The sequence below is a fragment of the Ostrinia nubilalis genome, chromosome 12, assembly GCF_963855985.1.
Source record: "Ostrinia nubilalis chromosome 12, ilOstNubi1.1, whole genome shotgun sequence".
Classification (NCBI taxonomy): Eukaryota; Metazoa; Arthropoda; class Insecta; order Lepidoptera; family Crambidae; genus Ostrinia; species Ostrinia nubilalis.
The window spans coordinates 10,290,286-10,578,643 of record NC_087099.1 but is presented as its reverse complement, the minus strand read 5'-3'; the positions used below and the strand labels follow the sequence as shown (position 1 = coordinate 10,578,643).

Below are 288,358 nucleotides of genomic sequence, written 5' to 3'. Positions count from 1 at the left end.
TTCTTTGTATTTGTTCCAGTCTTCATTGGTTCTGGTGTTTTTCGCTCGGTTGAAAAGTGTCCTGAGTTTTTTCCGAAGGCGTTCAAGTTCCGGCCCCCACCAGGAACCTTTGTTCGCAACTTTGGGAGTAACTTCTGGGCATGACTCTTCGTAGCTTTTCGTTAGAGCAGTTGTGAGGTTTTGTATGTTTAGCTCTATATTGTTAGTGCTAAGTGTTACATCTGTCATTTGTGTATCGTTTAGTGTTTTGGTTAGTATTTTAGTGTACCTTGTTATATCGGTTTTACGGGGGTTACGATATGGAACAGGGTCTGTTAGTTTCATTTTTATTTGGTAACATATGCGTCGGTGGTCCGCAAAGGATGGCTCGTTTGACACATGCCAGCCTTCAATCAGTTCCGCCGCCTCATGTGTTGCCAGCGTCAGATCTATTATAGTTTGGTACCTTGAACTTACGAAGGTGGGTTCAGCTCCTTTGTTCATAATATTCAGGTTCGATTGGAATAAATATTCAGTTAGTAACTCACCCCTTTTGTTTGAATCCGTACTTCCCCACAGCGGGTGGTGTGCGTTGCAGTCTGCGGAGATGATCAAGCCCCAGGCCTGCTCTCTACAGTGTTGTACCAGTGCGGTGAGTTCTTGTGAGGGAACTGCATCCTCACTTGGCATATACACTGAGGCTAGCACTAGGGTTTGTTGTTCTGTCACGGTTTTCACTGCGGTGACATCTCTGGAACAGAACTGATTTAACATGGTACAGCTTAACGTGTTCGGCATGTAAATACACGTTCTTGGTTTATCAATGGAGGTGTTTACTAGTAACTTACCTCCTGTGTTGTTTAGGCCGCAGATTTTGTTGTTTCTGATCCAGGGCTCTTGGATCAGGGCGACGGTCCTATTGTTATTTACCTCCAGCACCCTGCGTAGTGACGCCGCCGCTATTTGTTTGTGCTGGAGGTTGGTTTGTATGACGTCGATGGTGGATTTAAGGACTGTTAAGGAGGCCATCTTCGTCTTCACTGGTCCCTCCTTCCGTCTTTAGTGGCGAGGCTGTCTCCAACTCGCTCTGACCCTGATGGGGAGCTGAGGTGGAAGGCTCTGGGGTCGACGTCTCCTTCGTCGCTGCTGTGGTTGTGGTGGTGGCCTCCGATTCTTCCTCCTTGCTACTGAAGAATTTGATGTAGCCACCACCAGACAGGTGTGATACCCGACGGTCTCTGTCGAGGATGGTCTGTTTTTGGTCCTCAGGGATCCCCAGGACCAGGTACACAGCTTTGTACCTAGATGACGGACCTTCCTCCGCTGTTTCTGCTCCCTCTGTCACCGAGGCGCTGATGCACTGCCAGGTGTCCACCTTGTACCAAGGGTTTTGGTTGCTGATGACCTTTTGCAGCGTCACCGGGTCGGTAATGTGGCTGTGTAGGAGAAGTCCCGCTCTCAGCCTCCTCCTTACTTCTGACAGCTTTACAACTGTCAGGGTTGTGTCCGGGATAGGTGAGGGAATGGATTTCACCTGGTTCTCCAGCCATTCGCGGGACCTTGCATCCTCGCACCAAAACGCGAAAGCCCCCTCATAAAGATAGGGACGACCGCGCAAAGACGGAGCACGCATGCCTGGGGTTAGAGCAGTATCCGTGATTCTATCATCGATAGCAATACGGATCCGCTCCGCTTGGCTCATAGTGAGGTCCCTCGGCGGGACGGTGGTCACCGCTATCTGCAGATGCGATTGACTCGCATCCGCGTAGCTCATCGTCCGCTTTGGCCTCACGTCGGTTTTTGCACGCTTGGCTTCCCCCCTGGGGGACCTGGTTTCGTCCAGGCGGGCGCGCTTCGCTGAAGCGCGTTCACACTTCCCAGGTTGCGCCTTTTCAAGCGCAGGGGTTGCCGTCGCTGCAGTCCGCCGACCGTGATAACCTCCCGGAGCCTTACCCTTCGCCTGACTGGGTAACGTAGGTGGGGGTGGGGGAGGAGGAGGTAGTGATGATGGTGGTGGTGGTGGTGGTGGTGGTGGCGGTGGTGGGGGTGGAGGATTATGATTCGTGGTGCCCTGCGAATCGGTCAACACCTTGGAGGTGGACGGCAGATTCTCACGCTGCGTTTCCGCCACGTGGGGTGTTCTTGAGTTTAGCGACTGGCGGGCTTTCTGTCTCGCTCGCCTGCTGGGACGAACGCGAGCCGGTTTGCCTGCCTGTCGTTGCTGTTGTTGTTGTTGCTGCTCCTGCTGCTTCTTCTTATCGCCCTTCTTGGGCCGCTTGTGCATCACCACGTTCCAGGGCGACAGGGTGTCGACCGGCGCGGTGGATGGGATCGCCTCTGCTAGGCATGTTAAGTCCAGGCTTGATCCTGGCTTGTGGCATTCTTTGTCCCCCCCAGAGTACGTGGGACAGACCGGATTGGGTCCGGTGAGGGATTCTCCACCTTCGGTGGTACCCTCCTGGGGCAATACATTTTTCAAGTCTGCCATCATAAGGTGTGCGGGCGGAAGATAGTAACGCACACTGCCACCTGCCCATGGTGAAAGTGTGGTGCGAGCTTTTAGGGGGTATTTAGTGCCCCAGGGCTTTGCGGGCCCGGTGTGGTTATGCGCCGCCACGGTTCGGCTATGTAGGGTGTGGTGGGTGGGAGACTGGAGAGGAGTGGGTTGATGGGGAGGAGTGAGGATTATTGAGGTGTGGGGGGAGTGGAGGGGGATGGGAGGATTACACATGTCGCTTTCCCAAGGTGACATGGCCATGCTTTTAGGAGGGATTTAGTCCTCCTTGGTTTATGGTGCACCAGATGGTCAGGTTATTTAACCGCCGCCTGTTGTTCGGCGTTGTCGCTCATTTGGCACCACCCGGGGGGCACGTGTAGGGTGGGCCTCGGAAAAGGTGGTGTTTCCTACGGACGCGAGCAACTTCTACCCCCCGTGGTCTACAGGTAACTTTGCAACAAAAATGTACAGTCTTATGTGCTGTGGACTGTACATATCAGGACCAGTTGAACTGGCTGCTCTCACAGGGCTGTGCTAAGGTTGAGCTATGACACTCGGTTATAATTTTACCTACATGACTAGAAATATAAGTGGGTTAACTAATGAATGCGATGAGTCAACTCTATCGTTTCTTTTTCCGTTCGTTTATCCTTCATCTTGATTAATTGTCAGATATATTACAATTACTTAACTTACAAAGGAGTGATGAATTAGTGAGCTTGTGTGGGTTCGTATTTCATCAATTAATAAAGGGTTCTAAGCAGCAAATAAAATACCATATGGTGTTTAGGAATTGCTGCTACGAATGCCATACATATACGTTGTGCTTGAGCGGTAAATCAAGCGGTCTTCAATTTTTTAATGGAAAATAGACAAAAAAAATGCAAAGAAGTGTCTTTGGATTGAAACCAAGCACTTCCTCGTGCATTTATTTTGTGCAATGAGGAAGATATAAGAAGATATAAAAAAGTTCAATTAATTAAATGTTATGATAAATTTTATTGTTCCAACTATGCATCACAGAAATTACCTTGCCAATAACTGGGGAGAGGAGGACATACGAGTACAACTGCAAAAAGTCCCCAAGGGATTTCAAGCCCGCAAGTGCAGCTGCCGTTGGTTTCTAATACGCAAATGCTGGGTCAATTGACTACTTGTAACTTGTTTAAAGAAACAAACACAAATGTACAGTTAAAAATGTTCTGAAAAATCACTTCCCTCATTACATTAATCTTTTAAATAACAATTATCCCATAAATAACAATCACAAGCCGTCAGGAATCAAATTAAAATGAGAGGCGCCACTAAAATCTCCTCATTACACCCAAAGACATTAGTAAAAGGGCGGCAAAAGAAATGCCTGGGCCTAGAAACGTACCCTGAAATGCCCACAATTTTGTAACAATGCAACATTTTATCCTAAACTTCCACGCAATGAAAAACAAGCTTTAGCATACTTAAAATAGAAGTTGATTTTTATTGGCTCGAAAGTGAATATACGTCGTTAAGTGTGGCAGCCCCGAAAGCTCAAGTAAAGTGGAAAGAGTCCCCGAGAAAATTGGCACAAGTGGTTTTAGCCAGAGCGGGGCGACGCGTGGGGGAGGTAAGAACTAAAGCGTAAACAATGTACAGAAAGGTAACGAAGGCGAATATTATGCCTAATGGCTCTTAGTTATTTCAAATGTGCCTGTAATGTATTTTTTATTACGCATTTAATATCTTCTTCGTAAGAAACTATTTCTTTTTTTTTTGCTGTTAGACTCTATTAACCAGTTCAGCGCCGTTTCGATTATATCGTTTGAAATGCTAGATAAAGGGCAGGCTCTGCAAAAAAAAAAAAAAAATCCATTGTCATGACAATTAAAGCTCTAAAACTATGTTACATAGTTTTAACTCATTTACTAGAGAAAAATCCGCTTTAATAATGAGACCGTGAGTGCTAATTTATCCACTCCTTACATTTTTCGATCAACTCCACAGATAATTAAAATCATTAACGAGATTTTGACTTATAAACCACACTTATTGCAAAAACTGACTGTACTCAAGTACCTAATATCAGATTTGATAACGATCAGAATAATTTGACCACTGCTACCAATTACTTTAAACAGAGTGTGCATTCTGATGAGTCGTTTAATCTGTGCCCGCGGCATAGGGGTGGCCGTCGAATGTTCGCCCAGAGATAGGACGCACAGCAAGATGTATTGCTGCTTACGAAAAATTTCAACAGCGCTATCGGATCGGTCTCGAACGGAAAATAAGAGGGGACATCGACAAATAAATGAACGCAGTAAATATCCCTATGACAATAATACAGGTCAGCAATAGATTACTTTCGGGAGATAGTGAAGCATTATTAATGTAAGAAAAACACAGGAAAAAAGCGATGGATGGCAACGAGATAAAATAATGGAAACGATTGACTAAGTTTGCGTTGGGTTTTCCGAAAGTTGGTCATTTAGATGGTTTTACCGTTATTGGACATAAAACGCTGATACTATTAGGCCTATTTGTCACTCATTTTGCACAAAAAGTTTTGATGATGACACATTCCGTCATAATAATAAAAAATGGTGATGGATTTAGCAATTGCCTTACTTCTTGATTGATTTATCGTGAACATAAGAATTTTCATCGCTTTATCGGAATAAAACGCCAATTTTACATACCCATAGACCTTAAACATTCTACTGACCAAATATAAAAAAAGAAAAACATTATTTATACACTTGATTTTCAGCGAGCGAATTTAGAGCTTAGACCTTTTAGAGCTCCATTGTAAACCCATTTTAGGTCCAAATGTGGTTAATCTTCTATAAATGATACACTCCCAAATAGTGAACCCGATAAATGCCATATGAAAGATAACAGAAACTAATTCAATTAAAAATCCAAATCACACATTCCGGGAAAACCGTCGTGGATTTTTCTTTCTAAATTTATGTCCGCGGCTGCCTCTAGAGGGCGCCAGAAGAAGGGGTGGGGGGGTGGGGGGTGCGACTTCATTTCGCCCGCGTCGTTTATCTTGAGAAACATAATTCAGGGCCGAAGTCTCTGTCAACTTATTCCCATTCTTTCGCCTAAGCGTAAAATGGATGTATGTTTTACTTTTTATATCTAAACGCGAGGTGCTACATTTTCGTACCTATTCCTGTGGGCCGTTATTTATGACGGAACGTGATAGGGGTGCGAAATTAGCGCGTGATTTTAATTATGTGCGCCTCCCCATTTTTCGCGTTGACAACCCTGAACCGTCAAAGATTAAGTAGTTTGACCTAATTACGAGTATATTACACAAATAATATTGTGCCTACCTTCACTATTATTTATAGAATGAAAAGAAAATTACAGAAAGGTAGATAACAAAGATTAAGTGTGCGTAGATTTGAAATTTTATTGCAGTTGTTACAAAAAGACAAATGAAGAATACGTCAATAATAAATTACCTACAAAAAGGGATTATTCTTCGTATTAGGTATTTATAACTTCTTCACAATCCTTATAAAGGGGAAAAAATTAATGACCTCACAGTAGTATAAATTACTCGGCTACTTTAGAATACAATTTGTATCATTAGTCAAAGTCATAGGCTTAGGAAAAGAACATAAACTATAAATAGTAGAGCTTGGAATATTAGAGACATCCTGAACATTAAATTGGCAAATGACTAGGCTATCAATGAAAAAATTAGCTCTATTGGGTAATTTTGACCAATTTTGACATCATGGCCGCTATTTTAGGTAGGCACATTGGTAATAAAAACAAGTTTTTGAAAGTACTTCTGACAGTTTCATTAGAGGGATGAGTTTAATAAATAGTAGTTAAGGCTGAGTTGTAGGTACCTTGTTTTAACCGTAACAATAACCGGTGCTTTTTGTATAGAGTTTAACAGATTTTTGACGTTTGTCAAAGTTAAAGTAAGATGGTGCAACTCAGCCTAAACATGTTGTGTGTATTGAACTAAAGTATTTTAGTTTCAAATTTTTTACTGTATTAAAAAAAAGCATGCACTCATAAATATCTATAAATCCAGATCTCCTGAACCTATATTCACATTACGCGTAATCCTAACCTATCCGCCGATGTACCACCAATACGTCATTAGACGCAATAACGGTCAAATAATAAATATCGCTTTGCGCAGACAACAGGCGCAAAGTAATATATGAAGTTAGGAATAAATAGGCGATTTAGAGCTGGGCTCACGTATCGCCGAATATTGCCGAATATGGCCGAATGAGACCGACGACGGCCGACATTTCCATACCGTATCGTGATTCGTGGGGTGCGTTTATGGGGTAAAAATTAAGTCGCGAGATACGTTTGCCAATTTGGTGGGCAGATTGGCCGTAACTTGTATATTTTGATTCATGTCTTATTGTTTTGAGGCAGTTCACTACAATTTGCTAATCTTGGGGTATTCTCAGCCAGCAGTAATCTCATAAAAGAGAAGAAGATTTTAGTTTAATACAACAATATGTATTAGAAATCTTGGTAAAGGGCACTCTTTCATATACATGTAAGTAATACCTAATTCAAATTCTATCATAAGAGGATAAACCTATGAATGACTCTACATTTATAAATAATGATGATTGATGATACTCAAAATTCTCTTCGAAATTGTTTTAAAATGCCCTCCTTCTTGCTAATCGCTCAAATGCTCATACAACAAACACGCAATTACATTACTCTACAATCGGTTTCAACAAGACACAATAAATCCGCAAGTAAAATCGTATGGAAAAAACGTTTCGCAGAGAAATAAATTCCGCGGTAAGACCCGATAGAAATGAGAACTCCCATTAAATCCGTAACAGGCCGATAGGTGGCTCCACGAGGGAGATCGAAAACACTTTTTAATAAGGGACACTTCGAGGTAAGTTGTCTCTGCACTAGTGGGTTTGAATTTGAATTTCGAACAATCGAACGGTCTTTTAAATTTTGAAAATTAGAAAATAATTCTAGTGTGTTCTTGTGTTCCTCAAATTTGAATTTCAAAAATGGAATGGTGCTTATAATAATAAGTTTTGCAATAATGTTTAATTGTTTTTCTCAAGTTTACGTTATCAAATCCTGTAATGTAAGTGTGTTTACTAATGATACAATGAAATAAATGATTGATCGTTCATTGTTGGTAACAGTCTGTGAAACTTCTTTCCATCCTGAATTTCCTTTCGATGTCACCTACATAAGATGTTTGTAATTTATTTGAATGTAAGCGTCATTGCCTAGAAATAAAGCTATTATCATATTAACTATGATTATAATCGTGAAATGAAAACAAAAAAATGCTTGTTAGCTATCAACGTAAAAAGTGACTTGGTAACCAATTAGTCACTTAACCTTCCCGAAAACCAAAAACAAAGGTCCACAAAACCATCTAGTCTCCTCTAGCCGGTCGCAAGACTCCAGCAAAACATTACCGAGGGTGAGAGCGCAAAACGAAATGTGGCTTTAAAAATTTGGAACACAATCCGGCTATTTGTCTTTCCAACGTCTCTTATAAATCAAGGAATAAAGCAGCCAACAATGCTTTATAGCCGAAAAAAAGAACGTACATAAGACGGGGAGTAGCATACAGACCTTCGCACATACATTTTGAATGGTTTTACGTAATGCTTACGTTACAGAACGTTTCAGATGTTTTTAATTAATCTTAATCGCAGGTGAGTTATGTATGCTAATCGGGGATAGCGGGGCTTATGTCTGTTAGTCCGAGATAGGTTTCAATTTGTGAATAGATGTAATGCTAACTACTACGCTTGTTGACTCTGATAAGACAACAGTCGTGTGAGAGTGAATGTACTTCAAAACTAAACTAGTACTAGCATAAATCATTGAACTATATCTAACTGGCAATTTAGATTGTTATCATACATCTATACAGAGTACAGAGCTTGTAAATTATTCACACTATTGACAAACGTCAAAAAATAAAAGCGTCCAAAATAAATCGAACAAAACCAAAACGCGTGCTACAGCATTTAATTCCCGAATTTATTGTCATTAAAAAAATAAATTTATGACAAAAACATTCGGCCATTTTAATATCGTACGTCATTATTTAACACGCGTCAGGGCAGTCCACACTACGCGACGCGTTCGCAAAATTATTGCCATGTTACGCACTATATCACGGCAAATTTACGAGAACCTGAATATGATAGATTTTCAATCCGGCCACCGTAATATACGGCGAAAAACGCCGTCAAAATAGAGAAATAAATAAACTTGTGACAACCAATTAATAACTCGTAAAGTGTCACTGTCGACGACAAAAAAGATGCGGATAAAAAGCACCAGAAAAAGGCGATCACAATGCTGGAATGAGGAGAAAAACGCCTGTAAAAAGGCCCGATATCGACCATAAATTTGGAAGGATTCAAAACAAATCGCCCTTATTCATTACACGTATGACTTATAGCTTCGAGAGGCGAAAATTTATAATGCACTTATGTACAACACAAAGGCGAGGATCTCGATGCATTCAGTGCGTCGCGATTTCATAAAAACCCCAACAAAAAGGCACGGCCGCTTCATTAGTCACGTACTAGTACGGAAACAAATGAGGTGGATTTAACTACGGATAAAAAACTAAACGAGCCATTAACATTCCATAAGAGAAATATTATTTTGTGTGACTAATAGTGCGTGAAATATGTCATAAATAAAACTGAACGTAAATATTGTTGTGTGCCTCCTGAAATGTGTTTATTCGGTGACGAAATATAACAACTGCTCAAATAAAAGAAAAAGGGTTAATGGAGTGCTTAGCACATAAATCAAAATTCCTATTTATATTACAAACCTTACCCAGAACTTACATGAAATGTTGCATACAAATGCGCTACGATAAAGTAAAGCATCTGAATACTGTAAACATTCATACAATTTTGTCATTAAATAAGTAATAAAAGACGAAATTAATTCTAATTTTTCCTCATAACCTATTAGTTACATACTTCGAAGATATATTTAAGCAAATTATATCTCTGTATGATGCAAAAACGCTACAAATGACGTCGCAACATCAATTCACGTATACCTGACCACGATACATTACGCTCAACCCCTCGAAAAAACTCGAAAACTCGCATTCGAATCGACCCCAAAGCATGTAAATCGAATCAGCGTACGTACTCGAGCATTTTATTATCCGGCCATAACGATACCTTCATCAACCGTCGAAGAATAAATAGCGTTTAAAAGTGTGATCTGAGATGTATAAAGGGGAGAAAAAAGTGGAACGAAATGATAAATTTCCCGAGCGAAGTTAAAAAGTGGGTCCTTATTTATGACACGGCGCATGGCTATCAGATCTTGGCTTTGCATTTATAATGTTTGGCTGCGCTTTGACAGAGGACCGGTGTCATTGCCGCTAATGTTTGAGGATGGGCGCAGGGTATTATTTATTGATAAACAAGTGTTAAGAGAAATAAATGGCTTTATTTGCAAGCCCTTTTCTGAAGGATCAAATCTTAGTGAAGCAATACCTACACAGAGTGGTTTATCACGTGAGTATATTACTCAGTTAGTAATATGAAAAGCCATGAAACACTTTTCTTAAAAACTACTTATGAATTTGGACTCTGGAAGCGCGTTATTGACTGAGACAAACCTAAACAGAAAAATCGCAGGCAGAAACTAGTCAATAAAGATCACACAGCTAACAAGAAAAAATAAATCTACGTCTTCTTATTTATGTGGACGATTTCCTTCTCTTTCACTATGAAAACATACATAGTATCTACTTTGTCAAGCAATCTCATTTAAATTGCAATCTCGTTATAAATCACCTTCGAAAATATCAAGGACCCCATAAATTAATGGGGACAGAGTCTTTTGTCGGAACAAATTAAAAGTTTCTTCCTGACTCCAATATCGATGAGTAATGGCTGTAGTACTTGGAAGATGTAGCATGGTGTACAAGTATATTGAGCATACTCAATTATATCAGCAAATGTTTTTTATAAAGAATAAGTTAATTATTTTTGGAATCGATGCCAAACTTGTAAGACAATTTTTTAGCGTTGTGGAAAACTAATTCAGGATTATGAAACTTAAAACAAGCCAGAAAATGCTGTTAACATAGATGTATCCATGTAACCAGGATCGTCATCCTCATACCATTCTGTCTAATTATGATCTCTTAAAGCACCATCATTGAAGATGATGAACTTTTATTAAAGGTCTTAAAACACAACCTTGCTAGATCACACTTTTCAACCTGGTGACTGTCGGCAACATGCATTACACTCATTAAGAAGCCTCTCACTGGCTGCTTTCAATCTATAGATTGGTCACAGCCTTGCCAAGTTATAAGCTTCAGCGATCACTGCGCGTGCATAGGCCATTGATCGCGCGTCCTATCATTTTCCTATGCACGTGCAGTGATCGCCATCGCCGACGCGTTCTGCAGGCGTAGGTTTGGCTGAAGCTTTAAGCTAAGTTTCCACCAAGCTCTCGGTTACGCAACCTGAAATTTTTCCACAGCCCTCAATCAGGGCAACTTTAAATTAGGTGCCGCATAATTCTCCAATCTCCTCCGATTCGCGCACAAATCACGGTGCTCCTTTAGAAGTAATTGAAAATACATTACGCAACCAAATTAAACCGAGAAAGTGGTACAAGTTGGTGGGGGCAGGTGGGCCGGCGTCACCCTACCCGCGGAATGTTTTGGCATAAAATATCGTTTCAATTATTTACGTGAAAGATTTATGGCTCTTAGAAAAGTGCGCCGCGAAAAAAGCCGGGAGACGTGTGCACGAAAAGTGTTTTTCTTGGGAAACTTATAATGGGCATGAGTGTGGAGGAACTTTTTGAATCTGTTTTCTATGGTAATTTGTTTTGAGTTCGCTTATAAGGATATTAGATGTGCTTTATTGGGTAATGTTAGTAGATATTTTAGTAAGTATGAAGGTTGAGATACCCATTTCTACTGCGTAATAACAGTGTATCGGAGATAATGTTTACGTACTAAATTGCAATCTTCATTCATCGTGTAGCATAAGCCTTCCTATAAATTTTATTTATTTTCCTAGCTTCATGTAGTGTGTATCTTACACAGGTAATAATTTAATCGACTGCTTTTCCATCATTAAGTGGCAAAGGCAAACAATTGCATATTAATTCAAAGTATTTTTAAAAGCAATCAAGCTAATATGTTTAAAATTAATATCATTATTCTCAACTGATCAAACTAACAAACATAAAAAAGTTAATAAGTAAGTGTAAAAATATCAGCCAAGCCACTTCAATACAGCACCACAGCAGCACAATGAGATAGATATAAAACCAATTTGCCACAAAAAGTTTAAAACTAATTTAAAATACATTAATATAAAAACTATTAATAGCAAACGCTGTGTGAGACCAGCAATGTCCGCCCACTCCTCTATGTAACGACGATCTCAAGAGTAAGTAAATATAGCTGTTAGTGGCGTTCTTTGGAAGAGGTTTACATCCTACTTCAAGGTTCTATTAGTTTTAACTGCATGGTAAAACCAAATTTCCAGCTATAAGGTCTTACAGCGGCAGTCAGAATGCTACGCAGCAAGCTACGCGAGAGCTACAGAGTTGACGCAGTTTTTTTGAGTTGCCTTCAAGTTGTTGAAAATTTTCTTGCTACCAATATTTTCCACACGAGCTAGTCGCTTTCCTTGGGCTATGTTCGTCGTAAACAACGTTAATAGGTACGTGCTACATCGCGACGACATAAAGAGCTTTACGCATGTTTACAATTCTTAACATCTCATCCTGCTGCCAACATTTCCATTTTTAATTGAAACCTTAAGTAAAACTGGGAAAATTTTCCCGATATTTCCACACGAGCTAGTCGCTTTCCTTAGGCTGTGCTCGTTGCAAACAACGTTAATACATCGCGACGACATAAAGAGCTTTACGCATGTTTATTTTATTTAACATCTCATGCCGATGCCTTCCGCCGACATTTCCAATTTTAATTGAAACCTTAAGCAAAACTGGGAAAATTTTCCCGATATTTCCACACGAGCTAGTCGATTTCCTTGGGCTGTGCTCGTCGCAAACAACGTTAATAGGTACGTGCTACATCGCGACGACATAAAGAGCTTTATGCATGTTTACAATTCTTAACATCTCATCCTGCTGCCAACATTTCCATTTTTAATTGAAACCTTAAGTAAAACTGGGAAAATTTTCCCGATATTTCCACACGAGCTAGTCGCTTTCCTTGGGCTATGTTCGTCGCAAACAACGTTAATAGGTACGTGCTACATCGCGACGACATAAAGAGCTTTACGCATGTTTATAATTTTGAATATTACATCCTGCTGTCGACATTTCCAATTTTAATTGAAACCTTAAGTAAAACTGGGAAAATTTTCCCGATATTTCCACACGAGCTAGTCGTTTTCCCTGGGCTATGTTCGTCGCAAACAACGTCAATAGGTACGTGCTACATCGCGACGCCATAAAGAGCTTTACGCATGTTTACAATTCTTAACATCTCATCCTGCTGCCAACATTCCCAATTTTAATTGAAACCTTAAGTTAAACTGGGAAAATTTTCCCGATCTTTCCACACGAGCTAGTCGTTTTCCTTGGGCTATGTTCGTCGCAAACAACGTTAATAGGTACGTGCTACATCGCGACGACATAAAGAGCTTTACGCATGTTTATTTTTCATTTACGAACGGCGCTTCGCAAACACAGCCCCAATTATGTTCGGAGATGGACGACGAAGTTCGTTTTGTCTAAATAATGCTGGAAATTATGTGGAAAATGAAAAATGGGCTATGAAATATTTAGAACCTTTTTTAGCGACTCTGCTCAAAAGCTTCGTATATCCAATTTAATTGACAAACGCAATAACTTTAGATTTATCCTTATGACTTCATTTCATTTTCAACTAATGATTTCCTTTTATACTTGCTTACGCTAAATAAATGTAGTCAGTTAATAATTAACTTTTATAATTGCATAACTTCACTAGCGCAGTTTCATTAATTGATTTAGACAAATTCGACAAACAATTCTACACATAGACAGTGAAAACTGTACGACTTTATGTTACTTTGATAAAATGGAAGAGGAGTTCATTTAATAAGTTCATTACCTATTTCAGTTTGTTCTTAACTATAATCATATCGTAATGTATCCAAAACCTCTGTAAAAATGAACATAAATAGGCCCAAAAAGGCTCCAGCCACGTAATCTAAACCTCTTTGCGTGATAATCTTCAGTTAAATTTTAATTGAATCTGCGAAACTCGCGCAGATGGGACCCGTATTGTTCCAGGCCCTTTGTATTGCCTGAGGAAATATCCCTATATCCTGTAAGGGTCGCGTTTTTTAACGTTTAAGGGAATTCTTTGGGTTTCCAAGCATTTTATGGGAGCTTTTGTCTAGTTAATCAAGCTTTGAGAAAAAAGAAGGATGTTTTGAGTTATAAATGTTTAGGTTTCTGTATTTAGTATGCTGGTATGAAATAAAAATCTTCTTAAGACGTTCTGTGAAGCCAAGACGACGACTGTTTAAAGTGTATTTTTCCTTTTACCTTTCGTGTACAAAACATCCAGATCAGAAAGCTATAAAGGAGGCTTTTCATTTACATAATTTAACATAGTGCTGAGTATTTTTTGAGTTTTTATATTTCTTAAACCAATAATTACATTATTACAGGACTAAGATACTCGTACTCGTAGCTCTTGTTTTGGAATAAGTTTTCAGATTCAGAACTAAAATAAGGTTGCTTATTTTTAAGCTTTCATTTATTTATATGCAGCTTAATGAAAAGGATATGAGTTTTAATCTTAGTTTACTTACGTAAACAGTTCAACGAAATTACCATCGAAAATTGAATCACGTCAAATCAAACGGCGATAAAAACGATAATGAAACACACGCCGCTTCAAAACCAGTAGATTACAATTAAACAATAAACCTTCTGCAAACCTCGCCGCGGCGACAGTTTAACAATTACGATAAGCATCGAGCGCTGTAAAGCGCTCTCCAAATTGCCGTAAAGTGGCCGGCAAAAAATTGTATCTTCAAGCGTTTTAATAATTCGCTAATGATATATAAACTCATAAATTGTGCGGCGCGAGCGCGAATTTGTTTACAGCAGATCCACATTTAAGATATCGCGGCTTTGTCGCTAATCTCCTAACAAGTTTCAAGCGAAATTTTAAATTTCAGCTGTTTGTAATGAAGAGAAACGCGGACGGTTTAAGTGGAAAATGGTTTTTACGCAGAAGCGAAATTTGTGTGTTTAGCGAGAAGATTTTGGATAGTTTCCGTTTTGACTTCATATAGATATCTACCTTTACCTATACTTCTTTTATGTGCCAGATTAATTTCTATAGCTCTCGTAAGTAACATGAACCTAATCAATACTATTTCGCAACTGAATAACAAACACACATTAATGATTATTGCATACAACAACACTACGCTACTAGCATTACAGAAAACAACCCTTCAATTCGACTACGAAAATAGTCAAGTTAATCCTAAACATTAGCAGCGTCCATTAGTGCCCGGCATTCGAAGCTCATACACATTTCAAATTAGGGATTCCTGCAAGACGAATTGCGGAAGCGTAGAATCCCTAGCGCCCTTCGAGGCATTATGCTAAGGCACGTACCCGAATGTTTTCACGTACCCCACCCAACCCCATGATATAATATATCCAGCAAACTTTACATATATTTGTCCAGTAAATCCTTTTAATATATAGCTCTATTTTTGTCTGTGTACCGCGAATTTGGGAGGAATTTAATGAACGTTAATGTAGCCCCGCGATGGTGGAAAGCGGGTTTGTCTTGCGCTTGCGGTGATAGAGTGGGGAGGGTAGTTTGTCATTGTCTTTGCAGAGCAGATTTATCGCTGTATCACTGACTTAGTCGTAGCAAGAGGTAAGTGCTACGGCACCTCTCAGTGCTACGAAATCCAGTTACGACAACGTAAACATCCTTGAATATGAAATTTCATTGACAGTGTTTGCAGTTGACTCAGAAGGCAATTACATTCCTAAAAAGTTCTGAAACACAATTGACTATCTCGAAAATATGTTTATTACCAAGGGCACAGAGAAAACGTAATAATGAATGAATGAATTAGCTAATTTTTTATTTAATTAACTATTAAGTAAAGTTTGATCAAAAGCGTATTATGGAAAAGGAATAGCGAAAAAAGCGGTGATAAAGCTAGCATCCCAAGAAAGATAGCAGCAATCCGTAATGTGAAAATGGCCAGGCTTCGCCGTATTTGACATCTCGGATAAATTGATATTTATAAGTCGAAGGGCCAAGTATACGTTTAACCTTCCTCAGCGAGGGTAACGGTCTTCGCGGACCCAAGCGAGGTTTATCCATTCAATAATGAATAGGGTAAACATTTTTATTTTCAGCAGCACTATTATCGATTTAAGTAAAAAAAATACAAAACATATAAGGGAGAGTCCGGCAATTTGGACCAGTTTTTTTCAATCCCATTTTACACATAGTTTTCTTTTGTTTTTGCTAATGTTCATGGTATATACTAAAAGATAAATTATTCAACTTACTATTTCATAGGTATTAATCAACATAATTGTTGTATATTTAGCACAAATCAACAAAATACGAGTTCAGAGCTTCGGTCCAATTTAGCCAACCGGTTCGATAATTTGTACCACATGGTTACTAAATTGGATTTCAATAAATTTCAAGCCTTTAAAAAAACTATGGCAAAATATTATACGATACATTCTTAACAAATTAGGTAACGAAAAGGAGCAGTAGTTAATAACATAGACAATCGATATTGTTTTACACGTTATCACGATTTTGAGTACAAGTTTTGTAATTCCAATTATCGTAACGCACACTTCTACCTAATCTACTTTGCCAGTCTTTTGCTTTCATTTATTGTTAGTCAAACATAACTACACTATTATAACTTCAAAATATGATTAACTAAAAAAAAATTCAAAATCCTTTGGTAAAGTTCCATACAACTTGATGTGGTACAATTTAGCCGACTAGGTGATAGTGCTTTTAAAAAATCGGTAAAAAATATAGCCTATAAATATCGAAAAATGTTTCAAATAATTGTAATCCACACTAATATACGCTTCTAAATAATATATTAGAAACATCCTGTGATTAAATTTAACAAAATTACAAACTAAACATGCATTGTCAAAAGTTGCTTGAAAACAATGAAAAAATATTTTTCAAAATAAAACACACGTGTTCGTTGTCGCGGCAAAAACCAATTGGCCGATATTAATTGAATTTAGTTGTGTATCGCTAAGTGTTGCAATTACAGACATTCAATAAATACTTTACGAAATATAAGGGTGGTACAATTTACCCGGCGGTACAATATACCGAACTCTCCGTACTCGATTAGACAATGTTCATTTTGATAAATTTCGTAAACGTAAACAGTCATGAACACTAAGATACTTCCGTAAAAAGATTTTGGTAAATTTTGATCGCTCTACCGTTTGTAAATTGATAAGATTATGAGTATTAAAATTACTTTTTAAGTTGAATTGATCCTATTTAGCCAGTCGCGTAAGACTGATATATTATTATGTATTATGTTTGGTGTAAGGAAGTTGATACACTCCACAGAAGAAAGCATTTTGTATTAAATTAATTTGGAATTAAACTATTAACCACACAACGGTCATCATTACCGGTCTCCCAGACCGCTCCAGACTCAAAAGGTTGTTAAATCCACCGCCCGCCATCTACGGTTAAGGGATTCCCTTTATTGCAGTATCGAGCTGAAGGGCGGATGCCTGGTTCCCGTCCCGCCTGAGGTTATTATGAATTATTCCTCCTAACTTGAAAATGTCGAAGGTATATTTATTGAGTGGGACGCAAAATTATCGGCGGTCGGAAGTAGGGGCGCCCTTAATATCGTTTTTATTGGCATAATATTTAATTTTGGCAGTTTATCTGCTCCCGAAAAGTAGTGGGCACATATAAATCGAGGAATTATATTGTATAGTGTTGTGAAACAACGTGTGATGAATCTAGTATGCTGTTATCGTTTAAGCTTATGGATTCTCAATGTGTGTGAGATTCGTGAAAATGTTCAAATACCTTTCTTGCGAAATCAAAAGAATATGTTTGCCATTTCAAGTTGGTATTTTTGAATTTTATAAACACTTGAGTTTTCGAAAGATGCATTCATCTAACTAATCTTGGAACAAAGTAATTTTACATTAGGTACACGAGTATGTGCTCGACTTGTAATCGAATTCCAACCCTCTGAGTCAAGAGAGTAGTGGTTGGTAAATCATGCGGAGGTTTCAAATGAGCGATCTCATGAACACCATTAACGATATTATAGTACTATAGGTATACTTAGCCTTAGAATTAGTTAATTTATTTATGCGACCGCCTGTCCTGGATAAGATCGGCCCTGTGTCGTGTAAATCAGCCCGACGCATGCGCACTGGTTCTGCCTAAAATTGTCACTACAGCAATTTAGTTGCCTAAAATTGGGCGAGTCCATAAATCAGCGCCGCACCAAATCTTGGGTCACTGCTGTAAACAAATTAAGATTAAAATTGCTGAATTAATGAGTTATTTGTTTGTAATCCTAATCTAAAATTATATGTCTCTATCATGCTTCCATGTGAAAATATCTACAATGTGATTTTTAGGGTACCGCAGTGTTGAGACTGATAATTTTATTTTGGAGGAAAAATCTGTGACTTGATGACTGACTGATTAACAATTACATGTAATATGAAAATAACGAATACGCGTAGTTAGAGACAAAATAATGGCTCTAACTTTTGCTTTTCCGCAGATTAAAAATATAAACGAAAAAGTTCAGTATAATCAAAAAACCTAGGATTTTTGAAGGCTCTTTACAACCACGTACAATTTACAACTTGGCTCACTAACTTCGTAATCTCGTAACCTGAACCTATATCTTTATTTAACCTTATAATTCTATCGCGGGCCAGGACATTAATAAATTGTGATCGGCTGCAAGTTTCAGGACGGGTCAGAGGTGTTCGCCGGGCGCGGGCGGCAGCAATTATCGGAGGCAACGCTGTAGGGAGAAGCTGGATGTGGTATCTCTACAGTTTTCTTCGTGGTATTAGCCTCTACATGGAGTATCTCAAGCTTCAGGAAACTAATTTATCAGTATTCAATGGGGGAATCGGGGTCGTTTACTATGGGCCTCATAAGAAGGCTAAAGGTCACCCAAAGGGCAGTGGATGATCCGCAGAAAAATCAAAGCAATCGACAAAGCCCACAGAACTGCCAAACGCAAGTGGCAGTGGGCGGGCCATATAGCTTGTAGGGCGGATGGCCTTTCGGGCAGAAAACGAGAACTTTTCTGATTTCGTGACAACCACGGGCCGGAAGACATAGTATGTACGTGGATCGGCGATCTGGTGAAGGTCACGGAAAGTTTTTGGATGCGGGCAGCGCAGGACTGGTCGTTAAGGAAATCCTTGGGAAATGCCTTAGTAAGACAAAGGCATTCCTCTAGGATTTCCTGATGACATCCACTGCTCTCATCGAGTTAGGAATATCTACACTGTAGCACCCTAGTACTTTGAATACTAGCTGTAGAGACCGGGCTGCAAGTTTCAGGACAGGTCAGAGGTGTTCTATCACGAGATGCCAACTGATTTTCACCCAAATTATTGTCCCTTCTAGCCCTCGTATCTTCGTCGCCGAGCGTCACCCGCACACAGTAGATAAAGTAAGGCCCGGGGCGCGTCACCCGCCCAGATTTATGCGCGCGCCCTTATCCAAGATTACGATGACCGCCACTTGCTTAGTTTAATAGTCGTATACATGATACACGTATAATTAAGCTATGTTAGTTATGTGCCAGTTCGCAACTCGTAATTGTGAAAATTGTTTAATGCGTAAACGAATTAGGTGTGTAAATAGCGTTAGTTGAGATTTAGTGGACGGTGCTGGAATACTCGTAGTATTGCCACGGTTAATTGAAACGTATTTGAAATAGTGTGTGGGGAATGTAAACAGATGATTATCAAGTTGGTACCTACTACATATTAGGGTATAATCTAATCTAATGATTTATAGCTAATTGAAGCTGATTATCGTAATTGAAAATCAAAGATTAAAGGAGTTAAGACATCTAGTATCTTAGGAATATCTCATCTTAACACATTAGTAGTTAACATAAGATATACTTGTATATTAATGCCTTTTAGGTCAAATCTGAAGGGAACTATTGAGGTGGTATATTTGCTAAGAAGCGATTTCTGAGTTAGGTAATCAAAGCTTAACCACAAAGCTTTATTTCTTCAATTACTATTGCTATTAATTAAGTTAAGAGTTCTCTGAAGACACAGAAGCACCTGCTTCTCACGTATTCTAATAACTTAAACAATCTGACACAAATGTATCAAACAAACAATATTTAATTCAAAACAGAGGTTGTTCCAAACAAAGTTTCAAACCGCGGTGTTCGTTACCGATACAAGAGAAATGTGCACCACAATTTTCCAAAGTTTCCTCGCAAAATAAGACTAATGTATTTGAATTTGATTATAAAGATCCGGCGAATTTATGGGCGGTGCGTTTCAAAGGGTGTGTATTTATTAAAATGCTAATTTTCGTTCTCGGAGAGGCTTTAGATACCGCTATCGGGGGCCCGCACGCTTTGTACACCGCCTGTAGATTTATACCATACGGTGGGGACTTACGAGTGGAACTCGAACTAAACTCGAAAACGGGACTATTCCCACCTCTCGTTCCCACCACTGCAACTCCTGTGTAGCCAGGATCTACAGCTTGACCGCCATAAAAACCCAACCAATGAAGGTCAAGTTTGTCCCGGGGGAAAGTTAAACTGTCATTGGACCCGCAACGAAATTAATCAGAAGAACATAGGAAGAGTTCGAAATTAAGGTTCGACTTCTCTCCATTGCAAAGCGGATGACAGGTGACAAACAAAGGTTTAAAATCTTTAAGAAAACTAGAGAACTAAACTGGAAAATGAGATGCGTTGTGGAGTAAGGTGACGATAGCACTTAGGAATATTTTATTGAGAGTACACAAGACTTTGGAACTGCGTATGATAAATTTTTGCTAGGTCTTGCTGCCTTCCTAAAATGATCATTTCTTTCAGCCTTACTTCTAAGTACAGCGGTTTTTCTTCTAATTACTAGCAATCTTTTACAAGAAATGTCACTATTTAACCTGTTATGACTGTTTTTTTTATTTTAAAAACCTATAATCCTTATCGTTAAGATTTCACATTTTTCAGTGCCCGTCATTAATGTAAAATATTCTTACAAATAAAGTCTATCTGCTGTTTCATTCGATCGTTCGTTCGTACTTCCTGAAATCTACTATTGAACTTCTTCTTCTTCTTAGTCGGGAACTCTAGTCAGAGTGGTCGAGGTTGCGCTGACGAGATACATGGTGGGGTAAACTTACTTTCATCTCCGAGGGTAGCTAGGTAGATTATGAACTAATATATGTTTATTTTCATTGTTGACCAGTGACCACGTTTTCCTTCTAGACTGATATTCGACAACCAACGGTAGGGGTCAGTGATACATAGCTTGCGAGTTCCGCACTCGCCGGCTGAAGGCAAATTCAATCATGGTAGATTAGAGGGCCCTTAATATTTTAATGCTTGACCACCGCCCGCAACGGGAATCGATCCGCCACCCCATAGTATATCACAACTGAGCTAATTGGGGTCGCCTAATATGGCTTTCCGGCGTAAGTACGTTATTTATTTCTGGATCGTTTAAAAGTAGGTATAATGCTTGTGTGGACTATTGTGACTGAGCGATTGTCTGGCCACTTGGTTTGGTAAAAAAAAACTAAAATGCTTATGCATATTAAGAAAATATTCACAGACAGACTATAGAGAGATTCTTAGGCATTTTTTTTTAAATAGAATCCTTCATATCAAGCAACGTCAGTACAGTACCCTGCTGGACGTTATCCTCTTTAAGGAGCACCAAAAAGTAGCATGATCTTCCGTTTTCAACCGACTTCAAAAAAGGAGGAGGTTCTCAATTCGACCCGTATGTTTTTTTTTTTTCTATGTTTGTTACGCGATAACTCCGCCAATTATGAACCGATTTGAACAAATCTTTTTTCGGCGTATAGGTAATACCTCAAGGGTGGTCCCATTTAAATTTAATAATAAAAAAAGCAACCCCCAAGGGTGGAAAATTGGGGATGAACTTTTTTATACGCAATATCTCCGCCGATTATAAACCAATTTGAACGATTATTTTTTTGTTGAATAGGTATTATCAAAAGGGTGGTTTCATGCGAATTTGAAGAAAATATTTCACCCCCAAGGGTGGAAAATTGGGGATGAACTTTTTTATACGCAATATCTCCGCCGAATATGAACCAATTTTTTTTAGTCTCAGTGTACTGCCTACCTTCAGTGGTAACATCAAGGTAATAATTAGTTAACTAAAAAGCAAGAAATAAGTAAAATTTTATAAAAAAAAATAAAACCGACTCCAAAAAACCTACACTAAAACGTAGAAAAATAATTACTAATTACCTACTTATTTATTAGGACGAATTATTAATATTTATGTAGGTATACCATGATTGATACTTTTGGAGTCGGTGCAGGCAAACTTTACATGTTTCATAATCTTGGCACCGACTCCAGAAGTATCAATCATGGTATACCTACATAAATATTAATAATTCGTCCTAATAAATAAGTAGGTAATTAGTAATTATTTTTTCTACGTTTTAGTGTAGGTTTTTTGGAGTCGGTTTTTATTACTAGCCTATGCCAGCTATCATCTTAAGGTCGTCGGTCCATCGGTCATGTCGAGACTCGTGGTCTACTTCAGAACCCCTTTGCTACACATTTCATTAGTTTTGTGACAGTTATGCTTGTCGTCCATCATGCTGTCCGTATTTTATTTATTAATTCCTAACTTTGAAACGACATTATTAGTCTGTACAAATAAGGTTTTTAATGTTACTCTCATGTGCATTAACTATTTCAACTATTCCACCCAAGCCTATGTCTAAATAGAATTGCAATTACGGATATAAGTAAGTAAAATCTACATATCGAATTCGAATTCACACCGGATCGGCGCACACAATCGAAGCAAGCGATCTCTACGCCTTAACGCTGACATTAACAACACAATTAAAAAGGCGATCAATCCACCACTTTAAAAAAAACAATCAGATTCTGAATCCCCAACCTTAAGATAACTTACAGAAGGTCCACTCGGTTGTAAAAAGAAAATTGCCGGAGCGTCTGTCCTGCGGCTACGCACGCGAACGGCCAGCATCTCAATAAGGTTTACAAAACAAAAACCAAAGTTAAACTTCGTTTAACATGCAAATTTAAGAGTCGCCACGACAGAATTGGCGTCGATACTTAATTACTTGCTTAATCGTTCAATCTTTGGTATTAAGGTGGGTTGCGCGGTTTCGGCCGGTCCGTCGCGTGATGCCCGGTAGCTGACGGGATTCTTTTGGTTTTATCTGTTGAGGGAAAGTGGAACGAAGACTTAACCTGCTTCATAGAACAGACAATCTCTACGAATTTGTGTAGGACGAAATAAAGGCTGACTTTAGTGGACCACTTAATACCCGACTGCGCCAGAAGGAGGGTTATTTAATTTTCTAATATTTTGTGAAGAAGTGGTGTAAAGGCAAGATTTTTTTAGGATGGACTTATTATGTGTCCTCAAAAAAGCCAACATACAAAAATAGATTAACATTACCAAACATAATTTTAATGCATTTTTTTTCGGAGATATTTTATGGCGTTTTATAAGAGCTCAAATTTGTACCCAATGGGGACAACCATGTCTAAATACTGTCAACCTACCTACATCCTACATGACTTTAAATTGACACATCTGTCCAAAGAAAGTCACTCGCTAATCTTTGACCCATACTTTACTCAAGACTCAAATGACACATCAAAACCCTTACATAAAACTACACCTTACTACAACAACAACAAAATATAATTTTAGAAAACAAACCGTGTCCGCCCATCGCGTTAATCTTTGTCCATGCGACGTGCGACAAAATGCCTTCACGATAAACAATAACTGGTAACATGAAAAATGTAGCGATCGCGATTTATGGCTTATTTTTGTAGTTTTTATTGTGTCTTGCCAAGTACTAACGGCTGATTTACGAGTGGGGACGCGACGAAAACAATTATTTGCTGATTAAACTTGCATTGATGTATGAGCGTCAATAGGTCACTTTAATCAGAACGTCTTTGTAAATTATTACTAATTCTGAAATCATTCGGTCAATGTAGCATTAATTGATTAGTGATTGTTGAATTGATTTGCAGCATCTTCAAACGTGCTAAGATTGTAGCCAACATTGTGATGAATGTAATATTGAATTACAAGTGCCTTTTGCGAAATGAGAAAATGTAATTTTTCCATAACGCTCATAATAAAGATGAGTGAAACAAATGGTGCCTAGATTGCACCCGTCCAAAGGGTCTACTATGAAGTGTTTGAAGGCTCATTTCACATGATTAATTATGAAATTAAGAAACAAAAACAACTTTTGAGTACTTTTTCAGTCGCGAATTCATCGCACGACCATCCTTAAATTTCGTGCACGCAATTAACTCTACATCTAGGCATAGAGTCTCCTTCCCTTGATATATCTGCCTATTCGCTTCGAACTGAAAATAATCAAAACTTTCCTCATAAAAATCCAAAACAAAAATGCATAATTCATACTGGGCAGTCCGCGTATCAACCCACCATTATAATCTGACCCCGCGTATATCTTCGACAAAAGAATAAAGTAGTAGAATAGATCCAGTTCCAGAATTCTCGCGGGTCAGGGTACGCTGGCCAAAAGTCCAGCTAGCTAGAACGGACGTCGCGAGCTAAGTATGAAACTGTCTGAAAATGTATAAATATTGTGTTTCGGACGCGTAGGTTTTGTTCTGTTGTGACAAATAAGTAAACTGGAAGACAAACTATTGCTAAGGTTGTCCGAATCGGTTGGCTGGTTCGCACACAATTTGTGAGAAAGTTTCGTAGAGAATTTATCTACAGTGCAACCCTAATGAAAACGGGCGTAACGAAAAACAGCTGAATGTCTTTCGGCAAATCAAAGTTGTGTAAGAAAAGTAAATAAAGTTTAACGTTTAAAAAGAAATAGTAACTTCTTGTCGATCCAAAACTGTCTAACTGTCAACTCTAAGGCTGGGTTGCACCATCTTACTTTAACTTTGACAAACGTCAAAAATCTGTCAAACTCCATACAAATAACATCGGTCATCGTTAAAGTTACGGTCAAAGGTAGGTGGTGCAACTCAGCCTTACTCAAAATAAATTTTTATAATGCTGCTAAATGTTACTGTCCGCAAAAGAAAAAAACTTTTTTAAATATTTGAAAATGGAATAAGTAATGATGGGAAGAACATCAAATTGCCATTTAAATATCGACGTGCGCTATTTCAAAATTTCAAAATAAGAACTATTCAAGTGTCATTAATTTAAATGATAAATATTATCTGTGGCTGAATGCTATTCTTTGCCACATTAGGTATGGCACGTGGTGCCCCCTATATCACGAGGAGAATGCGATCGGGCACTTAAATCGACAAATGGCAACTATGCAATTGACAGTGTATTAAACAGCCCCCGTATGCCAAAACGCTGAAACAATGTTGAGGGGATTTCACACTAGTTCATAAAACTGCTAGAAATATTTCGAAGACTTAGAACATCAGCCTAATGACATCCACTGCTGGAGATGGGCCTCAGTTAAGGATTTCCACCTAAAACATAACTGCATAAAAATGTCCGCATGAAATTATATTCAACACAATAAGTAGTTTTACGCTATTGTTAAAAAACATCTTCGAAAGGCTTCGCTAATGCTTCCATCTTGTACCGTGTTCTATGTAATAAAAAAATCAAATTTGAAAAACTATTATAATAAAAGGATGCTCAAAAGTCGATATAGTTTCCATCTTTACTTGTGTCTAGATTCATACTTGAATATCAATTCATATTATGGAAAGTGTGTTGATCAGACTGAAAAATCTATTAAACAAATATTATTTCATCAAAAGTACCTTTCGGTATCGATTGTTTCGTATCATCGTTAATCCAATAGAATAAAAAATATAAAAAAATAAGGACGACAAAAATTCTGTCCTCGCTTTAATTTTCATGAAAATCATAACGGCGTGCGTTTTTCCGCACGCATCGTGTTTCTACCAGTGTGCACACCGTCTGTTGACTAGTTTGGCAACTATACGTTTTTCTTTGATCGAGTTGCCGCGTAAATCTGCGCCAAGCGGCAATGCGGACGCGGCAACGGACGCCCGCTGCAATTGTTCGCGCACTTGTTTTCGGGATAGTGCATTGCTTTGCACGGTTCTGGCGCGGGTATTTGATGAAATTCGGTTCCCAACGGTTTTTTTTACATTGAAAAATGGTCCTTGAGTTAGGTTTTTATGATGAAAAACGCTGATACCCTAATATTTAAATACTGAATAGTACCTAGTACCTATTCTAAGGGTGGATTCGACCATATAAGAGTAAATATTACTCTCAGAGTAAATCGTCAGTATTGACATATTTCCCATACTGAAACTGTCAATGTGTCAGTTATACCAGGAGTTTTCTCAGATAAAAGTTTGGTCGAATCGCGCCTAAATTACTGATTTAAACAAAATCTGGTCGTTTGATTGTTTCTATAACAAAGGATCCTAGAAACTTGCTAAGAATCACAATAAAAATAAAGTTCTTACATAATTAAAAATTTTTTTTTGGAAACTGTTACCTTCATGTAAGATTTATTATGAAAAATCCAAAGGAATAACGCCCAACACAATTATTAACACTCTTTCATCCAAATAATTTGCATTATTTTTAATCAACTCTCAATATAAATAATCATAAAACCGTCTTTTCCTAGGATTTCCGTTTTAAATTCCCATCTATCAGTTGAATTTTCTGTTTATGTTAGACTCAATGAATAATGAATGTTTATTCGTCAGTTTTTAATCGGGCGGGTCGGGTAAACATGTTTACGCTCCGTATTCTGGCTATATTTCTATTTTCTTGTCGAGGTATTTCCACTGCGATGTAACTTAGCTAGTGGAGATGTAAGCTTCGCTGGAAGTGGCTTGGACTCGTAGGAGAGGTCAAGGGTTAAATTATTATAAGTGGGCGATAAACTGGTTTTAATTTCAGGAAATGATCTTCATATAAATTATTAATACTCGCGTTCCTTGAAAATTTTACTTTAGATACTTATTTTAATGTGGACTGATGACATGGTAAAGGTTGCTAGAAGTATCTAGATGAGGAGTCCTACCAACAAGTCATTCTGGAAATCATTGGGGGAGGCCCATGTTCAGCAGTAAACGTTCTATGGCTGAAATGATGCTAATCATTGTGATTTAATCAAAATGTGTAGCATTGTTTGTTCGTTCGTTCGTTTCAGCCAAATGACGTCCACTGCTGGACAAAGGCCTCCTCCAAGGTTTTCCACAATGCACGGTCCTGCGCTGCCCGCATCCAGGCTCTTCCCGTGACCTTTACCAGATCGTCGGTCCACCTAGTAGGAGGCCTGCCCTCGCTACGTCTTCCAGCCCGTGGTCGCCACTCGAGGGCTGTGCGGCACTATGGGCGGGGCACATAGCTCGTAGAGACGATGGCCGTTGGGGCAGAAAAGTTATCGAGCATTGTAACGTTTAGTATTTTACGCACTACACAAGAATACGTTAGAGCAGCAGTTTTTAATTCAAACTGTAGGCTGGCTTATTAATTCTGATGGACAATCAAAATATCCCACGTTATGTAACAACCATTAAAACTAGAAATTAATTGGAATACATACCACAAAATTGTCACAAAAAATGAAATCAATTTCGATCAATTTTAGTTCCATGTTTGCTGACTTAGCGCCCGAAGATGGATGCATGCAGTCACGGCGCATCCAGCCGCTCTAGCGCCGCGCTGGCCACCGCTATGTATCCCGTTTCTCTTGTGGAATATATTCGTTTTTGGTCGCTCTTTTCATGAGCTCGCCTGAATGTGGGCTGGCCTATTCATTCTGCCGCACCGCCAGCGGATCTTTATGGCGATTTAACGCGGATTATATCTGCTTGAACTGAATTCGGATAAATAACGGTATGGAAAATACGTTTTGTTTTTCCATTCGATGCAAAAACAATGTAAGTTTTACGGTCACTCTTTGTTGCTACATAAATTATAGATACCGAATGTGGGAATGGAAATTTTATATTTGCATTTTGAGATAAATGGCCGCTTTTTGTAAGGTTGCAGGGATGATTCTTCACATTTGTGGGGAGGGTTTTAAATCGCTTATTAATTTTTGCAACTCAGTGGAAATTGTTTCATATTACATTTCTTTGCAGGGAAAACCTAGGGTTATTCGGCACAATAATAATTATAAACTTTAGGGCCTTTCCCATTTTTCAGAAAAAAGATATAACAAATCATATCCTTTGCGCTGAGAATGCTTGTCTTGTTTGGAAAATGTACAGATACGAGGTTGTAAACGATGATTTATAAAATAAGTTACAAAGATTAGAGCTGACTATTCGATTTCGCTGACATAGCCCGACGGATTAGCAAGCTGAAGTGGCAATGGGCAGGGCACATAGTACGCAGAACTGACGTCCGATGGGGCAGCAAGGTTCTGGAGTGGAGGCCGCGTACCGGAAAACGCAGCGTGGGACGTCCACCCACAAGGTGGACCGACGACATCATAAAGGTAGCAGGAATGCGTTTGACGCAGGCCGCTATCAACCGTGTAACACGGAAAGCATTGGCGGAGGCTTATGTTCAGCAGTGGACGTCCTATGGCTGAGATGATGATGATGATGATGATTCGATTTGAAAATATCATTAAGCACGTAATTTCTTTTCAAGCAAGTCACTATAAAAACTTTTAACGCAATTCATTTTTCTCATTTTACAATTCCAGCTGCAATCCAGCTCAGTTAACCTAATAGCATAAAATACAGAAACAAAGAAACACGCATCCGCGGATCCGATCCGACAAACGTGACGTGATGATTTATCCCGTTTAATTTTAATAATAAACGAACATTGTTCCCTTTGTTCTGCAAATAGAACACAATTATACAGGGCCTGGGCGCGCGCATAAATCAACGACGAAATTTAATATTTATTTAGACGAGGACGCGTTAATTTTTTAGTGAACCACTGTGGCCCATTTTGGTGATTAACTTGGAAGTCGTTTGGGCTTCATAGAAAGAGAGGTTTAAGGGAGGTTTTAAAGAAGGGAATAGGGTATGTAGGACACAGGAGATGTCCATTGTTTAGTACATATTGTAAGCTCTCGCCACGAACACTACGATTTATTTAACCAACTGCCTAACAAGTCTCAAAATCGGTTGAAAAAAAGGTTGAAGTCAATACTAGAGTCGTTATTTTTATAAATATTTCTAAAAACCCAGACATGAATAAATTACCAAACAAAGACGAATCTATTTTGAAAAGAAAAAATCTAAATACAGAACATTCTAATTTCAAATTTTTATTCATTGCTAACTTTCTTCTTCTTGCCAGTATCAAATTATTATTTTTTTCTCACAGATCTTTTTCTCTATACTTACTATTGATAGTCGACTTTGAATTCTACCATTATTAGTACAAAATTAAAAATTAATCATCATCCCACGAACGTCAAAGACAAACAATTTCCCGTACCGCAATTTAATCTGTGCCGAGTTGCGCTGTGCACGATAAATTTTTATGTACGGAGAATCTTAATAAAGCTCCCGAGCTATTTGTAATAAATGACGAAACAAAAATAAGGTCGGAATACATAATGAGCGGTAACGAGCAACATTTTAATGTGCCATAGAATGTGCCTTCTTTAGAGAAAAGTTAGTGTCTACTGAGATTAATGGAGAGGCTTTTAGAATTAGGATAATTATATTTAATTTGTCTATTGTTGATTATTGATTCATACGTTGTGATAGATATAGTGTAAGTAAACCTTAGCTTTCGAAGACCTTTGCGTCAAAATAGAAATCAACTAAAATCGGACACTGGAATGCTTTCTGAAGAAAGCGTGTATTTCTGACAACATTAAATTACATATAACATGCTGATGGTAAGATAATCATAACGTATTATTAAGGTTAAAAACCTTTTTTGATTTGCCTAGTTTCTAAATTCTAAACTAAACTTATTGCAACAAATAAAGGCTGCCAAAAAGAAATTTCACCAATGACAATAAAATGAAAAATGGACAAAGTTTGTCATACCTGCAAAATTTTAAGCCATCATTTTAACCTCTCAAGTATAACCCAGACAGTAAAAATTAACCGAACTGTCTCCCAATAAACAAACAGATTGTAGCGGTGTCTCAGCAAACCATGGGCGAGACATTAAAGTGCCGTAAAGCAACCGCTGTGTCTCGGACGAGACCCGCTCTTATTTGCGCACTTAACGACATTATAAGAGGGTGGTGTTGTTCGATTGTTACTAAGGATTATTATTGAAGTATTTTTAGGTTCCGTCTAAGTTTATGATATGCCTGAATCCTGATAGAGCCAGTTGTGTCACATAAGACACGATGCCCGGTCTTATTTGCGCACTTAACGACATTATAAGAGGGCGGTGTTGTTCGATTGTTTTTAAGGATTTATTGAACTATTTTAAGAGTTTCGTATAAGTTTATAATATGCCTGAATCCTGATAGAGCCAGTTGTGTCACATAAGACACGAGGCCCGGTCTTATTTGCGCACTTAACGACATTATAAGAGGGTGGTGTTGTTCGATTGTTGTTGTAAGAATTTATTGAACTATTTTAAAGGTTCCGTTTAAGTTCATAATATGCCGGAATCCTGATAGAGCCAGTTGTGTGACATAAGACACGAGTCCCGGTCTTATTTGCGCACTTAACGACATTATAAGAGGGTAGTGTTGTTCGATTGTTACTAAGGATTATTATTGAAGAATTTTAAAGGTTCCGTATGAGTTCATAATATGCCTGAATCCTGATAGAGCCAGTTGTGTCACATAAGACACAAGACCCGGTCTTATTTGCGCACTTAACGACATTATAAGAGGGTGGTGTTGTTCGATTGTTGTTGTAAGAATTTATTGAACTATTTTAAAGGTTCCGTACAAGTTTAAAATATGCCTGAATCCTGATAGAGCCAGTTGTGTCACATAAGACACGAGTCCCGGTCTTATTTGCGCACTTAACGACATTATAAGAGGGTGGTTCAATCGTTATTGTAGGAAATACTGAACAATTTTTAAAGGTTCCGTACGATATAAAATTTCTAAACCCAGATAAAATCACTTATGACACATAAGAGTCACAAGTTTTCTTAAAGTTTAACTCAGCATATAAACTAGTACCTACTTACATAGGTCAAATAAAAGGACCAGAGACGAAGATCTTACAAATACAAAAAATATAAATATTACATCATAAAATATAGCTGTTCAAGCTAACATTCAGTATTCAGGACACGACCTAGATATGATAAAATACATTATGATTTTAAAAAGAAATTAAATGGTAACTAAAACTAAAAAAAAAATAGATCGTGTTTTAACATTTTCCATGAACACATTCGGCAGCAGTTAATGAGCACTTGGGAATTCATGAAATTGTTATAATCGAGTTAATTAAATTCTTTCATTAACCTATGCAGACGTAAATAAGTTCCAGGCGCATAATTTCAAAGTACATCATCTCTGAAACGGGACATGCAAATTGTGAGCGTGAAAAATAAAAGATGATAACGTTTTTATACACTTCCGACGGACGCGACGGGGTGCTGGCCACGCGGCGTTTACACCCTACGATAATAAATACGTAATGATTTAAGTATGCTGTGTTTGCTATGGCTTATAGGACTAAAACTGAAGGTACTGGCATAGTAGAGCTGAAAATATGATTTTCTTTCTTACTTTCGTCAGACAGCCATATTCTTGCGTCATATTTTGCGGTCCTTGGTCTATCGTGTTGAAGGCGTTGTGATTTTCTTTTGAGCACCATGGTCCATTAAAAGCCAAAAAAACTTAAAAGTCTATCAAGATCTGACACTATCTTTTGTCATAAAAGATAAATGTATGATTACTTCAGACACAGTTGGAACACAATTAGTATCTCACGGTGGAACATTATCAATGTTTTAATTGCAACGCAACGCAATTATGTTTAAAAAAATACTTTTTTATCGTTATGTGTAAATTCCCACACTAAAAAACCGTATGCAGAGTCTCAACGTGGAAACTCCATCAAAAAATTTAACATTTCAACGCGGTTGCGAAGAAGTGCCGAAAGGGTAGAGACGGTGGTAATCAAAAACAACGCGCTAAATGCTCGTGCATTATGAACGTGACTTGCATTGCTCGCTTCGTTGTGACACGATTTTCACTGTCATCATTAGAAGACAGTTTGGGAATCTGTTCTTTGTGTTTTTGAAACTACTTATGGATGTGGCTGGTATAAAGTTTAGGTACACTTGGTACGGTTTTCTTTGAGATAAGACAAATAAATGACACTGAATATTTATATCTGTCTCTCTTAAGTGTAGTTCTACTTAGATTTTAGATAGATCATCCTCATAATCATTCTAAAATTCCACAGCAGGGCATGTCTCAAAATAATAATGACCCAGCATTGAGAAGAATGATGATGCTCTTGAAACGCTATTAATCTCTATAAATACAATTTATTAAGTACCTGTCTTTGACTAATTACAATCGACCACGTTCCAAATTATTCGCAGCGTAATTCTTAATTACAAGCCTTACAAATTACAGTTTGATACCGGCCTAATGAGAAAAATAGACGAACGGTCCTAGCCTTTAAAAATGGACGTACCCTAAGCCGGGAAGACGTATGGCCCAGAACGTGTCTCTGGAGGTAATTAGAGATACTAATTTACATTTGTATTCAAAATTCGAGCTTCTCTCGCCATTCCTCGCGTCTGTTTATTTTCATCTTTTTTTTTGTAAAGCGTACCGCATTGCTGTGTTTTCGCGTAAAAAATTACACGGCTCTCCCCTAACAAATGTTTCGGCGACATTGTTTGGTAAACAACTTAGAGTGTAATAAATAGATTTTTTTAATCCACCGCGATTGTCGCGCGCAAGTGGGAAAGGGTTTGCGTGTGTGGACTTTAGGGGAATTGAAATCTGGGAAAAGCGAGGAAATAAATCAAAATTATTGGAGCGTTGAGGATTCAACACAATTGGAGAGAAAAATGTTGTAGCATTATTATCATGATACTCTCCTTTATATGGTCAATAATACTGAGTGAAATTCTAAAAGGACGCTCAATCACAGGCTCTGATAGCACATTTGTGCTTGATCGTGGTCTTAGGCTGAGTTGCACCACCTTTTACTTCAACCGTAACAATAACAATAACTGGTGCTTTTTGTATGGAGTTTGACTGATTTTTGACGTTTGTCAAAGTTAAAGTAAGATGGTGCAACTCAGCCTTAGAATAGAGACGTTAAAGTGTCTTTATTGCAATTGTGCATTAACCTATAGCATGCTTCAATAAAAAGCTTAAGTACCAGTTGGGCAGACTCAAATAATCTTTTAAGGGCACTAGCAATGACGTGGGGGTTTGTAAACCATACTGCATTTTAACTGAAAACTAATTTATGTAGGTATCTTTTGATAGAGAACAAAATGATATTTCATTTGGCATCAGAAATCTGCTAGTATCATCGCCTTCTAGCATTATCTTTTGCACATAAAGCTCATGAAAAACGTTTCACTGCAACTGGGCGACAGTCGGCCACGAATTTCAATTCGCATACCTAGTTAACCATTCCACGCATTCACTTATTTTCATCTTCATACTCCGTGACCGGGGTCTCATGTTGGTTTCATTAGGACCGTACGGGTCATAATTGTGTAAATATTATCTTACTTTGGATTTTAACTCGAAAAGTGTTGATGTAAGGCCCAGAACAGACGGTGAAACGCAACTGCAATGAAACTGCAACTGCTAGTTACTTTTGAGTTGCAACCAGTTTGAAACTTTCAAACTGGTCGCGTCATGTGACAGCCGAGGAAGCCAATCACTCCACTATATCCCCCTCTTAGAAGAACCGTATTAGGGACTAGTTCTCCATACCCCGGCTGAGTAAGCTTGGCAACAGCATAAGTGATTTACACGCGGACTCTCTGACATCATACCGTAAAGCCATTTTTAGTCACTTGTCCGGTCCCAGCTCTGCGGAAAACACGTCTTCATGAAAATAAAATTATCTAGATACTTTTTTTTTTTAAATAAATAAATCTTTGGACAATTTCACAAAGCGCCAGCTAGCCCCAAAGTAAGCAACTCAATGCTTGTGTTATGGGTGCTAGCTTAACGGATATACTACTTATATACTTTTTGAATTTTATTAAATACATACATATTATACATATTTACACCCAGACCCGTCACAGAAATTAAAATTCATCATTTCAATTTCTGCCCGGCCGGGAATCGAACCCGGCCTCGAATCGAATACCGTAAAGCCATTTTTAGTCACTTGTCCGGTCCCAGCTCTGCGGAAAACACGTCTTCATGAAAATAAAATTCTCTAGATACTTGCTTAATTAATGTAAAAAAATCTGTACAACTTTGTTTCTGTTAAAACTTAGCATATGTCTGTTGGATTGATCTATACCTATCATTATAATATAGTATAATATTAGTCTTCACGTTAAATGCATGCTGTGTTTGCCTGTAATAAGTTAATACATTGAACATGTACCTATTCTTCATAAGATTTATACAATTGTATTGGTGTAATTAACTGTTGGTGAACCAAATAAATAAAATAAATAAAAATGTGTGGTCTCTCAACGGACACTATGGCAGAAACTTAGATGCAACTCAAAAGTAACTAGCAGTTGCAGTTTCGTTGCAGTTGCGTTTCACCGTCTGTTCTGGGCCTAACTGTTAATTTGGCAAATATTAAAAGACTTATAGTTTCCATAACAAAAGGGAATTTCTTTGATCTTACCACGGTATCCATAACTCCCTGATAAAATGATGTAATCATCATTCCCCGCGAAGACAAGCGCTGGCGCATTACGATGTGCGAGCTGCGAGCCGCCTAATGTACTGTCAATCATCGCTCTTCCAGCGGGCACAACTTGCATGAGAAGTAGCTTTTTGTTTGCAATTGTTGATAGGGATGGCCTATGTAGTGATTTACATCGATATCGATTTTATTTTTGCTAAAGATACGATATAACCATATCCATAAGCTCAGTAACGGATGGATGCGTTATGATAAAGGTATATCTGAAGATCCTAAAAGGTAGATATAATATACGAGGATTAGGTTTTCTACTATTGCTTTTCTGTGAATAATCACACTTACTTTGCCAACTTACAAAAATGAATGTATACCTTGAAGGTGAGTTTGCAAAAATTACCACTGTGACAAAAATACTTAAAAAAAATTCAGGGCGTTTATCAAAGGTTTCAGAACTTGCATTCATTACCGCTAACGCGCGAAATTGCTTGCAGTCGGTGAATGTAGTGCCGTAGATCATCACTCCAGATATTTTATCGATAAATATACATCGACAACTCGCCGACGCTGATGATAATAGCTCCTGAATACCAACAATGATGTGTCATACCCGCCAGTTATTGGAAGCACGTACCAAGAAATCTGTAGGTCCTTATCTTGATGGACGTGCAGTTTACCGGCCGATAGCCTGGTAGTATGTTTTCCACGACTCGAAGATTTTTTGATAAGCCTAAATTGTTTGTTGACTATTAAATCATTGAGGAAATTAACCTAATTGGTCATTTGTTAAACTATGAGTGAGTAGATCACTTATGTTACAGCTAGCTAAATTACTTATAGGGTGACGTTTTGTACAGTTAAATAAGTCAATGTATGAGGAAGCGCAACATACCACATCGATAAGTTGCTTATGTTTTTTAAATAACTATTGTGCAATAATAATGAAATGGCCATGATATTGACAAATAGTTAAGTTATCATTGTATTTTTATTGAATTGTATTCTGTGTACCTTTAATTAAATAAATAAATAACTTTTATCTATTTTTTTTTTACTATTGTCTAGTAAATAACCACGCAATGACAAAATGATTTTTACTAAAAAGTCTAAAAACTCAGTGATTTTGTCAGCTATGTTGTTCATGTTGAAGCTACAATGGAACATTGACTTCAGTATCTTAGATTGAGTAAATATCACCAATCACTGGTAATTTCGTAACACCTCTTTCTACTTTATAATGTTTGAATTTACTTAGGCGTACCTACATTCCTTATAACTTGTATCATCATGTGAGGTACTAAATTAGCTACTTGATTCGCCTTGACACTTTTTACGACTCTTAGAACACTGCGGTAGGTAGCTTGCATATATTTAAATATCTGATTAAGTACGTACCTAGTGTTAAATATTTATTGATTGATTTTGTTTGTATTCTTCTATTCTTCTTCTAATGGTGCGTCCACATTGGGCGAACGGGCTCGCGCGGCACCCTGGTCATCCTGCTCACCCTGCTCTTGAGTGAGCTGGATGTCGATTTTGCCGCGCGAGCCCATTCGCCCAGTTTGGACGCACCATAATTTGTGGTGTTTGATATCAGACTTCTAAGCCGACTTGGGTATCTGACTTATGCTCATATATTTAGGAAATTATAAGACTACAGTGTTTCAAACTTCCACCTGCCTACATAAAGCCTTTTGCTAACTCTTTTATATTGCAAACAGGTAGAGACTAGAATTCGCTACCTCCTGATATCTTCCCTTTTTCAAGAAGAGCTATGATGAAAACCTTTGTAAACCCTTGAGAAAGAGGCTGACAATAATAACTGAGTTTCTTGCGCTGCTTCTCAGCACTGGCCAATGGGCCCACAAATGTGTTGTCCCGGAGCAGTAGTAGGGTTAAAGTAATACTGATGATAAAAGAGATTTTTATAAGCCTACTTGCAAAATAAACGAATTTGAATAATTCCTGACTTATCGAATAAAAAAACTGGGAAAAAATAAACAAATACGAAACGTGTCCATTGCATATTTAATGGAAAAGTGTTTACAGAGATAAGAATTCCGATTGAAACGAAATTCCCTCAATAAATCCATCAACATCGCATCACTTTTTGTGGATCCGCGAACTCTGCGGTAGGCAACACGTATAGATTTAGATATCCGATCGTATTGACACTTGATCGGTCACGTATCGCACACGCGCACCGCTTCGTAATTACCGGACTGCGCTGGCGCCGATGACGTAATCCCGAATGTGCCAGTCATAGGCGTAGATAGGGATCTTGTGGAAGTGGCTGGATATGTTTTGAAAATATTAATAATTTTGAATTATTTAATAAGTATTAATATAGATTGTTGATGATGTCATTATTTTAATAAGATGGCACCACAAGTTAACCGAGCAAAAATTCAGGATCTATGTGTCTAATCAATCGAAAAATAAAATTTATTTTATTTTTATCTAAGTCAACTGAATTTCTAGCTACATACTTATTTGTATGTCGGTCACACCTACCTAGATAGATAGCTTTGACAGTAGAAGGTATTAAACCAGGAAATCTCAAATTATTTTCCTGCTGATAAAACAACGACAAACAAAATTAAAAAAGTACCTAATGTGTTTTGTATTCACATGTAGGTACGTACAATCGACAACACATTAAGTTAAACAGAGGCATCTTATGCTCTTGTATTAAGTTCTATTTTGCAACAAAAAATCAGTCTGACGTGGTCGTCTGTACACATGATAATTGCGTAATTTACGCGACTCCAGACGACGCATGTTAATGTGTTACGGTGAATTTTACTTTCGATTCTGGTTAATACAAAACAGTTAATTTAACCTTGCTTCTAGTAACTATTCATACATAATGCAAAAGTTAAATATGAGAAAAATGATTTGCAGCTTAGAAGTTGTTAATTTTAAGTTAGTACAATGTATGAGTTTTGAGTATAATTGAAATGTAAACAATAAATTAAGAGCTGCTTCGATTGATGTAATAAACCTTTCTTAATTAAGTGTTTTAGTTACACTAAGCAATAAATACATATTTTAAAAGGATTTATTTATTTGTGATTAGTAGTAACTACATACATTTACTGCCTTAGAGCTCTTAAACATTTTTAACATCATCATCATCATCATCATCTCAGCCACAGGACGTCCACTGCTGAACATTGGCCTCCCCCAATGCTTTCCATGTTGCCCGGTTGGTAGCGGCCTGCGTCCAGCGCCTTCCTGCTACCTTTATGATGTCGTCGGTCCACCTTGTGGGTGGACGTACAACGTGGCGGTAAGCGGTAAACATACTTCACTCATTCATAAGTTTATAATGTTAATTGTGAAAAATCTAAAACGTTAAAATAGCGGTATCACTAGAATCAAACGTCAGAATAGAGGGACGCGCGGATACGACTCCGCGCGCTTTTGTGCTAAGTGATGAATTGTATCTAAATTATGGCAATATAATGTGAAAGTTGAGTATGCAGTGTTTTATTTATGGGAATAGATCTACCGGCGTCTAACAATAAATTTTTAGTAAAAACACTAGTAAATAAACAGCAGATTCGTTAATCCGCGCCAACACACCGCATAAGCCTTAATTAAATAAAATTGAAATGAAAGCGGCAAATGGATTTTACGTGCTTCCATTAATGGCTGGTTCCGTATTATTTTCGAACGTTTATTATTGTGTGTAATGCGTTGGATCATTATTCATTGTTTAATAAGCTGCTTTAAAAACAACATGTTTTCATTAACGCTGTCCACGGCTAATGTTTTAGTTCGATACGTTCCAATTTGCGGCCATATTAGTTATGGTCCCGAGATAATGGAACTGCAATTTTTTATTTGGTTTCGATTGCACTTCTGTTACCAAAATTCGTATGTTAAACCAATCCGGACCACTTTATCTTAAATTAATGAATTTTTGATAGTAGACGAAATGTGTGAATTGGGGGTGTTTTAGGGCCCAATCTCATGTCCGAAGAAAAGTGGTATTACTTGTTACTTGTTAAAAATTTTCCTTACATTTTTCATATATTGACTAAATATTATCATTATCATTGTAAGTAAGTAATGCATTCTCTGTTGATTTGTATTGGTATACCTGTGCTTTTCATAAAAACGCATCTTATATTAAAATTTGATTCGATTCAAAGGACGATAAAAATTTCAAAGTACTAACCTACCTAAGGACACGATTAAAAATTCGTACTGTACTGGTCCATAATAATTATTCAAACATATTTAAATTTAAGACCATGTACGAAGGGTATCCAGAACCAGGCATTGATTTAGTGGCTGTTATGACCGTACTTTTTAAATTCACCTTGCATTTTAACACTGCAGTACACGCGCTCCTTTTTTTACACGAATACACGCGCGGCCTACTCTGGTAAGCCAATTTAAAATCACTGTAAATCAGTTTATAAGCAATTTATGAATAAAATTACTATGGAAATGATAAAAGTGTTTGTTATAGTTATTTTATAATCAAAGTTTTTTTATATAACTATTTGGGATCAAACATTATAAACAGATTTAAAACTTGTAAATTTTTTGGACCAAAATTGCACTTTGAGACCAATGTTAACAAAAAAAAAATTGACTGAAAAAATATGATTAGTTTTTTATCTATCATAGTATTCATGACTTTCTACTGCCTGATACACGGTGTAAATCCATTTGTTACAAGTCTTTCATAATTTTTTTGTCGAGTGATTTCGGGCTTTTGACTAGACCCGCAGTTTTGACGGCCAATTTTAGAAAAGTGCGCAGACTCTAGCGACCCAAGCTTTACTGGCTTACTGACAAATTTAGTAAACGAGGCTTTCCTGGAATACCAGCTCTCTGGCCCAAGTTTTCAAAAAGTTATAGCGTAAAATGTTACCCTGGTCTACTATAGTAGTCCGCGCGTGTACTCTAGTGTTAATGCGCAAAAAGTAGGCTTTTGTGAATGATAAAAATGCTTGAAACATGAAGAATTTCTTTACCTTAGGATAGCGGGTGGTGCGGTCTGACAATATCTGTGAATAATCAGAGTTTGCACCTTTGCAACTCAGCCTTGCATCTTAAAACCACACTGTTTTGAATGTAGATTCTTAACGCGTGGTGATAAGTCTCAAAATTGAGTTGGGCACTTTTGTTTTAAGTTCATAAAAGCTTGTAAGATAGTGTTGTGGAAGTGTAATTTATCGTCGTCTTTGCAAGATAATTGCGTAAATCATGCATTTATGACAGCGCCGAGACTGTTGTCTACCCGCGGTCGGTTCTGCGGGCTGTCACTGCGCACAACGTAAACAGTGATTTTCGTATCATTGTTATTGCTTTTTAAACTTCACGGCGTTTATTGTTCATTCTTTTGTTTGTGCTCACCTTTATGACGGGTTTTGCGAATCTGTTAATAGAGCTTTTGTAGATATTCCTGTCGGCTTTTAAACAAACCTTACTTTAGTTACAGTTTTTTTAACTGGTTCTTTTTTAATAATTCTTGTCACTTTGCATAAGAAATGCTAAACGTTTTTGCTCTACTTCGGATAGTACTTTTAAGGTACAACTTCTCCATGGCTTTGAAATCGACAAATAGTCAATTTGTTGTTTTGTTAGTGACAAACAAGACGTGACTTCATAGTTATGTAGGTACTGCCATACATAATAAGGGAGAGTCCGCTAATTTGGACCAGTTTTTTTCAAACCCATTTTACACATAGTTTTCTTTTGTTTTTGCTAATGTCCATGGTATATTATAATAAAAGATACATTATTCAACTTACTATTTCATAAGTATTAATTAACATGATTGTTGTATATTTAGCACAAATCAACAAAGTACGAGTTCAGAGCTTCGGTCCAATTTAGCCAACCGGTTCGATAATTTGTACCACAGGGTTACTAAATTGGATTTCAATAAATTTCAAGCCTATAAAAAAACTATGGCAAAATATTATACGATACATTCTTAACAAATTAGGAAACGAAAAGGAACAGTAGTTAATAACATAGACAATCGATATTGTTTTACACGTTATCACGATTTTGAGTACAAGTTTTGTAATTCCAATTATCGTCTAATCTACTTTGCCAGTCTTTTGCTTTCATTTATTGTTAGTCAAACATAACTACGCTATTGTAACTTCAAAATATGATTTACTAAAAAAAAATTCAAAATCCTTTGGTTGAGTTCCATACAGTTTGATGTGGTACAACTTAGCCGACTAGGTGATAGCGCTTTTAAAAAATCGGTAAAAAATATAGCTTATGAATACCGAAAAATGTTTCAAATAATTGTAATCCACACTAATTTACGCTTCTAAATAATATATTAGAAACACCCTGTGATTAAATTTAACAAAATTACAATCTAAACATGTATTGTCAAAAGTTACTTGAAAACAATGAAAAAATACTTTTCAAAATAAAACACACGTATTTGTTGTCACGGCAAAAACCACATGGCTGATATTAATTGATTTTAGTTGTGTATCGCTGGGTGTTGCAATTACAGACATTCAATAAATACTTTACGAAATATGAGGGTGGTACAATTTACCCGGCGGTACAATATACCGAACTATATACAGAGTCTATTTTTGAAAGCTCATTAGAAATTGATTAGTGGCAACATATTATCTCTGCCTCTGTGTACGTAGCTAAGTTCACTTATCGAGGATCATTATCAAAGATCGATCTGTTCAGTTGATAAACGGTTCGGCATTTGTCAGCGAACATAAATCTTGGAGCACACTGCGTTGATAGCAACATAATTAATGACGAGTGACACTTGGTAATGATAGGCTACCTGCGAGCCTAAGGCAAGTTCTAGAGCTTTATTGCTGAAAGAAAATTATTGTTTTAGGGGCTCTATTCAATGTAACGAGGTAGAAATTGAACGAAGTGTCTTGGTACTCCTTCTATGCAAAAGTGTATCTAGGGTATTTTTTCAGGAGAGGGCTGGCCCCTTAATTCGATCAAATGGAGTATTAAGTAGAAGGCAAAATAATTCCAGCAGACCTAGCCTTATTGATTGTAAATATTGTAATACATGCTACACTCTTACAACAAACATTTTAGACGTTGCTGATCCTAAGGAAGACCTTATAAATTTTTCATTGTATAAAATTGCTCTATCTAGAGCGCTAGCATAGATAACCATACAAACTGCGTGTACCACATTTCCATACCTTCACGAAGCTCCGAGAATTTTATCCAACATAAATTTTTGTCCGCGAACTATTAAAGCTCTATAAGAGCATATGCTCGTATTAAAAGTCTATAAGAGCATATACTAGTCTTAAAGGTCTATAAAAGCATAGCGAAGTTAAAGACTTAATTAGCCATCGCGGCGGGACTGGCGCGTTTATCTTATCTGAGCGCGCACGATCCGCGCATGTCCGCGCTGCGCGGGAGTCGACGCGGACGATTTATGTAGCTAGCTGTCCCGGCGAACTTCGAACCGTCAATATAAAGTTGTTAACTTATCTATAAAACCGCGATATTATTTAATATATTTCTGAACGCATCCTGTTTGATACCTATAATTGTTGACAACACAACCTTAAAGACATAAGCGAACCAGCGGCCGCCCGCGACTTCGTACGCGTGGATCCCGTTTTACCCTCTTAGGAGTGGAGTTTCGTAAAATCGTTTCTTAGCCTATATCATAACATGTACATTCATGCCAAATTTCAGCCCGATCCGTCCAGTGGTTTGGGCTGTGCGTTGATAGATCACTATGTCAGTCAGTCAGTCAGTCAGCTTTGAGTTATACAGGGTGGAATTTTGTAATGCCACCTGGAGGGAAAGTACTCTTAATATTGTAGATAGAATAATTTTCACAAATAAAACATTCCTTTATTTTTGACAAGAAATAGAACTGCATTCAAAGATTTCCAAAAATTTGCTTGCTACACCCGGGAATCGAACCAACTAAAATCTGTTAAAAATTACACCCTGTATTTTTATTGCATCGGTCGTATAGGGTGTTTGTTAAGGATGAAATCTCTCTAACAAACTTGATAAATCAAATGAAAGGAAAACCATGAAATCTTAAATTATCTTAATTATTTACAGAAAATTGTATGGTATGGTAATGAATTTTCGAAAAAAAATCGAAAATCTATGAATGCAGTTCTCTTTCTTTTCAAAAATAAAGGAATGTTTTCTTTCAGTAAATTTTTCTATCTAAAGTATTAAGAGTACTTTCCCTCCAGATTGCAATACAAAATTCCATCCTGTATATTTAGACTTTTTGACGTTGACTGTACAGGTACAGCGTTAGACGGTAGGTACATCAGGCTAAAATAGTGACGCACCTTTATGTTGTTGTAAAATATGAATAAATGTGTTGTTGAGTGTACAGCGTTAGTATTCCACAATATTGCTAATAATATCCGATTTCGTTATTTATATTTGTTCATAAATCGTCGGGAATTTATTCGAGAACTGTTTGACAGGTTTGACATGGGCAATGATTGAGCACGGAATAGAATTGTGAAGGCGGCGAGTGAGATTAATTCGGTTAGGTAGATCGATAGTTGTCACTATGTAATTATAGTTGTATTTACATAATACTGATTGATCAATCAACTAGCTACCGATTAGATTAATACTGCCATAAACCACAATAGTAAGTTATCAAAAACCTTCTGTCTTCTTTTAAAAATACAGGAATGTTTTCTATCTACAGTATTAACTATTAAGAGTGCTTTCCCTTCAAGTGGCTCTACAAAATTCCACCTTGTATAGACAAAGTATAATAATGTTTTCGCCACTACAATTCATATTCGTTTTATATGTAATACTAGCCTGTGTCTTTACCATACCTGTGCATCAAGACATGAACCTAAGCGGTAGTAGACCCTACCCCTAACTGAACTGGATCGCCTGTGCGGTGTGTTGAAATCTAGCAGTAAACTGTGATCAGAAATGAGGAGATCCGTAAACGAACTAAAGTCTCTGATATAGCCCGACGGATTAGCAAGCTGAAGTGGCAATGGGCAGGGCACATAGTACGCAGAACTGACGGCCGATGGGGCAGTAAGGTTCTGGTGTGGAGGCCGCGTACCGTAAAATGCAGCGTGCGACGTCCACCCACAAGGTGGACCGACGACATCATAAAGATAGCAGAAAAGCGCTGGACGCAGGCCGCTACCAACCGGGTAACATGGAAAGCATTGGGGGAGGCCTATGTTCAGCAGTCGACGTCCTATGGCTGAGATGATGATGATGATGAGTCAAAACTGTAGAAATATCAATTTTAATTATACACCTAAAATCATGTTTCCACCACTATATTCCTTTTACAAGCAATGTTTTCATCAGTCTGTGTCCTAACTATCAAGACCTAACCTAAGCGGTAGTAAAGACCCTAGACCCCTATCTGAACTGGATCGCCTGTGCGGCGGGGTCCCACTAATTAAGATAACTCAATATGTCCACCGATTGGAAATATGGCGGCGCGCACGCAAGAATGTCAGCGCATTGATCTTGCTGGCAAATTGTGCAGCAAGATAGTGAGCGATGGGCGCGATTTGTCAGCGCTGCGTAATGAGACTGATCGCGCTGATACGAGTTAATTTGAGAGTTAAATATTAGCTGTGCTCTGGCACTGTCGACGTAAAGCATGAATCTTACATTAATAAGGTACGTAGTAATTTGATTGGAGATACTGAGGGACAGGGTATTATAGTAGTACACAAAAAAGGACGACGTATGATCGATTTTAGTATATTGCTGTTATGGAGCTGCATAATTTCCCACACGTTTTCCGTATTTTATATCTATCACACAACCTAAGAATTTAAAATCCTTAAAAGTACTTGCACAGTGAATTGGGTTTTACTCTAAGAAAGGCAGCTGGCACTTCGACTTAATATAAGACTATTTAGTCATAAATGCGGTACTAAAGGTTCTAAAACATGAACTATGTACTGTTTACAAAATATCAAGCACGTAACTATGCAAAAAATATTTCGTTGGCAGTTGACTTATTTTCTTCTAACTAAGGGATCAATTTCAACCCAAAATTGTCAGTTGAAGCCCACTTCCCCTAATCCCGTCCTCCGTAACAAACGGTGTAACATGAAAATACCTAATTAAAGTAGTACCAAAATCCGATATCAACCACATCGTGGCGTCACGAAACGCCGGACTACCTAATAAAGCGGGAGTCTCACGTTCCTAATTAGCTCGTTAATTATAAGGCTTTCATGGCAGCCTTAATTCCTGCATAAAACACTGGCCTGAAACGGGCTTAATTTTTGACCGGATTTTGTTACCCGGGTAATCTTGCTAGTTAACGTTGAAACTGTTTAGTATAAATAAGAACCGACGTCTGACCCAGATGGAATTAATACAAGAAATACCAGTCTAGTACCACAAACACGAGGCTTCTAGGTAAGTAAGATTTAAACAATTGAGCATCGGCATGGATATGTCGCAGGCAAATTGTATGATTCCGCATTTTACAAACGGCGTCGTCAATTCACAAACGCTCGCTGTTCTATGAAATGCCGAAGGCAAAATGTAAATTGCCTTGGCACTTTATAATATGCCAAAACATTTGATAGCCAATTCAATTGCTGTTTACAAAATGCCGCGGCAAATTGAAGTATTTAGTTCTTTTTCTTACCACGTGAGGCGCTGCTAATCAAAACAAGAAAAATGGCGTCGAGTAGTGGTGTTGTGATACAGAAAACAGTGCAAGTTCTACGTATTCAAAGGACTTTTCACAAAAAAAGACATTTAATATACTTAGTGAATTAAAAATATTTTACGATTCACAAATAGGAGCAATGAAAAAGCTATGGAAGAATGAAATAGTTTTTGAGGTTATCCGGCACGTAAAAAACGCTAAGGTGACAATGGAATCTGGTGCTCGGACTGGTGGAGGACTGCTGCGGACTATTATTGATATAAAACATATTGTGTAATGTCTTCTAGACTTCTTCTAGGTATAATTAAAATGTAAGACTTAATTAAAGGACTGAAACTTATTTTATGTCATAGTTTTATGTACCTACCTATAGGTACGTCAATAGTTTAAATTAGTTTAGTGTTGTATTTGTTACGAAAATATTTTAATTACTTTAGGAATAGCAAGTATTTTAGGTTTGTCTTACCTGAATACATACCTATCTGATTTCTGAAATTAAGTCTGATTTGTCCAACGTGTGTTTTATGATGGTCACCCTATTGCAACAATCATAGTCGAAATTTTATAAATTAAACGAGTCGCCAATTTGCCTTCGGCATTTCATATAACAGCGAGCGTTTGTAAACTGACGACGCCGTTTGTAAAATGCGGAATCATACAATTTGCCTGCGACAGATACGTGCCATGGTACAAAGAAATTAAACAAATGAACATCAGGATGATGGAATGAATAATTTTAATTATTTTATGACAGATCATAATAACCAACAATTACGACTTTTGCTATTTCGTATGCATATTTAAAATGTAATGTTTTAAAAATACTTACATCTTAAGAGCAGGAGCTGTTCATTCTCGCCTGATAATCTTTTGCGTTGCGTATTTCTTTTTGAGCACAAATTTTATATGTATAGGTACACATAAACTTTCCTAACACTTTTTTTTACTCAAACTCACTATCTTTCATAATCTTTCACTTCTTTCATCCCTTTAAAGTTAAATATTATTTTTACACCACCACGGCCGACTTTGACATACTACCTGAGCAATGGTATGTACTTCCATATACCCCCAAGATCCGAGAGAATTGGCTTACGTACCTATTAAACACCTTTACATTTGTTGTTTTCACACCAGCACTGGCGATTCATTCGTCATACTGCCTATGTCTATCTATTATGTATCCTTATACCCTCAAGATCCTTGTAGAATTTGCTTAAATAATACCTTTACATATTGTTTGAACTTAGTGTCCCCACACATGGTCCTCCCAAACACATCCCCTCCAACCAAAAATATCTCAAAGACGCATTACCGCAAATGACACATAGTCCCGGGGACTGAACGCGTGAGCAAATACCTAAATAATGGCAGGCCCTCACCAGGTGGAGTCCAGTCATTACTCTTGTGGTAATCCTCGAATACGCCAAGATTTATATGGCCCTGACGGACCGCCGAATTTAGCTGTTTCATAAAAAGTGGGGCTTACTTATAAATAATGTTAGACCCAGTGTCGTACGTGGGTAGTTTGATATATCGAATGTTAAACTATTGTCATCTTGGTCGTATAATGATGTAAATCTTGATTTATGTTGCATATGCTGCGAGGTATTAGGTCGTCAAATATTTATTAATCGTGTTTATTTCAATATTAATGTTAGAAATCTAGACGTTTTATAATTATGTCTGTTAGGTTACTAACTGATACACAACTGACACATTCCATATTATGGCACTGGACAGTCCATCCCAAAAAAAAAGTACTTCAGTTTGATATGACTGTCATCTAAGGATTTCGTATTCACAATCTTTATAGCATGTTGTCCTTTCCCACCTACAAAAGGTCACTACAGCATCATGCACTTTGACGCATCGGGTTGGTATCTTTAATTCTACCTTTAATGTATTTTATTTCCAGTAGCTCAGTGAAATTCTTGAAATGTTACTTCTTTGTAAATTAACCCGTGCTTTCACATTACGCCGATCGCGTGAGTTCGTCGAAATGTCAGACGTGCCAATTGGGTAGTTAACACCGTAATTCGTAGGCACCAAATCTCTAATAATAATCCTTATTTTTTAGCCTTGAAAGACCCAAATAAGCTTTTAAGGTTATACTAGATTTTCAGATGCATAAAAATTAATAAAGGAAAATTAAGTGTGGTGAGCAACATTTGACGCCTTTTACTAAACAAAACTCTAAGGGAAATTGCGTTTCAGTCAGCTCAAAAAAAGTGTCAATGGTTGGTGTATTTGGTGATCTTATATAACCCATTGGCATTTTACAGAACATTCAAATCACAAACTCCAAGCAAAATTAAAAGGTGATGAGCCTTTATGATCTTTAAGACTTCCAAGTAGATACAAACCTTTAACTTTATATTCCGCTGCATAAGACTACATTCTCCTTCATCTAGACTGCATATACTGCAAAATAAACATGCAGCCAACACTGAGGAAAGTAGCCAGGTTGTCGTGCCAAACAGGAAGTGCGCTCGCAAGGCTGCCATGGATGTGAGGTTCGATTCCCGCCGAACGGCTATACACTTTATGCGATTCTAGATCCAACGCACTTTGGAAACGAATATGAATATGTTCTAAATATGTTTCGCTAGACCTACTGACTTTATTAGCTATTTCGGTGTTGCTTGTAATATGAGCTGACTACTTAGAGAAGTGGTAAAAAGTGACAGTTGTAATTTTGAAATGCCTTCGTCTTTTTGTATGGAGTTACTTAACTTTACGTGAAGGGATTCGATTTTCGGAGCGATCGAATAGTGCCACTTCTCTAGGGCAACTGGATAAGTTGGTACAAATTTATTTAGTCATTCGCCTCATAATTTGATCCAACTTTCGTTCAGTCAAAAAGCTCATAATTTGATTTATTTAGGGCTGACTACATAACTTATAAATATTATTTTTTGTAACATGACAGTGTCATTTACTAACCTTAGTTACATAACACTTTTATCGATTAATAAAATCAATGTATTGATTTCCTGCGTTGGTTAATGTTTTTATAATAATTGCGTAACTAACTTCCACTGACACCAGTGGGTGTTGCTGGTTACTGGTGATCTGTTACGTTGCTTGACCTCCTAGCATAGGCAGTATAAAGAGGCTTAGATAAAGGTTCAGGTTTATAAAGGTGAGTTCACCTTTATTCGTCCTACGAAAATCGGACTGAAGCCACTTGTTTTTAGGCTGGGTTGCACCATCTTACTTTAACTTTGACAAACGTCAAAAATCTGTCAACCTCCATAAAAAAATCACCGGTTATCGTTATAGTTACGGTCAAAGTTAGGTGATGCAACTCAGCCTTATAGTTGTAAGTAGTAGCTTGCGTGAGAGAGAATATTAGATCACACATAATATTCTTGTGGCAAATTCACTCCTATTGCATCTTCTAAGCTGCCACAATATTTCCGATATTCAGTGTTTACCGTGATTCACCTATTTAGGTAGATGACGTCATGATGAGCTAACTTGAGAATGTATTCTTTACTTGAAACATAATCTCTTAATGAAATTATTTTTAATAAATTATTTGATATTCCTTATTATCTAACTTTGCCAATGTAAAAACGCCTTTATTGGGAGGTCAAGCAGGTTGACATCCGCTAAGCTTGCAAACGGTAGGGTGACCTCATGGGAATCACCTGCAATTGATTACTCTAAGTCCAGAGACTTTTGACTTAGCGTAAAAGCCAATACGACCTTTTAATAGGGAAATATCGTATTCGGTAACGATTTTCATTGAATATTATTTGTGATTTATTTGATTATTACTTAAGTATACCTACATGTAGCGTTGTCCTTACTTCTAGAATAATCTATCATCCAAATAGTGAAAGAATTTGTACATGGATGACGTAGTTATGAAGATCTCTCTTGACAGAAACCACAAACATAATAAAAACCCTGTCTCTCTCTTTTGTTTTATCAAAATTATTTAGTTTGAATTTTATGACTCTTTTGAAAAGTTTCAGATTAATAAAAATAAAACATATAATACAGTAACAGAATTTTATTTAATGCAAATCCATTTCGCACTATAGCCGACATTGTACAAAAAATTATATCGCTTTCGATCATATGATAGGTAGACAGGTAATAATAATAATATTACACAACTCTTCACACAGTTACAATCATAAAACACAAACATTAAACCATTTTCTACACTAGAATCCCTCGAGCTTTTTAAGTATTTCATCATTTATTACTATTTAATTTTAATTAATTATGTTACATTACAATAAATTGCGCCTACCTAGTATTTACGTATGACAAATGCTTCGTAAACAGGTCAGATTTATAGTAGTTTATTCGTGAGCACGATTTCAGTAAAATAAATAAGGTACCTATTTATTTAATAGCAAATTTATTGCGTCACGGAACAAGCCAATAATGCAGTGAGATACAAAAACAAGTGTTTTAATTTAAACTCCGTTCCACTAATAAATTGTTTTGTGATGAAGCGGTAGGTACATAAATAGTGTATAAGTATATTTACAATATGTAACAAAACGACGCGAAAATTTTGACGAAGATCCTTTCAAGTAAAAAAAACTGATGTTAAATAAAGCAACTAATAAAATAAGGAACTTTTAAGAGGTAATTAGATGAGTCCATGATGATTTCCTAAACACGAAATTATTTTGGCACTTCGAAGACAAAAGGAAAAGTTGAAAGAGTCTCGACAAAATTTCACCAATTTAAAGTACAGAAGATAAAATTACGTATATGTTTATAGGAATCCAAAAATATTAACGCTACTGTATCTTAAAATAAATTACATTATTACTTATTTAATTAGCTATTCGTATACTGGGCACAACTAGTTTTGATTCTTGTCATTTTTTCAAGTGACTATAGATAAACTATTTCTCTAATAATAAGTTAAGCTATCGACTAATAAATGGAATATTTCTTCATACTAAAGCTTTTGCATTTACGTATATAGGACCACTGGCACTGCGCACGGCAACAAAACAAAATCCATTCGGAAAATTCTGGTTCTTCAACTTCACACGTAGCGTATATATTAAATCATGATTTATGACGATCTCTTTATAAAGTTGTCTTACAGCGATATGAATATTTATGGTCATAATTGTAATTTTATTTTGTTCATGCGCATTGCCAATAAAATAATATATTATGTAGAAGATTGCTACAGGTATCCCTACCATGTATTTTAAGAACGTATACCGACGTTGTACATCAGATTTCTGTTACGTACGTAGTAATATACACTAGACTTAATATTTACACTAGTAGTTTATAACACATTCAGTGCAACAGACACAGCAACGAGATTACACGCCACGTGTTGGATTGTTTGGAGGACTAAAGTAGGTTCGGAAAGATGGACGACATGTGTACACATCCAAGTGATGTTATTGGTCGTTAACGATAATGGTGAACTTAAAAAGGGCTTTCAAAAACAATTATGTAAAAACTCTAACAATAACTCATCCTTAACCGTTAGTTCGATGTTAAGGGAAGTGACTCACTCCAAGGACCAAAAGCGTTCGGTCGATGCATATCTCGTTAATGTGTCTGCATTGAACATGCCTTTTAATATCATTGCGTAATAAATATTTGTTACACGTCCCCACTATCGCCGCCTCAGTCTGTTAACGCTAATACAAATAATAGTAAAAGGTAAAATAACTAAATATACTTTCTAATTTTACTACAGAACAAAAGTATATCACAGAGAAGAGAAATCGCAAACAATTGCTAAATAAAATAACACATGAGTAAGTATAAAGAGTAGACCCGCAGTCGAGACTCGCGTTTTGGCCGATAAAGCGCGATTTCGAGTGAGCGATAGTGGGTCCGATTCGCACGATAAATAAAAACACAATTCCATTTGAAGCTCGGAGCTGTGGCGCGGCGCGTCCCGTGTACCTCAGCAGGCGTTCAAGATTTATACACGGAGATGCGGAACAATATATCACGGGAGAACGCGGGAACCCGACCTATTCCTAGCGCCGAACAGCCACTGTGCCGAGCGACGTGATAGCAGATCACCCGATACCGCTCCGCTACCAACATCACTCGATACTCCGTACCACGGACACCGTACATCACTAGTTTCCATTCTCATCTCCGCCTCAAAACCGCGCTCTAATAAATGCGTCTATTCGACATTCCGACGTAATATATTCATTCACAAGTTAAGGTAAGCGATAAATAAGCGGACACCGAACTGCGATTTTTCATCCGAGCTTCATATAATTTATAGTCGACGATGATATCGCGACTGGTTCTTTTATTTGTGAAATAGTGATACGCGGAGTGTGCTCGGTAAGCGTTACTAACGGGAAATTTTGACGATAAATCACCGGCAGTCGATTGCCTAAACGTTCGCGTGGGCTGGCATAAAAATGTATTCGATAGGCCAATTTGATATCTTGATCTACCAGCTCGTGAGGCACTGACGGCCGAAGTCGGGGGCGCTAACTTACAAGTGTAGCCTACACCTACCCAAGCTTTGACAACGCTTAGCGCGGCGACAACCTGGAACAAAAGAAAAAGCAAATTAATCGAAATGCCAATTATAAAAACAAGCGAGCGTGTTTGGGATAAGAAATGCTAAACAAAAGCAAGAGTCGTTGTGCAATTGTTTCGGTATGGCCACGATTATAATAATGAGCATGCGAAATAGACGCAGAAGCTGCGATCCACTTGTTAAGTCTCCGAGCACACAGTAAAATATCGTCATCTCGAAGTACGTTCTCATAAACAAGGGCGGACTTAAAATGCAAATAATTTCGCGCGAGCCCCATGGGCATGTTAAAACAAACTCAGCATTCTAACAGCTTTCCATTATTTATCGCTTAAGCTCACGGAAAGGCGATTTTTTTTTCAGTTAAAGTTAATTTCTAGCGTAATGCGTATTTGATAAAAGGCTGTATCTCTGGCAGGCAGCTCCGGCGCGCCCGCTCTGAAATTAAGATGTAACATGATGCGAGAACGAGCAAAAGCTGCTAGATTTATTACTATACCACTTTGCATATGCTGATTTACAAAGACGCCGGACACAACACAGAGCTGTTGCGTGTGAGACACCAATAAATTAAGTGTGCCAAGGCCCGTGTTTATTCAATGTGGAATTTTTCGTCTACGCATAGCCGATTTCTAATTGATCTCGTCGCAAGATATAGAAAATATGGGGTATGATAATTGAGATAACGTAACGTTATATTTTACGAGCTTAATATTGTGACATGGATATGAAGAATTAATAAACCTGTTGAACTAATGTAAAAGCGGTCATATTTTAAGAATGTAAAAGTATAGCAACTTTAGCAATGCATAACATTTTTTATTGTGAATACTTTGCCATTGAACACTCTCGGTCGGGATGTTTTTCTCGATTTTCTTCAGAGCTTTTGCTCACAACTCACATTATTTTCTACAGTAATTAAATCAAATTCGGGTCACAAAGAGCTGTATTCTGATTTCTGTACAACGATTTGGTGCCCACTAAAAAAAGCGTAACTTCACATACTGAAGATTTTTTCAGGCGGTAGTATCAGCTCGATATAGTTCCAGTACTGCTGATGTAGCCCATTCGCGACGGCGCGCGCGAGCGGGACGACTGTCTGATCCGGACTCAGCAGAAAGAAACATAACAAAATCGCTCGTGAGCGCCTCGCCTTATATTTCAGCGCAATTGGACTCGGCTTAATATTGTTTTTAAAAAGAATATTCCATTTCTGTTATCTACAGGATGTTAGGTAAATGGGTATATGAGCCGACACTAGCCCATGTTAACATGGGCATATAAATGGTATGGTGAAGTCAGAAATTTGATATCATAATTTAAATTTTTTAAATTTTCATACAAAATAAATTTTATAAAATCCGATTTGTATGAAAATTAAAATAATTAAAACGAAGATATCAATTTTCTGACTTCACCATACCATTTATATGCCCATGTTAACATGGGCTAGTGTCGGCTCATATACCCATTTACCTAACACCCTGTAGTTATGTAAGCTTACTGTAATGTGATGAAAAGATTAGTCGTGTGTTAATGTTTGTGACAAATTAAGTTAGACTTCTATACATATTTATAGCTGTATCAATTTAAATAATAATGTAGATCTTCATACGTCATACTTAGGCTGGGTTGCACCATCTAACTTTATCTTTGACAAACGTCAAAAATCTGTCAAACTATACAAAAAGCGCCAGTTATCGTTACAGTTACCGTTAAAGTTAGCTGGTGCAAATCTGCCTAAATGTAGGTACTCTCAAGAAAACTTAATACATATAATATTTATTTAAAAGGAAATGTAGGAACCTACTGTTGCTTTGTTCGACTCTTATTAAGTAAGGAAAATAAATTAAAGTACGCAGAGGAAACAAAAAGTATACGATAGTAGATAGATATAGTAGCAGTGGCCAAGGAAAGTAATAAAGAAGGACGCCAACCGAATAATTGATACGATTATGTGTTACAGGGAGGCAGGGGCTGGTCACATAGAGCGGGATAAAGATAAAAGTTTTGCTGTAGAGTGTAGATAATATTATTAAGGCTGCAATATCTAATAATACAATGTTTTTTGTGTTACAGGAAGGAGATACAGAATGAGTGGGAGAAGTAGAGAAAGAAGCCCAGAGGAGAGAAGAACAAAACAAGTAGAAAGGACACCCCAGAAGATTGAAACTGGAATCGGGTCTGAAATGGGACTGAAAGAAGATCTTTTTTTCAGTGGTTACATAACTGTCATTCATATCATTACTGCATTAATATAAAGATAAAATCTTTTTAGGTACTTTACAGAATCTAGAAGGAGACCGAATGGGAACGGTAGGCGCGTGATGAGATACTGAATCAAAAATGAGATGATGATGATGATGAGATACTGAGTCAAAAGACAACGAAAGACGCTGAAATTGATTCATGGGAGAAGATCGAAGGACTAACCACCAAGACTAAGACAATATAGGGTGTTTGAGACAAACACCCTATATTGTCGAAAAGTCGCAGTTTTCTGCGACTTTTTCATTTAATTTAAAATGTATTATTATAACGAATGTTACTAATTCAAAAAGGTCACTACCCTCCTAGCTCTATTTCCATCAGTCCAGCTCCGTGGCTAGAACAAAGGAAGAAGGGCACCCGCTCCGTCAAGTGCGCGCGCCATAAATCTCGCGGGACGCGCAATTCGTTGAATTACAACATACAAGCCACCGGGCCGACGAAATTAGCTCGCAAGATAAATTGACGGCGGGCTAAATAAATTATTTGGGAAAACCGAGAAAAAACCAGCGTCTTCCCTTGATAAGGGTTGCGAGCATCCGACCGTGGATATAATGAATATCGATCGCTGTGGAAACGTTACAATTGCAGCAGTTGTAATCGTTGTTGGAGGCGTATTGTTGTATGCAAAAAATATGGAGGGTCCAAAACTATTTCAAATGAATAAGCGTTGCCAAAACGTAATTCATAGAGCTAAATAATTATCCATAAAGGTACTATGTTTTTCGCGTACCAGACTACAACACGAGCTGTCGGGTTCGAACCCCGCAAAGAACAAAGTCGTAAGTATGATGAGTACCAGCAAGTTTTTGGGCGACTAAATTATGATTGTTGTTAGCGTATCAAATAGTCAAACTTTAATGAGTTTGGGATGAAGCAAATAATGACAGCTTTATTAAATTAGTAATGTTACACTATTATCTAAGTTAAGCTAATCCGATCTCTATCAGCATAGGATTAAACATTATTTTTCCTTGAACACGCGGACCGAAATCATGAAAGTACCGAAACAAACTTTACTTTCACACCTTTCATACGGGAACATGTTAACTGCACTTCTTAATTACGTTAATGCATGTCCGTTTGCCCGGTCAAATCTGGGCTGATGATTAAAAGCCCAATTAACACGTACTCCGGTGTTAGTAAGACATTAACTGACTGCTTCTCACGCATTACAACGGTAGTGTAAGTATGTGTTAAACCACTCTTTAAGTATGATATAAAATTTTATAGAAGGAAAAAATACTTTTGTGGATTTGGCGTTAGCTAAGTACAAAGCTTTAGATGTTAAGTGAAGATAATTTGACTATTTATGAATGTTATTACATAGAGTATAATAAAATAATGGCTTAATTAGACTTAGATGGACACGGCGTAAACAGTTTTATAAGAATGGAGATTATTTAATTAGGTGCTTAAGTACTTTAAAATTAGATAATCAGCTTAGAATAGCTACTGTATTTCGCTGTTCTATGCAAAAAAGGTTACTCACAACATCAGATGAATAAAAGTAGTAAGTATGAAAGAAAACTTCAGGAATGTAGTTTAGAGTTTCATATTTCAGTAGCCTTTTCCGACTTAAGTGAAAAATCAAGCTTAGTTCGCATTTCTTTTTTGAACTTTAGACACTAAGTATTATAGACTTCAATAATTGTTATTTATTGTTGTATCGTGTCGACAACAAACCTACACAGTGTCAGCCCAAACCTTCGCTACAAGAATGGCGTTGTCGTATGCCTTAATAAGTTACCCTAGTTCAAGTAAAGTAATAAATTACATTACATCATTCTTCACGTCATAGAAAATACTTTGGTCACCCTATATGCCATGCGTTAAAAGCAACAACTAAAATTGCTCAACCATCAAACATTCAAGTAATTTTTCTTGCTTACAAAAGGGTTGTAACACCCTTTCTTTCAGCGGGATTAATCTTAGTTGTATATTCGGGATCCTCCGGCAATAAGAAAGACGCATAGGTGGGCTTAGAGGGCGGGAGTGGCAAATTGTCTCAGATTCCCTCCCCCGGTATCGGGATAAGGGTTTTATTACATTCGTTAACGTATTTTAGATTAATGCGAAGTAGCTGTATTTGTATGTTAATTTTTATAATGCTTCTGGGATTTGTATTTTTTTAAACAACTGACTGTATCATAGTTTGTATAAAACAGTAGCATCTCTTTTCATACATTATTATCTATCATAGACAATGTTTTACATATTCAATTGAACACAAGAAAAATTCTATTACGCAGTCTTTTTTATCAACTTGTTCTAATTTTCAAATTACGAACTCAGAATTTTAAAAAACTAAAAAATTTAAAATTCTAACGAACGTTAGCTAACACAGGTAATAAAGACGCGACACATCCAATCGTTCTTTATCCCGCAAGTCGGGATGGGATCCATATTTAAAAAGTCTTGTTGAGGGCCCCACCCCACCTGCGGCCATCAATCCAACCCCCGTCCGAGGCCCGCCATTACTGAGCTGTATTGTTCGCCGATTGCTACTTTTGAGCTGCGAGTTTTGCTTTTAAATTGGTAGCATGGTTTTCGGCCAGTGTTACGATCTTTTTTAATTGTTCGCTGTGATTGTTTAAAATAATATTTCAGCCAGTATGTCAAGTACTCGTACAACCTTTGTTTTGCTCTATTAAATCGATGTAATGTTTTTGTTACAGTATAAAACTTCTCAGTTAGGTTAGCTTTGTGAATTCTACAGTGTCTGTCCTCTAAAATCTGTATCTACACCTATTTTAATCTAGATAAGATATTTTTGGTTTTAATATTTTTGGGCTGTGTGTATGTGTGGATACATAGGTAGGTACTATAACAGAAGCATGTTTTTCTGCTATACGATATTAGTTATTAACGCTAGAGAGATCTTCAAAGTGTAGAAAAATAACACTGCAACAGCAATTCGTCTTCTTTAAAATTTATTGCATAATATTCTAATACAATTCCCGGGGCAAGGGATATTAATATTAAAGGGTAGGGACACAAGAGGTTTTTTCGTGTGCTACCCTGCCCCCCTCGCGGCCATATATCAGGATTTTGGACGGGCGAAGCTAAAATTTTGGACGGTTTAAGCCGGGCGTAAATTTCGCGAAACATGACACGATGGAAAAAAATCCGACCAAAAAGTTACTTCAAACATTTGCTTGTGTAGCAATGAGAGTTAAATTAAATATTTTCATTTTTTTTACGAAACACCTTTTTGTAATACACCATTTAAGGCTTAAAATTTTAGAATGAACCAAAAAACATCATGTATATTCAATGTGGTAGAATTTTAATAAATCAGGATTACTCTGAGCAATGACAGATGACATTTAGACACATGGTTTTTATCAACGAAACGATACATCATACCCATCACTATCCATTATAGATGCATCTATCTTCTACAACTCTATGATTCAAACGCATTCCTATCGTGTTGCCATATTGAACTTTCACACTGCATTTATTTTTGAGCGTTAATGTCCTAATAGGCCGTGCGTGAACGCTCTTTTTCTTGTGGCATTTTGTCGATGGTTATGCCATTAAGACAGGCATTTGAGGGTTAAAAGTGTTTCTATTTTGGGCGCTCCCATGCATATCCAAGTTATAATGGGTTTATTAATAGAGAAGATATTAAGTTATCCGACACAGAAGGATCTAAAGGCATAGTGCTGTGGCAATGAGTAAGTAGGTATGAAATGATCCTACTGTGGAAGAGATGGCCATTTAGGTTAAAGAGTTCTAGAGTCGAGATCAGGTCTAGGCAAATGATGACTGCAGACGGAGCGATGACATGACGTTAGTAAGTATACATAAAGTAGGAATAGAATAGCTGAGGTTTAAACTTCCTGGTGTGAATTAGAGTAGTTTGTCTATACCAAATAGTGAGTTGGTTTGGTTGGCTGATTATCATGAAAAATCATGAATCGAAACGAATTATTGATTGCAAAATATCTCTGAACAGCTTCGCAAATCAACTGAAAATAAACCAGTGAAATACTTATTTTCTAGCCACGATCATATCCCTACCGCACACGCAATCAAAATGCAGATAGGTGGAATAAATTAAAACGCAGACAACAAAAAAAAAGCGTCGCAAAAAAATAATGCCGCTGCCAAATATTGGAACGAGAAAAACTATTTAATCCGAAAACTTTAGTAGGTTGGTACGGCGTAGTAAATCAGCGAGACGTCGCCTGCTTCGATGCCAAGAGAATAAGATGAGGTCGAGTTGGCAACGCCGCGGTACACGCCGGTACTTGCATGCATGCATGATCAGCTATGCTGTTCTCCAATTGACAAAACGGCGATAAAACATCGTTGTTTGTACATAAACTTTAAAGATGCATTACTTTAGTTCACGCTATTGATTTGGTCGTCAAACCTTAGACTGTAATGATGTCTATCTTTTAATAGGTAAGTTTCATGTAGCTCTTTCGTCAATCAGTGAGGTCTTCAAACATACTTTTAATGATAGCGGTTAATGCAGACTTCAAGAAGAACTTGACACCAGTCACTGCTGTTACAGAATACCTAAGTCGAAACAACAAACCAGTTAGAAGTAGGACCTAATCTAGAAGTTCTTAAATAAAAGTTTTGGAGTCGAGAACATAATTTTTTATCTGATTAATGATTTTGAAATGAATATCACCTGACTTCTTTCTGGTCTTTCTGTATTCTACCAGCAATGGATTTGGACCATTTTGGATTTGGATTTCCAGGCCTTTTCATTAACTACTTTTTTTGAAAACTGGATGTATGAAACCGTGAGCGATTTCCAAGTGAGTTACTATAGTAGGGGCGTGTTTATTTTTCAGTTGTTTACGAAGATAGTTGCGCAGTTGCGAGTCGATTGCGGACACCTCGTAAATCCGCGTATGATTTAGCGTCACGCGCAGACCTCCAGCTGACTCCGGACACTGCAGGCTTTGTTGTATTAATAAATACAGCACTGTCTCCGATATTGTGGAAAATAAAACTGGTGCCAATAAAACTGCAAAGAGAGAATTTAAAAAAAAATGCGAATTACGAAAAAACAGCAAGAGGAAGGCGAATGGATAAGAGATCTAAAAAGATAGAAAGAAGGCAATTACGATTGTGGCTAACTTTTAGCAGAAATTAATAAAAATATTAAGCTGAATTGCATCCCCTTAACTTTAACCATAACTGCAACGGTACCCGGTGTTTTTGTATGGTTGACAGACTTTTGACGTTTGTTGAAGTTTACAACTCAGGGTTAGTAATATTTATTATGCTTCAAAAATCTTTCCGTACTTCCATTTTCGTTGACATGCTTTATCTGTATTTCCCAACAATGACCGGGAAGTCATTAATAGATTTTAGGGGTAAATAGTAGCCGCGCGAGATTACATCCCAAAAAAGGTTCAACCGTTCCACGCATAAATATCAGTTGAACCGTAAATCAGCTGAGTAGCAACCGGAAAATCTCTGGTGTTGAATAAAATTCCTTTGCCGTATAATTTCGTAACGCAGACGAGAGGTGGCCATAAAGTTGTCAACCAGAACTATTTCTGTACTGTTTGTTTCGTTTGACAAATCGTGGCGCGGGCGGCGCCGTCTTGTGGTACATTTAGAATAGAAGAATAAGGTTTTGGATGAGGAAACGGAATTAATAGACTCCGATCATAATTGTGTCGTCGACGTATAACCCTCTTTTTAAAAAAATCAGATAGAGTCGGCATTAATTGCTTAAAAAAGTTTCAACACTTGACAGCGTCGTAATTCGTACTAGAATGTGTGCTGGTAAACGAGGAAGCGTCGATCTAAAATATCTTCATAGTAGTCTATCGGTTGCAGTCATTACGATTTTCTGTACATTACAGTACTAAAATAGGTACATGAGCTTTAGTAAGAACAGAGTTGCAATGAAATTTCTTTCATCTCTTTGCTTTTCATGAAAAATGTGCACTGAGAACAACGATTTACGATCTACAATTTCTCAAAATAATTCTTAATCCACTTTTAATGCGTCTTTAATTTTATTCTTTGCGTTCTTTGTTTTTAAAGTTTTAGCTACAATGTTTAAAGTTATCGAAACGTAAGCCACTTTTTACTAAGTGTGGGATATAATTCATAAATAAAATATATCGCGGTCGCATAACTCACCCCGCGTCCCGGATTCTCCCGTAACCGTCGTGTGTGGCTCGCGACTCTTCTCCCGGTAGTTTCCTTATAATTTTGTTCTAATACACTTTCTATTTACAGACAAATTCCAACCTTAACTTTAGAGAAAAAGGGTTAAAATTTGCAGGAATGTCCTGAGCTTTTAATGCTTTTAGAATTCAAACAAAAACCTACCTAAAGCCTTAGACAAATGTGATCTATGATAAACGTGATTTCGGTAACGAGCATCTCTGACTTTGATCAATCGCGCTCCCATTTTTCCATGGAAACGGGGAAAAAAGTGAGACCACACTAAATGATGGTGGTGAAAAATAGTTTATGCCGGTATCACGTGATCCGACGTAATATCGGGAGTATCTATGTGCCCGGCGATCTTTTGTCGAGCAAATTGTTTCGTGCTGGACTCTGTTCCGAGATGAAGTATGTAATTTTGTTCGGAGGTCGACTGAGCCCATACTCAGCATGTAACTTACGGCGATAGTGGGACGCACGCACTTTTATTTATGTTTTGGTTATTCTTGTACTTGTTTGTCAACACCATACGTTTTTTAGCTACAGAGCTGTTGAGTAGATATTTTTTGTATCTATCAAAAAACAAAAAAAGTTTGGAATAAATTAAGATACAGACAAATTGGAGTACTTTCTCAAAGTGAATTATCTTTCTCTGACACTAGAAAACATCCAATCGCCCTAAAATTCCGAAGACGGATCACTATGATTAAAAAAGTGTGCGTTCGAGTCGAAACACGTAACTAGTTTCTGCGGATATTTGTCTAAGCTGAAACAGTCGGGATGGGGAGACGCTGGTAGGCAGGCCGCATACGACACGATAAATCGCATTAGGCCAAATGCAAAATTGAAAGGTGAAAATATTGAAGGACAAATAATATTCTTTATTAGTATGTAGGCCCTTTTCAGGGCACTTATACACGTCGTAAATATAACTTCCTCTATCACCACTTCAGGACAACATATCGGCTAGTGCTTGAAAAGAAGCTAAGAAGATATTTTTGTGCTCAATCATGATCTTCGCTTTTTGAGTCGTAGTTAAAAGGTTTAATCCATTAAGCAAAAGACAAGCAACATTATAGTTCTCCAATGCTTGTATATGTCACCGTAAAATTGTGAATTCCGTCAGATTATAATCTGACGTAGTTAAATTACAATCTAACCTAACCTAACCCACTGTTAGTTTACAATCTAACGCGTTATATTATAAACTGTCAGAGTTCACAATTTCACGTTGACATATACATTTCCATAAATTATATTATTAGTTACCCCATAAATTAGTTTTCTAAGGGCTGATTTTTCAATCGTCAGACATCTTTTAACTAAACAATAACCTTGTCATTTTGACATATTTCCCATACTAAAACTGTCAATGTCCCAAACTTATTCTTCAGTTTAAAGTTATCTGACGATTGAAAAATCAGCCTTAAGACAATATGAAGAGGTCAACTTTTTGCAACACCTTCTACTTTAACCGTCTATTCCTCTCAGCACTTCCAATGATTGAATATAAATGAAACGAGAAGGATATAAAACTTAAACTATCCAATTGATACTTAAAGGCATTTAGCATGATAGATTTAAGAAGAGCATTTCTTAGCCGTAAAGCTGCAGTCCGCGAGGAATGGCGCCGTATTACGAGGAACATCACTCTGAATCGTGATTCACAATGATGACCACGACCACTCTGACAAGAGTGTACCGACTGAGAAGAAGAAGAATTTCTTAGTCGCGCCAGTGCCGCCGCCCTACCGAGGGTCGTTGAAGTTACGCGGGTAAGAGCGCAACAAGAATAATACAAAATGTTTTTCATTTTCTTTATGTCACCCCCGGCAGTCGTAAAGGCATTAAGCGTGACCAAAGTTTTGTTTGATACGAAAGATATAAGTATGAGTACAGCGCGGACGTGCAACTTCCAAATGTTATAAGTTGCATGGCTGACAAATACGTGAGAACGTTCTGAATTTGACATGTCATGTAAACTTAATACAAAAGACAGGAGATTGATGCATAAACTAAACTTTCGAACTTCAGAATTTACACTGGAGACCACGAGGAATGAGCAGCAGGTAATTAATTACCTAATTATTTTCTAGTAGAGTGCTTTAAAGATAATTGAATAACATTTGTTTTCGACTGTTACACTGACAATGACATTACACAATATTTTCAATGACATTCAGTACAATGACTAAAAAGAGAAAATTTGTATTTTAATTCCACCAGCTCCTTTTCATCACCGGGGAACCAGACGAAGGTTAGCGTACCATCTCTACATTGTCGACATTCCTCCAGCTCATACAAAACGTAGGTATCGCTTACTCTTTTATAATGCGAACAGCTCTGTACGAGTAAGTATCAGAGTCTATTGAAGTATAGATAAATACATTAATCGTTTGTTAAAGACAAGACTTTAAATCTATGCTTAATAGAAGATGAATGTACGTGTTACCGGAAAAGTATGCAATGAATAGAGTCACAAGAAAGCAGCTAACATCAATAAATATCTGCTGAACAGTTTTCCTTAAGATACCCCAACTAAATTCATATAAAGCGCTTCTACGACGCAATCTCGCTTTCCCCTGATTGTGGGGAGGTTAACTAACATATGTTTAGGGATGTTTTCAGTTTTGTCACGAATCGAGACTTAAGGGTAGGACACACTAAGCTTGTTTTGATTGGGTTTTGTAAAGTCGATAAAAGTAAGCGTTTATCAATTGCGTTTTAGGCAGTGATTTCTAAAATTCTTTATGATTTTCATTTTATCTACAGCTGCCTAAGAATTTGCTCAATACATTTTCGTCCTTCTGGCTTATGAAACTGATAATAAATATAGCGAGCTTAGTGTTTCTGTAGTTATTCTTCTTACAATCAGAGTTGTTAGATACTTAAGTTGCCTTCAAAACAGAAACCTAATACTGAAAGTATTTCAGTAAAAACTAATTTAATTTTCTAAGCATCGATTAATAAAACTGTAAGTCATTGACCTCAATTAAAGATGTCAAACATAAATGTGTCATATCGTGGAGTCACACGAAACCACTGATAGCAGTAGATTTATACATTTTCACGTGGTTCATTAGAGAAGCGACGAGTGGGCGGGCCTAAAAATATGCCGTGGATCGAAGACACATGTATCTAAAGAAAGTTCTGAACTAGTGGTATACTGTGACCCTACTTGCGTGGAAATCGGATTTTAAAAGAAAATGTACCGGAAACATTTTGTGAAAATACACTTCAAAATCAGATCGATTACACCTGAATCTAAAGCATGTAGATGAATCATAAAGGTTATTTAGTCTAGTAAGAATAAAGTTTTCAGAATGCAATGGAAATAAAATATGTATAAATCTTTAAAGTTAACTACTAGGACCTAATAGATTTTGAACCTCATTTCTTCAAGAATAATGTTGAAAATTCATTGAGCAAATCCTCTAAGGTTCAAAATTCATTGAGAAAATTCGTCAGTCGTCACTCTACATAGATATTCAAGTGCCAATTCAACATAAAACAACTCCACACCAAATTATATTACTAAGTAATACCGGGGTGCGGCGCGGCCTCACTACGGAGGGCATGTCTGTGCCGGGCCCACCCCGCCCTTACTATATAAATGAGCGCCTTACGCTACTTAATCGGCAGCTATTCCAGAAAACACGTGAGTTGTCTAAGCGTCGTAACTGGAAGTATGTATGGACTAGAGGGGGACGAATATTCGTGCGACGAGAACAGGGAGCACCTAGTTATCGCATTCGATCGGACTCAGATATAGCGAAGGTTTTTGGCATTGACACTGTTGGTGCTAACTCTTAAACTCATAAGTGACTGGTGTATTTTACCCGTGGGTGATGATCCATTAACGTTAATATTATCATTTGTTTTGTTCTTTAGTTGTTATTATATAAGTACTAAATACTCATGTTTTCATCAATTGCATTGCGCTGTGTCGGTATTTATGAAACGGGTTGTTAGTTGTAGTAATAATAATCTGTTCGAAATAGCTTTTAATAATTTTGGTTATTGTAATTGTATCTTGGCTGTCGGCACAGTCCAAACTTGTATACTTTGTGCCGAGTTCTTGATCTCTGTGTTGTGGTTATTGCAATATTTTTATATAACTATATGGACCGATGTTTTGGTAGGTTTTACCCGCTTTGCTTTTGGCGCGTCAAATGTTAATGTGCTATATTCACTGGGTGTGCTTGCTTCAGATTTTGCTCGTTGGAAATTTGAATGCCTTTTGAAGATACTGTTATATTGCTCTTTGATTTATCATCTTGGTTTGCGGCACGTGACTATGCTGAGGCGGGTTTTGGTAAACTGTAGATACATTCAGGTGTCACACACCTTCACAATACAATTTGTGAAACGAAAGAATCTTTCATTGGGCCTGCTGAACCCCGGCTCTTTGAGTACTCGTCATGATGAGTTTCTTGTTGCTGTGCAGCGCCACGAGGTAGATATTCTGGCAATCAATGAGACCTGGCTGCGGGCGGGCGAAGAAGCGCGCGCACCTGCACCGCCGGGCTACAGGCTGAGGCACGTGCCGCGCCCGCCTGGCGAGCGCTCGCGCGGCGGTGGTGTGGGCTTCTATCTGAGGGATGGAATTTACGCGCGTTTTCTTGATTATCCGCTTTCGCAATCAGTTGAACAAATGTGGCTTAGTGTTAAGCTAAATGGTCTTAAGGTCGTTGTAGGGACTGCGTATCGTCCGCCGTGGTTATGCATAGATACGTTTCTGGATGCGCTGACGGAATCAGTGAACTCATTTTCAGCATATGACCACATTGTCATACTAGGTGACTTCAATGTTGATTTGCTTAAGGCAGAAGAGACGAAGTCTAAAAGGTTGCAGGAGTTTTTACATTGTTTGAGTCTCAATCAATATGTGACAGAACCGACACACTTTACCGATCATTCCGAAACGCTTCTGGACTTGGTATGCAGTAGCACAAAAGTGAGTAATCTGATAGTTGATTGGATACCCGACCTCAGTGGCCATGCTTTTGTTTCGTTTGAGCTAAACATTAAAAAGGCAAGACCGCCACCTCATTGGATAAGTTATAGACCTCTGAAACATATCGATTTGGAGCTTTTTGATGCCGACGTTAATGGTGTAGACTGGGAGGGTGCGCTTTGTCACAATGTGAATGATACACTTATGGCTTTCAATGCGTTAGTTATGGATCTTTTTGATAGACATGCACCGGTGAAGACATCATTCGTTAAACGACAGAGCTATCCATGGATAACTGACACCATTAAGGAGATGATGAAACTTAGGGATGAGGCGCACGCTAGAAGTCGACGTACAGGGCTCGAGTGTCACGTTGAGTATTACAGGGATCTGAGAAGAACGGTTAGTGTGGCAATCCACAACGAGAAAAAAGCATTTTTCGGGCACTCTATTAATAGAAATGTTAAAAATCCTCGTGTCCTTTGGAAGAATCTAAAGCAAAATGTAATTGATTTCAAAACGAAACATACAGATTTACCTTTACATTTGTTAAATCCTGACCTCATTAATGATCACTTCCTCAATATTCCCGGCGGGAACGCTATCAACATGTCACAATTGACTTACTTTAGCCTACATCGTTTCAATGGTTCAACTTTTGACTTGCAAACCGTGGACGAGGCAACCGTCCTTAAGATAATTAAAAACATTACTACGAATGCGCAGGGTGTAGATGGCATCTCTTTGAATATGATCATGCTGACTCTTCCCCGCACCCTGGGTGTAATCACGACCATAGTTAACATGTCTATTGGGACTGGCGTTTTTCCCGAAAGGTGGAAGGAATCTATCATCAAACCTATACCTAAGGTCAACCATCCTACGGAACTAAAAGATCTGCGTCCTATAAGTATTCTACCTCTGCTGTCTAAGGTTGCTGAAAAAGTGGTATGTATGCAAATGACGGAATACCTCAGTAAAAATAACATATTGCCACATAAACAGTCAGGTTTCAGGCCGGGCAGGGGTGCGGCGACTGCACTCCTTGATGTGATTGATGACATACTTGCAGGGCAGGATGTGGGAGAGGGATCAATCCTGGTATTACTTGATTATTCCCGCGCGTTTGACACATTGAATATTTCGTTGCTTTTGGCTAAACTGATGTATTATGGTTTTAGTAAAGATACAGTGAGTTGGTTTTCTAGTTATCTGTCAAATCGCTCGCAAAAGGTGGAGGTTGTTTTGTCTGATGGCACTAAGAGATGCTCTGCGACGCGCCCGGTTCTGCAGGGGATTCCGCAGGGGTCTATACTTGGTCCTATTCTTTTTATCCTCTATACTGCTGATTTGCCTAACTGTATTCAAAATTGCAGGCACCATCTCTATGCTGACGATCTACAAATTTATAAATCTTTCAAGCCCGGCGAAACAGAGATAGCTAAAGATGAGATAAACCAGGATCTTAGAGAGATTGCGGTATGGTCGAAGACGAACGGTCTTGTTTTGAATCCATCAAAGACAAAGTTTATGATCTTAGGAACAAAAACACAAACTAAGCAAATCACCCTTAGCAAGCCGGAAATCGAAATCAGTGATAACCGAATTGAACAGGTCAACGAAGCTCGGAATCTGGGTGTCCTATTTGATAGTCATTTAAAGTTCGAAAGCCACATAGTCAACATTGTCAAACAGTGCTACTATCGATTGAAAGTGCTTTATCAGATAAGGCAATACCTGAATGTTGAACTTAGAATTAATCTGTGCGAGTCATTAATATTATCCAAGCTGAACTATGCAGATACAGCGATCAGCGGATGCCTTCTAGGTCGAACCAAGAATCTCATCCAACGAGTCCAAAACTCCTGCGCAAGGTTTTGTTTCCCGATTCCCCGTAGGGCTCACGTAACTCCGTATCTAAACAAGAGTGATCTAATGAATATGGAGTCGCGGCGTGCAGTGCATTTCGCGGGTTTGCTATTTGGTATCATCAGGAGCCGGAATCCATCATATCTCTTTGACAAGCTAACTTTCACCCAGCGAAACTCACGAGTTGCCGATCGTCTCACGTACCCCACACACAAAACCGCTGCATTCCGGGGTAGTTTCCGATACTCTGCAACAAAGTGCTGGAACAATATTCCCCCACCTATTAGAAATTCTGCAACAGTTTTTACTTTCCGTGTAAAATACAAGAAATATTTATTAAACTTGCAAAAGCTGAAGTAAGAATACCGGTACTTAACATTCTGCCCCCTACTGTATGTTATACGCGGGCGAAGTTGCGGGAAGGCCAGTGTAATTGAGTCACACATAATCTATAAGTATGCGTCGGCTGTCTGTGTGCTGAGGCTATGCGCCTTCTTTTCCTCTGCAAATGGACTCCGCAGAATACCAGTCGCCGTGACGAGCTCTGCGCCGTCACTGCCTTTACTGAGCGGAGCCCAATTTGGTACCAAAATTATAATTATTTTTTTAAGTTGTATATATTTTTTGTTTTGTATTAGAATAAGTTAAATATTGTGTAGGTTTTAAGTGCATGTAATTTGGTGCCAAATAAACATTTTTTCTTTCTTTCTTTCTTTCTTTTCTTTAAGTATGTAACGTTACAAAAAATTAAATTAATTGTAGTGGTAGAAAACATAACATTTCCAAATTCAAATACATTATACAATTCGGCACAAACACAAAGTAATCGTTAAAAGCTCTATCGATCGACACTGAAATTGAAGCCCGTCAATCGGGGCCCACAGCTGGCCCTAATAGAGTAACTTTGTTTTCACTTTTCAACTTACTTAATTGGGCATAAATTAGGGAATAGATGTTGAGGTTTATTTTAAAAGCTATTGGAAATATTAATTAGAAAAAATAAAGTATGGCTTTATAGAGATGCGTTTGTTGATCTTAGATAAATGATTAATTTTTTGATAAATAAAATTGGAATTAATAGAAGAAAATGCTTGTGTAACTCTAAGGCAAGTTTTACATTACACGTACACAAATGGGAGTTGTGTAACGAAAGTACTCTACTTTAAAAAAAATAAGCAACTATTATTTCAAAAGATTACTAGTTAGTCTTGGGCTAGTAGGGCCCAAATGATTAGGAGACATGTAAAGTGCTCCCTAAGGGCTACCTTTTTTTTAATCTTTGACGTTCATATTAAGTGCCAAAATAGTCGTCAAAATTGATTAAATATTTTTGTATTGATATGATTTAAACTATGGCGTTGTTTATACATATGTATATTAGAAACATCTCTACAAGACTGGTTCCCGTTATGTCTCAGTGACTTATAATATTAGTATTTTTTTCTTAAATTTCCTTTTTTGCCAACAGTACTCTGCGGCGTTTCGAACGGAGGCAGAGTTCCAGAGTAATTACTTTATTAGAAGACAAACCACCGCGAAATATGCCCGCGTCACTGAAATACGGCCGTCTTAAATAATGTAGTGGATTTTTGAGAAAATTACCTCTTAGAGGCATGAACATTATTTTTAAAATTTGAAAGAAAAGTATAAGTAGATCATTACCTGTTTTTATGTCTGAACCTCAGGCTTTACTTACTCCTTACTCAATTAATGAGTAATTTTCACAATTAAACTGATTACATTTTAGAAATTACAGCTTGATCTAAGATCTAATTTCGAAACTGTGTTAAGGCTTTATATCGTGGTCACAAAACTTATGAAAAATTAAAAAAATAATAAAAAAATATTTTATCTTTCACTAGCAAAAACGTGGCAAAAACACAAGACTATCACTGCGGCTAAATCACGTACGACCCAAGCACGGTCCACTTTAAACGACAAATTAACATCGTCAATTACTTACTACCGCTATCGCGGCAATGAACTAGCAGACGACCTACCTACCTGTGGCTCCTAATAGCCCGGTAATAATATTTTATGGCCATTACCTTTGTAAACACGGATAAAACGCTCAGGGAACGTAAAAAACGAACGACAATTGCGTTAACGGAACACCCATTGCGAAACAAAAGAACACCATTGACGTTTTTGAAACATCCGACCGTTCCTTTTTTAAAATTCGTCACGTTATGCAAGACTTTGCGTGACGCTCTTTTGTTATTGATACTATTATTTTTTTAATTACAGAAAAAATGGCAAGGGCATTTCTTTTCTTTTTAGTCTTTTTTTTTCTTACAGGTACACAATGAAATATTACTGCCTTGCAATCTTTTCAAAAAACCAAGGAGTTTTAGCTAAAGATTGTCAATTGTTTTGTTTTTATTTTTTACTGAGCTTTTTTCTTACCCAGCCAGCACGCGGGATCCAAGTAGAGTAGCCAGAAATGAATTTAGTGTTTTTTGCTGTAAATCTATTTTGCAGGTATTTAATGTTAAAATCATGAAGTTGCAGTATCGGTCCAGGAAGTCGCCGACGGGATGGGGATGTGCCAAAAAGAGATAAAGTAGTTTTATTGATCTATACGGACGTTCGGGCGGTGCGAGTGTGAGTTGAATGAAACGAAGATAACTTACCGCCCCAACTTCTCTTGTCCCTTTCCCACTCAGCTGTTTTTGGGTATAGCCCACCCTCTCGGGCCACGTGACCTAAGCAGGGTGTAACTCACCCTACGGCGGCCATAACTTACTCATAGCGATAGGCGGTACGGTCGCAAAAAACATGTCTGCTTTTTTATAATTTATTTTTAATTCGCTCAGAAAAATGTGATTTACGTCCATTTCTTGCAAAAAGCAATCACTTTACTGTTTTTCATATCATTTTATTATATTTTCGCTTTTCTTTTTCTCAATATTTTTGATATTATAAGAACTAACCGTGCCAAACTGATTGTTATTGTTTTAATATTATTTTTGAGTACATATTCATCAAATCTCAAAGCTTAATGTGCACCAAAATAAAAGCCCACAACTTTTAACACCACAACATATTGACTGTGGATGTTTATGTAAATATAAATAATTATTTAAAAAGAAAGATATCGCTTAAGCCCAACGAAACAACATTAATATCGTAACCTTACCACGGAATAACTTTTTATTTGGCGCTGTTGGGCCCAAATGTGCATCACATAAATCATGGCGCTCCTTCACTGCTTCTTGTTTCTTTCTCTGTCTATATATTTTTTCTCGCTTCCCCACTTTATTAAACGGCTAGTCAATTCACTGGGGCCCTATATCTAGTGTAGCTTCGAAAATATAATTAGAAATCTGTTCCCGCAAAACTAGGATAGAATAATATATGTTGAAAGGCACTATGAGTAATGTGAGCGGGTGATTTGTGGCTCGGAGCTATTACACTGAGACATTTGGATATTAGATTTTTAACAGTATTTTGTTATTTAGTAGAATTCTTTTATTTTTAATGTATTTGTTTATCGACATTCGATGGTTTTGTTTTCTTTCACCGGCCAATGTTTTTGTTATGTGTATGGTTGATTTATCGCGAACTTTAAGTGCTTAGGTACTCAAAGCTTTTTTCTGTTTTCAGGTACATATTTTAAATAGAATAACTGGAGTTTTAAAATATAACTGGTATCAGGCACACCTCTTTGAACGACTACAAGTTACCCTAATGAAGTCAAAGGGTTTCATTATCTCAAAACTAAAATTAGTCTTACATAAAATCTGTATTTTGTACTTAGGTATATAAATGCATGCTTATTCTTAATTTCAAATCTCAAAAATAAAAAATAAACACGCCTTATATTACGTTCGAAAAAAAAAATTACACTTAAAAAGTCATCCACTTAGCGAAACAATAAAAAAAATTGTTAATTCCCAAAAAAAATACTTTAAAAAATATAACAAAAAATCATCGAAATGCGCGTGGAGTCCAAGATTGTTTACTCGCGCGCGGCAATCGAGTGTCGTGCGCGACACGCCGATCGTAAAATTGACGTTTACGATCCGAACGCGCCGTAAAACAAATAATTAGCTCTCAAGCGCCGGTTAAGTGATCACTTGTTGCTACTTAAACAAACACGATGTTAAGACGCTCGTTAATTTTTTAAGATTTTTTGCGCTCTAGTTTTTCTTTTTTTGAGATTTTTGATGATGATTTTAGAGACTAGTCACTAGTGGAATGTTTTGTAATTAGGCGAGTTGTACATGAAAGCTTTGGCTTTATAAAAAGCTTTGGTTCACTAATAAAGCTCTTTAGAAATCTAGTCTACTCATTCTTCCCATTTGGCTGAAACTAAATTTGTTCCACACATTCAAAAATACTGTACCTACTACACATAAAAAGACTTAAATAGTAATAGTAAATAACATTAAACATATTTTAAGACTGAGAAAAATTTGAAAACCTACAATCAAAGTTGAAACGTACGATAATACGAAGTTACTATTATTGATCACCATGAGGATTTACGCGCTCATAGCGCCATCTATTATGGGATAGTCGAACTAAGGCAGGAGTAATCATTAAAAACTTTGTTAATAGATAGAGTCTATGTGAAAGTTAGAGAAAATGAGTCTACGAGTAACATTATGAATTAATTTGAATAAAGCTTACATTACATAACCCAGATTAATTAGATGCTCATTTATCACAATAATTAATTAGGTACTTAACAGCCGTTAAGACTAAGAACTAAAAAATGCCTAAGTAGGTACATTTCAAAAACTACAATGATTATTAATTTGATTCAAATCAAATGAAAAAAAAACTTACTGTATCCTTTCTAAAAAATAGGTAAAATAAATATTTAAAAATGTAGAGCTTCTGTTTAATAACGAAATGTTTACAGTTCACGTCAAATTAACATTTAAAAGGCGATGTGACAAACCACCATCATTAAAATAAAGTTTTATGACCCCATAAACCACCACTTGGAGTAATAAAGTGATTTATTCAATAAAACAACAGCTGATCGCCGTGATTAGGCACAATACGACCGAACTCATAATTTTACAACCAATTTACAAACAATAAAAGTAATTCTCTTGTCTTACACGCCCATTCGCCCTCCGATATCTCCATATTCGAAGGCCGAAAGTCGTAACTTGCCACTTTATGCCGCAATAAAACCATAACCCTCTTTGTGGGATAAGTCACTCCGGCCGCTAATAGATGGCGTGCGTCGCTCAACAGCGCTCAACGCCATCTGTGAGTGAAATGGCGAAGCTTTTTATGGGCCATTTTGGGTCGTCACTCCATAAAATAGGTGTTTTACGACTTCGAACGATGACGCTAGTGTAGCGCTTACAACTTGTTGGTCTTCATGAAAAAGGCTGTGTTACCTTTGAATATAAATGATAGTTATCTGAAAATTGTATACTGAAGTGATAAGACAGATTGTTTTATTTAAGGGATTAGGTCAGCTATCAAAAATAATTAATCAAATCACAGAGCGGTATCAAATTTTAATAGAGTGTTAATGCTTAAGTTCACGTTGCATCTAAAAAGAGAACCTAGATAGTTTAAATTTCATTATTTAATTAAGCCATAATTTTAATTGAATATCAAGTATCAACGAAAAATAATCTTAACATACAGTAAACACACGCGTACAAAACATTCAATACTAAAGTCGGCAAAACACAAAAGAACTTCCACCGTGCAGGTTAAAAAGAACTGAAACAACTTGAAAGGGAATTCAGAAGTTTACTGTCGTGTTATATGAAGTGCTTTGCAATATACGAACTGTAAATTGCATCAGGGTGGATCCGCCGATTTGATTCCGCGAGATTTATTTTACGTTTTTTGAAAAACTTTACAGGAATGCGTGCAAACTAGCTTAAACTGAAAGGTTAAGCAATGAGCTTTTTAGATCAGTGTGAGGCCCTTAGATTCAATCGTTATTTTAGAAGTAACAAGCGTCCAAATATTTTTTCACAAAATGGTAATGACGTTTTCCCAATGGTAATGATTTTATTAAAATGGTAATGATCTTATGTTAATGGTGATGACGAAATATAATTTTATAGTAATACATTAAATTAAAATAACTTGAAAACTAAAATTTAGATATAATTGTTCAGCTAAACACCAATTTTATCTATGTTATTTTCCTAGCTAAGCACGTACCTATTAAAGAATGGGTTGGAAATAAAAGTAAATGTATTCAATAATTTAATGAATTTATTGAATTTGGAACAATACGGACATTAGTTAAAATTTTTTTACGTTCCTAATATTATTCAGAATCAGAAAAAATATATATTTACACCAATGAGGATTTTGATTGAAAAATATGCCAAGCTACTCTTACTTAGACTTACACAACAGTCAACATACAAGAAATGAATAAAAAAACGTCTTTTCGTAAACTAATAAAAAACCTTCTCATTTAAAAACAAAGCTTAAAGAACAATGGGACAAAACGTCCCCAGAACTGTAGCACTTTAATACCTACCTTATATGATAGACCATGCTAATACCCGACCGATCTCTCTAGCTACAATCACGGCAAAGGTCCTTGACAGTGTGCTTGACTCTCTACTAGATAAATATTTAAAATCACATGATGCTCAATTCGGGTTTAAGCCTGGACTGTCGACCGAGAGCGCCATCCTTAGTCTTAAGCACACTGTCAGGTACTACACGGATCAGGGGACTCTCATTTACGCATGCTTCCTCGACCTCTCCAAGGCGTTCGATCTTGTGTCTTATGACATCCTTTGGGATAAGATGAGGAGGCAGGGCATCCCGTCAGAAGTATCACAAATATTCCATTATTGGTATGCTAACCAGATTAACAGCGTAAGATGGGCTAACGTTTTTTCTGAGGAGTATGGGTTGCAGTGCGGGGTGAGACAGGGTGGGCTGACGTCTCCCAGGCTTTTCAACCTACACGTAAATGACCTCATTGTTGCCCTTAGCAGTATGCGTATCGGATGCTGGGTAGATGGTGTTTGTATCAACAACATAAGCTACGCTGATGATATGGTACTGCTGGCGCCAACAATGGGGGCTCTCAGAAAGATGGTGGGTGTGTGTGAAGTGTATGCTAAATGCCATGGCTTATTGTATATTGTGAAGAAGAGCGAATACATGGTATTTAAGGCCGCCAGTAAATGTCCAAACGTGGTACCCGACCTCTTGCTTAATGGGGTAAAGTTAAACAGAGCCACTAAATTTAAATATCTCGGACACTACGTTACTGATGACCTTAAAGATCATGTTGATATCGAGAGGGAACGAAGGGCGCTGGCAGTAAGGTGTAATATGTTGGCTCACAGGTTTGCCCGATGTAATGACCATGTCAAGATCACTCTGTTTAAAGCATACTGTCAGAGTCTATACACGGGAAACCTGTGGACCACGTACTCGCAGAAATCGCTTAGCGTCCTTCGGGTCCAATATAACAACGGTTTCAGGATGCTGTTGGGCTTGCCTCGCTTCAAATGTTTGCTCAGTCGCACACTGACGGCTTCTTTGCTGTCCTATGCAAGAAGACTGCCTCGTTGCTCAGTAGGATACGGGCGAGCCCCAACAGTATCTTGAAGACCGTGGCGGAGAGGTACGACTCTCCTATTATCCGACATTTCCTTCGGCTACTTCTTACCGAACGGGTTGGATAATTAGTGGTATGTTATAATAAGTAAATTACTAACATAGTTGTATAAGGCACCCATTTACTAACCATGTGGATCATTGTTATCTTTAAATGAATAAATTGAATGGAATACTATAATTTTATTATAATTATGACAGCTCAAGTGTGACATGTCTCAGAAAAGTTATATCAAAAATAAAAATTCATAAGCAACCCTGAAAAAATACATACAAAATCACTTTTGATCAACTTCAAAGGGCACGACAGCTTGACCCAGGGACAATTCGACCCCTGCTACAACTCAAACCCTGCGACAACTTGATTTTTTTCAAAACTCAACACTTTTAACTTACTTCAAATGGTTTCACGACTGCTGGACAGTGGCGGCGTAGCATGGGTTGGCACCCGGGGCATAGCACAGCACAGCACCCCCCGTCATAAGTCCTTAATGTAAGTAAGTTGGGTATACATATAGCGGGGAGGTAAGACACCCCAAAATGGTCCTCCCTTACGCCGCTGGTGGCTGGACCCTACGACTGCTTAACCCTACGACCACTCGAACCCTCCGACAACTTACACTTGTGACCCTGTGACAAGTCGAACACTGCGACACGTCAACCCCTGCGACTACTCTGAGCATTTATTGTAGATACAGTTCAGGCATTGATTGATGGAGCTAAATGGTTTACAATAAGTATCATAGTTGAATATTTTGGACTTGTCGTAGGAGTCGAGTTGTCCGGGTCAAGTTTTTGTAGGGTCGACCTTCGTTTAAAGTAGGTTAAAATTAATTTAATCGAGTTATCACAGGGGTCGAGTTGTCACAGAGGTCCAGTTGACCCCGATGACAACTATGATACTTATTGTAAACCATTTAGCTCCATCAATCAATGCCTGAACAGAATCTACAATAAATGCTCAGAGTAGTCGCAGGGGTTGACGTGTCGCAGTGTTCGACTTGTCACAGGGTCACAAGTATAAGTTGTCGGAGGGTTCGAGTGGTCGTAGGGTTAAGCAGTCGTAGGGTCCAGCCACCAGCGGCGTAAGGGAGGACCATTTTGGGGTGTCTTACCTCCCCGCTATATGTATACCCAACTTACTTACATTAAGGACTTATGACGGGGGGGTGCTGTGCTGTGCTATGCCCCGGGTGCCAACCCATGCTACGCCGCCACTGTCCAGCAGTCGTGAAACCATTTGAAGTAAGTCAAAAGTGTTGAGTGTTGAAAAAAATCAAGTTGTCGCAGGGTTTGAGTTGTCGCAGGGGTCGAGTTGTCACAGGAGTCGAATTGTCCCGGGGTTAAGCTGTCGTGATACCCATTGAAGTTGGTCAAAAGTGATTTTGTATGTATTTTTTCAGGGTTGCTTATGGATTTTTATTTTAGATATAACTTTTTTCTGAGACACGCATGTCACACTTGAGCTGTCATATAATAAAATTATAGTATTATAAGGTAGGTATTAAAGTGCTACAGTTCTGGGGACGTTTTGTTACATTGTTCTTTTAGGAAACCATTCATAGTCATCATTACCATATACAAAGTGTCATCACCATAAGCCTAAATGATATGGTAATGATGTTAATGGTAATGACGAAAACGATTTTAAAATTATATAAAAATAATTGTCACCACTATTGGGACACCTCAATATCGCCATTTTTTTATTGTAATCACATGCTACAAAGTGCTAATTATTAGAAAAATATCGATATATTAAACTTACTAAATCGCACAAAATGGGAATGACGCGAGCCGATGACAAACTGCGAGTGTCTCTCGTTTTCGGAGTTTAAAAAGTCTCGGAGCTGCGTAAATTTTACGTGCATTCTATTCTGTTACGAGCAACGAATTGAAGAGTGGGACGCGCGGACACAAGCGGGGATAAGTCGCGTCGCAGCCGCATTAAAGAACCTTTGATGCTGCCGCGATGGCTATGACGATTTCTCGTGACAATATTTCAATTCATGATTCCATTTTATTGGCTAATACGATTTCAATATAATTTTGTTATTTTGTCACGGTAAATATGTACATTTTAAATTTATAATCAAAATCTGGTCTGTGTATAGGTAAAGTAAAAAAAATTAAAAGACAACGGCAAAGGTCAGTACTTTTACTGTGATGGTAATGACGTTTAGTGCGTGTTTTCTTGATTATCGAAATAACTTGAAGTATTTAATCAATATGGATCATGGCGCCTTATGTGGAAACTTGTATGAATCGTTATTCAGAAGTTTAATTTACCAGAACTACAACAGTTTTTTTTTTATCGATCGGAACATAAGTTTTTTACTGTTTCGCGGATTTACCCATCATAAACATTGTTCGCAGTTCGCCTGAGCTTGCCCTGTATGAGCGACAACGTTTCCCTTCACCGCCGCTCGTGGCGCTAGCGGTTTGAGTTATTGTGAGACATCTAGCGGCAGACAACAGAACTTTTACGTCAGTGATGGGTGGTTGCTTTTTACACAACATGGAATGCTTTATTATGGAGATTATTTACGACTATTAAAACAGTATATTACTTATGTTAGTGTGTTTAAAATTGTTATAAAATGTTAAAAAAAAAATATGTATCACAGCAAATAATTTGTAAACAAAATAAAATGACGATGATAATTATGATGTACAATGATCATAACTAATCCACTAGATGGCGTTACTGTATTTCAACCGGAAAAATCAACACAGAAAAGTTGCCCATTGTTTTGTGTCCTAATTTGCCTATTTCGTAACACTAATGGAAATACGTTATTAATATCTGAGTACTTACAAAAGAAGACAGTAAATATAAACAGTCTCCTCAGAGTTTGTTTAGCTAATGAGATTTATTCCATGTAGTAGGAGGTACCTACCTATACATGCCATGATTATCATGTAAGATTTTTGTAAATGCTTAATAAATACTTATTTAATTATTTATTATTGCTTATTATTAACCCCGGAAAGTTCAAAAATTAAATTTGTTTTAATTTTTATGTATAACATTTATTTTGGACGAAATCACCTATACAATATGAATATAGCTCTATAGAATATGAATGAACACATTAAGGTTTACTGCGGAAATAACTAAAACATTGTCCTCAATAGAGCCTTTAGCTAAAAATAAAATCCAAACCGCCTCTGTAATCAGTTTCATAACAACTCCAAAGCTAATCTCCCCAAAACTGAATTCTAAACTGTCATAAATAATACCCTGCAAAAACTTATTCGGTATCGGGATTCGGGGTAATTATAAAAGCGGGACTGAGTGACAAATCCCCGAATAAAACAACAAGGAAATAATTCCGGGCATAAATCGCCCCCCAGTGTGAATAGAATAGCAATTATTTGGTTGAGTTGCTACTCTGCGGTGGTACTGTGTAGCTGAAACTCACTTTGTTCTCGCTTGTAATAGTTTTCGTTCGAGTTCTTATTGGAAACAGAGCAGGATACAAACAAGAAGAAAATGTATTAGAATGTAAAACTTGAATAAGACTCCTTTAGTAGTTGAAAATAAAAGGTTAGCTGTATTAAGGCTAATATAAATAAATAAATAAATAAAATAAATAAAAATAAAAAAGCCTTTTATTTCTTACTATACACAAAATTAACAATAAAACTAATAAACATGCTAATAAAACTAATAAACATGCTAATAATTAACATACTAATATTTAGAAGTATACTTTATTATTGAGCAAAAAAGAAGTAAGAACCCCCCGTTAGTTGGAGGTGAAGGCCTCCTCTAGAGAATGCCAAGTGTCCCTGTCGCCTGCCACGTTCATCCATTGCTCGCCAGCCACTTGCACTATGTCGTTAGCCCATCGCGTAGTTGGTCTTCCTCTCTTTCTTGTACCCGATGGACCCAGCCAAGAAGTTAATCGCTTAGTCCAACGATTATCTGTCAGACGAGCTATGTGGCCGGCCCAGCGCCACTTCAGTTTCTTGCTATAACATAGCGCATCTGTGACTTTTGTCTTTTTCCTAATATCTTGGTGTGGTATTTTTTGGATTTTTAAGGCTAATATAATGGACTGCAAAAGTAGGTAACAGGTTTTGATGTAAGTAATCCGAACACTTATTTGAGTAACCAACCATATTTTTTATGTGGTAAGTTTAACTAATTAGTTAGTAATTTATTTATTTATAGAAACCAACAGCGATACATAGATAAATATTGATCAGTGATAAGCAATTTACTCAAGGAACCATTTTATGAAGTTACATGACGCATGAAACTTTCAGCAATAAAATCGTTTTAGGTCTAGTCAAAGGCTATTTTTCACAATAAAAACGTTAAATCTTATTAGAAAATTACTTCTCACTTTGAGCTTCCAAATATGAAATGTCCCAAAAACGGTGGTACCACCGCGGGCTATCACCGTCCAGTCTAACGGGACCCATGCCGCACTTCTATTCCCTAATCTTGCAGACCTTAAAAGAGTGTTTTGTCCTTATGACGAGGGTCTTCGTAATTGGTCGGTAAATAAGGGACACAGTAGGTATGTGTTAAGGTCCCGTTACGTTGTTTAATTAACGTTGTCACGTCTTACATTTTCTAAAGCCATTAGCAGTAAGTTTGAATTTTACACATAGTTGCTGGCGTTTTGAATTTGTTATTAAAATATTTACTGGAGTCGGTCACAATTACTGCATTTGATGTAAAATTTATTTTGAACCGTGATATAGGTACCTACTTTCTTATGTTATCTACTCGTATTTAAAAATATGTCAGCTATTGATAGCGAATTTACGTTTAATTTATACAATAGATTAAATAAATAGGTAATAAACAAGAGACGATTGCATAGGAAAATAGAGAGAGGCGTACTTTAGATAAAGGTTTTGAATATCGCGTACGCTTTCTTTTGTCTACTTAATTATTTATAAACCTATAATCATCTTGAGAATCTCTCAAAGACTGTGCGTAATCAAGATGAAATCACATCACAAAATATAACAAAAGATTATTCTAATTACTTAATTAATTACTTACGCTACAAGTAATGAGCGAACTAATGTGCTAAAAATTATAAATTCTTTCTTCTTCTTCTTCTACAAATCATTATGTTGTGATACAATTACTGGTTGTATTATCTGATTAAAAGCAAATGATACCATCTACCCTATTTCTTATCAATGCAGGCGTCACCGAAACCGAGGTCGGTAAAGAAAACAGTATAACTATAAATTAGCGTATCTCTACAAGACGGATGGGGGTCGAAAAGGCCCCAGAAAAACTTAGGGTAGACCGGGTGTTCAACCCTTCCTATTTACTCGCCCTGTCGCGGACTTTGATAGAGTTTTTATTTATGTTCATTCGGGCCCCGGTGATTTAGGGTTAAAATGGAGGATGTGGAGGCGTAATTGCCGCTGTTAATTGTAATTGTTAATTTACTGGGCTTAAAATTAAGATACATGAGATTTATTTACTAACTTAAGGTGCATTCAGAGCAAGATATTTGTACTTTTGTTTAAGTGTTTAATTATGAATAGCGTGCTAAGTTTTAAATTATGATAAATGTCTAATTTAAATATTATTTTGTATTACGACGATTATGCTTCTGCATAAGATGACACGATATTTGAACATTAAAATTACCATTTATTAAAGCTCGTGATGATAAACTTGATTATATTTCAACAGAAAAAAAAAAATTGTGAAGATGTATTTAGTAATGTAAGTATTTAGGTATCATGAAAAAGATGGATAGATAAAAGGTTTCATGTCCACTTTAATTGCATTCTACCCACACAACTAAAGGTTGACTACAAATAAATATCATGGCACTAAATAATAAAAATAGATGGATCAAAAAAACCAAACTCAATCTTCGATATGAATATCGTATCTACGCATCTCCTATTTGCATACTGAAAATGCAGGTGCGCAAAACGTGAGCTGGCTCGATAAATAGGCGCGATTGACATAAATCACTCGACGCAGGCGCAGTGCGCGCCTTCACTCAATTAACTACCGCGATTTCAATTAAAACGCCTCCAGCGATTTACTGCTTTTCTAATTTATGCACTTTTGTCGCCCGGCCTCGCATTGGCTGACGCTTAGGATTCTCTTTGTAGTGTCCATTTAGATTTATTTTCTGTATAAATAAGTAAGTATTTGCGGTAAATAGACTGTAATAAGACTTTTTAGATGTTTGAAATAACTTAAGAAAGAAGATAGTCTTCTTTCCGATGAATTGAAAGTCCCTAAGTAAGTACCTAACTTATGAAACAGCTTATAATATTATGTTCTATGGCAATATCTTGTAAAGAACTACGTTTATTTTGTGTACATATGAATGGAAAGAACCCGGCCTTTGTCACACACAAGTAAGCAACAAACAAAATTTAAATTTAAAATTGTATTTTAGTATCTTACAAAGTACCTACTTCAGCAGATCTTGAAAGGTCGCATTCCCGTACAAAATTAAACGCGAAGCTAAAAATAATTTAAATGCGTTTAATTATGTATTTCAAGTGTATAAAATTTTATGGTGCACTTATAAAATGTTTACATTAAAACAAAGCTCCCACCGGCGGCACCGGCGTATTATCGAGAGTCTTATTTTCAGAAATTATCCATCAAATTTATAATCATTAAATTAAAACCAGTCTCCGTTTAGCGGGGTAGCAATTTGAATAATTAATTCATTGCAATCAGACTATCGGGATGCATAAAGCTAGGTGCTCATTTTCCCACTTCCCACTATAATTCATACGTGGTGGGCATAAAGACCAATGTTGGGTAGAACGGCAAGACGTCGACCAATCATAATCATTATGCGTGGATGCGTTTATGTAAGTAGTGGGCAGTTACCTACTGTCCGTGTAACTCGCCACGCGAGACGTCTTTGCATAAACGTTTCCCGCCCATAAATGAGCAAATGTCACTTGTCTTGCTCGTCAGGGAATATTCCCTAGCATGCGAGTGGTTGGAGGAAACTTATCAATATGTAACATGATATTAGGACGACTTAGTTTGCATACTCATAAGGTCGAGTTTAGGTCCAAACGACATAAAAATATGTATACTTGGTTAAAATGAAATCGTACGAGTAGTTCAATAGATGGAAATGTTATGAGCTTTTCTGAAGTTTCAGCAAGTGGCCAAGAGAGTTATTATTCGGAATTCTAGTAAGTATTTGATCACATTTTAAGGCTGAGTTGCACCACCTATCTTTTCGATATAACCAGAGGGTTTTTGTTACATCGAAGACTATTAAATTATTTTTTCCATAGATTGCAATTATTAAGCTTACGTTTCAAAATATAACTAACGGCAGTTTCATGCTAATGAACTTAACCGTATTTACTCCTAATTAGTGCACAATAAACAAATAGGTACTGAAAAACCATAAGCAAAAAGATCTTCCCACATCCATATTACATCCATTCATGATCATACAAACACAACGTGAGAATACTCACATAAATCTAAAGTTGTGTTCTCGCTGTTTCAATTAGGTTACTTAATATGAGAACGAATAAAGCATTGATGACAGCACTGATAACGTTACCCATGAATCAGTCATGATCCATACAAAACCATAAGTAGTTTCGTTTAAGCGGAAAATTCTATGAAAAGCGGTTCCAGTTTTTGTTTTCGACGTTCGTGCGAATTTTCTATTCGGCTGGCTTCTGCCAGATAGTGAACATTTTAAAGTCATGTGGTGAACATTTGGAAGCTTTTCTGGCAGTTTTAGCACAGTCACTTCTTAAAACTGTGTCTCTATTTGTCAAGCATGTAAGAAAGATTTTCTTTTAAGAGTAAAGAAGACAGATCGTAACTACTAGATCATTAGGCATTAAACACAAGTTTTAATCTAGCTCAGGCTAAAAAAGAGTATATACTATTAGGTAAACTCTAGCATAATAAGTTCTTATGACGCTTTTATTCTTCTTATTCTTGACGTGTCGACAACAAACCTACACAGCGTCAGCCCAAAACCACGCCACAAGAATGGCGTTGTCCGTAGCCTTCATTAAACCTTCCTGCGTGCAGTTTTAATGAATAAACTATTTATTTATTAAGAACCCCCATTCAGGTTTATTTAAGCCTGCATTGACCCAACCACTCTGAAAACAATCATACTTCGGATTCGAACCCAGGACCTCCTGATAGAGAGTCCATTTATTTATTTATTTATTTAAAATCTTTATTGCACACATAAAAATACAGTGGTACAACAGGCGAGCTTAATTTTCAAACATTGAGCATTTCTCAAACTTCTACAAAATAATTCAAACAAAACTAAAACATAGCCTTTTCAAAGACAAGTCTTCATAAGTCTATTTATATTGCAAATTGATCGGCGAGTCATTAAATAATATGATCGATTTATTGTTCCTCAATCATCTCGGACGTGACTGTGTCGACCGCTGATGCAGACATTACATTCCCATAAAAATGCCATCGCATCGTCCTTCGCGTTATATGAATCGCTTGAAAATAATCGCTCGGTTAGCTAGTGGTGCTGTATTGTCCGATGTATCGATAGTTACCTGTTTAATCGAATAGGAACCGCAGATTTATGTTATTAAAGTGTCTTTTGGATGCTAAGATCCGTCTTAAATGAAAAAAAAACTTTACAGAATGAATATTCCAATAGTCGTTACAATTTAAATAAAATTAGGATCTAACTTTCATTCTTTAATTTGTCAATAAATCACAACGAGACTTACTTTTCAAACGGTAGAGCACAGCATTACCATCATAATTACAGCATAGTACTTCTAGTCAACTTTTATCGTAATTTAACTGCGCGTTTCGGTCGATACAACCGTTTATCGATACCATCGACTGAGATTACGGTACATCACTACAGTCAACTGCTCAGTTTAACGACTATGTCGTAAACCAATAAAGTAAAAGTTGGAAGCGCGAACAAACCAATAGATAATGAACTTTTATGGTCAGTTTACAAGCTCCGTGATTGGTGTCGTAAAGGGTAGCTTTACCTATGAACCTAGGGGTTGGATGCAGTTGGAATTTGATTACTTCAGCCACATTATGCATTTGAAATGGCGTCTAGTTAAATGTTATTGGACAATAGCACCACAATAACTCAACAATTATGAAAATAGAATAGAATTTTACAGCAGTTAGAGCGTCGTTTTGTTAGCTGGCTTATTCAGTGTTTATTTCCAGTAGTAGCAGATACATTTTCAGTATTTGTAATTTGTGTAATACACAAAATGTACGTTTATATAATCTTATGAATAACACAAACATGTAAAACATAATTAAAGAACATGGCGTTACAAAAATATTCGTTAGCACCTAGCAAGTGATATTGCAGTAATTTCACGTTATAATTTCAAGCTTAACAAAACACTGGCACAATTTATAGAACCATAACTCGCGTATTATAATGCGTTGCATTTTCATTATTTTCCGTTGGATCCCTTCCAATTACGAAATGTTAAAAGTCAGTTAACATGAACAATTATGACAGCTGTGAAAAATATTGTTAGCTACACAGATGATGTACTAGATTAGCTGAAATGTTGTGGTAAAAGTATAAGAAACTGCTCTTCTAAACTGTCACTTTCTGTGATTCAAAATGGTCAAATGTAATTCCATAAACTTTGAGATAATTTACACTTTTAAACCTCGAATTATGTGTTGTGTGTCTAAGGAAGCCAGTTGTTCTTAGATATCCTCATTTTCTGATGAAAAGCTTGGCTCAAAGAAATGTGTCCCTTAATTTATTTATTCATAAATTGTATGGTCAATCTTTATTCGAAAGATACCACGAATATTAATATCAACATTTCAGCCTCATACTCATAGAAGAACTGTCAAGTAGAACAAAGTGTCCAACTGACCATAAAAACCCCAAGTAAGAGTTAGGTTTAGAAAGTATTTAACATTTGTTTTAAGCTGAATGTTGATACTGATTTTCATTAATAAATTAGGTTAATGCACAATATCAAGCGTTTGTATATTGTTTTAGCGAAAAAAAGTTTATATAAAATTGATTTTGAAGATGAATTTCCATATTTCAGCACTAGTTGTAGAGTCATAATTTGTAGGATCATTTATAAGTTCGTATTTCACAATGTAGAACAGAACCATATAACTCACATCAAGTGAAAGATAAAGGACAGTCATTATCTAGTAGACAATCAGAACATATAACTTATATAGAACAGCTATCTCTATATCTGGTTCAGTTATTGCGGTTATATTTCGTACACTCGTAAATTTGTAATGGCTAAGTTATTTTATAGGGGTTAATTCGATAACGGTTAGGGTTGGTTTATTGTGTTCATAATAGTTCGTATGTGTCCATGTTTATTGGACTTGCCTGGTTAAATAATGCCCGATAGAGCCTTTAAAATGGCGGCGGAAATTCGGTGGGGAAATATTACAATCAGCATTTTTAAATTTATACATTTGTAAAGGTTGGGGTTCGTTTTCCGTTCACATTATGGCTAAAAAGAGCATCTCTGGGATTGGCTTACATAAGATTCGTTGTGGATTACAACTCGTCAAATTCGAACTAAAATAACACAAGAACTTTAGGTTTAACGATAGTTGTATGCTTCCTAAAGTTTCTCTACAACGGCGTCTTTTCATCACAATAAACGTACAACTCGTTAATCTTTCAAAACCCGGCTATCCACCACACTTGAACGTGTAAATTTTATCAATGCATAAAAGATAATCATAATTTAAATCTAAGCACGTTTCGGAACAAAAATTAGCATTTCGTAAAGTTTACTTCGCCTTAAAGGTTTGTTTCATTTACGTCCATTCACTCCACATTCGATACCTAGCATTGTCTGCTTTGAATGCAAGAAAGGAGTTCAAAAGAGCCACCCTAGGGACACGATTTCCCAAGAACAAGGCTGTACAGTTAAAAGAGTCGTGTTCGAAAAGCCAGGCCAGGTCGGGTGGTAGATACTATCTCCTCGCACGAACTATCCTGGCACTGTGTTATTCAAATTTGACCTTTAAAACAATAGTCTTTAGATCGGCAGGAGTGTGTGGAATAATGTGAGCCATTAAGCACTTTCCAGGCAGGCAATAAAGCTTAAATTGCAATGGTAATTGAATTTGAAATACTACGCTGAAGGATTTTTAGAGAGCACACACCGAAATAGTGAAGACGCAAGATCTAAGTTGAATAAACTTTTTAGAATTATAGATTTGTTTGTCAAATATAAGTAAAAAAATATTGCCATTAGATATTTAATTAAAATATCTTACCTAAACTGCAAAGATAAATTGCTTGTTGAAATGCGTATTTAAATAATGTAGAGCTATGTCTAGTCTAACTGGAAAGCTAATGAATAATAATATACTTTAAATAAACACGAAACACTAAGTGCTGGACTACGAATAGGTAGGGTAATTGCGCCGGTTTTCCGTCCAGCTCCTGTTTTCGTCCATTTGACCGACTTGCCACAAACAAATACGGAAAATTAGAATACAAACATAACTTTCCGTGCAAGTTTGGACTTGTTACAATCTATAATATCTAAGTAACAGTTCTGCCTGCATGAAAATGTAATTTGACAAGTAATAACTCCAAAAAAATCTACGGAAGTTGCTGCTGCACACAGGTGAATGGAAAACGTCGTCAAGTTAGAAAAAAAAACGTGCCGGTAGGGAACTTTCATGGTATGTTTAATTACTGTTTTAGCTACTTTACGTAATGTTTTTGGCACGTATGTCTAATTATTAGCATAATAAACACTATTTTAAGGGTTTATTAAAGTTTTTGTATAGAAATCTTAGATAATTAAGTGGACTAATACTAGCATAACAATTTTGCAAGATTTTGGTTTTCGTCCACGTGGACGGAAACCCTAACACCTAGTTAATATTTTTAATAATCATTTTACTTTAATGGACCTACAAAATACAATGCTTTTTCTTCCAATATGATCTTTATTGCTATTACAATAAACATTTTAGTTTACGTCCACTTTTTAACAGTGATAAACCCATAAAAACCGTTAAAAAGATGTGGACGAAAACAAAAAACAGCTTTAAACGTTGTTGTGTTTTCGTCCATGACGTCATGAGCAAGCACTGGGGTGGACGAAAACCAAAATTAGCTATTCCTGTAGATTAGTTTTCGTCCATTTGTCCTTCGACCTATTGAAATATTTTCCTAAATTTAGGTAAGAAACTTATTTAAATCTTTTTGATATCATTTGAAAGCTAACAAAATTACCTTTCATATGATATACCACAATCCATAGTTACTGTATTGTAGAATTGGTTTTAAGTTAATAATTCAACTGCACCCTTTTTTCTACACAGTGGTCGAAAACTAGCGTACACTAGGACGAAAACTGATTTTTTTGGACGAAAACTAGTGAAATCGCCTATTTTGCATAAAATCTTTTTTATAAAAAAAACCGTGGTATTTACTTATTGTCATATAATATTAACGTAAAGTAGACTATATAAGGATTAAAATGACATATGATACATATGAGTAAGGGTATTTTAAGATATTCATTTCGCATCACAAAGTTGGCAACTCCGATAATTGGACGAAAACTAGCGCACTTACCTACTTACTCGATTTGAATAAACAACCAACGGCCGAGCTTTTGATATTAAAATACAGGTAAATAGTATGTTTCTAGTCAAAACGTATCTCTATTACTCACACTACATGACAGCAGCGAATATTTTGCGCATTTTTTAATATTTAAGTGCGCTATGTCATACTTTTAATTATCACATAAGGCTTAAATAAAAGTTCCTAGCGGTGCAATGTACGGTACTACCCAGCCTCGATCTTTCATCTCTCACTCGACCGGCTGCGAGTACATAATATAGCCGAGTGACCGCCCGTCCCGTCCCCCGCGCAACTCTCCTTTTATTACAAACAGGTTCGGGAGCCTTATAAAATTGCAATATTTTAATAAGAAACCGCCGCTGCATAACAATTTATTTAAATAAAAATAAAAACGTCAACGCATTGATTAATCACTCATGCATAATTCACGTTTTCATCTAATTAACTCGAAAGCGGACCGTGTCGTACACAGCCGAGGTATATCGTAATAAGCGATTATATTATGAAAATTGGCCCCTCCGAAAACTATGGAATTAGTTTTCAGCCTACAGCTAAAACTGGTTACTAAGAAAAAAACTATACTAAATTGCTCGGTTTTGTGTACAGCAAAAAGTGCCTTCGCTGACATTATTGAGTTATAGGCTGATTAAATTGATTTACTGTCGTAATTGTTCATGAAAAAGTCACATAGTTTACGCTTGGTTGTTAGAAAAAACGTATAGTATAGCTTCGTAGCGCGCTTACTGAAACGGGCGAGTTATCGGGGCATATATTGAGTTTTTATCCGGACATCTGCCTTTGTAACATTTATGCTTCAGTATGTTTTAATTAAGTGAGAAACATTGCTTGGGAGTGGCTGTTATCCCTAATTGAAAGCATACATAGGCCGGTGCGCTCATTATTTTCTATTTGTTTGGTGGCGAACATAGTTGCATAAATGAGTAATTTACTGCTCCGTCTTTAATTAGATGCCTAGGTAAGTGGCCAGTGAATAAATCAACCTTATTAAGTAATGTATCAAGTAACATTTCGGGATAATTACTAGGTAATTAGCGGTGGAAGTTGTTGGGTAACGGTGCTCTCAGTGGTCGTATTTTTATTCCCTTTTGTGGATCTTTATCTACGTTCAAGCTTGAGTTGTTCAATTTAAAGAATAAAATAATATAACATCTCTTATTATTCAGTTATTTTTATAAACTTATTAATAAAATACTTTAGTAAGTCATGAAGAGATGTTAAGTTTTTCCTGACCAAAAACATGACCTTTATTAACCCGTTGAGACGCCATTAAAATTAGAATAAAACCTCAGGCAGCGTGGTCCGATGAAGACGTTAAAAATTCGCATCGATACGCTCATGTGGGCCAACCAATAATTTTTCGTATCGCCTAAATAATTATCTGTTATCGGCGTATTGGCAGGCCGGGTCAGGCCAAAAACATGGCCGCCGTGTAACGTTAGCAACGAAAAAATCCTTATAAATTATGTAAAATAGATTCAAATTAAACATTCTAATCAAAATTATAAACAACGTTTATTGTTCCTATTATCAACGCGATTTTTATGAGACCATCAATCAAACCCAAGAAAATCTGAACAACGTTTACGATTAATTTAAGTGCAAAAAATATATTGATAATGTAATTGGTACTTTAAGTATTAGTTCTCCATCAATTAGTGTTGGTATATCTATCATTAATCAAGTGTGCAGATAGAAAAACAATTATTATTATTTGCTGCTTGGTTTTATTACTGGAAATGTACTTTACGTCTATCTCCGCTGTTGAGAAACTAACTAGCGGTAAAGTTGTCATACATTTTATCTTAATAGAAATCTAGAGTTGATATGAAAGGGTCCAATCTAAGTCATATCTAATAAGAGCCTCATTTTCTTCACTCGTAAATATTGTGTAAAATATGACTAAGTGACGTAACCCAATCAGGTGTAACAGTCACAAAACAAATCAGTAATCTCATAAAAGTTATGAATTTTCTACACAAATTTAACGAGTTGACGCGTACGTATAATGCTATTCAGCATTTCTCAACAGGAATATCTCAAACTGAATAGGCAGAAAGGCATTCGAGATATGTTTTTGTGCTGACGGTACACCGTGCGGCGCGGAATTCAGTTTTTAGCGGACGCCTGATCCTTCGCGAGCCTTATACGGCCGTCGGATGAAGCACACTATAGTCAATCCAATTAATAGTTCCCATGGAGTGTTCGGCGAGTCAATGAAGTCATTATGCATGCTTACGAAATATAAAGGCCTCTATGGAACCCGTTCTCTTATAATTTCTTTTTCAACATCTATCGGACTTGCGGTGGCAGCACTTATGCTGCCTCAAATGCCACCGCATTAACTGTTATGGCCTCGTTAAAAACAATTGACACAATGTAAACACTTATAAATAGACAGGTGTAGATAAATCGAGTGAAGACGGTCGGGAAAGATCAAACGGTTTGAATTAAAACATTGCAGAATAACAGTCGCATGGGCGATTTCAAAAATGGCGTCGCGCGCTGGTGACGAGTGAGTTTTTCGCGGCCGTCTCCACTCGTTAAATAATGCCGGGGCTGGCAAAAACTCACCTAGTCGTGTCCAGCGGCCGACGGCGCGCCCTCGCCTCGGCCTCGCTCCGCACGCGGCTTTTTCTGCCCATTCCACAGCCCAGTCAACGCCAACACACTTTTAACCCTAACTATGTACACAACTACCACCTAAATAATAACTACTTATATTTATGGCAATTTGTTTAACTTCACCGACTATTAAAACTGCAGGAACACGATCACGTTTACACTATAACTTATGCGAGAGTATTGAAGGATTAGATGGCGCGGAAGGTTATCTGTTTCACACACGAGTCCGATAATAGCAAATAATTAATTTAACTTACGACTCTTTATTACTTAGCTTTATGGGTACGAGACCGGGTCTCTTTGGTAGGCATATTAAATTTGTACAATACAGTTCGTCTCGCCGACGTCGCGCAAAACGCACTACTCCTACACTATGTTACACGGAAGAGATTCCTACAAATTGCACTGGTTTCCGAACGCCTTCGACGATTGCGAATTAATATAATAAAATCAATATAAAACAACAATAAAACAAAACCCGAAACACAAAAATAATACGACCCGTTTCTAGTCTAGCATTTAACAGTTTATTGTTCGTACATTCAATTAGAAAACATGTGTCTAGTTAAAAATTAATTTAAAAAATAATAATCACAACAACCGAACAACACTTAGATAACGAAAAAAAAATAATTACAAACAATTTACAAACACAAAGCTAGGGAGTGTTCGGCGAACTGATCGTATCACTGTTACACGGGCGCGCGCGCCTAATGTTCGGGGTGCCCTTGCGCCGCCGCGGCCGCCGCCGCAGCCGCCGCCGCCGCTTTCTGGGCTTGCGCTTGCTTCTCCTGCTCGTTTAGCTCCTTTATAGCCTGTATTTCTTTCTTTAACTTCATCCTCCGATTCTGGAACCATATTTTGATCTGTCGCTCCGTTAGACACAGCGCGTGCGCCATCTCTATGCGTCTCCTCCGCGTGAGGTAGTGATTCGTGTGGAACTCCTTCTCTAACTCTAGCGTTTGGTATCTTGTATACGTCTGTCTCCCTCGTCTTCTTAGGCCGTTCGCTCCTGCAACAAACGAAAACAGATGTTAGATAAAGGTCGTCGACTCAGTTTCAAGTGGGTACTTAAAAAGTATGTGGCGCTTTAAATGCGTTTGAATGGTGAATGGGACGGTTGTCTGCCGGCTAAGCTCAAATGACGTTACAATTGGCGGTGACGACAGCTTCATTTCGTTCGGTCGTCGAAGTTGATGCATGGTGGCAGCCCGCCTTTGGCGCGCCGACTCAATACTACTTGCAAACTTGATTAAGAAACGAGCGTGGGATTGCATACGGATTTGTTGCATGCAAATCCTCTCAGATAGTATCTAAGGTTTGAAATTTGAATACATAAAAAATCTTATGAAAGCTGCCACCTACATCGCTTATGTAATACATGCTCCGTGTCGGAAATTTCATGAAATAAATTAATCTGAACGCTCCTTCTTTTGAATTGGTTACCGAGAATTCGATTCGCGGTCGCGATAACTGAAGGCCAAGAACCGCGACTCGCGAAAATTTGACCGGCGATGGAACAGGGTTGGGCCTTGGACCCGTACATAAAAGTTTTCATCTCAATATACTTAAATAAATAAATAAAATAAATAAATAAAGTTCTTTTACAAGTCTTTAACTAATTTAAGTAGAATTATTGCTAAATTAAAGTATATTTTTGTATTTTATCCGTGATATTTACTAACAGTAGTTACCTACACAAAAAGCTTCATTCGAATTTCAGGAAGAATTGTAGCAGTCACACCATAAGGTTATACCTACTAATTTTCATATTGTGTGTGCCACCAATAATTTACTTTTATATAATGTCTATTTATTTTTATTTTAAGTACCCATTATACGCTATGTATCATCTTTAAACGTTGTCAGCCCTAAAGTCTATTGACCTCTCCATACCCGATCCCGCAGCATTGCGTGCCTCTTAATGTATAGCATTTCGAACGCACGCGGAGTGCGCATTTCCTTTTTTTCTTTGTACCCACCGAAAGTACTCTCAATAAGTACCTGTATTAAGACCATGTCGAAATTACGAGTATATTTTTTGAGTTCCAAATCGTGTGCGAAAAACGGTCGCAAAATTATGGTAGCGTTATATCAAGCACCATTGCGGTTTATTCGTAAATGAAGGCTTCTAATGGTAGAGTTTGAAGTTTTTTTGCTTCTTTACCGTTACGATTTCTATACGATGATAGCTTCTGCCCTGACTTTGCCCTCATATCATTTTTCACAAAAAATGTCTCTAGCATGGCACCAACTCATCCATCTACTAAAACTGTTCTAAACCTTAATTTGGATATTTAGTAGGTATTTACTTATCAAAATGAAAGATATTAATTTCAATGTTCTTCACTTGAGAAATTATATCTTCTCTACATACATTTTCATCTACTATTTTACCCCCACTTGCACGACAAATCATTTTTTGTTTGGAATAAAGTGTTTCACGATTATAAAAAGTTTTTAGTGCCTTCAATGATTCAACTGATGTTTAATAAAATGCATATAAACGTGTTAAAATTACCGGACTCGACTGTTTAATGCCGCCTCACCAACACGAGAAAATGTACAATAAAAGCTGGAAACCGAACCTGAGACACGCACAGACATCGAGTAATGCCTTAATTATATGTAGTACCTCAGCCCTGTGAGCTGGAAGGATCGTAAGTAGATAAACGTGAATATTTCCAGTTCATAAATAAGTGTTACTGTGGAGGTAGAGTTTCAAAAATATAATTTTCCAAATTGTCCGAAATAATTTTACTATCAGGTAGAGTTTGGATTCAGAATCTTTTTATTTAGCGTAGGAAGTCCATTCACAAGGTGGACCGACGACATAAAGGCAGCAGGAAGGCGCTGGATGCAGGCCGCTACCAATCGAACATTTTGTAAATCATTGGGGGAGGCTTATTTTCAGCAGTGGACGTTCTATGCCTGATATGATGATGATGATGGTCTATTTATTTGATACCAATAACAGTGTGTGTAGAATAAGTTCTATTAGTGACATAGCCTTCATACTTCGTGATGACCAAACCACAAGACCAAAGATATTTATTTGTGAAATCAATACAAATCCCATCATTATTTCTACCTACTTTGCCAAACGACCTCCGTAAGACCCCCTCGCACATAACTCCGACCAAAAGCGACCGACCACTTCTCGTATTTTAAATTAGACGGAAGCTTAAGTGCAACCTTTTTAATTATTAACAAAAATTCCGGCCGGAGTAGTGGTTAATTGAGTGATACTAATTACCTAAGCCGTAAGAGCCTCGACGTAAATATCGGACCTTTCTTTCTACGTTAGGGATTAAACCTTAGCTTTGTATTTATGTTGATTAGTTGAGAAGTGGACTTGGGACACTTAATGTAATTGGAACAGTACGACAATATTGCGTAGGGCGGGCGGTTGATTGAAAACTTCTTCCATGCCTTTTTTGTGGAACTGGAACAAAATGCTCTAGAACATGGATCCATTTTCTTAGTACACATACTAAGAAAATAGATTCAATATTCTCTGAAAAACTAAATATGTATTGTTTAAACAAGACATTGGATCCATTTTCTAGATATTACGTGCTACGATTACTTACTCAGGCCTGAATACTCTTTTTTGTGGAGCGCAATTTTCAAATCCAATCAGTTAACTTTTGTATGAGGTTTTTACACACAATACCAGTAAGTACTACATAATAATATTATCTCATAATACAGGTCAATGTTTCATAAAGTGCCCACTTGAGTCCAACTGATGCTGCGACTCTTCAGTTATTTTGATTTCCCAATCCATTTTTGACGCTCCCTATTTATTATCACACCAATTATATGTCCCAAGCTTGTGTCTGTTCCAGCATATGCAAGCAAAAATGTCACACATGTCACTAATTAGGGCACTGTTCCACTGTCAATTTACGCTTGTAAATTCACCTCAAAATCTTGAGTGCGCCATAAAAGCAATAAACATGACGCAAATGACTTCATTAAGGTCTTGGGCGGGGTTTGCGGTGGCAAAAAATACGTGAAGTGTGACCCGGGCTTTAATAGGTATATAATGGTGCCGAATGTTTCCGACAGAGGGCCGACGTCATCTGCGTGTGCGCTTACGGTTTCCGGAGGGCGGGAGGTATCCTGTTACACAGATAGCTGAATGGTAGGTAAATGCGGTTTAAGTGGAATGTGAGAAATATGACACTTCCAAGTCTCATCGATGGATAGAGAAGTTCCTGGAAAAGCTCCTGTCTAATTAAGTGTGGAACTAAATGCAGTGTACAATTTTGGATAAAGTTACCTAAATTGACATCGGAAAGGTCTTTTGAAATATTTTTTGTCCAGATACATTGAGTACCTAAGTATGAATAGCGCGTACTCTGTACGTTGGATGAATAGGGATACATATATATCTGCAGCACTTCCCATGAAGCTTATTGTTGTAAATGAAACCATTAAAATCTAAATTTCTTTACAGCTACACAACATAACCGAGCTCTCTTTCCATGAATATGGAAGAACCGCAAAATGTCTTTTTATCTAAAACGAGCGAGTTAACTACAGTAATCTGACCCGTGGAGATTGACTTCAAAAGAAAAAGACAAAGGAAGTTCCAGGGAAATCGGTCGCATCCTGCCGAATTAGAGTGGGTCTTCACGTCTCTAAGTTATATCGATATGATGACATTTTAATGCACGAGAAACTATTCAAACCATAATTTTAGATTAATGATGACGATAAATATTAATGCAGTCAACAACAACAACCAATACCGATATGAAGAAGTTGAGTTGAAAGTTGGGCGTTGGATTACTCACAGTCATATTCTGGCTTCTAGTACGCTTAGAAGGTACCATTCCGAACACTCTGGAGAACTACTTATAAAGACTATTTGCCTCCCAAAAATCTTTATGGACCTTTCAAATTTACTAGCTGTTATGGAAACACCAAATCGATAAGAATCGGCCCATCACTACATCCAAGATGTTCGAACAAGTGTCGCCAACCCGTTCGGCGTTCTGCAACACGTGCAAACAAAAGAACGTGCCCCTCCCTGGCCTTACGACAAAAGGATTGCGCAAGTTACGCAGTCGTAAAGAATTTAGGACTAAGACGTATAGCTCGTAAACCGCCCTTAAATCTCAATGGTCCCGCAATTGCGGGGGACATTCGAAACAACTGTTGTTTAGTCCAACGGTTTAATTGTTACTAATTCGTAAAACTTTTACACGTGATTTACAACTGTTCCAGTATTGGTGTAGTATGAGGAGGTTTGGTAGAGTCACTTCGCACATTAACTTGACCAAAAAAGTAATGATACCACCTGAAAAGGTATGTTAATCGCATTGAATACCTAGCACCATAAAATGTATAGAATAACAAACTAATTTAATTAATTAAGCTGTAAGTCAAAGTCCAAAGTCTACATTATTTTGAATCGTTGTCCTGATAGACGAGAAAAGAAAAATTTTCAAAAACGTTCAAATAAATAATAATACGACTAACTAATTTGACCAACATCAACTCTCGTTGTCACCGCTGCAATTCCTGTGTAGCCAGGAGTCAAGTTTGTCCCATTATATCAGGGAAAATCAAGAACCCACAACAGTATGAAGCACAATAACTAATGATGATAAACCTTCTCCATGTTTTTCTATTATGGCACTAACTTTGGCACTTTTTTGGGACATGTGCGAGGAAGTGCTGTTGACACTCGTAAATCGTCTTAACGACGCAAATGATCGTGCCTTTTTTACAGAAGACATCTGGACGGGCCCTAGGAGCCTTTTGTGGTATTTTTAGAAAGAGTTAGACATGCTGCGCTTGTATTTTTAAAGAGACAATGAGCTTGAACCCTTGGTGTAACCATATTCGACGATATTTTTTTATAAATATTGTACAACCGGGCATCAATGGAAGCTAAAGACTTTACATCTTTAAAAATATTATCTTCTCCAGTAGTTAGGTGAACGCAACTAAAGTTTCGCACGTAATTGGTCCAAGAATTAGTTGAATACATGCACTAATGAATGAAAAGTTACTTCAAAATTAGCTTGAAGACGATACAGTTCATCAATCAAAGGTCCCAGTTGATGATGTCATTACTTGTCAGACGCCTACAGATGACGTAGTCATCACTCGTCAGTTGCAACCAATGAAAGAAGACTTAAGTACATAACCACCTCAATATCTGTCAAAGGTTCCAAGCTTTTCTATTGTTCTTAGTCACACATAAACTAAACTGGTCCTAGCAAGAGCAGGCTGTCGGCTAAACGTCGCTAAGTGATTCCGTTTGCATATTTCGAGGAAGGGCCGCATTAAAACCGATCACGTAGGCGGCTGCCCACGCGCACAATTTTCTCCGATAAAATTATGTAAAGTAGATATTTGCGCACTGTGTCTAATGAGGCGAATTAAGATAACACAGAACACGTTCTACAAGCTAATAAATGAATCTAGGACTTGTCTAGCCATCCAGACGGCTATTTGTCGCAAGTATATAATTTTTACTTTATTTATAGCCCGGTGGGGTCGCATTTAACAGACATTATGCATGTTACATAACATGTCTACTCGATGACATATATGCATATTAAAGTAGACTGTGATTATGCTGTTATGAAATTTAAGGGTATGATTGAGGTGCAGGGTCGAGAATGTGTTATTATATGACAATTTGCGAAACTTAACGTCAACTATGTAGCTAATTCGTTATAAATACTATTGCAACATGCTACCATATGCTATCTTACATAGAAACTGGTCAAGACTTAATTTCAAAAATAATATACAGCATCGAATTTTGCTTTTGACGGCATACCCCGATAAGCTTCCTTACATAGCATAATTTAATTCAGAAAACCTTATTAATAATTCATAACACTTTTAGGCAAAAATCAAAGATAAATTCGGGCTTCCATCAAACCAGGAGATTGGGGGCATCACCAAAAAAAGAGAACCAGTTGCAAAAACTGTATGCGGCATACACAATTATGTACAGTACATAACGACCTAATAATCGACGCATTATCTCTGGCCATGTTCATGTTTTTTGTTTCCTAAAAATTATCATCTCATTTCCCTTGATTGGTGGAGATAATGGCTGCTGTACGAATTTCCCTTATTACATATTCGCGGGCAATCTGACACAGTGTATAATAAGTCAAATTGGGAAGTCGAATTGCAAATTGCGAGATTGCAGCACACTGGTGAGAAGACAGCCGAAATTGTTGTAGCTATAGTATACTGTGTATGTAGGTGCCGCCCCGCGACTTGGGTGGTCCGAGGACGGTGATGTAAGGTACATAACGTGTAGGCGACTCCTGCGCTCATATCTGTGAGCTATGTAAAATAAGAGCACTTGAGTTGTGGTATCAATGCGCGCCTTAATTAAACTTGTAAATAGAGTCAGCAAAACAAACTTTGCAATTAGATTTACATCTTTAAACATACAAGCCACGAATTAAAGTTACGACTTAGAAGTTAGATCGTAAACATATTGTGCAGCTTCCATCTCGGCTCTTCTATTCAGATGAAAATTTTATTTATGTTTACATCCATAATTCCCATTCCTTTAAAGATAAGGCGCCGCTATGAGCACTCGTAAATCCCAATCGATTCAAGTTTAATCCAATATTGATGCTGTAAAAACGTTATCCGCTTAGGGCGGCACGTCAAAACTAATCTTCGCCGTAATTTCGATAGAGGCCGCTGCCGCCGTCCAATCAGTCCGCTAGATGTGTATCGAGCTGCTTGTTATCGAAGAGGCACAATATGAATAATACATTAGTGGCTACCTCGGATACGTGCACTCTTAAATTGGCGAAGCTTAATTGACTGAAAGCTTGAAAATGAAACACGGCCGAGCAAGGTTTCCTCCGCCGGCCGCTTTTTATGCGGACCGTACCTGACGGACCGCATAACGGAATCAATTTAAATTGGTTATGTGAGATTGCGTACAAGGGTAAGGAGTCTACCAAATGAATTTCTTAATTCGTGAACGATTTTTTTTTGGCTTGTGGACAGTTTTTGATTGGAACCAGGATTTTCCAATAAGATTCGAAGTCGGACTGAGCATAAATGTTTGCAACATTTAGGTAGGTATTCATAGTGAGATTACAGAAATTACAGAACCGATATTAGGTAAGTATTTATTAAACCATGAACATTATACAATTTCAAGAACCATTATTATATTCTAACCGCAATTTCTTGTAAATCGAGCTTTAAAATGTGCTACGACAAGGCCTAAAGCTCGACTACTCTGCCCTAATTATCTTGTACCTATTACTCTTGTGTTTTATGCAAATCACTTTAATTTTCCTCCACATATAACAACATTGAATTACATATCTCGTAAAGAAACCAAACAAACAACCGCACCCTCAAGTTGTCACAAAAGATAATCGCCTGAATTTAAAGTAACCATCATCCATCCTTTACTTGGAAATATTAAAATTAAACAATTATTAAGCCACCAGTAATAGCCTTCCGATCTGTCCCAATGGAAACGTTCAGAATACCATGTATGTATTTAATATGATGTGAAGATAGCTATTAAAGTAATTGCGGTGCAGGCCACGAAAAATGAGGCATTGAAAAAGAACGTCTGGGGGCGTTCCGTGGAGAAAATTATCATTTTTGCACGCAAAATGGCGTCGCCAACCTGATTCTTTTTTCTGGTTTGCCCCTAGATAATAATTTCGATGGTAAATGCAAATTGCAAAATTACTGGCCGCGAGATTGACATTGCCGAAACCATGGCGAAACCGAATTCAAGTTTTGAGCCAAAACCTGTTCAGAACTCCGCTCCCTTAAAATTTCATAAACAATATCGCGCGCAATCCACTTCAATAAACCACCTCATTGATCAGTAAATAAATGTACCCCGGAACAATGGTTGAACCCTTTGGATATCACTTTTGGATATATTGGCCCGATATTAGCCCATAGATCAGGGTCGAACGCAATAAAAATGTAAGGTCCCCAGTGGATTAGGACAAACCCTGACGTATGTGACATGTGGAAGCCTCGGACTTTCTTATCTAAAGGGGAGGCATCCGACGCTATTTCAAATCAATTTTGGACAGCACTTAAAACACTAATGCGTGCGTGAGACGTGCGTGATGCTCGGAGCAGGCGGGCGTCATTAACATGACGAATACGTCAGCTGTTACTTCATATTAATGGCGCCATAAATCTATAATAGTCACGTATTAAATACGAGGTCGTGTTGCGAATAATTCGCACAATGCTCCAATGACAGAAACATCTATATTCAGGGGCGCGATTGTGCGTGTATCAGCCAAAAATAAACATATCCATTCACGCAAATAATTTCGACATAAAGCAAGCTGGAATCAACGTTAACAAGATGCAGCTGTTGCGATCTCTCAAACGAGGATCATTTGAAAAACTCGTTGGAGTTTTCGAAAATAGAATATAAAATGTGTCACTCCTTCCCAAATAAATCAGCTGTGATTAATGATTGCGAGTTAGGAGCGGTGCGCTCCGCGTGACGGGATAGCGCTCATTGGGTGGCGCGGTCGCCATGTTGCCGCGGGCTTGTACCTGTCAAACTTTGAAATATGGCCGCTGGCTTTCTCTAGTGCGCGCCTTGTCTTAAAATACCCGGCTAAATTAACCGGACCATGAACATGAAATCGCAAATAGAATGGTCCGCCCTCACAAAAAAGCACCATTGTATCAAAGAAAAGCTTCATAGCAAAAAAACATCAACTTTTTATTTGATGGGATTTTTGTAAAATTGACGCATTGTTCCGCAGCGATAATTTTAATACGAAAAATAAAACTTTTGATTTATATTTTGACACTTTAAGCCAAAACATTTATTTTTGTAATCTCTAATTTATTGGTGTTATAAATATCGCATCGTGACGTGTGATTCTGATAAAGGTTTTTAATGGTTGTGCATATCAAATTTCGGGTCTGTGGTGGGCATAGATCAGACAAAAAATATATTTTTTCTCTTTTTATATTTAAATAGCTTAATTGACCACACTTTATAGAAGAACAAGAAGAGTTAACGCTTTAATATGGGCAATCGACAAACCACCAACTACTTAGGTTACACAAACGCGAATCATACAGCAACTATAGTAATCTTCTTCAATATCGTGTTATCCCAACTAATATTATAAATGCGAAAGTAACTCTGTCTGTCTGTCTGTCTGTTACGCTTTCCCGCTTAAACCTCGCAACCGATTTTGATGAAATTTGGCATAGAGATAGTTTGAGTCCCGGGAAAGAACATAGGATAGTTTTTATCCCGGTTTTTGAAACAGGGACGCGCGCGATAAAGTTTTTCTGTGACAGACAAAATTCCACGCGGGCGAAGCCGCGGGCGGAAAGCTAGTTACTTATAAAGCGATACGATTTGCGTACCGACAGCAAAAGAAACCCCAGATAATAACACAAAACGATAAATGCTACCTTAGCTTAGAGCCTTGTTTTTATGATTTCTGCTACTGAGGATTTGATTCATGTATTCAATTGCTTTCAACAACTGCTTTTTTTTAATTCTTAAAAATTGTTAAGGTTTTACGAATTATATTAAAATCAGCTAGCGGGAAATTCTACAGCAAGAAGATTTGTTTTTCAAAGATAGTCACAAAAAACTGCAAATCGTATCTGAATTTGCCAAGTCGGTAAAAATAAATGTTTTTGTCAATTTTGCCAACGCTACACTTTCAATGAATGCAATAAAATACGAGTTGAAATAAAATCGTGGTTCAAGACATGCCCCATTAAATTGATAGCCTGAAAACCCTATCCATAATGCGAACCAGCCGCAAAGCGATTGTTGACTTAGGTACTCATAAAGGTGGATATACATTAGAGCAGGGTTTCTCAAACAGGGGTACGCGTACCCCTAGGGGTACGCCATTCGAGGGCAAGGGGTACGCGACAACATTTACGTAATGGCGGCTCTATAACTGGAAGGCGCGCATGACCGACATGCATAGCGGCGCGCGCGCGACTGACTGAATTCGTAGCTCGCTCGCTCTCGCGCGACTCGCGCGCCCCGCCGCCCTCCCCCGCCGTTTACGAGTAGGTACTTACACTGTACTCCGTTTTTGATTCATTTGTTTTACTTTAATGTGTGAGCATATGCGCTTTTTTCGTTGACAGTAAAATAAAAACAAAGTACTTTCAATACATTCACGCGGTTAGCTAGTTTTCAAAATGAATGAGTGGTTAAAAACTGGGTCATTACGCAGAAAATGTCCAAGTAATACATCCAGTTCGCAACCTGCACAAAGTACATTTACTCCAACTGCGTCTACTTCTGCTGAAAGTTCAGTTTTAAACGAAAATCCTGCGACATCGAGAGAACAAGAAAACACAACATCATCGACAAAAAAAAGGAAATATGACGAAGATTATCTGAAAATTGGATTTACGTGCAAAGAAGAATCTCAGTACCCAGAGCCACAGTGTGTAATATGTTCAGAAGTTCTCGCAAATAGCGTGATGAAGCCATCATTGCTGCGAAGACATTTGGAAACAAAACATCCGCAGTATGTAGACAAACCTATAGATTTTTTTGTTCGAAAAAAGAAAGAGTTGGATTCTTCGAAAAAGACTATGAAAACCGTTTTGGCTACTAACTCTGAATATTTACGTGCGTCTTTCCTTGTGGCATATAAAATTGCAAAGACTGGCAAGCCATACAATATTGCTGAAGAGTTGATTTTACCAGCAGCTAAAGATATGGTCAGTTGTGTATTGGGAGATAAATTTTCGAAATTGTTGGATAAAATACCACTTTCAAATGATACAGTTGCACGTCGCATTCATGAAATGGCACATGATGTTGAACATCAACTCGCGCAACGATTACAAAATAATTATTACGCGATTCAAGTTGATGAATCAACAGATATTAGTGGATTACCGAATTTACTTGGGTTTATTAGATATGTGTATAAAAATAAATGTGAAGAAGATTTTTTATTTTGTAAGACCTTGGAGTCTACTACGAAAGGAGAAGATATTTTTAACACTATTCATGATTTTATTGAAAAACATGGCATTGATTGGACAAAGTGCGTTGGCATATCCACTGACGGTGCAAAGGCCATGACAGGAAGGATATCTGGACTAATATCCAGGATTAAAAATCTCGCTCCTGAAGTCAAAAGTGTGCATTGTGCGTTGCACAGAGAAGCATTGGCGAGCAAGAAAATACCTGATGATTTAAAAACAGCGCTTTCAGAGGTCGTCAAAATAATCAATTACATAAAAGCGCGACCGCTAAATTCAAGACTTTTCGCATTATTATGCCGAGACATGGGTAGTGAACATGTTTCACTATTGCTACACTGTGAAGTTCGCTGGTTATCAAAAGGCAAGATATTAGCTCGGTTTGTTGAACTTCGTCACGAAATCTATATATTTTTGAAAGACAGTGACTTCAACCTTAAATTCCGATTTGAAGATGAAACATGGCTTGAAAGAGTAACTTATTTAGCTGACATTTTTTCTTGTCTCAATGAGACGAATGCTTCTATGCAAGGATCCACGTGCACTGTATTCACTGTGCACGACAAAATAAACGCACTTATAAAAAAAATAGAATTTTGGAAAACCTGCTTGAGATCAAATATCTTTGAATGTTTTCCTCTTTTGCATGAATTTATCACAACGAACGCCTTATCCGTGGATTCCGAAACGAAGGCTGAAATCGTTCTGCATCTTTCTCAGCTCTCCGACGAACTGAAAAGGTATTTTCCGGATATTGATAATGCTCAAGATGGCTGGATTCGTAACCCGTTTGCGGTTACGAACGAGAGCATAATATCTAGTTTGACTATCAAGCAACAGGAGTCATTAATAGAAATGTCCGCGGATGAAACTCTTCAAGCTGATTTCAAAACGTTGCCTTTGATAGATTTTTGGGCAGCTAGACAGTCAGAGTATTGCGAACTCTCACGCAAAGCGGTGAATTTCCTTTTACCCTTTGCTACAACATACTTATGTGAGAGTGGATTTTCACACCTGGTCATGATAAAAACTAAGTACAGAAATCGACTTGATGCCGAGTCAGAATTAAGGTTAAAATTGACCAAAATTACACCTACAATTGAATCCCTTTGCAACAAGAAACAAGCACATCCATCACATTAATATTAAAAATACATTTCTTTTGGCACTATGTTTCTTACCTTTTATTTCAAATAAAAACCTTATTTTCTTCAATAGTCAATTTTATTATTTCCTTGGGGGGGGGGGGGGGGGGGGAGGCAATTAATGAGTTAGGGGTACGCTGTCACCTGGAAATTTTAACAGGGGTACGTGGTGCCAGAAGTTTGAGAAACCCTGCATTAGAGCATTTACTTGTAACAGAACATCGAGCCGTCTGTAATATCCAAATGTCCTTTCTAACCTAACTGGAGCACGAGCTTAGATGTATTGTTATATCTTAATTTAGCAAACCAATGACAATTTGTGTGACATTTCAAAAAGCAAAGGCACGACCCAGACGAAGCAAGTCACGAAGAGTGAGGTTGAAATAGAAAGGAAGGTGACAAGTAAGTAAATGCTCATTCGTCGTCGAGGTTTAGGTCAAAGAATATTTTGAGCATTCGCAGGAATGCGAACATTACATTACTTACTGGTAATCAATAAATCAAATAATCATTACTTACTGATTATAATCGCTCTCCCCGATTGAGCTTTTATTATTCGTAAGAACATCACGTGGAAAACTTCAAGAAAATTGTTGTAATCTATGCTCACCCTAAGGCTAAACGCATTACCTGGTTGAACCGCAAGACGCACGCGCCGCGTTCGCCAATTTTAATAATTCTTTCTTTAAACACTTATCAAATAGTATGCACTAAACTTCATCATCATCATTTCAGCCATAGAGTCATTTCAAATGAGGAGATCCGTAAAAGAACTAAAGTCGCTAACATAGCCTGACGGATTAGCAAGCTGAAGTGGCAATGGGCATGGCACTAAACTTACTACATTGAAAAATAATTACTACACCTGTACGGTACTGGAAAATTATTTCGAATTTCAGTGAACTTGGTGTGCGTTAGACCTAAACGTATTATTTCCCAACGCGAAGGCTTTCATTCATAGTACCGAGGTGTAGGGCGTAATGCAGCTGATTGGAAAATTGCTTAAGATTATCTGAAGATGCGAAATGTTGAGACCTATTATTACAGCTTGAGGATTAGTGTTGTAACCTTATGTTACTTATGAAGTAACTAAACTTCCTGATAAGCACGTGTTCACTGTTAGGCTGTAAGTATGTTTTCAATTTTGTAATAGTTAAAGGCAGAAACAAGAAGATAAATGTAGAGACAAATAAGACATGATCTTGAATATAAAAATACAATGTGGTACTTTTCTCCCTATTCAAGTTTAACTTTTCAACTCCTCAACTCGTAGCCAAAAGTAAACATAATATAAACGTAAAGACGGCAATATCAATAAATTATCCCCATATCCTCACTTTAAATCTCCGACATTCGGAACTCGAAAACTTGGAATCCTTGAGCTTAGGATATTCCGAAAATTTCAAGCAGAAAGACAAAACAAAGTCACCTGCAAGAGTTGGTATTCAAGCTCGCAACGTAACTTGGGCGTAGCCGGCTAAGTTAGAGTTGAGTAAAGAAACCGCAGCGCCGCGCTGTCTGAAGAGCGACTTAAATCTCAGCTAACTTAGGACGAGGATACAAGATCCGTCTAAGACGCCAATTGAAGTATTAAAAATATGTTTACGTACAAATTCAGACCCAATTTCATACAGTAATAAACGATATCAATAACGTATTTGTCAAACCGCCCTACTTGCTAGTTTTGTTACTCTCAGAAACTTTAAAACGCGAGTCTCAAGTTCGAAAAAAAAATAAAGCATGGATTCCATCATAGGAACAAAGTAATGCTATGTTATAAATTAAGTTTTGACAATCAGTTCGTGTTGGGGAAGCCGCGGGCGAAAAGCTAGTAAATAATAAATCAAGAACATAATAAAAGTAGATACTTTGGACTTTGGATTAAAATTTTCATTTCAGATAGGTAAAGAAGAATTGGCGTAACGGATTACGTACGCGGTTAGCCCATTTAAACCATACAGGCTTCAAGCACAATTAATCTTGGTCGAATCAAAAAGTTTGCAATACAACCTTTTGAACTTCTGACGTTGAAGCTTGAACTTTTCTTTGTGCGAGCTTTTTGGACGTAATTATGTGCTACATTCAAAAGTTCAGAGCTATTAGCGGCCATATTTCTGCGAGAAAGCCACATTTATGGTGTTTTTTATTGCTTTCGGTTATGCAACTGACGACGAAGAATTGATTGCAGAGAAGTCCCAGAAAAACAACGAGATTAATGATACTAAAGGTATTTTCATTGATGACATAATAAAGCAAACAATCGTCCAAGACTCTAACACAAGAAAATCTTTTGGGGCTCATAGATGACCCTCACGGCATCCAATGTTTTAAATGACTACAGCTCTATTTTTTAATTTTGATATGAACGCAATGACGAATGCAATGGTAAAAACAGTTGACTGATGACTTTATAATGATGCTCAGGCAGTTTTAGAGCCAGATAAATAGTCCTAAAGCCAGTGTGTTTAGGGCTTAAATGCAAATTTAGCCTTCGGTGAGGACCCAGCGAGATTCCCCGGCTTCGAAATAAATATTGTAGATTTGCACACTGAGTCCTATGCTCAGACAATACAGTTCCATTCGCCTGCCTCCCAGCAAACGAGTATAATCATTTGTATGTGATTCAACGGAATGTTATCTATTTAGGAAAATTACATTAACTGTAATTAGGAAAGGTGTCTTGAGCAGGTTGATAAATTCATATTTTTTGGTGAGATAGAAACATAAGAAAGTGTATCTTAATTATGGTCCCAACTGGCTTTCAGGCTTTATATTATTTACTACATTTTGGAGCCCTTAGTGAGAATGTGAATAAACTATTAGGGCACAAAAAACCGTCAAAGTAACGCCTTAAATTTCCTTTCTCAACTATATTCAAACCGCAAAACCTTAACAAAAACGATCCTTAAAACAAAACGTAAGCACACATCGACGTGACGATACGCCCATAAACGTCCTAACCTGCGCCAATAAAGATAAAGCGAAACTAATATCGAAACAAGAATAGGCGCGTGATATGAAAACATTTATTCCCCATGTTTAATGCATGATTTGTCGTAATTTCCCAGCCTCCCTGTTTCGTGGAGAACGCATGATTTACGGCGGATCTTATACCATCTCGGACGATGTGAAAAATTGGTGGGGGAGTACTGAGTTGGCGGAGTTGCAGGCTTATTAGATATTGTGGGACGAAACTTTGGACTCCCTTGTTCAGTAAGAAATAATTAATTGAGTTACTAAAATGTTTGGATCTTCTGAAGCAATCAAAATTGTTTTACACTCACGTCTGTCAAAGACTTGAGATGACCACTGAATAGCAAAAATGTAACTAAATTAAAACGTCAGTTCAGATAACTACACTCAGCGGCACGGAATTTGGCCCAAGCCTAAACAACCAGATATGAGCCCAAATAGGTGTTGTATGCCTTAGTTTTATGTGACATGTTAACAGAACATTTGTTTTTGTTAATTTAAGAGCTTAGATTCATAATTTAATGTGTCTGTTTAACTTTTGTGACTAGAAACGCATTTCGTTGTTGGGGCGCAAAGAGTACGGGTAAGTTTAAATTCGATATTAAAAATGTTGTAAGGGTCTGGCGTTTTGTTTTTTGTTTTTAAATTAATCTTATGGTTATTATCATTTCTAGAATTCGAGATAATGCCCATTACTCCAGCTCAAGTTGCTCAAATAGTGTTGCTTAGAAGTCAAGGGCGTACGCAGCGGAAAATGGCTGAAACTTTAATTTTATCACGCACAATCTTAAGATAAGCATTATAAAGGCATGACCAGACCGCCCTTTACATAAGAAGACCAGAAAGTGGGGAATTAAGGTGTATGTCAGCGCGCGATGACCGGATTATCGTACTTGCAATATCAAAGAATCGGGTTTTCATTACGGTTGAGATACGCCAGCGTTTACAAACAGCAAGCCCAGTGAATGTCAGTGAGCACACAATAAGAAGAAGGATGGAGGAACGTAACCTGCGTACTCGAAGACCAGCTCGAGGACCAGAACTTCTCCGACACCTTCGCGAAGTGCAACTAAGGTTTTCTAAAGAACATGCAAATTGGACGCAAGGCTAATGGAATAAAGTTATATGGATCGATGATTGCAGAGTCAGCTTAAGAGCTTCAGACGGCCATGAAAGTGTATGAAGAAGGTGCGGAAAAGGGTTACTACGCAAACTGCCAGTTTTCATAGAAAGTTTACTCCATTAGCCTTGCGTCCAATTTGCATGTTCTCTAGAAAACCTTAGTTGCACTTCGCGAAGGTATCGGAGAAGTTCTGGTCCTCGAGCTGGTGTTCGAGTATGCAAGTTACGTTCCTCCATCCTTCTTCTTATTGTGTGCTCACTGACATTCACTGGACTTGCTGTTTGTAAACGCTGGCGTATCTCAACCGTAATGAGAACCCGATTCCTTGATATTGCAAGTACGATAATCCGGTCATCGCGCGCTGACATACACCTTAATTCCCCACTTTCTGGTCTTCTTGTGTAAAGGGCGGTCTGGTCATGCCTTTATAATGCTTATCTTAAGATTGTGCGTGATAAAATTAAAGTTTCAGCCATTTTCCGCTGCGTACGCCCTTGACTTCTAAGAAACACTATTTGAGCAACTTGAGCTGGAGTAATTGGCATTACCTCGAATTCTAGAAATGAGAATAACCATAAGATTAATTTAAAAACAAAAAACAAAACGCCAGACCCTTACAACATTTAATATCGAATTTAAACTTACCCGTACTCTTTGCGCCCCAACAACGAAATGCGTTTCTAGAGTCACAAAAGTTAAACAGACGCATTAATTTATGAATCTAGGCTCTTAAATTAACAAAAACAAATGTTCTGTTAACATGTCACATAAAACTTAGGCATACAACACCTATTTGGGCTCATATCTGGTTGTTTAGGCTTGGGCCAAATTCCGTGCCGCTGAGTGTATAATCAAAGTAAAAAGATAAACGACAGTTAGTTAACATTCCCCAACTAACTGATATACTGTTCCAATGAGAACTCAATAAACGATAAACGCAGCCGAAGTTCAAAGTAAAAGGAAAGATCAAAACAAAATCGACCGCAACAAAAAAGGTATAATCCGCACTGCACCTCGCGTTTGCCCCTCTGTACTAACCGGTAATAAAGCCGCGAATCAAAAGTTAGCTCTAAATCACAATATGGCGTCCGCTGGCCCGTGTTTGCTCTCGCCCACATAATCCGTTGGTACGGCGGTAAATCCATCGGGTGAGTCGCGCGCGTCGCTAAATCATCATAAGAGAATCCCGCATGCAAGTCTATACGTTTGGCAACATTGCAATCGGTGCGTCTCTGACTGACGTCCGCACGATTGCGTAGGTTTGCTTCTTGGACCATTAAAAATAAAACCTTTGGTACTGTAGTTACCTGTGGACGTCATTTGGCTGAAACGACGACGACGACGACTGTAGTTACTAAAATAAATTATGAAGAATGACTTTGATTTAAATAAGGTTTAATCAATGCCTCACATTTTTACTAGACATCTTATCTTATCACTACAAACATCATCATCATCATCATCATCATCATTTCAGCAAAAGGACGCTGAACATAAGCCTCCCCCAATGATTTCCATAATGAGCGGTTGGCATCGGCATGCATCCAGCGCCTTACTGCTACCTTTAAGAGGTAGTTACTACAAGAGACGAGAAAATACAAGACGAAAAAATGCAACGTCGTGAAAATGTGCTGAAAATCCTATTTCCACAAAAAGTGTGGGCAATATATCAATATGAAAACCTGGAATTGCTGCTAAACTTTTTAATGGTAATATCGTTAAACCTGCGTTCGGATTCATTATCGAACGGTTCGATATCGCGTCGCGCCGGAACGCCGAAACTAGCCGATTTATTCGTTTCTTTTTTGGATTCAGCAGTAGAATGAAATGTATTTATTTATATTGTTTAATGCCACATAGATATAATTACATAAAGTGGATTAAATGACATAAGGCATGTCATAAATGGGCTAAGCAGAAATAAATAGAGCATTTTTTCTTTTTATAACTTTAAAGATTTCAGGATATATTTTTTTACACTTTATGTATCTACATCACCTGACAAGACACAAGATCTTAAAAATTGGCATAAAGAATTAAACAATATGGAAACATATCAGTCAAAGACAAAACCACGGGAAAAAATTAGACTGCCATCCTTCCAAAGTAACAAAGTTTAGTTAGACGCTTTTTATTTGGTACAGAACCCTCAGTCCACGCACGAGACCCGCGCCTTTTCCGGCTTTTTTATTCGATTTACGCCCGCCGCGCCAGTTACTGAAAAAGTTTGCATCGTAATGCAATCCCGGGGCATTAGTTTCGCAGTTTATCAGCGCCGCCGCACTGTGCTTTGAGGGATTAATCCAGCGGCGCAGAGTAGAATGCAATTGCAACTTTAAGATAAGAGAAACCATTCCCAACCGTATCTCCCACCCAAATTAATGTATTAATAATCAGGTAATTCCACTACAGTGCACAAAAACCACACACCAAAAAAAACCTCTTTTGTTTATTCAAACCTTTAAAGTTTGCCTGTAAGCTTCTTCAAAATGCTCACTATTAAGCAATTAAACTAGTTCGTTAAACTGAAAAATAAAGCTATAAAACAATAAAACGAGGCCAAACAACTAACTCTCATGCGATATTTGTACTTTTGATACATTGCTGTTTTCAGTTGAGTGGGCAGACGCAATTTTCGAATCAATAGAGTTTGTTTAACATGAGTTCTTCACACACCTTTAACGATTTGAAACATGTATAGTGTTAGCAATCAGGCTTCCATTTTATTAATAACATTTGAAATTACCTACATTGTATAGCCGTTCAACGAATATTTTGCCTTAGACAGTCCTGTTTTGAAAGCAGGCGCCAATCTGTCGCCGGCGGCCATCGGAGCGTGACGCGTGCGGCGCTTGTTTTATCAATCTTGTAAATTTCTGTACGAAGAGAAATATAGTATTGATTGGATCCTGTGGGTGTTATTTCCGGAGTTGACCTGAATTTCTAATAAGTCAGAAGTGGTAAGAACGTTGGAGAAAACCAAGTGGTATGTACACTATTTTATTATTATATTTTCGTACCATAAATACGGTTTGCTTCTAAATCCTCTTTTTTTTATATAATATTGCATACTGAATTCGTTTGTATTTCGTTAAGAATTATTGATCTTAATCAAGCATACATCAAACATAACAATATCTACCTACCTGTTCGCCCAGTAAGTATAATAACAAGTAAGTCGGTAAAATAGGAATTCCCTGCGAGGTAAAATACTCAAAATAATGTCTGGCTAGTAACATTAGGTACTAGTATTGATTAGCGGTAAAACTCATTTGTAGAATAATAGATTTATTTTTGCTATGTTGTGCAATAAAATATAATGCCTACAATGTAACAAAACGTACTTATTGATTTGTGTTCCTGGAACAAGAACATGACTGTATTGGTTTTGTTCCGAAACAGACAGTAAACATCATAGTTGGAAATTATTTATTATTATCTTAAGCAATTAAACACCAATACTCGGGAAAAGTGTTTTATCAGGTAGGCAATAATTCTGAGTCTTTTGTAAAGTAACTCACTGTAAATCAATTAATAAAAATTGATGCATTTTTCTTTAACACTCAAATCAATACATTAAATTGATAACCAATCCATTTAATAATTAAGTAACAAACATTGCAAACACATTACATACGTACCTATGCTTTACTTTGTGGACAACCTCATTTTATTTTACTTGTTTTATTTATTGTTTTCTTATTTAATTATGTTTGATAACTATCAACAACGCAATGGTTAAGTGCAGTCACCCGGCAAGCGAAAAGTCGCGAGTTCGATTCCCTGCTTAGGCAGTTCGTTTGCAATTATAATAAAGTATATTTTTACAGTGGTAGTGATTTAAACTTTATAGACAGTTACTTTCAAATAAACTGGTTATATATATAATACTTCATTCATTAACTATTTTTCTTCTTTGTTTCTTCCTTACTAACCTCACCTCTTACATTTAATTAACAAATCACATTATTATTACTAAAATGATTGAATAAACAAAGCTCCACTGCAACAGACCGACTTTATTGAAATTATGTCTTCGTCGGAGATCTCTCGTTATACACCACCTTTAGATAATCGGAAAAATACGAGGCCGTCCCGCTGTAGGGATCGTCGTGATCGCCCTCTGCGGAGGCTACGGCCTGAAGTTTCTCCGAAAAATAGGGACCGACGAAAACGTGAAACATACCGCAGTAGATCGCGTCGTCGGCGACCCTCCACTGAGAGCTCCGATAGTAGTTCCTCTCAATCTAGCCCTCGAAGGCGGCGGAGACGGACACCTTCGACTGATCGTCGACGATATTCTACTAGTACGACTACGGGTTCAGTGGAAAGTACTGACTATTCTAGCCACGATTCACGCGTTCAACTCGGAAAAAGAAAACGTCAGCGATCCAGTACTTCCACATCGGGAAGTCTATCGTCTGGATTGAATTCGGAAAGACCATCACGTCAAAGGTACCGTTTGAGAAAATCTCAGAAGAGACGGCGTTACTCAAGATCTCAAACGTCTAGAGACTATGGGGTACTCAAGAAATTTGCTCGTTTGTTCGGTAAGGCTGATCAGCACTTCGAAGGGGCACAACATGTAATCCCTGAATTTAACCCGGATGCAAACGACCAGTCAGCCGTTAACTGGGTACGTAAAGTAAACGAAACTGCCAGAATTTATAAATGGAGTGACAAACAAATAATTTTCTATGCAATTCCAAAATTAGCTGGCCACGCTAAGAAATGGTACCAAGGTTTGAGTACTATTAACTTGAGTTGGCGAGAATGGCAAAAGAAAATTGTTAAAGCTTTCCCCGACGATCGCAATTATGCTGATCGACTTTCGGAAATGTTGGAAAGGAGAAGTAGAAGGGAGGAATCACTAGAAGACTATTACCATGACAAAGCAAGATTGGTGAAAATGTGTGGTATAGAAGGACGTAATGCAGTTGATTGTATAATTAACGGCATATTTGATTTTAACATACGTCTCAATGCCCAAGGCTCAAGTTTTAAAAGACCTTCTCAACTACTGAAATATCTCCGCCGAATTTCTAAGAAAAACAACGTACTCCGCAAAGCTAATCAATTAAATAGGTATGAACAAAATACGAAGGCTGGAGAAAAACTATTGAATGCGGGAAGTCAGAAAGCAACTACTGTTACCAATCGCGAAGGTTTTAGGCAAATTCAATGCTTCAACTGTCTCGAAGTAGGTCACACCTCGCGCACGTGTACAAAACCTAGAAAACGGTGTGATAAGTGCTCTCGTTTTGGACATGACAGCCTTAAATGTGAATTAATTAATAATATCCGGGATAGAACCAATATTAATATCAAAGACAGTTCAGACAGTAAAGTGGAGCCCGTGAAGAAAGTTTTAAAAATTACACCTGGAGACTCGACAAATGGCAAGTATTTTAAATCTGTAACATTAAATAATATAAAGCGGTCGGCATACATTGACTTTGGAAGTCAATGTACATTAGTACGTAAGAGCGTAGCAGAGGAATCTTATTTACCACTAATTAAATCAGGGTTACCCGTTATTAAAGGATTTGCTTCAGGAAGTGTGGTGCCCCTTGGCAAAAGCACTGTTAATATCGTAGTTGATGCTGTAGAAGCAGATGTCGAAATCTACGTGGTCGAAGATGATTTATTAGATACTGATGTTTTAATCGGACAATCTTTGACTGAATTACCAACAGTTGTAGCTTACAAAACTAATTCTACCTTAAACTTATACTGTGATGATTCAGAGGCAGAAAGAATAAGTATTTACTGCTGTCAGGGAGTAACATTGCAAGTAGGGATGAACACTGTAAGTATACGAACCGATGAAGAATATACAGGATCATTATTCGTACCAGGAAGTATCTGTATGAAGCCCGATAATCAGTATGTTCTATTGCAAGGGGTGTACCAACTTCATAATAGTAGGGGTCAACTTGTAATTATAAACTCTTCAAAAAATCCTCTTTGTTTCAAAAATTGTAAGTTACTGGCTCGAGCTATAAAATTTCCACAGAATCGCGTACTTTCTTCAGGTGCACTATCATTTGACGTCAACAAAGTAAACTTAGATAATGAACCAGTTACATCGCAACCTAAAACCAAATGTCCAATTACGTTAGACATGATAAACATCGGACCAGGAATCAGTGAATCTGAAAAAGATCGTCTGGTTCAATTGTTGAATAACTTTAGAGATTGCTTCGCATTGACTCCATGCGAGCTTGGTCTTACCAACATAACCGAGATGACTATTAGGTTAAACGACTCTGCACCTGTCACTTATAAGCCATATCGACTACCGTTTAGCGAACGGGCTAAAGTAAGGGAAATAGTAGGTGACCTGTTGTCGAATGGGGTTATAAGAGAATCTCAGTCAGCGTACTCTAGCCCAATTGTCCTAGTGAAGAAGAAAAATGGTGAATCTCGCCTGTGCGTCGATTACAGGGCACTGAACAAAAAGACTATTAAAGATAGCTACCCCATGCCAGTCATTGATGATCAATTGGACCGATTAAGTGGAAAATCACTATTCACTAGTCTAGATCTTGCATCAGGCTATCATCAAATCCCTGTGGCTGAAGACTCACGTCACATAACAGGTTTCGTAACTCCCGATGGGCATTACGAGTATACTCGAATGCCCTTTGGCCTCGTGAATGCACCGGCTGTATTTCAAAGCATGATTAATAAAGCCCTTGGTGCAAAACGCTTTGATTTAGCCATACCTTATCTTGATGATCTTTTATGCACAGCCAGTACTACAGATGAAATGTTTGATAAGCTTGAATCCATTTTTCAACTACTAAAAGACGCTAACCTTACGCTAAACCTAAAAAAATGCTTCTTTTTCCAATCTAAGCTTGATTACTTAGGATTTGAAATATCAGAAGAAGGCCTTAAGCCCGGTAGTACAAAGATACAGGCTGTACAAGAGTTTCCCCGTCCAAGCAATGTACACCAGGTAAGACAATTTGTCGGACTGGCAAGTTTTTTCCGACGATTTGTTTATAATTTTGCTTGCATTGCTAAGCCCCTAACGAAACTGACTAAGGCAGATGTGCCGTGGGTATGGGGTGAGGAACAAGAGGCAGCATTTCTCGATATTAAGTCAAAGCTCATTACAAGACCAGTGCTAGCATTATACAATGCTGAGTTTATTACAGAGGTGCATTGTGACGCTAGTAAGGTGGGCGTAGGCGGAATACTTTTACAGAAACCTAACGAAGAGTCACCACTGCGGCCAGTCGCGTACTTCAGTCGGCAGACCACCAAAGAAGAAGAGTTCTGGCACTCTTATGAATTAGAGACCATGGCCGTTGTGATGTCGCTGAGAAGGTTTCGTGTTTATTTGATTGGCATCGAATTTAAAGTCATTACTGACTGCAACGCCTTACGCTCCACGTTGACGAAACGTGATTTGTTGCCAAAGGTTGCTAGATGGTGGCTTATTCTCCAAGAATATAATTTCTCCATTGAGTACAGACCAGGTCACAGTATGCAGCATGTGGATGCGCTAAGTCGGAATCCGGCTCCTATCTTGGAACAAGAAGAAATTGAAATTTTGAATATTACCACAAAAGATTGGCTTCAAACCGTTCAGATGTCAGACTCAAATTTAAAAAATATTAAGAATATCTTAGAGACAGGTGATAATGATCTTAAGGACATTCAATTAAATTATGTAACACGCGATAATAAAATCTACAGGAAAGTCGGAAATAAATTAAAATGGGTTGTACCAAATTCTGCTCGTTGGAGAATATGTCAAATGAATCATGATGAAGCGGGTCACTTTTCTTTCGAGAAAACTTTGGAAAAAATTAAGTCCGACTATTGGTTCCCAAAAATGAACCGCTTTGTCAAGAAGTACGTCAAGGCATGTATAAATTGCGCATATAACAAGGAATTGGCTGGAAAGAAAAGTGGCTCACTACATCCGATACCTAAAATCAAGGCAATTTTCCACACTATTCACTTGGATCATCTAGGTCCATTTGTGAAAAGCAAACGTGGGAATTGCTATATTCTGGGAATTATTGATGCATTTAGTAAATTCATTTTTATAAAGGGTGTAAGAAACACAAAATCTAAATCCACGATTAAGGTGCTAGAAGATATTTTCTCGGTTTTTGGACAACCTAAAGTAATTATCTCAGATCAGGGCACAAGTTTCACCTCTGGAGAGTTTAAAAATTTTACGAGTGCTATTGGAACCAAGCACGTATGTAATGCCGTGGCAACGCCGCGAGCGAACGGACAGATTGAAAGGTACAATCGCACTATTTTGAACTCTCTGGCGGCAATGAACCACGGTCGAGATGAAAAGGACTGGGATGCTCAATTAGGTAGACTACAGTGGAGTTTAAATAATACAGTCAATAAAAGTACAGGAAAGTCTCCTGCTGAAGTTGTGTTCGGACAAAAGACAATAGGACATTCAGAGGGAATAATAAAAGGGGCCTTAGATCAAACTGAACAGATGACAGATATAGAAAGAGAAGAACTTAGAAAAACGGTACAAGATACTATACATGATAATCAAGAAAAGATGAAGAAATTATTTGACAAGAATAGAGCACCAACAAAAATATTTCAAGAAGGTGATTTGGTAATGATACCAAACAATAACCCTGATAAAGGTAAAAGCAAAAAGCTAGCCCCTAAGTTCAAAGGCCCTTTTAGGGTTTCAGGTGTATTGGAGAAGGATAGATATGAAGTATCAAATATTGTAGGACACTCGAACCGTAAATATAAAAATATATTCCCTGCTGATCATTTGAAACCATGGATCAGTGTTGATATGAATACTTCTAATTCGGTTAGTGATGCTGGCTCGAATAGCGATGAGTCTTCTTCGGAGTAAATAACTTTATACATGATTTTTCTTATAATTTACAATTAGCATGCTATAACCTCCTTTCCTATCCTGACATTTACAGCCCAGGTGCTTTCTGAAACATTTTGAGAGGATCAACTAAAGATGGTTTAGCCGATGCACGCTGATGCGAGTATCTAGGTTCTCGTATATGAACCTTCCACTCGTGCAGAGGATACACGATTTCAAGTGATAAGTCTATGTTAACCCCTTGTTGTGGTACTGCTACATTTCTAATATGAAAATGATCATCTTAATTTCCAAGCGTGAATGATTAATTCGTGATTGAGTGTATATCATTATTATTTTGGTGAACTAAAAATGTGGTGCCCCGGTGTGGCAAATATGTAATGAATGCCCCAGTGTGGCAAATGTGATGAGTGCCCCAGTGTGGCAAATATGTGATGTCCCCAGTGTGGTAAATAAATATGTGATGCCCCAGTGTGGTAATTTTAAGTGATGTGAAATAAATAAATGTCCCCAGTGTGATAAATATGTGATACCCTAGTGTGGCAAATGTGACGCCCCCAGTGTGGCAAATGGTGAAAAGTGTTGTGATTGCCCCTAGTGTGGCACTGAACTATCAACTAAAACTGTCCTAAGTTAAATAAATAATTATGCGTATATAAAATCAATTACCGAGTGATATTTGATTGTTATTAAGTTTACTTAACTAAGCAGCATAAACTAATGAAATTGTTTTTGTTGTACATACTTAATACTTATATAGGAATTATATTGGTTTTGTTATAGTTACATACATAGGAATTATATTGTTTTGTCATACATAATGATATGAAATTGAATTATACAAAATGAGGCTAATTTTGGAAAGTCAACATAATTAATAGTGGTAATCAAAGTATTTCTAAAGATACACAAAATATTTACAATAATAATTATATAAAATATAATAATATACAAAATATTACAATTATTAGGTTGTCTTAATCAAATTAACGAGATTTGAGATCTTACTTGAATAATGTAAGTGATATGTGAATTGCTGGAGTGATGATTATTATTTATTTTGTTTTTGTATGTAATTTTGTGTTCCTTCATTTATCACCACCTATGCAAAATTAAAATTATTGTTAAATTGTTTTACTGCACTAGTTTAGCATAAGAATGGTATGAGGACATACCCACGTGATGAATGGCCGAGCTGGATTTGGGGATGGGGACATCCCCGCGGCAGAATGGCCGTCTGTTAGCAATCAGGCTTCCATTTTATTAATAACATTTGAAATTACCTACATTGTATAGCCGTTCAACGAATATTTTGCCTTAGACAGTCCTGTTTTGAAAGCAGGCGCCAATCTGTCGCCGGCGGCCATCGGAGCGTGACGCGTGCGGCGCTTGTTTTATCAATCTTGTAAATTTCTGTACGAAGAGAAATATAGTATTGATTGGATCCTGTGGGTGTTATTTCCGGAGTTGACCTGAATTTCTAATAATAGTATGTACTACCTACAATTAATTAAAACAGGAATTTAGTTACTTGTGTACTCATCACAAAATTGAGTGTAAACAAAACAATTTGCGAATAAAACTACTGAAATAAGTCACCGAAACAAAACACAGCTATTCCGGTGATTGGGAGTGGTTTTAGCCAAACAAATATTTGTACAGCCTTCCAAACAAATAGTGATGCGCAATTAGTTATTTTATATAACGTTGCGAGCGACTGAAAAATCAGACCCGCGCGTGAACCATAACTGCAATTTGACTTTTCGCTAGATTTATGTGAATATCACCGTTTCGTGGTAACCGGGCAAACAAGCTGAATTGTTTGTGGAAACAAAGCAATTTTTAATGCCAATGTTTATATCGGTCTAACCAGTGGATGGGTCCAAGCGTTATAACCACGTATCAGTATGGTTGTGAAGTGCTAACGCAAAAAAAATATAAATACAAATGTTCATCGCAATCTTAAAAGGTAAATGCGTCCAACAAAAACAGTCGCCCGGTTTTTTTGCCCGCAAGTGTACGTTCGTTACAACAAATCCGCGGATCCGTATTTGGCACTGTATCAGTATATAAGACGAGTGCTCGCGTTGTTTTTTTGCAATGTGAAATATTGTGGTGTCAGTACACTATGAGAAACAGCAGAGCCGTGATGCACTCGCCTTTTTACCGGCATTCAATCGCCAGTTCTCATGAAATACAATCGCGTGCATGTAAGAAATCACAGCATGAATCCATATCGTTTAACACCTTTACAAAGTAGTAGGTATACGTCATGTTTTTTGCTCGATTTAACATCAAAATATTGCACAAGTCTACAGTGGTTTTTTATGCATCTGATTGCATATCTTCAAACTTCGAAGTACAGTCGCCAGAACCAAGCACATTCTTGTTGCAGTCGCATTTATTAAAACTGTATAAGACGCTACCCTCTTCAGCTTACACATACTTATACTGATCCGTACATCTTTTAAAATTCCGTGAGCAGCTGATAAGAGCAAACCACCATTCAATTGCCGATCACGAGCAATCACAGCGCTGTCTGCAAAAATGGCTCCTCCGTCTACCTCTGCTTACAATCCATCCGTCAGTGTAAACCCCCTCTAATTCGAGTCGTCGTTGGCGGGCGCTGCTATCGCGTCCATCTCCCGGCGACCAATAAACCTGACGTTTGGACGGACACTAACAAACGTACTGATCAGCCCATTGTTCCACACGTATGTAGCGACGTGTTTGCGCGACAGTGAAAACCTTGTCGATAGATGGCAACTGTTTTGCAAGATAGATAACTTGGAGTAGCTGGAATTCTACCGGAAAATACACACGGAAAACTTCTCATTGCATCATCTTAGAGAGTATGTCCCTTAACCCGTTTTCCATATTTCTGGTGTCATCTATTGGTTATGATGGCTGGCTACTACTACTTACTATACATGATTCCCTCATTCATATCTCACAATTTCATCTGACTATGACCGGTGTTTTTCTTTGAGAGAGGAGGATGTCTTCGTCCATGGATATTTTAAAATAGGGATGTTTACCGTACTTCTTGGTAGCCTTTGCCTATTTTCAGGTCTACAAGTAATTGAACAAGCCATCCATTGTTGAAACTTGTGGTGGAACCTTAAAAATTTACTAGTAAAAACTTTAAATTTTTCAGGAGTTCGATAAAAAACTAGTTTTAAGAATTTGGCCACAGCACTCAGGCTCCACATGGTGCCATGGTTATTGATTTCTTGCCCTATTTTTACATGGTCCACAATGTCTGCCTCCGCCCAGTAATATTCCATTCTTGCAGGTACAGCATTCTCAAGTCTAACAAAGGCAATTTAAAATTGAAATAATACAAGTCGGGCCAATTAAAATTATCATTCAGACGAACACGTGGGATGTTAAGAGCATTTAATTCAATGGAACTAGTTCTGGACGAACGGCGACATATTTTACTGTACAACGAGACAGCTGGCACAATGGGGGGTAAGGGTTTCCACTGTATATCATTTAATTGGAGATGTTAATGTAAATACAATTTTGCCACTCTACATACTTTTTGTAATATTTCTGTTGCTTTAAAAAAGAAGCTCTACAATTCAAAACAACAATGCAAACATTAATTGTTTATTTGTTTTTTTCAGCTTGAATTCTAGCTTCAATATTAATACACAATCCAATGAATGCTTCAACAGTGAACAGAAGGTTAGCGGTTTGCCTTAAGTTTCTTAAATTCAAGAGACAATCGGCTTATTTTGGAATGAAATCAGTAACTAATTTTATTTTATCGCGGACATTAAACGTCAAATTGTAAGTTACAAGACGTGCCAAAGAAATGCCTCATAGACACAAAAAGCTCTTAAGGCGGTAAAAAAGGCATATTTTAAACGGATAAAACCATTACTTTACTCCATTTGAAAATATGTCTAAAACTAAGTGCCATGAATATATTTCAGATGAGTGTGTATCCGGTTTGGAACACAAAGAGACGACCACGTCTTCAGTCTCCATTCTATTTGTGTCTGAGCTAAGATGGCTAGCTTATACCGAGCATAGGGACGTCATGTCGATAAATGTATCGAGCTTCGAAACAATGCATCGATAAATTAAACATATTCCGCTTACAACACTCAAACTACAATACGACACTTTCATTATTATTCAATACGAATGAATAGTGTATTTAATTTTGTTTTATTATTTATTGGCTAGTAACTTGTCCGGAACTAAAACTAAAGAAAAGCATAAGGTTTCTATTAATGGTGTGTTGTAAATTATAAATCCATCATAATACGAAAATAATTGAGTAGTTTAGTGTTTTTACGATATTGATTTCAGCATTACTTACAAAAAATAGTATATATAAAAATAGTAATAGTAATGCATACGTATCGAAATAATTTATCGATAAACTTGAAAAATTCTTAACCGTGCCTAGCTCTAGATACGATGCCTCTTGGAGACAGCAACAATGCTCTCGGTTAGAATGCGATGCCCTTTCCATTATTCCCTTGAGGAAGAAAAGATAATAGCGGTCCGTCACGATTTGATAATCAATCTTTAACTTTAGATTAAGATTAAATCAAACTGTCTAGCTAAAATCCACATCTAGTTTCAGATATACGACTTAAAACCCGCTAGCTCTGTGTAGGTAATTCTAAAAAACTCATACAATAAATCCACCAAACCGAAAAATGTTGTAAATTCAAACGGCCAGCTAATTTGTTAATCCGTTTCACTGCTCGCGAGTGTATTTTTCATTGTCAACGAAAAATATTTCGCGCAATTCCAACGCATAAAACCCAACAAGCCGATAAATCCATCTTGGATTACGCCACCAATTTTCGCTGGGCATAGACGGGCGTAGTGATGCCCAGTCGACGGGACATAGGCATTGTGAAAAAAAATGTCGATAAAAAATTACTTTTGGAATTTATAAAAGTACGAAATAAATTCATGGTTGTATAACTGGAAAACACCCTAGATAGCATTGTCGAATTTTCTTAAAATCATAATCGAGAACCAATGTCGAAGTTCATAACAAAGTTGAACAAGGTGAAATTGAAAATAAGTAGAAGTTGGAACAATTAATCTATGAAATGGGCGAATGGGCATTTGGATCACCTGTTAGTAAGCATTAAAATTGTTGCAACAAAATTATAGCCTGCTACTTGAAAATAAAACAGATGCTCTACAGTTAGAGCTTCTACTAGGCGGAGAAGGCAACATTGTTGTTCCATTCAGTAGATTTGAGCCTATCTACGCATCGGGACGTCCCGCCACCGGCAATTCCGCAGCCCTAAATAAATCAACACACGTACTGTAGATGGGTATAGGCAAATACTGAGCCGGAGGGTCTGAATTTAGCCGTTGTTAATTTGTCACAGTGAATTAGCCACCGACGGCGGTAACTGATAGTGGCGCATGTTGCGCCCAGCGCCGCCAATACGCTCGTAAACGTCGCTACCGGCCAATTTAATACCTAACTATTATCTAGATGCGTATCTGTCCGCTCTGCGATAACTATTCTGTGGACGATTTGAGAGCGCTGTTTTAGTTGGATAGGTTCTATTCAAATTCGGCGGAATCCAAAACAAAAAATTTAGAAAGTTGCGACTGGAGAAATGTAAAAAAACGTTTGCAATTTTTTTGAGCAATTAATTTCTATGACTGTTTTGAAAACGTTTTAGAAAGCCGTTAAAATCTTTAACAGCAAAACAAGTCATATCGCCGTCAATAACGCCATAAAACTCTCTCTTTGTAGACACAAACAAAACATTAAAAACATTGTACCGTAAGGAACAACTGCCCATCGTATTGGCATGGCAAATCATAAAAAGTGTGCAGAAAGAAGAACACAATACGGTAACTTTTGTTGCCTATTGTCCAGGAGATAAAGGGAGAAAGTTGTGCAACGGTCAGCTTTCTAAAATCCGATACAGTTTGTCTTTTGTATTAGGTTCAGGGCTAACTGAGAAACACGGGGGGTTGGTTAACCGAAGCACTCAGTTCTATCTTTGAAATAACACATTTTCGGAACAGATGGAGCTATTGACAAAATCTACTAGCTTTTTTTTTAATTCCAATTTTAAAATTTTATTTTTAATCCTTTTCAATGAAAACAGACTTAAAAGGAGATGAGACAAAAAAGGGTGCACAAAGAAAACTTACAGATCCTATTTCGTAGATTGAAGTAAAAAATAATTGGATGGAAACCGAACCGCATTTTAAAGTTAATTTAATCATTTTGCAAAGTAGCGAGCAGTAATTAAAGTAACGAGGAATGCATACTAAATGAAGATGAAGCAATAAAAAATAATACAATAACGGCCAGAAATAAATTATGCTTGCTCGAAGTCAGTATAAGTAAGTAATCAATCATACCGGCTATACGGAGCGCGCTCACCGTGACTAATGTTTAAATAAAGATGTGTTAAATCGCAATAAACAACAATATTCCGCTAATGTGGACGTTTACGACTGTCTCGCGACACAATAACACATCAACTACATCAAGGATCATTGAACTAAACACGGTCCATGAATCAGCGCAGATTAAGAAATCAATTGCATCGAATAAAAAATCGAACGAACACTCGAGAAGTGCTTCATTCGAATAAATATCCTATAAATGTAAATTTTACACGCTCCCACAGTTTAAGTTCGGTGATATTTTAAAAATTTTCGTGCGTAATCATGAGTTTTGAAAGACATAAAGTGCGGTAGTTCATAAGTTCCACTCGATACCCGACTGTAGTGCCGTATACAGAATTTCCACCTAATAAAAGGCCGTGTTACGTGTAGGGAGCGTTAGACACGCAATTACTGAGCGCCCAGCATAATGAGACCCGCCCCGCCCTTCGTGACGCTGACGAGCGGGAGGCGGTAAGGGAAGATATATGGGCTGTCGCAGGTCATGTTTGATTGGCGGAGGTACGACGAAGTTTCACGTTGAACGTTAATTAGTGCGTGCTTCACGTGCTCGACTCGCGCAGGAGTGTTAACCAGATAACTTCTAAATTGAAAAAAACATTAAACTCAAGTAAACATCGTACGTAACGGCAGTGATTCAATTCTTCGGCAATTACAGTTTGATCCAATATTGGATCCAATCCACCATTAATACAACCAATTTGATGCAGAGATTAATGCCCGGAACAATTTATAGACAATTATCGTAACCAACGCCGCCTAGGGATCAATTAACACAAAGGCTCTATTGCAAATTAGACTAACTAGATACCTATCTCGTAGCCTACAGGTATTAGATATTCAAGATTGAGCTTATTGGACGTACATTATCAATTCATTAGGAAGATGTAATTAGATGTGATTTACAATTATTAATCTTAACGCCAATTAAGATGTAACTAAAGATCCATTAATTGACTCGGAATTGGGTGAGGTTTTTTATATTTTAGACGTAAAAAGCATTAAAATCATTATTACTAATTAAGTTGAAAAAGTAGTCAAAAAGTTATCAGATTTAGAAACAGTGCCCATTATTTATGGTATATGAAGGCGGAAAAGCAATAAATTTTACTTAATCCAACCTAGAACTGAGGATATTACATTCAAACGCTTTATGAAAACCATACTTATGCAGTGAGCGAATGTAGTCTGAATACTAATTCTAGCGCTCACTTGAATGATGGTGAATTTCCGATGCTAAACACGGCATTAGTCATATCATTGGTTGTTAAGTGACGGATAGCGTGTGAGGTATCCAGTAATTGGTGGATAGCGGCGATATTTTACGGGGTACGCCTAAATGGAATCGAGCAATCTATCTAAGTCTATCCCCTGACGCCCGAGGACCGTAAACAAGGCGGTTCACTTGTGGAGGCTTCCATGCTCCCTTAGGGCTAACGTTTGTTTTGTACCCTGATATTATTAGGCGTGTTAGAAGAAGCTGCTGAGAATGGGAAACGTGATAGCTTCAAAATTCTTAATCTGGTTCAGATATTCGCAATTTCATCACAAGATTCTACCTTGGGAAATGTGCAAAAGACATCCTTAGAATCTAAAATATAGACTTTTTATGACCATTTAAGTCTAAAATTGATGATATCTATTAGTAATCTACTTATGTGTTAATGTTTATTGATCCATACAATGTGTCAGATCCTTGCACCTTCTACCAGATATCGATCGAGAAATTAGCGCTAAATATAAAGCCGATAAATAGCGGCAAACCTTCGACTTAGTTACTGTCACTTCATTAAAGGGGATCATTCCACACGCGCCAGTTAGCCATGCTTTATGGCCCACATGCCCATCGATCCCATTGTCGAGTCGACCAACAGGTGATTTTTTTAATTGACTTCTATATCACGCACCGGCAAATGAAATAAGAAACCTTCTTTATTGCAAACCTAACAAATATCATTGCCTTCAACTTTCTACCAACTATATAGTACTCGAAAAAATAGCTCCAATGACTATTAACACAATGTTTCGTATCAATAAGTAAAAAGTTGTAAGTGGATAGGTATAATAAATTTTACATGAGAACAAACAAGTCCCAACGACTGCCATGACGAACTTTCCAATTCAAGTACGGATGTCAGCGTGTTTGCGAACTTCTGTAAATATGGATGAGGCGAAATTTACAAGAATCGTTACAAAAGCAGACAACAGTTTTTTAACAAAAAGTGGAATACTGAAAACCGACACTTCTTTCTATGAAACCGAAAAGAGCTTCAAGATAACCAACGCTACTGGTCTTGTAGCGAAATAGATTAAATCCAAACCGGGAAGTGTTAATGAATCCACGTTCGGATCGATAGCGATCGTATCGTCCGCCGAAGGCGTCGAACAATTGCATCGTCTAAACTCCAAGGCGAATTTCACACAAACATAAAAATTCGAATCGAGAATTAATAAAGAGATAAATAAATTTAAGAGCAGCGGGAATGTGGGTCTGCCGTTACGGGTCCGGTTCGCTTTATGTGCATATCGAAGATGGATGGCGGGAGCGGGTGTGCCGCGGGCGCAGGGTGGGGCGCGGCACGCATGCCCCCACCACGGGCCGTAATGGCCGAGCCACTCGTTGCCCCGTCAGACGACAAAAATGCCATAATAATGGGCCCTGAATAGTTTTTGCTGCACCGCTCCAAATACCCACAGAGCCTAGGGCTCTGTACGTACGTGACGACTCGCCGGTCATCTCTCTTTTATTGAGAAATTCGTCAGTTTTATTCCCCGTATGGAAAAAGCATAATGTCCGCCGGTCCGGAATCCGGTTGTGTCATTTCAAACACTTGATAAGTATCGGTTGGGAGCTTTTTACCTCCTGAAGTCCGTGGAGCTGATTTCGTTTAGTATTCGACGAATGGGTTTTTTGTTTGTCTTAAGGATAGCTCGGTCACCTTGAGGACTTTAATTGTGAACCAATAAGAAACTTATTTCTGCTGAGACGGGGTGGACGTCTGACAATACTTTATGGTCGATTGGTTTAGACCGCTTTCAAAAATACTTTTCTCATTTTGGTAAAGTTTTTATTATATCTAATTATAGGTACCTATTTCTAACCTCGATTAAAAATCCAAATTATTTTCAAATATTTTATATTCTTTAGATACTTTTCTTTCAATGTAAGTAAACCATTTGATGGTTCATTAATTGCGCTACGTAATGGTTATTTTTATTGAATAGTTTATATCCACATAAGCATTCAAGATCGCAATACGGCAACTATCCCTAATAATAATATTTTAGTGAAATATTTCTTCCTCATCAAACAGCTAATTAAAAGCAACGATCTGCCAATAATTGGTCATGTTATTATCAAGTCGGCGTTATTGAACGTCACAAAAGGTGGACCAATTAAAGTTTCCCCGAATGTCCGAGCGAAAACTTCAGAATGATTCCGTCAATTATTGTTGCCGCAACCGCTCCGCCAATTACCAGCCGGGCGATTGATAAAAAGAGTTTCAAAAAATTCGCCCAAACAAATTTGGGTTATCTCCCTTTCAGAACCGCGGGCGTTGCGCAAACCTCTTTTCCCGAAAGCAATTCCGAGCACAGCAGATAATGTTAATTACAGCACAAAATTATAAGTAGACACGACAAAAGATCGAGAGGTTGCACGCCAAAAATGCGAAGTTGAAATCGGTCAAGTTTTGAGAATATGATTTTATTTACGGGCCGACGACTGGCGCAGCGTCAAAAAACTAGTTCGCGCTTCATGTATGAACCATGACGCGGTCGCAAGAACAATCACGAAGAATAATTCATATTCCGAGCGCGCTGCAAATATCCAGCGCCGATTTACGGTTCGCCTCTCTTGTTCTGGACCGGTATTTAGTTACTTTCAGAAATAATTGGATTTCGATTGTGAGAGAAAAAGGTAAGTCATTACGCGGCGGCATACGGTACGTCATTACTGATGCCCTTTTACAGTCTGAATAAATCGTAATTGGGGATGTGTTGCGGCGCTATCAGAACATCGCTCGTGTCTAACGCTCAGTCTGGGGTCTTAAAAGGCCCCTTCTCCCATTTAGTTCCCATCGGGAGACTATTTGAAGGGGCGCTGAGGACCGCGACACCTGTATGCATTATTTTGTCGCATAAATTCTCCCGTTCGCGATTCAGTCGCGCGGGCTCGTCTTGGTTTATTGAACTCTACATCGAGATAAAGCGCGGGTTCTGTGGGGAAGCGTTCAAAATAACCATAACTACGTAATTTTTCCCAACTAGTTTGCGTTTCCTGCAGAAGTTCGTGAGCGTCCGATGCTCATAATTAATTCAATTCAAATCATTGCCCACGAACCTTCCAATTTATCTAGAGCCGCTGCTGTTAAGACCTAATATGGTAAACGATTGTGCTGCGCCCTTTAAAGCTTTCCCACACGCGTATTTACCTAATTTAACGACTTCGACTCCTATAAATATTTTAATAATTTTATCCACACCTGCGTTTTTTGTAGGTAAAACATGTTTTATTTACGTTATCGATACTTAAAATCAATTTACTTGGTTACACAAAGTGATCAGTTAGATAACAACATTCCTATCCTAACTACTGTCGACATAAGTAATCTTTCTCACATACATCTACGCATTATTAGATCGCCTAAACCTCCATGTTCGTAACTAGCCGTGTATTAGCACACAATAAACATTATCTGTAAGGAATCTCTGTGTCTGTGGCCGCTCTCCTAAAATGTCTATTTTCCGCGCTGGCAATGGAAATGTCGTCGTGTCTGGATAAACGGGTGCGCAGGCGAGGAGAGTGGGGGATGAGGGGGTGGGGGGAAGGGCGCGCAGTTCTAATGAGGCGAGCCCAGCGTGCGCGGGCGCTGCCCTCTTGCACGCTCGCGCACTTATGTATTTAGGCATGAATCTAAAAGAACACCTACGCCCATCTTAATCGCGTTACAACTCAATAATTTTATGCTAATAAAACTGGTCAAGTTTTGTAACTCTCACAACGCAGCTAAGCCACGCTACCAAATAAATCACGATTAGTGAAGATTTCTTAACAGTGATAAATTGCCAGAAGTAGCCGTGCGAGCAACGACATTTTCTCCATCGTTAAAAACTTGGGGATCGATCGACCAGATTGAAGAGCAATTATTATTATGAACTATCGATATTTTCTACACGGTTCCTACATTTAAACCCCTACGCCGATTTACGAGGGCGATAGCATTATGCACCTTTTTCTCGAACCCGAATCCATTTGGTCTAATAAATATTAGCCAATAGTCACTTCGTATGTACTGAAGTAACGCACTCGCTTTTAACTGAATTGCTTCGCATAACAATAAAAACGCCTATGGGCCCTTTCACACATTCTAATGTGCCCAATGCTCCTTCATTTGTCGAGGGCCAGCACGAAAAGGAAATATTTTCCCAAATCCATACAGCCTTAAGGATCTCATAAAGCAGTCGTTTTCCCCACGCGAAAGTATGGAAGTGAGATTTATACGGGGGACTTCGCCTCGAGCCCGGGGCTTTGGTATGATGAATTGACACTTTTTCAGTACCGCCTACAAATTTCAACTCGAACAATATACGCGCTCTGAATGAACAACTGAAGGTAAGAGTTGCGCCGTTATGGCTTCAAACTTTTAATGTCCCCAATGAGGTAGGGCGTCCATAAATATAACGATTTGTGAGATTACAGCCTCTTTAGGAAGTTACTCAGTAGCTTAAGACACTCGCATAATTAAGATAACTTACGGCGTAATTACTCTGGGAAAAATTGTTTCAGGACCAGTTTTAGAAACAAGGTGTTTGATAATGTGCATCCGTTTTGAATAGAGGTTAAATTTAGCTCACAGAATGGAGCCACTCGATTTATATTTTAATTTCCCACTCGGTATAAGTACCGCGGTCACGTGTAGACCGGACTAACAAAAAGTATAAACACATTATAAACATGAACGAGGCAGCGCCATGGCCCGGCGTCACGGAATCTTCGCTTGCATTTTTGCATAACAAACACGGCTATGATTTCTTACCGTCCCCTTATCAGGCTTAACTAGAAGTTTATTTCGAGGCAATTATTCGAATGGAATTCAAAACTTTTCGGGAAACCCCAATCACGTGTACAGAAGCACTAAATCATACGAAATTACGCGATTCAATATTGATCGTTTAAAACGAAGATTAAATTATTGTGCAACTAATAGAAAAAATAGCAGACTTGATACTTGATATTCAAGAAATACGATGACTTCATTTAAGCGAAGAAGCTTTGGGCAATCGTCTCAATTATAATAATAAGCGGGCGTGAGCTCAGCCGATGGCCAGTCTTAATAAAGCCATTATAAATATCTGATTCCGTACGAACGTCCTCTCGGCCGACGCCAAATGCCAAGGGGTTACCGGTTATGTATCACTGTACATTCATAAATTTAAAATTGAGTATTCAACCAGCAATGACAGTTCATTGTCGTTTCAGCCAAATGACGTCCACTGCTGGACAAAGGCCTCCCCCAAGGTTTTCCACAATGAACGGTCCTGCGCTGCCCGCATCCAGGCTCTTCCCGCGACCTTTACCAGATCGTCGGTCCACCTAGTAGGAGGCCTGCCCACGCTACGTTTTCCAGCCCGTGGTCGCCACTCGAGAACTTTCCTGCCCCAACGGCCATCGTCTCTACGAGCTATGTGCCCCGCCCACTGCCACTTGATTTTAGCAATTCTGCGAGCTATGTCGGTTACTTTGGTTCTCCTACGGATCTCCTCATTTCTGATTCGATCACGACAGTTCATTAACGCGTCGAAAGTCGACGAAGCTTTTTCAGATCATTAAATGACGTTACACATTTAAGTAACGATCAAGTACCGACTTGAAGGCAAACTTCAACGTTGCAGTTAAGGAACATTGTACAGATAAATCAGAATACGCCGTATCGGAAACCTATATCATAATAGAGAATTGTATCGTAAGCTAAAACAAACATCCATACGTAGAGAAACAAAATATCCGCGAGGCCCGGCTGATTTAAGTGGGCGCAGACTAACAATAGTGGCCGCGGTCTTATGAATAAAACGTATACAAATTTAATCAAAGAGAAATCTATTAGTAAAATGAGAAGTACGGAAGGGAGCGCACCTATACATATTCAACGAGCCACTGCATCACGAACGGGGCAATTTATGCGGCAGGTCCTGAGAGTTCCTTACTTTACCTCGGCCATATGTAAAACTGGATTATTTCTACGGCCGATCAGATCGTCACCTGGCATACAACAAACGAATACACCCCCGCCCTTATGCAAACACGAACAGAGCTCAGATTCGTGCAGAATGTGCATTTGTCACTGGGGGTGCCCATACATTGAGGGCTCTCTGTTTATTCGTATCCCATTTGAAAGTGGTATTCGAGATTCCGTGTCGCTTTTTATCAGCGATGTCTGTTGCATCTTTTATAGACTTCGTTATGGTTGTTTCAATTTGCAGGACAACGGTTATTTTTCTCTAATAACCTGTGGATTCTGCGTTTCCATTTTCTGTACATGGTTTGAGGATTTGTCGTTAATTTGTACATTTTCCTTCTTTAAGCATATTAGAAGTGTTTTTAGTGTCCTGTGTTAGGTCATCTACATACATGGTAGCTTCGCTAATGATTTGCTCGTCATTTGTTTGTTTTTGCATTTCATAATAGGCTCGGGAGTATCTATGTTTGGAGGTGTTCATTATGGGTTCGCTAGGCAGCGTCTATACGAGTATGTGTGCGTGGAAGTGGTTAAAGCTGCTGCCGCCTAGTCGCTGCAGTGCAAGTTTCCTTTAAAGTATTAATCAAGAGCCATGTCGAGTTTTACCTTTTCTTTTTTATTTCGCAAGCGCATCTGCCCTTTTGTAAAGTTGTAAACTTTATATACTCACATGCCAGGTAAATTAATATAATTTGGTTTAATAAATATGAGTATGTTAAAATCAAGTTTTTGTTTTATTGACGCAGTCGTTTATTTTGACATAAGTACTACTTATATTGTTTTAAATAATTACACATAATAAAGACGAACCTACATAACGTAGGTACCTACCTCTTCTTAGTTATAATAGGTACCGATCAAGTTCGTACATGAAGAAATAAAATCTAGTAGAACTACACGAACAATGAAACTCCTCTAAGTTTATGTACTACCTTATGTAATATCGGCTGCTTTTAAAGGGCCACGACAGATGGTATCGCACAAAACTGCTTTATCAAGTCACGTTGTTAAGAACAGTTAGACCAGGAAAACAAGGACCGGTCCAGGGGTTTGATATTTCGTGCTTTTCAGAAAATAATTGGTACAAGACCATGGGCAATAATAACATGACATCCGCGTTGTTACACATATTGCAATTTGCAACAACGTGCATGTTTTGTAAATTCGTGGACCATAACTAATACTGGAATATGAGAGAAATAATTGGTCATAAAGATGATACGAAATTTTGTATAACTTGGGTTCAATATTCAGATGTAAATGAAAGAAAAGAAAATGTAACAGGTGTTCTAGAAAATTCAATTGATAGCAAAGTAAGTAGTCAAAAACTCTTCCTTAGCGCCAAAATCTATCATACTACTAAACTTTACGAAGTAAGGTAGTGCTTAGAAATTTTTAAACCGTCCAACACCTAAACCAGCCAGTATATCTCGCCAATAACCGATGGCACAATACAGCCCAACTAGATTATCCCGTACGACATAAATTTCTGGGTAGAGTAGTTTTTCCGTCGACACCGAGCGCGGGTAGATCGATCGTTGGCTACAGCGCTTGAGGTTTGCCTTAAAAATGTTCGCTTCTACAAGTTTATGTGGGTATAGAATTTTCAGTGCAACATTTACGGAGATGGAAATAATTTAAAATGTGTATGTACTCGTACCTAATTAGGAGTATGACTCTCCTTATTAAGGGACACACATCAAAATGTTGACGATATATTATTTTTTATTTCTAGTTATGTTATAATTTTTGGAATATTTGCTGTCATATCTTTGTCCCTGACATGACTTGAGATATACTTATTGAGATCTCGTAAATCAAGGATGTCCGAATTTTCACTGGGTATTCCTCCCCCAAAACAACCTCATTCGTTTAATAAATAAAACTGTAATTAAACTCGAAGCTAGATATATCAGAAAATATTCGATAAACGGCGGCCAATATAATGGCTTAGACATATTTGAATATCTTGGCTCTCATCGGTCGCCAGCATTGTTGTCTCTGCCCAGTATGGACTTAATTAAGGAGGGCCATGATAGGTGGAAAGCTTTGCAGGAATTAGGGGTGTCGCTTGAAATTTAAGCAAAGAGAAGTAAATGATAATGGTGACCGAAATATTACTTGGCATAGATAAGAATTTCACCCAGGGTGCTGGCACATAATAACACGAGATACTATCTTAAGGATAGTGAGTACACAATAGTCTGATATAAAATTAAATATGAGCTCTATCAATAAGACGAAAAAAAAACACTAAATTTTATTCATAAATGAAAAAAAAGAGAGAATAGGAAAATAGGATTAGTCACTTAAAATTAGGCTGTGTTCTGAACAAACAAATATTTGTCCAAGTAAAAGTATGCATACATAAGTAGGTTTTTTCTTCAGTATTCTAGAAAAATTGACAACCCTAGAAGGAATGTAGGGTCGGTCCAACGTAAACTGAGCCGTGCAAATACAGTTGGGTGTTACCGTACTGCATTATTGTTTAATATATGGCTTGGAGGTATTGAATGAATTTAGAGGATCCTTTGTCCGTTACGCAATTAATAATAATTAAACTATTCTTGCAAAAAGTCAACGAAAATCTAAATTTATTTCAGATGTAACAGAAACAGACAATATTTATTTCATTAACATAGAACAAAATCCTATTGAAATTAAATCACCTACAAATGGACAAGATAACAATCCTGATGATAGTCTACTGCTATATTTAAACTCCAACTAAGCTTATAATATTATGTTGGCTAGAAACAGCAATTTTCCACACTAATCAAAACGTCTAAGACTGGACCCAATAATTACGCAGGCTCCGTTTCTAGTGATAATATTAATATAGCAATTTCACAGTACCAGCTGCCTTCAAATTCCGCTGTGGGGAAATCAAGACAGGGTACGAGTATGCGGTTTGACCACTATGAACCTTTGGGAACCACTAACAATATTAAGGATCTTGCTGGGATCTTAGACAGCCTTCTAATTTAATTGTCTGCCCATTTCATGTTTGGGATGATTGCTAAGCATCATGACCCTTGATATTAACAATAGATGTTATTCCCTTGCGTGAATATATCCTTGCAATTCTTAAAATTTATGAACCAAAGAACATGCTGTCGGATAATCTTTTCTCTTGAAAACTTGTAATTAATCGTTGACACAACCGATACTTACTGGAAAAAGAACCAACGAAGATAACACGTTTTCTTTGCCAAGAATGTATTTAATTTGTAATTTAAACCAACTCACATGTTCGAATTGATTTCGTTTACCAACCGAGGCTAGAAGAATTTCAGTTTTTCCTCAATCTAAGAATTTTCGATCACACCTCAACAAAAACAAAAGACCGCAATTATCTATCTCAGCAAATGGGGCAGAAACATCGGTGTCCATTCTTTTCACAATCAATTGAGCACACACATATTAATTGCATCGGCTCAATGGTGACCGTAACTAGTAATTAAAATGGTTTATACGTCTCTGGTGTTAAACTAAGTCGAGTTTTTCCACGGAGGAATACAATGAAAAGATGGCGTCGATGTTACAAGCGAGAAGCGAGAGCACAGTGGGTAACTTATTTTAAACCATCCCAAGTATCAGTATTCGTACTGTAAGTGACCACTATACGGAACAAAAACTTGTGAATTTAACATGATTTCTTTATCAATATTGTAGGCTGGCAGAACGAAAGTTGACATCATAATAATATTTATAAAACATTCTGTCTAACCACATTTGGTACGTATACATAAAACATAGGATATACCTACTTACAAGTATAAGAATTCTATGTGGCTGTCTGTAAACTTTATTTTTGTTTACAGTCCAAACGACGCTCTGAGCTTGAAACGCTTCATACCCTTACTTGAGCCAGCAAGGAAGAGCCCGCGGAGTTACTGCAGGGATATAAATTAAATGCTTACGTTTCGCTTGCCCCGCTTCGCTAGTTTAATTAAGCTCCTCCTTTGTCTGTATGTGCGTAAGGACATACAACATGTTCCTTGTTTCGGAGACCTTCGGCCACTATTGCGGTTACGACTTCGAAAAAACATCACAAAGTACACCGCTGAAATTACTTCACATAAATCTATCAACAATAAAGTCGATGAGGATAAGAGAAAAAATTCGCTTTGATGGGCAAGCCGTTTATCAAACCCAACAAATATACTGTTTTAATGCAAATTACTTTGGCAAAAACGCAACGTTAGCACGGAACATGGTACACCTAAACTGCCTAACACGACATGCTAAAAAAAATTCTAAAAACAGTGTTAATTTGTACTGACACCGTACACGACAGCCGTACACGAACGCGAAATTAAATTTTCAAACACAGCGGGCCCCCAATTAATTTTTCCAGAGAAAATTCGCTTTCGTCATGTCCGCTTTCTGTCATTTAATCTGGGTTATTTATGGGACCATCGGTACCAACCTGGTCGTTTTTGTCGATGAACTTTCTCCCTGGTGCCATGGTCGTGACGTCCCCACCACACACCACTTTATACTCAGTCGGGATCTATGTACGCTGCCGACCACACGGGTAGAGTACTCACTGCACAATTTTCTTTATCTTCGCCAATTAAGCTACTGATTTAATGTAGAAACATAGCTATTTGCTCCGAGACTTATCCACTTATCAAAACACACAAGCATTCTTCTACAATGCTATTCGGAAACTAAAAAACTTTAAGCCGTTCATCGCCCGTTTCTTTGCAGGTACGCAGAAGTTTTTTTATCACGACAATCGCGACTTTCTCTTGAACAATAGCATAAAAAGTTTCTATTTTTTATTTGTTACCCGAACGCAAAGAAGGACCAACTTTCTCCGCACTTTTGTAATGAACCGTTACAATCGTCACTGGGCAAAAATGAAGTACGGTAAAACGCTTTTTTGAAATCAGTAGTTGTTGATCCAGCGTTCGAGCTATCCGATCGACTTGACAATCGTGACGGTACTGAAAAACGGTATTCTTTTATCCAGGAATCTCTTAACGAGGTCAGTTTAGGCAAACTTTTGTGATGTGATTTTTTTGTTCCGTTTTATTTGGGTCTACATGCGTTCGTTTATAATACATCCCTTTCAACGTTCCCAATGCGGATTCAAAGGGTTGCGCTGTTCACTCCAGTGCCGCGTGCGCAGGAGTGAGTGTGATGCAACTATTTCGTTAACGACCGTTCCATTTGAATCAAAAACACGTTTGGAGAATAATTTGAATACCGAAATGCAGATGGCTTCTTTTATCCGAGGGGCTTTGGGACCGCCGCCGAACTACAAGTTAATTAAGGTTTGCCCATCAATTAAATATTGGTTTTGATTGTTTTCGTTTTGTTGATTAAGTTGTGTGCTGATGGCCTTTGATTTATGCTTTAATTATGTTCATATCTTTTATCGATACCACGGAGCAACTAATCTCCTATCAGTGATCATCATACTATAAAAATACCTTCAACAAAATCTCCCAAGTCCTCTCAAAGTTATAAATCTCTCGGTAAGCCTGTATATTGACTGTCTTAGTGCAGATAAGCTGGAATCGTCGAATCGAGTGGACATATTTCAGCGATAACTCATAAACCTCAAACAGATAAATCAATTCAGTCAAATCCGGCACATTCATATCTGGGACGATGCATTCGCTCAGCAAACGAATTCACTGAGCGAAACACCAAAATTTATTGGGTTAGTAGTTACCGTAGGTCGATAAAACTACCGGCCGGCAACAGAATGGCGTAACTCCCTCGTTCCGGGATAAAAAAAATACGACCTTACAAATATAGAAACAAAATGAATTTTCGTTTGATGCCTCTCGAAGGTTGTATGACTGAAAAGAGCAATGCGCAGTGCAATTCCGTGATATCTTTTTCACTCTTTCAATGGCGGAGCTGCTAGGCGACATAAGGACGTTATAGTGTTGAATTAGCATATTTATTGCTAGTTACACGACAAAATAAATTTATCTTAGCCCATTGGGCCTCTGCCATATTTGAGTTTTTCCTTTCCTACACATATTCCAACTTCCGCAATCTGCGGGGCCCAGGGTGTGGCTGGCTGATAAAATGGTTTGTATGACTTTTTCTGTGTTATCTTCTTTATGCTTTATTTTATTTACGTACGACAAACGACTTTCGACTTCTGCTAATATTTTTTCCCCAGTCATTGAACTAAATAAAACTATTTTTATAAGTTATTTATGAGTTTCCTCACTCTTTAGGATCCGTAATGGTCTCAATAAGATTTCTTTTTCTAGTTATTGTTACCTATTAAATAAATTCTTTTTTCTAGGTACCGAAGTACCTACATTTCGAATTTTTGTACTTTCTTAATATTTTTTACATTTTTGTCTAGACAAGTATACCATCTCAATAATGTAAAAAATAATACTTATTTGCTATCTTTTACCAAAATCCCACGCTCGTGTCTTGTTTACGATTTTGCAATTTTAAAATTGATCAAAATCCAATCGTGCACCCCATACGCTCCTTACCTGAAACAATAAAAAGGTCAAATTAAAAATTTATATTTTAATTCATCGCGCGCGGAACGCTCGAATCCGTCATTATAAATAGGCTACCTGCCGTGCACATAGCCGCGCACATACGCACACTGAGAACGCCTCTAAGCGAAACCGGTCTCAGGCACGCCGGGCATACAAATGCAATCCATCCCTACACGTCGTCTGTCCCCCACGGGCGCCAAAACAACACATAAATCTATCCCGCTCGCACACCCGCGCCAACTTCACGCCAGTGCCGCCGCCCGCCAACCACAGCGCGGCATTCTATCGCCATATTGAATGACGCCGCACCAGCGCCCTCTGCACCAACAAATGCGAACGTCGCAAACCTGTGTTTTCCGCATAGTTTCTGCTGTTTTTCCTACTTTTCTCAGTTTTTAACGCTAGAAATTACCATAAATGAGTGATTTGACATGTGTTACGGTGTGATTGGCTCGAAATTGGCACATTCGGCTTGAATTTGAAGTGAAAACATCAAATGTTTGTGATAGACGCCACTGGAGGCTACCTAAAGCTAAGTTCAGTCCGTAAAGCGCATTGTTTTCTATTGTTTTCCAAATTTTCGTATTAGAATTGAAGTGGAAATAGATAAGAATAAACGTAAAAGATCTAAAAATACAAAAATCTTGCGATATAAAAATGGTAGAGCATGCGTAGTCTGTAAAAGAGTAGGTATACTATTGTTTCTGCTTATTTTCATTATTTTGACAAATAAAAGCTAATTATTTAACACTTATCCTATCAAGAGAAATTACTTTCTACAATAATAAACCGATTAATGAGTAGAGTAAACAAAAATAAACATAAAATTCACGTTTTTTTTAAACATTGAGAGATAAAATTTTGTAGAGTCAAGTTTTTGATAAATTACAATCTTTTTATAATAAAAATTAAGCCGATATCTATTATTAGGATTGTAAATTAAGTTCATCATAAGGATTGTTAATTAAATGTCTATTTCATCAACTAAAACTTAAGATAAATGTGACCAAATCTTGTATGGGCAAACTGTTGATGTTTGGTTAAAAAAATCTCTCATAATTATTATTTTCCATTGAAAATTATTGACAACGCACTTCTTTAGACAGTATTTCACGATTTTGATCAATAAATATTTTTTCATTGTTTAAATGAAGTATTTTAATAAGAAACAGTAGATGAACAAAAGCCGACGGCAAATGTGTGTCGGTGCCGACGGCGCGGCGCATGCGCGAGCGTTGCGTGCGCTTTTACAGTAAAAATGTAAGACAAAATGAAGATAATAACACATTAATTTTAAATTGAATCATTTAACCACTAAAAAGTAGTTCCGAAAGAGATTAAATTCAATGTCTCTTTCAGTAAGTACTTAATTAATATTAGTAATTGACTGATTCGTCATACAATTACAATATCAAAATTTTATAATAAGCGACAATTAATTCCACGTTTGAAATAATTGAGTAATGTTATTATTATTTAATTATTTTATAATACAAGACAATAAAGTAGCAAAATTAAATTAAATCGATCAATTTAGTTTAAATGTAATGGAATTGCGGTGTGACTAGAATTAGTTTCGTTATTAGGCTCATTAGATGAAAAATAAAGACCTATTAAAGGCCTTATTTTTAACAGTGTTATTTCATCAGAACGTGTGCATATTCTACTGTGTTTTATCCCTTTCCGAAGTACAAAGCTTTATTTACAGTTTGACGAAAAATAGAGAACGCAAAATTCGGTAACAACAGTTGAGCTCGCCAATACGGGAACGTTCTAAATAAAGGACAATCCGCGCTCAGATTTCTCACCGAGCTAAAGTTTTTTCTATGCAGATGGGGCCGTATTTCAGCACCCTATTTAGGATTCAGCCGTGCACGGCCCAACTTTAACTAGCGACCGAGTTTCATCTGCAGCTCAGTGGGCTTTGTGCAATGTCCAATTTGAATGAACTAACGGCAACATGTTTTGTTTATGTGTTCATTGATAGAGTGAAAATAAAAACTCAATAATAATTATGATTGAAGATAAGAATGTAGCAATGCAGAAGATATAATTTTTATGTAAGTTTTGGTGGACAAATAAAATAACATTGAAACTAATAAATCTGGTAGTTAGTTATCACATTATTAAATGATTTAAGAATACCCATTAATAATAAAATAAACAAAATATATTGAAAACGGTTTCATTGCACGGAAAATCGTCATAAATAATGTTAAGTGGTACTTAATAATCGCGATGACAAAATACCCAACAGACATTATTTTAAGACACTTATCAGTAGTCACTAAAATTTTATTCCAGGCTGAAATTGCTTTTTTGTTGATAATAATAGCCGATTCGTTCAAGGCGACATGCCGATAAGTTCCAAGGTTTTTTACAGCGTTCTAATAACGAAATAAAATGCGTATTCAAATGCCTTTTAATTTGACCTTTTAAGAAAATTCAAAAGGCATATTCTATCCTCAATACATAATGGATTGGTATATTTGCTAAGTATTTATTTGCGGTGCATTGCTTGCATTAAAGAGATAAAATAACGCTGCCAAGTCTTGGGGCAAAAGAAGCGAAACGAAAGGGGTGATTTACAGTGGAAATTTTGGAAGTCAGCCGGGACTGCGTTGTGGTGCCTGCATTAATCACGCCCTGGAAAAATACCATCCGCTTCCGAATAACTTCGCCGGACTCTAGCTAACTATCAAAAACATTCAAAGAAATCCACATTACCCAACATAACTTTAGAATGGCATTTGTTTGGGCTAACGCCCTAGAATTTTCCAATTTTCCAGACTAGTTACAATAACAACTTCACAAAAAAGGAAGAGATTTTTAATTTGTATGTTAACAAGGCACTCAATATGGAGATAATGCCCAAAACAACGCGTTAAAAAATCCAAATTACCCGCCACATCCTAATTTGATACAAACGTCCGGTTAAGCCTACTTAAATAGATTTACAACAGTTCCTTATGAAGGTGACCCAAATTACCATGAAAAAAGTTTAACAGCCCTTTATTTCAGGACAAACAGAGGCTGTTGTCGGAATCCCGTGTAATCCGGGCCACTTATCACGCGTGCAAAATGCAAATTCGACCGGCCGTACGCAGAATTAACGAAACGCTAACCCGGATTGGTGCGTCAGGGAAATTACCAAAGTTCGGAAGTTACTGTAACATAGTGTGCTGCGACAATAGACCATGTTTAGAGCTGTTGAAGAGTGAAGGTCGGTCCTAAAACCTATAAAAAGTACTACTAAAAGAACATAATATTTTCTAAACAATGACTAAGTATTTCTTGAAACTACATCTTTTATTGATTTATTGATTATCCGAGGCTAATGATAATAATTACTAGAGTTAAGTATGGTTCAGTGAATAGCCCGATTCTAAACAGACCATAACAAGGAAAGATATAGCGTTAAGGTTGTATATCAAACATTAATAATAACTAATTTAATTTGATTTAAGCAGTAATATACCAGTATTTAATGTTATTATTATTCATTCATTAGCATACATTATAATAAAAATTGGACCGGCTGTGGTGGCCGTCAGGGAAATTACCAAAGTTTGGAAGTAACTGTAACGTATTATACTACAAGTGGCATGAGTATGAAACCTTAGAACTAAAGTTTTGTCCTTTAAACTTGCTACAAAATAAATTATAAATGTTTGCGTTTAAAGATTATAACCTTACAGAAGTACAAGTAAAAAACTAAACCAAGACAAGATAGAAAAATCATTTCGATTGTGTTACGCGTTATAATGGTTAATCCAATCAATTTACTCCCAATTAACGCAACATAATTATCGTTAATCATTAATAAATATATTAATTGAACTTAACAGCTTTTACATCGCTATTGTTGTCTGTGTATAACTGTAAGGCATCGGATTCATGTCTTATTAAGCCGTTTTATTAGCTAAAACCCACATAGGTGTTTTTACTTGGGAATGACGACTAAATAATTGATAGTGTGATGGAGAACATGAGCGATAATGGAATAAATCCGAGCTGAGAACAGTAAACGGTTTAATTAAAACTCTAATAAAAAGTGTGTTTAATGCGCGTTTGAATTACGCAATGGGTTCCGTATATTTACTTTGTTTGAAATGATTATCTCAAAGGTTTCTAGGAAATATTACTGCGTACCTACTGACTTTGTATTGACCAGTCAAATTGTGATTTTAAACATACAACAACCTATAAATGATTCAAAAATTGTTTACTTATTGTAATTATCAGTTTATTACTAATGAATAAACAAAGTATTTATTTCAATAAAGAGGTTAATTACCCCTAAGTGAACTTTTTGAAGAGATAAATTACTTAAATTCATCATTATCAGTAAATTACATTTCTGCAGGTCTACAGGTCATTTTTTCATATTTTTAATGTTTTATTGACCTCAAAATAAAAATAGAATTCTAGTTAATTGCCATCGTTATATCGCATGTTTTTTAAAGAATTGTAATTGTATTGCACAAATTACTAATAGTCCCGTTAGCCCGTCATACTAAGCTAAATATGCTTGTGTGTCAGTCAAGTGGGCTCACCACAATATTCTCAAAAAATTATGTATAAAAATTGTGAACTTAAATAAATTTATCAGTGTTCTTTTACAAATCACAGTTAATACCTACGGAACCCTAAATAGCAAACAAAAGAATGGCGTGTGTAAACGCTATAGCACTTTTCAATGGCTCTTCACATTATTGATTAGTTTCCGAGAAAATCTTGGCACTTGGCGGCATCGTGTGCGGTATTACGAGCCAATTATTGGACGTTAGACGCCATGTTTGCTGGGTTACATAGTCAAAATGTTTCTGGAATCTGGATACACCCGCAACATTGTTTGCGACATCCTACAAGTATCTGGAGATAGTAAACTAAGACGAATAGGCCATTATGATAGTATGATAGATACATTATCGTAAATTCGTGATAACATGCCTACCCACAATGTTTAGCCTGAGTCTGTAAAAGTCGACTAGACTTATTATAGCCATAAAGAAAAGATAGTGCCTCAATCACTTTTTTTTTTCATAGTTAAGATAAGCTGACTTTCTTACTTATTTATTTCTTACACTTTAATAAAGTTTTCTGAAATGACAAAGGACTCTACATTTAATGTAAACGCACAAACTTATTTGCTCAATACTAAACAGTTTCCACAACACCATACAAATAGTTTCGATCTCTTTCAAGTCAGAAATAATTTATAAAAAATCTAAAATGTATGTCAGACGAAAATACTTTCGCTGATCTATTTGCGCGCATGATATATTTTTATCAAAACCAACAAAACATCGAGTATTCGAGAACCTAATCGTAACTCGATTCGCGAACACGCGCCATCAATCGGTCGTCGCTCGGCTAGAACGATGTAACCTAACATATCACTCTCCAGTCAGTACAAAAGCACCATTATTTCATTCACACGTTTCATTAGTGATAGGACTCGGTTTTCTTTAGCGGGGAAAATGTCGAGTTAATTGACGAGTGACTTTACATGTCACAAATGCATAAATAACCTCAGTTATTATACAACAAGTAAAAATTTTACAGGAACGTTGAAACAAATTATTGACTTGACTAGTAAATTAACTCCCTATAGTTTATGAGTGGAGCAATCACTACACATTTCTTTCTAAGTGTAGGTGAATATTGCAAAACAACTAAATTACTTAATCTGAATCTTTATTCTTCTAGCTAAAACCGTAACCGTAATGATCTGTAATAAAAAACATGAAATGTATGAACATATTATAACAGTTATTTGATCGAATACGATCTGCCCAAACTTTATCCCATCACTATCTTATTCACACATTACATCATTCTAAAACGCAGGTGTTAAGGCCGTATTACGCGACGAACATACGGTAAACGTCAGCAGACAGTTGGCCATGATTAGAACATTAGACAATGTTTTTTCGTCCTTATTTCAGAGAGCTTAGCCTTCAATTTAAATAAGCCATATCCGACTCCTAAAGCAGCACATAATGCCTGATAGGTACTGCAAGTTGAATTCACTAATTAATTGCATCTCATATTCAATTAACTACCTAACTGTAAACAAAGTAACACTAATTATTGATTCCAAACAAATACTTAACCCGCCGTTGAATTACTAATCAGGGTTACAAAACATACGTCATTCCTAACCTACCAGCTGTCTATAATCGTTAGAAATTTAACCTCTTGAACCGACGTTTCGGCCGAAAGCCGTCCCATCACTAGCTCATTCACACATTACATAACTTCAAAACGCAGGTGTTAAAACCGTATTACGGTACAAACAGGCGCTAAGCCGAAGCGGACCACGCTTCGGCTAAAATTGCCGAAGATTAGCGCAGCTTGAAATAATGCTTCGTCCAAAATTTCAAAGCTTAGAACATAATTGTGATTTAACAAGGTTGTTGGAGTACGTTTGCCGGCTAATCCCCATGTTAGTTTGCGGCAAAATATAAGGGTGGTAATCCCATATTATTACACTTAAGCAGTCTTTGCGGCCTAATATTCATAGGTCAAACCATTTTACTGTTAGTCACGTTACGTTTGTATATGTTACAGTCAAAACTCATAATCGGTGAAATCCACTTTTGACTGCAAAAATCAGTCAAAAGTGGTTTTGACTGATGCTCTTGGTCAATATCACTTTTGACTGATTTTTCCAGTCAAAAGTGGTTTCAGTTTCAACTTCATCTTTGCTCTATCTACAGGGTGGAAACGATAAGTGATCTCACTCGATTATTTCTAAACTATACAAGATATCAATAAACTAGTTACTGATCCTGAAAGTGCTTCATGAGCTCTATCAAACGCTGAGCTGGAAACATTGAATTTTCAGATAGATCCAGTTTTTTCTGTAACCTATTATTGGTACCGTTTGAAAGAGCTCTCGAAGCACTTTCAGGATCAGCAACCAGTTTTTCAATATTTTGTATAGCTTAGAAATAATCGAGTGAGATCACTTATCGTTTCCACCCTGTATAGTATAGACTCTACATACTAAAAGTTTCAAAAACAGTTTTTTTACACAAGATTTTCTTTACTCCACTAACAAGTGCATACTCCACCAACAACACCATAATACTTGAATACAATATTCCTGTACGACTAAAAAAACCATAATTAAAATTCTTTAAGTAGAAGAAATTCTACAATGTAACACCTCATTTTAGCTACCTATAGAAAAACAAAATACTGTCTATGACAGAGGAATCATAAATAGGAATAATAGCAAAATAATTTCAATTTCTACCCATAAAATAATAATTTAATAGCTTCCCAATAAACATAAAATTATGTTAGAATGTTATCACATTAACTTATAAGTATGTTGCTATTGCCTTATATCAGTTGGGATACCTTTCATGTTAGCGTTGAGTAATTAATGTAGAATAAGATAAATTATCTGTTTTGCTTTTACGTTATCGTCTTGAACTCGTCTGTACGTATCTGTAACAGCAAATTCATTTCAATTACTACCTATATCATATGGTAATAGAGTTGTAACTGGTAGGCTCGCTTCTTACATTTTTATAGGTAGAGACTACAGAAGTAAAGACGAAAGTTCATCAGATTACAATACTATTTGTATCAGAATAACACCTATTTAAGTCACATTTAAGGCTGGTTTTATTGTCACGCGGACCGTCCAGTGCGGACCCGCTCCGCACGGCCAATCTGTATGAACTTCTAGGGAGCGTTTTAGAGTAATGCGGTCCGGAGGAACCGCTCCGCTCCCTAGCAGTTCATACAGATCGGCTGTGCGGAGCGATCCACACTGACAGTCCGCGTGACACTAAAACCAGCCTAAGAGTCGTTTTTTGTCTGGATACAGCATGTAGTCTAATATTTAACAAATTTATAATCCATGTTTAAATAGACGTCTTTCTAATTAATAACTTTATTTATTTAAAATAGAATAGCTATAGATCCGTCATTCGCAATATTGTTGTGAAAAATCTTTTATATAAGAAGAGCAAGCCTACTGTATTTCAACTATACTATCGCGCTATAAATTTACATATAGGTAATTTTCAATAATTGCGTAAGTATCTACTTTTTATTACACCTGCATAATTGAATAATAACAGTGTAAAAGTAAAGTGTCGTATATTGATACTGATAACATAAATTGCATCTTTATACCTAAGTAGTTGTATTTTAAATTACCTACATAAGTAATGGTTGAGATAAGAGGAATATTTTAATTTTCTCGCTTTTAATGCGTAATGATCGATAAATTTATACGCAATCGATTTTATACAAGTCTTTAGTCTGTTAACAGATTGCAAGTTTGTTTAAGGATGAGGTATAAACATCAGCGTATGTACAACGCTATAACAAAAGTCTATCTGCTTTAATCCCTCACCTTTTCTATTAGCGGAAAATCAATTTAATTAGCCGTCAAACTCTTCGATATTTCACAAAGCCTTTATTCACCGCGTTTATCAGATAATAACAAATCGTTTAAGGGCCTGCGTACACACGCACGCGCGCTGCTTATGCGAAAGCACGACCGCAAATCTATTACCGCCATACTTATAACTATGTAGCGTATTTACAATATTTCTATTAGGATAAATTGGAGCGCTAAATCCTCCGCTTTGGCCCAGGTGAGCGCATATCTGCATATTTATGAAACCGCGGAAACCTTAAGGGGGAACGCTTTAAAATTCCGGAAAATGCTAACGTTTTTTCTCCACCACAAGTTTTTAACAAGATCCACCTTATTTATGCTGTACTAGGGGGCAAGGATTTATTGTGGGGAAACGTGACTGATCGCTGAAGTTAGCCGCGGATACGTTTAGCTTGAATTTAAATCGGCTTTTTGCTGTATCTACAATCGAGGCATTGAAATGAGGGAGATAAGTCGACGGAAAATTGCAAAGCTGTATCCACTTTCAGTTGATGGGATCCAAAATAACAAAGGATAACGTAAAAAAATGTAAAAAATACAATTATAATTGCTATTTTACTCATAATAATATCAACAAGCGTATAAAAATAATTACAGATAGCAAAGGGTTTTTTGTTTAATATAAAAATCTCCTGACAAGTCTAAAGGATGAACGTTGTTATGGTTTTAATGGCATATTCTGTGGAAGATAATGCAAGCAATTAGGGTCGAAAAAAGTTGTTGCCAGACAGAACAGAATCCTCCATCATTTACTTTTACACTAGTTTTTAGCTGCGCCATCGAAAAAACCTATCAGTACAGATGGCAAAAAGATATTGTCTGTTTTGTTTCAGTGGGTTTCTATTTCAAAAAAATATACTTTTTCTTGGGTTAGATTAATGTGGCGCCACTGTTGATTGGCTCGAGTATTATATTTGAAAAATGAAAGCTTGATAGAAAAAAGTTACATTGTACTAGAGAGCAACAATCGTTAATAAGAACGCTATCATTTTGAGTTCAGCTCTAATTGCAACCTAAATAAACTGACAATTGTTTAGTGGACCGAAGGCTTATCTAGCAGATAATTGTCTAAATTAACGGCAAATTAAGCTATTATTCGATACTTGCTTGTTCAATATTTAGTAGGCTACGCGAATGTAGGTGACCATAATTCTGAGTTGTGTCGTTAAACTATCATTCCAATAACGGATTAAAATTATTAATAAGTCGGTTTTTGTAAATTTATTGGGGATTATAGATTATAAATTCGTAAATTAATGTATTACCACATTTTTAATTAAAAAAATAAACAGAACTTTGTGGTCTTTGTTAAAATGATGTAAACTAAACGCGTACCGGTTTTGTTTCTTTTGTTTGTTTTTCACTTATTTTCTAATTCACCGAATCATAACGAATTATCGACAGGAATGCTTTCGGCGTAAGATCTTATTTGCCGGTCTATTAATATATCAGTGCAATTAACTGTTAACAATAAAACGTCAATCAAATCGTGATTACGCTGTCACTGCTCAATCTGTCACAATTTCTACAGACTCATTATTGCGATTGACCGATTTGATTAGACCTCTACGTTTTGTAGAAAGTTATACGATGAAGCGCATTCGATGTGTTCGTATAAAATGGTTATATTGTTATCAAGTGCAATCAGTCAGAGGTGGTGAGGTCGACATGCGACGCGATAAGGAATAAGGTATAAGTTGACAACGCACTGTTGTTGATATTATTTTATCATTGTAACTATGCGAGGTGCGCTTGCGCCGGCAAACTAAGAGCGCTTTGTTAGGTTCGAAAACGAAATCGAATCATGTTTATTATAATCGAAGAATGTATTTTAATTCTTTAGGAGAAATAAACAGCCAGAATTAAAAACCCTGATTTGAGTACAAATGTATTTAAGACATTTAACTATTTTTGCTAATTATAGAGTCTTCTTACTAGAGTGTTGGAATTTTATTCAAGAGCACCTACAAGTTTCTTTCCAAAGAACAGCACGAACTTAACATACAGCATTTCTTTCTTAGTCACAGCCATTGTTTTAAATAAATGCTCATTTAAAAAGAATAATACAAGTATTCAACAATTAGTTTGCGAACAAAGAAAATGCTCATTAAAACCGCACCGTGGTTAAATAATTGCAGGTACTAACTAACTGAAAACTAAACTTTATGTCGTTGACATAGAGTCACTGGAAGTGTTGAGTTGAGCGCAGTTCACAGGCGTTTTTGATGTACTCAAAAAAGTTCAAGTCACGTTTATGTTTTTCTAAAACTAACCAAGTATAAAATTTAATTGCTTCTTTTATTTTAGTGACTGTAGCAAACTTTGTTTGTGGCATTCGTTTACTTTATAGTTTTATTGTATTTATAGGGTAAGTACAAAATCCAGCCAAAAGACGTGGGGGACACCCGACTATGCTACGTAAATGAGCGCGCTATAAATTGGCTCATGTATAATTTATTAGATGCCAGTTGCAGTTTTTTGGCCAAACCCCTGAGATGTAGGGAGCTATTTAGGTACTGAGCTCAAGATAAGCTAATTTGAGTTTAAAAATACTACAAATCTGAAGCAAGAGGCGGGAGTAGAATACTTATCGGTTGGAGCGGTAAATCAGGTTGTGGCATGGTAACAGTATTTTATGGTTTGTTTTTTTATTAAATCAAGTTTAATTATTATCAAATAAAAGATACATTACAAGCTTAATTTCAGTGACATTATTTTATTATGCATTAATTTTAAATTTCACCAAAACTTTCTAACCATACCATAACCTGTGCCTCTACCATGAGTTTACCTACCGAGCATCTCGCTATCGAGGGCGTAAAAAAATGTATGGCAAATTGTACAGCGCCTCTAGCGGTTGGTAGCTGAACCACAGCAAAACTAAAAACACTACCATGAGTTCATCTCAAATCGTTAGGTAAAAAACCTATCTAATTGAATACGATAGCGACTAAAGTTTTTATTAAGTTTCATACAAATAACTTACCATGAGTTGCAATTTTCAAAGATGTCATCGAAAAATACCTTAGCTGTCACAGTAACGAAACTCACTGGCTTATTGACATGTGAAAAGCAAAATAAAATTGTGGTTTTAGGTCATTTTAGGTGTTTTCTTTATTAAATTATGTCGGAAAGAAGTTTATTACGATGGAACATGTTATCAGCATGTGGGCAGACCTCCCACTAGGTGGACCGACGATCTGGTGAAGGTCGCGGGAAGAACCTGGATGCGGGCACATTGTGGAGATCCTTGGGGGAGGGAGAGGATGCTGCGTTTCCCAGAGATATGCGAGGGAATTGTGTCGTGCGAAGATGTCTAGCTGTGCTGTGAAAATGTGCGCGGGTTTCCACCAAAGCTGTGCGAGGAAAATGTATCGTACGAGGATATGTAGCAGAGATTTGAAAATGCTCATTAGTGTTGTACAGCCTGAGCCTTTTCTACCAGAGATGTGCTGACCGAGGCGAGGTAAATGAAGCGATTCTATTGGTTCTTTACAAACACATCCTTCGCTACGCATTCTCGCACATCTCTGGTGAAAACGCAGCCTTACGAGATCATGATAGAAAGCTAATCCGACAATGAATATGTATTTTCATAAGTTGAAATTTACTTTTGTTTTTAATCAGTCTGTGTACCTATTATGTATTAGGTTTTGTGAAATAAATAGTCAATAAAAATTAATCATTTTATTTTCAACTAGCTTTTGCCCGCGGCTTTGTCCGCGTGAAATTTAGTTTGTCACAGATCGTCATAATTATATGTTAATCTGGGTTATAAACAATAATCCTGTAAAGTTTCATCAAAATCCGTTCAGTACTTTTTGCGTGAAAGAGTAACAAACATCTAGACATAATGACATCCAAACTTTCGTATTTTTAATATTTAGTAGGATATTAGTAGGATATGTATTTATTTAATTATTATTACTGACGAGATTGCTACCATGTATGTTTAGTGACCATGAAAGATTAAAACAATATAATGTATTTAATTAATTATAATATCTTTTACAATAATAAGGTAGGTATATCCATCCAGTTACCCTAGGTCTTTATTATGGATTTAATTTACAAGTAGTTATTTACAAGCACTCTGCTCTAAATCCTTTGGCTTCAGGGAAGAACCTGGACCGCCACCAGTCCAGTGTTCCCTTGGCAGCTCTGTGTATGCGAGGTGCCTTCTTCTTGCTGTTTAAAGTCACTCCACACCTTAACAAATAAACATTACAAATAATAATGACGAAATAAGATAAAAGCAATCAAAATGAATAAAGTAGTAGGTATTTATAGTTACACACTTTTCTCAATTTCTCAGTAGTTTTCGTGTCGCCGGTGGCATCAGCATTTCACGTTCGCGTGTCCGTTAGTTCCACCCACCGTTGACTATTGTTGGCTCTTTCTTGGGGTCCTTAAGTGGGCATACTCAGATCGCCATATCTATAGAAAAACAACTTTATTGTATCTAGAAAATATAAATCTAGCACTCATATTACTGAATTTTAGCTAGGCACGTGGAAGTTATGCTGGAAAGGTTGTATTTCTCCAAAAAAACCAGCTCAAAATTATTCGTTTAATATCGAAATTCCTCCACCACATAGTTAGTATGTTTATTTTTACTTAACTTACCTTTCCATAAATTCTACAATCGGTTTAAACGGATAGGCGCAGGTTCTCATTTTCCTATCGTGGTTAAAATCCAATTTTTTTTGGAAAATTATTCATCAATAATCCTTCAACAAAACATGTTTTGTTATCTGTTGTCATGACAACAGCTGCGTCAAAGTCGCAATGACAAGAAATAAACAATACAAATTTAAAATCATCATGTTAATTCAGCTTTAAGCACTGTTCTAGGACACTTAAATTTTGCAGTGTTATTTTTGACATTTTTGTTATTTCCTATCCTACTCTATCTTTTCTATATAGTTAGAAAGGAGCGGCATTCGTTCTTTCATTCATCCATTCATAGAGTGTGAAGTTGGATAGGTTAACATGCTTACCAACATGACATCACAAAACCATCGAATTATCGCTGGCGAGTAAAGTATACGGTAATTGAACTCATGGTATGATTTTAATGCAAACTTCATCGATCCACGTTTAAACTCTATCGACTGTAGTATACGAATACAAGTTTTCGATGGCAACTCATGGTAGAGGCACTGAATACACAAGAGAGAAAAACATCATCAAAACTTTATTTGATTAAATACTTGTCAAACCAAAAGTTTTTATTCCAGACTAAACCTTCCTAATTTTTTATTTGAGCTCTAAAATATTTAAAACACGATTCAAAAGACTAACTAGACTCAGACATATAAGCAACTACAATTTTTAATTAAGAAATAAATTACAAATGCAAATTGTTAGTTAGGTGATATTTTGGTCTACGATAGAGTAATAATAGGTTACAGACACCTTTTTAAATTGCAATTTTTTTTCCCATTTATAACACTGATTGACTTCGAACTAAGTATCAGCCTTCACTATGTAAATCGATTAAATAACGTTCAAACTTTATATTTGAGCAGTTTTTCAGTAAAACTGTAAAGGTTCACTTTCACATAAAAGCAAAAAATACCATTGTAAGAAACATGCGAAGTGAATCGTTTTACATTAGTAAGAACAATCCTGCACCGCGTCGAACGCAACACGCATGACAAGTGTCGATATGCAAAGCGATTGTGTATGAATTATATTAGGTAAAGCTTGTACAGCTGTCTACCGTAGCGTAACGGCGAAACGCATAGAACTGGCCAGCTAGAAATAAAAAACAAAAAAAAAACGAAAATTTAAAATAGCACAAACAAATGACGGTTGATCCGAACGTGATCTGTAACGTCATCAACCCGCTCGAAATTTGAATTCTAAAAAACATTCTACGTGACATCAATGCTTGTTGCCATGGTTCTGCTCGCAATTTACGTCTCTCTGGGGAGACGAAGAGTTATGTCAGAGTGGGGAGCAAGAGTAAAAAAAATACTACGAGTCGGTCGACAAGTTCAGCCAATTATAACTGACAAGAGGCGCAGGCGCGGCCGTCCGCTCAATTTGAAGCCTTCAGTACTAGTTTTTTTCTTCATTAAATGCGCTAACGAAGCATTTAAATTCTAGTGCCTATTATTCTATCGAGCAAACGCGAAAATTGGCGCTTTAAATGGAAAATATAGGATCTGTCTATGACCATTCAGAGAGAATACACCGAAAAAAGCCGTCATTGTTTACACTTCTATTTTCAACTTTATTTACACAGTCGGCTGTCCAAATACGCGTTCCATATTTAAATCCTATTATCTGCCTTCCACCTTCATTACAGGTCCGGTCGAAATGTTAAAAAGTGCCTCAGAATGAATCATGGCGTGCGATCCCTATGAAATATTACACCGAAGCTGGCACCATAAAGCAAACGGCGTGGCACAAGCGATACAACGATAGCGACACCGGCTCTCGACAGACGCAGAACTCGGCTCCGTACGTACAGTGTGTTCCAAAATATAAAGGGTTTTAAACGTGAACGAAAAATGCTCCACTTGGAAAATTCGCTACAAGTCCACTGAAAATCGTTACTTTCAGTAAATTCAGAAAGGACAATGTTCGTTCTCCATACATTGTTCGCCTAAGAACCAACAATTTTGACATATTACTACCCGAAAGCGAAATAATACGATTCTGTGTGTAAGAACAATGATTCCTGATGGACACTTGCCATAAAATTAATGATTAAGAATATTAAATCACAGCGATTTTATAATATGTCGTTTATGACAACATGGCGTCTAATGTATTGTGTGAATGTACGAACACCGATTCGCGAAAAATGTTTTGTATTGTCGTCACGCCGAGTCGCAGCCAAATAGTATAAAATAATAGAACAAGTTTTAGAAATACAACTCGGCATTCCACTTTTATAATATGCCCACATATTGCACGTAAATAAACAACATGAATCGTAGGTTGTTTCCACCCTTGTCATCTGACACATGAAATAAACTCCTATTGTATTATAGATATCGAAGCCGAATCGTATATAATAATAGAATGGGTTTTGGAGATCACTCGGGGTTCCACTTTTATAAAATACCTACATATTGCATAAAAATAACACGAATCATGGGTTTTCTTTTCACCATTTACATCTGACACGAGATAACAAACTCCTATCTCCATGACTACCGTCGTAGTCTATGCCAAAGACTACAATATTTTAAGCAAGAAGTTTCAAACCTTAGCGGCTACGGTAACCCCTGGGCCACATACATCATGATAACATTCGGTCGACACTGGAACGAAGTCTTGCGATTATGCAAAAAAGCATCGTATTCTAGTGCGGCTATATCACGTTCAACCGGGGTTTTAATTCGACTAAAGTCCTGACTAAAGACTGGAAGAAAATACGCCGCATTGTATGAGCACTTCGTGTTCGTTAAAGCGGCTTCAGATCTAGAGCCCACATAGTTTTCTTTCCAATAATATCCGCAAGTAGCGCTGCATGATCTTTACAACAAAAACGGCAATAGTTATTAAGGTGCCAAAATTATATGATTACTTTGGCACGGTATTATACACGTTCGAAGATTTGTCATTTTCATTCATTTCATCATCATCATCATCATTTCAGCCACAGGACGTCCACTACTGAACATAGGCCTCCCCCAATGACTTCCACATCGCACGGTTGGTAGCGGCCTGCATCCAGCGCCTTCCCGCTACCTTTATCAGGTCGTCGGTCCACCTTGTGGTGGGTTGACATTGCAGAATATGACTTTTGATAGGTTCATCATAGAATTCGGCGGGGATATCCTCACGGAGGAAGTTCGTAAAAGGGCGGAACAAGATCTTATAATAATGCAAGGCCGAAGCTGTAACGCGCGTGCTCCTACGTGTAATCCGGCGAGTATGCAATAAATAGTAATGTCTGGTAAATAGTGGTAATACGTATCGTTCGTTCGTTCGTTTCAGCCGAAAAGACGTCCACTGCTGGACAAAGGCCTCCCCCAAGGATTTCCACGAAGACCGATCCTGCACCGCTCGCATACAGGCACCTCCCGCGACCTTCACCAGATCGTCGGTCCACCTAGTGGGAGGCCTGCCCACGCTACGTCTTTCGGCTCATGGTCGCCACTCAAGAACTTTCCTGCCCCAGCGGCCATCAGCTCTACGAGCTATGTGCCCCGCCCCGTCTATGTCTATATGCGCTACGATTACAGGGTATCATTTTGCATAGTCGCAAGACTTCACTCCGCTGCTGTCAAATCAATGTCGCATAATGTTATCGCAATGTGTGTGGCCCTTGGCCAAATCACAGAAGCCTATGCGAAGAAAGAGCACTTGAATGACAATGAAAATCAGGGTTACCATTTTATAAGATCTCCTCACTATTGAGGGTAACAAAGTAACATTAATAATCTAGCCATTAATTACATTTATTACCTATACGAGAAAGTAAAGCAACATGCGGTTTTATTTTAATTTGTAAAATATTTGTAACAGTTTGTTCCAAGTTTAGTTTTACAACAGTATTGCTGTTTCAGCTGTCACTGTGAAGCTTTGGGAAAATAAATAAATACAAAAAATATTAACATAAATATTTATTTAAGTTTTTATGTTCATTATCATAATATGCCAATTTAAGTTACACTGTGTGACAGTCTTTGACACTAAACAAACTCTTCAGCTTAATAATACCTACCTACAGGGCGTTTTTATAGTTACTCTTGCTGATGAAACAAGAAGGGTTGATTCTACTACTGAAATACAACTACTTTTCTTACAGGACCAATATCAAATTCTCAAAAAAATTCACATCCTCGTGATGGTGATAATTTCTATGGAGAGGTTTTTTTTTATATTCGGTCTCTTGGGATCTGGGGGCACGGCAGTGCCCCCACCAAGTCGAGCAAAAAAGCGGCACGGCCGTACCATCCTTTTCTCGAAGCAATTCAGGCCATTTTCGACCGCCTGTAACTTCGTTGTGGATAAAACTAGAAGGCTGAATTTTCATTAGCTATGCAGGCATTGTAAAGACACGGTATATTTCAAATTTCATTCAATTTGAACCAGTAGTTTAAGAATTATAACGGGTCAAAGTTACTTAATTTTGTCACTCACTGACTCACTGACTGACTCACTGACTGACTCACCGATCATCAAAATTCTAAGGCACTTCTAGCAGACCTAGAAGCTTCAAATTTGGAATATAAGTAGTGTTTGGTGTATGAATCAAGGAAAAACTAAAATATTTGGGGGCACGGTAGTGCAACCGCCAAGTCGAGTAAAATTTTTCAATTTCGGTCCAGTTTTCTAGATACATAACTGCTGTCTACAAAATACAAAAAGAAATGAGATTTGGGGGCACGGTAGTACAACCGCCAAGTCGAGTAAAATTTTTCAATTTCGGTCCAGTTTTCTAGATACATAACTGCTGTCTACAAAATACAAAAAGAAATGAGATTTGGGGGCACGGTAGTACAACCGCCAAGTCGAGTAAAATTTTTCAATTTCGGTCCAGTTTTCTAGATACATAACTGCTGTCTACAAAATACAAAAAGAAATGAGATCCCATCAAAAACAATACTTGTCAAAAAAACCAAGTCTCGCAACTCAGTTGTTCTACGGTAAAAAGTTGTGAGATCCATCTAATACCAAGTCCAGGCCAGGAAATCTTTAAAGTTTTACATAAATATATTGACTTGGCCATCGCATGAAAACACGTGTAAATTAAATTATTTAGTGCGATGGCCAAGTCAATAATTTATGTAAAACGTTAAAGATTTCCTGGCCTGGACTTGGTATTAGATGGATCTCACAACTTTTTACCGTAGAACAACTGAGTTGCGAGACTTGGTTTTTTTGACAAGTATTGTTTTTGATGGGATAAGTTATTCCATTTGAGCAGTAGAATTAATCCTTTTTATTTGATCACATATAAAAATAACACAAGTGTGTGTGTTTAGGAAAACTTCTTCTTTGGTATGGTATCACTACGGAGTTATAATGTCGGCAACTCTGTATCACTGACTTGTAACTTTCAAACAGTATGAATAATAAGGGCACCACATTGGTTTTCTTTCTGAAAAAAGGCTTTCACTTTTAGTACTAACCCTTTAGCACTATTTCATTGAAATAAAAATACAATAAACGCACAGAAGACTGAAATTGAGTCAACTGACGTGACATTTATAATTTGTTGACATTATGACAGTTTGACAAGACTAGGGATTGAAAAAGTTTTAATTGAAAAAGTAAAATGACAATTTATTAAAACGATTCACAAGGATATAATCGATTAAAAATATTTATAAAATGTTCTGATACTTGCCTGTAGCGATTATCCAATCCTGGTTTCTACTGAAAAACTACTTCGTGGCAAGATTTTAATAAAATAATAAAATCTTTATCTTCTCTTTCACAATCTATAAAAGTTCATTTGGTCTATTATTAATGTGCTATGAATGAGGGTTTTCGCGATTGAAAAATCCGCGAGATGGCAATACGTAGACGCGAGGTCCAAATGCTGCATGATTGGTGGATATCTGTCAATGTCATGTCAAAAATAACCAATCATGTAGCATTTGGACCTCACGTCTACGTATTGCCATCTGGCGGATTTTTCAATCGCGAAAACCCTCATTGGCATAGATCATGAGAAACTGGCAACTATACTAGGTTGATATATGTTTCTCACACTTCAACTGGCATTGGATTCAACATCGGATTCTGACACTTTTACAGTTATGATACCATGAATATCAGTTTATGGTCCTAATTATTTTTATTTTATTTACGACCTTCGACCAGTTGGACACTTTAGATAGCTTCTTGTAATAGTGTCAATATCTTTTTAGCTTTTAACGCAAATCTAGTCTTCAAAGCAGTTTAATCGATTTATTTTATTTTCAAAATCGATATTTTATTGTCTATGATGGCCGCAGGAACATCACTATACATGGACTCCCAGCAATAAAGTACGGTAATGCCTCGTACAGATTTTATCGGCAAAAATTATGGAACTTGATAGGTTTTAGACCATGCCACGCACCAAAACGTCCGGAAGTTGTAATAGTATTATAGAATAAACGTTAAAAGACTTATTTATTTAATTTTTCAATGCTTAAGTGTCCATTAGAACGAAAGGGTGCTTAATGTATTAAAAAAAATAGAAAATAATTATGATGGGTTAATGTTTTTGGGCGGTTTTTTAGGCGGTTTCTGACAATGTCCTTTATTATTTCTTGTCACTTTCAGTTCGCAAATTAACATTATGTGTGACACTACAATGTCTAAGAAAGACAAGATCACACGAATTTAATAGAACATATTGCCTTAAAATAGAGCGTCCAAGGTTTTTTTTTTTTTCAATTAAAAAATAATAACTACTGTAAATGTCAATGTCGTAGCGCGCACGCGAATGGACTGGTCAAACTTGCTGCTACGTGAACCTATACGTGATAGATCATTAGATTTCTTGATTAGCCTAACTTAAGTTAGTGTTGATATCATCGATAAGAAATCTCCAGGGTTAAAATTAATTACTGAATCAGTATCCAGCACTAACCCGCATGAAATTATGATATTATAATTATAATATCATCGACCGACTAAAAATATCGGCAAATTAATGATAACACGAGCCATTAACACTGCCCAAATTGAGAAACTTAATTAAATCGAGCCAAAACTGATAATTTAAAAAGCTATACAATATTGAACCACCTGTGTGCATCTCCCACATATTTTACTCACCAACACAGGGACGTAATGAAGCAATTATATATCGATATTTTTATGCATAAAATACTTGGCGGATATCTCGGCTCGGGCTCAGAAATAAAACAAAGCGCGAGGTTATTGTTGGGGCTCGGGTAGGTGTGTGTCACGGTTATCGAGCTTTTAACCCGGCGCGCGACATCGACAAGATTTATCACCGCACTAACACACTGCTCATTCGTTTACGCGGGAATAAATTTAAATAGCCGAAATGATTGAATAGGCACGCTGATTAATGCGCTGGCATTTGTCTGCGGTTCTAGCATTTGGAGAGATGTATTCTCTAGTTCTATGTATAGAAATTTTGGCGTTGGTTTGTGACAGCGACAACGCGTGACATTAGCGCTTGAAGCGACTAGAATTAGGATAAGCAAGTCTTAAAGATTTAGAAGTCCAAATTTTCGGCAGATCTCAGATTCGACTGGCGCGCTTAAGTTTACAAATACTCGTACTCTCAGAGATTTATTACATTATCTTATAATACAACAAAAGCACGCCCATATGCGTCAGAAACCGAGTTACCAGAAGGTCCATAAAGCGTTTAATTAATGTTTCGCGAACGTGCTTGTAACACTTCAGAAATGCGGATGTTGAAGACAGACCGACATTAACAGGCGACCGAGATGTACCGCCGCATACAATTACGTTTGTTCTCGATTGGGTTCCGTGTGGTTGACGTGAAACCTTTCTTGTTCTCACACTTTTGAAGCAGAACCAGAAGGATTTTCCATCTTTGACAAATCGCGAAATGGGAGGCAGTCGTAAATTACAACTAAAATTAGTGTTGTATGTAGAGTCTATAAATATGTATCATAAAGAGGCGTCGATAGGTACAGTCAAGAGCAGCGTATAATGTGGTTTACTTGAATTGATTTCATAATAATTCGTCTATTTATTAAAGTTCCTTGTTCAAATTGAATTGAACCAACTGCTTTTGCACCTTTTTAGTTTTTTTTTTTATGTTTAAATACATTTTATACGGAACTCCTTAACTTATATCCGTCTCAACCTTGCCGTTTTTCCTTACAAGGTGCTGATGAACGAGAGACAAGGACGGACGGTGTCCGATGGAGACGTTTCTCTTAAATATGCAGCAGATACCGTGACGTGGACACCTGACTTCGTTCGGTTATCTGAGCACTTCCAGTCGCTCTATATCATTTTCGTTCGAAGATTTATTGCGGGCGTGCGATAAGGCATCTAATTACGTTTAGATGTCGGATTATATATTATATAGACGTTAGTGATTTATATTTAAATGTTGGTATATAATATGGCTTTTTTATTGTTCTTAATTTTTTAGGATTTCAAAATGCAAGGTCATCTACCAATGCCGATCTAAATACTCTTTTTCTTTGCAGACATAAAGAATAGTCATCAAATGACGCGATAGATGGAAGAATATTAGAATAGTTTTTTCTGACTTAAAAGATACTAACTTTACTCTTTTTATCTCAATATAGAGTGTTTAATTTATAATTTTTGATCTCAAACCCTTTGAAAAGCTTTGAATCCCGTTTGATTGTTGTCTTGCTTGTTCTGATCAAAACATTTTGTCAAATATTTTAATTCAAAGGAAACGTCAAGTTTTTCCCCGTTTGTAACACCAGCGGCTATTTTTGTTTATTTTAACAGGCGATTTAGTGTTTTAGTCAGTCCCCTAAATGCACGTGTTCTTGACCGAGTTTATTCAACCCTAGAGCATAATGGAAGGCTACGCGGTAGGCTTTCTTACTCTCGCTTTGGTTTAACAAATGATGATATTTTTAAGCATTATAATATTTACAAAAACCATGAATTAAAACATAAGTATTTTGTCTGCGGTGGCCGCGGCATTGAGTCTGTGATTTTATATGGAAAGCTCAATATCACATTAGACTGAGAGGCTTTTCTATTTCAAAAAAATTCAGTAGTGTTCTAGTATCACTGAGTGGTCAAAACTAGTGTTTTGGTCTATCTACAGTTTTAGCTCTATGCTACATTTCTCAGCTCTATGTAACATTTTTTCCACTTAAGCAGTCCGGCACCTAATAGATATACTTAAATTGTAATATGTATATTTTTATTTTACTTATTTACATGCTCTAACTTTATTATGTACATACTTTATAAGTTGACGGTTTACATAGTTGCGTACATCTACTGTCATCATCATCATCATCATCATCATTTCAGCCACAGGACGTCCACTGCTGAACATAGGCCTCCCCCAATGACTTCCACATCGCACGGTTGGTAGCGGCCTGCATCCTGGTACATCTACTGGATACATTTCTATTGTGTTTGAGTTAACTCGTTCGCTCGGATTTATGCGGCCAACTTCGGAACTATGCTTGTGGTGCGGGTTTCCTTTGGCGTGTTTATCGTTAAAATTATAAAGGAACATTTCATTGATACATAATTATTATGCCTAGGTATCGACTCTTCGAAAAAAACAACCTTTTATTAAATATAAATTTTTGATGTTTTATTACTTACAATCTTGCACTTATATTGTGCGACAATATTTAATTTCTTAACTAGGCCAAGTGGCCAAGATGCAACTTTATTTACTTTATTTCTATTAACTTCAAAATGTTATAAATTCATCCTCTTGATTAAAACATCTCAAAACTGGTACTGGATGGAATAGAGTTCTAAAATTAATGTCTATTTAGATTTCTCTCTAGGTGGCTATGAAAACTAAGTGTTCTTTGCTGTTTCGGCCCCAAAGGGGTTAATTTGTGATTGATGTGGTATGCTGTTTAACAAGCGACAGCATTTCAGACTGTACATTCTTAATTGGAAAATAGCTCTTATTCTAAACTATATAAAGTGCTATAGTGTGTACCTTGACATGCCGTCATCTGCACTTATCTTACGTTTCATAATAACCCGCGAGGTATTCTGTATAATGAGCCTGGTATTATTAAGTCTGGCAAATATTATTGATATTATTGTAATGCTTATTTATAGACTAAATTACGATAATGCTACCGTTTGTAATACAAGGCATTAACTTGATAATCTGCCGGTAATTTTCTGTACTGTACACCGTTTAAAGACCACAAATTACTTCAAAATCTACAGCTTCAAGCCAATTATCATTTTTGAAATGTATAATGGATACGAAACAGAATAAAATATTCTTGAATTTTACGGTAAAAAGTGTAAAAACACTGGCCGTTGCCCGCGTCTCCGTTCACGGGAGCTTAAAAAGTTTGTCTCAACTAAATATAGGCACCTACTTAAAATATGTTTTAAATAATAGCGTAGCTTTCGTTAGCGTTCAGGTTCACTAGGTTCGAATAACCTACGAAAGTATGCTAAAAACTATATTAATTTATTTGCAATTAAAGTATTACCGAATGCTCAATATTTCCATATTATTTTATCGTAGCGGTTTTACCTGTACGTACAGTCGCTAGCACATCATGCTACCACAAAGTTTGAACGTCAATTGATTTTGAGCTCTTATTGTAGAGGTATTAAGTTAAATTTCATCGGAGATACGGTATTGATTCTTAATCTCAGTATGTGTAGTTTAAATAAATAAATGTAGAAAGATGTAGTCAACTTTGTATGTTCCAATCATTGATATGGGAAGGTATAAATTCTTTCTACACTTGTACACCGCCTATTAACATTTAACAACACGGTTATCAAAGATGGCTGAATGTTTTCAAGGCATAAAATGTCAGACACTTTGTGTCAGCACACCGTTAGACATCCACGACACTCGTGATCCACGATCTTGCTTCAGGCTAAAAATAAACGCAATAAATATTATAATGACTGTAATACACACCCTATATATTACATTGTTGCACCGAGAAATTAATAATTATGCTGAAGGAACTTGGGACTAGCGAAATTGCAGATATTAGGTTTTGACGCGGATTTTCTGGGTGATTTCAAAGGGTTAAGTGGGTGCATTGGCTGCTATGTTATTTATGGATTGAATTTATAAAGTATCTTGTTAAGATACTCATGATTAATATCAGATATTATCGCAGTTAGGGTTTCTGCTCGAGCTTTCTCGAACTCGAGAAAACTCGAGAAATTTGGCTTCATTCGAGACGAGAAAAAAAATACCGGAGCTCGAGAATTCTCGAGTTTCGATTTTGAAGCTTTAATATTCTTGAAAGCCTATTTTCTTAGACAAAAGTAAGTTTTTAATTATTTAATAGGTTAACGTTGCGTTTAGACTGGCCTAGTCTTTTCTTTTTTTAACTAATTTGATTTGCAAGTAATGATCTTAACCGAAACTAATACCACAGAATAATAATAAGTACTACGTATACGAGTATGCTATATTTCATTATGTTTGTATAACTGACTGATTTAAAGACTGATTTTTTTTTGTTAACTATCTGTTAGTTTAGGTACTCGTAAATACGTTTATTCAAGTCGTTATCTTTAAGTTTAAAAATTTATTTAAAAGTTTTTTTTTGTTTGTAAATGTAGGTTTATTATCGTAATTTTTCAATTAATTTGGACTTGTGTTCTTTGGAAAACAAGTGATTCAATTGGAGCTCCAGATATTTATGGTTATTAATCCTTAAAGTACACGTGACTTTATGACTTTTCTTCCTTTAGTTAAAATAATTACTAAGTTATAATTATCCTACTAATATTATAAATGCGAAAGTTTGTGTGGATGTCTGGATGTTTGTTACTCTTTCACGCAAAAACTACTGAACGGATTTTGTTGAAACTTTACAGTATTATTGATTATAACCCAGACACATTATAACATTAATAAAAACCCGTGTTTTTATTAAATTTCAACCGATTTCAACAGTTTTAATTAAAAGACTCGAGACCCGAGAAAACTCGAGACTTTGGCCTCGAGAATTCCCGAAACTCGAGAAAAAAAATAAGTCGAGAAATCAGAAACCCTAATCGCAGTCCTTTCTTAGCAAAACGTGGAATGTATCAAAGCGAACAGGTTGTTATCAAAACGCCAAATCAGATTTATATAAATAGAGATAATTTAAAGCCGGTAACATGATCTGGACCTTTCGAAATATAATTCAGTGTACAAACAGACATTTGCACTGAATGGTTCCATTGACATTTTTCTACACAACCCACTCTTTTCGTTATTAATACTTGATCTATTATAGGCATTTCGCTGGCATTTATAATCGGTTGGGCTTTCGACCACCGAATATTAACCACTTCTGCGCACGGCTTTACCTGTGTTTATTCCAATAAAAATAACCTAACAATAAAAGTTTTGCGAAAAGTGAAAAAGTAACAAACCTCTATCCTTCCATCCTCTATATGGCCTTGGATGGCCAAATACACAGTCATGTAGAGCTATAACCTAATATATTTTATTATCTGGAGCTTTTAAATCATGATTTAAAAAATTATTTCTAAACCTGACGTTACTACTTATACGACGAATACTGAATTGTCATGCTGTTTTTTTATCGTTTAAAAAATCACAACTCATTTTAGGCAATGACCAACTTTTAATTGAATTATGTTAATTGAAATAGCACGATAGAGACGACTTGCATTTTTAAATAAATAACGCTTTCAAGCATATACCTACATTTTATGCACTTACAATAACGATATGATACTACAAGGCAAAGTACTGCCTTAACTTAAATTCTGTCTTCAATAGCTATAAAATCAGAAAAGAACCAATTCCATTCGAAAATTCTTTACTGGCTGGCAGACAATGATAACCGGTAGGTATACATATAACATCGGTTCATTCCGTGCTGATAAGATGGGCCGAATACTGGTGGGACATTTATCTCAAAGATTAACGAGCCAATTTTCTTAGTTGGCCATAAAAAGAATCGCTAGGCCGACCTCGGGCAGCTACCCACTTATGGGTAAACTTTTGGTCTAATAATACTTGAATTCCTTTGCGTTTTTGTAAAAAAAGACGAACGATTTTTATCGTTGTATAAAAAATATTAAGACACGCAACGCTAAATTACACGTTTGAGAATTTACCAGGTAGGTATTTAATGTAATGCTAGTCCATCTACAAAAAGGGACGCGCAAAAATATGAGCTGATGGCATTTTTTCATACACAGGTCCTTGAGGGACACTCGGCTCATAAATGAGAGAATTTTAAATTCAAAAAGACAATTATAAGGGAAAAATTCCCCCGTCCCAGGGGCGGGATACAAGGAAACAAATTGGATTAAAGTGTCAAAGGTGAAATAAAAAACACGCATATACTTTATCTTTCGCGATGTCTGCGCTGTATCACTGTCTCGGAGCTTTGGATTAAGTAAACGCGTCCGTATTCAGTATAAACAAACGTCCACAAGGTTCAAATTAGCGTGGCGATAATTTTTACGACCGCAAACCATCACATGACGGCTCAGTATCATCGTATTTGCATTTAAAACGGTAAGTAAACATAGAGAGCTCTATGAATGGACGAGTCCGTGTTTATGACTCGTTTTACGATCTGTTAACCGTAAGGTTCGCTCGTAAAATGAATTGTTTGATGGGTAGTTGGACGTTTTTTGCGTTTACGATACCGTGGTTTCATTCACAAAATTCTCGTGCACTACCGACGTATGCTAATGAGGATAGTAAGGATTGTAATCATTGAGCATTTATGACGCTATAACAATTACGGGGAAGTCGTAAGTTTTGTGCAACAAGCTTTACGCCTTTGCCTTTATGAATGGATGGTTATCAATGAATACGAAAATAGTAGAGCCTTTTTTTCTTTCTGACGCTTTAAAATGGCCGTTGTCTGTTCTGCATAGTTTATTATATTATTATTTAGTAAACAAAAGAACACAGACAAGTAAGATAAGGTAATCTTAACCAATGTTGTAGAATTTATAACAAACTTCACTACGCTTTGTTTTCGCCTACATAAATCGCTTGTACACGCTAACTTATTTTCGTAGGTACTCAGGATAGATGGATCCAATTCCAAATTATGTCTATCTTGGGAATTAACGGTGGGCCGGATCCCAGTTTCCCAAAAAAAGTGGGAAGCGGCAGCGGGGAGAAATGTGGGTGGAGTGTAGGGCTGCCCATCGGTGTATTGAGGTATAGATACGATTTTTAATCTGCGAAATTTTAAACATAGATAAAGAATCTTTAAAATATTTTTTTACTGACGAATATTCCTAAGCCAGCCTATTTTTTCAAATCAAAAGACACGTCTCAATATTATTGTTTTACCTTTTAAGAATTAATTAATATTAAAATTTCATTCAGTAGCTTTTACAATCAAAGATTGCCGTTTTTGTTGCTCTTACATATTTGAATTCTTTCAGTATTACAGGTTTGATAACTAATTATTAAAATTATACAAATATTGCTCTAATACATCCGAAACAAACAAGGCAATTAAAAATTAACAAACTTGCCAGATATTAGCACTAATAATCTTAAGTTTCAAAATTTTTTCTTATTACTTACGTGTTTCTTCTATCATTAATTTTGCAAACTAAATACTTACACCTAGTTATCTCCTATTTTTGACATGAAATTTTATGTAGACTTACTGTCAGCATCAAAACTTTTAGTAGGTTTTTTTTGCATATACATACAACTACTAAAAAGAACTATAACTCACAGTTTTGAAATTCAGTACAAGACACCTCATTTAAAAAACTCTATGTACTACACATATTTTTGTTAGCATCAAAAGCTTTAGTAAATTTTTCATCTCTACATAGACATATGAAAAGTTTAAGTAGAGTTTTTAATCTACATATTTTAAGAAACCAGACCATCTGTCAGCCCTGCGAAGGATGGAAGTTATTTTGGAATTATGATTCCGGATGCGTTGCAGAGCGCCGCGTGTTTCACGGCTCGTTTCTCCGCGATATTGGAGTTGCAACGTGGTGCATACGATTCTAGGTAACTTTGAGGTCATGGGCAAAGGGTAGCTCTTGGTTTTTAAACAGACATACTGGCAGACAAGACATATTATTGCCAGCAGTTGAGCGATGGTTTTTGAACAGACATAACGGCAGACCAGTATTGCAAGTAATTGGACGCTTACTTGAGTCGTGGCGCCAAGATTTTTATTATCAGTCGCATGTTACTCAGTCATGCATTATAAGCCAATTATTAATTCGACGGCGTTTTTGTCTATCGAAAATTAAAAATCTAGTTAATGTTCATTAATTTTATTTCGAATTCTTTCACTCAATAAGAAGTATTTTTGTCAGGGCGCCATCGCTTGTTCAGAGAACGACTACATAATTAAGTGACTCTTATTACTTGCTGCAGTATAATAATTATTATTACCCTACGCCTACTAAGTCCACCCCTGCCCCAGGTGCACCAAATCCATCACCCACCTAATTTAAAAACGCAGTCCCCGAAATTAAAACGTCTGCCCAAAAACGCAGTGTACGCCTTTTAATAGGGTGTCGCATGCTCCTTAAGTATTCCACAAGCCCTCCCTGTAATACCCAGTCTCCTTAGTCTGGCAACCCCCTTGATATATGGCTCCCAGTTCGTCGTACATAATTTTGTAGGGGGCACACCCCTACTCCTCTCGCCCGCACAATACGAGGTTTGTTTATTACTGTATAATGTGCAAAAAGTTTCGGATCAATCAAGGTGGAGTTTGATTGTGTAACTAAAAAATAAAGTTGCAACAAGTGCATCGAAGAGAAATTTAGTTTATTTAATTTTAATATTAGAGGTAGAGTTGCTAAATAAAAGAAACAGTTTTCAGTAAAGGGGTCAACTAACATCTTTGGAACTAATTTCTAAAGTACATATTTCAGATTTATGTTAGGTACAGTAAAAAATACTATCTAACAATATGGATTTTACAAAAATCGGTTTCCATTACATAAATCCAAAAAACTATAATTTTTACTATTTTATTGTAGACAATTTTACACCATAACATCTATTTTCTTGAGTTTTATTATAAGGTTTATAAGATTAATCCTACATTATAAATACATATAAAAACTTTTATCTTATCATGTACAGCTTTATTACTCTATTTTTCCAATAAACTCATTTCAAATCAATACATAAACTTTTATTAGCAATGCACGGGAGAGTCACACTTTGGCCACGTGTAGCGTACAGCCGTCGGAAGCGTATCTTCATTTGCGGTCTTAACGTCAAGGGCGTAAGGAGGAAAATATTCTATGGTAGGTTGTACAGCTATATTGAGTTAGGTGGACAGACTTCCAAGTTTGACGTAAAATTGGGGCCGCAACGAGGATGTATGTGCGGGGAGCCTAATACGATTTTATGGCCTTTGCCCGCGTGTAATTATTTTATAAACTTCCATCGAATGTAGCGTTAATTAATGTTAATATTTTCTACATTATAACTGCGTGAGGTCTAGAGTTATTTTTAAATTAGGGGTATATTTTAGTGTGGTACTCAATTTTCTTATAATTAGCATAAGTACGAGTAGTAAATATTGCTTGGTGGCTCATTTATGTGGATTTTTGATCTTGTTATTTTTGATATGGCAGTACTAAAATACTTTAGTTTTTAAGTAGATTAGGCAGAATATAACAAGTCTCAAGCTAAGTATAAAGAAAAAATAAGATTGAAGAAGCTAGTGAAACTTAAAAAATGTGTGATATTTCTGAACATTTAATAAATGTAACGCTATCTCCATTAAAGACAAAGCACATCTTCTGATTACATTAGCAACATACAAGTAACACATCCATTAGTTATATTAAGCAAGATTTCTCGCCCTATCTCGCCGAGTTATTTGTCATAGGGCCATAATACATTGCGGTTAAGTCGTTTAATTTTCTCCGAGCATAAATCTTAATTTGGGTAATATACCACTTAATAATTCCTCATCTACTACATCAGCGGTAATGGGTGAGATATGTATTGACTAGTAAACGGTGATGTAATGTACCAATTCAATTTGGAATCAATTTGTAGATACAATGCTAGATGTTATTGTTCAGATTGAAAATATTGGGATTTATGTTTTTATTACTACTACCGAACCGAACTAAGCTTTTTTACATAGCGTTTTATAACTGGTCTTATTCTTCTGGCTTCATTGTTTTCTTTTTTTTTCTTTTCAACTTATAGCAAATAAAGTAGTAAGTATAGTATGTAGTAGTGCTCACCTGTTAACAAAAATATCGGACTATATTTTTTTTTTATCAATTTACTTCGTTGAAAAGGCTAATTAAAATTGTCTATCAACAAAAAGGTTAAAAAATTGCATCCACAAAGCACTATTGAGTCATTAGAAAACAATATGGCGGGCGCATTGTAGATCAGAACGCCTACGCGCCGTCACCGCGATCGGCCATGTTTATGGGACCCTAGTCCCTACGCTCCTCGAAATAATACCGGAATACTAAGCAAACTTACTGTAACATAGTTCCAAAGCTATGCTGCTTTCTTCAGCCAGTTCGAAAAAAAAGTACTGGCCACTTAAAAATAATACTTTGGACAGACCTGCAATTCGAATTTCAAATTTAATTATTAGTACCTTTTTGGAAATGGAAATTAAAAAGGTTGCCTACCGATGCGTGAATAGAGTAGGGCGATACGCAGGTTTTAACACAAATATTTGTAAAAAAAATGTGTTTTATTCAAAAGTTTAAGTTTCATTTTATAATATTTTTATTGCAAGTTGCTCACAATATTATTATTTAAACTTTGCTTTTTGTTACAGGTCAAACTGGAATCAGCTTGAAGAAAAAAGTGATGACAGCAAAAAGAATCAATGCAAGTGCAATATGCACCGGTTTGCTGCAACAATTTCTAAGAAACTACAAAAAACATCAGCCAGTTATGCGGTAATGAAGTCGTTTCAAATTTAGCATTTATCAATACAGCACTAAGAACAGTGATACCGTAATGGTTACATTATTGGACTTACATAAATACGAAACAAGATTATGAAAGCAACCAGATAAAATCGGACGACCAAGTTGAAAATTTAACTGAAAATGTACTTCAAAAGCCTTGTTGAATAATTGTTTTATTACTCCGATGAGGTAAGATCCCCATCTTCATAACTGTTATTATGGTACGACGTAATTTCCCTCCTCAACTACAACTTGATGTAAACGACTTGAGAGACATATATTTATGCATTTAATCCCGCAGTTAAAGTTAATTTATTAAAATTAACAAGTTCGGTAAGGTTAATGTGCAGTTAAATGTGATGGTACAGCGTTGTTGACAAAATTATGAGCAATTATCAATCTTTTCTTGCTAAGCGTATTCATGCTTGGTATTAAAGACTTAGAGAATATGAATTTTTTTAATTATAGCACAAATGTTATATTCTTTTGATTTTATTTTATATTATATTCATTTTTTAGTCTAGAGACTAGATACTGTGGGATAATAAACTTGCTTGCTTTTTTTATAAATTCAAAATTAATTCTCTCTATCTATCTGTTTGTTTCTTTACAATTTTACGCCTAATTCATGAAATAATATCGATAGGAAATATTTTAAATGTATTGTATGCCACGGTTTCGTTAGCATTAAAATGTTAAGAGGGAAATACATACTAAAGTAATACACCCTACGTACACTATTTACTTATGAGATAAGTATTTAAATCACATCATTTTATGTATTTATTTGATCTCAAGACATGCTATAGTTTTCTGTAGAAACGCATGTGGACAAAACCGCGGGAAGTATGTATAGGCTCAATGAATAAAAACATAACCCTCCTTCTGGCACAGTCGGGTAAAAATAAGTTTCTATTCAATTACTTGCATAGTTGCATACCACTTCATTTATATCTCAACACAATACTCAGTCCACTTGTATACTATAAGTATACATAGTTTTAGTGCAGTGCAGGCCATGTGTCTTGACATCCGCGTGCCGGCATGCAACCTGCGTGCACCAAGGGAATGAAGACGTTAAATAATTTAATCGGATGCCCGGATGGTTTATGCACGCGTGCACCAGCGGGAATGCGTCCCGGGTTGGTGCACCTATGTACTTTTTTAAAGCTTTTGTGAAAATAGTGACGTAATTGGCACGCGTTTGTGGGCAAATTTTTATGACTGATTGCGAATACGGCACGCTGACCTAAGAACATATCCTTGCCTCGCGGATTCCACTCTTTTTAATTCTTATTTAGATTCTTAGGGTACAACTACTATAATATTTGAGTCTATTAATAAGAGCGTTGTAACTTTTCTTAGAAATAGTGGAAATAAAGGTATAAAATACTGACCAACATCACTATTCTGCTCTTTGGCGATTTGTGTCTTGGATTTTTAGATCGCTTAAAATGGGTTAAATAAAATAATATTCATTAAATGGTATCTCGTTCAAAAAGTATACCATTCAATATTCATTACAAAGCAAACATGAACGGTAAATAATTTAAGCAGCCCCTAAATCACCCTAATCCCGATTAGCCCAAACACGGAAACAAAGGCCGAAATAACCTCTGGATATTCCTGCTATGGGTTATTCCGTATTCGACCCATGACAACTCAACCCATTTCTTCACTCATCCCAAATTAGTATTCCTAGCTCAACCCATTACATAATTTCGTTATTCTACCCAAATGCATTCCTTACTCAACCCAAAGTAAATATACCAAAAATAAACTTATGGATAGCAAAACAACGTTTACTGTTTTTTCAGAAATTTAATAATGATAAAAAATACATACTAGTATGTACATTGATATAAGTATGTATAATTAAATAAAAAAAATAAAAAACATCACCTACATGAAAAAATTATAGATATGAATATGTTGATTAACTAAAATATATCAAAGATTTTATTTTATTTTAAGGTAAATACATAAACAAATTAAAAGGCTGAAAACTTTTACCGCGGGATTAGCTGTCCACATGAATACTTTTACTATTTTTCTTTTGTCATCTCATACCGCTTGAAAAAAAAAGATGGAATACATTGTATTATTTGAAATATTTGTACATTCATGAACAAGTGTCTAAGGAAAAAAATATACGCCATCACTTGGTTATACTGATTTAATAAAAAATCACAGTCGTTTGATTTATAGTAGATTTATAGTGGATTTGTGAAAAACGTTTTTCAAATATATTATTGTATCAGAATTCCTGCAGTTTTATTTAATAGAACGATCTTAACACAAAAGTTAACTGAGCTTAAATTTCTAAAAAATATATTTTTATTCTGACCGTACATAAAAATCTTATATTTTTTAAGTGGTTTTAAAATGGGTTGAGCTAGGAATGTTTTTGGGATGAATAAGGAACATAAAATTAAAAAATTGTTGTGGGTAGAGTAAGGAACAAAATTGGGTTGAGTAAGGAAAAAATAATGAGTGGGTTGAGTTGTCGTGGGTCGAATACGGAATAACCCCCTGCTGGGTTATGTCACCACAATAAAGCATTCGCGACGGTAAATTTAATGCGGCTTTAACTGTACTATATTATTTAATATTAAAGATCTTAAGGTAAACGGGCGGTGCCTGCATTTGTGCGATAAGACACCACCCCCGCCCTACCTTTTTGGGGGGCGCCTTAAGAACCGGCCATACTTCAAATTGCGTTTAACTTAGATAGCTAGTTTGATACATTACAGCCATTATTGCATATCAAAGGAACCCCGATAAATTTTTCGGCGATAAAAGACGTAATGGTATCTCTAGGTACTCACGATTCCGCTATGGCATTTTATTTACCTGTAACAGAAGAAAATATTTTATTAGAATCATTTTTACACGATAAAAAAGCAAGAAAAAAAAGCAAAATAAATTAATGTAAGATGAAAATTTGATGCCTTTGCCTGAAAATGTAAACTGTCTTTGCTTATAGGATGGCTGAGCTTTAAAAAACAATATGTACGTTACATAATAACCCAGCGTGTTGTCACAGCACACACACATAAACAACATGTGGAACGAATTGCAAACGCGGCTCTACATCACGGCACGTACTCGCAAACAGTAGCCGCCGATATAGAATCGATACTATACCGATGTATCGATACTATACCGGTATAATGTCGATGCTACGGATAGATACGATTGTCAGAGCGCAATTTAACAACGCGCGCTCGAGTTTCATACGATAGCTAATATAAATGTCGCTAAACTATAAAATATAGCTATGACTGACTTACTATTGTACGTTTTATCTGTTGAGAACAGTTTCAGTTACTTTATCAATAAAATTTATTGGTAGAGTTAGAACAACGGGAATCTAATCACTAATAATCACTAAAAACAGACTGTAGGAAGTTCAATGATTTTATCTAGGTATTTGCTTCTCAAATCTTTAAAACTACTGAATAAATATGTAGTTCATTCACCGTCCCAATCTCTCGTAACTATACACCATTTCATCTATCCATCATCCACTGAATCGTCAACAATCATAAAAAAAACCAGTAAAAATTATCACCAAAATCGTCCAAATAGAGTAACGTCGACATATTAAACAGCGCACTCCAAATGAACGTGCGATAATTTATAGCGCGTGCCCCCGTGTGTATTAGCTGTATCCGACTAATGCCGGCTTTCGATATTCGGCGCCCGCCGCGATGCCGTATTTACGAGCATCGGGTCGCATTAGACTGTCCACCCGTAGGTAAATTAGCACAGATGCTCCACTGTTACAGTGATTCATTCCAAATTGGCCTTTCAGCCAGCAAAAAACGACCCTGCGGTACTATCTAGAAATTGGCTAAGCTTTTAAAAGAGTTCGCTTCCCTTTACAGTTCCGAATAGTTTTACGGCTTAATTGAGCAGTTGGGCGGTAGTTGAATTACTTGAAGTTGAAGCTAAGTTTGAATTGCTTGATGTTTTATTAATAGACCAACATTTGCCTATCAGATTGGAAAAGAAAATTATCCGGTGCAACAAAAACAAAGGCATTTTTGCTATAAAATTTGTCACACGCCGAAAGATAACGTCCGTTCATAAGCGAAACAAACTGCTTCCACTTCTGCCCGTAAATTTCCTGCAATGCAACAGCAATAAACAAATCGAATTTGCAATTAAACATCGTGTAATGGTGTTAAGGCGTTGCCACATCGTGGTAGCGGCAACGCCTCGATGGCTATCTGCGGAAGGGCCGCCTCTACGCGTGCTAGACTACCAGATAAAGTGGCATAGCCAGCGAAATTTTATGACTTATGCAGTGCTAAGTGGACGATTTGAATCGGCCGAGTAATAGCTATAATTGAACCGATAATTGAAGGGTCGTTTTCAATTCGTGCAGTCGTATCGAGCGAACGGATTTTAATCGACTTTTTGTAGAAACAATTGGCGTTCGTGAGACGTGTCATTATGTGCGGCGAGGTATCGATATTTTTAAGTTTTCTCATCGTAAAAAAGTATTTTTTGGAATAAAACTTGCCGACTGTAAACATTCAATCACAGCATCACCTCATGAATGCAGTTTAACAACACATTGCGGATGTAGCTTATTTTTAATGAACTGCAAATGATAGTCGGTGCTGCGTATACCAATAATGAACTGGGGAAATTACCTTTAGTATAAATAATCGTTGCCAAAGGGTGGCATCGATGCGCCGCCACTGCAAATCAGGCCTCCCCCACCCCGGCCCACCGCGGGCTGTCGACGATAAATAAAATTCACGTTTTAACAATAAAATGCATTTTCCGCAAATGCTCCCGGTGAATTATAGTCCGGGCTTTACGAGCTTAAAATTATATGGGCACGTGAAATTTTCGATCTCGATAATACACGACCGGGGCGTTGGCAACACTATTTTCCGACTATACGATTTTTAAATTACCGTCCTCTGATTGATTTAACATCAACTCACTAATTAACTTATACGCAGAAATTTACAATAATGACAGCATTGTGATGTACGAGTATAGCGTAGCATCGGAAATGCGCAGATGAGCGTTAAGGGAAAACAAGGTACCTACATAATTCCTCGCCCACATAGAGGGTGGTCTAAATGCATTTCTCCGTTCATCGCAAACTAAAACCCTAAGCCATAACTCCCTAAAAATAGCACGTCACGTACGAACCCCAAAAAATGGGTATAAAACATTTCCCGGAGGAAAAAAAACAATGTTTTATTCGCAACAAAAATAGATCACGCGACCGCTTGATGGAGAACCAATAGCGGGCGCCCTCGGGCACAGATGGCGACACTGGCGCGGAGATAGCAAAAATATGAATTGTGGCATTCGATATTTGTCACTTGAATTACAACTCCCGACGGACACCCGGAATGGCCGAATTGCTACTCGCACCTCGTTTGCCGAATTATCTATTTTTTTCCCACTGAATTTTGGCCAGTGACAGCGTGTTTTCAACCGACTTCAAAAAAGGAGGAGGTTCTCAATTCGACCCGTATGTTTTTTTTTTTTCTATGTTTGTTACGCGATAACTCCGCCAATTATGAACCGATTTGAACAAATCTTTTTTCGGCGTATAGGTAATACCTCAAGGGTGGTCCCATTTAAATTTAATAATAGAAAAAACAACCCCCAAGGGTGGAAAATTGGGGATGAACTTTTTTATACGCAATATCTCCGCCGATTATAAATCAATTTGAACGATTATTTTTTTGTTGAATAGGTATTATCAAAAGGGTGGTTTCATCCGAATTTGAAGAAAATATTTCACCCCCAAGGGTGGAAAATTGGGGATGAACTTTTTTATACGCAATATTTTTAATTTTTAGTTTTTTTTTGTGTTCACGCATTTCAAGTCGGTTTTATTTTTTTTTAAAGTTAATTATCGTACGATCGTACGATAGCGAGGCAGTTCAGCTTCTGCTGACTAATAGGTACCACGTGAGCGCCACGGAAATAGAATAGACAATGTTTGTGTTCTTAATTTTAATTGGAATATTTTTGGAACGTTTACAAACGTTTATTTGACTGAGATGACACGCCAGAAAAGTTTCATGCCCCTTGGCTATTCTATTTTACAGCTGATGATTGAATGGAGATTTTCCTTGGAAAATGAATTATTAAGGATACCGATGGACTCTGTTTATCAATATTTTTTATTACGAAGTTAATGATGACTTATTTAATCTGTCCACGTTAATATGAATGAAAATCATCCCTCGCAAATCCTCACAACCAGCCACCGTTCGGGGGCAATAAGTAAACAGAACTCGTAATAACGGCCAGTCACGCCAAGGAAACCAATTTGGAAGGTATTTGTAAACGTCAAATATGTTTGTGCGCACCTATTTATTGCGAGCATCCCTCACGTACGAGTAAATAACGGAGACACTGCGATAAAGTGAAAAGAGATACCCGAACTACCAGAAGATTTACGCCTTAAGTCGCAAAACTAAACAGCCGATACTAAACTCTCAGATGACGATACAAAGCTGATTTTCGATTGAGTATTTCAACCATTAAGCTCTTCACAGATAAGGCGGGTGCGTATACAAGTGGAAAACTCGGTGCGCCACGTGCGAATGATTCATTGCCGTCCCTTAATTAAAGAAGATTTTAATTGTATCGGATGTCTGTGAAAGCGAAAATAATGCACTCCAAAATTGGGGCTGGGATTCGGAAATTTATTTTTGTTAGTCGCCCGATATATTGCTTTGCGTGTTTAGGTAATTCTTTGAACGAGTAGGCCGTAAAAACGATGTCCATTTTAGCTGGACACCTTATTAATAAAATGGCAAAAACATGGAACAGAGCATAATAATTATTATAATCAAGATACATTTAAAACTCTTCATGAAAACAGCTAATAATCTTATAAAAGATCCAAACTGTACCTAACTGAAGCAACAACAGACTTCGTCTAAGAAAATTTAAAACACCCTTAAACCAGTAAATTCATTTCACAGCTGCCGCCAACTAAAATATCTTTCTTAATTACAAAAGCCTTTGTTGAACGTATCTGATCTATGTAAGTCGGGGCGAATGTTTTAAATAGCGGCCCAACAAATAGGTTCCGGTTGGGCGAAATAAGCAAAACTCCTTAATGAAATAGGGTAACAGGAGCATTGTAAAATACAATGCAATTAAAACAAATCTAAACTTTAAAATCGACCGAATTAAAGGTGATTACAGTACCGAAGTCAAGTCCGAGGGGAAGTAGGGAAAATCGTCGATCAAAGAAATAAAATTAAGCTGTGATAAATTAGGGAAATTTAAATTTGGAGTTATAAATCAGGGGCAATTCAGCAATCCGGAGTTCGAAATTCGAATATTCCGACCGAAACTGATGACGGAAGGAGTGTAACGATCCTGTAAAGCTTCGAGCGTACTTCATTTGGCGAACAATGGAGAGGCTCGGGCCCGGCCCCGCAGCGACACTGGATAAATTGAGTTGGGCCTTAACTCGCGCCCGCCCGCGGAAAATTGGGGAAAATCGATTTAAATATCTTGAATGTGACGGCTTATCTTGATCGTAGGAGTTAACTCGTACGCATACCCATTGTGTAGCGTTTGCGTTAAAATCTCCCATTTGAAAATTTATTTTTTGCCCAGTAATAGAGCTCTACTTTTTATGCCACCTCTTATTTGTTTTGTTTAGTAGCTGTTACTCGGAGGCTGATGAAATTTTAATTAAAATACTTTCATTAAATTGCCTATATGCGAACTTAATCAAAGCACATAACACACTAAGCGGCTACATGTAATCAAGAAATGCCAATTAAGAAGTGTGGACCCAGAGCTCTTATTGGAGAGATCTAGATAGGGCCGCGCGGGCTGTACTGTCTCGCGATGAATCTGGCTTTGCACGCAAGCAGGCAAGCCTTGGAAAATATTTGTTAAATATTCTCAATGAGAAATAAATCTCCGCTCATTTTCTAAGCCCCGAAGACTCCAGAGAAAGGTAAGCTACTTTACTCAATCTAATAGAATCGCCTCAGATTGCTTTCCGATATTTACTGTTTGATTTTTCCCCTCGTGTCGAGATTTGGTGCGTTTACCCAAAAGAGGCGTGTACCGGTTGATGGTAATGGCCGGTAGGGTCGCTGGGTACATAATCTCTCTAATTAACAATTTGCCCTACAGTCTATGAAGTGCCAGTTGATTATTTTACGGTTTCACTTCCCTTTTGTTTTTTGTTTCTCTTTGCCTCAGGTGAAAATTATTTTGCCCTTCATAAAGAAGTCCAAACGATTATTTCAATAACACCAATAGAAGGTAGAAGATCTTAATAATAAGGCAGATGTTGCATTGAAAATACACAATAATGACAAAAAATTCACCAAAGAAATCAATGTAGAGTAAAAAGAGACTAAATCTTCGGTGCCAAATTTTGCAAACATAAAATAACACGGCAATTTAACTGTGCACCGAGTTTATTGGATTGATCATGCGCAAATATTTATTGATAGGGTCGCAACGCAACAAGATAGGGTCAGAATTTATTGAAAACCAAGAACAGTGGGAGATACATAGGTAACTTACATAAATTGGTATCAGCAGCAATCAGACAAATTGGCTCCATCGAAACCCCTCTAACCGAATTAATCTAATACGTAGGTTTTCTTAGCGAATCCACTTAGATGGAGAAATGTGGGGACAAAGATTGAATCACATGGGAATTATTTATGGTATTGCCTAGCGACGACCTGTCTACTCGTATTTCCTAAACGTGTACCTACTAACATAGATAACTTTGTATTTGCATTGTCAAGAGATATCTGTACGGAAACAATTTTAGAATTATATTATTGCCAGATTATGAAAAAATATTCTTGAAGGAAAAGACGCTTTACATCACCCCTAAACATGTGCTCACTACGTACGTGAATAAATATCCAGCAAATCCACCTTTAAATAAACAGTATGGGGGAATAACGTTTTTGCCTCATTCCAAGTAAACGATGCTTGAGATATTTATTAGGGGATGAATCCAGTTTTTAGATATCGGCGCTCTTTTCTGTCTCACTTCTTCACAAATGAATAACATTGCATTAACAATGCAGTTTCCGTATGAATGCTACGGAACTTTTCTTTAAAGATTGTTTGGGGAATGTAAATGGATCAACATTGCCAGTTCTCCCCTTTCGGTATCATTAATTACATCTGTTCAAGACGTTTAAATCCGACTTCTGGCGGAAAAACTGATTATCTAATTAGAAGAAAGCCTCTGGAAGTATGTAACTGCGGGCTAATCACAAATTAATGAGAGCTTGTAGCGGGTTTCGTGGTGCGATGATAATTCCGCCGCCGCCCTGCTGAGCTAAGAACCTCATCAATTATGGTGAAGCCTCCCTCTTGGGCCTCGAAGGTCGAACTCCCTTGGTAATCTAGCCTCTTTACAGGACATAGTAGCACACAGTCACTGAACTTTGATGACGTATATTTTGTTTGAAAAACCCAACGTGATCAGCTAAAAACGCTTTATTTTTATCTATCGAAATCTTTAACAGACACCTGTTACTAAAATAACTGTAACATTTTTGGAACCAATGCGGTGGGTAGTAAATTATAGTCTTTAGATAAAAATGACAGCAACTAATAACTTTCGGATTCAATAGCAACCATAATGGTGTAAGCGTCTGCGCGTCGTCTGAGTCAGATCCAAAAAGAACAGTAATAGATTTTAGAAGTATGTAGTCAAATTATTACGCCTAGGTATTTTATTAGATCATGCGTCTCACTACTTCTTCACACCTAATCTAATCTAAATATGCAGTTATTTGCATAATCTGGCATTTTATCAAGGTAGGAAAGCATCAAACACTACTGGCTAACTATATCGATTATGAATCTAAAATATTCCAGTATCTTTCTATATTAACAACTGTATCGTCACCAAAAATCCTCTCCAAAACCGCAGTTGATTTGTTGTTCCGTCCTTCCAAGAGTTACTATCTTCGTGTTCAAAACATTTGGACGCACCATATGGTCCGGGGTTCTCACCCAACTTTGTTAAAATAGAACAATTTATCGGCTACAGTTCCCTTTGGCAACACCGAAGTTCATTACTTGGGCATACTTGAAATTATTACAGCAAGTTATAGTGGCTGACTTAGAAATTACGGAGGAGTATTTACAGAACAGAACATCTAAAATGTTACCCTGAATTTTTATGGGGCAATACGGGACCATACAAAATACGAATACAAATCACAACACAAAGGGTAATAAATCTGAGCTATTAATCCAAATTTTTGTAAAGATGGTACACAAAATAAAAGGGATCCAAAACCGCGTCATTTTTTTGTTGATGAAGTGCTAGATTAGGCAGTTACGTCATAACACGGCAAGCGTCTCGAATAAAAACAACAGGTTTATTTAGCAGTCTACAATTTGAATGGGATCACCCTAAACGGGGCTCTTGTTGTTATGCCATGAATATAAATCGTAATAAATTCCTCGCGGGAGGAGGAGGGAGGGCCGATACGGCGGCCTCAAGGGCTTTTTTCTTAAAAATAACTTTTGTCAGAGCAATTCGGAGGAGCCACGAGATTAATGGAAAGGTGGTGTCACCCCAGTAATTAGTTTTTAACTAGTTGTGATAAGGGTTCGCGGTGGTTTACGCGCCGTAATAGGTTCAGATTAAACCTTTAAAGTATAACTTGAATTTACAGTTTGGGATTTAGTGAAAACAAACAGAAATGCTAAACTAAAGTTCCTTAGAAACAAAAGAGTCCCAGCAATTGTTCCTTCGTGTCACAATATTTTTATTGTTTCCATATTTCACGCGTTTGCGGCCCGTCATATCGTACGAGCGAGCATGATTTACGTCTTCCAGAAGCAAAAAATAAGAAAGTTCTTCCACGAAACTTCTTTTATTCTCGGAGAAAGTTGCGTAAAAAATTGGAGGCGCTTAGAAAAAAGCAATTTTCTAGCTCAGGTGTGTGAGATGTTCTTTATCTAACTTTGCATCCGAACCGCTTTGTTTATGGCGGCATATTTTTACGAAGTTTTGAACATTTTATTACGTTGTACCATGAACTCGTTCTTTTGTAGCATTTAAAAGCCACCGTTCATAGAACAATAGTTGTTTTGTAAAATGTAAACTACCTTTGTTAAGAAAAAACTAAATCGCTACCTGTTGTACTCACAAAAAGATATCATATTTTTGTGCAATTGTCAACCGTTATTCATTGTTTAAGATTGTAAACTAAAGTGAATTGGGGCAGCGTCAAAAGTGGCCTAAATAATAAGCCAGAGAAAACCACATCTCCCTTTTAATGGACACGGGAAATATAATTTGAAATACTCTTTATAGCTACCATAATGTAGCCAAGTGGGCCAAAAAATGGTTGTCACCGTCTGGCGTAGTACATTAGCATGAAGGGTGTGAGGCGCCGAGGAGGCTTTATCAGGAGGGCCTTTCCTCTGGGAGGGCCAAATAATGCGATATTACTCGTTTGTGCGAGGCCCTATTTATCTATTAAAAAACGCAAGATTTACGAGTGAGTATAGGAAAGTTGAGGAAGTTTTTATGTTGTTGGAGCGAGCCCCGAGCTAATATAAGAGATTGATGCGTGTTATTTCGCCCGTTCTTCGTTGTATCTTTGAATACATTTTGCTTTGATACGAATATTGAAATTTATCTTTATAAAAACCCATGTTTAGTTAGTTAATAATGTAATATCAATGATATGATATTATGTTTTCTATTAAACACGTGTGAATGTAACCTATAAAACTTTAATGAAAGCTTTTAAATGAAATCTGTTTATTTTCACGCCAGTTAATACAATGAACATTTTGTACATAATACAAAGTTTCAAGAAAGTTTAATTAAAACAATTTCTAAGTGCATATTAGGCAAGATATTGATGACCTTTTTGATCATACACTTACAATATAATTCAAAGGAATTGCTGCGCTACGTTCGGTTGTAGAGTAAGTAAGTTGCAATCTTGCAATATCTCTACATAACAAAATTTACAATATCCGACTGTTTTCCAGGTTCTATTAAATTTTAGTTCATATTCGAATAGAACCACTTTACTAACGTTGATTTAAGAATATGAAATTGTCAATAATCACAGTCACATTATGTTACTGTTACGTTTGTCATTAAATACAATATTAAAATTAATAAAAATCGACTGCAGCTATTAAAAAACTCGGATCTACATTTTGACGATTTCGTTTTTTTTTCATAGATTGTAAGCTTGAAGATAGTACACAACAGTATTACACCATACCGTATTTTGTTTTGATTCGTAAACTAATATAATTTTACGTTCGTTTGAAACTTTAAACGGCTCACCTGAAAAATAGCCATTTTTCACTTACGACTCTGTGAATTGCTGTCGAAATAACCCGTAGCTTAATCTGTAGATAACTTCTCAGCAAGTAATAACTTGTTTGAATAACGGTTTATGTAAAAATACAAACAAAATTGTCGTGTCGCTGCGTCGTATCATTAAATAGTATCGGATCGTGTAAACACTTACGTCGGGCATATGCGCGTCGTGACTCTCGTGACTGCGCCAGATCTGACAACTGTTGGGTAATACGTCTTTATGTTCCGAACTGACTGGTTTTTAATAGAATAGATAGCTAAAACGAACGTCTAAGCGACATTATAGTACACTAGCTTTCCGCCCGCGGCTTCGCCCGCGTGGAATTTTGTCTGTCACAGAAAAACTTTAACACGCGCGTTCCTGTTTCAAAAACCGGGATAAAAACTTTCCTATGTCCTTTCCCGGGACTCAAACTATCTCTATGCCTTTAATCAAAATCGGTTCAGTGGTTTAGGCGTGAAAGAGAGACAGACAGACAGACAGTTACTTTCGCATTTACAATATTAGTATAGATATAGCGGATGTTTACGATACGATACGTTGAGTTTGAGTAGGTACGGCTCAATCTTGTTTCGAAATAAAGGTTAGACCTTGATTAAGGAATTCGGATAAACAAATCGATCAAAAACAACACATCGTTGTGAAAAAGTTACGTTGTTTGTTTTTATTTTATTATGTAAATATCTCGTTTTCAATATTTATGCAATAAATTACATAGAGATCAAATATTTACCTAAATAAAGTAAACACATTAGGTACTAATATCCATTTAACAAGGACTCTACATAAATTAAATGCTTGAAGATATTAAGTAGAGTTCCAACTTCTATAAAGAGCTTGTAGAGACTGAAAATAATAATAATGGACTTTAAAAAAGCTCTAATGGAATCAGAAATAACCTAATTAAATGAACATACGAGTAAAATAAATGTCTTGTTAAAAATCAGAAGTGTCATGTTATTATTTAAATAACAACATGCTTTTACACGATTCATATCATACAGTAGATTCGCTTTTGTTTAGAACTGTGGAAACAATTGACTGCGCAGCCCAAACCCGAACTGTAGCACGCCCCAGTCAAACGCTATACAAGTATTTGTATGTAAGTGATGCATGTTTATTATCAAGAGAATATTGGCTCGGAACATAGTGCTAAATTCGCGCTGGACACACGATACTGTGGTATTATCTGCTATTATTTGTCATTGGCGCACAATGAAACGGAGCAGAGCCGAATAAGGCCATCTCACTCCATTATCAGCCAATTATAATTGTGGAATGTTAGAAAAATGGGAGGGAAATTGAAGGGTTCGGAATTTCGGATTAATGAGCAAGGGTGTAGTTTCGACAAAATATTGTGAGTGTAATTTTTGGACGCTTAATTAGCGTGAAAATAGAGCAGCCGTTTTGGAATAATTTATTGGAACAAAATAAATAGGTATTTCAGTTTTTAGAAGGAAAAAAGGACGTCATGTTTGTCCTTATAAAACAACTGTTAGGTTTATTCAGGAGTGACAAGGACAATGTGTTGTATGTCTAAAGTTTATGCACATTTTAAAAATCTGAATTTATTACAGCTCAACCATTAGGTAATCTTTTTAAAATAGCCGCAAAAAAAAGAACAAAACTCTACCATAAAGTATGATTTTGACGGGCATTGGACATTCGCCAATACCTACGGAATCTGTAAGAACTAAGTTTGAACATAGGCCAAATTAGATACTGGCCCAAATGATGAACAATACTAAGTAGATAAGCTGGTTGGAAAATTAACTTTAAGATTTATTAACTTTTGGAAACTATAGAACTTGTAGCATAGAAAATTCACATTGGGGGAAAGCGCAGCGTGCGTCATCAAAGGGACTATAGCTGGTGTATTAAGTCGGAGTCTCTATGACGTAGTAACTTGAATATAAATCTCAAGATGCACACACTCGAATAGATGACTAATTGGCTATACAAACAACATGTAAAAATACCCAGTCCAAAACAAATTGTTACACTTTCCAGACACAAGCAAAAATGTATACTGCACAGCAGTGCAGCTGAATTCACGAAGGCGAACTTCATTAAAGCACAGTAACGGGCGCAGGCCTAATTGGCGCACGACTAACAACCTCAAACTGGAGGAAACCAGAAACGTTACTAAATCTCTAAACATTCCAATTCCGAAGTAACACCTCATGAATATATGCAACGCTCATCAGGGTATGCGGGCCAGGCTGGTGACGGACGAACCGCCAGGGCGCGGTAGTGTTGCCAGTGAGGTAGCTAATAAATAATACTAGCTGAGTTAAGACCGCACGGCGAGGAAGCGGGCCATGTTTACGGCACTACCCTCGCCGTATTGTGGCCACCTACGCTATACATTTTGCTTAGCAAATTGCTCAGTTTGCTCACGGTGTCTAATAACCCTTTAATGAAGGAGATTCCCCCATAAAATACAACGGAGCCGAGTAAATTATTACTTTTTACGGCGCTACCGTAATTGGAATGCTGCGTAGACTTACCAAAATAAAATTGTATTAAAAATAATACCTAAATATGTACCTGCAACAAATAACTCAACATTAATAACTAAACAAAAAAGCAAAAAAGAAACAATTTAAAACATAATTTGGAGTGTAAAACTGTAGTAATAAATGAAACAATAGCAGTCGCAGCTGAAATAAATGGCCACCAATCAACAATGGCTTCACACGACAGTAATATGCCATTCAAATCTAATACAACGCTTCTAATAACATAATAGTAGTTAATTATCACATTTAAATAATGATACGCAAATGAATGCCGCGGACAGCACGCGACTGGCCCATTCACAAAACTTAGAACCGTCAGTTTATAGCTCATTTAAATACAATCTAGATACCTATCAACGCTAAGAAAATCGTTGTTATGCAATGACTAGCATTCTATTGCATAGTAGGTACTCTAAGCACTTAATTCAGAGCTCTATTGAAATAATGGCTATGGCAGCTTAAATGGATGTATAATATAGACGTCATTTGAGCCTGCCTATTTATAATGATTCAGGTCAAGACAATCTAAATTTAGCATAGCTATTTTTAGAATTGATAAAATATTTATTTGATCCGACCAACGGCTTATGTTATGTAAGTTAATATGCGTTGAGTTTTGGCCACTTAATTATAGGAGACAAGCATTTTTGCAAAAATTTCGCCATCGACCCCTGGTCATTCATTTAAAACCAGTTTTAAGGTGATGCCGTATTAATAGTGCTGTCCACATCTTAAAATTTAAGGGATCGGTATTTAAATTTTTGATTTTTTTAAATTTGATAAATCCGATCAATTGCAAACAGAAATATTTATCAGTAACTTTAAAAATGTTTTGTTTGCCCATTTTACGGCTACAACAACATATGAACATGACGCACACATAAAGTTCGAACTTTGGCACACTCCCATAAATCAAGGGGCGTTATGCGCCATGTTTCACGGGCCATCTCCATCCCTTTCCCTCTTGAGGGATTTATTGTGCATCTGTCTTTGTCTCGCGTTAAGCTGGTGCTCTCAGAGGCCGAGGGGTGGGGGCAGCTGTCTAGTCGTGACGTATTACTCGGCTGGCGTTCGGTCAGGTCAGTACGTTTTCGATTGCACCATAAAACTTGGGATTCCCATATTAAAAATATACAACAAAAATACATTGGCCGCTGAGCAATGCCAAACGAAAACGGATTCTCTGTTTTACTAGAAAAGGAATGTTAAAACCAAATTAGCAAGTTAAGAATCGACGACTAATGAAGTACCTGACGCGAATATCGATATCGACGTACTCGTAAGTGCTAATTACTTACCCACAGACCGCTCCATAATAATGTATGCCGACTTGGTTCCCAATGCAAATCGCAAGTTCGATTCTAGAATAGACAATGCGAGCACAAGTTTATGGGACCACCCACACATCTTCGATGCAATGTGGTTTGTTTTAAGATAAAATTTCAGAATTGAGAAATTCTCAAACATACACACGGAGCTATTGATCGTTATTATTAGTCTGTATAACAAACAATTAAATATCAATATGAACTACTTAAAATGCAGTAAGCAATTGATTTCATAGCCATTCATATGGAAAGAACCTCAAGAAAGATAAACAACAAATCAAATTCCTTTCCAAATAACTTTATGTGGTGTTGGAATTGATTAAAATTATTTAACACTTTGATCGGAATATAACTTGCTATGAATAATGTATCCGTGGATAACAAATAAGCACCTCTATCACGTGCTTGGAGTTCTAATAAGAATTACAGTTTGGACTACCGATTGTACTAAAATGTGTAATGGCTTAAATTTAAAAATTTCTAGTAGCCGGATAAACAGTGCATTGAACTCTATTTAAAATTTGGTTTTTAAAGAATACTTTAATCAGTCGCCTGTTTTTTACGTGTGCATTAACTAAATTAGGTTTAAACAGAATTAATTATGCTACCATGGCCACCGCCTTCAACCGCCACGCATAGTCATGTTCTTATTTGTATCGACTAATTCGTTGGCCGTTAAAAGTATCGTGTCCTTGTTAGACACGTCATTGGTCGGCAATAAATATTGCGTTATCTCTCGATATCGACCGCGCGCCGCACTTCGCTCGCGACCTACCCCCGCCCTAATGAATTACACAATGAACTCTCATTTAAATACAGAAAAAAGCTTTTAAAGGCACATCAAAAATGCCCACAAAAGCCTACTAAGACAGGACTCCTTGATTTATACCGTTCCCTTTGTTAAATCACGTAATCTCCACGTGGAGCCGCGATATAAATGGAGGCAAATGAAAATAAATGTAGTTCCTCATTCTGTTCTTGCCTATTTACATTGTGGGCGAGCATAAATCTGGTTGTGTTTAATCGTAATATATTTTTAAAATTACCTGTTAAATCACATTAGGACAGATAACGCATTGTCCGAGGCACAAAAAATGTTTGTCGGCCATCGCGGTTGAGATTTGTTGCCTTCAGGGTGGCATTTACATCATTGGTCTCCTAACTCGTATTATGTGGTTCACGGCTCAGAATACATTAAACAGGTACAAAGCAAATATCGCCACATTTTTGGGCTCGTCGTGATAGAGCGTGTTTTGTTTCGTCAGTCGCTACGCGTGCCATTGAGTGTCTAAATCATTTTGGTATTGCTTTAGCGTGGGCAAGCATCGAATTTGAATTAATCATAATTTATGGCGCCGTGTTTCGGACTGCGATGTGGCGTCCATGGTGCCAGACCATTTTCGACGGTTTCTGGGTCTAGTAGGACTATGTGATCACCATAATTTCATTCATGTATCTAAATTGATATCACTGTCGAAAAAAATCATTCAACTCAAGCAAGCGTATTGTACTAGAAAAAATATGCGTGCAAAGCCTTCTAAGTAATCAAGAATATTAATGACTCTATTTATTAATTATATTGTTCACTTGAGATAAATTGAACAGCAGCTCGTAATTTCAGCATGATTACTAAAGCTAAAAAATTCTTCAAATTAACATGTAGGCATGTAGCCTGATATTCATTAGCCTAGAGTTAATTTTGCACAAGTTGGATCGAATATAACCCCATAGGCGCACGTTACGCGCGTAATTTAAATGCATAACAGGCTTTACCTAACTACAAAATTACTATGAAATTGAGTTAACATAATATTATGTATATTAAACTCAATAACGTTTCTGCGGATGAAAAGTTAAATGGGTAATTGACTTTTTGTAAATCGTTAAGATGTTTAATCGCAATTTTATTGAGTAATTTAGATTTTAATGGCTTTCTATTGAAATGTAAGCCCCTACAGGGATTGTGCCTACTTTATTGTTAACATTGGTGTTTATTACCAGGTGATTAATAAATAATAATGTTTTATTGATGGATAAACATTGATTTATATGAGTCATTTACCCACTTAAAGAACAAAATAGTACTTTAGTTTACTACAGTTAAGGTATAAGATACAGATAGTATAGTAATATGTACAGATAAGACATGTTTGTCGAACAAACAATAAAACGATGAGGGCAGCGAAAAATAAAAATAATAATTAGTGATGTGACGTCCCCAGGCTCGAGGTGGCAGATCGTAACTCTCGCCTACATACGAGACATGCTAACGCAACAAGAAATAAGAGGTGAACAAAAAGAAATGGCTCGCAGCGATAATTCACCCACAGTTCGCTCCGAAGATGCTGATGCGGGGAACACGTGACAGCGCAGCGCTGGAACCGACTGCGGAATTTATTGGTAAAATTTTCTCAGATTTAGCACTTAAGTCCAGTTTAAAACTCCATTTGCTATCTTATAAGCCACAGTTTGAAGAAAACTGTAAGCTATAATTAAGCAGGTAAGTATAATAATAACTCCATCCATTTAATTTACCATCTTAGCTTTCAGTATTAACTTGCCTATTAATGCATGAAATTTCTGTTCACCGTAATTATTTCCGCATATTGGTGCTATCAGTAAATTACATAACATTCCAATAACATTCAAACAAGAAAACCAATCAATATCTTAAGTCAAAGTTATATCATATACAATGTTATCTCTCGCATATGTAACAGTCATATCGAGCAATAAAGTTTGCAATAATAGCCGGGCCCATTTATTCAGTTTATCGATACGTGACGCAGCAATTAGCACATCACTAGCGCGCTTCGGGTGCGAGCCTACAAATCATACCGATAGCATCTTCTACAAATTTGAATCGGATCTTATTTATGATTTGCCTTTTTCACGGCTACGTTTTGGGGAAAACTCGAATATAAATCACTGATAAATGGTTATTGGGTTTCGTACCTAATTCTAACTTTGTTGCCGCCTACAAAATTTGAAAAGGTATACAGATAAATTCAGATTATAACAATGATAATAAGAGTAACAAGCGCACGCGTATCCGATCAGAAAAGCTGCGAAAGAAAAAATCGATTTAATGAGAAATTCCCACGGCATTTCATTATTCGTAACAACATCATAATCATAACAAAAGCATGTACAAACACCGTACTTGGTTTAACAGCAATCGCATAAACAAACCCAACAATAAAGCGAAATAAACGCTCGAGCACGCCATCCAATCGCACCTTGAATCGCACATAAAAGCCCATGAACCCCGGTCGAATTGAATACGTAGCGGCTTCAGAGAGCATCCGAATGTTGCATCGCCCACCGTACTCGGTCGGGTAGCCGACTACGAGAGCAGAGTTCGTTAGTGGCCATAAAATCGTTTACGAGCTGCCGAAGAGCCCTCTTCAATAAACGTGCCATAAAAGTTCGGTTATTCGACGCTAGATGGCGACAGTAGTGGCCGCTTGAAACCGTTGCAACGATTTTACTGCCATCTATGGAGCTTTTTAAGCATTTAAGGATGTCTGAGCGAGACGGCGCGACTGGCTGTTTCAGCCGCACCGCTACAAAGTTGGCTGCGTGCGACTACTGATAAGGTCAAGTGCGAGTCGAATTTTCGTGAGGAATATTTTTGTAGGAAGCTTTTGGCTAAACTTTTTTAGCTTTCGTAGCGTTGCGTAGAGTCTAGAGTTATTCGGCTTTATGATTTGTGTTATAGTGTTTAAGTTGGACTCTACTTGTTTCATTATTTTATGTTCTAAAATGTTATTATTACTTAGTTGCATAACATGTTTGATTAAAAAATTATTGGTAGAACAAATATTGTAAATTACAATCAGGAGTTTATAAAATCGTAGTACCTACTCAATTCCATACATTACGTACCTTGAGGGATGTAATGTAATATTCGTAACAACAAGTTTGAGTGAGTCATCGTCTTCGTCATCGATCTTTATACGGAGATTCCCAATACTTTTACTAGACAGGTAGGTGTGACGGACAACATAAATTGATTAACAACGCATAAACTGCATTAATGATTAAATTAAAAGTAGGTACATAAATGATTAATTAGCATACAAACGCTGGACCGGCGCGTGACACCCTGGAGACAGCAACCTTAAGGTAAAAGCTCAGATTTAAATTTCAAGGCGCGGGCGCAACCAGTGATGAACGGTTTCACGCGCATTATCCTAGGGTTGGCACTTGGCACTTGGTACGTATCACGAAAATATAAAAAAAAATACTGAAATTAAAGGGCCTGTTTTATTTGATAGAATCAGACACTATTGGGAAGTTATTAGCTACCGTTACCAATATTTCATGTAGATGGTAGAGTCGGTGAAACTGGCCCTAAATGTTGTATTGTAGGGATTTATGGTTTAGATTTTTCGTGTTTACGATTTGTATGTTTTTCCATTATATTTCTAAGTAATATTGTAACAAGTCGGAAGATTTCAAACATACAATTTTCTTTCCGATATTGTATGAGTTTGAAAATGTTAATGATGACCGCGGATTATTTTAATTTCTAACTTTCTAAAAAAACAACGCATTGGCATAGAAAATAAAGTAGGGAAATGGGTAAAACCCTAGCATTCAATCGTCGCTAGCTACAGTCTGTTTGTTGATACACCTACTGGGATTTCCCGGGTTGCTTTCCAATGCGTGACTATCTGAGGTCACGTCAATGCCAACTAAAGTCCTGGGTAATGACATAAATTCCCTCTTCTCCTTCTTTTGTTTAAAGCTTTTGAGAACAAGGATTAAAACAAATGACGATCAAAACCTTAGTTTCAAAACTTTAAAGACAAACGAGTACGATGCTGTGGTAACCCCAACCTCCGACCAATTTCTAACTTGAATCACGTTGTGAATAAATCACGATCGTAAATACCGTCAATATTTATTCATGTTTTACGGACCCGAATGTATGGTGACCCTAAACCCCACCGGGTTCTCCGCGGTGGTCTCATTAGGCGACGCCCCTTACGATATTCTCATTTTTTCTTATATAAATTATAAGTCATACCCACCAGAGCACGGCAACCCTCCAGTTTGCCCTAACTGCTGGCTAGACTCAGTGCAAGCGGCCCCTAAGCTGAGGCACGTGAGCGAAGCATGAATTTATTATTAGGAAATTAATACTTTGAAATTGTAGTTCAACTAGGCTAAACGCTGTACAGCCGACAACAAGTAAGTTTCAACAAGAAATAAATGTGAGCTTTAATCCATGGCGTTGCGAGCCGTTTTGGTAGAGCAGAACTGAGGAGTTACTTTTTAGTTATTGAAGCTTAACGGTTTGTGTTGTTGCTACAGAAGTTTTCTGTAAAAATGTAGGTATTACACCTGTTTATGTGTATCATATTAAGTACTGATATTACGAATTTAATAACATTTTTTATTTTGTATTTTACACTTTTACAATCAGCATTATGAGACTGAAGCAAGTTTAGACACAGTTCAGTGGTACCTACCTATATCATCTATAGGAGTGTACCATGCATATTGTTGCATTACAAAGTCGTATGCGCAATGCCTCTACCTCGAAATAGACTCTAGCACAAGGTTACAAAATGTACAATTTCACGCCCTTTGAAATGATAATATGTTTAAATCAATATTATTATGATTAATTGTTATTTTAAGCTTATTTAGCGTAACACGAGAGGCTAACGGCACTATTAGTAATTTGTGCAATACAAATTGGTAAATTTAAAAAAATGTGGTGAAGGTTTACCTACCGTATATTACCCATTTACCAATAAGTAAGTAAGTTACTAAAGCCGCTAGCGCCAGACACATAATTTACCGTTCTAAGTATGTTAATATTGTTAAGTGGTACATAGACATAGGTAATACTAGTCTTATTACTATAAAGTACAAAGTCCGGAGCCAAGTTCTCTCAAGTCTCAACTGTACTCAGGTGTAGTATAAAATTAACTTAATAATCAGCTGTAGTAATGACAGCGTACAGTGTCTAGATAAGCGGTAATCTAGTCGATTACTAACAAACAGATTTACTGATAAGCTAATATGATTAGTCAGTAACAGAACAGCTGATTTTCTTTTGCATTTACTTGTTAAACATGAATGCTGTAATAATTTGCAATTTGATCTTTTTGTAGTGTTTTGTCAGTACCGTAACAAAGATTCTGTTAAGGCATGTCATCATCAGTCTCAAATCAGTTCAGAGCTGGACATAAGAATAAGAAATCATTAAGAATATTTCCATTATGTTTACTAAAAAAACAAGTTGAGTTTCTACATACGAGGTATTTTTGCTCGAAGGATGTAATAGATAGGTATTCAAAATGAATCATTAAGACCATTGCTATGCAAAAACCAGTAATATGAGAATATTACCCGAATATGTATCATAAAAATGCCATCATTAATCAACTGCCGAATTCCCGACTCGATAATTTATAGACAAAGAACAAAATCGATATAAAACATGTTCACAGTATAAATCTCAATAAAATTGATCTCATCTTAAATAACATCATCTTAGAAGGAGCCCGTAGAAGCGCGCGGGCAGGTAGCGTCAGCAAAACAAACGAAATTAATAAAAAATATATTTATTAATCAAACCATGTATCAATATCACTAAAAATAATACAAGTAAGTTTTTGTACACTCACAAAAAGCTACCCCGTGATACAATAGCAAGAGCATGATACAAAAACAATAATGTAATTAACAGTATTTTAATAGATAGCATGCAAAAAGTTTACACAAACTGATTATTCCGCGCCACAGGTGAACGACCCAGTTAATTGTAATTCTAATTTTAACATAACACAAAAAACAACAGTGAAATCGATATTTACAATTAACATTTATTATTATTTCTCAGGTATCTTATTTAATTTTATTCTTGCATTAATGAATTCCGAACAATCTGTTTAATACATAATTAATATAATTTATTCAATAAGGCATTAAAGACGTTTACCGCTACTGCTTAGTTTCAAGACACAATACCTTGTTAGTTAACGTGAATAACTGTAACAGGTCATGCATTTGCATAGGTATTCAAGATTTATTAATTTAAACAAAATGTACATATGAAATACGGAGACATTTGCAGCATTTTAACTATGTAAAAAAAGACATATTATACTTATTATTATTCGATAATTTGAAACCATTTGCTATTTATTTGGAGAGTTTACAACACTGAAAATCAAGGATGAGCAATGCGCGAATAATCCTAGATATTTTTGCAGTCGGTACATACTCGTAATAGTCTAGTGATGTAACCAGTAATATTTACGACAAAATTCGATGTGAGCTCAATTTGTTTTGCGGACCGTACCTCGAAACAGGTTTGGTTTTACCAGGCATACTTACACTACTAACGATAAACGTATTGTTATCTCTGCTTTCGTCAGAATATTTCAGATTGTTTTGCATTTAATTACTTATAAATTGTCGGTGGAGGGAACCTAAGAATTTACGAACTGCCAAGACGGTAATAATTTGAATTATTCACCCGCGAGCGGTGTTCGACAAATTAGGTATTAATTTTACAATTATAATGAGGGTTTCGAAGGTAAAAATACGGGCGTTTATGCACAGAATAATAAAAGTAGAAACATCAACTTCACTCCTTTGACCAGGATCAGATGCCGACATTTTAACGGTAATAATATTAATGAAAAATTATCAACGCACCTGGTGCATTCGAAATCGAACATTACTGCTACGCTCACAAGAGCGCAATTTTTTTGGTGTTCAAAATTATCCACCTCACAGCTCAAGTTGTATAATAATAAGCAAAATAAAATAAATAAAAACCTAATTTTAAGAAGCATAATTACTACTACCCGTTCGCGCTAAGTTTGCCGGTCCGTGGAATGCGCGGTTATGCGCATGTCCCCTCCCCCAACCGCGATTAAACGCAATAGTTAATGATTATTAAACGCAATTAATGTGTCTTATTTTACGCAAATACACAAATTTTATCAAAAATATTTTTAATATAGTGATAGTACAGACGCTTCCCTTCGAGCGACGTCATACCGCTGGCGATATCACGTGACTCGAAGGTTTTGCGCAACTATAGGGCCCTGTAACTTTTGTATTTGTAGAGATATTTTCATGAAACTCAAAAACATCAATCTTATAAACTGAGATCTCCAACCCGCCTTCCAAGTGTGGGGATTATGGCAAAACCCTCCACCTTAGTGGAGGAGGAGGCTCATAGTCCAGCAGTGGACTGTAAGGGGCTGTTGATGATGCTGATGATTTTCATGATTGTTCCACAATTATTATTAGTTTTAACTATATTTTCAAGTTTTATTAAAAGAAATAAAATCAAAACTTTTCCATTATCTCGGCCGGCCGTGGCCATAGCGAGGTCTCCACCTCCGATTAGTTACCTAAATCAGGTCTCCGTCACTCCTGACGGAGACCTGATTTAGGTAACTAATCGGGTATTGTTTAAATAAACAGAATGTGACCTTAAGATGTATTCACACCATGTTTTGCGACACAGAACGTTTTGTTACGAGGAAAATTTGGATGAAATAATATGAAAGTTCAAGGTAGGTTGTGGCAAATCACACAGGCGAAGCTAGGCAAAAGCTCACCTATATTATTAAAGAAACATAATATTTGAACTTAGATGTAATTTTTTATTTATCAAACTTGTATGTACATATTATATTTTAATTTTTATCCTTTTTTTATTTAGTTATAGTTTAGTTAAGTAGTTATTTGAACTTAATATTTATTTATTTAATATTTGAATTCATTGAACACTTAATTATTTTCTCCCTACACTCGCATTCTAAAGAAAAAAAAACTTCGCAGATTTTCTCCCCCGCCGGTCTAATGTGGATTTAATGTGGCAATTTCCTTATCAGTTATATTATCACATAAAGAAAGAGCTCTTACCGCAGCGTGTTTTTGACTCCATTTACCACAGTTTTGATGTATTTATTACTCTGTTATTGTCCTATGATGTGCATAGTAAGTCATAACGGTCGGCGTGAGTTCTATATTACGTGACATTTTTGATTTAATAAATGAAACTGACTCACTTTAATAATATTTAGCGACTTTCAATCTTAATTAAAACAACACTACCTATAAGTGCCTATAACCTGCAATAATAAGTAATTACAAGTTACCACTATCGAGGTTAAATTAAAAAAAAAAACATGATACTTAATTATGAATTTTGAATTACACATCAAGACTGTTATGTTTTTTCTGTCATAATATGATATCACATATTTCCGTAGATGCCCACACCCATAAATTATGCGTGATAATCGTATAAACTTGGTATATTTTTTACTCGTACGTAACCATTTAATTAAATATCATGGACTGTTAAATATTTTCTTGTTGTTACAAAAAGGTGACGTTCAAACTCACTTAAAAATAGCAATTGAAATAAATGAAGATACATAGTTATTTGTTCCACCAAACCAGCATTGTTTGCACATAGTCAATATTTTTATAGCGAATAACATTACACTACAGACCTTTGTTTTAAAAAACAAGACTGTATGATCTTTAACCCTTGCAAGTTCCTGAACGTATTATTAACTTATTGGCTGCTAGCGGTATCTAGAGGTTTATTTGGATATGACACTGGCCTGTTAGATTAAATGAAAATGCAAGCTGGAAAAAAAACAAATGCCTAATTTTATTCTTTTTTCTTACGGCTGTTGAAAAACCTTATTATTTTCAGTAAGTGTTTTTGAACTTTGGACTTTTTTGTAAACAAGCCGTTAATTTAATCCACCTTTGACAATTTCGCTGACTATATTGTGTTGTGAGTGACCTTTAAAATAATTTACCAGTAAATTACTGCAAGTCGACCGCTCCCCGAACCATATGCGGTGGTTATAAATAACATAATGAGTTTCAATTAGACGCCATCTTTAACAGTTTGGCGTTTGCACTCGTCCGAAGCAAAAAAGTGCATTAGGATATAATTTAATTAGGTTTTAAGAGCCTGTGTTATTTTTATCATTTTACTTTTTAAGACTGGAAATCAATAAGGTTTAAAATTGCACGAATATTGCAAGTTTTGTAGTAACACTGAAATGTCCCCAATAATAAAATTCAGGAATCAAAAATATTTTCTTTTTTACTAAGGCAGTAAGTTGGTATGAAATATTAGATCGATATAAGTATCGACGGGGATTTCCATCAGAAAAATGCATGAAATTAGTTTCTCTCGTGATTTCCAAACGTCTCTTTTTCAATGAGTACAGAAAAAACAATAACTTTCCAGTTTCCAATGAGCATTGGAAAAGAAATATCAATTTGCTTTGTTTAACTTTAAATCATGTCTAGCAAATTATTGATTTTATTAAATCGCGTGGCTACGAGGATATTTAAAAAGCATTTAATTTAAATGTAAATCAACAACGACTCAGACAATTTATCGGTTTATCACTTGCGCTCTTCATAACCTCTGCGTGCAGCAATTTTCTCACTCGACTAGGTACGATGTAATGGGTAGAGGCAGTAGAGGGCGCTACTCTCAAACCATTCTTTATTTTTTTAATGCAGACACATTCAAATATTATACTGTATTTTTAGTAAACCTCTACAAGCCATTTATTGTTAACACATTGATTTAAAATTGGCCAAGTGCGTGTCGTGCCTTGCGCACTGTAGGGTTCCGTAGTTGTCCGTCGTTACCACAATATATTTATGTAGGCTGAGTGTGAGCCAACATCAAAAGTGCTCACTAGTGAGCGCGTTTAAAAAATGTATGAAAATTTTAGTTTTTGATAGTACCAGGGTTCGAAAGGATAATTATTGTGATGATAACAGATGATTGATTAGAACAAAAAAACGCGCTCGTGAAAATGTACTGTATTCGAAGTTTTCGAACGTGTATTTCCGCACTTGCGTTTAGTGGTTGGCGTTAATCAACATAGATAGTTATAAAACCTATCTTTTAGCTCCACAATGATCTCACTGTTATCTAGCGTCAAAATATTGATCTATATTCCAAGTTTTATGCGCTGTACAATCCGTCTTACATATAATGTAATTTTTTGAAAAAAACTCACACTCAGCCCTCAGAAGCAAGCAATTACTTCATCTTCATCGCCCTACTCGAACAAAAATTGGCACTTTAATAATTTGCAAACAGATCCCTAAATAGAAAAATAGTCTTAGAAACCCCCAAGGCTTTTTAAAAGACCTATCCATTGATACCCCACACAATGGGGTAGATGAAAAAAAATCATCCCCACTTGTAGGGGGAACTACGCAAAGAAAAATTTTTTTTCTTTTCAAATTTTATTTTACCGTTTTGTCGGCGTGATTAATATACATACCTCCACAAAATTACAGCTCTCTAGTGCCAATAGTTTCCAAGCAAAACCTCGGAGCAACAGACATATCGAAAGTATACGAGTAAGGGTTCGTTGTCAGGACTACGGAACCCTAAAAATAAGAGAACATTTTTTTAACGCGTTCAGATTAAGCTCACTGTAACTTAATATCACCGCGAATCTAGTAAATTGCCAGACAAGTGCCAAGTGGTCGTTTCTAAGTAGATGCTAGCGCATCTTTATGCCAGCCACGCCTCTCGATAAATTGCATCTGAATCGTATCAAAGTCAACGCATACAGCATTCCTAAAGAGCGACGAAGGCTAGCGCTGAATGTACCGGGTTAGGGTTGCCAGGCGTCCGGGTTCGCCCGGACCCGTCCGAAGTTACTCCCCAATTTTAGGAGGATTAACAAATTTCTCGATAATGATCGGCGGGCAGAATTTTTATACTTATTTTTTGTAGGAAACCCTGTCCGTTTTTTATCCCTTTATAACTGAACGTATTAAATAGTTCTAAAAATCCTAGCAAAAATACAGATCTTATCTCTCTTTATCGTTGTTTGCACCCACTTACCAATTCCGCGCCTCGTCACAGAAAATCTGTTTAAAAACCGGGATAAAAACTACCCTATGTCTTTCCCAGGGCTCAAACTATCTCTATACTAAAATTCATCAAAATCGGTTGATTGCTTTAAGCGTGAAAGCGAGAGGCGAGACAGATAGTACAGAGTTTTTATAATATTAGTATAGGTATAATACTGTCTATACTATTACTATAGACAGGATATTTTGCAGATCAGATCTTCGTTACCGATACGACATGCACTCGGCTGGCTATTTACGATTACACGTGTAATTATACGGTACTGTTTTTAAATTATACGGCACTGTTTTTAAATTCCTTTTAACCCTTTCACGCTCAAGGGAAACATTTTTCCGTTCTTTAAAACTCGTCATTAATTATTCAATTACCATCCAATCGATTTTTTTTTACTGAATGTCATAATAGAATATAACGTATATTCAGGGTAGCTAATGTCTTCCAGAACGTGGATACAAAAAAGAAGCGTCAAGTTTTTCTTGCGCCAAAACCAAAACATTCGCCGGCCGAACTTCATATTATTCTGAAGTTTTTTAGACTTTGAATAATATATTAAAATTTACTGTGTTTCTTCACGTGTTTTATATTAGTCGGTAAGTACAGTTTTATGTAATAATAAAGCGAACTCCAGATAATGGGCACAAATACCCAAAAATGTCAAATTTATTACTTTAGGGAAATATTCTTCCCTATGGTCCATAACAGGCATATTTATTATATTAAATAATAAATATCTTTTGGACAATCTCACACAGCGCCATCTAGCCCCAAAGTAAGCAATTAATATGCTTGTGTTATGGGTGCTAGCTTAACGGATATACTACTTAATTATATACTTTTTTTTTTAAATACATACATAGTAACACCCAGACCCGTCACAGAAATTAAAATTCATCATTTCAATTTCTGCCCGGCCGGCAATCGAACCCGGGACCTCTCTACATAGTAGTCCGTTCTGAACCACTACACCAAACGGCCGACTTTGTTAGTATTATGTATGATGTATGACGACGATATTGTTAGTATTATGTACCTAATACTCTTTAGTAATTTACTGTTTTCTTGTAATTGTATTATGTTTGCCTATTTTTTTTACAGAAATGCCTAGATAGTGCTACAGTAAAGAGACAAGCAGGAACCACTCAACAAATATATGTTACAACTGTTACAAGCACGAAAGTGATTCAGTGGTGCAATAATATACTGGGTTGTGTGGACCTTATAGACCAAAGTAAAGCCTTATGAGCTTTATTATGATAGGCTGTTAGCATTTTTATTATGGCGTCAGACTTGTTTTGGTACGATGGTGGTAGCTAGCCAGGTGGACTAAGAACAAGCCCTGTCACCAACCAAACCAAAAAGAAAATAAATCTACCCCCACTGAGAATAGGACCCGGGACCTCAGGCTATGAAGCAGATGGTCTTTCTACTAGAACACAGAGACGGTTGCGTCTCTTTTTTATATTATAGATAGATAATGCTAAGAACAACGCTTACAGAGTGTACGTAGAGTTGCACAAAGAACCCTGCGTAGAAGAATCGCTCCTGGACAATCTTGAGAGTCCCCACCATATCATTACACAATACATGTAAAATTATCTAATAATTATGTACTGTCATTACAGACCCTTGTGTATTATTCTTCTATCATTTTTAGTTATATATTTTGTGTTTTAAAAGCAATAAATAAAATACTTATGAGCCAAACCTTACTATTATTTCATTTACCCTTATAGCCCACAGGGAAAAATATTATTTCCCATGAAATTTCAGAAAATCTGTGCACTCTGCTTTGTTTTTCTGGTGATATTTAATTTTTTTTAGACCCAAAACAAATAAAAATAATAATACGTTACTAATATTTGGTGTTAGATATCTCATGGTCGTGTAAGGGTTAACCCTGCATGCATTGAATGCATTGTTACACTCGGCAGGGACTGGACAAAGTAAGAGGGCAAACGGCTCATGCTACTAAAATTTGGCGAGTTCTTGATCAAAATTTCCACCGTGACAATTTTAGTAATTGTTGCCGACTTATCCTACTAATATTATAAAATGCAAAAGTTTGTGTGGATGTTTGTTACTTTTTCAGACAAAAAGTACAGACAAAGACTGAACGGATTTTGTTGAAAGTTAAGTTAATACTGGAATTATTGTTTATAACCCAGATTAACATGTAGGCTGTAATTTATGACGATATGTGATGTGACAAACTAAATTTCAGGCCGGTGAAGCCGCGGGCAAAAGCTAGTTTCAATATACTAAATAAGTTTCAGTTAAAAATTACCTGCAGCCATACAACTTAATGGTTAACGGATTAAAATTCTTGAAAGTAAATTCTTTATAATTTCGTTTAAAACGTTATTAGCTGACACCGTCTAGCCAAGCACAGGTTAAAAATGGGTTTTTTATTTTTATTGCAAACAAGTAAAGGCAAGGCGGTGGTCCGATGCCAACGCGCGATCGCCGCGCCTTCGCAGGGCGCGCTGTGGTCGCGAAATTATTTATTGAAAATTAATTGTGTGAAACGTGAAACGAAACCACCGTGTTATGACTGTTATCGATTAGAGTAAATAGGTACATTGTTCAGGTGAGACGGCAAACATTGTTGCTGGTACAGGTTCTAAAGAAAAGCGGGCAGGAGTAGAGGTTGACAAAAAAGCTATAAAGTTGTTCGTCTTGACTTCTTGAGCATGAGTCATGATTTCGATTTTTAAGAAATCACGAAATTTCATGAATTAGGATTTGACGAAAAAATGACTGTTCGGGCATAACTGATTCTTGGGTACGTGCAGTGTGCGGTACTCATTATTTTGGAATACTTGCGGTCGTCATTATGATTGACGAATTAGTATCTGACGAAATTGCATCTCCCGCCACCCAATTTGACTTATTCGGCGGAACACTTCGTGAAACATTATCTGAGCATCGATAATGACCACCTATAATTTTATTTTCGTATCCTTTGTGCTGCAAAAATATTATACGAGATGAGGACCCGATAAATCCATAGATTCCTCCCAATAACGGCACATGTCTTAAATCGTCTAATACCAAAATAAACCGATTGGGAACACCTTAAAGTCTATACTCCAATAAATAACATCTGCTATATGAAAATTTATCATACTCTTGAGGCTTAATTTTGAAATGATCGTGTCGGTCCGCTAAGGTACGATGTGTGTTTTGGTTATCAGAGTAAATAGGACCTTGTGGTTTACAAAATAGGTTAAGTAATAAATCGCGATGGGATGGAAAGAAGACATATTTCGATGGACCGTTGGAAGTGTGTGCGTATTGTTTTGATAAGCTGCAGAACGGGTTTGCGAGATTTATTACTGGTATGATTTAATGCGAATAAACTACTCGCTCTCGCTTCTATTGATGAATGTTCCGTTTTTAGACCGTCACCTACAATCTAATCTTGAAATTTATCAATAACACTTCTAGTTTAAATATTTAGATTCTTCGACATTTATTTTATTGTTGACGCGTACGTTTGTTTGTACAATAGAACATGGGCGCTGCAATTTTCAAATAAATGCAGCAGCTGATCTTCAGTTGACGTTTCATAACCAACTACATTCAATTAGAGCTTTTTAAATGAAGATCAACACATAATCGTTGCATCCGTTCAGTTGATAATTGTGAGGGTTCGATTAAATTATAATGGCGGCTCAGGGCAGTCATTATTTGTGGATTGGCAGCCCTGTCGCTCGGGGGCCAATGGGAACGTTGTAGAGCGGCGCCTGCGCAGCGCGCCCGCTGCGACCGAAGTTCAAACAACCTAAGAAATATTGTCATGGCAACTAACCAGCGTAAGTAGAACCATAAACTACATATTGAGCCATTTCTATTCAACCTATTTTTTTATTAAAAAATTAGTTGCCTTTATTTAATGATATCCGTTTCATTTTTATAACAGCATCGCAGCAGGATGTACGAGGTTAAAGTTATTTACTTTATACACGTCAATATAATCGGACCAGTTGAGGCATGCCAAGTTATCAATACTACCAATAACATTAGGAATTACGTTTGCCTTTAGGGAAATTGCGAAAATTCTATTACAGGAAACAAGCGAACAATCGTCTGGTGAATCTATTATGCGGTATTGAGTGATGCAGCGCGATGCGGCGATAGTTGTATAAATCAATGCAGCTTAGGGTTGCCAATAGGTTAGTTTCATAAAAAAAATTTTTTAGCCCGTCAATTTTAGTATAAACGAAATATTGGACACGTATATTTTTAATTTTCAATCAAACAAATATATATATACATATATATATATATACAGGGTGTCCCGTAATGTAACGTCAAGCCGGAACTGGGTGTTGAGGCAAGTTATGCTGGTTATCAGAAAAATATAAAAAAAAATCTATGTGGCATATTTTCAAAATAATGGGCATTTAAAAAAAATCAAAAATTTCTACTCCAGGTGACGGTCTTTTTACTCGTGTTGCCTCAAATCTTCACTTTTTCCAATTTTTTTTTTTGTTATGTAACCCTGAATAATGCTTCTCCAAATTGTTATCAAAATTACAAAACCAGCTGCTCCAGTTTGGATAAAAAAAATACAATATTCCCAAAAAAATTTTCAAAATAAAAATTTTGTCTAGTTTAAACTGACTGTACTGAAAAAAAAAAGTACTACGCAAGTGTGGCATGTGACGTCATAATTTGGCGCATTTAGTAAGGATTCCAAAATGGTATAACACTTGGTAAATTCTTGCTGTAATTGTCGACAATTTTTGGTTTTTTGGAAATAATCCCGTTTTTAACTTTTTCTACCTTGGTTAAAAATTATTATTCTAATGTGCCCAAAATTCAAGTTTCTGTGACTGACTACCGTACAGTCAGTCACAGAAACTTTTGTCACCATGACAGTAATTAGTAGTTGACATACTGTGACAAAAGTCACCCGTGCGCGCGCGCCTTTACTACCTGCTCTGCCTGCACTTGTACTTGGTAACAGGGATAATAAGGATATGAAGTTTCGGTTATGGATACGGTTACGGATATTAGAATAATATTATACCGGTTTCGGTTACGGTCACGGATATGAAATCATTTCAGATTATCCGAAAGTTTCGGATAATTTCGGTTACGGAATTATTAGAATTTCAAAAATGTAGGTATAATTCAAATAGCAAGATGCTGCGTGACCCACATAGCTACTTTATGTACCAACTAACTAAGACGACACCTATGTATGATAAAGGTTAAACAGGCTGGCATATTAGATGGTGCCAGGGAATGCCAGACAAGTTGGTAACAAATATTAAGATTTAAGGTACAATTCCAAGACGGGCCGCAGACCGCAAACTGCAAAACTCTATGAAATCGGCAGCGCGGCATTGCTGCTGCGGCGTGTTTACTGCAGATTTCATAGAGTTTTGCAGTTTGGAATAATTGTACCCTTAGACTCCGCCTTTATCCGAAACTATCCGTAACTTTTGAATCAGTTTCGGTTACGGTTATGGATATTTTTTTATTTCGGATATCCGATAGTTTCGGTTACGGTTACGGATATCCATAACATCCCTGCTTGGTAAGATGGCCCTCTCCGTCCCGCTCATACCTTTTAAAATGGCTTCTCCAACTCATTTAAGCCAGAAACTTGAATTTTGGGCACATTAGAATAATAATTTTTAACCAAGGTAGATAAAGTTAAAAACGGGATTATTTCCAAAAAACCAAAAATTGTCGACAATTACAACAAGAATTTACCAAGTGTTATACCATTTTGGAATCCTTACTAAATGCGCCAAATTATGACGTCACTTGCCACACTCGCGTAGTACAATTTTTTTTCAGTACAGTCAGTTTAAACTAGGCAAAATTTTTATTTTGAAAATTTTTTTGGGAATAATGTATTTTTTTCATCCAAGTTGGAGCAGCTGGTTTTGTAATTTTGATAACAATTTAGAGAAGCATTATTCAGGGTTACATAACAAAAAAAAAATTTGGAAAAAGTGAAGATTTGTGGCAACACGAGTAAAAAGACCGTCACCTGGAGTAGAAATTTTTGTTTTTTTTTAAATGCCCATTATTTTGAAAATAAGCCATATAGATTTTTTTTTATATTTTTCTGATAACCAGCATAACTTGCCTCAACACCCAGTTCCGGCTTGACGTTACATTACGGGACACCCTGTATATATATAACTTTTGTAATGTATATATAAGGTGTTATTTTTTGTACTGATCATACTTTACCAACGCATCTAATAAAATCATACAAATACAACCCAAGTGCTTTTAAAAAAAAATTCAGGCTAGTTTTCGAGTAAAACGACAAAGAATGTTTCGAAAAAAATAAAAAATAAATCATCCTTTGAGCGCGGTGAGTATTCGTTTGTACGCACTATCGTAGTAGCCGGCCGAGGGCAACGACCACTGCCACGTGCCGCGCCGCGTGAGTCGGCCATATTGATATCGCTGCCAGTCGCTCCGCGCCCACAGCCCGCGCCGAGCCGCCGATCGGCATGCGGGAGCGCAACAACATAAATAATCGTCCCAGTCCGTCCAATGCGCCCAAACGTATTGCAGTGTATGTGTGATTTATTACAATGCCGCGCTTGATCAATAACAAAACGCAGGTGAAATTATGTTTCGGGCACACTAACTGGCCGACGAGAAACATTGACGAGTCGAAAACCTTCATACCTTGCTTGTTTGGAGCCGCGCAGCGCTTCAGGGAGCGCAGCCGTATCCTGACTTGACGAGATTCCGTGCGCTTCGAGGACGAAGTTCTGGATTTCAATTTCAATCACCGGCACAGTGCTGGCGGTACCCAGATGCGAGCGCCGCAGACGGCGGCTTTTGTGTAAAAATACGGAATGCCTTATCAAGGAGTTGTTGCCAGAGGGCCACGACCGCGACCTAGTTCTATCGATGGTTATTGCGGAAGTCTACCTAGGTACATACCTACAGTGTGATTTGGACAGATGAGTGCTTGTTTACGCGAAAGGGACTTTTCCGTAAAAAAGTTAGTGCGCGAATTGTGAATACAACATCCGACGTGGTGTCTAGTGAACAGCAAGCAAGTGTGCAGCCCGAAAGCATTACCTCAATTCGATCGTGGCTAGATTAGACAGTGCAAGACAGTGTTTACGTGAACATTCAACAAAGGCTTGACGTTCAAAATGTATTGTGATTAGTGTAATAATAACCTAGGAACTTTAAATAACAACATTCAAAATAGGTAAATGTGTGAATAAGTAAAATCAATGAATCTAAAGTGTGATGGCAAATCATAATTTAGGAATTAAAACCAGGAAAATTGATCAGTGAGTTTTATTTACAACACCTATTCATATTCAATATTAGGGTGCATTTCCACTGAAGCGAAGCGAAGTAGTAATAGGTATGTACCTATCAATTTTTTATTACGTCTCTAAATAAATTGCGTAGGCATTACGAAACCGTAGATATTGAATTCCAATTTCTATCCTTTTTTAAATTTCTAGTTTAACGCGGATGATTCGCCTCGGTTCGTTGGAAAAGTCCCCCGCTATTACACTAATGAAAATACACTTATTTACCTACTTATGTAGCTAGATTTTGTTTCTCCCAGCGCGTAGTACCTATTAACATGACGTAACATCGTACATACTCACGAGTGATAATTTTTGGTAACGTAGGTTTAGTGTAATCTAACCTTTATGTGTGTGAACGTTGAATGAATGCGCGCGGCCATTGTTCGTACTCGTATGAATGAAATGAGTAAAGAAAGAGAGAGAGGTAGTGAGTGAAGACAGGATGGTTGTAAAAATAATATCTTTTTTTTGTTAGGAAAAGTAAAAACAAAAACAAGCCTGAATTTTTTTTTAAAAACACTTGGGTTGTATTTGTATGATTTTATTAGATGCGTTGGTAAAGTATGATCAGTACAAAAAATAACACCTTATATATATAACTTTGTAATGTGTATATATATATATATATATATATATATACATTACAAAGTTATATATAGTTTGCGTGACAGACGCTTCCAAATTTTGCATTATCTTATTTTAGAAGTTAGAGGGGGGGCCTCTAACTTCTAAAATAATATCAAATCACTTTGGAAGCGTCTGTCACGCAAACTATTCGGTTTAGAAAAAAGTATTTTGGAAACTTCAATATCATTTAAGAAGACCTATCCATAGATAAAAATTTTTGAGTTTCAGTTCTAAGTATGGGGAGCCCCCAATTTTTTTTTTGCATCAAAATCTTAATGCGGTTCACAGAATACATTTACTCACCAAGTTTCAATAGTATAGCTCTTATAGTTTCAGAAAAAATGGCTGTGACATACGGACGGTCAGACGGACGGACGGACGGACGGACGGACGGACAGACAGACAGACAGACATGACGAATCTATAAGGGTTCCGTTTATTGCCATTTGGCAACGGAACCCTAAAAATGATTTCACTGAGCTAATTAGATAGATAGCTGAGGCTGTACGTATGATTGAATGAAAAGGACCAGGAAATCAATTAATTTTGATGTTTGGAAACCCAACTCTCCTTTCGCATGTCTCAGTCAGTCACAGCTCTTGACTATCACAATTAATTAGGCCGCAAGGTTGCTCGCTGTCAAATATGATTGTATCGAAATTTTAAAGTGTCAATCAAATCGAATATACAATATTGACATTATCTACAACGGCGCTGATAGTAATGATTTCTCTAATAAATACTAATCCGCCTTTTGTGTGTTTTAGTTCTACAAAAATCATCTTTTTTCATACTAATGCATAATAGGTTACCATCAGCAAATAAAGTCTAGTCTAGGTTTACATTACTGTTTAAGCAAAAATGTGTTCTATAATTATCAATTAACACAATGCCCTTTGAAACTTTTAACACTGTATTATCAGAAGGTAAATTATGGTGCCACAAAGCGGTTTCTGCCAACATCCTCCTACATTATTCCACCACAATTACGGCACTAGACCTTAGCAACTGATCATACTTACAAATCCATCTGCGCCAACAATTACTTGGCAAGATCATTTAGTGCTTGTCGTGAATATCAAACACTAATTACGACCACGTGACTTAGAAATACTTGGTTAAGTTGCACCATCTTACTTTAACCGACAAACGTCAAAAATCTGTCAAACACCATACAAAAAACACGGGTTATTGTTAAAGTAACCGTTTAAGTTAGGTGGTGCAACTCAGCTTTACAGTTAATGACAGATTGACAGAGTCAACGATTCGAGTCATCGATCAAGGGTATATTTGGACAAGTTATCAAACTAGTGAAAACAAGTAAGCCTACCATGAGTTTACGTTAGGTGTGCTCGCTGGCGACTGCGTAAAAAAATTACATTTAAATGTACATGACATATTGTGCAGCGCCCCTAGCGGCTACTTTCAAGAAATAAAATCTTCATAGAATTTTTTGACGCATTGGCTAGCGAGCTCACCTAACGTAAACTCATGGTAGGAACACATATCGTGCGTGATTTTAGGGTTCCGTATTCAGACCCAACACAGACACTGTCGAAAGTATTGAGGCTAAATATTTGAGGTGTGGACATTGACAATTTAGTGTCAAAAACAGAAGTCAAATGCTTGACATTTTGTCATTTACGCATGACACAGGAATAGTAGGAACACCACAGGTTTCAGTGGGTTCGAGTCGCATAATTCTTGATCACCTTCACCAGACGACTAGTGTGGCATTTTCCCGGAAAAAAAAACAGACTTCATTTATATGGAATAGCACAGTTTCTTTTAATTACTATTGACGTACATTTTACCTTTAATCAGGCCTGTTCATCTCCGCGAGTTTACATCGAAAACAAAACACGCACGATAGCCCACCTACAGGATACTATTCGACAAGGCCTCACATACGAGCGAACATTGACTCACGGACGCGTATTCTTGTGTATGATGGAAGAAAATAAAGAAAATGGTGTACTAAATACTGTGCAGTATTTAACTGCCTAAATAATAATAAAAACACAGAATGTACTTTTTTAAGTTGCCTCAAGACACTGAGAGGTAAATAAGTAGTTAATATAATTCATGATAATTGATGCTAAATCATTTATTTCCTCCGCCATTTTCCGCAGTTTGGCACCTCATGTCACATCATTTTACCGAAGTCAGCCCTATAGCTTCGGCGCAGTGCCGATCACTGACGTTTGTCAACAAAATGGTGCTTGACTCTTGAGACAGGCTAAATTACACCATATTGTTAATGACATTGAGCATTTTTTTTTAAATACCTTCGCGAAATAAAACTTCTGTACGTAGTACTTATTATTATTCTGTGCTTTAATTTACGGCAATTATAATACAAACAGTTAGCGTGAATTATCAATGTCAATTCAAAAAATGTCAACAACCAACTAATTATTGTATATTGTGTGTAATTCAGTGAATATTCATGATTTGTTAATTTGTCATTTATTAAGAACACTAATGACTGTGTTTTATTAATAACTGTTACTTTAACTGACTGATTATACAGTAGTTTAGTTAAAGATACATACTTTTAAACAAATAAACATACTAAATTACTTAATAATTTAAAATGTGTAAAGTGAAAATTTATGAAGTATTCCGTAATTATTTTAAACAAATAAACCAAATAATGATTAATATTTCAGAAACATAATAAAATGTTAAATTATAAGGAATGACCGGTAGTTTAGTTATTATTAATGTGAGCTTCCTTATTTGTTCAGTTATTCAGGAAAATATACTTGTTTATGTCTTGTGACAACAATTCATTTATTAAATAGGCCAAAGAAAAGTTGAAACTTTTTAAAATATACAAAGCTTTGTCATATTTTGCAGCTAATAAGTGTGTTGGAGTTTTTTTATGAAAGACTTGAAAAACTACTCACTCGAAACTCAATCCAAATTCAATCATGGCTCATATTAAATTACAAAACTCACAGCATGGTTTAAAATCTTGATTGGTTCAATTTTCAGAATAAAATATGTTTTTCATTTCAAAAGTTTTTCACGCCATTTGGATAATTTAATTTATTTTTTCAGATGGAATCCGAAGAACCGAATTAAATTTTCTAAGTGGAAGGGTTTTTGAAAATGTCTTCAGAACCCAAACCTCCAGACGCAGTCTGTAATACCACAGACGTGTAAGGTACAATTACACCCGTGCGGTAAATCAATACGTACGGATGACGGCACGTCAAGCTGTGGCACTGTATACAGTTGCAATAAGTGCTATATTACAACAAAATTGTAATGGCTGTTGTGCTGTGGCTGTACCAACCCACGGGAAACGCCATGACAATTACTGATAAAAGCATGGACGCATAATGATCAGGTTTGTTTCATACCTGATTTCAAGCTGGAATGGAATTTCTGATCGAGAAAAATAAGTATGTATTTTCACTCTCGAAAGAGGTTATACGAAGTTGCTTGTTATAGATTCGTACGTCTGTAGTTTTTTTTTAAGAATGTTGTAAATTTTTTGGTCTAGTAGTCCGCCATTAAGCAAGATTTTTGATATTCTCAGCTCTATTAATTTCCTAAAAAATCTAACATTAAATTTTCTTCCAGATTGGATGGAGAAAATTGCACAGCTTCCTACACGTGACTCAATAACCCGCTCTATTTTGTATAAAGCAGATAATTCAGAAGAACACTTGGGGATAATGGTGCAATACGTTACCGGCATAACCCTTCATCAGCCGAGGTGGTTACGCGGTCCAAACGACCGATACTGTCGCGGGGCACGCCACGGTTACATTGTCTGTTGACGAGCTAAGGTTTGGAGTTAACCTGCTGCTGCACAGTGTAAGTAACTGCCTTTTGTTTTTATTAAATTTCGAAAACCATATTCATTATTTTTTTCATTCCAATTTCAAACTCTAGTAAGTTCCAATAAATATTTTGAATTACTAAAAATAACTTGCTCTACATTTTCTTTCTTGAACCCCTTTTGAACTGCAAATTTTTATTTTTTGAGGTCAAATTTATTTACAGGTTAAGTTCTGTTATTTTATTCAATTTCAGGATTTTGTCTGCTTAGCTTTACTTACAATATCATAAAAGATGTTAGAAGGCACTCCTATTAAAAACATAAAAATCCTAAACCACTGATTACACAACAAATTATGATAATCAGTTCGTTAAAAGTGACCTATTCTTCAAACGGTTCGATCTTCAATCACATAAATATCCCTTCGTAAGGTCACGTAAGCCCCATTCGTTTACTGTAGCTGGGCACGCCATTCCATACGTCGAAAATGTGATTAATGTTCTAAATATTATGTGAAATCTGAATGTAAAAGTTGATGGACACTGAATTGAATCGAACTCTCCAAAAATCATTAGGGGCTTAAGTGTCCCAGTGCGGTTTTGGAATGTTAGGTTTTTTATACTACGAGCATCTACCAATTTAAATAACACTACCTAATGTTTAATATTCATAAATAAAATGAATGTGCACTAGTCTGTTAAATATGTAAATTTACTAAAATCCATGCAAACGTGATCTATGCGAGTCCACAGCGTCAATAGCCTTTCAAAGTTTTAACTGATTGTTCTAGTCATTATTTTTTCGCTTTTGTTTTCCATGTGAGAAAACTCCGCATTAACAGGTAGGTCATAAATAGTCGTGACGTATGAAACACGTGCCCCGTATTACTATCGCACACGCAAACTTGTTATAAAGACATAAATATGCCCCTCCGTTATATCTGAGTCGCACATAAAATTTGGTAATCGCTCTATCTCCCGCGCATTACATCGATCTAAGTGCGGATCTTACAATCTAAGTGCGGATCTCTTTAATCTTACGTGCAATGGAATTGATATATACCAAAATAAAATTTATAGCTATTAATTAACTAAAAGGCTTGTCGTGGAAGTGTTCATGTATGAAGTTATGAACGGCTCATAGAGAAACCGGGTATTGATATCGGAGATTGGTTGTTTCGGTATTTTTATACTGATTATACTTACCAATTAAATTAACACTGCTAACCTAATTATTTGAAAGTAGTCTACCGGTGCAGTATTTTTAATTTCAAAATTACTTTTTGCTGTTCGACCTCTTTTTTGTAAATGCTTGATTATGAAGTTATGAACCTAATATGAAATAATACAAGAGACAAACAAAAAGTTTATTTCACATAAAACAATGTACATAATTCACTCAAAACAATATAAATCATACAAGAATTTGCTTACAATGTTTTGTATCAACTTACTACATAACGTTGTATGATGCCGTCTAGCGGCTGTGGGAAAGCGACCAACTGGCTCATACTTTAAAAATTTCACACTTTATTCCGTTGTATTTCATACAGCATGAGTCTAGACACTAAACGCAAACATTTTGCTGTGACATTAAGCCTACAAGATCAACAAAACGTTACAAAGGTTTAATTACTTTGCTTAAAAAACATAACATTTAGTTGACTATTACATTAAATAATAGAGGTAACAACCTTCCTATGTAGACAGATAGATACCTAGCTACAGATAGTTTTTATGTTGACTAACATAAAAATAAAATTAGTACATTCTAGTAAAACAGTTTAAAGTCTAATTGAATATTACTCACAATTCAATAATTTTAACACCCAACTTATCACGTAGGTAACCATCTTTAATCAATCAGGCGAGGATAACAATAAACAATAGTCCTAAATTAGTGCCCCAGTGCACCCGGATACAATAAGCAGTAGGAGTTGCAAACAGCGCCGAGCCCTCCAGCCATTACTCATACTGGCGCGAACGTGGAGTTAAACCGCTAGAATTCAGAACGTACCTTTCAAAATTCAAATTTTGCATTCCAAATTCGAAGCATCATGCTGCGATGTAAAAAAAAATTCATAAAAGTTTTTATAACTACATATTCACGTACTCTATGGTTTGAACTCATCGCATCATGATAGAGATCTTGACTTTATTTCCCTAAATTAAATCTGGATTAAAGCACCCGTCAAAATGAGAACGTTTTAGAGCGAAAGTATTAATGAACATTATGCTAATTTCAGTCTTAATTATGATACTTGTACAACAAATTATCATATCTATGCAAAATTTTTGAGATGTTATCTCCTTTCAAAAACGTAAGCGCCCGTTACATTCACATAAAATCTTTTGCACACACATTATACAATCCAAAACGTGCCTACACAGAAGTGTACAACAGTACAACATAATGATCATAAACATAACTGTTTGCTTTTGTTAGACTATAAATGATCGTATTTTTATCCCGAGACAATAAAGTCGCGGAATCGCGATCTTGAACTTTACGGCGACGTGATACTGACACGAAATTCCGCCACAGCGTAGAGGGACTCTATGGCGGTGTGTTTATAAACAAGCAGTGTCTGAAAGGTGGCTATGAAAGCATTATCGCGCGTCCCGTAGCCTGTTCACGTGGGTAATTTTTATTGGGGCCTTGAACCTGCACAATTTAGTCGGTCGATAATTCAGACGCGGCCCGCGCCCGCCTTTGATGACTCGGTCGCATTAAAGTGGAGTGATATCATGCGTTGTAAACTAGACAATGTTCAAACGTTTAGACTGTACCAGTTTGCTCTAATTGGCAGTCGTGCTACGGAACTCTGGGTCCGAATCGTTATAGAAATGTCCCACTGTGCGTCACAGAGTAGCTTCCTCGTTCGTATTGCGTATTTGTGTCTTGGTATAATAGCGGATTTGCGCAAAAATGCTCTTTATAAGTAGCACTGAACTGATGTTACTTTTATTACCATAATATGTTACATCTGAAGGTAATTGCTCCAAAAACCCAAACCTACGCTATGAACAACGGCTTTATCCAAGCCAGTATCATCACGTGATATCAGGCACCAACAAAAATCGTATACAAATCCCTATTTTTTCCGTCAAACACTCCGTACAAATAATACATAAAGCGGCTGCCATCTCGCTCTACTTTATGAGACCGACAAGGACGGCGATACAGCATGTTTGGCAGACTGCCCGTAGTCTAATCACTCGATTTAAAGACAAGGCCTTGATATAGTAACTGAGACTGAGAAATAAACTCGCTCAAATCTTAGGCAGTCTATAGTATAGACTTCTAATAAAATGAACAGATTTTTAAATCAATGTAAGTAAGTAATATTTCATACAAATCCGAGCACGGCATGAGTAAACTTTACATAAATTATTATAAACGGCAATGAGTAAAATAATCAATTTTATTTCTTTCAAAACTTTAATCTTTTTACCGTTTCTACAATATTTTTTAAATTTACTTTTTGTGTTTAGCAATACGGCAATATAAATATTAATTCCAAATAAACCGGATGTGCTTTTCCCACAATACTGTAGCTAACTGTACCGCAATCAATTCCCGGTGAGTATAGCTGCGACTTAGGGTTGTCACTCGAGTGAAGTAAAACTTAAAACGTTTAACGAATCTGATAATTTGGTAATCCTCAATAAAAATCAAATGAGGCAGATGATGCGGAAAGCAAACAAGTTTTTAATTGAAACCTGAGTATCTAAGCGCGTGCATTTATCAATATTTTATATTCGATTGATCTTCCAAAATTAGCCGTTTTAATTCAGCAGTTTAAGAAAATATATTTTTTCACACATGTTTGACATAATAATTAGGTATAATGTTTGGTATACTAGGTATTAGTCATTCTTTGATTTAATCTTATGTGTGCTAAGGTACTCTACCTTTTTGACGTTAAATATTTGTTTCGAATTTGAATAATCACATTTATTTAAATGTGACCTTAAAAACAAACACAACATGTATTAGATTAGGTCAGTATCAAATAAGATTATCTGACCATCAACATTAGGTAACCGTAACACACATCAATTAAGTTTTATTTATTGTCAAGTTGTCCTTTACATAACACTAGTACCTACCAGTGAAAGTTGACGTTACATAAATGACGATAGATACGTTGGTAAGGTCAGTTATGTTTTTATAATTAAGCAGTATTGACATTTTTATTTCATTACAGTTATTATGTTATTAATACAATTTTTTAGCGATTAGAGTCGCTTTTCAAATTCTCGCCTTGGGCAGTTCGATTTTTTCAAGTTGTTTATTTAAAATTTTGTTATTGTATTTTTATATGACCGTTACATAGCGAAATTGTGGCATTCGCGATTAACTTAATTTGAAATTTTATTTTATTTTTATACTTAATGTGTATTGCACAAATTAGTAACAGTAAGTAGTAGTAAATCAGAATTGACAGTTTTAAATAATAAAATTGCGTAAAACTGCCAATTTTTATTGTTGTCTGACAAATTGTATGCTCTTTGAGCGGAACATAGTGATACTACGTACTGTAACATTTTGTCACCATTTTTTACAAGATTTTTGTATTTGTATTACACAGCCCTAAGGCATCCGCAGCGTAGGCACGTGAAGGGTGGAGGGACTAACGGCCGCCTGGACTTTCCCGTAATCGACTGTGTACGGGACTGACTATACCTAGCTCTATCGTCAGTATTGCGTTTTGATTTTGATTTTTTTAAGCCCTCAATTTTTTTTCTCATTTATTTTAAACCTGACGTGGTTGTAATAAAACTCAAAAATAATGAAAATTCAATTAAAAATAAAATTATTTTCAGGACACTGAAAAAAAAAACAAAGTTATCTTCAATGGAACCGACGCCATCTAAAAAACCCAGATGATGAGTACTTAACGTTATTAATTAATTAATGATATCTTCTATCTGTCCATTGGTGCATTACGTTATTTTACCACGCTATTATTTTTTGCGATTTCGTCATTTTATACATTTACGGTCTTGCTTTAAACTGCCTTAAAATTTTGGAGCCAACATAAAAATTAATATTACATTAGCTAGAGAACTACTTTTACGTAAGAAATCTCTAGCATTTTTTTTCCTAGTAAATGTAATTTATTTGCACCAAATTGTACCACAGTAACCACGTAACGAATTACTTAATTAGTCTTTCGGTATTTGCTACCTACACGACTTGGCTAGATTTTTTGCGCTCGTGAAACTAAGCCAGACATAATAAATCATTCTTTGCAGCCTGAACATTTAGACTAAGAAAACGTAGAAGTTATAGCGTATTCATATCATAAAGATTAGCATTTGCATAAATTGAAAAATAATACGAAGATAACTTTTCACACGGTTTCGCTCGAACGCCTGCGGATTGGTGGTTCCGTCCCAGTGGTAAAGTTCATTATGTTTACGGGACAAAAATATGTTTTTTTCAATTATAATAATATTAGATGAATATTAATTTATGGCTCGCGACTCTAATTCTAGATATTAGTTATCGAGTAATTATTTTCCACGATTGTTTATTTTTGTAGAGATTTTTTTTCTTGCATCGACTCAGCAGTGCCCAGTGGTTCCCATAGGTATGCATTATACAGGACCTAATAAAGAGGAGTTTTATATAAAAATATTGTTTTTTGATTTGTAAGTTGTAATCTGTCTAGTGCCTGCCTGCCTCAAAACTAATGCTCATCACCGAGCCGACCTTCGCTTCTTTCCGTTTACAGTATAAACCCGCCCTTGTGCTCACAATGGCAAATTATTGATCTTTGACATCGCCAGGAACAATGGGGAGACGCGCATCGATTTACGACGTGCAACGACTGTCGCGGATTCAATAAACCCGCGCGGGCGCACCGCGGTCACGTGACCCGCGGGCCACTCGCAATATGATTTACAAACATCAGGAAACTTGTAATCATGGTAACTTCTATAAATTCAATGCTACGTCATGAATAGTTTAAAGTCTTAAAGCATCTTCAAATCTGCCAGATTGGTCTCGAAAAAACTGATCTTTTCCACCGTCCTATTACCTTATAACACTCGTTAGTACTAGTACACTATTAATTAAAATTAAAGGTACATTTAACAATTAAAATTATCGAAGAATCATTTGTTCTAGTAAATCAAAATCAGTTTCATTTATAGTGTGAATAAAATATTTTCGTAATTGTATATTATTTACTGCCTTAATCAAGTTTTTTCCTTATTGCAAAAACAATAATTTCCTGCACTATGGCTCCGGGTGTTTCAAAAACTGCGCCAATCTGACACGTTCACGATTTTGCAGGTATAATGATGAAACAAGCAATTTATATTGAATTACAAATTGTATGAATTAATTTAGTGATGGCAAATTAATAAACGTCAGCCGATCTTAGTCATGATCGGTAGCTGTTTCACATTACTGTAATCTCAATCTCAATACAACATAGCAACAAAATACAGCAACAGTAAACATTCAAATATTTTTCTGAACTGGCAATGTTTTGTGAAAAAAGTATGGAGCTCCAAAAAAGTAATAATAACGTTCTACGCAGAGCGGTAATGTCTTCCGGCTTCTTACAAATAGTTATTACATCGTGGCCCTCTGACCGCAAATAATAGCACTAAAACGCTTCACCCTTCAATTATGATGATTTGTGTCTTCATTAAAATTAACTGATTAACATATTAATTGATCTATGTGTGTAAAGCGTAGAAACTTGATGTTATACATATTATAACCATAATTGTTTCGTGTAAAAAATGTGACTCAAATGCTCAGTCGTCAGTAGCAAAGTAGTTCCTATTATGACTGCATAAGATCTCAGTTAATTTTAAGGTACCAACGGCCGTGAGTAACAAAGGTGCTTAAGGCCGGGTAGCAGAGAAAATGGCGAAAATGAGGTTTTCATTTTTCATTTTTGAGGTACTAAACAGTAAAATTAAAGGCTAAGATTTTTATTGGGCATAGTTGAGGATATTTTCTAGGGCTATTAACGGATGGAAACACGATTTGATGAAGTTGACTCGATAGAATATATTCCCAAAGTTACCTCTATTCGTTTTCTATTTATGGTTTTATTTTTAAAATAAGCGATTTGAGATTCTAAATCTTTTACTAAACTAAAGTTCAGAAATAACTTGAGGGCTTTTAACGGATGAAATTTTTATATTGCGTCTTATTTAGTTACTATGTTAAAAAATGTGAAAAAAATCGTCCATGACGGCTTGGACAATCTCAATCAGTCGCGCGGTGGCGCTTACGGAGGACGGACGCGTGTCAGTTTATTGGTCGTGACAGTTCGCGATTTGTCAATATTTTTGACAATGATGACTTTGATGAGTCACAGTTTAATAATATCAGTGTAACTGGAGAAAGCTAAAATTTTTGATAATTAAGAATTATCAATTTTGTCTACCTATTGAAATTTAAATCGTTCGCATCCTTTTAAACGAAGACTCTACTCATGATACATAGTACATTCCTCAAATATGAGACAAAACCAATGAGTTAAAATTACATTTTAATAGTACCTACATACAATCGTCTTACACTCTTTAGAAGAGCACACTGACGCAAATAAATAATAAAAAATACTGTCTAAGGTCTGTAGCTAAAGGTCTAAGCTGTAAGATAGAAGAATCTTCTAGCCAAAAAGATGGCAGATGCAGCAGATGTAAACGGATTTAAAACTGGAGTTCATTCCTTGTAGACTTGAGTCTCTAGAGCGTCCCTTCCTCCACCATGCGTAAGAATGTTTCAAAAATACTGTCTAAGGTCTGTAGCTAAAGGTCTAAGCTGCAAGATGGAAGAATCTTCTACCCAAAAAGATGGCAGATGCAGCAGATGTCAACGGATTTAAAACTGGAGTTGATGTGACTCCTTGTAGACTTGAGTGTCTAGAGCGTCCCTTCCTCCACCATGCGTAAGAATTTTCACAAAAATACTGTCTAAGGTCTGTAGCTAAAGGTCTAAGCCGTAAGATAGAAGAATCTTATAGCCAAAAACATGGCAGATGCAGCAGATATCAACGGATTTAAAACTGGAGTTCATGTGTATCCTTGTAGTTTTGAGTCTCTAGAGCAGTGGTTCTTAACCTTTTAGTCATGAGGGACCATTTTACCAAATTTCTGTCTTGTCAGGGACCACCTCATAATCGGTCAAAACCAGTTTGACTGCAAAAATCAGTTAAAAGTGGTTTTGACCAAGGTGTGCAAGTGCACATCGTGGACCACTTGGAATGCCTCCAGGGACCACCAGTGGTCCGCGAACCACCGGTTAAGAACCACTGCTCTAGAGCGTCCCTTCCTCCACCATGCGTAAGAATGTTTCAAAAATACTGTCTAAGGTCTGTAGCTAAAGGTCTAAGCTGCAAGATAAAATAATCTTCTAGCCAATAACTTTAAAACTATTATTTGAACGAATTTTGCTATTAGTGGACAAATTTCTGCTCACGTTGGACTAATTATCTGCTATACTCTCGACTCTCTAAAGCACAACATTTATAAAAATTTTGCTGCGGTAATGCACTCCAGGTAACAGTGTGTGATGCTCATTGCTCATAGTGATTTTCGATACAGAGCCCCGTACATACGTTATACATAAATTATGGAAAGAAAACACCCAGACCAATACAAACAAATATGTATGCAATTTTAGTATGATATTTTTATTTATTAACTAGCTGACCCGGCGAACTTTGTTCCGCCTTAATGGCAATAAATAAGCAGTCTTTTTTTAATTTCGAACGGGATAAAAAGTATCCTATGTCCTTCTCCTGGCTCTAAACTACCTCCCTGACAATTTTCAGCTAAATCGGTTCAGCCGTTCTTGAGTGGTGTAACTAACACGACTTTCTTTTATATATATAGATAAACAAAAAGACTGAACAAAATTGATGCGTGTACTGATTAATGTAATTAACCACATGCAAAGCTTTGTGAATTGCAACAACTATAATTTATTATCCAAGCTCTAAATAATCGCTACTACGAGTAACTATTCATAAAATGTTTTTCCAATCGCTCAAGCTCCCGAGGATCTACCGATAGGTCGGGTGACGTAATCTTGAAATTCTTTTAGCCGGCGCGGAACTTCCGGAAGGTCGGGTGACGCCACGCCTCTTTGAACCGTGTTTACTTTGGCAGTTATATTCTATATTTATTCGATTCTAAAATATATTCCCAAAAGTTTTGAAAGTTGTTTTAATTTGTATCACTTGGATATGATTTGTATTAGAAAGTGCTGTGAATGTGACGCTTGAACGGAAGGAAGTCAACCTAACCTAACCAACTGCGTATTTCTAAACTGCGTATTTCTATACTGTGTAGCCGCGAGAGCTATTTGGCGCGCTGTCTTCGGCGAAGTATTGCGCGCGCAGATTTTGACAGCGCGAAATACCTACTTTAGCAGAAATACCAAGCCTTAAGTAAGGTACACGTATACGACTCTGTCTAATAAAAAACAACAACGGATACCGTTAACGTTCTTTAAAAAAATACAAAACAGTTTTAAAACCGTATTGTTAATTTTAACAATTAACTCATTCAATAAAGTCTCTACCTGAAACCATAAAATTGTTCAACGTTTTAGAGCCATAAAACAATAAAACTTTTTATTAACAATGGTCACCCTACCTGTGGTTTTATGTCTCTATTGATTTTTGGATACTTTGACGGACAAAAACAAAATCGTCTTGCGCAAACTCAAACTCAAACTTACAATGTAAGATTCATCAAAAGAAAATTGGTTCTGTGTCAGCTCATTGCACAGTGGTTAAATGTAGTTTAAATTTATAACTATACTATATCACCTACCTTGTACTTTGCTCGAGTTATACGCGGTAATGGCATATTTATTTTAATTAGGCACTTTGAAGGTGACTGTTCAGCATAAAGTATTTTAGCAATGAGTTTAGATACCATTAATTTGAGAAGAAATACATGTTTACGAGCGCTATATTTTCCACACCCCAACATTCAGGTGTTTCAATTAATTTTAAGCGGGAAAACTGTCGTCGCCTAAACAGATGTAGTGACGCAACTGAACAGCTGATCCTATAAAATACGTTGTAAACAGAACCGCAATAAAAAGAAGGGACCGTGAGCTTACTGACTCGCGACAAGGCCTCTATAGACCGCACAGTGGGCTGAGCTGACGTCACAGAGGACAAAAATATATGCTGATTTTATTAACTATCGAATACCCATTCACACGTTATTAAAACAATAACCCACTAAAAGGTTAAAAGCACGCACTGTTTTGTGTTTATTTGTTCAATTACATGCTGTTATACACATATTTGTGCCGAATATGTAAACGAATATAAAACATTAAAAGAAAATTACAGTTAAACACCTCATTAAATATTCAGTACGTTATTGGAATTGCAGATAGCATAAAAGCCGATAATTTCCTTGGCAATCGTCATGTCGCGGCCTGGTGGTCGCTGTAGCGTCGTAAACTGACCGACATAACTGCCTTTAGTCGACAATGTGACGTTTTATGCTCGGCCGGCAGGTGTGAACATTATCTTAATTCGAGCTACCGTCGTGTGCCCACGGCTTTATACGCAAAATGAACGCGCAAATCGTCAGATACGGCACCCTTTCAGTTAATGGAGTTTTAAATTAATCACCAGCTAATTACTTAATTTGAGGTGATATGAAACTTTGTACGCCTTAGGTTGTAGTTTAATACGTTAATATACTAATTGCTATGGTACTTGAATAAGATTACTTAGATATCAAAAGAGACATGTACCTACACTGTCAATGTTTCTTAAATAAATGCATAGAAATAAACACTGATAAAAACTTGATTCCTTTACAAAACGCGTCCAACAAGCTTTGAATATGTTAAGCTCAATAATATCGGAACTTATTTTTGTTCATTCAGACTAATATACGAGGAAAATCAAAATATAATTATGAAATTGCAATAAATAACAATTACTATGTGCAAAAGTATTCAGCTCGACAGATTTGAATTTAAATGGCCGCATCAGGATCGATGGCTGCGAATCGTTCGCGGTATAGTTAATTTATTTAAATTAGAACAATTAATTACCCAAATTGACTATTATGTTTGCACGGGTAACTCTGCTTATTTATTTTGTTTGTTGGTAGAGATTGCTTTAATACGTGTTCATTCACTGGTCCAGTATTTTTCAATCTGATTTTTATGGAGAATATTTTTTATTAGTGATGTCACATTACCGGTCACTAACATTTTTAATTTATGCTAATGAGATGTACATAAACCTATTTAATGTTTTATTTTAGGAGTGATTAGTTAAATCAAAACGCTCTTGTAATCGTAGAATTGAGTGGGAATTTAACTGTATGTTGTTTCTGAACCGCCTTAATCGGGGTCAGCGGGCTAACCGAGGGCGGGGGAGGCCGCCCTGCCCTCGCGAGGCGAAGAATAAGCTCGGAAACTAGTCTAGACATAGACTTAACTTGGAAAAATACACCAGTAATCCTTACTCTTACGGCTATTAACGCAATTCCACTAAAATTAATATAAATCATGTTCGAATCTAAAGCAAAAATCCCGGAGAAAGAATAAATGCTACTGCCTTACCAAGTTACAAATATCGAGTAAAATATCTTAACTGCATTGCACCGTGTCGCGAACGCTTGTACCAAAAGAAATAATTATCTAATTAAGCCTTAGAGCAGCCGACAAAAAAATCACAATTATCAGATAATTCACTGGCTGCGTCAAGCAATGCAGTTTGAATATTCAGGACGGGCTACACCACACCAAATTTGTAGAATGTCGGCAAAACATCCAATTAAAGCCACTTGCGTGTCACATACCTCGCTAACTGTTTTGAAACTAGGAACCCTGTCGCCATAATTTATCGCTTCACATCATTTTATATTCGAATTTTAAAATTCAACTGTCAACTTATATTTTTTAACACTAGAAAGGCCGCCGTCCCATTTTTGTCCCACTCGCGAGTTTGATCGTCTCTAACTTTTTTATTTTTCAACGAAAGTCCATGAAACTTTTTGACTTTTCCTGATTTATTGAATTTTATCATTTTTTAATGTTTTTGATAATATAACATTATTAGAAAAAAAATTAAAATCGGTTTTACCTAGAAGCGCCACTGGGTCATTTTTGTCCCACCTTGGTATTTGCAACAATAATGCGATGAAGAGTCCTTGTTTCAAGGAAATACAAGAATGGGGAGGTGAGGAACGTTTAGGTGACTCATCACAATGCAGAAATGTAATTAAATTGTACTAGTTTTTGCCTGTGACTTCACCTAGTAAGAAATTAAGTTTATCATAGAAAGACCTAATTTCTTGACACTTATCGTTGTTATTTGACCAAATAACTGAATTTTATTGTTAATTATAGACTATATTATGTTATTCTGAAATATTAACAATAAAACTTCAAAGTTTTATTAAGATCGGCTTAGTATTTTTTGCTTAAAAGAGTGAAAAAACAACAAACGATCAAACCATGAATCCACACTCACTTAGTTCAAGTTCAAGGCTTATATCCACCCTTTCATCCTTCCTATCCGTTCATCGGTTCATCCATCCATCAATTCATCAATCTTTATTAACTTTTACATTTATAATGTTAGTAGGAAGGTGACTTCAAGACATGGGCCAGTTCATACATTGTATGATTTGATACATTTTTAAAATGTGTGACTTATAATTCTTTTTAAATTAAACGTACATACTTTTCATTGTAACTGGTAAAATACTTCACTGTGTGTGTACGGATAACAGAAAAATAACCATACCTATAGAAGTTCCTAAACACATATTAGACCAGAGAGACAAAAAAACCATACAAAAAAACTTTATGCAAAATGTGCACAATTATTTTTAAGATATTTATTATTTATTCAAAAAGAATAAAGAATAGTTAAATTAGTAATTTCATAATTGTAATACAGTATAACACCATGTAATATGTGACTATTTTTATATGAAACCAAAAATATCTGTCTTTTAATAATTCAAAATTAAAATTGAATACATTTATATTATTGAAGAAAAAAGTACATGTTGATTTATCTGTATAGATAAACCATTTTTTAAGGATACTACAAATAGTTTTAACCATAATGTTCATGCCTGAAACTAAAAAATGTTACAAAATATATGCTGGGACAAAATTGACCCAGCGGCGCTTTTAGGGGGGTCGTAATCTTCGGCACTTCTAGTGTTAATTTTCATACACATGCTCTACCTATAACCTATCGCAAAAAGTGTCACGCCAAAGAAAATTACCTAGCGCGTTAAATTATTCACATAGAACAAAGTAATTGCACCACCGATAATTGAAAGCTAATTTAAACTGCTATTAAACCAGACTATTTTTACTGTTGCGAGCGCAGGTTTTTGTTCAAACCTACTTATTCACGAAAGACTATGTTTGGTTTTACGTGTTTGGTGAGACATATTTTCTGAAGCGGCGGCTACGTGCACTCGCATTCATAATCATGTTAGACCTCTTAAGGCTGCAAAATGCTTTACAACACCAATACAATGTGTCACATAAACAATAAAAACAGCAATTTAAAATTTGTCTCCGTACGTTTCTTTAAAATAGCAGTTCAAACAATACGATTTATATTTTCATGAGTAATTTAAAACACATTATAAAGTATGTTTAAGATACACTCCGCGACTGTACTTTCCGTTGTAAACATGACGGCGGACCGCGTAATGTTTATGTATCGCAACATGCAGAAGGAAATTCGCATCAAAATTCTGCGCCCGCGCCGATGATTCCCGCGCTCGTGGGTTGACAACCAAATACATCTCGGATGGTTGCGTTTTGAAAGCAAAAGCTAATGCATCCGTTGTTCAAATGATTCACACTATTTTTATGGCACCACAAAGTTCCAGACTAGATTGTCCCAAATTGCACCAGGAAGCTAGGCCTCCTTCGGCAACTACAACAGTTGCTGCTGAACCGATGATGCGTAAATTGCCGATACGTGTGCCGCATCACATCGCATGTTCAAAACGCTTTGATCAAACGCCGACAGAAAATTGAACTGTGGTAGGTCACGACGATGCCTCGACATTTCTGATGCCTTTTTACTATTACTTCTGTCACTATAGACACACTCACACGGTAGGAACTGTAACGACTGCACTTCATTATGGTGCGAACCAACAAACGTCTGTCTCTAACGAAAAACATAACTACACTGAACATTTTATAAAATTACAATCTAAAAGGACGCCGCCATAGATACGGAAAGGTGGATATCTTAATTTCGTAGTCCTGTGGGCTAATAAATTATAATTTACGATTGTGTTCCTGGACAGAGTCCGTGGTAAAAAACAGGCCACTATAATAGAAACGTTCCTTTTTTCGGCCCGCATGTATCGTTTAACTGGAGTTAGGCTTTTGACCGTTTTATCAGACCGTGGCTCCATTTTTGAACAACAACTGTGATAAATATTGTTGTCTCGTTCTAAACTTCACTCATAATCAGTACTGACTGACGATTGTGTTAAAAATACAATTGATTCTCAAGGAAAACCTTACTGCGAGATTATTATCACTAGTCAATTATATGTGAACAAACAATTAAGAAATTCTTCGGAGTTAAATTATAACGAGTATACAAGTTACGTACAGAATTTGCCAGCTGTAATTAATGCAAAATAATCTTGTTTTATGCTAAAACACGAGGCTACACAATAATTGCTCATAACTCGAGCAGGAAGATACAATGAAATGACTTTCGCGTTATCCATCAAATACAGCGATTGTTAAAAATGGGCAACGGACCGAGACAGGTATACTTCACAGACTCTGTCCTTACTGCAGGAAGGGTTTATTAGCCGCGTGTGTGAGGGGCCCATACATCATGCATCCGGCGCCGGCGCACGTTTTCTCCCATACATTCTAGTTTCTAAAGCAACCCGGTATTGTTGTTCATAGTTTCAACAAAAAGTGTCATTAAAATTTCGCCACACCGCGAGTGGACTTTCACCGACCACGGTATAACACTAACAATCGGTGCGTTCATAAATTTTTATTGGTGGATAATTATCTAGATTCCTACTGGAATGGTGTGATAAACTTTATTGGTCATTAGAACGAGGACCGCGTCTAATTCTGAGTGCCGTGCCAGATCGGCTGGATTAGCCACGGGCAGCAATCCGAGTGTTGATTGACCAGGGATAATTAAGGAGTAGCCGGAGTCCTATAAAACAAGGTAAACGCACCTATTAAGAACCAAACCCGATAGCGAATTTCACGTCCAACTGTAATTATCTGAGAAAATACCAGCTCAAAACATTCATACTACACTTACTTGCCTGCCGTTTTAATATCGTCGTGACATCACACTTTTAGACAGTTCTTTTTAGAAAATACATTGATACAATAAAAACTAATTATTAGTGCTAAATACTTTCTTTAACAGTATCATTACGGATATAACTGTTTCAGAAGTTAATTAATTAATATCAAAACTGTAAATTTTTCTAAACATGAACTGTTATAAGTTTTCATGCGCAATGAATCAAAGAAAATAACAATACAACAGCAATTACGGACATTGTTCAATAATATTAAAGATAGAGATAAGTAATTTCATTCACTCGATAATACTTTTTATAGGCGCCTGGATGATAGCATGATTTATGCAAAAAAAAACATTAATCATCTTTTACATTGTTATTTCGCAATAAATTGACAATTAATGTCAATCAAACAGAGATTAAGCTTGCGTTACACGAACAAACAATATTGCGTTCAGACTAAAGGTGTTTTGTGTGAGAATCATAATGGAACCAACACTATTAACAGACTTAGTTTAAAAAGAAGACACATTGTTCGGTAAAACGCTAGTTTCGGCACGAAGCCCTGTATATCAAAGAAATAGCTCCGAAATATCTTAAAAGATTTAAAAGACACGCAATAATAGTCTCTATGTCACCTGCGCAAGGTTCAACGGTAATGTTCGCTGACCAAATTTTGTTAAATGGAAACTGTGCCTTTTGGTAGTAGCAATAAAAATTGAAGTTGACTGTCGACCTGTAGATTTTTGTACCAAATGAAAGGATAGCGCAGCACTGTGCACTGTAGTTATTTATATGAAGTGTGTGTAACCGTGCACTGTTTATGTGGAATTAAATATGGTTTAATAGTTGCTAAGAACGGGTTCGCTGGCAAAAATTAGCCGATGCAATTTTGTTGCAAAAGGATAGGTAGGGCAAAGGTGGAGCCATTTTAGTTTAGCATCACGTGCATTAAATAGAAGTTGTAACCAGTTAATTTGAAATTATATTTCATCTTATTTTGCAAAAAATAAATAAATAATAAATTACAGAATAGAATAAACTGAATAAACAGTTAAACAAAACAGAAAATTTAGATGAAAAAAAAGAAGAAAGTAACTCTATTTCAAAATAAAAAAATGCGCTCATAATTTCAGTGCCTGTTGAGAAAATGTAATGTATCTGGATCATACATATTCGCATTCAATATGTATTCCTTACAAATATTTTAGTGCCTGTTTGAGTATTCAAATCCAGTCTGGGCGCCTCCAGTGTGGGGTATCGTGCAACAATTAATTACAAGACAGGCATCAGCCTGAGCTTAGGTTGCCTGTCCAAGCGTGGAGCGAAGCGAAGCGGCAATCGGAGAAAGGCATGTTATTTATTGCAATTTTCGTCGTTGTTCGTCGTTTCAGCCGAAAGACGTGCACTGCTGGACAAAGACCTCCCCCGAGAATTTCCATGAAGAGCGATCATGCGCCGCTCGCATCCAGGCACCTTCCTAAGTGAACAGGGACAGTGTTCCAGGTAGGTGAGTGCACTCCTATGACAGATACGAGCACCTATTCTGTTTGGTATACATTTTTGTGGCTATTAAACTGTGTACTAGTTGATGAAAATTGCCTTGAACACTGAAACTATCTTCCCTCAATTTTTTAAGTCTACTTTAATGATTATTAACCGAATTATGAAATTGTTAAAATATTTTAGTGTGTTATCTAACATATTTCATAAGTAAAAAGCTTTCAGTGTCATTATTTGATTACTTTAACCAGATTCTCTTATCAAAATAAAAGTTTATTTTCTTCAGCTTTAAAAACTCCAGTAAATGACTGTGGTTTATCAAAGTTTGAAGAAAAAGAAAACAAACAAAGAGATCTCAATAAGATTCAAGCATTGAATCGATTTCTGAGAATTTTTGTTTTTATTCAGTTTACACTACTGCTGGTGGTGGAAGTACAGCCTATCATAATAATTCTCCGCATGCGACTGACAACCAGACAGGTTTTCATACGCGCTCATTACTCGTATATTTTAAGTTAAACTGTGTAGGATGCTGCTTTTCATTCAATGAAACAAAGGAAATACGATGGCGCCTAGAAATAGAACAAACAAATTATTTCACCTATCGCTGGATTGCCCTCACTCGGTGATTTTCAATGCAACGTTAGGATCGGGTCACGGTTTCTGAGATAGGTATGCGATTTTGCCTTTCTTAGATAACTTATGTTATAGGATCTATGATAGATAACGGTACTGTTTGCAGATACTAAATGATGCTTAGTTTTGTAGATTGAAAATTTTACTTGAATTAAAATATTTTCATAATTCAATTAGATATTTTGTTACAGATTTTTTATAAAAATACATACTCTATTACTATTATGAATCTAACCTAATGAGTTTGGATAAACTGTTGTTGTTTGTTTACATATTGAACCGTTACCGTTAATTTCATTTCATTTGCACATTAAAAAGATTGGGTACCTATGTATATTTCAATAAAACTATTCACACACAGTTCACACACAGTCTGGTTGTAGGATGTAGGTGGGGCATTTTCCTTTTCTTTTAACACTAAGCCCTCACCGTAGAATCCTTTGATGTGACGATGAAGTTCACAAAAAGATAACACTGCGAGGTAGCCAGAGTTCATATTTATCACTTCACAGCTGTGCACCTATGATCGATTCTTATCCAAGATGGCCGCCGCGCGCGCCGCAAACAGGCGGGAAACAGGCGCAGACGCACCTCCTTTAACGTAGTAGGCCCGTCAATCTTAAATTCAAACCGATTTAATTTGGAACCCTTTTTTATTTTTCACCTGCCGCCATTCCAAACGAAACGAACGTGCTTGCACACAGACGGTTTGCGTTGTACTAAAATTTAAAAAAGCTCTCATAATAGGCACGTTATTCAGAACTTAAAACCATAAAACATATCTCCCCCATTATTAGTTTATGGCTGGCGACTGTTACCGGCTATTATGCTGGTATTTGTGTGTGTTTCTGTTTGTTTTTATTGTGTGCGGTTGAAGGCCGAACAAATTTGGCTTACCATCTATACAAAAATGAAGGTCTACATCAATTGTGAACTCATAACAATTACGCTTCTCAATAATTACTTAACTATGAATAGGTTCTAAAGTAAAATGTAACTTTTTTATTTTCAACTATCAAATTATATCAAGTGTTCTTTCCGTTGTGTTGAAAAAATAATTGTATTGTTATTTTAAAATATATGGGGTTTAAAATATAGAAAATACCTATTTTTCAGAATGTTTAAAAATTTAAGGACACCAATAATACTTACTTAAGTTTGCACAAAATTCTAATCGATAGTTTTTTTTAAGAAAATAAAACAAAAATATTAAATTTATCATAAAATAAACTTAGGTACAACTATATAAGCACTTGGATATTTTGTAACAAAAATATTTTTATTTAACATCTGCTTGAATTATTTTAGCCGCCCGAAATATTTCATCACCGAAGTAGAGCCACTTCCAACGCGATGCACTTTTCTGTACTAGCGGACCGCATTCTTCAGCAGATAATAAAGTAGGTAACAACGTTGAGAAAAAATTCACAAGGGTTTTATCTTATTTTAGAGTATGTGAATGAATAATGTTCCTAGATTACCGATATTAAAAATTGGAATTGACGCACTCTATGATTATCCACAAATAAAATCCACTTTTTGCATTCACTTGGTTTACAGCTACATTATTTCTTAATCGAACAGTTTAACCGTAGATCTATTTATCATAACAAGTAAAAGTTAACTTTTTATTAATTGTAAGTATGGAACATAATCTCGTCTCGTCTCGTTCGTCTTCAGGCACTGAGGTAATGTCTTAAGGCAACTAAAATTTTAAACTAGAAACTACTATAAATATTGAGTAGAAAATATTTTCATCCTACTAATATTATAAATTTTAATGCGAAAGTTTGTGTGGTTGTGTGGATGTTTGGATGTTTGTGGCTCTTTCACGCAAAAACTACTGAACGGATTTCGTCGAAACTCTACAGTATTATTGTTTATAACCCAGATTGACATTATATACAGGCTATAATTTATGACCGTATGTGACAAATCGGCCGTTTGGTGTAGTGGTTCAGAACGGACTACTATGCCGAGAGGTCCCGGGTTCGATTCCCGGCCGGGCAGAAATTGAAATGATGAATTTTAATTTCTGTGACGGGTCTGGGTGTTACTATGTATAATATGTATGTATTTAAAAAAAAAAGTATATAAGTAGTATATCCGTTAAGCTAGCACCCATAACACAAGCATATTAATTGCTTACTTTGGGGCTAGATGGCGCTGTGTGAGATTGACCAAAGATGTTTATGTTTAAATAAGACGTGTCTAAAAAGCGCCATCCTCTCGTCATTGGTTAAAATGTACAGCGCTGGACAAACTACTGTTTTTGACGTTTGTAAATATACATGCGGGGGAAGCCGTGTAACGCCATCTTTCAACACGATATAACGGGGCGGGTAAAACAAGGTCCACGCGTACGAAGTCGCGTACGTTCGCTAGTACTTATTATAATATAAATAAACAGTGAGTACTAGATCTGCTACTATCTAACTAACCTTCAGTAAGTAACCTAGGTAGTATTTGCAAAATCTCATTTCCTTTGATAAAGGTTTATTTTAAACGTTTAAGCCCTGGAGGGAATTAAGTCGCCAATTTTGGAACTGGTTTAGAAATTATAGGGTTAGCCCGCGATGAGGTTACACGATGTTTTTAAACGCAAGCGAAATAAGCCCTTCTGCCCCTTCAATAAGCGGTAAGATTGAGCGCGGTTAGTGGGACGAGTTCCGTAGACTTTACCCGAATATGAAAGTTTGAATGTAGAGCGGGCACATTAAGCTTGACTCTGAGATCTTATACGGATTGTAATAGAGACGAGATTGCTACGAAATTGTTTAAATAGTCTGATGTAGGCACTTAAGAAATCAAGAAGGTATGTTATTGGTTTAAATTAAATATTGAAGCTCCACTAATACAGAATCTATGTTTGTCTTTGAATCGATTCTTGAACATAGTTTCACAATTTAAGCCTTAATTTTTTTTTTCATAACAATAATTGCGTTTTTAAAAAGTTGATATCATGTAATTAAATTAATGATCTTTTTTCAGTGGTAGTTAATTTTATTCATAACACTAACAAAATTAACAAATGACAATCTTCGCGCTTTTGACATTACTACTAGTTTATAAGAATTACTAATTGAGAAAAAAAAATTCTTTGAAATATACCGGTTCATTACAATTCATAAACGTATTCGTAAATAACATGCGACTTAGTTGTGAGAGGAATGTGAAGAAATAAAAATCTTCAGTATATTAATCATTGCATTGGTCTGAATCCCAAATTAATAATGGATGAAGAGCTCTTTAATGCTGTTAATTAATTAAAATACAACTTCTCAAGTTCATGAAAAATATAGTTTCAGTTTCCTTTATCACCCTGTACCCTAAAGCATATTAAATTGCTTGAAGTAATATTTAGGTATGAAAGTAAGGTAATAGTAGGTTATTGCAAAAATACTTAGCAAGCTTTACCCTTTATTAGGCACTAAATTTCAATCAAATCAAAAGATACTTTTAAATTATGGTCTACTACATGTTTTTATTATTCAATTTCTTGCAAAGTACGGCTTGCCAGTAGACAATATTACATGTTTTATGAACATTACATTATTACTAATATCGTAATATGTATCTAACTAAACAATTCCTTCAACATTTTACAAGGCGCCATCTAGTATCCAACTAAGAAAAGCTTGTTGTACTTTTTTTGTAATCTACTACATACTACTTTTACTAATTGGTACTTTTTTCTTTTCATTACTGACTGGATACACTTTTTTTTGTTTCACAGACAACATTCGATAATGAACTTTTTTATTGTTTCAGTGCACCAAACTTCTTGCCGGCCAGCTACTTGATCTTCGATTCTCGATTTATCATTCGAAAGTTAGCTGGCAACGGTCAAGCCCGAGTTGTACCTCGTCCAACGTCCTTGTATTGTTTCGCGGGCCGTGTTGCGTGAACCCGAGTGAAATATGGCTGCCAGAGCGACTACTTATTTTTGTTTTATTTTTTAGCTTGTGTTACTTAATTTTATCAAGTCGCATGAGTTATGAGAGGCGGGACCACACGCGTTGGGTTAATTACACAGTAGTAATGTGAGTTCGACTTAGTAGGGATGAAGGAGTGACCAGTTTTTTTTATCTGGATGTCCCACGGTTGCATTCCCAATTAGAAATTCTTATTAGAATTTCCAAGCGTCTTGTCGTTAACTTTATTGTTAGTTAATAAATATTCCAATTGCTTGACTCTTATTGTTTATTATTTTGTAATGACAGTTGAAAATCTTTAATTCTTTATTATTTAATCAAACTTTGTCAAGACACCGACTCTTATTAGATTTGTCAATAAAATTTAAACTTAATTGTTGTAAGGTACAAATGAAATTGTCTTATTGGAAAATCAAGTAGGTAACAGCAAATTGATTGGAGTTTTAAATCAAAGTCAGTTTTCTTTCCTCAAGACAGCAATTTTTTTGTTTTATGGCCATCAATTACATTATATGAAATTTATTTATAAATCAGACCTAGACGTTTCCGATCAATCATAACAATATACATTAAATTTATAATGGTGATCTAGTCTGCTGATTGTTGCAGTGTTTAGTTGTAATTACAAAATAATAGTTTTCCTTATTTTCCGTTTCCTCTACATAGTTAATGCACGACGCTACCGTAACAAATTATCTACCTTTATTGCTCGCTGTTTTCATTCTAGAGGCCCACGTTTGAATCCGAATCCGAGCGCAGAGAAACTAAAATTTTTATTATTTTGTATATTACCGTTATTACGGAAATTCAAAGCTATTTCGTGATTGCAATGAAGAATTTTAATTTTTAATTTTGCCCACAAGTGGGACTAATTTATTTTTCTTTTCAGGTCTCGTCTCGTCTTGGCCACGTCAATTGAGTGGGCATCAGTGACCAGTGGCACATGTTAATAATAATGCGCCCAAACTAGACCGGGGCATTGACCCACAGGCGCGGGCGCGCCTCCCGTCAGCACAGTGGGCGCTAAAATGCCGCTGCCGATTATCCGGGCGGCAAAGATAATCTTTTTACACGGAAATAAAATTATTGTTAAGTTTTTGGGTAAAATCTGATATTGGATATTTGAGAATAGGTAAGGATAACCTTACCATTTTAATGTTTAGTTTTCTATAAATATTTCAGGCAACTCTAATGATACACCACACCACCAATGACAGATCGCGCGACCCATGACAGTTCACGCGACCTGTCATTGGCCTTTGATCGCGCCGGCGGCGGCGATGGCGATCTGCACGCGTTGGTGTGGTTGAAGCTTAAGTGGTTCATCATGTGAAATTCCTGACCCGTAAATAAAATAAAAACTGTGAATGTAATCACAAAAGGAAAGTTTTAATAAATGCTGTGTTAATTTTTATTTACTGGCTAACCTTTTAAATATTGTATAATAGGAAAAAGCTTTACAGTGGTTTTGTAATCTATTAGGAAAATCCGATCGATACGATTTAAACTCAGCAACTGGTTAAATATGTACGTATAGTTGATCAATTCGAAGCTTCATCCACTACATTATTATAATTATTAATGGCTACTCTGTATATTTATTACAAACAATCAAGAGGATAACGATACTCTACTGTAATTAATGGCACTGATAGATCTTTGTAATATTAACACATAATATCAAGACAAAGAACTACCTACTCATTTATCTTAATTGCTGACAGTGAAAGTGGGAAAAAATCTGTATCAAGGACTAATGATGCGTAACTTTTTAAAACTTTTTTATCCAACTTTGTAGTAATGGCCAACAATTTTGTCAATAGGGACGACTAGTTGTATTACTGTGAATATTACATACTTTATCCATACTTTTTAACCGACTTCAAAAAAGGAGGAGGTTATATGTTCGACTGTATGTATGTTTTTTTTTTCTATGTATGTTCACCGATTACTCCGTCAATTGTGAACCGATTTTCAAAATTCTTTTTTTGTTCGATAGGGTACACTTCTGAGGTGGTCCCATTGTCACCAAGTCAGGATCTGATGATGGGATCCTAGGGAAATCGAGGGCAACCCTCAAATTTTATAGGCACGTATATCGTATTTCAAATTTTTTCTTAAGTTATTCAAGTATTTGCTCCTGGAAATCATCATCTCATATTGATGAGCTGATGATAGAAGGTACAACTCCTTAATGATTAAGAGTTGGAGGATAATTCTTTTAATTTTATAGATAACTATAGTTTCTAAATTTATTCAAGTGTTTGCATCAGATAGACATCATCTCATCATGATAAACTGGTCATGGTAGGTACAATTCCTTAACGCTTAGGAGTTGGAGGATAATTTTTTAAATATTATAGGTACTATTACACCCACAGTTGTATTCTTTCATGTTTTTAAGGTAGGCTAACGGTTTAAGGTCTTTTTAGGTTGCCGATATGATAACCTGTATTTTGCAGGGAATATTATTTTACACTTGACATGAAGAATATAGTCTCAATGTACTGCCTACCTTCAGTGGTAACATGAAGGTAATAATTAGTTAACTAAAAAGCAAAAAATAAGTTAATTTTTATATAAAAAATAAAACCGACTCCAAAAAACAAACACTTAAAAGTAGAAAAATAATTACCTACCTACTAATTACTTATTTATTAGGACGTATTAATATTTATGTTATACCATGATTGTACTTTTGGAGTCGGTGCCAAGATTATGAAACGTGTGAAGTTTGCCTGCACCGACTCCAAAAGTACAATCATGGTATAACATAAATATTAATACGTCCTAATAAATAAGTAATTAGTAGGTAGGTAATTATTTTTCTACTTTTAAGTGTTTGTTTTTTTTCCTAAAAAGATACACTATTAAAATTTTAATCAAGATTTATGTAGCCCTCAAAACATGCAACATCACGATACAATTAGTGTATAGTGAAGAAAGTTTATTTGAACATGATACCGAATAGTGTAAGACGTTAATTTACGATACATTACATGGTTCATTTGATAATGATAATAAATATTTTTTGTGTGTACAAATGTCATTAAAATCTGTTTTGAAATTGCGACACATTTATGAACTGCAAAAATTCACAGCTTTTTGTCACCTAAAAATCAAAATTTGTAAATTCATTGACAATATTGCTTAATTTGACGACTGTCGTAAATTATAATGACACTCAAATCTGTCGGCGCTAATAAGATGTTAACGAGGGTCGTTCGTTTTATGTGCGTTTTATTGACACAAGTCGGCGCTACCTGCGAGCGTTCTTATTGGGCGCTCTCTTACAAGACCGGAACCGGTCGTTTAGCTGCATCCAACTGAATTGGACTATGACAGCGACATTTTAGCGCCATTCGGACTTGGAGAATGTATGCTGTTTTTTTTCTATTAATCAGTTAGATAATTATTTCCCTTTATATTTCATTAATGATTTAGATGATATTTTTACATATTTACATTCATAATGAAGTAATAAATTATAACTTTCGAGAGTATGGAATCGAGACTAATCTCTAACATTAAAAAGTTTAGTAAAAAATGAAGTCACTGACCTGCTATGGCCATCCAAGGGTAGAATGTGTGGTTGGTGGGTTGATGTTGAACTGGTTGAGCGGCGGCTGCGGCGGCTCCGGGAAGTGCACATTGGTTGCCCCAGGGGAGAGCTCTGCCAGGACTCGAGGACTCGCTGTACCGTGCTTCAGGTGTGCAGGCTGCCGGTCTCACGAGAGCCCCCAGCCCAGAGCCCCATTCTTTCCCTCCATAGCCATTCTGTTGCTCTCCACCGGCTTTCGAACAGTCAGCCTTTGCATATTGCTGCTCTCCAGCGTATAGTTTACATGCTGCTGCCACTGAGGCGTCGTAAGGAGAGTCTTGCGGCCTCGGCTGGTGCAGGGCGTGAGGCTGGGCATACGTCAGCCCCAGTGGGAACCCTCTGTACTGGTCACCGCCACCGCCGCCTTGGTGCACCCCGTGCGCCCCGTAGAAGCCACCCTGCTCAAAGTAGGAGTTCATTCTGACCAGTCACTATCGTTCACTAAGTTAGGCAACACTTATGTCATCGCGGTCCCGCGCGCGGTGATAACGCGACCTCCGCCAATGTCACACCAAATACCAGACAATGAAATTTAATTTTATTAATTTTATTGCCTCTTAAACGTCACTCGAGCGTCATAATGGGCCGGCGATAAAGGCCAGTCGACGTGTGTTTACTTTTTACGATTATTTTACGAGTCGGGAGCGCGTGCCGTGGTTTTACGAGCTTTTAAACGGTCGTACGGCGCCGGGTAGTCTGAAGTGGTCACAGTGGGACTGTTTGTTGTCGTATTGTGGGTGATGTCGCGAGTCTCGCGAGCGAAGTTTGTCGTGGCGTGCGATGGAGCGCGCTTGTGGCGGTGTGCGACCGGCGCGGCCCGACTCACGCAGTCAACTGACAAGCGCGCCGCCCCGCGCGCGGCCTGCGATCGCAACTCGACCGATTGTTCCGTCCCCTTTTCGCTAATGACTATAAATATTATCAGTTACGCTCTCTTTTCCCTTTCTTATCACACCTACTGAAGCACGTGGTCTGCCTCTATTGTATTGCAACCCTTGCAAGTCTATCGACGTCTCAATTACAATTACAAACCGATACCGGTATTTCTCTACATTGATAAGAAACCAAAACAAATCTCAAAGTAAGTAAAGCGTTTAAAGATTTTACTGTTAACAATTACTCAATATTGCAATTTTAAGTAGCTAAGACCCAAGTCGTAAAAAAGGGTCGACAAGAGCCCAATAATGACTACTACTGAAAAGTTAAGCCGCAAAGTCGTAAACTCATAAACGTACAATTAGTGAAACGGGCGAGTAAAGAAAAGATTTTACAACCACTCCTCGACCGGGCCACAATGAGCGCGCAATATCGTAACAAGGTGCTGAATAGAGTGAGAAGTCGTAAAGATGATTATTATTTCTTCTACTACCTGTTTTTACGAGTCGTAGCGTCCTCGCGCTCTGATTTTAGGTTTGGGCGTAAGCGCGAGCGAGATGGGGAGTGGATCGTGCAAGTGCGGTTGCGTAGTCGGTGCAGCGCAAAGTGTTGCTGTCTCTATCCAGCGCTGTGTGGCGCGTGCAGGGAAGGCGCACTATCGGTGGGTAAACAATAGCGCATTATCACAAGAGCTCAGTTCGCGCGTTCAAATGAAGTCATCAAACGAATGAATTGCCTGGTGCTGGCCTACCATGAGACACGCTCGCATTTTTATTGCAGTTACAACTTTAAACAAATATTTGCCGATAAAACAGGTTGAGCGCAGCCGAGGTTTTTTCCCCCAGTTTATAATTGGTCAATTTAGGCTCGTACAGATACCGGCACGTCTTAGATAAAGCCTTTTTCGATAGTCCCCGCCCCGCTAGATGGCGCTGGTGGATACGTAAAAAGTAATTAACTTGTAAAGTACATAATTATAAAGTGGTCTGCAGACAAAAAGATAATCACATCTAATTGCCTGTGATTATTAAAAAATGCGCACTCAGTGGGAAATGACGAAATGGTGGCTTTCCTGGCAAGCAGGCATCCAGTTGGTCCAGTGACGGTAACTACGTAAGTAGCATAATTTACTCTGATTTTAATGTGAAAATCGCTTCAATCAAGCATAAATTACAGCTAAGTCAAGACAAAAAGGTCTCTATATTTTTGAAAAGTCTATTAGCCAAGAATGTGTTTATTTAGGCCGTAAGACATAAGAAAATTTCACTACGACGCACTCTCTACCGAATGAGGTAAGAAAATTCTTGAAGTAAGTGACTCTACATTCTTGAAAATAACCCCACAAATACTTGGGATCCAGAGCAAGGGTAAGAATTCCCGAAATGAAGTTGATAACGAATTTGTGGGAGAATTCTTGAAGTGACTGGCAACTCTACATTTGAACTAAGTTTGCGTGTTGCAAATATAGCAGTTGATTTTGTCAATACCTAAGTAAAAAGATATACAATGACATTCTACACAGCTATTTCCATATTTACAGAAAAGCTATTTTCTTTCATATTATACCTTTTAATAAGAGGGGAACAAATCAATCTAGTGACAGTCTCTACGTCTCTTGGACCTAATTTTACTCGCTCTTTAAAACTTATTTGATTAAAAAGCTAAATCCAGAAAAGTGTGAGTTTTCAAAGCTAGAAGAAATCTATTAGAAAAGGTCTAGAAGTAGATACTCTATGAAAAGCTTAAAAAGCCCAAGGAAATACGACGTCAAATGTCTTTTTCGCCTTCAAATCGATCTTCGATCGGTCGGTTTCCTTTAATTTTCATTTCTTCAGAACTTCAAGGCTTGCTTAGAATTTGTATGAAATATTTTATAGTACTTAAACGCAGGTTATTTCATGAACTCTTATTTTTCTTGAAAGTTTTATAGACAATAATATCATCCAGATTTTGACACTTACTATATTTTTTCTGTCAGAGGACTTTCTTGTGCTCTAGAGACACAGATCACAGACAGACGATGGTTCTTATTTATAAAACGATGTAGTAAGGCTACTTAAGTTCTAAAATAAATAAAGGTTTCACCTATTTGGACACAATGAAACGTTTCAGGTCACAGAATACTTATTTAATGTAAAACAAGACAGATATTTGACTGCAATTGCACCTGATGTTAACTAAGATGTAGTCTAGGATGGTGCACATCTGCCCTGTAAAGTGCCTATTAACTGTCGCCTTGAAAAGGTCCACTCCAGGGGACTACGAGTAGATAAGTACACTGAAAATATGCGTCAAAATTGTATCTACATAACCATCGCGTAAGTTTTCACACTTCTAAGTGTGGTTGATGCTATCAATCACGAGTAAGTTCTCCCACAAACCACAACTTAGCTTATAACACTTGGTTAGGTTGCGGTTAATCAATTATGCACTTACTTTACTCAATAACTTAGAAAATTGCGGTCTAGGCGAGTGCCTAGTGCCTACGTCAAGAAAACTATAATCCAGTAGGTAATGTCAGCAATGGTGCCGCTACTTTCCGTTTCGACTGTCTGCTGCTGTATTATAGTAACTTTTTTCATTATTAAAAATACATTATGTATTTAATTGTATAGCTGACGGCCGCTGGGGCAGGAAAGTTATTGAGTAGAGCCAGAAGACGTAGCGTGGGCAGGCTTCCCACTATGTGGACTGACGATCTGGTGAAGGTCGCGGGAGTCACCTGGATGCCAGCGGCGGAAGACCAGCCTTTGTGAAAATCCTTGGAGGAGGCCTTTGTCCAGCAGTAGACGTCTTTCGGCTGAAACGAACGAACAAATGTATTTCATTGCAAAAAATGAATAGCAGAGCCAAACGCCTGAAGCCAGAACACACTACTGAAAATTTTAAATTACTTATTACTTCATGAATGTGAGGTGAGATGTTGTTAAGTATACATTCCACTTAATTTGATGCTCACAGCAAATGGCTTCTTACAATTTCGAGTATAAAACTTGATCCTGCTAATCAGAATCACCTTTAAATTCTGAATTAATCATCCTGTCTCATAAAAAAAAATTGTACTACTTATAATTATGTTACAGTAATGGACAAAATGTCTAGCTACATGATACATCATAAGTATTTTTTAGCCTACGCTTAAGCGTATGTCAGCTCTACATTATCTTCCAGCTGTTCGTCCAACCTTCCTTCCACATGTAGAGTAGTAAAGTAGTTCGTCTATGTTTACAGACTAGCGGCCGCCCGCGACTTCGTACACGTGGATCCCGTTTTACCCCCTTAGGGGCCCGTTCCCGTGGGAATTTCGGGAATTCCTTTCTTAGTGCACCTCTACGGTACCTAAGCTACGTCCCTTTCAAATTTCAAGTGCCTACGTTTAGCCGTTTAGTCAGTCAGTCAAAATCTTTAGATATTGGGTCGTGTAGGTTCAGACCATATGACTCCGTGGTTTTGCGGTTGCTTCACGGAGCGACGTAATAATAAAAGGCGTAGTGAAGAGATTACTGAAATGTGTCATGAATGATTTTTTTCTAGGTGGGAAAGCATTGGACTAACGAAATAGCAACCTGCATTGATACTCCTTGCAACCTATAACAAGGTTTAAGTAGGTAGGGTAAGTGCGCTAGTTTTCGTCCAATTATCCGAGTTGCCAACTTTGTGATGCGAAATGAATATCTTAAAATACCCTTACTCATATGTATCATATATCATTTTAGTCCTTATATAGTCTACTTTACGTTAATATTATATGACAATAAGTAAATACCACGGGTTTTTTTATAAAAAATATTTTATGCAAAAGAGGCGATTTCACTAGTTTTCGTCCAAAAAAATCAGTTTTCGTCCTAGTGTACGCTAATTTTCGACCACTGTGTAGAAAAAAGGGTGCAGTTGAATTGTTAACTTAAAACCAATTCTACAATACAGTAACCATGGATTGTGGTATATCATTTGAAAGGTAATTTTGTTAGCTTTCAAATGATATCAAAAAGATTTAAATAAGTTTCTTACCTAAATTTAGGAAAATATTTCAATAGGTCGAAGGACAAATGGACGAAAACTAATCTACAGGAATAGCTAATTTTGGTTTTCGTCCACCCCAGTGCTTGCTCATGACGTCATGGACGAAAACACAACAACGTTTAAAGCTGTTTTTTGTTTTCGTCCACATCTTTTTAACGGTTTTTATGGGTTTATCACTGTTAAAAAGTGGACGTAAACTAAAATGTTTAATGTAATAGCAATAAAGATCATATTGGAAGAAAAAACATTGTATTTTGTAGGTCCATTGAAGTAAAATGATTATTAAAAATATTAACTAGGTGTCAGGGTTTCCGTCCACGTGGACGAAAACCAAAATCTTGCAAAATTGTTATGCTAGTATTAGTCCACTTAATTATCTAAGATTTCTGTACAAAAACTTTAATAAATCCTTAAAATAGTGTTTATTATGCTAATAATTAGACATACGTGCCAAAAACATTACGTAAAGTAGCTAAAACAGTAATTAAACATACCATGAAAGTTCCCTACCGCCACGTTTTTTTTCTAACTTGACGACGTTTTCCATTCACCTGTGTGCAGCAGTAACTTCCGTAGATTTTTTTGGAGTTATTACTTGTCAAATTACATTTTCATGCAGGCAGAACTGTTACTTAGATATTATAGATTGTAACAAGTCCAAACTTGCACGGAAAGTTAGGTTTGTATTCTAATTTTCCGTATTTGTTTGTGGCAAGTCGGTCAAATGGACGAAAACAGGAGCTGGACGGAAAACCGGCGCAATTACCCTATACCACCATTAAATGAGTATCAAAAAACTTCTCAAACACTAAGGAGGCACTCTATGTATTTTTACCCGACTGCGCCAGAAGGAGGGTTATGTTTTTTCCTGTAGTATTGTTGATATAAGGTAGCAGGGAAGCGCTGGACGGCCGACGCAGGCCGCTACCAATCGATCACCAATGCTTTCCATGTTGATCGATTGGTGAGCCCCAATGATTGGGGGAGGCCAATGTTCAGCAGTGAACGTCCTATGGCTGAAATGATGATGATGACGATGATGATCTCTCATCTCTAGTTATTAATAATAATATTAATATACAAACCATCATAATTTAGAACTTAGTAGACACACCAATAGATGGCGTTAGTAGTAGACATTAAAGATTTCCTCACATTGTTCCACCACATTTGAATCAGTGTGAATGCAGGAGAATATTCTTAGAATACTTACATCATAGCTCAGATTATAATGGTAGGTATTTTAAAAGACCAAATTCAAACTCTACCATCATCATCAAATCGGTTAAGGGTTGAATTTCTTTCGCCATTTCCAAAAACGCTAAGCTCAAGTCCTTTTTACAAACCGCAAACATTCTAAATGTTTCCCAAAGCAAAGGACAGCGGCAATCATCAAGGCTCTTATCTGCAAAACAAAAAACATTCGCGTGGACCGGCGCACGCGCCATGCCACCCGGCTGCCCCTGCGCATCGTAAACACGATTTTTACTACTCCAACGCTCGTAAACGTCACGTGAATTGCGCCATTTGTAGAACTCCCAGTAAACACCGTTCAGATTATTTCGTACACGCCTCCGGGGCTAAGCCGCGATATAAATTCGAAGTTTTATGAACGGTCCACTCACGGGGATTGTTATTATGCCGTTCTTTAGACGTTTATTGAACCATTATTGACTTGTTTAAAGTATCACCAGCTTAATAGAGATAAAGGAGTTAAGATAGTTTATGTTTTCATCGTGTGGGTTACAACAATGTTGTGTTCTCGCGCCTAGTCGTCTGGGGAGGTTGATCGCACTTTTATTACTATAATTTGCGTCCGATTGCGAGTTGTTGTGATTGATCAAAGTGGTCTCGTAGGGGCTTGATGACAGTCATGATTTGTTTCAATCGTTTGTCTGCAGCTTCTCGTGTTGTTTTTACGGTTATTGGATGATTAACCGCCGTTCCATCTGATTCTTTACATTGTATGCCGTAATGGAGTGAGGCAAAAGGCTTTATTACCTCGATGAGGTGTAATGATTTGAGATTATCTACCTGAGATACACCATTTAGTTTGTGCAGCGTTTATGTGTGATTGTGAAAAACATCTTTAGGAAATCATAAAGAATTTCTCACAGCTCTCGGCATAGAGAAATACAATGGAAAAACTACTCGATAAAAGAGGAAAAATTGTACTTCATTCATTAATATTAACGATCCAGAATAATTTTGCCTCAATAAGATAGAGACAAGGACCTATAAAATAAAAGAAAAAAAATCTGTGTAAAATTAGTATTCAATCAGTGCTACGTTTTTTGACTGGTAGCATAAAACAAATGACAGCAATTTTAATGCACAAACCACAATAAAATTGATCTTCTTATTCTTATGTAGAGTCAAGCAAAAACAATACCAAGTTATGTAACATGTAAAGTAGTATACTTTAGGGCTGATTTTTAAATCGTCAGATATCTTTTATCTAAGGAATAAACTTGTCTGTAAAAATACTGAAACTGTCAATATGAAAAACTTATACATAAAAAAAAACTCATACAGGTAACTTAGGTTACCTACTGCCTAGGTTTAAATAAAAACTTTTTCGGTATTCGTAAATTATTATTATATTTTACTATTTTATAGTAAAAAACCTGAAGAAAATAAAAATCACTGATTTTTTTAAAATTATTTTTATAATACTCACCACGAGGAAAAGGATGTTACCTGAAAAATTCCGATAGATGGCATTCCAATACTGACATTCCTAATCAAATCAAAATCAAAATGTATTCAGTCGGCAGGATGTAAAACCTATTTCAAATATGGTACTAATAAGTAATTATGTACAGTTAAAAACATACAGAGAATTTAATAAATTGTTTTATACCAATGTAGAGTGGCCTGTGCCACGCTTTTTGATTTATTGTCAATTTTTCCCTAAGTAGGTATAGCATTATTGATTATTCAACTTATAGAAGGCCAGTAAAACATCCTTAATATTTATAATTCCTCATGTCCTGTGGAATTGATGTTTTTTTTAAATAACATTAGCCGAATGCAGTTTGATGCACTTAAGACGGCAGCTCCACCTAGCGTAGCAATGTTGAACTGTAGTCTTAGTGGAACTAACATTTGTAGGAGAGTAAAAGATCTTTAAAATTTAAACAATATCTCTTTATTTTTTTAATTATCAATTTATTGTCATTATCCTATAAAATAACTGTAGCCTAAAAACATGAATTCCTTAATTACTGCCATCTAGTGAGCGTCAAACGCAACTTAAGCGCCATCTCTGCTTATGGCCATGAAAAATAATTGCAAAGGTCAAAATGAGAACCAAAACATAACTACTGCTCAAGTTCATTATTATTAACATTATTTCTTTCTATATTTAAATTTATCATTGTGCTTTATCGGGGAACTAAGTTAAAACATAAATTAATTATTAAGTGCGAAGATAATTACCAAAATTAAATTACAATACACTTAATTGCTCATTAAAATCATTATCATAAACTAACAGAGTTCATATTTACATTATAAGTAGTGATTTAGTTTTACGAGCAACCCGTAATATTGCATAACACTCAACTGTGTATCAAAAAGAAGCGTAACTGCCAATAGAAACGCGATAACACGATCGTAAAGGCGGCTTTTATTGCTTTATTCATCATTTGGCTATATTAATTCATCAAGACACTTGTTAATCGTAAAATAAATCTTATTGCACAGTAAAATGTTGTTTAAATTGACGACAAGCGTTTTATTTTCGTCATAATAATAAAATTTATTTTTACGAGCGTCTGTGGTTTGCGCGGGTTTAGCGCCATCTCTACGCGAGGGCGCGAACTGCTACGTCACACTTGTTGACGTCATTTGACGATGTCTTTTACGATGCTTTTAAAGCACTTGGATGAATGGGCGCCTCATAAAACCGTTTTTCCCCTACAAGTGATTTCGTCGATTAGGTTGTTGTAGTTTGTTGGGAAATAGTAAAGTTTATTTAATATTTTACTCTTTGAGGCCAAATTCGACACGTTTCATTTTTATATTTCAAAATTATTCACAGAGAAGGTTGCGCGCTATTAATTTTGAGCTCTACATTTTAGATTTAGAAAGAAATCCTAAAAAATGTGTTATACCTACTTAATTTTTTATTAATTAGATAGAGACACAAACTACTATTAAGTATATTTTGTGACAGAGAGTTAGGTACTAAACTTGTAATTATATAATCTTAATCAGCTTTTAATTTTTTTAAAATTTTTTCCTACTGAAAATATTTTTTTAAAAATTATTAATTTTACTATCTACGGCAATCTATGAGTACCTAAGTTTAATGAAAAATAATTTGTTCATAATCTTAAACTCTTACATCAATAAAATACAAATTAAAATAAGAGAGTTTTTATTTTAACATGATGAGATGATGTAGGTAATATCGTCATAAATAATTGTGGTTATTTTTTTAATTCACTATTTGCTAAAGCATAGGAGGCACAGAATATCGTATCGTCATATTAAGTATTAATTCAGGTAAATTGTGTAAACATTTAAAAAAAAGTTTTACAGTTTAAATATTAGTAGTGTAGAGTCTACATTAAATGTGTAAGTATTATGGACAATGTGCTCTACACAACTCAAATAAAAAATAAAACCTTTACCTTTTAAAAACGGTGGAAATATAACACGTACGAATAGATTATGTTGTGATATCTTAACTTTTAATCCAAGAAAATAGGCCTACTTCCCTAACGCTCACCCATCGTCACCCGACGAACACTGCCATACTATGATACTAACTACAGACCCAACTCACTCACACAGATGCATGACCCCACGCACTTTTGCTACTCACATTAAAACTAAACCAACTTTGCATAATTGTCTCATTCACGCACATACAGTCGTTATAATGGCGCTATGTAGCGCTGTCTCGCTTGCACCCGATCGTCAAAATGGCCTCCAAACGAGATGTTTTGAAGGAACTCCGCCAACTTTTGTTGCCTGTAATGGGCGGAGCTCGTGCATGCACAGGGCCGTAATCAGTTGTGGAATGTGGAGAAATAAGATAAGCATTATCAAATTGTTTATATTTAAATTTTAATTGGTAATTTGTATTAGTACGTACGTAGTAATATGTTTCATTTCTTAGTATGTCTACTAGTAATAACATATCATGTAATTTCTTCAAGAAAAAAAAGTAATGTTACCTGCGTAATAATTTAATCGACTTGAAAAAATGTAGAGTTCTTCAATCAATTTAACTTGAAGTGTAACACCCTTTAAAATCAAAATAACTGGAAAAAATACGTCATAAACGACAACTGTGAACGACACTGCGGGTTTTTTAAAAATAATATAATGGTTTTAATGAGCTGCGAACCTTTAGTGATAACAACAATGAAAAGTAAAAACGAAATTAACTTTTACAAAAAAAGAGCACCAAAAAGTTGAAAAATAGTTTACCCATTTATTGAAAAAAGTTAAAAAAAACTACTGTAAAAATATTATCTTACTTATTTTGTAAATTTTAAACCTTGTACATAAATGTGTGTAAAGTATGGAGCCTACAAGTTTGTTCGTATACATTGGCACTCTCTAAATTCTAAAATATACATTAATTTGTCTGCATATTTAAAATGTATACCTTGCAAAAACCGAACTCCGGTAATTTCAGTTGGAGACAAAAAAAATATTGTAAATTAAGTATGGGAGTTTTTTTTATCACATCAAATCAAATCAAATCAAATTTCTTTATTTGCGTAATTCCAGGTACATAAGTGGTCTTACATAGATTTGGTAGGTTTCACTGAAATTTGCTCAAACTAGGAAGCGTGCAAATATTAAAAAGAGTAGTAGACTTTATATCGAAAATAATACTAACATGTCATATTACATTAATTGATTAAAAACAGAAAACTAATAAATTATCATTAATTTAGTCTGTTTTATTTTTTGGAAAAATATTTTAAGAGATCTATAATAAGATCTTAAACTTTGCGTAAGTAAGATTTTAAAAAAGTTACGTTTTTGATTTACTAAAACAGCATTTAGAAATGTCGATTTTTGAAAAATCACGAATTAAAAAAAATGTTATAAACCTGTAATATAAAAATATTTCAAACTCTATATGTATGAGCATAAGGTTTAAATTGTTAGTTGACAGGTTTTACACTCACTCTACAAGTATCCCCCATTTCAGAGATATGTTTTTTTTTTCATGGTTTTATAAAATCCCCAGTTTTGAGCCTATCTCTTGTTGCTTTGTGTACAGATGGGTAAGAATAAAAAAATATCTGCATTATTGAAAAGCTCAAAATTGAGGATTAAAAAAAAAGAAAAAAAAATCGAATCTAAAATGGTGATTCTTTAAATATTTTTTTTGTATCTATGGTCATACATTAGTCTATCATCTTCATCGAAACTTTTTTATAAATACTATAACACGTTTTACTTAATTTTAATTACTACATACTTTAATATAAACATATTTTTTCGTAATTTAATTTGTACTGTACTGGCTAAGTCCAAACCAATGTAACTCCTAATGATTTTGTGAACTAATTTGATTAAAATATAGTTAAATCTGTATTTAACTAAATAACTTTTCTTATTGAAATTTACGTGTACAAACTATTTATTTACACACAAAATTTCCAACGATCCATTTTTTTACAGTATATTAAAGTCCGGCCCTGTACATCGGTATCTCGATATGGCGACCGATGCGCGCTGTGTGACGAGCATCCAATGTGAATTGTGCGTCCGTTTTAAAGTAATTTTACATTGTTTTCATCAAAATATAGTACGATTGTGTTTGAAATTCGTGAATTGTGTATATTTCGCTATCAAAGTTTAGTGATAACTTGGATAAACGTATTAAATGCAATTTAAATTGAACATTGTGTTTGTTATACGGCCGCCTTTATGGGCCTCCGAATGGCGCGCAAATAAAAGAGATCGATAGATGTATTGCTATCTCTTTCACACTTATGGCGGATAGGAGGGAGCGAGTATCGGAATAGAATGGTTCAAGATATTGTATTCTTACAAAATATTAAAGAAAAATCCGGGTGAGTGGGCTTAATGAATGTTTGTTTGATTTATAACCATAGAGACAATGTCTGTCTTCAAAATTGCGGTAGTAACTACCTGAAACAAGATGTAGAGACCAGTAATTCTTCCAAAGAATGAATGAACTGTGCACTTGAAACAGACACCGGTCAACCAAAGCCGGAGCGAAGTCGTTCAATGTGCTTTTAAAAATATTTTCTTCTGGATCAATACTTAACCATTTTGTCGGTATAACAGTCACATTGGTTCTAGTCTTACCTAACTAGAAAAAAAATTTAATTTAGAAAAAAATTGCTGAAAGTACCTACTAAGTAGTGGAGTAGAAAATTATTATTTAATATTATTTCATCAATAAACATTATACTTATTTTGTATAAATAAGTAAGAATCCAATAACTAAAATCTAACTAAATTAATAGCCAGGCTCAGCTCTACCGTAGGTAGGTATTTCAGAAAATTTTCAGTTGAATCAAATTGCCTTTGTTCGGTCACGGCACTCGCGGCACAGAACATTGAAGACTGACCTTCTGTTAAAAAGGAAATGTTTAATTTATGAAACAACTCTTCGCAATTGGTAAAAAACAATTTTGAGAATTAATCGTAGTTGTTACCTTCAAAATATTAAAATGAAATATGCATTAATGCATTTTGTAGTAGTATACCTACCTACTTACTACTTACTAAGGCTGAGTTGCACTACCTAACTTTAACCGTGACTATAAAAATTACCGGTATTTTTTGTATGGAATTTGACAGATTTTTGACGTTTGTCAAAGGTGCAACCCAGCCTAAGTAGAGATTTAATTTTACAACAAGAAAATATTGCTCTAGTCTACCTAATAAGTAAAAGTATTTAGGCTATCCTTAGTAAATAGTTCAAATCATACTTAAGTATTTACGTTTAGCTATCTAGGTACCTATATTTTTTTAATAATTGGCTAGCTAGATTAATAAAAATGTACTTAGACCCGAAAAACGCTGAGCTCTTGTTTAGTAGATAAACCTCATAAATAAAAATACAGAGCTCTAAGCAGTTCCCAACGAGCTTGCCCCAGTAACTGCAGTGAAATTAAAAATTGATTCGGCCATTTAAATTCGGAATCACGTGCATCGTTTCCCCGACATAGAACGCTAATTTTACATCGCATACCTATTCAAAACCAGCCATGAGAGATCCCAGTGGGTCTTTGAATATTCAAGTTAGTTAACGTCAATTAAAGGCCTGGATATTGTGGTCACAAGAGAGGTAAGTCGTGGACCGAAATAAATATTAGCCTCTATTAAAATTTCGTCAGGTTTGGAGGTTAGACGGAGTAGAGAATCTTTCTAAAGATAGGTTGTTAAAAGAAAGTTTCGTCGATGTGTTAATAGAGATGAACAGCTGACGACAGGCTGTATGTAAGTTCCCTGTATTTTATTTTCATAATAAATTGTAAGTCGGTGAAATATAATGAAAAGAAAATAGGCACAAATAAAGATTTAGGCTCCCTTAAAGCAAGAATAAAAAGCGCTCTATCATGAAATTGGTCAGCTTTTTTTTCATTAAAAATTCTCTAATTTGTCTTTAAGCTTAGTCAGTCTAATATAATATTCAGTACAGTGTAGTGTCCAAATCTTACCTTGTACTGAACATTCAATAAACTATTTACCTTCTCTATTATCTGGATATGTTTCTGTTCTGAGTAGACAAGCGGCTTAGTCATTCATGCTGAGACGCATATAACATATTAATGAAATGGTAATAAAATACATAACAGCAATACTAATTAAATTGCTATGTAAGGAACACACGTCTTTGACTCATGGGAATACAAAAGGAATTTCAAACACAATAATAAGTATTTGTAGGTTAGAAAAGGAAACAGTGGTACGAATGCAGTGCTTGTTGGTCAAATAATGTAAAATTGTAAAAAAAAAAACATTTGTCTTTCAAATTGATTATAATTATTATTAATGACTAGCGGCCGCACGCGACTTCGTACGCGTGGATCCCGTTTTACCCCCTTCATCTATCTTACGCGGTTTAGATTTTTTCATACAAATGTTTTTTCCCGCTAACTCCCGTTCCCGTGGGAATTTTGCATTATCCTGTTGTAACTAAGCTTTACGTTTACTAAGGTACCTGCATGCCAAATTTCAAGCGTCTATCTTACGCGGTTTAGAGTTTTTCATACAAATGTTTTTTCCCGCTAACTCCCGTTCCCGTGGGAATTTTGCAATATCCTGTCGTAACTAAGCTTTTAGTTTACTAAGGTACCTGCATGCCAAATTTCAAGCGTCTAACTTAAGCGGTTTAGATTTTTCATACAAAAGGATTTTCCCGGTAATTCCCGTTCCCGTGGGAATTCTTAAGTATCCTATAACCTGCCCAGGAGTATGAAGAATAATTGTACCAAGTTTCGTTAAAATCCGTCGAGTAGTTTTTGTTTCTATAAGGAACATACAGACAGACAGACAGACAGACAGACAGACAAAAAATTTACTGATTGCATTTTTGGCATCAGTATCGATCACTAATCACCCCCTGATAGTTATTCTGAAAATATATTTCATGTACAGAATTGACCTCTCTACAGATTTATTATAAGTATACAGGGTGTTAGGTAAATGGGTATATGAGCCGACACTAGCCCATGTTAACATGGTCATATAAATGGTATGGTGAAGTCAGAAAATTGATATCTTCATTTTAATTATTTTAATTTACATACAAATCGGATTTTATACAATTTATTTTGTATGAAAATAAAAAAAAAAAAAATGATGATATTAAATTTCTGACTTCACCATACCATTTATATGACCATGTTAACATGGGCTAGTGTCGGCTCATATACCCATTTACCTAACACCCTGTATAGATAATGATATAGTAATATTAAGTACGAGTATGTACCTAATATTGGTCTGGTGCAAATTAAGATGCTACAAAATATAAGATTACTAATGAGTAATTGAAAAAATATCGATTAATAATGAAATTCAGGGTATTGTTATTATGCTTCAGCTTATAACAATAATATTGTTCACCTTTTCCAAGATGTTATTGATTTTTAAATACATATGTTTATCCGACATAAAAATGACAATGATCCCGCAACATTGTACACTATCTAATTCATAGCAACTAAATACCAAATTATCAGTACAATTTATTGTCAATAGCTCACTATTTTGTGGGTGCAGCAAATAAATCAATAACTTATATCAAATGATTTATTGTAAGTCATAAATAATACCTACAATCGATTAACTTATAATGCAATGTTATAAACATGAAGTACATAAATAAAACGCTGCTTGAATGCAATTAGCGACTGATTTGTGGTGTCGCATTTTGATAAGTATTCTTTGGACCATGATAATTAAATAGGTTAGAAAATTAGTTGTTGCATAGTAACTATAATTAATTAATTATGTATCAAGGTAATTAAATGATAGCAATAATAGAATCAAAGTGCTTTCATGAGTGAGTATTATTGGAACTAACGCAGAAAGAAAGGATTCAATAAATGAAAAAATATATTTTTTTCAATTTTGCGTTGCGCTTCTGCCAATCTTTGAGACGGAATAAATCCCATCACTGAGAAACAAAAAATATAGCAGCTGTAATTTTTTGTCTCAGTATATTTAAAGTGCCTACGCGTAGGTATCGAGTTATTTATATTATGCTCAAAGAAAAAATGGAAAACAAATCATAAAAATACTTCAACGCTCCGTTCATACATCGTCGCCCAGTGGTTCCCCGTCGGAGAGCCCGGACACAAACCGTAAATAAAAATAAATATTTCGACGGATATAAGGGCGGCGCGTGCGCCGGCGCCGGTGTGCCTTAGCATTCAACTCCCGCGCACAATTGTTTGTTTTCACACCGGAGTGCTCTGAGGCCAGTAATTGCGTGATTGTATTATAAACTGCGCTTATATCATGATGGAATCTCAATTATGATATAATCGACGATTACCATAATATGAATAGCAGACAAGGAGGCCTAAGCGCACATTTCAATGCCACATTAACACAATAACCTCGGTTAATGTAGCAATTATATTTTCTTATCTGGTTTCACACCTACTTATTTGATTATGTCGATCGGTCTAATTGTGTAATCAAATAATGATCTGTATGTTTTACTTACAGCAGTTTTTACTTTTAGGCTTGGGTCTTAATCAGAATACTAAGCACCTAAGACTTTAAGGAATATTCCTCATAGCTAAGGATAAATGTTTTAAAGCGGTCGTAGGCACATTCACATGCACCATAACAATACTCTAAAACCGCAATTTACAGCATAACCCGCTCTCCCATGTTGCTCTTATTTGAATGTGTTTTACATACACAGCAACGCTATCGTGGCAATGGAGTAGAAATAAAATAGATATGCGTCTCAGCCCGAAGATACAATGGGTTCGTACCTATGTGATAATTTTGTAAGACCACCGCCATTGTCTTTTGGTTTAGTATGCCGCTGGTTACGCGCTTCTATTGAATGAGAATTAATGTTTTATACCATTTCCGTATTCTGTTTTATAAGATTTGTAATAATGCGTTTAGTGTTAGATTGTTTATTATTTAGTGAAGAACATTATTTTATGATTTAAAGTAATGTTATTAATAGGATATAATTCTTTGATATTATATTGTGTGCGTTGGATTTCTGCTGTTAGTTCTTAAGGGTCACAGTATTTTTTTTGACATTGTTTGACGGGATCAAGGAGCCTTCCGTTGTGATTGTGAATCACAACTTATGCTTCTTCAACTTACCTATTAAAATGTAAAAAAAAATTGGTAACTAGGTAAACTACTGAATAACTGTTATGTTCTGACATTAGCTATCATTCGATTCATAAAATTAATCATGAAAGTGCAAGAAATAATTTTTCGTTTCTCTCATACTGTTACTTTATCAAACACAGAAAATAGACGAAAATAAGAAATGTCTGGTATCTTTTAGAGGAACGTGTACGTAAGCATATCCGATGGGTAGATACAGAAGGCAGGAGCAGAGGAAAAAGAAATACCCAACGGCGCCGGTCGGCGCGGGAAGCGAGGCGATGGAAAATATCCAACCACCCCTACGCAAAAGTTAGAGGAGGTTTACATGTCCGGACTTAAAATTCTGTCCTTTCATGATTTTATTTTATAATCAAACTAGATGGCATCCAGATCCAATATTATTAATACATTTTTTTCAGCTTTTTGAAGCTCCATAATAAAAAGAAATACATTAATTTGTTTTAAATGAGCTACAGACTAAACAGGTATTTCATTCTATTGCTTTTTCTTGATTCCATTGAGATAAGTTGTCGCATAAATGGAGATTTCAAGATACTATCAGGCCCAAAGCAAGTTTTCCACGACAAGTCGATTGACAGTATTGGCATTCAATGCACGTTCGAATTCAAAGTGTTTCCATGTTTTATATCTTCATCACTTCACTACACATTACAACAAAAATCGTAAACTTTGCTGAACATACTCCACTCTAAAATAAAAAAATTAAAACAGATTAAGATCAAACACAATATAAACTTACGTTGATATTCTTTAAAAAATTAAACAATGAAACATTGTAATAGGTACACAAAATAAAAGTGATTTAATTTTTCCGGTCATGTTAATATTATCCAAAACATTTTAATAAACTGAAAATCAAACGTAAAATCCATCTACACTTTGTTGTAGCCAAACACAGAGTGCCATATTCGATCCATTTGGGATAAAAAGTCAGCCATTTTGATTACGTGTGAACCGTCCGCGCGGGCCCCACCCGTTACCGGTGGAGGGGAGAGGCACGGAGCTTATCCGGCTAAACTTGACATTAGCTGCGTTGGAATCTCGCACTTATTTGTATGCTGTTAGAGTTTGTGTGACGGTCTTAAGATGTTGGCGGCAAAAGTATACGGGCTGTTTATGTAGCCGAAACTGCCGCTTCATACACCGACGGCGTCAATGCCATCACTTTCATTATTATTGGGCGATTCACGACGTTTACTCAGCACTCACGGGAATCTCTGTTCCGCTGTTCAATTAAAATATAGATGATTGTTATTTTGAGGTTACTTCCTTATTTGATTAAAGTTACCGTTTATTACAAAGGTGTTTGGTGAGTAAAACATTGGAGCTAAATGTTTGTTATTTTTGGTAAAACTATTTAAGATATTTATTGTTTTGTATAACGATATCATCTGATTAAATTCTAGTGTTTAAGGTTTGCGAAATGAATTAATTTTCATTAATGAATTCCTATAATAGCGAGCGTTAAATTGCAAGTAATTTATTTCTTAATAGGCTCTTTGTGATCGCCTACATAATTTACTTCCCACTCATTTGCATTTAATAGCTTACTAACGCCAATATGGGTGTCTATTTATATTACAGTGACCTTAAATATCCACTACTGAACACATACCGCTCATAGTAAACGCGCCTTCCAAATCGCCACCGCATTATGGCCGAAACTTACGTAGAGCACTCTACAGGCCTCATTTTGGTTTTTGGCCAAACCCAAACAGTCAGTCCATTTACGCTCTTAATAGCCCATCCTTATTAAATTTATACTGGATACTGTTAAAATTTCAGTTGTTTAATTGTACAGAATTTTGGCCCAGGCTGACCGCTAATGGAGCACTGTGCGAGCCCGTGGATGTTCCGAGGCGAAATTAGGTGGTTAGGCCCACGGGTTATCATTTCGTACTTAGGTTAGCAAGGGACGTTCTGTTGCGGTGGAAATGCTACCTATTTAATGGTGCTTCTGTGGATACATGTTATAACTTATTCCGTGTAGAGTCGGCTGAACTTGCGACCTTTGGGTAGGAAAGTGTTCAGTTCTTCTAATGTACTTACTCCTAGTATGTTATAAATATTCACAACAACATAGTTTTTACACGGAATATGTTTTTTTTTTTCAATCATTGTTAGAGTGATGGAAACCCTGAAAACCGCTGAAAAATTAAAAAATTTAGTGATCATAATCATAATTAAAATCGAAGAAAATTATTCTTATTATGAAATAGGCTACATTTTACAAATATTAGTGGTAAAAGTTTGCTTATTTATTGTATTTAAACCCGATATCCGATACTGCCTCTACAAAATGTTCTTTAGTTCGCAAACTGAAAAAGCCAACCGATACAAAACAGAAGAAACGTTTTCGTTCTCCCTCTAATAGGCAGGTAACCGTTGTTGAGACGTTCCACGTTTTATGTTACGAGTGCGCCATAAAATAAAAGTGCATCAAAATGCCTTGCATTGTCCACAATTACAACGCTGCCGAATCAAGAGGCCCCCTCTCTAAGTCGAGCGCGGAGTTACTGAAGGCAACTCACCGCAGCCGAGTAGCCAGGGCTCCTTTACGATTATTTAGTCGTAAAAATCAAAGTTATAGCCTATTTACAGCCGTAACTGTATGTTAATCTTTGTTTTACGAGTGAGGTGGCTTATTATTTAATCGTTAATCACTTAACACTTTAGACTCGTGTATAGACGGTTTACGAGATCGTTCTGTTACTACAGACGGCTACGGGAGCGTTGTGTTTTGTTTTGTTAGTACTTTTTACAGATTTTTAGAGGTTTTCATTCCGTTAACGATATATCTTGTTAATTTACGACTTTCACTAGCACATCATGAAGGAGAAAATATGTTTTCAACAGTACATTTTGTTTGGTTACTTTAGTGCTCGGTTTATTTTTAGGGATAAAATTAAGAGTATTCGTGAAACACTTTATTCAGTTAGAAACACTTTCTTGGGGTAGGTTAAGAACACTTTTTATTCAGTCAGATTTTCAGGTATTTCAGTCGTTAATGTTAAAGAACGAAGAATGTTAAATTATTTAGATAGCTTAGCAATGAATGCATTGCAAATCTAAGATGGCGGCCGATTGTTGCCGTATTATCTCACCCCATGGAATCCCACTGGAACAAAGACATTAAACATGAATGTCAGGATCGAAAACAATATTCTGCACGTCTCCCACTGTCTTATAAATCTGCTTATTTCCACTCCAGCATTAAGACTTATAGGCCTCTAAATGATGATTTAAAGTCGGTCTTATTTAAACGAGTTAAAGTTTAAGTTGGTGTGGTCGTAATTCCCAGATGTCTAAGTGCAACGGGCGATGCATTAAATGTCGTTGAATTAAGTGCGCGAACGCACATGATTGCATACCAATTTGCGTTGTTATTTCTTGAACGGCGAGAGTGAGTTATGTGTATAGCAATTTCCCATTTGAAGATGTTGATTGTTAACTGATGTTTTTCACTCTACTCATTGTATGAACTTAAGTATGTTTGAAATAAATGTTTTTATTTGATTTGATATAAAGTCGCTCGATACGAGTGAACGGGCGTTTGCGCTTTTAAAATACCACACATAATTCAAATATTTAATTAAGAATATAAACAAGATTTCAGTTTTAGTTAAGTGATCGCAGTAGGTACCTATAATAAATGTAGAGCGTAGAGCGTAATGAATAGAGGATATAAAGAGGATACCTAACAAAATTAAATCATAGCGACTCTCATACTCTCATTATTATTATGGCAATAAAAGACTGAAAATTACTGTTCAGAATCATAGTTTTACATATAACATTGTTTTATATATGACGCAGGTAAATAATATTATTTTGATCATCAAATTACTACCATAGAGCTCAAATAAAATTTTTAATCTTCAATTAATCTATGGATGTAGAATATTGTAGAAACAATAATTTGTTAAATACCTAATAGTAGGTAGGCATATAAAGGATAAGACTTGTGCTCTTCTAATATCTCAAGTCAAGAAATCTGTACTAATAGACTCATAATTTAATTTAAATTGGTCAAACATCCGCATTTTACGCACTATACATAAGTAATATTCCAGTAGCCATAATAATCCTACGCATATTAAAAAGTTATTTATTATGAGAGCCTTCTGAATTTAGTTTTAATTGTCTTTTTAGAACGATTTAAGGCGATTAGTGTCCTCAATCCGCGCCAAATGGGCATTTTGTAAAGCCTACTCCTCTTTAACTGCTGGATAGAAATAGTTGAAAAAAATATATGTAATACAACAGTTCAAGGACTACATTTGTGACGTTTGAATTTTCGCTACGTCTCTTTGTTTTGGATTAAAAAAATAAATACGGGACATCGATTTTTTACTTAAATTCCCTACTCCTCCAAAACGGCTATGTTAATTTAAAATATTTTTGCACGAATAGATTAGGAATTCTTTAATCTTTAAATGACACGTTGCGTTTTTCAATCGAACATTACTTTCATTCATAAATTTTACTTTTGATAAATTCCGAACGTTTTGCTGTTGAGGGGGCCTTCGCGGGGTGCGGGCGGCAGTCGGCCGCTGGCCTTCAGACGGGCAGGTTGTGTCACTCGCTGCAAACTGACATTAGCGATCAAAATGAATTTTTTCTTTGGCTGAGTTGCACCACCTGACGTGACCTAACTTTGACCGTAGCTTTGGCGATAACCGGTGTTTTTTGTATGGAGTTAGACAGACTTTTGACGCTTGTCAAAGTTGAAGTAAGATGGTGCAACCCAGCTTTTGTTCGACAATAGATTTTATGTCAGAATTGTTCATAGAGTACGTGCAGTCAGACAATACAATTGAATTATGACGCGCTCAGACGCTATTTTCTACCTGAATAGAATCTATTAGTGTAAAAAAAATATAATTGACTCCAAAACAACTGCACTAGATAAATACAAGTAGAAAAATTATTACGTTATTTATTTACTAGGCCTTTGCAATCAGTATCCAAATCAGGAGCTAGTCAGAATCTGTAACTTAATCGATTTACGTGAAGAAAACAATTTATATTTTCAATATGTTTCTTCGCGAAAATACCACAATTAAAAATAACACCTGTAACTCCCCTAGGTCTGCGGGTGTCTATGGGCGACGGTAATCATTTACCAACAGGTGATCCGTTTGTTCGTTTGCCTCCTGTCACATTAAAAAAAATTAAGATAAAGTGGTATTGAATTGTTCTATAGAGCTTATTAAAAAATTTGGATACTGATTACAAAATTAGCCATTTTCGGAGTCTGTGGCAGCCTACCTTTTGGTGAGTCGTTTTGGAGTTGGTTTTAATTTTTAGTGAAATTAATCTATTTCATGCCTTTAGTAGACTATAGGTACTCAGTAGACCTTGTTGTTGCCACTGAAGGTGCATAGGTACACAGTACCTACATTGATACCATATTTTTCATGTTAAGTGCAAATAAACTTCCCTAAATTACCTAACCATGAAACGTACCTATATTATTAAAAAGTTTCGCAGATAATAACTGAAATCCTCTTATAAGGTGATGAATTTTAAGAGCATGTCATGAAACCAAAATTATTAGCATACAAGAGCTTGTTTTAAAAAAAATATTTTTATTTAGGTATGATGGAGAATTTACTGCGGCGTAGTAGCAGAGATTTTCCGTTTGTAGATCGTAATAATTTCGAAGAATAGGGATGTTTCGTGGATAAAGCAAGAAAGTAGCAAGAGTTTGAATTAGTCCGTCGGTGAACTTACCAAAAACAAACTCTAAATGTATTTTTCACATTTTTAAACTTATGAAAATTTAAAGAGATGAAGCGCACCAAAGTTCAGAAGATGAGGCACATGACGTCAAGGCATGCTTAAAAATGTGGCGATTTGTGTCGTCACGCGGAATTTCATCGCATCATATCTTCGTAATTACTTGTTTAATTGACAAATAAAAATATCCTGTGTCCAATATTTTTTGATAATGTAAAATTGACGGACCAAAAGTCTTTTTTTAAGAAACTAGCCTATTCTTATGGCCACATTCCAGCTCCATCATCAGACCCTGCAGTTTACCTTAGAGAATTGAAGACTCATGATTTTCAAAGTAGCGTACTTACATAACATTAGGTACTTGCTTATCCAGGGTGTCCCAAAAACAATGGATAACCCTTCAACCATCGATAGGCCTCGCCATGGTCTCCCTAACGTCCAATTTTGACCCCAGTAAAAATATCACCGTTTTCAAGATTTTTAAGTTTTTGTGCATTTTTAGAAAATTGTAATGAAATTATTTAGGTATAATAATAAATAAATACAAATCAAACGAGCCTAAACTCGATGGAATCGTTTAATCCAGGAGTTGCTATGGGGCCACTGGCATTCCAGCTCTACCATCAGATCAGCTCCATGTCATCACAATATTGCATTGTCACCCGAATTACATGTATATCCGAAATTTTAACTCAATCAATTGATGAAGGATTTCTAATAAAAAGACAAATACATTTTCAGTTTATTCTTCTTAAGTGACACAGAGAGAATTAGACAAAAGCAGAAACATTTGCTTTTTTAGGCCATAGATAATACTAGGTACTAATGCGTTCCAATAGGTTTGTTCAAATTTCGAGAACGACTGAACCGACAAAAGCATTGGAAAATTTACGAAAAATAAAATAAAATTTTATCCCGTACAAAATGTTCATGGATTTTGTTATTTTTATTAAATACCTTTACGCCTGAGTTAAATGACACCGACATCAAGGTTCATCAATTTAAGTTTAAAATAATAGGCATTAATGTATGAAGAAAGAGCTTCTATTCTGTATCTACCTATGCCCGTGTATTTTTGATCGGTGTCAAATCGGAGTTTTTGGTGCGGGGCAATGATATTATATAAAAACAAAAGCAGATATGTTATAAGCGCTCGCGCTGTGAATACTCAAATACGTCCCAATTGGGACGTCTTATGTTTAGTCTTCGTGTGGCCTGCGTCGTGCGCAATCGCGTGCGTACCACACCGTAAGTTCCTGTGTTCTTACCAAAATAAATAAAAAATGCCATCGTGTGTGTTTCGAAAGTGTACCAATTATGACTCTAAAGTAAACAAAATACAAGGGATCTCTTACCACATGTGATTATGCAAAATTATTTAGTATTTATATTTTCAATTATTTAAGCAAACAATCAAGACGCCATCGCGCCATGCGCCATGTTCAAGTTAAGAAAGAGAAAGCGATCTTGTTTTGACGTTAGAGCGATAAGGATGCGTGCGCTTCGTACATAGATTAGTTAGTGCAGAATCGTTAAAACTATAGCTATCTCTTTCATTTGCGTGCTATTTCGTATCTTTTGTTTCACTTATCAGTTACATTCGTCAATGTGTGCAATTTGGAATAGCTCGGCACGGATTAAAATCGTAATTTGTATGAACGTAACATATCTATAGTTCTGTAATATCATTGGTGCGGGGTATGCGGGTGTTGCTCGCGGCGTGAAGGTCAAACGCCCAAGGTCATTGAGGACTCTAATCGCCTTAATAGTTCATATCCCGTTACAATCAGGATTTTTTAAAGTTAACGTCAAAAATACTCTTTTAAACTTGTTTTAAAAATGTAAAGCTGACTAAAATTAAGTAATTAACGGAATATGGCACTATTAAAATTAAATAATACATTATATTTATTTTAGACACGAAAATATTAATCTAGTATGTACTTTCAGTTAGTCGGCAAATTACGTTAAAAAAAGAAACGCTTGATTTCGTCGTGTTATGAATAAAACAAAAATAACACAAAAACAAAATGCATTTTATAAGTTGAGCTCACAGAAATACCGCTGAGTAATGTGACAGCTAGCGCGCTCTGTTGTTATTTAAAAACAAATCACCCAACCCTATCTCGGTTAACCCTTCTTGCTCAATCTCGAAATTTTAAATGTTATAATCAGAAATTCAAGCGACGAATCAAAGTGAGTATGTTCCAGCCGAAATAAATCGGCCATATTTCGGTCACGTCCGTCGCAGCCTGACAGGTTATATATCTCGCCGAGATAAAAGGCCGTACCGTCGAGGGTTAAAAATGTGGAATTATACTTAGCACTTAGTGTGACGTACGGTTGACTTGACCTTTCTAAAGTTTTAACCCACTACTTGCTGGAAAAGCTGAGGCCCGTGTTACAACCACGCTCAAAGCTTGATTTAATTTCAGTCATAGGTAGATACTTGTGACTGGTTTAAGTATTGAAATACAACCAATCAAAAGCCTCAATCTATATTTGAAATTGATTTAAGTTTGAGCTTCATTTTATTTGCAATAGTACTTACACACTTTGTTTTATCCGCTAGTTTTCAGTATCAGCCTACTATGTTGTCCTGAAGTAAATGTAGAGAAAGCTTTTATTGGGTTCAAGCATTTGCACGATTATTAAAATCCTTAATTTTGTGTGTGTGTTTGTCAAATGTGATACTGATAAGTAAAAAGTCACTTTAACATCGCATGGGATACAGATTTAAAAAAAGTTTTCAGTAAGGAATGACATATCAATCATTGAATACCCATTCAAGTTAGTCATATCCTATTAATAAAATACACCTCATTATAAGAATAAAACTAACATAAAATTACATTTCTCATTTATGATTTATCCTTACTTATTTAAAAATACAGGTGGCCTTTAGTAAAGTTCATAAATCAACACCACAAATCATTCAGCTTCTTTTTGTAAAACCATGAAATATGTTTCTTATTTATTCCCGTACATTTCTTGTAAGCAGAAACTAGTGGGTATAAATCAGCAATATATTATTCGTGGTTGATTTATATAGTATAAGTTTATGTGGGCGGCCTGTGGGGGGTAGAGGGGAGGGGAAGGCTCTATCTATGGGCACGGCGTCATGAGTTATAGCGCTTGCTCAGATAGCAAGCGAGGCTCTCAAACAACTATGTTATACGTATCTACGAGGTTCTTTTATTGTAGTTATTTACGCCTGCGAAGGTTTCGTTGCTTTTAATGTTTGTAGATTATTGGCGAGATGTATTTAAAACCTCTTGTAGCTGTGAAAAATAGAAGAAAACAGCAGAACATGTAAAATTCTGTATCCAACTCAAATTATGTACCTCAAAATGAAAAAATAAAATAAAAATATCTATTGAAGGGACTCTACATTATTCTTATTTTTTTCATTTAGGACTAAATTAACAATTTGGCGCAATATTTTATACTAATGGTTCTCAAAGCTTTTTATACCTACACCTAATATAACACTTATGTAAGTTTTTTTAGATAGGTGATATGTTTAAGATAAGTACTAATTTTATCGAATTAATCAATCTAAAACCTTGACTTCTTTTGATTGATAGTTGCTACTTGGCCTTAGTTTTATAGCACCTTTAATAAGTAGGTACCTAATAGTTTATTTTTTAGTCCCATTGCATCGTTATGCAAATTTATTTCTTTGTAATTCATAAAAAGTATAAAATCTTAATAAAATTCTGTTAGTGAATTAACTTACACAGATTTCGATTTGATTACAAGTCTAAAAATATGTTTAATAAAATTTATTTTTCAGGTGGCTATTTTTGAGTTTAAATAAAAAGTGCCTACAAACCAAGAATAAAGTCAGCGTGTCAACTTATTACTCGAACATACAAGAATGAACGTTCCTTTTACACGAAGGTATAAGTACTTTTACAAAGGAGGCAGGGTCAGGAGGCATATTTCCTACTGGATGATGGATCAAGTCTCAAATTGCATTTTGTTTTTTCAGAGCGCCAGTGCAACTATAGAGATTGAGGCCCAGGTAAAAATCTGTCGTGGCCGAGTAAGGAAAATTTTACACGGGTGTCTTTTTACCAATGAAAATTTTTACCAACAATGTCTCTCTAAGAGATCTAGGAACATTGAGAGACAAAACCTCATCAGACTTTTGGTATTGCGGCTATATGATTATCCACCAGGGAAGACGGTTATAGGTCAAGAGCTTTCTAGTTGTGGATAAAAAAAATTAAACTTCATGAATTTACTTGAAGAGTTTTCTTCTCTAATAACCGATGTACATTCTAGATGCGTCTTGCCCTGGTCAAAGATGGAAAGACCAAAAGCAAGCATTCTTTATTCTACCTCTATTGTGCTTACTTGTGATTCCATTGCGCATTTAAAAACAGATAATTATACAAAGGTACAAACTTATTTCTTTTCTTAACACATTTTTCACAACAATGTTGCTGTACGCGCGTTTTAAGACATACATGGAACGCTTATGATAATTAAATTCACAGATATTCAAAATTTATTAGTCCACTCTTTGTATGGTGGTTCATGCTTGTTGAATAGTTTGTGCTTACTTAGTAATAAAAATGTTTTAACTTCAGAAGTTCACTTACCAATCACCAATTATTTCACTTCACTCAATTAAAAAAAAATACAATAAAACACTGATAAATAAGCTTTTTAAGTAATAAAATACGTCCCGTGTTTCCTAAACCAAGCGTACACCAGAAAGATTTTTTCCAAACTAAAATATTTTTACAGCAAGCAGCTTCTAACACAATAGCTCGAAACATATATTTAAGTTCGATAAAACAAAACAAAAACAAAGAAAACAAAACGCGCTCTTTGTGTAGCCGCGTTCGCAGAAGACCTTCGTTCCAACAAAAAAATCTTAAAAAACCTTTGTTAGAAAATAAAATAACCCTTACTCTACACAAAAACTTTAAAAACCTTTCAAATGGGTTAATAGCTGAAGAACGGTGCGTTAAGAAATCTATTTCGAGGTTGTAAAACACCTTTGCGTTGCGAATATTTTCGCATCAACCCCGCAATGTTTGGCCTTGTCGAAACCATTTTTATTGCGTCGTAAACCACTAAAAAGTACCTTGTCGAAGATGTTAGTGTTAGTAACAATGTGCCGACGTGCTGCGCTATTAGCCAGGTTAGATAACAATAAGAATAATTACACCTTTTTAAGGTGAAAGACTTTCTTCCATTGTTTCGTTGCGCAAAATGATTATTGTTATGAGCGATCTGTCAAACAATCGCAGGTGAAATATTACGGCCGTTATTATATTGCAACGTATTGTCGTAATTTCACAAAGAAAGTATGATTTGCACAGCTCAGTTTGTACTTTTGGGTGGTTACGTGCAGTGTTGGTTTCCGTTATGCGAATAAGGTGATAAATTTTAATTTGTTTTTAGTGTGGTCTTTTACCTAAAATAGTCTCTACCAAAATAAATATCAAGCAGTAAAGAGGAAACAGAAGCAGTCAACACCAGTTCTGACGTCACCATTAATAGCCGTTTTGGACTACTCCATCAGCATCAAAAGTCAAGCTCTTGAAGAGGCCCTACTTCACCATGTAAGTATCTTATTTCAAGTTCCGTTCTGATAATGAAAATTAGTAGAGAAGGCTTTATCCATCTTAGTCACTTCGCTTATGTAAAATTGAATAAAGTTAATTAGGTTCAATTTTGTTTAGGCTCACACAAATCCTAGGACATTATAATCCGTAGAAATATTAGCATATCGTGGCTGGCAGGGCACAAAGCTGGTGAACGCGACAATCGGTGCCACATTTCATAATTATCGCCTATTTCAGCCGACCACCATCGGTAGCTTACGGGCACGGTGGCTTTTGAATTAAAGATTATGAATTCGATACTGTCTGTTGTGAAGGTATCGTAAGCGCAAGACCGGGTGATTGTGAATGCGTATTTCTTTCAAAGTATAGTAACTAGCTACTTACAGATCTTAGGATCTTACAAAAGGGAAATTCTCCTTTCTCTATTGGTTCTTTGTTTGAGGCAACAAACAATGAATGTAATTTTTTAATGATTCTTAAACTAAATTTTTAAAGAGTTTTACCATTAAAGTAGGTAGGTGCCTTAAAATGTCTGATTTCCTCATACTCTACATCATTTTCAAAACTGACCCAAAATATTATCTCCAAAACTTTGCTTTTGAAAAACACGGCAATGTCCTTTGGCAACTGTAATTTCTAATGTTTATTACATTTACTGCTGTATAATGTATTAGTGTAATATTATCGATTATCTACTACAAATTGGAACACAACCGCGTCATCTGCCTAAACTATAATTCATAACGCCAGACCGCAAAGCAGCATGCGTGAGTCATTCGTTGGATGAACTGCTGCCAAATGCATCTAAATCTAATAATGGTAATGATTATTTTATAATATCGTTAAAATAGCATACGATAATGCTTTGTTCAGTGTTTATAAAAGTGAACATATTATAGCAAATTATTGAGGGACAACATTAAAAATCAATTAATCTTGCCCCAGTTTCTTGGTATCCTTATATTTTCTACTCTTGTGATGGCGTGCAGGTTTAACTTTATGGCGTGATGATTATGGGACAATAATGGCCACCTTATGGACTAACTTCATCATATTATTATCGTGTCTATAAGAGTCATTAACTCAATCAGATTTTAACAATGAGCGAGAGCATCTTACGTTTATAGAAGTCCCTTCATTATGGGATTAACTGGGACCTATCAGTATCTAGGTAACTATAGATATAGACTATCTACACTTAATTTGATATGTATTTTAGAAAAAATCCTCTCGTCTCCACTAAAGTCTAATCATGACTCGTGAATCATAAATCATGAATAAGTAAAACAATTATTTCTTCCAACATTGTGTCCATGCCGACGTGACCACGAGCCGTTCCTGGCGCGTTCGACGTATCGGTTCGGCTCGCGAGCCAAATGTGTCCATTTGTGATGCACTTTTAACGCACGGCGCCATAATAGATTCTAATGCGCGGCCGGAATAAACAAGGGTTATTTTGCGTTTATTTTACGTAATCAGGAGCATCAGGAACGTCTATTTTTGGACAAAAGTAGCATATTTTCAAGGTAGCTAGAGCACCTTACAATTTTCCTGACCTTAGGTAAATTCAAAGGGAGTATGCATTAGCTTCTCTGATTTGGAATCATCTCTTAAATCTGTCTAAATAAATAAGCTGTATGATCTAGACTCTAGATCATTCTAGATTCTGGAAGACTCCTCGTATAATTGGTTCCTCCAAAGAAAGTAAAGATTTTTAATTGACTACTAAATACTCTACTTATTTTTCTTTGTCCTAGCCATTTCCCATTATTTGGGGTTGGCTCTCTTTTTTTGATGACTAAATACTAAATTTTTTAGATCACCTAATAATTTGTGAGTTCTAGCCACTTCTTATCTCCCAGTCGTTGTAGTATCTTTGACTGATGTTTCTCTCCAAACGATCATTGCAGAGTTTGTATAGGTATGTAAATGTAGGTTCGGCAGTAAGGGCCGCCTCATTACACTTAATTGGGCGGCCATTCGCGGACGGACGTTAAGACCCTGATGGCTGGTTTCGGCTAAAATGCCCGCAGTAATGTCAGGCCAAAAAGTTACCGAACGCCCAGAAAGTATTTAGACGGTATCTAGATTCTGATAAAGATCCGGCATGGTGTGGCGGTAGGATGTTTTCATAGTTATCATGGCTATACATGCGAATTATGATATTGCAAAAAGTTAAAAAAGTGGCAAGCGTCTACCTTTTTGGAGGAGAAATTACCTTTTTTGTTCAAAATTTACATAAATTAATTTTGGATCACCTTCCAAAAATTAGTCTTTGAGACGTTCAAAAATATAATATCAACTTTGAAACGAAATCGAAATATATTGCAACATCTACTAGACAGAAACCAATTACTTCCATCTGAGCCGTGTTCTTTATCTTCAAGCCAATTCCAATTCTTGTAGCTGAACAATAGTTTATGAATATTTGAACTTACCTTTTCTGTAGAGACCAATTTCTCGCTTACTTTGCTTAACCGGCGAGGGAAATATTACAGGCATAATAGATAAGGCTTTACAGGAAGTCACTATAACCGCTTTTGTTCCGAGAAAATGTGCATTTTTCATATAAAGCACTTGGGATATGCGTGGGAAATTTTTCTTTAATGAGTTGGGCAGAGAGGTTATTCTTGCACGGAATGTTGAGCGGATAAAAACAATCGAAGGCAAATCGAAATGTTTAATTATTTTTCTTATACTTATGCACTTATACTTAGCACATATTATATGTCAAAGTTCCTTCCACAGGGGTGGGCATGCAACCAAAACAAATAAACCATTTGCTTTAAGCCTACGTCACGCTGGAACTGCTGTTTCTAAGATGAAGTGAGGTTAACACCTATCTCGATCGTAAAGGTATCCCTTAGATGAACTCAAGTGCCCACCCATCTACTATTATGTGCTTTTAAATGCTTCAATTTACGAGAATTAGTATGAGGATGGGGCACTTACAAGGATACTTAGGGTAGTTTAAATATGACTGTGTTTTAGGGGATGCTGATCCGATGATGCAATTTAAGGAATGTCTTATGGATCTTATCATCTGTTAAATTACCAAGTAAAGTTTTGGTAGTTTCTAAAATGGGTCAGGACATGGTGAACATACTGACAGTTCTTCCAGTTTTTTCCAATCAATGCCATAAAACAAATTGAGAAGATAACATTCGCAATTCCTCTAAAAGCAACCATCTAATTGAAACCGTCAGGTGAAAGAACAAGACCTTTTTCGGCCCATAAATGGTCATGGAACTGTTTCGTACACCATTCGGGCTGTGGGAAGCAATTGCGAACCCAATCAGACGTTTATTTACAAACGCGCGCGAAACGAAATTAAAACGCGCGCGAAACGAAATTAAAACGCGCTATCACAATTGGCAATACGCAATCTCTTATCCTCTCATCTCTATAGACCTTTTAACATAAACGAACATCGGCCGCGGGCGGCGAACTAATCTCCATAACTTTAATCCTTTAACCCTCGCACTGCCAGGAATCCAATCAAACAGTACAAGCTCCCCCTCCACCCCCCACCTACGCAGCCTGTCCCGAGTAATTATCAAAGCTTTAATGATCCCATAAATCGAGTGTATAATCTAATCTGGAAAAGCCCTGGCTCCAACGCGGGCTTAATGGTGTGAAAGCTGCCTTATCTCCCGCCATGTGTGAATAGAGCTTTATAAAGCCGCCTGAAAGCTCGCGCAGGGAAACTTTGGAAAAATATGTCGTGAAACGTTCTAGATAAGAATGTGGGGCGGCGCTTTCAAGTTTAATAGAAAATCGAACATTACCGTAAAGGAGATGGCTCCGCTAACAAATTCTTTAAGAGTGTTTGCCATTATAAGTACTCATAAGATAACTCATGCATAACGACTTGTTGTTGTACATTGTATCTTAATAAAAGTATAACATCTTCTTTCCGCATGCGCCAATTCACGCTAATTCACGCATCATTTACAATGATAAAATCTTCATTAGAAATTGTGATAATAATACGACGTTTAATATACACAAATTACGTGTTATTGGAAAAATCCGGATTTAAATGTGTTCACAAATTACCATAATAACATAATAATTGATACAAATGGACGCTGAACTGTATCGTTTGATACAGCGACGAATTTTTTATTGGTATTAAAGCCGAATTAATTCCGATTATATTTGTTCGCCGATCCTCGATTATTGAGTTATAAAAAATTGAGCGCGAAAATATAAAAATTGGAAAGTGCACGTTTTGGAATAGTTACTGTTCCTATTGCTATTTTCTCAAAGGTCGATCTTTCTGTGTCTAATCTATAATTACAGATAATAGTTCTAGCGAAGTTAGTGCCGCTGGTGTTTGCAGGTTATTATTGAATTATACGCTCAATTTCATCAACGCCTTACTAAAATCTCATACGGTTTTATGGCACATGATTCGTCTCGCGCCACAGAGCAGTCGCTACCTCCAACAAAACTTTCAACTACTGCCTGTTCACTGACTACTTCCAAATAAAGTTTATCAATCTGTACCCGATAACTTTTATGGAATGATTTGTTTAATATCGTCTATGAGACGATTCGATTTTAACCAGGCAACGATAGCACCAAATCGAATTGTGTTGTTTCTCACGTTTTTGTTTCGTTAACGTTCGTTTTAGCGTAATCAATTTGTCGTCGATTATGAATTTATTGCTTTTTTAATCGATTTTTTGATGTACCGGTGAACGGTATGTCACGTTTGATATTACAAGAAACTATTGATTGTTTCGTATTATTTTTTGCAATCGATCAATGCAGCATGTGTATTTTAGTAGGGTCATTCTTGGCACTTCAGAACAAAAAGCTAATGCAGACTCAAATAACCATAAACAAATTAGGAAATGCATTAAACATTAAAGCCTAATACCGTCGCAAATGTGCTCTAACCATTAAAATTACCAAAACCAACATACACGCTGCTAAAATAGACGCCCTTTCGTATTAACCCAAAATGGTCTCTCGATTTATGCGTACATGACAGCAAATGTATGTGTAAGATTCAACACCGAAACCCACTTACCCCTTACAGTGCTCTACGTAGCTGTTTACAAGAAGGGCTCAATTTATTTATTCGTTCATTAGATGAGGGGGATCACTGAATTTTAGGATAATGGCCGCGCGCGCCGTGGGATGGATGCCCCGGGGTTAGAAAATGCTGTGGAAACTGTTTGGCTAGTGGAAATTAAGTCTGGTTGAGAGCAACACTTAAATAAATTGGTTGCGAGGAAAAATGGAGAAGTTTCTGTAGGAAGGTTATCTTGAAGTCGATGAGTAACGAACAAAGAAGACCTGGAGAAGATACTGAAGATTGAAAATTAATCTTTGGTAGATAAAACTAATTTCAAAAATACCCTGATTGATTTCGAACATGAAACCAAAGAAAATCCTATTAAAAATGAAAACAACAATGAAGATTTGATTTCACTATGTGAATAAGATATCGTAAAAATTAAAAGGTAAGAACACGATCAGTGAGACACGCAACTGTTAGGAAAAAAATAAGGAATTTAGGTTTTTTCTAGTATGCAACAACGTTCATTTTACCATTGAAATAAACCTACGAATCGCCCTAAAATAATATTCTACTCGATGAATATTTTAACAAAAGTCTTCATAACTCTGATAAAATGTAAGTGGTGTTATCATAATAATTTCTCTATAAATCACCCACGTTATCCAGTCCCGTTGAGTTACAAGCCCGGACCGCTCAAGGCTGTTTAATTTCGATTTTCGACGCACATTCGTTTCTTCGGCATTGACTACTGATTATAACAAATATCAGAGGGTCTACATTAATAGTATAATTATTTTACTGTTTCCAACTCTATCACTCACGTTAGGATCAGATTTGAGTGACAGAGATGGATTGAGTCGATGTAACCAGTTTTTCAGATTAGGGTAGTTAGCTAACTGAGCTAATTTGAAACTTATTTTGATCATATCCATGATGCAATAAATGTACTCTACAATGTTGCTACAAACTTTGTAACGCCTATCGGGAGCAATGTTGAAATAAATTACTTGAATACAGTCGAGCTGAAGTTTCTTAGTACGGATCAGTATTAAACCAAAAGCTTTAGCTAAAGTAACATCCAATATAAACAAGCCTCGGTAACTGAGATACCGTGAGAGGGGGTAGTTAGTCATCTATTTAAAGAAAGAACGCCATTAATTTAGGTGCGACATTATTTACTGAGCTAAGTAGGCACGGAACGGGTTCGCTGTAACACGATAAATCGAGTCGAAAGCCCCGAATAAATCTCTCGGGCGCACGATAAGAATCGATGTCTCACGCGACGCATTTATTTATTTATCACCAGATACATACCCGGAAGAGTGGGAGTCGTCGAACTCGATTTTTGAGACTTTCGAAATTTAAATGTTTTTCGATGATTCGGGTTTCGATCTCGAATCACATTTCACGGGTATTGATGGCCTGTAAGTGAAAACGAATGGATGCGACGCTTATTTATTGGATGCGAAAATGATCACCTCAGTTTTACATGTGCGTAAATCTGATTTATCGTGAGTTATCTTAACTACAGCCGCTGGATTTATTGCAACGAAACCATATACAAAATGCGAAACGTCCACCCTCGCCCGATATATTACGCGTATCGGCAAATGGTATACCTCGGGGGTTTTACATTAAAGTTTTTGCATTGATATGAATGCCACTGGTGCTGCTTATGAATAATTTTGTCTGATAACTTTAATGTGAAGCGGTTTTCGATTAATCGATTAAGTAGGTAGGAGCATGAGCGTTGGAAGTTATTTAAAAGGTTCCTCTGATAGTTCTGATACTTGTCTGCAGTCACGTTTTCATGCACCTAACTCAAGTTTCCAGTTTTCTTTTTTTGTGGAACAGCGATAGAAGTTTTAGTTTTTATTTGATCGCTGGCAACTAAGTCATGAGATAGTGTTATCGTTGGAATGAAAGAAATGTTGTTCCTCTACAATGTTGCGTCTGTTGTCATTGTATCAGTAAAGAAAAAAATATGAAAATACACTGTACCTATTGCATAAATGATAATGCCGTTCTCGGAGCTCTTGTTTATGTTCTTATTTTTATCACCGTTTGTATTATTACACAGATGTTTCGTTTAGTGGTAGACTATTTTAAGTAGATTTCTTGGTATTTTAATGTTAGATCAACCCCGAATTTAGGTGTTTTCATGGAAAAAAGCTACGGTTCTTTTTACAGATGATGATAGTACAATTTGTTTGGACACTCGTTGATAATGACAATGTTAAAAACACCAGTATGTCTGAAGAATCCCTTGCCTTTTGCTATAAATAAGTATGACAAAGTCACTCCTTCCAAACTAGTCAACAGATGCAATCTCTACTAGGAGGCACATTACGTAACAACATGGCCGAAAGCATTTCATAACCGAAATGCCGGTCATCGACCCCCGGCAGTATGTCGGTTGGTCGAGGTCGCGGAGCCCATCTGTCATCGCAGTCCCGGATAATTCTCCGTGACCTAGCCGACTGGTGGGTATTTTTAGATGTCGTACACTCGGACGGTGTTTACGAATCGATTAGGTGATTTGACATTTGAAACACCCAATGGGTAGCTTCGAAAATGGCATTTTGATGCAGACGGTTCAAATGGCAATGCTCACTACTTCAGAATTCAGTAACAGTTTAAAGTCAACAACTGACACTTCTTAGATTGATTTCATCATTATAATTTTAGTGTAATATGGTTTAATCTTTATTTGGTTTTTGTAATGTTGATGTGCTTGTATCAGTAGTGGTGGGATTAATAAAATGGCCCAATACTTCATGAGATGATAGCGGTTTCTTGAGCTCCTCTTCCATATTACTTAATTGATCCTTAATGGAGTTAAACGTACGAGACCAGAGATGTTATTGAATCTGAAGAACTAAAGGAACTTATTCTGGTTGCTCGAGGTCGTAAGGCCCATCTGTCATCCCAAGACTCGGGTAATTCGTTCCGTGGCCTCCATCGTGGGTATTTTTAGATGTCGACGTATCTTAGGTGCTTGCAAAGGTACGTGCTATAACATTATGTAAATATTTGATCGTAAATAACATTAATTGGGCTGTAAGTTCGTTCCTCAGTGATATATTACAATATCATGCAGGGTTACGCTACGTTATACGCGGACGAATAGAAACTTTAATCATGGTAGGCATATAATTTAACATTTCCTACAAATGTTGCGAAAAAAAATCATCTTTACAAACGCAAGATCTGTGAACTTCTCAAAAGCAGACAGCCCACGGATGTTTCAACACTACTTCCACAGGATAAGTCAAGAACAGGACCTGTTCAAGGTGTAGTGGTGGCATCTCATTGAGATGAGTATGTATACTGTTGAGCGTATTCTGGAATGCCTTGTCTATTCGGAGGAGCACGCGGTCCTCAGTGTTCAAGTTGACTGCGCACATGGCCGCCGTGACGTCACATTGACGCTCTAGTACGAACGGGGAGATGTGCGGGTGAGTGCGAGGGAGAGTCGCATGCCAACGAGGTGCGCAGTTAGCTCGACCAGGTTGTAGGTGCCAATCTTTCTATAGCAGTCGTAGTTCATGATCAATCAGGAGATTCTTCATGACAATAAATATGAAGATCTCTTTTGATGGAATCTTTCGGATATGTATGGTATTTGGTGCGTTTTTCATTTTAATTGCATACATCCATGTTACATTGCTGAATATTATTTTTAATTGGCCAGTATGCATTTGGCAGCATGCCATTACGTCATTGCGTGAGGTGAGATGGCTAGGGGCGCGGGGCGTTTCCAATGGAAATCAATACTAACTGCACGCTACTGCAATGCTCTAGTATAAATCAGCCCCTCTGCCTCGCTTGCCAAACTGATTTACAAACAAATTTCGACCGTAACTTCCAGCAGTTAAGTTGGTTCTCGAATGGAGATGGCGAAAAGAATGTTACGGAATCTATTAAGAGGAAAATAACTGAAATGAATGTAGGTATTCAGTAAGTATATCGTTATTGTAGGCAGTGATGATAATTGAATTTTTCCGAGATTTTATTCTTATTCAGGCGTGAATTCATACTAAATTGAGAATCCTAACATACTCGTACATTTGCCAACAAAAGTAAAGTATAAATAAAATTATTAAAAGCTAAGGTTTTCTCTAAGAAATGAATTCATAGCATTCCTAAAACACAAATATAAGTGAGTTTGTAGAGTGTCTCAAAGTGTTCTCGACTGTTTTATTATTCATGATATTGAAAGCAGACGTTGAATATGCGATTTGAAGACGGATTCCGTCGTTCTTCAGAAATATTGTGCATTGCCTTTCTCACTATTACGAGGGTATTTTTATCGCTGGGGAGCGCTTAGCCTGGAAGGACGGGAAATATTTCATTTTAACAGAAATGGACAACGAAAACATTTTGTTGGAAACTTGGAAGTTTTCCGTAGACAAAACAAAATACGATTCAATGTTTTGCCATAGTTCACTTACCTTCATACAAAATATTACCTTTCATCCTGTATCTTACATAAGCTCTAGGAGTCGTGATTCTGACCAACAAGCCTAGCTCTAAGAAAAGACAGAATTATTATACGTCACTACACTACACCTTTTTATCATACAGTACCCTGAAATACATCTCCGCTGGCCTTAAGTATACAATATCAGTTCCATATCAGTTTCAGTACATTGTTTCACCATCTAACTCACCCGCTAGGTGGTGCTGAGGTTGTTTACACACTTTTCCAATTACCTAACGGGTGAATATCAACAAACTCGTTTTTTACCTAATTCCGGTGGCGAATTTTAATTTCCACTTTCCAAAACTTTTTTGTGGCAGAAATAATAGTAAATAACTTGTATTATTCAATGATATGGTAGAGATCAAAATATTATTAATACTTCTCGAGATATGTCAATTTGAAATTATCAAGAGCCACCGAAATTTTATTTGAGCCACCGGAATTAAGAATCAATCCACCGATATTTATTTATACAGCGGACTTCGGAATGTTACGGATGATTGTCTCAAATTACTTATTTATTTGTAATCAATTAAGTATTATATTATCCAGTAAAGATGTTTATAATTAAAAACAATATTCAGGCCTGTGTTGTGACCCTAAAAAAGCATCAAATCTTCCCACGTGAGTCGTAATAGCCGACTAAGGAATCAAAATACTGGAGGGTGGGCTGCAGCATCTTTCCGGGTATTATACTACCATACTGGAACTACCAACCAGCCTGCTAAGCATGGTGATAACGGCAAAATCCCTCCATAGAGAACAAATCCAAAACTTTCTGGCTCTAGCCGCCAACAGCCCCGTTATTCTAGAGTCATCACAAAGACATCATACATGACCCTCAAACCCAGAAACCAACTCTAGTCCCGGGAGGGCGACCAACTGCCCCAGGTTGGTGTTAGGTTTATCTTCCATAAGTAAAAATATTGGTCCAGGCTAGCCAAGTTTTCATGATGGTATCATACCTATCCTATACTCAGAATTACGCAACTAATTATTCGCTAAAGACCATGCGAACTGGAGATTAAGTATGAAGATATTTCTAGATCTATACCAGCTACTGAACTAACACATTACATATTTGTGACAGGGTAATTTAACGGAAAACTATGCAAACCTAGCGACAATGAGCTAGATGAAAGTAGTACAATTAAGAAACGGAGGACTAAATCCAGCCAGCCTCATAGAGAGAGAAGGCCTAGCAAAAGATGCCAGAACTGTAAAAGCGTACTGAGCTGCACCCTAATAGTACTGCAAAAATCAAAATGTAGTAATAATTTTTAGACGAACAGGCAATTTAATCACATTTGCATTCTCCGATCACCACACAGCTTATGACCGCAGTCTATGAAGGAACACTATCTGCGGTTGCGATCCTCATCAGTGAGGGACCGAGGAAGAAGAAGAAGTCATCACCGAAATAGAAGAATGCCGAATAAAAGATGCTCAAAAGCTGTCGACTGATGAAGCCTAAGCCACGACCAGTGCCAATCCAGCTCCAAAGCCCCACGAATTTTCATCTCGAGTGGCAGAATAGATTGCAACCTACGAGACTAGGGAAATTTTAGCTGTTTCAGGACTATTCTCATCTGTTTTTAAGATTCTGCTTAGTATCGATGTATAAATAGCTATCCAAGTCCTCACGCTGATACAAAGTGTATTATAGAGACGACTTTTTTGTAATAAATCGAAAGTATGTATTTGCGAGGACCAAATTGAATATACCAACATGAATAACGAGGATAGCAGAACCATTTTGGTAAATGTCTAAGCTGCTAGGAGAGATTAAGAAGCACTACTAGTAATTAGGCTGAAGATTGAGATTATTCCGACACTTTAGTGAAGATATCCTAGACTTTAGCTTGAGTGAGATTAGAATGCCCTATTAAAAACAACAAGGTATGTACCAGGAGATAATGAAATCACAACTGAGCTTATGAAATCAGATGGAATGCTAGTACTAAAGTTCTCTTAAATACCACCATGTTTATTGGTCGATAAACCAAAAAATAAGACATGGTGGTGGTGCTAGAGACTGGAATGGAATGGACGTTGGCGATGGTCCAGAGTCAGGTGAGGCAGCTTTTTGCTGAAACATCCAGTCTCCCAGACAACCTCATTTTCGAAAAGTCGTTTGTAATACTGCGTACATATTTAATGCTGCGTCAAATTATGCAGAAGACTGAGGACTATAATCAGTCATTATTATTGGCCTTTTTGTACCTTCTTCGATTCGGTCAAGACCTGGGCTGTGCTACAGTCTCTTTAATGGCGTCAAATTGACTGTCGATACATGCAACTTCTGAAGTATTTGTATGAAAACTTCATCATATCAGCCCTCCCCCAAGATCAGAACTCGAAACTTATCTGATTGCTGCGAGGGTTCAGAGTTGGAGACACCATAATCTCTTAAAGTCTTCACTACCTCCCACTTAGAGGTTTTCAAGCTTCTGAGCTAGACCGAGCTCAGTATCAAGATACGGCGAGTACATCACACAACTTCGATTCACTGACGATATTGTAGTTATGACTGAGACCTTAGTAGACCTAGGTACAATGCTCCAGAGCCAATAAGACCAATTCCGGCAATAGATTCGCCACCGGAGCCACCGAAATTGCGCCACCGGAATTGAAAAACTGTTACAAAATTCAAATTATAAAGAAAACTATAATTCTGATCAATAATTTCTGTATGCAGATACAACAAAACACCAAACTTTAATCATGTTAAAGAATCGTTTAGCATCTAAGTAAGTAGCTTTCACTCATACACTTGCCAGCGAAATTGAAAAATTTTGTATTCCTGTGCCGCTGATACTAATATTTACGGGTCTGCTGGAAAAACAATACCACAAGTCGCAAGTCTTTATAGCCCGATCAGGAGGACACAGTTGAGTGATGCAGGGAAGAAGAACTCTACGTCTCTCAAAGCTTCTTTGGAGAAGTAAGAGAGTGTCGAAATTGAGCCACTGTAATTGCTTTTTTTCGTGGGACAGTTTTGAAAGGCTATTTAAAACACTTAAAATATGAAATATCACATTCCTTTCATATCATTTGGAAGTCTTATTTAATGTATTTTATGGCTATACTATTTTTAAATTACTAGAATCCCCGAGAAAGAAGGAATAACACAATTTATGAGTAGAAATAGAGTTAGGACGCGCCACCGCTATTAGATTTTGGGTCTTTGATAATTTTTTTAGTACATAAAATAACTACCTATTGTCCTGAAGACTTTGCTATCGTGTAAAACGCTGTATAAACTATATACAGAAAAAAAATCATCGCTCTAGTTACATTTCTCCCATCGATTCTCAGCTCCGCCGCGTAAAAAACGTGTTTGGGATATTCACCCTAACAATATATCTAAAGTGTAAGGTTACTCGCCCTAGTACAGGCAGATAAGGAACAGGCTCATGCGGCCAGCACTAACTCACCGGGCTTATTTATTATGGGCTACGTGCTTCGAGCGAGCAACCTTTACCAACTTCAGAGTACGGCTTCTATCACTTCAGACAAAGGAATTTCAACTTTAATTCTGAAGAGTTAAGAGCGATGATGACGGGAAAAAATGGAGTTAAACCGTGGTTAAGGAGTTCTAATTGATAACGCGCACTGTATCTGGTATTGCCATGATTTAAAAGCGTCTTGGAATCCGATGCGCGATTTATTGGGCGTTGCAACGAGTGTGCACTGAGGCTTATTTTATAAATGTAGACGTAAAACTGTATGGTGCGATATGATAGTGTTTTGTTCTCAATAAGTCATGGTCGGTTTGTTTTGTTGACATCAGTATGATCAATGGACCTGTCATAAACGAAAATTATAAAGTTGAGGAGCTTTGTTGTTAGTTACGTAACTTATTTTAACATGTAGAGCATCATTTTTTTACTTTATTATGTATTGAAATGAAACATCGAATGGTATAAAAATAAATTACAAGCCTATTCAAATTACCTCACCTTCTGCACCCGCAAGGTGTTTTCACGGTAATTTATATAATTTTCAAACTTTTTTATTCGTGTTGCGATATCCCTGAAAATATGAAGACAAGCAGGGCTACCGAAGCAATTTGTTAGCATACCTTAGGCGGCCATATTTAAAATTCATGCCATGCAAATTAGTCATGTTTCAAGGCAAGCGATTACTGAGGTCTCGTGGTACCCTATAAATTGAAAAATGTTTTATGTGCCCGCAAGAAGTTAAGAAATAAATAAAAGTGGTGGTACCGGTTTTTGGGATATGCCTCCATCCTTCTCTGATAAACGAAACCTGACGTGTATGAAAAAGATAGAAAACAAGACGGATGGCCCGTTCGGAAACCAGTTTATCATCGGCCAGTCCTTGTTTTTGCGAGAGGCGTCGATGGTCGCTTGTTTTTTTTGCGAATTTTGCTAAATTCTGTCTACCTCCATTTTTATGGCCTATCTAAAACCGAATCAAACTATCTACCTGCAAAGTAGGTATTAGTAGATTGGATATCGATTCCAAGGTTATTTTTTGTCCGTCTCCTTTAAAGTGATAAATCTTTTAGATGTAATGCATAATAAAATATTGAAATTTTCGTAGCCTAAAATTAGGAACATTATCAATCTCAGTGCAAAGGTCTGTCACGGATGGGTTAGGTTAGGTTATCTTGTAATTTTATAATAAGGCGTTTAAAAAGCACTTAATAAAATGGCTTTGATGCTTGAGTAAAAATCGAAGTAAAAAGCTAAAGGCGTTGGAATTCTTTCACGAAGTTTGTATTATTTAATAGATATTGTACATTTTAGTAACATTCGTGATGATTTACAAGCGAGCGCAAGTTGGGTAGGACGATAAAACACGCGCGGGTGCTGTTAACTCGCTCGCGGAGTTACTTAATAAACGATTATGGCGGGTAGTCGAGGAAACCTAATGATTACAGAGTATAATTCAGCATTGGAAGTTTTGAAATGCCTTCGTTTGGTAACGTTAGTTCAGAAATTAACAATACATAGACCATAACACACTACTATAGTACACTAAGCACAATGAAAACCAGCGCCGTGGTCTTCGTCACCGTGGGCCACCACGGCATATGCTGAGTGGGGTCCCGTTGCAGTGGGCATCTTGTTGGTGAATTGGTGGCACTGCTCAGTTTACTCTTGTTTTTTTTTATTCTTCTTCCATTATTATGTGCCACTGTCATGTCTATGTAATTGCCTGTATTTGTGTGATGTCCATTGTAATAAATGTATCTTTCTTTCTTTCTTTCTAAGGTTTGGGTAAATTGAAAGACCGTGTCTCTACTCTCTACCTATTTACTCAACTGCTAGACGTAAAAGGTCGCCAGAGCATGATCTTCACTTTCTTCTTCCACTCACTTCTTGAGGTACCTAGCAGGTCCATCGTGCTGGGGACTACTTATTCTGCTTTTGATGATGGCTAAGCTCGCTTTCAACTTCGACGATGCCAAGAGCTTTTTCGTTGTGGATAAAAAAATGCTCTTCTATCTAGGCAGATAAAATTCACCTGTAATCATAATTTTCCGCACAAATATCCAAATTTCATGGACGCATAAATTGTAGCTCTTGCCAATGCTTAATCTTGAAACAATGAAAACTCCTTGGCTAATTATGGAAGTCCAACATTACCTACTTCGGCGGATTTACGTGCAAATCAACGAGATGCCAACATGCTCCCTGGCCCTTGTTGGGATCTGAAATACTTAAAAGTCTTAAAACAGGGCTTTTTATATCGAAGGTCTCTTTAATGAGTCAATGAGGCTTCAAGGGAGAGCCGAATTTCCAGTTGACAGATGTTATTGCTGGCTATAAATTAAGTTCAGTTTTCTGTGTGGCTTCCACTTTCTACATAAGTTTTGCCTTTAAATTATCATGCTGGTTGTATGTGGTCACTTTAAATTACTATCAAAGGGCTGTGCTGACCTCAAATTACTTATTTTATTTTTATCTGCCAAGAAGTACAAGAAGTATTTATAAATAACTATTACTGGTTTCAAATAATGTAATTTTATCTGAAACATCTTTTTCTTAGACGTCGCAACCGCTGAACCGCATTATTGTGTGTCGTCGTGGGTCATTTAGTAGTTTTTACATTCATTCTATTTATGCAATTGCTTGTTTACTCTTCACCTTTCGTTTTGGCTTTTATAGAGAAGTAATTCCGTCGGAGTTTTTGTTTCTGCAGCTGTATTCTGGTAAATATATTATTGTGGTTGTCGTACGATGTCTTCTTAAATCTTGAAACTGGTGTTTAACTTAACGTAAAATATTTTCCCCCAAGATAAGTGGAATATATTGCAAAAACTACGTGTTACGTATCTGACCTTTCAGTTATCTTTGGACAATGAATCAGAGACTGCGCCGACGGCGGTCCTGGCATACCTCAACTTCTTTGCCGCGTTGTTTTAAGCTTTAAACTTAACGGGAAACTTGTTTCGCTTGTTAAATGTAAAGCCTTGGTTAAAGTTGGGGTTATGTAACTATTTATTGGGATACAGTAAAGAAAATGCCGCTTCTTGGTTCTAAGAGTAAACCGGGTGTCAAATTGTTTTAGGGTTTTCTTAGAATGGGAGGGAAGAAAATAAAAATCTAATGAATCGGTCGATAGGTTTTGGGTTGCAACAGGCATTATTTAAATGAATTATCAAATCTCACGTACCGGATACATGACTGTAAAATGTTAAGTACCTACGTCATAGTCGGGTACCTACCAATTAAATGCAAATGCAGTACCTAGTCTAGGTTACAATGAGATAAAATTTCGTTAGTAACTAATTAATTATACCTACCCAGATGATAAGATTGTACTCAAGGTAGAATATCGTTAAAAAGTTGGTCATGTCATGCATGGAGAAGTAATTAATCTAAAAATTATCATAAATTCATTAAAGCACGAACCGCTCCCGCTGTTAACCCGCCACAGCCGGCGTCCCAAGATTTATAATTTCGAAAGCTCAAATAACTTTAGCCCCGATAAGGAAACAATTTAAGTAGGTCCCAGTGGGGTCAGTGCCGATTAAAAAGTGGCACGAAAGATCGCTCGATAACAGCAACTAGTATGATTGGGCAGAACAAATTGATTTTTACAGGCTATTTTATAGGTGTAAGAGTAATGTTGATGGTTCGTTAACGGGTTAGGTTGTTGGGAATTTTGGTGTTAGACCGAGTGGCGACGGGTTAACTGCTTGGTTATTGCTCAAGATTGGAGTGAATGATGTTTTGAAGTTCAATGTGGTGTGAATTTTACTATTACGCTTAAGGTCAAAAATCCTTTCAAAATTTAGGTAAAGTTCATCGCAATCTATAAAGTTTTTATATCTTGTAATAGGTAGGTATCCAATCAAAATTCATGATTACATTTTAACTTTATATTATGCAGTTTATAACTTTATTAATTATTTTTTACATTACTTACCTACTTGTAAAAACATTAACTCTTATCAAACACGAATGCAAACATATGAAATTAAACTGCCAAATTAAGGTCATAAAAGTAAATAGTCTGCACAAAATAGCTGTTGATTTAAAGACATTATCAGTAGTATTATTTGCGAACGTCTTTATTGTTAATTTATTTAATGTGAGTTAACGCACCTTGCCTTGACACCGCCTTCGGCACCTGAAACAATTAATAAAAAGCTGTTAAAAATACATATTTATCACAAATGATAGTGCAAATTTATGTACCACCTTGTATGTTTCATTCATCTACATTTTTACGGTGTCGTGAGACTTTAAAGTCTCTACGCAGGCAGTTAATACAACATGGCCAGCAAAAAAAGTGTCCACTTTAAAAAGTATTAAGTACTGTATTAATGTAGGTTCGCCTAGTAAAGGTTGGGTTAATAAGTATACGTATGAGGGTATAATGAGTAAGTTTGATAGTTTTATCAGTAGAAAATTTGTCAATTTTTTGTACATACAATAATGTTGAATTTTCCAGGGAAACTTTCAATTTCGTTAGGTATCAACTTAATGTGTAAGCTTGTGAAAGCTTTTTTTTTCTTTTTTCAGCGACTGAAAAAAAGCGTAAGCGTATAAATTAATTAATTCGTCTCAGACCTCCACTGTAATAATATTCATTTAGCGATAATTATCAGAAAATCGTACCAACTTAACAAAACGCGCAATTAATTAAACCATTAAATCGCTATCAAAGTGCAAACAGTCCGATAGCAGCATTTAACACTTAATTACCCCAAGGTGTTCCGTCTAATTGAAGCCCCAAGGAACAGACATTGCACCGGTATAGTAATCGCATGTAACTGCGGTTGGCCACGCGTTCGGTCCATACATTGCCGCTGATTGAACTAATTATCCAGCATTTGATAGTTATTGCCTTATTACTAATAATATATTATATTTTACAAGCTCTTTGACATTTTGTAAAAGTCATGTAAGTCATTTTTGGTATTTATTAGCTAGAAATAATTATTTATTCAACACATTCTAAATAACACAAGCTGCTGCTAAAATGCCACTTGGTCAGAAAAAAAAAACATTACTTGAAAACAAAACCCACTTTGAATATGGAATGAAAGAGGCTGTACTTTTTAGATAAACTTTTTTTTTCAGAGACACGATGACAGAAGATTTTTATCAAAAATACTGGCTGAATACATTACTTATAATGAACAAAAAGAGTCTTAACTCTTTTTGTTCGAATTTTGAATAATCTACATTTGAATACTTGGAAAAAAATATTTTTTAAATCTTTTCTTGTTTTATGGCTTTCGCGGTATTTGAATCATCGATGGCCAGTAATAAATTGGCGCCCTACGCACGACTGGGTCGATCAGCCTAATCAATTCGCCCAGACACAGCCCGGTTCAATTGAACTGATTTCAATATTGAAACAACTTTCCGCTACTGCTTACGGCTCCGCTCGCTGATTCGTAATTAGTAACGTTTTGTGACGTCACGTCGCATTTCTGCATTGTTCGTGGTGGGCGATGTCTGTAATTATTGATGTGTCTTTGGGTGGTGAAGCGTTTTTTGATTAGAAGGTAGCTCTGATTTAAATCATTCAATCAACCATTAAATTATTATAGGTAGTAGGCCTAACTCTTTATTTATTTGCAAATGGTATACTAACATAAATGCAGTCCAGACTTGAAAGTGTTCATAAGTACCAATCTGTACCGTAAGCTAAAATTACATCGCAAAAGTAAATAGTAATTGGGTAGGAACCGATCAAGAGTGAGTTGTATTAGTGGACGTAGTATACCTAGGACCTATAATCAAACACCTGTAACTTTCCCTGGATATTAGAAATGTCGCATCGCAGAAGCCTCATGAACATTTCCATCCCCAATTTCAAAAAGTAGGTGAATAAATGATGCAAGCTTTAGAATTTTTTTGCTGTCATCCTTTTTTGTCATAGAAGCGTTTTCTTTCATAAAGAAAACTAACCACCGCACTTATTTAATGAAGTGTGTACCTACCAATTAAGGTTTTATAGTTAATTTAACAAGCGTTTAATAGTCCAGTAAATTATTATCGGCAATGACCACCCATCCGCTAACCGCTCCAATTAATATTCCAGTGCGCCTCCTACCCGCAATTTGTAGTGGAACGGGTAATCAGGGAAAACTGATTACCATGTGACTTGTAAATGGTAGTAGGTAGAGCATAGTGTAAACTGTAAAGCGAGGAAATTGTATTTTTAGTGTACGAGCCACCGCATGTTTTGGATCGAAACAGGTGTATTTATTTCGTCATCATCATCAGACTCTAGAAGTTCACTCCTGGGAGTAAGTATGACTCTATGGAACGCTACAGCTTTGAGCTGTTTATATCCATCTGGTTTCTCGTTGACCTTACCTATGCTGCGTCGTCCAGCTCATGCTTATCAGTCAAAGTTACCACCAGGCAGGGTTCGAAAGGATAATTATCAATGATAATTATCAAGATAATTATCAGGATAATTATCGTGATAATAATAGATGGATAATTATCGGTTGATAATAATAAAAAAATGCGCTCGTGAAAGTGAACTGAATTCGTAGTTTTCGAACGTGTATTTCCGCACTTGCGTCTAGTGGTGAAGGTTAATCAACATAGACAGTTAAAACAGTTATTTATCTATTTTCCAAGCTTCATGCGACTAGCGATGGATAACTTGACAACAATCAGCAACCAAAAACATAAAGTAACATTTCTTATAAAACAATAATGACAAATGTATCTTATATTGTTGATAATTATCCGATAATTATCTGATAATTATCATGAGGCGTAATTATCTTGATAATTTCGAACCCTGCTACCAGGTTAAATGACCTGGTGGTCATTTTAGATGGCCACCATCACCAAGTCATCATTATCTACAAACGATAACATCAATATCACCAGATGATTATCAATTTATGAAAACCTAACTAAAATACATATTTTATAAAAGCCTGATCTTAAGCTTATCATCTACTACGTATACTTGTTTAATGCGCGGTAATTTTCGGAACCATAATTGTCAAAATTGCCGTAAAAGTACGCTCAAAGAATTTTCCCTAGGCTATTTGAATGGCTAATGCGAAAAAAATTTGCATGATACCATTCATGATATGAAACTTTTAGGCATGTTCTTTTCCACTTTCCAAAAGAAAAAAAAAGCCAAACAAGCTATGCTTTCATCATCATTATCATCATCATCTCAGTCATAGGACGTCCACTGCTGAACATAAAGCTGTAAAGCCTTAGCATGTTCACTCATCACTTCATTTCTTACACAGTAACGTAGGTAATAAAATAATAATTTTAAAACATTTTTTAAAAGCCTTTTCAAAGTTTTCTTCAACAATACACTCAATGATATCTGAATTCACTAATCAATGAAGAGGATATCTATGCATTTTATCACAAAGAAGATATTTCGTTAATTCAACGATGCCTTTGCATTGGATTTTATGGGGTGTAGACATGCAAGCAGAATTTTAAAAGGTTTTCTTTCCAGCAATGTCTTATTTTAACCGGGATTTTGTAGACATTAAGTAAAAACTAAGTCTAGTTTTTGTTTTCTCCAGTGTTCTGTATGTTTAAAAATTTGTTAAGTAGAGTTAAAATACCTAAATAACCCTGATGAACCGTCCGAAGCTCTCTTAAATTATTTTGTACTAGCTTTTGCCCACAGCTTCGCCCGCGTGGAAATTGGTCACAGATAATTATAAATTATAGCCTGTTATTCTGATGTATAAACAATAATACTGTAAAGTTTCATCAAAATCCGTTCTATAGTTTTTTTTACATCCTTACAAATCATCGCATTTATAATATTAGTTGGATCATTGTTGTGAGAGGCTCCAACAAAATTGATACGCAGTTATAAATCAAAGTACAAATAAGTGATCAATATCATTCAACTAATCACCGAGTTGGGTGTTCTTTGTTCTGAGTACAGTCGACAGCACATACAACTACACCTTTCATTGTAAAATAGCACTTATATCATCTGAGTGAAATGCGACAATTTACTTGCCGTCATTACGTCTTGTGAACGTGCGAACGCACGTCCATCGCACAATCGGGCTTCAATTATTATGTATTGCCTACATCCTTGTATAGAAGTTGAAGCCTTACGAATTATTCATGTACCGTCGACAGCACATCTGACTATACAATTTTGTTGCAATATCGCCCTTATCACAACTGTTAAAGATGCCACAGTGTAAAGCTTAATGTGCTGTCGTACTCTGCATGACGCCGGGAGAACTCGGATGAATACATTTAAATAGTAAACCCAGGCTGGGATTTACTATGCTATAATGTACTGTGTAAATAACTCGCATTACTAGAGGCCGTAACTCGCGCTCAGTTATAAATATGGCGCGTACGGACACGGTTTTAAGTTGTGGCAGTCGTTACTCAGAAAGCACAAAAGGGTTTGTTAGTTGAAGTATAGGGAAAAGAGGTCAGTCATGCCATGTGAGCTCAGCAGAAATGGTGAAAATCGATGTAGGTACACAGTTTAAAATTTTGAATCAGCTCGGAATATCCTGAGGAAACAGGCGCAGTTTAAAACCTCGATGACTAATTTATTTTCCACCTAAATACACTGATGGCATTCTGCAAACAATGAACTACTACTACTATACTACTATTCTCATAGGTTCAAATATACGTCCATACAAACATACCTACATAGTTTAGGACGCACTACGTGCCCTCAATAGACTGACATTACCTGAAGAGATAGCACTGAATGAATGGCTGAAACAAGTGACAGATCGTAATTTGGAGGCTTATGTCCAGTAGTGGGCTACTATTGGCTCAAATGATGCTTATGCTAAAAAAGCATACTGGAACGGAATTGTATGTGAAACCACATACGAGAGAAAATCGACACTTCATATTTTATTATCATCAACATCATTTCAGCCATAGGACGTCTACTGCTGAATATAGGCCTCCCCCAATGATTTCCATAATGACCGGTTGGTAGCGGCCTGCATCCAGCACCCTCCTGCTAATTTTATGAGGTCATCGGTCCACCTTACTATACGGTTATAACTACTTACAAACGCCAATAATTTTACTAAGCATGATGGAATTTTCTTGGTATCCTAAGCCTGGCTGACTTCCCCGAGCTATGCCACAAGTTATGAAGGACTGCTCCTTGCCCACGCTCTCTGATAGGCCGGCTGTGTGACCAGCACTTCCTATGTCTACGGTTTACGGCGTATAGTATACCACAGGATAGGCGGCGACTAACTTGGAAGGAGCTCTGATTAAAAATTGTGGTTATGGCGGCAGAAAGCAATTATTGTCGCTGACGAATGTGTCAAACAATGGTTTTCTCGTTGATTTTGTTTAATATTTACATTTTAAATATGTTGTGACGACGTGTTGTCTAATCTTAGTTACGTATTAGTAGCTAACAGCTTAGCTATTTTAACTTTTGGATAGTTTTCTCAATCGTATACAATGACATAGTCAAAACTTATTATGAGGTTCATTTGCAAGGAGGTTTTTCAAGCAGTTTATTCAATTAGTTCTACATCTATGTTAAACCATTACCAAGTCTCCCTAGTTCCTACGTACCAGGGTATCAGCAGTTCTCTCAAATAAGCCACAGAGCAAGCTTTCAAGAAGAGAGCGTATCTTCACCTTAAAGGCCAGCAACGCACGTGTAACGCCCCTGGGACTGCGGGTGTCTATGGGTGACGGTAATCACTTACCATCAGGTGACACGTCTGCCCGTTTGCCTACTGTCACATAAAAAAAAAAGAAAAGATATCTTGTTAAGTTACTATTTAAACCTTTACTGCATGTGCCGTCGTTTCAAAAATAAATCGCCGTCCTTTGTTTAAGCTTGTGGCGAGACACATGGCAATATCCAGCCTTGGCTCTTTTGTCCTGAAAGTTAGTCATAGCCTGGCTAAATATCACCCCAAATTGCTTGTAGGTGTCGCATGCGAGGAAGGGCGAATATACGCAAAACACGTGCCCGCAGTCCCGTACCGAGCTCATATAAATTCCACAAGTTTCATTTGCTCAACATGTGGGGGACATGGGATGAGAGAAAGGCGTGAGATAACTTGCAGGTTCTAAGGATTTTAAGGGATTTTTTAAGCACAGTTTAAACTAGCGGCAGCATCTCTACCATCAACATATTTTGATGACATCAACGCTACGGCTTGTCCATCCATCCTCCATCAGTTGTTAAATTCAAGTGTAGAATTAACCGTAAACGAACTAAAGTCGCTGACATAGCCCGACGGATTAGCAAGCTGAAGTGGCAATGGGCAGAGGGCACATAGTACGCAGAACTGACGGCCGATGGGGCAGCAAGGTTCTGGAGTGGAGGCCGCGTACCGGAAAACGCAGCGTGGGACGTCCACCCACAAGGTGGACCGACGACATTTTAAAGGTAGCAGGAAAGCGCTGGACGCAGGCCGCTACCAACTGGGTAACATGGAAAGCATTGGGGGAGGCCTATATTCAGCAGTGGACGTCCTATGGCTGAGATGATGATGATAATGATGAGAATAAACGGTGCCTCCTTTTTGCATTGGAGTAAGCGTGGATTTAATTTATTTAGTCATCTTGTACTCTCTTTCTCTCGGTTACACGGGAAAGATTTCATTTTTAAGAAAAATACTTTTAGTTGCTTACATTCTCATTCCCGTCTACACCCCCGCATATTTTTGCAAAGTAAGGAGTAATACGAAGGACTACTCATAGACTGTTGAATGTTGATGGAAGATTTTTATTTTAATGAATTCGCACTTTTGGGATGAATTTAGAAGATGTACGGAGTATTTGGGACTCTACGTATCTATTATTACGTATAGCGTTGTTTCCTACCGCCTCCGCTCCCGCTCTCGCCGCCGCCTATGCCTTACTACCCTCACATTGGCGACGCGCCCTTGCGTTGTACGCTCGCACGCCGATCAAAGCGCGCCACTGATGTTAATTACTGCACGTCCTCACTGCAACGTGTACACAGTCAATGTTCAAAGCGTTTGATTGAAGCTTTTTTATTTGTACTTCCGCTGGGACAAGTTGGGACGAGTTTAGAAAACGTACAGGGGTATTTTTGAGACTCTACGACTATGTATCTACGAGTACCTAGTAGCTACGTATGACAGTTGTTTTGGTTTTTCTAAGTAGTTTTAGGGAATAATATTTAAAACATGTTCGTGTTTCGAATGAAAATTTAAGTTTTCGACTATTTTTTCACTTCTAGAAAGTTATCGTCGATCTCACTACATAGCCAACTGCTCCTTACTTCAATTCTAGGAATCTAAGGTTCCAGTGAAGAATGAGCGTTATAAAATCATTATAAAGTACTTCTTTTTTTTTTTATTATAAAGTACTGATGAGTTAAAAATATGTGTATTTTCCCGCGGCTTGTTACCTTATTTCTTTAAAAACAAAGAACCTGATTTGACTAATAAATTCTACGTGAATCTACTCCACCATGGAACCATGGAACACATAGGCCTTTATTTCTACCATTTATATTTTTAGATAAAAAACAGAAGTTCATATTAATCTAAGAATTTTCTCACGTCACAGTTCAAGGTGAGATCTTTGGATAGGGTCGCGTCCACACGAGTGAGGATTAAAAAACTGAGCTGCATTCTATTTTGGATCTTACCACATTGACTTAAAGTCCAGATATCTTTTAACCCTGATCGTGTGGTCATAGTATGCGTATTTGACCACAGGTCACGAGCCTTTGTACGTGACGCACATATTTATGTGACAACGTACTGATATATTTTTTAATGGAGACTACACACGTTGAGAGATGGAGGTAAAGATAAAATTAAAAGTATTTTTAACGTTATTTTCATGCGTTGTAGGAGGTACTCTACATTTGACTTTAAGGGAATTATATTAATAGATACTTTCTAAGAATACCATTCCGAAATAGAGACTTGATATGTTTTGCAACTCTGAAATCGTTGGATGAAACGAAAGCCACAAGACGTCCACTGTTGGACAGAACTCTGGAATAAAAAAACTTAATTAAGTACCTACTTACTACTATTATGTACTTTAACAAATACATTAGACTTTAATAAATTAATATACATAGTAAGCAGGTGCCCTGCTGTAGCTCTTTATCTTCGGTTGCACTAAAATGAAAAAGTTTTCTCGATATTTTTTAGTAAGTCAGGTATTTATAACAATTACTAAATTTCAAAATTCAAGTTATACTTATTAAAATACGCGTAAATATCTTGCTTTATCAGTTTAATTGCATTCGGTAGGCGTATTTAATACCTAATGCTGTAATGCTGAATATTCATCGCCCCGTAAATAATTCATTATCATATCTAATTGATTTAGTTCTTATTTGTATTGGTCACTTATTTGTACCTTAGTAATGCCGACTCAATAATAATCTTGTTAATGTGAATGTTGACATGCCATTGTATGTTATTTAAATATATAAAAATTTATAAAAATGTATTTGTAGTGCCTCTATGGTACTATATTATGTTAAAGTTTTCTCTTCTAGTTATGCAAAGAAAGCCAATTAAAAGTTTAGTTCTGAATGGTTGACCCGAAAGGGTTAACCAACCACAGGATGATATCTAAAGAAGTTTGATACGAAGTTGAGCTTCTTCTGTACTATTATCGCTCTAACTGAGTAATAATAATGCTTAAAATATTTTTTTCATTCAAATTCAAGCATTTAGGTATTAGCAGACAATGCAGTCCATATTTTGGTTAGTAACAATTTGATCTTTGTTTGATAGAAACACCTAACACAGGAAAACTACTTTTCATTTGATACATAACTTTGCAAAATACACATAGATTATCCTATGTGAAACGTACATCTAGCAGCATCTAACTTTACACGTATAATCCAGATTTAGAATTCCGCGTGGCAGCGAGACTGGCAATACAAACAAATTATAATTTGCCCAGCTCGTTACTCGGAAAGCGTCAAGTCGTAATTTTCAATTTGCATCCGCGAACCCCATAAATACGCGACATACATCAGCTGTATCGCGCCCCTAGAGCTAGGTAGGGTCCACATAAAATAGGATTAGTGTGCCTTCTATGGAACCATAACTTGTTCGTGCTAGTTACAATGTATGGTTTTTAGGGTTCTTTTGAATGCACTTACATTTTAAGTATACTTTATGCGTGTTTTCATAACAATTTCAGGATTCGTCGTTTCAAACATTCGTACGTATTTTAGTTTATTAGATATAAACTGTAATTGGCATAACCAGTAGGTAATACCTACGTTATTAAACTCTTATCTAATTAGGTAAAATGTATAGTGTATTAAAAATACTTAAATCTTATTAAGTAGAAAGTAAAGTTTAATATTGTAACAAAGTTTATAATTAAATCTCTACCGCCATGAATGGGCACTATCTATTAGACGCGGCTTCTAGACTTCTACAGCTGGTCTCATTCAAAACTTTTCTTATTAAGTACTCAGCGCTTTAGGTACTATCACAGTTTAAGACACTTAAGTTTAATTAAAGTTCTCCCTGAAGCGCAGCGCAATTACTCGCCCGTGTAAATGCAAATAAGTTGGGAACACCCTGTTGTTTATGCTGGCTGTACAAACGAGGCAGCGTTTTCCAACTACCCGCACTGTGTCAAAATCTGCCTTGGAACCTACACAGAAACGTGCAACAGCAGACACAGTGTGCGCGAAAAAATGCCGTGCTACGACATTCCGGTTTCGGGCACTCCACAAAGTTCCCGGCTAACTTACAGCGGACGTTCCAAGTTTTACCGCAACACGCAACTTCGCAAACTTCTGGTCTTGAATTTCAGAAACTTGTCTGTCTTAAGACGATAATTCACCGGCTAGTTTTTAATGTATGGAATGCTTTAAGTTTTCTTTACGATCGTTTTATTCAGTTAACGGGATACCTCGTGGTGCATGGATGTTTATTTATTTGCTTCTTAATGCTTTTATGAATTATGCATTTTTTCGAATGGTTTTTACGAATGATTTCAGAAGTTAAACGGAGATAAAGTATTACTAATTACTTATGCATTTTGTATTAAATTTACACCAGAGAACTGTCCTGTTTTATCATTCTTGAATAAGTAGGTACCTACATTTTTGTTATATTTAAATATAGAAAAGCAATGTCTGACTGATTATTAATGATTAAACGAACTTAAAAAGTGAAGTTCTATCATAATTATGCGAGGGCTTTGTCCGAAGAGATTAGAAATAAGAACTATGTAGTATCACGTACGGTGATGCCAGTTTACGCACTGTTAGTTGAGGATTTTTTTTTTTTTTTTTTTTTGTGGGTATCTCACTTTACATCCTATTTGACATTGGTATCCGTCGTCAGTTAGTTTGGAGTAGTAATTTGTATTTTTTATCATTTCACTAATATGGGGGTTTGTGTTTTTAATAATATACATATATGATTGTTAAAGACGGGTGGGAGGGTTTCTAATCTCTTCGGACAAAGCCCTCGCATAATTATGATAGAACTTCACTTTTTAAGTTCGTTTAATCATTAATTATGCTCGTGCTTTGTCCTCGAGATTAGAAATAAGAACTATGTAGATTTTGAGAGAACTGATGTGAAATGATAATAAAAACAAAGCTGTTTATTACTTTGCAAAAATAATAAATCATTAGTAAGAATACAATGCTTGTTTTATAATTACTATTAAGTGTGACATAACTGTCGTAGTTACCCGAGTGAATACTTTCGTATAATTGATAATTATTATTAAGGGTAAGTAATTAAAGGCAAGTATAATTAGCTGTTATATTAGCCATAATGTAAGTGGGAAAGTTAATTATTGTTTCCCAAATCAATTGTCAGTATTAGGTTCTTCTGGCAATTAAATGTTGATTGTTATTTCTGGACGCAATAGGCATTCTATTAAAGAATTTGCCCAAAGTAGCTATTTGAAATAACGCTCCAACCGGGGGTAATTCTGATAATCAAGATTAATTCCTAATGTATGTGCTCTAGACGAGGCAGCATGCCTCGTGCTGTGAGTGGTGAATATCAAGGTGTCAATATCACAAGCCTGCAATGTTAATTGAACTAAACTTGTGACTAAACTAAGTGCTCGGTGTTAGAGCGGTAAACAATTTCGTAAGCAACACTTTGCACAAAATGCTTGTACATGACATAAATTGTCAAAACAATACCAAGATTGATTGTTGTGAACTTGGGCGCGATGTCGTGATTAAATTGAATATTTGTATGCATAATATTTGAATGCTTATAAGGAAGGTTTGAACAATGTGTGTAATAATTACACTAACAAATGACAGTAAAATGGCTAATTTCTCAATATTTTAAATTTTTTGGAAACCATAATATCTGATTATGTTTCCAATATGACAGCCAAATTAAAAGACAAGCTTATTACAGCTATCGAAATTCACAATTTTTTATTAAAATAGTGGAATCTAATACCTCAATGAATGATAGTTATGGTAAAAGTAAAACAATTTCCTTGAACAATTATTGTACTGCTTGATCATCAGACAATGATGAAGATATAATATCCATAGATAGATGAAGATGTAATCTTCGTTTTATATG

General features: G+C 36.6%; 1 protein-coding gene and 3 long non-coding RNA genes across 4 annotated transcripts; 2 read left to right on the top strand and 2 right to left on the bottom strand.

Moving 5' to 3' along the window:
* Positions 1-49,157: 49,157 nt before the first annotated feature.
* On the bottom strand, positions 49,158-232,578 carry LOC135076929 (homeotic protein ultrabithorax). The gene is made up of 3 exons (XM_063971449.1): positions 231,721-232,578; positions 89,664-90,726; positions 49,158-51,676 (listed from the first exon to the last, which is right to left on the bottom strand). Exons 1-2 carry the CDS (start codon positions 232,178-232,180, stop codon positions 90,425-90,427), a joined length of 762 nt encoding a protein of 253 aa, XP_063827519.1. The 5' UTR covers positions 232,181-232,578; the 3' UTR covers positions 49,158-51,676; positions 89,664-90,424.
* Positions 148,364-149,273, bottom strand: LOC135076536 (uncharacterized). Its single transcript, XR_010258292.1, has 3 exons — positions 149,007-149,273; positions 148,679-148,817; positions 148,364-148,589 (listed from the first exon to the last, which is right to left on the bottom strand). It is a non-coding gene; the product is annotated as an uncharacterized LOC135076536 (long non-coding RNA).
* Positions 167,002-206,182, top strand: LOC135076932 (uncharacterized). The gene is made up of 3 exons (XR_010258351.1): positions 167,002-167,093; positions 185,339-185,516; positions 206,052-206,182. It is a non-coding gene; the product is annotated as an uncharacterized LOC135076932 (long non-coding RNA).
* Positions 232,579-243,375: 10,797 nt separating the features above from the next.
* Positions 243,376-258,594, top strand: LOC135076931 (uncharacterized). Its single transcript, XR_010258350.1, has 3 exons — positions 243,376-243,712; positions 258,049-258,155; positions 258,247-258,594. It is a non-coding gene; the product is annotated as an uncharacterized LOC135076931 (long non-coding RNA).
* Positions 258,595-288,358: the final 29,764 nt, after the last annotated feature.

Coding starts and splice junctions, on each gene's coding strand:
- LOC135076929 (XM_063971449.1), bottom strand. CDS start 232,180: ATGAACTCCTACTTTGAGCAGGGTGGCTTCTACGGGGCGCACGGGGTG. Junction 90,727..231,720: donor CCCTTGGATGGCCATAGCAG/GTCAGTGACTTC, acceptor CGTTTGTTGCAG/GAGCGAACGGCCTAAGAAGA.